The sequence below is a fragment of the Mesocricetus auratus genome, unplaced genomic scaffold (assembly GCF_017639785.1).
Source record: "Mesocricetus auratus isolate SY011 unplaced genomic scaffold, BCM_Maur_2.0 Super-Scaffold_100003, whole genome shotgun sequence".
Lineage (NCBI taxonomy): Eukaryota > Metazoa > Chordata > Mammalia > Rodentia > Cricetidae > Mesocricetus > Mesocricetus auratus.
In genome coordinates, this window is record NW_024429188.1 from 115,347,263 (window position 1) to 115,635,620 (window position 288,358).

At 41.1% G+C, this 288,358-nt stretch overlaps 2 protein-coding genes across 11 annotated transcripts in view; both read left to right on the forward strand.

Annotated features, from left to right (window-relative positions):
* The first annotated feature begins 39,978 nt into the window (after window positions 1-39,978).
* On the forward strand, window positions 39,979-164,535 carry Mamld1 (mastermind like domain containing 1). Of its 7 annotated transcripts, none has more exons than XM_040744708.1 (7): window positions 39,979-40,235; window positions 104,393-104,551; window positions 122,105-123,922; window positions 125,883-125,993; window positions 153,888-154,131; window positions 159,973-160,057; window positions 162,344-162,467. In XM_040744708.1, exons 2-6 carry the CDS (start codon window positions 104,456-104,458, stop codon window positions 160,011-160,013), a joined length of 2,310 nt encoding a protein of 769 aa, XP_040600642.1. In that variant the 5' UTR covers window positions 39,979-40,235; window positions 104,393-104,455; the 3' UTR covers window positions 160,014-160,057; window positions 162,344-162,467. The 7 variants fall into 7 exon arrangements, with proteins under 7 accessions (XP_040600642.1, XP_040600641.1, XP_040600643.1 ...); XM_040744707.1 differs by having other exon boundaries at window positions 39,980-40,235; window positions 162,341-162,478; XM_040744709.1 differs by lacking the exon at window positions 125,883-125,993 and having other exon boundaries at window positions 39,981-40,235; window positions 162,341-162,478.
* A 45,695-nt stretch (window positions 164,536-210,230) lies between these two features.
* Mtm1 (myotubularin 1) overlaps window positions 210,231-288,358 on the forward strand; it is a 104,172-nt gene continuing 26,044 nt past the window's right edge. The window contains exons 1-9 of one of the 4 annotated variants that reach the window (XM_040744710.1): window positions 210,231-210,303; window positions 232,219-232,289; window positions 233,782-233,854; window positions 235,235-235,329; window positions 248,105-248,215; window positions 255,538-255,639; window positions 277,603-277,686; window positions 280,102-280,251; window positions 286,719-286,907. In XM_040744710.1, the coding sequence (XP_040600644.1) occupies window positions 232,227-232,289; window positions 233,782-233,854; window positions 235,235-235,329; window positions 248,105-248,215; window positions 255,538-255,639; window positions 277,603-277,686; window positions 280,102-280,251; window positions 286,719-286,907 (867 nt within the window). In that variant the 5' untranslated portion in view covers window positions 210,231-210,303; window positions 232,219-232,226. Of the gene's footprint in view, window positions 210,304-210,554; window positions 211,045-232,218; window positions 232,290-233,781; window positions 233,855-235,234; window positions 235,330-248,104; window positions 248,216-255,537; window positions 255,640-277,602; window positions 277,687-279,283; window positions 279,339-280,101; window positions 280,252-286,718; window positions 286,908-288,358 lie in introns of those variants that run through there. The other 3 variants (XM_040744711.1, XM_040744712.1, XM_040744713.1) reach the window with 3 other exon arrangements.

A 288,358-nucleotide genomic window follows, 5' to 3' on the forward strand; every position in this document is an offset into this window, starting at 1 on the left:
GCTGAAGTGTTTTTATTTCTCACTTATAAGCTTGCTTGGTCATCTACATGTAAGGACTCTCACTCTATTTTGAGCCAGGTACTTCATGAATAAAACAGGATATTCTGCCAATTTCAAAACACACCTTTTACCATGCACTTTATGGCCAACTAGACTTACATACCCTTTCCCACCTCCCACTCTCCAAGCAGCAGTGTACCAGTTTCAGCCCAGTGGGGAGCAAGAAGTCACTGGCTAACTGACTTGCTGCATAGCACCTACATTTTCCTGAAACAAGGGCAGAGAACACATTTCCTCCAACTGTGAGTGGTCTGAACTTGGAAGGTTGCCTTCCTGCTGCCTGGTTAGCTTCTAGCCTTGTCCTCGAGCACTTTATTAAGAGCAAAATTCTGGATACTGATGGGCACCCACAGCCCCTGTCTGGCTCAGTTCCCCTCTCTTTCAAGCCAGGGTGGGTGTGTGTGTGGGGGAAATCTGAGCAAAGTTTCTGAGAGCTTGATGACTATGCTTCATAGCACCTATTTAAATCTACTACAACCACATACTTGGGCTACACAGATAGCTGAGATATGAGCAGCTGTGCCAGAGAAGATTGTAAATGGAATGCCATCAGGCTTGTGTATGCAAAAGTCAGCCCATCCTTGGGATTCCTTCCTTTATTTTGTTCTGCCTTGGGAGGGTAGGAGTCGTTACCCACGTTTTTTTCCAAACACACTTTCTCTCAGTTGGGGAAACAAGTTATGTCAGAAGAGATATGCCATCACCATATGTTTGCCTCCTTGACACTGAACTCCTTCCTCCATGTCAGCCCCCACAGAGAAACCCTTTCAGGAACTGTTGGAGAAGTCCTCATCCTCCTTGAATAGGAGACCTCTGGGGAAAGGCTCCAGAACAAGAGATTGCACACAGGCTGCAGGTACAGGGCAAAGCAAGGCTATACTCTTCACAAGCCCTCCAACAGGGCACTATCAATGCTCTTCTCTTGCCTGTGGAAAGTGCTTGTCTCTGATGGAAACACTAGGCATGTGAGGAGAGAGATTGCCTTAAGGAGTGGGCCATATTTTTCTTGGCTACTGACTAAATGGTGCAAGTGCTGTTAATCACTAGGGTAAGTGTTGGTGAGATGAGAAAAGAGGGCCAGCTCTTTCTGTGGAGTGGTAAATATGACAAGACTCAGCACAGAAGAAATGAGAGGTTTTTTAAGGGGTGTTGTTCAGAGAAAGCATGGATAAATGTTCCTGAGGCTGCAGAAAGCAGGCTTGGACCTGAAGACCATGACTGTCCCTCTAATTCCCTCTCTATCTGACTTGATCAGGCTGTTCTTCCACATAGGGGATATCTAGACTCTGTCATTTAACTCACGGTAGGGTCCAGGCCCTCCCCTAAGAGTCCAGGCTGAGAGAGCATCTCTCTTTGTGTTGTGGACACACAATGTCTGTTTGTATTCCAGGGATAAACACTGATCCACTGCTTAGGGCCCCATAGGTTGCCCAGACCTCCTCACTGACTCTCACATTCGGGGGGGGTCTGGATCAGTCCCATGCTGGCCTCCCAGCTGTCGGTCTGGGGTCCAAGAGCTCTCCCCTGTTCAGATCAGCTGTCTCTGCTGGTTTTGCCAGCCCATTCTTTGCCAATTTGCTCATCGTTCCTCTCTCTCTGTCACTGGGTTTCTTGGATTCAGTTCGGGGTTTAACTGTGGGTGTTTGCCTCTGCTTCCATCAGTCACTGGATGAAGGCTCCAGGATGGTTATAGACATCAAGTTCATTATTAGGAATGGGCATTCGAGGTGTTCTCTCCACTATTGCTTATCTTGCCAATTGGTGTCATCCCTTTAGATCACTAGAGGTCACAATGGTGCCTGATCTGTCTTCTAACCTATGATTCCCTCTTCCCCCTAGACTATACCCCACTCAACCTTCCAGTTCCCCCATGACCTACTCTCTCTTCCTCTTCTCCCCCTCTCTTCTTCCCAGCTCCCACTCCGCCCCACCCCTTGCCGAGTTCCCAATCTGTTCAGAAGATCTTGCCTCATTACTCTTCTCTTGGGTACCATGCGTATCTCTAAGGTCCTTTCCTGTTTCCCAGACTGTCAGTGGAAGTGCAGACTGGCATTATTCTGATCCATGTGTAAAATCCATATATGTGTCAGTACATACCATATTTGTCTTTTTGTGACTGGGTTACCTCACTCAGGATGGTTTCTTCCAGTGCTATCCATTTACCTGTGAATTTCAAGATTCCATTGTTTTTTCTGCTGAGCAATACTCCAATGTGTAAATGTACCACATTTTCTCTATCCACTCTTCAGTTGAGGGGCATCTAGGTTGCTTCCAGGTTCTGGCTATTACAAATAATGCTGCTATGAACATAGTGGAGCAGATGTCCTTGTTGTATAAACCTGCCTCATTTGGATAAATGCCTAAGAGTGGAATTGCTGGGTCTTGTGGTAGACTGATTCCCATTTTCCTGAGTAATCTCCATACTGATTCCCGAAGTGGCTGTAGAGTTGGCACTTCCACCAGCAGTGGAGGATTATTCCCCTCTCTCTACATCCTCTCCAACATAAATTGTCTTTGGTGTTTTTTATTTTAGCCATTCTGACAGGAGTAAGATGGTATCTCAGAGTTGTTTTGATTTGCATTTCCCTGATGGCTAAGGATGTTGAACACTTTCTTGAGTATCTCTTGGCCATTTTAGCCTCCTCTATTGAGAATTCTCTGTTTAGTTCTGTACCCCACCTTGTAATTGGATCCTTTGGTGTTTTGGAGACTTGCGTCTTGAGTTCTTTGTAAATTTTGGAGATTAGCCCTCTGTCAGATGTGGGGTTAATGAATATCTTTTCCCAATCTGTGGACTGCCTTTTTGTCTTGTTGACTGTGTCCTTTGCCTTACAGAAGCTTTTTAGTTTCAGGAGGTCCCATTTGTTAATTGTCGATCTCAGTGTCTGTGCCACTGGTGTTATGTTCAGGAAGTGGTCTCCAGTACCAACTCATTGAAGAGTATCTCCCACTTTCACTTCTAAAGGTTTCAGTGTGGCTGTATTTATGTTGAGATCTTTGATCCATTTGGACTTAAGTTTTGTACAAGGCGATAAACATGGATCTATCTGCAGTCTTCTGCATACCAGTACCCAGTTATGCCAGCACCATTTGTTGAAGATGCTTTCTTTTTTCCATTGTATAGTTTTAGCTTCTTTGTCAAAAATCAAGTGTTCATAGATGTGTGGGTTAAAATCAGGGTTTTCAATTCGGTTCCATTGGTCAACCTGCCTATTTTTGTACCAATACCAAGCTGTTTTCAGGACTATAGCTCTATAATAGAGCTTGAAGTCAGGTATGGTGATGCCTCCCGGAGTTCCTTTATTGTATAGGGTTGTTTTGGCTGTCCTGGGCCTTTTGTTTTCCCATATAAAGTTGATGAATGTTCTTTCCAGATCTTTGAAGAATTGTGCCGGAATTTTGATAGGGATTGCATTGAATCTGTAGACTGCTTTTGGCAAGATTGCCATTTTTATTATGTTGATCCTACCAATCCAAGAGCATGGGAGATCTTTCCATTTTCTGGTATCCTCTTTGATTTCTTTCTTTAAATACTCAAAGTTCTTGATATACAGGTCTTTCACTTCCTTGGTTAACATTATCCCCAGATATTTGATGCTGTTTATGGCTATTGTAAAGGGTGGGGTTTCTCTGATTTCTTTCTCAGTTACTTCATTGTCTGTATATAATAGGGCCACTGATTTTTTGAGTTTACCTTGTATCCTGCCACTTTGCTGAAGGTGTTTGTCAGCTCTAGGAGTTCCCTTGCGGAGTTTTTGTGGGTCACTTATATAAACTATCATATCATCTGCAAATAGTGAAAGCTTGACTTCTTCTTTTCCTATTTGTATCCCCTTGATCTCCTTTTGTTGTCTTATTGCTGTAGCTAGAACTTCAAGTACAATATTGGAGAGATATGAAAAGAGTGGACAGCCTTGCCTTATTCCTAATTTTAGAGGAATTGTGCTGAGTTTCTCTCCATTTAGTTTGATGTTAGCTGTTGGTTTACTGTATATTGCTTTTATTATATTCAGGTATGTTCCTGTTATACCTGATCTCTCTAGGACCTTTATCATGAATGGGTGCTGGATTTTGTCAGAGGCTTTTTCAGCATTTAGTGAGATGATCATGTGGTTTTTCTTTCGCAGTTTGTTTATATGGTGGATTACATTGATAGATTTTCTAATATTGAACCATCCCTGCATTCCTGGGATGAAGCCTACTTGATCATGGTCGATGATTTTTCTGATGTGTTCTTGAATCCGGTTTGCTAGTATTTTATTGAGTATTTTTGCATCGATGTTCATGAGGGAAATTGGTCTATAGTTCTCTTTCTTAATTGTGTCTTTGTGTGGCTTGGGTATCAAGGTAATTGTAGCCTCGTAATAAGAGTTTGGCAGTGAGCCTCCCGCTTCTATTGTGTGGAATACTTTGAGGAATATTGGAATTAGCTCTTCTTTGAATTTCTGGTAGAATTCTGCACTGACGCCATCTGGGCCTGGGCTTTTTTTGTTTGGGAGACTTTTGATGACTGCTTCTATTTCATTAAGGGTTATAGGTCTGTTTAGATTGTTTATATGCTCTTGATTTAGTTTTGGCAAGTGATATCTATCCAGGAAATTGTCCATTTCCTTTTAATTTTCAAATTTTGTGGAGTACAGATTTTCAAAGTATGCCCTGATGATTCTCTGGATTTCCTCAGGAGTATTACTCACCAGAAAAAAAAACAATGGAATCTTGAAATTTGCAGGTCAATGGATAGCACTGGAAGAAACCATCCTGAGTGAGGTAACCCAGTCACAAAAAGACAAACATGGTATGTACTCACTCATATATGGATTTTAGAGATGGATCAGGAGAGTGCCAGTCTGCACTTCCAATGACAGAGAGTCTGGGAAACAGGAAAGAATATAAAAGATATGCATGGTACCCAAGAGAAGAGAAATGAGGCAAGATCCTCTGAACAGATGGGGAACACAGCAAGGGGTGGGGGAGGGGGAACTGGGAATTAGAGAGGGGGAGAAGAGGAAGAGAGAGTAGGTCATGGGGGAACAGGAAGGTTGACTGGGGGGCAGGATAGGGGGTAGAGGGAATCATATGTTAGAAGACAGATCAGGCACCATTGTGATCTCTAGTGATCTAAAGGGATGACACCAATTGGCAAGCTAAGAAATAGTGTCGAGACCACCCCGAATGCCCATTCCTGATAATGAACTTGATGTCTATAACCATCCTGGAGCCTTCATCCAGTGACTGATGGAAGCAGAGGCAAACACCCACAGTTAAACACTGAACTGAACCCAAGGATCCCAGCGACAGAGAGAGAGGAGCGATGAGCAAATTGGCAAAGAATGGGCTGGCAAAAACAGCAGAGACAGCTGATCTGAACAGGGGAGAGCTCTTGGACCCTAGGCTGACAGCTGGGAGGCCAGCATGGGACTGATCCGGACCCCCTGAATGTGAGAGTCAGTGAGGAGGCCTGGGCAACCTATGGGGCCCTGAGCAGTGGATCAGTGTTTATCCCTGGAATACAAACAGACATCATGTGTCCATAACACAACGAGGGATGCTCTCTCAGCCTTGACTCTTAGGGGGAGTGCCTGGACCCTACCCTGAGTGAAATGACAGACTCTAGATATCCCCTATGTGGAAGGAATTGGCAATAGGGTGGGAGGATGGGGGGGGATGGTAGGGGGTGCTGGAGGTGGGGAGAGAGAGGGAACTGGGATTGACATGTAAAACAAGCTATTTAAAATTAAAATAAAATGTAAAAAAAGTCAAAAACCTTAAATTTACTCTGTAGCCCAGACTGGCCTAGAACTCACCCTCCACAGTGATTATATTACAGGTGTGTGTCATCATCCCTGATTTAAAATGCTCAATGTTTTGACATCCCTGGAATTCCATGCTGGGAAATTCACCTACATACAGAAAAGTTTTACAACAAGAAAAACGTTCCTCCATGCAAAACAGAAAAAGCAGGATTCAACCCAGTGTGCACCAAATGGGCGTGGCCAACCAGTAGCTCTACCTAGAAGAAGATAATTGTCTTAGCTTGCATTTCACCCAATAGGAGTCCGTGGTTCCTTTAGGGAAGTAGTCACAGGAAAAGGGAAGGAGAAATGAAGGAAAATATAGAAAAAGTCAGTTCAATGTATGTTGCTGAGTTAGTTACTACTGTGGGAAATTGGGGATCAGATGCCTTGGGAATATTCTAAGGGCACAGTTGAATGTGCCTTGAATTCTTTCCACCCAGGATATGGAAGAAAATAATGATTATCAGTTAAAGAGATGTTCCAGTGAGCACTCATGCTTCCTATTAAGCAGCTCTAGGGCAAGAGGCTGGGGGTAGGTAACACGGCAAAAGCTTGCCATTATAATACAGTAGAAAGTGGGAGCAGAGGATATGAAGGCCAAAGGTGGCTGATGTAGCTGTGTAGCTACTTTGTATCTGTAGCTACTTTGTATCTGTAGGGGCTGGAGGTAAACTCAGAGGCAGAGAAATTGTCTAGCATGCACAAGGCCCTGTGTTTGATCCCCAGTACCACAAAATAATATTAATAAAATAAGGAAGCTTAGAAAAGTGTTTATAAGGAAGAGTTCAGGGCAGTGAGGCTGCTTGTGGCTCTTTAATAAATTAACTTTCTTCTTTGGTAATGTCTCTTATCTCTGAGATTTTTTTTAGCAAACAAACATTACTTTAAAATTGAAAAAGCATTAGTTCAGCAGTTTTCACACCTCAGCAGGCATCAGAACCACTCGAGGTGTTTGCAGAAGCACAGATGACAGGCAGAAGACTGACATCATGGGTCTGTCACCTGGATAATCGCAAGGGGCCTTGTTCTCAGCAGGCCTCACACTTGGTTTATTGCTCTGTTGTTGCCATCTTGACATTCCTAATGTTTTAGGTTTTGTTTTTGTTTTTCAAAAATGGGAACCAACATTTAATTTTCACCAGGACTACAGATTATATTTCCAGTCTTGTCTGATCCTATTCCCAGAATCTCTGCTTCAGCCCTAGTGGAGAAGGGCCTGGAAATGTGAATTTCTGAAATGCTCCAGATGATCCTGCTTAATTGGGGACCATACTCAGAAAATTACAATATCCTACTGTTTCATTTAAAGAAATAGTTTACAACTTCATTTAAGAAGTGGATGGGGGTGGGGTAGGGAGATGACGGGGGAGGGGAGAGTGGAAGGACAGGGGTCAGAGGGAACTGAACTGGGATTTGTATGTAAAATAAGATTGTTTTAAAAATAAAAAGGAAGTTTACACCTGCTGGACACATAGATCATCAGTTAAGAGCACTTGCTCTTACAGAGGACCCATGTTAGGTTTCCAACACCTACATAGTGGCTCTCAACCATCTGCAACTCCAGTTCCAGGGGATCTTAAGCATCTTCTGGCCTCCAAGAGCACCAGGCATGAAGTGATAGACAGACATACATGCAGACAACACATTCAAACACATAATATAAAACCTAAAAATTTAAAAAAAAAGTTCAAAAAAGAAAGCCTGAGTTTGGAACTGGAAATGATGACCCAAACCAATAAACCCACCTCTGAGATACAGAGGTAGGAGAACCTCTGAGATACAGAGGAAGGAGAACCACCATGAATTGTCTGTCAATCTGTACTGTGTAATGAGATCCCTCCCAGAAAAACAGACAAAAGAAGTGTTTACAGACCATTAACTAGTTGAGAGGAGAAAGTGCATATTGCAGATCAATCAGAAATGAAGATGTTCTGTCTTCCAAATGGGAATGCAAGACAAGAAATCTCAAGCAGTTGGGGAACAATTAGTTCCCCCAAGAAGGTCATGGACAGTGTAGTATGAATTAGCACTGGACTTGATATAGCCCTTTGGGACTCTCATCCCTAGTCAGTTCATTTCCCTTTGAACAACATTAGCCAAACTGCCCTCAGTCTAGCTTTCATTACTTATGAAATGGGTTGACACAACCTGCCTTGCATAGTTGTGTGGCAGTTGAAAGCTTAGCAGTCATATTTCACAATTCTTGGTAATACATATCTCCTGGAAGGCCTAGTCTCCCAACATCTCCTCTTCACCAGACTGTAAGCTAATGCTAGAACAGAAGTCACCCCCATTCTGATTAGCAACGGGGTCTGCTGAAGTTCAGGTTGCTGAAGCCCCTGAGGATGGAATTGAATCTGTGAAAGGGAGACAGAGATGGTGTAACTTGTTCCCATGGCACCATAGCTCTCTAGTCCGAGAGTTCAGGGAGGTCCCAGCCTTCCTGGAAATGTCAGTAAGATCCCCAAAAAGCTACAGCCTGAGACAAGAGTCACTCTCACCTTCACAGGGTCATTGCTCTAAATGGAGTTATAAGAAGTCACCTCTGTTACTCAAAAGGCAACAAGAGGAGAGTACAGAGCACAGATGCATGTGGGCTTCTTTTCTGGCCCTGACCTGCACCTCTCTAGGTATATCATGGAGATGTCCTATGAAGCTAAAGATAATATACACACTACCACCCTTCTTACAAGCTGGAAAATCATTAATGCTAATTCAAATAGCTGGAGAGTTAGACTCTTAGATCAATGCTGGCAGGGGTTTCTCAAGGGAAAGTGAAGAAATTCACTTTACCATTCTGGCTACCATGCCAGTGTGCTAATTAGGGTTTGCTTGAACCTGCTGTTAAGTCAGATCTCTTTGGATTTTTGCCTCTTAAATCAGGGGCCGTGATCTTAGCCAACAGAGAGAGCCAGCTGCTAGCAACTGGGAGTCCTAGGATCTACCAATATGACAATGGATCCAGTCAGATGACCTTTAGCGGAAAAAAAAACACTGGCTTTCTTTGAACCTTAATTTGCAGGTCTTCTGGTTTCTTAGATCACAGATACTCAAGAATTCCTAGGTTTTGTGGGATACAATGAAACAGAAATGCCTCTCAGTCTCAGTGGTTCTGTGGGCTCTGTGAGGGTGCTATACCCAGGGGCATCCTGGACAAACTTAGGATTAGTGTCCAGCCAGGGATGTCATAAATTGAATCATTGCTGGAACCAGAGGCTGTTAGAGAACTGTGATGGCAGCCCAGCCTCGGGCTTCCTAGAGAGTCAGGGATGAGAAGGAATCTAACTTGTATTGGAAGCACCCCTCATAAATCTGCCCTTCCACCTTGGCAGTTTGTTCCTTTCAGTGACTGTCAGGCAGTAGAGGGCACAGCATTCGGAAGGCCTAGTAGATATGATTCTCGTGCTAGTACACTTCTACTCGGTAAACAGACTGTACCTCAGTGATTTGTGTTAGTACAAGAAGAGCCCCTGAAAGCCCCAAGAATTGTTCTGGGAAGCAAATGAGACAATTTGTAGACACCTGTAACTGCAGTGCCTGGCACATGGCAAGAGCTTAACTGCCAGCTCGTCTGTGTCAGTGTCCTAAGGCTGCCACAACAAATTACCACCAACTTGGTAACTTAAAGTGGCACACATTTATGCTCTTGCTGTTCTGCATATCAGAAGTCTGAAGTGGGTCACACTGAGCTAAAACCAGGCCACGAGCAGGCTGCGTTCCTTCTGGAGGCTAGAAGGCAGAATCTGTTTCTTTGCCTTTTCCAGCATTTAGAGGCCACCTGTGTTCCTTGGCTCATGGTCCTTCCTTGAATCACTCCAGCCTCTTGTTTCCATTCTGACACCTACTACCAACACCACCATCCTATATCCCTGCTACAAGAAAGTCAGTGCCTTTAATACCAGATATGAGGGCAGAAGCCTTTAATGGCAAAAAGGATGCTGCAAATGGGACAAGTCACCATTCTGGACACGGTGGGGAGGTTGCTATCCTGAATTTTTCTAAGTGGACCCAAGTTAGGGCCTACCTCAGAAGCCTCAGAACCAGAGGCCACTAAGAGACTACATATTTATTGAGCCAGCTCTATCATATCCAGGTCCCTGACTATAATGTCAGCTCCCTGAAAACAAGGGCACAATCTGGTCATGTCCATTACACAAATGTCCATACCCTACCCAGAGCATGGGGCCCGAACTCGCGTTTGGTATATCTGTGCCAGTTGTATGAGATGGAATGAATGTGATGACACTTCAGGCACCTCAAAATATATTCTTCTCCCTTTAGCAGGGGTAGTATTATTTTATCTGTTTCATTTGCATAAGTTCCAGGGATAAAGTGAAAATGACAGAGGAAAGAATGGACTTCTCCCAAGCCACAGGGAGGGAGATGGCATGCTCAGCAGGATTCCAGTCTGCTAAAACAAGCTGTACTTCCAGGTGATCCCATTTTAGAAATAAAGCATGGGAGACCCAGAAAGTTGCACAGCTAGCAGGACATATGCCAGGGAATACTGTCTCACAGTTCAAGGTTCAGGTACTGCCTCTTTAAGATATGGCTGCCACCTTACTCCTCTTTCCTGTGGCCCTGAATCTGACTTCATTCCTGAGTTCAAATTAGTTTCAACTGATCTGTTGTCAGGACTCAGTTCATCTGGCTAAGATCATGTTCAAGTTAGGCCCTATGTACAAATAATAAGTCTATGGTAACAGGAGCCTGGAGCTCAAGAACCTGGAAACTATGGCTTTGCTGATGAACTATGGGCATGCCATAGCCACAACTGCTTGAACATCTGCTGAACACTTTCCCATTTATTATGTCACTTTCTTTCCTACCATATAGAATGCAAACTGAGCCCCACCTCCAAGCTGTATTCTATGTGAACCTCTTGAGTTTCAGAGTCCCAGGGTTTATAAAGGTCAGGAACCAGACACTGGGAATGTAAGTCAATTGGAATAGTGCTTGCTTAGCTTGCACAAAATCCTGATTTCTATCATTAATACCATATAAACTGGGGAAAGTAGTGTACACCTATAATCTTAGCTTTTTGGGAGTAGAGGCAAGTGAATCAGAACTTCAATGCCAGCTTCAGCTACCAAGCGAGTTTGAGGTCAGTCTACAAGAGATGCTGTCTTAAGGATTCAGTTCTACTATTGCATCATTGAATGCCTTTGGAACAACCATTTCCCATCTCTGTAATGCTTAGTTTCCCTGGGTGAAGACTTCAGAGAAACAAGGGTTTGCATGATGTGTAGTGAGTTAAACAAATCAGGTAGAGACTCTGTGGTCAGACAGAATGGAAATAATGGGGAAGTCAGAGAGTCAAGGAAAGGAGGCAGGAGACAGGTCATGGAGATTCCCAGAGGTTAGGCAAACTGACAGGGAAAAAACTACTGGCAGAGGTCATAGGTGGAGTGCTAGGTATGGGTGAGAGATGGATGAGCAATAAGCCTCACAGGAGTCTCTAGGACAGATCAACACAAGTGTGGCCCAGAAGTATTCAGTGGTCAGGTCAATGTCCCAGTCATCTCCTCTGAAACACAAGTCTGGTGACCATCCTTAAGTGCCTCTGTTTTTTAAGAGGCCAAGGGATCCCTACCAAGGATTACCCTTCCCACCCAGTATATCATAGGCCTTTGTGGGTGTTAGCGTCAATTGTCAATTTGATGGCATTTGGAATCACCCAAAATATAAGCTTTCAGGCACACGCTTTGGGAAGTATTTGTCTTCTAGGCAAGCCTGCGAGGGATTACACTGATTATCTTAACTGAGGTAGAAGTCCCACATTATAGGTGTACAACACCATTCCCTGGCTTTGTATTCTGAACTATGCTAAAGGAAGAGAGTTTTCTGGGCATGGACATTCATTTTTCTCTGCTTCCAGAGTGCCTCAAACTCCTACCACCAAGACTCCCCTGCCATAGCAGACTGTACCCTTGAGTTATGAGCCAAAATAAACTTCTTCTCCCTTGAGTTGCTTTTCTTAGAATAATAAGAAAAGATACTGTGATATCCTCTATTTCTGAAAGAAAACAATGGAGGAGGAACATATTTGCCTGCCAACTACATAGGATCCCCAACTCTGGCTCGGTCTCTAGCCCCACACATGGGTTCTAAAATCTCCACACATCCTCACCGTTCTTGCTGAACTGCTCAGCACCCATCCAGTCATCTCCAAAATAGTATTGCTATTTGCAGTTCACACTCAGGCACATAAACATGTGCGTAAGATGTCACAGACTTGCATATGAACACTCACAATCTCAGTTATATCTCACACTTGTATATGCAAAGTACAGGAACCTTTCCCGCAGGTAAGATCCAAGATTGCCTGTCCCTCCTTTACACTAGTATTGCTGTTGCTGCCCCCCATGCCTTCATCATGTGTTCTTTTCCTGTTACTCCATGGCAGAGCCAATGGGGATTGGGAAGTACAAATACAGATGAAAGAATAGATTTTGATCTGTCTTCATAGACAACGGTTGTTCCATCTAGGAGTCCTAGAATATGATTTTCCATATCCCTGTGAAAGTCTCAGGTTATTTGGAGTCTCAGGTAATGTGGTGGCTAGGACACTGAGAATCTATTCTAGACTTTACTTCTGTTCACGGAGTGGAGTCCTTAGACTAATTTCTCAGTAAATTCCTAAGTCTTTCCTGTGGTTTCAGGGAAAGAGCAGGGAGGGGGTTATCATGAGTTGCAGAAAACTGTCCTCCAAGCATAGCATCAATTACCAGCTTAGTAAGAGCAGTTGTGACTACCTTAAGGAGACAGTCAAGTTTGAGTTTGTTGGTGTTACCTTATAGAAGATGGGGTTTGGAAGGGTCATTAGTTACTCACCTGAGTTTCTAGTCACACCTTCCTACACCTTTTGACAATTTCCATGTAGTTCTATTCAAGTTACATGTGGAATATACTAGAGTACATATAGTGTGGAAGGTTAACTGAAATGTGCTCTCCATCTATGCAGCTATGAGGAAGTTATCCATTTGGGTGAGACTTTTGGTGATGCAGCTACTTTAGAGTCACCCAAACTTTCCTATACTTTGTAATTAATCTCAATAAACTCATTTGTTTGCCAAGTTGGACTTTCATGGAATCTTTGGTCTGCTCTGTTGTCGATGCTCTTTCTGGGGTGAACAGACATTTGCTCAAGTCTCCCCAAGACAAGTTCATATAACATTGTGCATATGCTGTGTATGCACATCTGTATACATGGGCATTTGTACATGGGTATGCATCTGAGTGTGCTTCTGGGTACATTCACACATCTATGAGTGTGCTGGTCTATTCATAAGTTCACACATGTCTATATGTGAACATGTGTGCATGTATAAGTGCACACGTGTGTGCTATACATGCCCTTATATATCTATATGTGCACACATGCCACACACACAAATAGATAGATGGATGGCTAGATAGAAAGAAAGGTAGATAGATAGAAAGAAAGAAAGGAAGAAAGAAAGAAAGAAAGATTTTGTATTTTGCATACATATTGTGTGGCTGAACAAAAAAGATTTGTTTCCCACAGTCTGGAGGTTAAGATACCCAAGAGCAAGATGCCACCAAATATGCTTCCTGGTTTATGGTGGTATCCCTGAGAAATGCCCCCCTATAGTCTCAGGAATTTGAACACTCAGCCCCCAGCTTGTGGTGCTGTTTGGGTGGGTTTAGGAGGTATGGCTTTGCTAGAGGGAGTACATCACTGGAGGTGGGCTTTGAGTGTTTAAAGCCTTACCTCACTTTTACTTTCAACTTTCTGTTCCTGTCACCATGTTGCTGTTGCTGCCATACTTCCTGATGTGATGGACTCTTCTCCCCCTGTAACTGTGAACCAAAATAAATTCCTTCTTCCACAAGTCACTTCTGGTGGCAGCAGAACAGTAATGAATACATGGTGATAACAATCTTTCTGTTCTGCAGATGGCTGTCTTCTCATTGTGCTTTCACAAGGCAAAAATAATAAGTCCTGATCTCTCTTAAGTCCACAAGTCCCAAAGTGGATTTCCATACTCATGGCTTCATCTAACCCGGCCCCTAGGGCCCCACTTCCAAATTAATCATTTTATGTGTCTGGACCTTTGGGTAATAAATTCTGAGGCAGACACAAACATGTGCTTAAGTATGTGTGTGTCTCTGTACCTATGTGTGTGTAAACATTCAAGCTGGCCATAGGTTGTCAGGCTTCTAGATTTCCTGAGTGATCCCACCACTCTCCTTCTCTAGATACACATTTGGGGTTCTCAGATTGTCTAGTCCTGACCATAACCTCTATGTAAGTGTCAAATTGGTCAACAGGGACAAAAACAGAGGTCTCAGCCTGTTTCCACTGTCAGGGACATCCTGAATCCCCAACCACTAGAAGTATTCATATCAGTTATACTCTCTGCTTCTCCTTCTGGAAAATCCTTCTATCCTTTAAAACTCAGTTCCAACACCTCCTCCCAGAGATGTATTACTTGTCTAGCAGCTTGCACCATAGAAAACTTAGTCAACCTCTTGTGTTAGCTCCTCAGTACTTTGCACTTAGTGCTCTCATAACACCTAGCAAAGGATACTTCAGGGACTTCTGTCTCTATGGCTACGGAGTCAGACTGTCCTACTAGTTCCACTTATAGTACCCACTGCACATTTGTTGAGTAATTAAAAGAATATCTACTATTGTCCCTTGAAGATTCAGACACCATGTTCTTGGGGACACAGTTCATTGACCAGTTTCTTTCACCAGTGAAAATTCCTGGTAAGATTGAGCAATAATGTCAGAAAACTATGCTGTGGTTTAGTTCCTCATGCCATCCAAGTTAGTCCCTCACCACTATGCCTGGTTAACAACACAGTTCATAGAAATATCCAAGCTAGACTTGAGAGTGAGTATCCTTCATAGAGGAGGATCAAGGCTCCATGCTACTATCCCATCCCATCCCATAGGGTCTTCTCTTGTCTTCCTCTGCAGATTACAGCTCTAGCAATCCTCTTTAAGTGTTGGCATTGTGATATTCCCAAGTTCTGGATTCCTTCCTCTGGGATAATGGGGACACATGAGGACCAAAAGGACAAAAGCTGGCCAGGGTCTTTAAGCAGAGGAGACTCTAGGAAACCCCTTAGCTTTTCTAGAACCTATAGCCTGCCAAGGATGTGAGGTTCATGAGCTGACTGGCGACAGACAGCCCTGATTTCTCTGAATGGAACCAAAAGAGATGAGACTATACTTGTGCCTCCTAGACCTTCCCAAGCTGTGTGAATTGTTGCCCTCAATGGGAAGTAATGTCTCAACTCATTGCCAGCCATGCTCCTTATGAACGTGGAGGACATTTAATGTGCTCACTACAACAAATACAGAACTTCAAAGTCCTTACTTCTAGAAGGGAGAACAAACTCAAATGGTCCCAAGTGAACTCAGGACTCAGGCATCTGGCCAAGATAGGGGCAGGGGCAGTCTGTGGAGGTTTCATTCCTTTAAACTTTGTGGTGACTTGCTCTGTGCCACATGTTTGTTTAATACATAATAATGAGTTGAATGGGAATACAGAAATAAATGTTATTAACACACAACCACTGCAGTGACAGGGCCTTCTTTCACCAGAGACGGTCAATTAGTAGAATGCAGGGCAAGTTTTCATTTTAAAGGATTTAATTGAATGTTTGTGTGTGATGAACATACAAGCTACCAATCTGTCTTTTAAGGTATGTCTTATCTGGAAATTGATTGTAATTTATGCTTATTTCTAGAATTATAATTCTTTGGAAGACATCAAAAGCACTCTGCTCTCTGTGCCTCACCTTACCTGCCCTCCCTTCTCTGCTGTCTTTCCCTGCTCCATTATTAAGTCAGCAACGTCCAGATTTCTGCAGTGCTTCATTGAGCAACCAAGGTTGATCTTGGGAGGGAATCCAGCCCCAGGACCTAATTTATGTGAAGCTGGTACTGACAACCCATCTGAGCCTGTTTCTTCATTCATAAGACTAGATAGAATCCAGAAACTCAACAGTCTTGTCCTGACTTTGAATAGAGGGGGTACCAAGTATTTACCCCATATAGCCTCTGTGGCCTGTTCAAAGCCATTCTCAGAAACTGACCTCCCATGTGCTAGGTCCTGTGATTAGGACAGGATCTACTAAGATATTAGCCCTGGTCTACCTGGCATGAGTGCTTTAGTCTGTAGGGCACACAAGCCAATCAAAGATGGCACTGAAGGGAAGTCAGGTTGGCGAGTCTTGAGTTGTTTACAAAAAAAAAGATGATTGGTTGCATAGATTGAACCAGATGAGGTCACCAATGGCTGGCTGTTTTCCAGCTCTGCAGTTTTTTTTCTTTAAAAGATGCTTGCTGTGCGGTAATAAACAAGTTTCTGCTTGACTAGACCCCCTGCTGTGTCTGATTGTCTCCTGGATTCTGCCAGGCTGTGGGGAGCAGTGTATTTACTCTTACTTGGACCCAGCTCAACCTTCCTTGGTTGGGCTAAGACCCTGCATCAGCCAAATTTTTATGAAATACTAGCAACATGTTAACTTTGTGCCTGATGCAGTGCTAAGTGTTGGTGGGATTGGGGTATAAACAAGGGATCTCAGCACCCTGGGATCTTAGAATACAGTCAGAAGGCAGAAGAAGTCAGTTGCGGGGGTCTAAGGTTGGATGGTTGGATTGTGTGGTTTTGATCATGGTTTCTTCATCTACCTAGTGGAGACATTGCCTCAAAGCGTTGTGGGAAGAGTTCCTAGAATAATTATCCAAGTCAGACTCAGCCCAAGCCACAGAGGGTCTCTGTCCTCTGGCAGAGATGTCCAAGATGCCAGTGGACCATAGAGGATTCAGCAGCTTTCCCAAGACCCTCAGAAGTAGCGTGCTCAGTGCCAAACCAGGTGGAGATTTCCTCTGAGTGACTGTGTAGGCTTGCACTGGGTCTCTCAGAATCCTTCTCCAAAGTTCAACTAGTGAACATGGTGTCTGTCTAGTGCATAGTTCCCAAGGGTACAGGATGCATCTCAGAAGCAACTGCCCTGGTCCCAGGATAGCTTGGATGGAAGCTGCCAGAACTTTCCCTCTGGGTGCCCAAGAGCAATGGCAAGCCATTCATTCCCGGCAGACTCTCAGAAGACTCAAGAATGGATATTTTCTCTGAGTCATCCCAAGGAGGGCACTTCTAGTTGGTAATAGGCCTGTGACTCTCTCAGCCACTTGCAATGCTGAGTCACCGTGCAAAGGAGCAGGTGAGCGATGGATCACTGGACACAGACAGGCTTCTGGCCCAGCTCAGATACACACAGGGATTTTGATGGAATGCAACATGGCTCTAATGGAGAGCCTAGCCCTGTCAGAGCATTAAAATAGCTGTGTCTTCAGCATGGTGAAACATACTACTGGGACACAGTGTGTAATCAATCCATTCTTCTTACTGCCTAGCTTGCTATTGAGTGTCCACCTCCACCGAGGGTCCAGAGGAGCCACAGTCTGGGAAGGGAGACAAGGTGAGGCTGGACAGAGTGAAAAGATAGACTTTAGAGAGTAGCTGTCTTTCTGAGTGGAACAGAGATGGATAAATGAGATCGTCCTGGTAGATAACCCTATGTTTCATAAAATGTGGGAGCTGAAAGCCTTATGGAAACCCCCATGGCAGAAGATGGGTAAGAAGCCCCTGGCACAGGGACCCTGGTATTCTGTGAAATCAGAGCCTACTTTGTGGTCCTGGTGGCCATGTGCAAAAGCAGAGTACTGGGGTTAGGCTGGGGGAGAAGGCTGCCTCTCCTTCAGACCAAGTATAGGGACTAGGGATAAAATTTCAGAGATTCCACCTTCTTCTCTGGACTTTAAAATAACAAGGTGGAATATGAGAGCCTAAAGAATTCCTAGGATTCCTCCATTGCCAAATTTAGCACTGGAATGGTGCTTTTGATGGACTGCTGAGAATTTCTGGGTAATGACAATAGGCCATCAATTCTTTCAAGGGCTGGCCTCCTGGTTCAAAATTACCAGGCTGTTCACTTGGAAGCTAGAGTAACGGCCAGGGACCTGTACTCTGCCTATTCGACATACGCAGAAAGCGTGAGATGGGTCCAGTCACAAAGTTAATCCCATCATCCTGCTACTAGAGTAGAAAGGAGAGGCATGATGATCTGATGGGAGAATAGTCTCTGTACTTCAGAAAAGCTAATAGGTGATAATCTGGTATGAAGGGTATCCTGAGCCCTATTTCATAGAAAGGCACAAAGTACCAGGCAGACAAGGCACAAGAACTTATCCCAGGGCCTAAGTATCCTCAGGCATATCTCCATCCAGGGATTCCTAGTTTTCTATTGGAATGTAGGGCTGCCCACCAGACATCTCACACAAGGAGATCACAAAGATGGCCTGGAACAATCCAGTAAGTTCTTAGTATAGAGATAAGCAAGGGTTAATGCTAATATGTAAAGTGTAATTCAGGAAAGGCCACAAAAGAAAAAGCCATAGGTGTGGCATGTTGACTATGAATTCCACAGTCATGAGCAGCATTGCTGTCCATACCAGGACTATCTTTCAGGGATCATCTCAGTACAGACTACTTAAATCAGGGGTAGAAGACATACCTGCTTCTTTCTGATTGATGCTTCTTGGTGTGCTCCAGAGTCCTTTGTGCTGGAAACTTTCAAACCCAAATACAGCCACACCTGCAGCATCTTCCTTTTTGAGTTCCCCAGATCTAGCCCTGTTGCCATGGATTGGAGATCCCCAAAAGCAGATGGTAAGAAAGCCAAGCATAATTAATGAGTTTCCTTAGTTGTCACATGGATTGGCCTTCTCTCCAAATTGCCAAAGGCCTCAATTTTGTTGCCTAATTTCACTGAAGGAAACCAGTGTTGGATCCCATTGTTGATTAAGTTTTTTGGATTGGTGATAGAGAGCAGCAACCCAACTGGTGGTAGGTTAAGAGTATGGGATGACATAATGGGAGGACAGCAAAGAGATGGAAAGCCCATAGTTGAGAATTGAGACATCTGTGTTCAAATGTCCCTACCACATCTTATTCTAGCCACAGTTTTGTATGTGGTGCCCCTCCCCTTCAGAGCTGCAGTAGAATCCCTAGGCTTGGAAACATTCCTCCATCCCTACCCTACTCTTGGAAGATTTTGTTTCTAGTCTCTGTTTTTTTGCTACATAGCAAACATTACAAAAACAGCAATGAAGTTGATCTTGGTCACCATTCCACCTCAAATTTCTAACATATAGGCAAAAATTATTGTAAGAATTGAGACTTGACTAGATTTATGGGATGGAAAAACATATTTGCTACTCTGTAGAGACCTGCGTTTACTCTAGGGAGTCGTCTTATGGAAGCTCAGGGGACCAAGTGTAAAAAAAAAAGAACACAGACTTCTAACTTAATCTTCCTGAGACTTCCAGTGATAGTCTACCCAAATTTATTTGACTAGACCAATATTTTCTTTCTAAATTTGATGTTAGTCATAACTGTCTTCCAGGATGTTTTCTCCTGTCAACATACTACAGTATCTCTTGAGATTGCCATGTCAGGCTCAAAGGGTCAGCCACCTTATCACTTCTAAGGCAGACTTCATCTAAGGCTAGATCCCCCACACCAAAGCATAGCTCCTATAGACTAACCTGGCTGTCAGTATGGAAGTTGTTTGAGAAATCATTACCTTACAGTCCTGGGTTAGGGTCCACCTGGGCATGCACTTGGAAATGAGTCTGGTGTTACAGATGTTGGGATGTTGCATGGAAAGTATTAGAGTGTAGTGGTCTAGAGACTTCACAATACAAACAGGCAGCGAGACTTCCTTGCTTCCCAACAAGACTGAGCACACATATTTGGGGAGCATGTAATAACTTTCCTTAAGCAGGAAGGATTCCTGCCCATATAGGTGCCAAGTCTGTGATGATTTTAGGGAGCATCTTTTGTCAGTGGAAGACATTGACATAGGGGAACATACTAGTCTCTAAATCCAGAACCAGATTCCAGGATGCTGCCACTGTTGGACCTGGGCTATCAGTGACCAGGTCATGTGGAGATACAGCCTGGCTAAATAGAAAGAGCTACTGGAAGCTCCACTACTTATATCTGGTTATGCCTTTGTCACCAACTAGCCTCTGTCTTCGAGTGGGTTTCTTATCCTCTGATGTATCCCAGTCCCATCAACAGTAAAATAGAACTACTGTAAAGTTGACATGAGTGTGATCGTCACCCCTATTTCTCAACTTAATCATGTCTTGGTGCTCAATGAACCCATAAAACACTAGTCTAGAAATAGTTATGAAAGTATGTTCTTACCTTTGTTAGCACCTGCAACTAGTTGACATTACAAAATGGATAGCACCCGTAACAGTTTGGTTATCCTCAAATGATCCACATAAGGCTTTAAGAATAAATCCTGAGGTCCCCAGGAGGATGAAGTTAGCCTCAGAACTGAAGGATCTAGTCCTGTCTGACTTCCCAGCTAGCCTTCTGCTCTACAGATTTCAAACTTGCCAACCACACAACTCTATAATGGAATTTCTTTAATTGTATCTGTATGTTTCTCTGGAGAACACTGCCTGATGCAGTGAGCAAACATAAGCTGATTCAAATGGTACATGGCACATCAGTACAACACAGATGTGTCTTTCCATAGAGTCCATGCCTGGCATCTTAGGCAGGGCTGAGTTAGCAGAGAACCAAGCCTCACTATTTACTCATCCCCAAGAAGGCTTCCAAATCCAGATGAGTTATTTCCTTAGATGATGACTAAATAGAACACCCCAAATCTCAGGAAATGGCTTCTAATCTAAGCCTAGACAACAGAACATTGGAACTAAATAAGTGCTACCACTCCTTGTCCTACTTGAATGTGCTATCCAGTCTCCCAGTAAGCTGGTTCAAATGCAGATTCTAGGTTGGGAGAGTGGGGAAAGAGCCTATCACTGAATTTCTGACAAGCTCCCAGGGATTATCTAGGGGACAGAGCCTGGAACTGCATTCTTTATAACCTTGCTCTGGACAACAACCCTGGACTCTGGAGCCACTCCGTTCTCTCATAATAACTTGAGTAGTAAAGATGACCTTGGATAAAACTTGTCATGTCTTGCATCTCAACTTTTGTAAAGTAGGGGTTGCATTAGACCTGTGGATAAAACAATTTTTGAAATTCTACTTCTGACACTCTGTAAAGGGATTTTTTTTATAATTATAGGTGGGAAAAATCCTTTACCACATCTACTTTCTGAAAATTCAAAGCATATATTGAAAGTAAAGGTCCTAAGAAGTGCTGCTGAAAACAGAACTGTGTAACACTATTTAACCTCATAGCTACCAAATTATTGTTGTTCTTGTTTTGGCAGATTAAACTTGGGACCTAACACATGCCAGGCAAGCAGTCCCCCACTAATTAGTTTTGATGTCAGAATCCTTGTTTCTCTGAATAGCTATCCACAGCTGGTGAAAGCCATGTACTGTAGAACACATTTCTAGAAATATTGCTCTTGACAGATTTTTAAAGGCCTTTCAAATTCAACAGGTTCAATTTTATTAATTTCCACAAGACTCATAAACCTGGAAGTCTCCTAAAATTTCATCCTTTTGATGAGATACTATGGATCATAGATTAGATTCTGACTGAGTGTACACAGCTATGATCAAAGCCTCCTTAACAGTGGCCTAGAAACATGGAAGTAATAGTCATTTGAAGGTCTAGACTTGCTTCTGACTGAAGATGAACTACAACAAGAAATGTTGGGGAATTATAGAACATTTTTGAAAACCCCTCAAAAATTTATGAGATTTCTGTCTAGAAAAAATGTGCAGAGACACACATGTACCCATATGCACAATGTTCAACACTGAAATCCAAGGGTCTCATGGGTAAACTGAAGCCCTCCCTTGACTTCCTAAGTATGACTAATCTTAAAAAACCCTGGAATGGCCTGGAGCCTCTGACACCATTGATCTCTAAGGAAGCTGGGATGTTTTACTTGCCTAGTGTGAAGTAAAAAAGGGTCAGAAGGAGAAAGTAGGGTCAGCTCTGTCCTTTAGAAATGCCATTTTAATAGGACCCCAGGACAGGCACTTACTGTCTTCTGGCCCTGGCTAAATTTGGAAAGCAGCAAACGTTACAGGAGTGCATTGGATAAGAGGGCCAGTCTCAGGCAGCTACTGAGAGGTTGGAGAATGGTCGGTATTAATCACAAAGATAGCTTCTTAGAGGTGGGGCTTTGGCTGCAATTTGAAGAATGTGGGTTGTGGCTTTGGGGGGATCTAAGACCAGTTGTTGCTTGCATGAGGAGCAATTTAGGCAGAAGTTCGAAGATGGAAAGGGGGTACATTTGAGGGGGGTACAGTAGGATAAGAAAGCCAAATACAGGTCAAATAAAGGGTACATGTACACTTGCTGCAATTCAGCCTGCAAATGTAACACCAGCTCTGCATTCAGACAAAATCCCCAGACTGTGCAAAACCTGCTGATGTCTATCCTACAGGCAGGTAGGGCAGGTGAAACTCACATCTCAATCCCTCTGGAATTCCCTGCGGCAGCTGTCCTGAGCTTCCCCCATGATCCTTCTGTAGTTCCAGCCTCCTACCCACCCCCATTATCCCAGTAACTGCCCTAGCTCAGAATTTGTGAAGGAGACAGAAAATTTCCCTGGAGGTTTCTATCCTCACAGCTTCCTCCTCGTTCCCACACACTTTCTTGTTTTCTTTCACTTCTTTTCCCCAGTTTCAGGGAAAGTAGAGTTGCTCTCTACCCAGAAGATGGCCAGTATATTCCCTGGATCTAATACTCAATTCTGTCCTGTCTTCTCCAAAATTTACTTCTAGTAAGAGTATTCCATTCTGGCCATCTCTACTTTCTCCACATATCAAGTCATTCCAGCCCCAGCTTCCAAAGCTGAAACATTCAGTGACCTTTCAAACTCCCTTTTCCCCATCCCTACAAAAACATTTCCCCACATACTAACACTTATGTCTTTCTATTCATTGTCCTTATATCACATAAACCATTCTTACTAAGTAAAGTTCTCCCCCAGACTCCTGAGAGCTACTCTCATCTCCAGAATTCCTTTGCCCTGGGAGCACGTCTTCATGGAGCAATGTGGGGAAGTCGATATAAGAATGTAACATGGGGCTGGGGAGATATTTCAGCTGGTAAAGCATTTACAACACAAGCATTAGGCCTCAAATTTGATCCCCAGTACTCAAATGAAAAAAGAAGAAGAAAAAACAGGTATAGTGGTGTGTGTGTGGCGGCGGGGGGGGTAATTCCAGAACTGGGGAGGCAAACACAGGCAAATATGTGTGACTTTGTGAGCTCCATGACAATGGGAGAACTTGCCTCCCACACATGAAAAAGTGGCAATGACAACAAAAATCCAAGGTGGACAGTCTCTGAGTAATGACACCAAAGGTTGACTTTTCTCCCTACACACATGCACGTGCACACCAAAGTAACATAAAAATTATGAAGGGCTCTATATTTATAGCAAGTAAAACCAGTACGGTACTAACACAAAGCCAGAAAGAGATCAATGGTATAGAATATAAACCCATGCAACCCCGATCATATAATTTTTGACATAGATGCCAAATATATACATTGGAAAAGATACAGCCTCTTTAACAAATGGTACTGGGGAAACTTGACAGCTACATACAGAATAATGAACTAGATCCCTATATCACCCTTCTCAAAAACCAACTCCAAGGTGATAAGACTTAAGACTAAAACTATTGGAGGAAAAATATAGGAAGCACATTTCAAAATATAGGCACAGGCAAGGAGTTTCTGAAAAGGATCCAATTGCTCAAGAAATAATGCCAACAACTGATAATTGGGATTTTATGAAAGTAAAAAATTAAAATGAAGCAAAGGAAACAATAATGTGAACAGACAACCAAAAATGGGGAAAATTTTGCTAATTATGCAACTGGCAGAGGACTAATAGCTAAACTACACAAAGAACTAAATCCTTGGCTAAAGACATGGCTCTGTGGTTGAAAAGACTAGCTGTTCTTCCACAGAACAAAGGTTCAATTCCCAGCACCTGCATAACAGTTCATAACTGTCTGTAGCTCCAGCTCCAGGGGAATCAATCCATTCTTCTGGCTTCCACAGGTAACACACACATACACATGATGCATAGACATGCATGTAAGCAGAACACTCATACATGCAAAATAAAAAATATTAGCCACACGTTTTGTAATACATTTTAAAATGAAATTTATTCTAAATTTAAAAACTAACAAGAAATCAAACAACCCAATCAATAAATTAGCTAATGAAATGAACATACAGTTCTTAGAAAATGAAATATAAATGGTCATTAAATATGGAAAAGGAAGCTCAATCTCACTTGCCATTAAAAAAATTAAAACTACATTGATATTCAATTTCACCCTAGTCATAATGATAATAATTAAGAAAACTAATAAAAATACTAGTGAGGATGTGGATGAAAGAGAAATCCATGTTTGCTTCTAGTGGGTATGTAAACATGAACCACTATGTAAGTCAGTATGAAGTTTCTTCAAAAAATTAAGATATATCTGCTTTATTAGATCATCTATATCACTCCTGTGTATTTTCCCAAAGAAGTCTAAATCAACATATGACAGAGACAGCTTATTGTAAAACTATTCATAATAACTAAGTTATAAAACTAACCTAAGTGTCCATCAACAGAGAAATGGATTAAGAAAATGTACTATATTCGCAATGATATTTGGTGCAGCTAGGAAGAAGTTATGCTGCTTGCAAGGAAGTGTATATAACTATAAATTATCATATCTAAGTTAATAAGTCAGACTCTGAAAGACAATTATCACATTGTCTATCATTGGTGGATCCTAGGTTTTGTATAAATACTTAAAAACATTTATGTACATATGACACAAAATAGAAGTGATGAAAGGAAGTAATTAGAGATGTAGGGAAGGAAAACTAGGAAGCACAGGAATATGGTCAAAATACAATATATTTGCATGAAAATGGCCATAAGAAACTCAGAATTATGTATAATGAATGCATGAAAGGAAAAAGAATGCTTTTACACATTTGGCTGCCATGGAAGACTGCTTAGACATACAAGACTGCCTACAAAGCTACTTTCAATGCATCTCAATACTGTCTATGGGATTTTAATACTCCCAAAGGCCAATGTACACAATTTGAGTGCTGAATGAGGTCCCTCAATGAGCTATCTTGACGTCTAAGAAAGCCAAAATCAGGAGGTGAGAAGAAAGCCTTTGAGGAAGCAGAGAGATTCTTCACCAGAACATGTCAGAGTAGCAGGGACTACACTAGGGACAGATTAGTATAAAGGCCTGAAGTGAGGAACAAAACATTGTCTGATAGCTCATTCCTTCTGCCACTCAGCTTTTTTTCTCTCCTTCCATATTCTTAGCCCCCTTCATACAAAATGGTGTTTCCATAGTTGAAAACCAAAATGTCCTTACATTTTCCTTAAGACACGTGAGGCCCAAAGCTAATTTACCCCCTAAGACCAGTTTGAAATGATAGCCAACTGAAGTCTCTACAAATAATTAATGCTAGAGAGTTCATGGGAAAGTGTTTTCTGATGCTACTGTCTATATCTGAGCCACAATTTGCATTCACTTTTACCTTCCTCTTCACAAGTATTCTTCCCTTGTCTAGTACTGTGACTGCTCTGTGTTGTTTACATATTCAGGCTTAAATCCCCCTCAAGGAAGCAGAGTCCTTAATCACATTGCATTTGTTGGGCTGTGACTTCTGCAACTATAAATCCACTCCTCTTGTTGTGTGTGCATAGAGAAGAATATTCTCCTACTGAATTTCCTGAACTCTAAGTACATTTCTGTCTGCCCCCATTGGATGTAAGTAACCCTAATCTCTCCTTTCTTCCCCTTCTAGTTTATGAGCATGAAAAATCAAACTGACTAAATGGTTACTTTAACTTCCAATGCAATGGAATCCTTACGCCAGCAGAAGTATTTCCAATCAACAGACCAGAATCTCTCATCTTCCTTCGGAGACAGTGTAATAATTAATCTCAATAATCATCCTATGAAGTTTAAAATCACCTCAGAGATGAGCCTCTGGGTATGCCTGTGGGAGGGTGGATATCCTGAGTAGGTCAATTTAGGTCTACCCACTGCAGGTGACACATTTCCTAGGCTTGGGCCCTGAACTGTTTGAAAGGAGTCAGCTAGCTGAACATGGGCATTCATTCTATTTTCTATTTGACTTTGGGTATGATGTGACCAGTTACTTCAGGTTCCTGCCTCATTGACTTCCCTGCCATGATTAACTATATTGAACTGTGAGCCAAAATAAATCCTCATTTGGTCAGAGGAAAAGAAAGTAAGACAGAAGCTTCACATTCCTAAACAGGTTACTGGGGCTTAGTGAGAAAGTCCACTCAGACACCCACCCCATGATCTGTGAGATCTAGCTCTTAGAGATATACCAGCATATATTAGTGTCTTAGCCACTGCTCTGTTGCTATGAAGAGACATCATGACCAAGGCAACTCTCATGAAATAAAGCATTCAATTGGTGGCTGGTTTACAGTTTCAGAGGTTTAGTCCATTACCATCATGGTGGAGAACATGGCATGGCAGGCACTAAAGCAGAGCCTGAGAACTACATCCAGAGAGAGAGAGACAGAGACAGAGAGACAGACAGAGACAGAGAGAGACAGAGAGACAGAGGAGAGACAGAGAGACACAAAGAGACAGAGAGAGATGAGAGAGAGAGCATGAGCCAGGGCCTGAGATGCTTTTGAAACCTCAAAGCTCACTCCCAGTGACACTCTTCCTCTAACAAGGCCATACCTACTCTAACAAGGCCACATCTCCAAATCTTTCTAACCCTTTCAAATAGTACCACTCTCTGGTGACTAAGCATTGAAATGCATGAAACTATGGGGTCCATCCTTATCTAAACCACCACAATGAACTATTGGATCCATGAGTTTTCTAAGTCCCATGAGACAGCAACACAAAATCATGGTGTAATGCCATCCATGATGACATCTTAGATAAGCCTTTAATAAACTATTCTATTAGGCATGCTAATACTGAGTGACTGGTTAAAAAGTAATGTTAGTAACTCTTGTGTCTATTATTACATTACTTTGTCATAAAGTGTGCCACCAGATCTGAGGAAACACTGTATGGAGAAGAGCACAATACTATGTGTAGATCTGGTTGATACTGAAATGATGATGATGACACCACCATGGACGTGAAAGGTGAATTAATATGTGTAGTAGGCATAGATTACATTAAACACTAACTTTTCTCCCTTCAAAAGTTAAAGAGGGTCAATACATACAACCACTAAGTTCCTAGTTTGTGAGAAAGAAAAACCATGATGCTGCTCACTTCACCCTAGGATCTATCACTGCCACATGAATACTCCATTCATGGGTGCTGCTTACGCATTTCCTTATAACTGAAATACCGTTTTCTGGGGAGAGGAAAGTAGAACACACAACATACAAGATTCGAGAAATTCCTACAACTTACAAGGCTCAGGAAGCTGAGAAAGTCGAAAAATTCCCAAGGCAAGCCTATAAGATTGCTTCTCAAATAATGGTGCTTACTGCCAAGTCTGATGACCTGAGTTTGATCCCTTGAACCCTTATGGTAGAACAAGTCAATTGACCTCCACAAACTGTCCTCACACTTCCATATACATTCTGTAACACACACACACACACACACACACCACTAAGTATTTCTTAATTAATGTAATTTAAGACTCACATGACCCCTCCTCAAGGTTATATAAGCAGAAACAATGTAACATTTCTGGGGAATGACACAGACTGAGCTGTCTTCAAGTTCTACAAAAAGCCCCTGGATGCAGCTTCCATTACCCATGCTGTCATGGTCTTCTTAATATTGTCGAAATCTTTGAGTCACTGGTGCTCCTCTAAGTAGCTTCTCACTCATGCTCCCATAATCTAACCAAGAAATTCATTGCTTCAGCAATCTAGAATTAGGTGGAATCATTTCTTTGGTCTGTTTGTGCTCTATCTGTAGTGGATATATTTGTTCACATTTCCCTAAAAATGTTATGCAACAACGAATCTAGTGTACCAACCCTGGGGAGCCACTTATTCTCTCAGTCTGTCTTGATAAGAGAAACTCATCAAAGAGAAAGTTGTCCTACTTACCTTAGCAAGTGTGCCTATGTGTGCTGAGGCATAAAGAACACCAAGATTTGTGCCCACTCTCATAGGCTCATCCAGGCATTCTATTCTATACATTCAAATCTCACTTTATAAGCATATTTCTTACAGGCCCCTAGATAAGTACTATTTTGTTTATTTTGAGTCCTGTAACAAGGCTCTAAAGACTTAATAGCTTATACATGTATTGGTTTACAGTTCCTGGAGGTCAGAAGTCTGATACTAAGGCATCATGGGTGTCGGTTGATCCAAAAGACTATTTGGGAGATGTCTGTTCTCATTCTCTCTCCTTGGCTCATAGGTGAGCATCTTATCCTGTGTCTCTTCATATTGTCTTCCTTCTAAATGTGTCTCTGTGTCCAATTTTCTGTTTACAATAACGTTCATGTTGCATTAGGGCCTATATTACTCCTGAATGAGCTTGTCCTAACTAATTACATGAGCTGTGATTTTGTTTCCAAATAAGGTCATGTTCTGAGGTGCTAAAGCTTAAGGCTTGAATCTATGGATTTGAAGAAATAGGTATGAATCACTCTATCACAACATTCTAGGCCAATTGCCACTGCCCACTGGTGCATACTTTTAAAGGTCATTTCTCCATCTATAACCAGCTGGTCACCAACACTACTGTTTTCAACTCTACACCAGAATAGTATTTCACTTTACCTCTATCCTTTAGACCACTGCAGAGAGAGTAGAATATAACAATAGCCCCAAAGGAACTTTTATCCATTTGTTGCACTAACCTATCTGAGAACCAAGCCCAAATTATTCTACCCTCCATCCATTGGTCACGGGAAAACCCCATAAGGTCATAAACGTGAGATGAAGATAAGGTACATTAACACATGTATATGACATATATCTTTATTACCTGCTTCTATGGATGTACTTGACCTTATAGATTCTTCTTTGATCCAATGTGAAATTACTACTTTTCTAATACAATGGATTGCTAGTGTAAGTGCCTGACCATATAACTTAATGTATCTGATGTGATGAGTCAGTGTAATCTTGTACTTGAGGCGCTATAATCACTCATAAATTCTCCACCAGGGCCTAGTAGACACCCAGGAAGGGTTTTTGAAAATAGAATTCTCTGCCACAAAACTGTCAAAAAACTGTGATGCTACAAAGTCCTGGAATGCTTCATTTTGACTCTCTTGCAGCTTGCAAAATACTCCACATAAAATTTCTAGCACTATTGTATCTAAGGTGTCCCTCTGTAAGGTGATAGAGTAGCTTACATTTTAATATAAACCCATTGCAGTGCCCCATTACATTCCTCTCAGGTGCCTTTGGCCATAGATGAGCTACTTTCATCTGAGCTCCTTGACTCAAGCAAGTTGATAGCACTCCACAGACAGGAGGCCTTCAATTTGCCCCATCCACGACCCTGGGAAAACCACAATAGAAAATCAATAATCACTAGTAAATCGTTAAGCAATGTTACACTGGCAGGATCGCATTTCATTAGTAGAAACAGCCCTGAGCAGAGAGTAAGTGGCGTTGGCATGAAGTTTGGCAGGGGACAGAAAGTTCTGGCCTGTCATCGGTAGGAAATGATCTGTTTGTTGCTTACCCTGCATAAGAGAAATGTGTATCCCATTGTGACTTCAGCTGCTTTTTGTTCCACAGATGTCTTTGAAGCTTCTGCTATTATCCTCCAGCCCATGCTTACAGTTGTAGAACCTTCTTCAGGTTCCTTTTCTGATTTTCCAATTCATAATAAGTCCATGGAGTGGCATGGCTTAGTGGTGCCTGTAAGGTGGCATGTTGCCATACTTGCTCTTTAAGAACAAACAGACAAGGACATGAAATGAACATCTATGGGTCAAGGATAGGAACAGGAGCAGGACAGTAAGCAGCACCCTTTCTAGATGTCCAATGCAATTGTCAGTGTGACACCTTATCAAGCTTAGATTTTCACAGCTCTACAATAAAAAACCAAGGTCCTTTTAGCTAAGTAGGCGTTTTCCACCCACCAAGTCCAGAGTATTTGATTACTATGACGCATTTGTTTTTGCCTCCAATGCATGAGAAGTCAACCTGTTTGATCTAGCACTGGGCATAAAGTTTCAGGCATACAGCATTGAGATGGAAATTTGGCTTCTGCAAAGGCACCCATTTTACTTTCTTCTCTGAATCTCTTTTCTCTGAACCACAGGGACATTTCAGTCCCATGTAAGGTGTGCACTCTCTTCCTCATGGCTACTGCCCAATACCGTAATTTCCCATGCAGTGCCACTTTGGAAGTGCTTTGAGTAACATCTCAAAGGCACAAAGGCTTTTCTGCATCCCAGTATTGAGGCACTAACATGGAGATGAGGTACCCACAGATTATGCCCACAAAAATTCTAGCACCTTCAGACCTTACTTGCCTCTGACTCAGGAGAAAAAACCAGAAAGGCAGAGGTCCCAATCCATAGGGAAGAACAGAGTTAAGAACTCAAGGTACCCCTCCAGACCATAAATCGTGCCATCACTCAGGGCTGGCATTGCTTCACACCTGGCACCACTGGCTATTTAGAGAACCACTTCCTTCCCACATGCTGAAATATTTACTAAAGTAATGCCATGGACTGGACAGGAGCAAAACTTTCTGAAGTCTTGTTCCTGGCCAGATAAGCAGAATTCAGCAGCAGCAAGTGATAGAATACCTAGTTAAGCCTTGGTTATCTCAAATAATGGATGCCATTTGGCAGCTACAAATACATTGAGTTTTCCATACTACTCTGTGTTACACATAAGGAAACAGAAGCACAAAAGAGGTGAGTATGCTACCTGAGGTCACATACTTTTATAAGTACAAAGCCTGCACTGAGGATTAGCTTTTTCACTATTCTCTTATCCTACATAAGGCCAGTGCCATTGTCCAATAAGCTAACAACTGTGAGGTGTCAGTACCTGTGACTAAGAGTCCCTCCAGATCTCAAGCATGTGACATAAGTTGTCTCTGATGACTGATATAATTTTTCATTCTACCTCCTCTTCCCCAGAGTGGAAAACCTAAATCCAATGTTCTGAAAACTGTAGGTGTTCAGGAGAGGTTCCTTTGTGCATTTGACAAACCACCAAGATAAGAAAGCATTAAAAATTACCCAATTCTTTGTGACCAAGACATGAGCAAGAAGCACTGGTGCCTGAATTCAGAGAGCTACAGAGGCAGCAGGAGGATCAGCATTCATAAGCAGGAGAGCTGCTGCCCTGACAATGGCACAGGAGCTAAAAGGACCTTTCACAAACCAGGGAGCTCCTTCCCCTGGGGCTGATGCAGGAGGGGGCGGTCAAAGAAAGCCTCTCAGATGTGGAGCTCCACCCAGCACTCAATAACTGCACTTATGTGCCACAGTGATCAGAGAAAGAAGTGCCCCTTGATGCCTGGAGAGAACGACATGTACACAGCATGGATGTATGAAAGAACAGCTTGCTTCAGAACAATTTGAGATTTGCTGTGTCCATCGCATGGGTTGTCTTTGTGAAGGCTGAGGACAAGCCTGCAGGGCAGAGCATCAAACCAAAGAGGTTATTTCTCAAACCTGACAATGGATGAGACCTGACCGGCTAGATTTTAGACTTTCTCACAAGCAAGCACCTCTTCCATTCTTCCCACTTCTATCATATGCTTTTCCTACTATGACATCCTGGAAGCAAGTAACTTACTGCTTTTTGTCACAGGTTCACTGATGGACAGTAATTCAGAATGGATTAGCTATACCCCAAACCTCACCCTCGCCTAATTGAAAGGGCATTTGGGCAAGGGTTTGGGCTGACAGAACTGGTGCTAAAGTGAATTACAGCTCTGGGAGACATTGAGATGGCGTGAAGGTACTTTGTGAGAAAGACATTGACTCTTGAGAGCCAGGTGATAGGCTGGTATGAACTGTGCCTTCCCTGTTCATATGTTGAACTTATAACCTTACTTCAGTACCTAAGCATATAATCTTCTTGGAAACGGGGCCATTACATACATAATTAGTTAAGATAAGGCCATTTGGAGTAGAAATCATCCCAAATTACACTGTCTAGTGTCTTTTATAAAAATTGGAATTGTGAACACACAGATGCACTTTGAAGAAAAATGATCTAAAAGACACAAGGAGGATCTAGCCATATTCAAGTCAGATTCTCCCTTACAGACCTCAGAAAGAATTAACCTGAACACTACCTTCATCTCATATATCAAGCCTCCAAAACTGTGAGACAATGTGTTTTTGTTGTGTATGCCCCACCACACTTCAGACTGTGGTGCTTTGATTGTGAAAGCCCTAGAAAATTAAGACAGATTTTATAATTTGCAAAAGGACCACATTAGAAGTAGACTACATGTTAAACAAAGTGGTGAGACTTCAGCCTGGAAGGTAATAAGTTGCTATTGCTATATTTTATTCATTTAAGGGTCTATATTTTAAAAATTAGCCAAAGTATCTGTGAAAAGGCTACACTGGAAGAGACAAGACTGGAAGTCAGAAAACTAGTTGGAATGTTGTTACTTTGTGTAGAACAGTGGTCCTCAACCTTTCTAATGGTGCAACCATTTAATATGGTCCCTAATATTATGGTGACCCCGACCATAAAACTATTTTCATTGCTATTTCATAAGAGTAATTTGCTACTGCTATAAATCATAATATAAGTAATTTGTTTTCTGATGGTCTTAGGCAATCCCTGTGAAAGGGCTGTTTGACTCCCAGATTGAGAACAGCTGGTCTAGAAGAAAGGGCATGGGCGCCTAAGTTAATCACCACAATACTTAATAACAGAGGTGGCATGCTTGTTTTTGCAACTAGCGCTAACTGATCACTTATATAGTCATGTAACATTCTGAGAAATGTCTTGATATGGTCAATCTGCTAACATCACAGAATTTAGAATGTACTTCTACAGACCCACATGGCATAAGGCCCTAAATATCTAAGGAATATGGCATGTATATACTATACAACCTGTTGTTACCAGGGCCATAACAATCATCACAACATGAATCAAAAACAAGAGAAAATGATGCAATCAAGAATTGGAAAAATCAGGAAAAGAATGAAGAGGTATAATGTACAGATTTTTACAGTGAACTCTTATTTTTATAAGTAGGAGTACATTCTAAACTAGCAATCAAAAGTATGAGAACTGGGAGCTCAGGATATAGCTATCAGTGAAATGTTTGCCCAACACGCACAGAGTCCTGGGTTTAGCCAACAACAACACATAAAAGCCAGACATGGTGGTATACACATGAAAGCCTAGTATTTGGAAAGCAGAGGCAGGCAGATCTGAAATTCAGGATCATCCTTAGCTACATTTTGAGCCTGAGGCCAGCCTAAGCCATGTGAGACCCTGTGTCACAATGCCTAATCATGTTGTATCAAATATTTTATACTCTATGGAAGTGTCTATGCATTTTTGTAGCTGGCAGTGCAATGCAGTTCATTTGCTTGCACAGCATTATCACATAAATATGATTAATGCATTGAACTATAGGGTTAATGGTGATTTTGATGTCTCTAGGTGATATTAACTGTCAACTCCAGTATAATCTTCCAGAGACATGCTGTCACTGACCTATGTGACCCATGGTCATGCTGTCCTAGGTGATTGACTTGTATTATTATATTTAGTTATTTGAATGCTTTGATGTGGTGATCACTAATGTTTTCTCCATTTCACATGCTAGCAAAATTGTTCAGGCCACAGTTATTCAGCAGTGGGACCAAGAATGGCACTAGGCCACCTGGCTGCATGTAATGATAGGCTGGTAAGTGTTTACCAACCCACTTTAATTTGTAGCAAATGCCCATTTCTTGGTGTAACTATTTCTGCCACAACCAATTTCAAGCTGCCAATGTCTCATCAACAAGCTGACAAAATTTCTGCAAATGTGACAGTCCTTTGTCATAAGCTAAGGCAGACCAGCTATTGAAGCACTAGGCACAGAGTCCTAAGTGTGAAATGTACACTTTACTTATATTCTCCCTCAGGAGATTTGTGCTAATGGAGTGGTATTGAGGCTGCTCCAGCCCAGACTGCTTAGTACATTCAAATCTTGACTCCATGGTGACAATGCGGTATCAGATATGTTGACCAATCTCTCTGAGCTTTCGTTTGCTCAGCTCTGAAATGAGCTGTTAGGGGGCTTCAGTGAGCTCACCATATGGAAGGCACAGGTTCTGACATATAGTATAGCAGGTATGTCCTCATGCTTCAGATCCATCTGATTGTGTTTTGCACTTGGGTCACTTGGGGCACCATGTCTAGGTTTCCTCTCCAGGCTTCTTAGTCAATATTTTTCCTGGTGTTGGGTCATATTAACCTTCTGCATGGTTGTAATGATAGGGCGGCAGTAGCTGAGCTGGTTGCCAGGACAGCCACAGTCCAGAGTTTTGCTGTTTTGTTTCCTTTTTTATCACAAAATCACAATGGTCTGAAGGGTCCTAAAGCAGTGGATAAAGCTTCTTCCCATGTGGGGCAGAGTGGTGCCTGCACTGTTGGAGAAAATGCTGTAGCATGAAAATCAATAATTAGTAAGCCATCTGCATACTTTTGTCTATACAAGTACTTTAACAACATCTTTCAGTCTCCTGTATGGTTCTGGAAGATAGCTTCCAGCCATCTGGATCTATGTTAATTCCCTAAATTGTTTACCCATGCCTGTTTCAAAGACTGTTTCCCATCCTTATCTATGCTTTAATGATTTACCTATGGCAATCTGGGAAGGCTGAGTTCATGGTAAGCAAGGAGTAGAGGGAAAAATTGACTTGTAGCCACCATTTCCTGGCTTTATGGTGAAATCAATGCAAGCCATTCCACAGCTCCCTAATTAACTGTTCACTTTCTAGTGTGGGCTTTTTTTTTAACTAAATGTTTTTATTTTTTTTAAACCAGTGGAGTGGCCAGGAAATTACAATCAATATTTTAACCATCTCCTATTTGTTCCCACCATTGTGTTTCTTAGAAATACTTACTATAACTATCAACAATATTCCAGAGAAAATGAAAATTGCTTAAAAACTCAGGGAACAGAGAGAGAGAGGGAGGGAGGGAGGGAGGGAGATAGAGGGGGAAAGAGAGAGAATTCTATTTGTTTCCTATGAACTTCCTTGTGCTGTCCAGGGTATAATTCCTGATGTCTTCCATGGTGCCAGATTCTGCCTTCTTCTCACCTGACAGCCTCACCATTTGCCGGATATCCAGGCCACTTCCAGAGAAACCAGGCATCATATGGGGTGCGGACTTACATGCAGAGCCTGAGTTGTCACTTGAGTGTGCTACATTTTCTTATATTCAGCACCAGCCTCCTGTCCCATAGGACAACAGCACCCTCTTATTTGCGGACTATATTGGAGCTATGGAGGGAGAGGTGTCTTAGTCACTTTTTTGTAACTGTGATAAAATGTGTGACAGAAACAACTTATAAGAATATTTTAGCTTAGTGTTTATTAGAGTTAATTCACTTCAAAGTTGTTTGTCCCAAAATGGTTGGGTGGGACCTCAAGGCAGGGAGAATGTGTGGCACAGAAAAGATATTAACTTTGTGGCTGACCATGAGGCACAGAGAGTCAGGAAGCAACTAGGGATAATAGATCGCTAACAGCCTCCCCATAGTGACCTACTTCCTCTACCTAGTTCTGACCTGCTAAATTTTCCACCACCAGTTGAGGATCAAGCATTCAAACCATCAGCTTGTGGGGGGGATTTCAGATTCAAATCCTGACATCTGAGTACCTGCCAGTGTGATCCATAAGTATGAAGGAACTACAACCTTGAAATACCAAAGAATGGTAGAAACTGTTACCAGGATTTCATTCTACAATTAAAAAAATGAGATTCGGGAGTTACAGTTTGGATTTAGTGCCATCAGCAATAGGAAGCCATAAGAGGCTAGGGAACAAAGAAGTGGTGATGAATAGAGAAATTGGATATGTTTTCTGATTTTTAGTCTCAAAACATGACTCCTCCCTGGTCTCTACCTGGGAAGCCCCCCCCACAGAATTCCAGAGGCTACCCAGTTAACCCCTCCTCCCACCATTTGTCATGTGAACTTTCAAACACTTGGCATATGTTCACAGGAATATGATTGAATAACAGGTGGCTGCTGATTGTTTTCAAATCCATGAAGGTCTAGGTTTGGGTCAGACCAAAGGCAGTGCCTATGTATGCCTTGGCATAGTGCCTATGCACTCCAATAGCTCATCCCCAACCCTTTAACGGTCTCTCAGCCTCTCAGTAGCAGAGCCAAGAGCTTCCTGGGGGTGGGGGCTCAGTTCCTTGAGACTTCTATGGGATTCCTCTCTTTTCCTATACCCACAAGCCAGGACTGTATCCTCTAAGTTGGTGGATACACATCAAGCTTTGAGACTGAGTTTCTTAGTGCTCTGCCACATTAAGATATGAGTCACTGGACACATGCCTTTATCTTTCTGAGCTTACCATTTTATTGTGTAGAACCTGGTACACATATCCCTTCAGGTAAAGAAAAGCATATAGAAAAATGGAGGGAAATACACTGTTAGCTTAAAACTTAGAACTGCATTTTATGGTGGTAAAATAACCCTGGGTATCTTAACACACCTACTCAGTGAAGAGAACTTCCTTGGAAGTACCCTATATGACAACCATGGTGAACCCACGTTTCCAATAAACACAGGGAATCCATGTTTCCAACAGTAACTGATAGTAGCACTCACTGTGCTTCTGTGGTTATGTGGAAGACAGTCACCTACATATATAGGCCACAGTGCCCCTTGATTACATGACCCAAGACTGGATCCATGGTGCTAATACCAAGCTCTTTGCTTGACCTTCATCCTTCTTAACATTTGTTTAGGTCATAAACATCCTGAAAATGTGATGACAGTTCTGTGTCCCTTTCACAGGGTGTGTACAATCCTATGGCCAGTCTTGTCTCCCCCATTTTCCTAGAAAGCTCCAGGTAAAACAGAATCTATGAACAGTCATTGAGTAGAGATGCCACATCAGTTAGAGTGGGTACCACAGAGGTTCATAAAGCAGGCCAAGAGCTGCCTCCTGGGATGTAACTTACATAGGCCAGCTGCTGCTGAGTGCTGGAGAGAAAACAAAGCAGGGAAAGGGAGAGGAAGTGCCACAGATGGGTGTAGGGCTTTGAAACATTGCACAGGGTGGCCAGGTGACATTTATATCAAGACTAAAGGAAATGAGGGAGCTGACTTGTCTGGGGGAAGTGAATTCCAGCCCTAGGAAAGAGCTAGTGCAAAGGTCCTAAGGTGGGAAGGACCTAGCCTGTTGAAGAAGAGCCAGGAGGCCCAAGTCGGGTGATTCATAGTGATGGAGGAGGCAGGGAGATGTGTCTGCCTTGGCCATCAGCAGCCTTCAGCTCTCAGTGCCCTCTGGAATCAATATAGCATTTTGCACAGCAAGAAGCAGAGAGGTCTACTGGTGGGAAGAACCTGGGAAATATTGCTCCTTGAGTGAAGCAGTAGGAGATGCAATTGGTTGGAAGCAGAGAAGATTGAGATTGTGGCTTTATTTTGAAGCCAGAATTTCTGTGGAACTGGATGGGGAGTATGCGGCTGAAAGAGAAGAATCTTTGAAACCTCCAAGGACATGGTCCTAGATAAGTTTAAAAAATGTATTGTCTTAAGATGAGATCTTGAACTATGGGTTAGGCATGGTAGGGGACCAGTAGGGACCTGGCTAAGTTGGGTGAAGAAAAAGCCCCCCCCCTCCACAAGGACTAAGTTCGTGTGCTGTGCGTGATGACTAGTGGTCTTTTAATTAGTAGTTCCAGGCAGCTAGCTTTAACACAAGTACACAGCTGTGATCCATGCTTCTTTCCCAAGACACTGGAGGAATGGTCATCACTACCTTCCTGGGGGATGCAGAATGGCTTGAGGCTTGAGTGGTACACCACCAGCTATAGAACTCCACCTCCCACCTTCTTGGCTAGTGCACATTTAAATGATACAAGTCTGTGAACAATGCTTCATAGTGGTAGGCTATCCTACTCCTTTTAACTCTGTTTACTCAGATGCTTGTTAAGAGACTCTACAGCTCTCTCAGCCATAGGAGCCCTAGATGAGCTCTCCTCTCTGTGAGTCCTGATGGTACCCTAGATTGGCTCTCTAGCAATCTATAGCCTCTGGTGGCAACTGCAGGTCCAAAGTAGAAAGGATTGCACCCAGCTACAATGTATTCCTACCAAACTGCCAGGCTGAGAAAGGCACCACCTTGACCCATTGGATGATTCTTGCCTCCAGTATTCAGCATCTGTGCCTTGAGTTTGGGCCCAGGCAGAGCCGAGTCACCACAGAACGAGAGGATTTTTGTTGTTGATGATGGTTCTAGAAGTTTCAACACCCCCACCCATTGTCCTATGTACTAGAGTTTGGGAGGGAATGAAAGGAGGGGCTGAATGGGCTGCTGCCTCACCCCTTTATGGCCCGGGGCTCCTTCTGACAAGCCGACAAGTTGCACATTGCTACTACTTAGAGGTTTGGGCTGCGCATGAGGCCAGCGCTGGCTGTGCTTCCTTATGGCATTCCCCCTGAGGTGCTCAGCCCCAGATGTCACTGCTATTGCAGTTGTTGCTGCCACCAGGGATAGTTCAGGTTAGTAACAAGCCTGGGTCAGGTACCCTGAAGAAGGGGGGGCAGCCCCATTTCCAGAGAGCAGAGGTGGAAGTCTCCAGACTTGGCGCCAGCATAGAGAACACACTGGCCCACCAGGCAGTTTACAAGCAACTCACACTACTACAAAAGCCACAGGTGCTGGTCCTGTGATCGACTCCACCATAAGCAGCTAGCTTGGGCATGGTCTTTGCTTGTCCTGGGCCTAGAAAAAGAGACAGAGCAATAGAGAGACTGTGGCCAGAGGGCCTGAGTTCCTGGATAAGCTTACTGGCAGTGAGGACAACAACCAGCCTTTGAGCTGAGGACAGAAGGGGGAGAAGGGAGAGCGAGGAGGGGTCGCCAAGCATGTGCTCTGAAAGTGCCAGGGGTGGGGTGGGGTGGTGGAACTGACACTTGAGGGCCTAGGTCCCGACTGTAATCACTGCTGGTGGTTCGTTTGATCATCCATGTACAAGTTATTGATGACCCTACAGACATACTGTGTGGAAGGAGAGTGAAACCAGCAACACCCGCGCAGCTGCTACCCACTGCAGGTAAGTACCCCTACCTGAAGCAGGATGGGGAAACTGCAGCACTGGTTTCAGAGTCAAGCTGTACTGAGGTTGAGAAGGGGTCTCCCTCTATACTTACTTCACCACCATCTTTCTATCTCTGTCAGTTTTCTCTTGGTTTCTGTCTCTTACCTTCTGTCTCAGGCTATGTCTGGAACATTCTCTTACCTTATCACGGTTGAGTGCTGGCTTTCTGCTCACTCTCACTCTTCTGTCAGTTGGTAAGTCCGCAACCCTCACCAGTCACCAGCTTGCTCTGTTCTAAAGCCAACTGGAAAAGTCAACCTGAGGCATGTGACTTTTCCTCTAGTCTCAGGGTCTCCTGTGGTCCTGGAATGGCTCCATCCCATTCGTATGACTAGACCTGCTTTCTAACCCCATTGTTACCTCTCCCATCAGGGCTCAGTCTAGTCAAGCCACGTCTTGACTTCGTTGGTATAGGCAACCCTTCACCTCCTAAGCCCTTTCCATTTGTCTGGTCTCTCCCAGCTGCCCCTGTAGCCCTAAGGGAGAAATGAGGCTGCCACTGCGAATCCAGCCTGCTGTCCCTTTGCCCATTAAAAAAATGTCTAGAGGATTTGGGAAGTCCCTTGGGCGACCTTCTCTTAGGTTGCTTGTGTATACATCCCAGTCTGGAAACCCTGCATCTCAAGGCTTGGAAGACGGTGGGGTTGCAGGCAGGGTAGCGCAGCTTCTCCTTTAAGACCAGAGCTGCTCGTCGCCGTGAGTGTGAGGGTGTGTGAGTGTGCGGCGTGCGTGTCTCCTCCTCCCCGAGTGACACAGCAGTGAGAAATGCCTATCAGTAACTTAAACCCCCGAAACTCCACCTTCCGGGCGCGCGGCGCGGAGCCGGGCGGTGGGAATGGAGCGAGCAGATTGAGGCCGCCACTGCAGCGCCGCCAGCATGAACTTGGCCGCCAGCTGAAGCGGCGGGCGGCGGGCGGGCGCGGGGGCACCGGCCGCTAGCCAGGGGGTGATCTTCAATCCGCCTGGGCCATTCGGCGGGCGCCTGGGGGTAGGCTGCCCGTGCCGGCGGCCGCCCGCCCCTCTGGCTCTGCCCTGGCTGCCGCTGGAGCTCCGCAACACGGTAAGGGTGAAGGCAGATGCGGGAGGTCCGCCTGCGTTGGTGGGGGGACTCCAGGGTGCACTTATAACCCCCACTTATAGTCTCCATATTTGAGGATCCGGGGCCCCGGAATGCTGTGAGGTAGGAGACCCCAAAGTTTGCTCTGAGCACACGGCCCACCTGGCGCTGAGGGTTGGCCCCCAGACTGGCCTAACTGGGGTGAGCTCAGGTCTCAACATTCAGGGTCTTTGGTCCCTGCCTTCTTTTAGGTACCCCAGAGGGAGTCCAAAGCTGGGCGGAGGCAGCTGCATTCTGAGGAGGAAAGGTACAGAGGGGTGCAAGCTGCATGGGCTCCACGGGCTATGTTAGGTTATCAGGAGGCACCCTCTCCATCCCTATAACCCTGGGCCGCTTGCTCACTTTCCCAAGGTGCCATCAGAGACACTGTCTCCCTATGCCAGCCCGAGAGTCCAGCAGTGGGCACTGGACAAGAAATTCCCCCTCCCCAAATCGATTTGCTGCCACGGAACAGAGTGTGGGGTGTGCGCGTTGCCCTGCTCTTCCCCCACCCCATTTGCCAACTCCTTGTGAAAGCAGCCTGGAGCAAAGCTGGGGGCCTGAGGCAGCTGTTGCTGATTCCCCACCCAGCGTTCCCAGAGCCCCTGCACAGGAATTGGCGCTCCAAGCTCCCAGAGCATTCTCTCAGCAGCAGAGCCGGGCGCCAGGCTCTGCCTAGGGCGGGTGGGAAGCCCCCCGGAGCGTCGCCAAATACTTTTCTTGGCCACTTGGTTTGGCCAGGTTCTGTCCTGATGCAGTGAGTCCGAAGCCTGGAAAGCTAGCGATGCTGTCTGATTCTGATCCGTGATTAAATTCGGACTGAGTGAACACTAATAGGATTATCCAGACTGAAAACTCGGCCCTAAAGCCATCGAAACCTGGGCAAACAGACGCGCCTCGGTCTGGGGGATTCATTCCCCGCTGGGATCCTGCAGCTGGGTGCGGCTGAGTCGGGCACCCTGAATGTGGGTGTGTGTGAGCAAGGGCAGGAACACGGAGTGGCTAGAGAACCTGGGAAGATTGGGTTCCAGTTGCCGGGGTAGCCTGTCCTTGCTATTTGGCAGCAGAAGGAACCCCTTGGAGTCCCGTCCCCAAGCCAAATGTTCCCTTTGCCGGTAGCCGACCAAGGCCGGCTCTGGGACATTGTCTGTTAGGGCTAGAGAGCCTAGTCGAGAACAGCCGGTCTTGCTGTAACAAAAGAGGCAAAGTCTCTGCAAGCCTCAGCAATTCTCAAAGAGTTTGCTAGGGAGAGGGCCAGGGTCTTCCAGAGAAGATCCCTGCAGGAATCATGTCTCCCCCATCGGCCTTGGGCCGTGGCTGCTACTCGTGTTCCCTGACTGCGGTGGGTGGATGGGAGCATCACAGCAGCTCGGCCCAGTTTCTTGGCAGTCGCAGGCTCTCGCTCTGGTGCCCAGTGACCGGGTGGGGTCTTACCATGCACCCACCAGGGCTTCCTGGCTGCCACCGCAGCTTTGGGCCCCTGTAGCTTCTTTCCTTCCCTCCCTCCCACCTCTTCTTGTCTTTATAGATTCCCCCCCTCCTTCCCACCCCCGCCGCCGCCGCCGCCAACAATCCTCTTTATAAAAAGCCCCTTTGTTTCCCAGGAGGCTGGAGAGAGGGAAGGGGAAAGGGACTCAGAGGCAGAGGGCGGGGGGAGGCAGCCTCCAAGTAGCTTCGAGCCGCTCGGGACAGGAGGGCTAGTGTAGGCAATGGAGGAGGGGGTCTGTGTTTTGAGTACCCTCTGTAGGAACTCGGGAAGTCTTGGGAAGCTCTTTTTCCTTATGTGCTCTATGCGCTTGGTCGGCCAGCCTTGGGCACCCTAAATCCCTGCAGCCAAGACTGTCTGACCCGCTGTACAGGGAGGCAGCAAAGGCTCAGCAGGGTGGGCAAATGCTGCAGGTCCCTGTGATGACAGGGCTTGGGCATAGGGGGCGCCCTTTCCTCGGTTTCACTTTGCTTTGGGGAGCCCCTCTCAGCCAAAAAACCTAGGGTGGCTGTTGAGCCTGTAGGCGGCAGAGACACTAGTAATGGCTTGAGGCTTTATTCACCTTGCAATCAAGCTATATGCTATATTCCTCTTTATTCTTGCTCCCCAGTAATATATTCCCTACTCACACACACACACACACACACACACACACACACACACACACACACACACACACACATACACACACACACAGAAAGAGAGAGGGGGAGGGAGGGAGGGAGGGAGGGAGGGAGGGAGGGAGGGAGGGAGGGAGGGAGGGAGGGAGGGAGGGAGGACAGGACAAGACTGAAACTCGCGCAGGTGCCCTTTGTTGGAGGTGCTAAGTATGTAGCTGTACTTCTGGGACTAAAAGTGAGAGAGCAAAAGCTGCCAGGGACCACACATTGGCCTGTTGCCTCTATACAAACACAGGGTCTGGCAACAAGGGGTGTTCAAACTGCACCGGCATCGGTTTTTTAGCTGGATTGAGGATTTATGGGCTCTGTCTCTTACACCCACCCACCAAATTTGGGAGAAAACGGACCTTGCCCAGTGGAGTGTTAAGTCTGCCTTTACAAGTAACCTTTCACAACCTGTCAGTGTGCTACTCCAGTCTTCTTCAAAATGATCCACTTCTCTCTGCCTGAATGTCCTCTGGGAAGATAAGATTACTGATAAGGAAAAAAGTGGCAAATAAGAAGTAGGTGAGGCCTAACTCAAGCTGGTAGGTCTCTAGAGTAGTCCTACTCCTCTGGATCCCCCTGCCTCTTCTCCCTCTCATCTGCCTTTATTCTGATGTTGAAGTCTTTGTGAGTGAGTGTCCCCTTGCACACATTCCTTTTTGCATCCTTCTCCTGCTCTGCTCACATGTCAATAAATTGTGGTGTTTATTGACAAGTGTGTTATCTGAACATTTTTTGCTCTTTGGAGTAGTAAGTGAAGTGGTAACACCCCCCCACACACACACATATCCCAATTACATCTAAAATCATAAGAAAGTAATCAAAGGGTGAACTATTGATTCTACCTTCTCCCCCTTTTGTGCGTTTCTTCTGGAGCAAGATCATTGGAAAATAAAGCTGCTGATGTGCGAGATGGAACATATGGTACTTCCATAAGAGAGAAGCTGAAATGGCCTTGAACCTGCCGGACAGACCAGCTGTTTGCTGCCAGCTAGAGCAGCTAATCAGCTTTTTCCCTTTAAAGCAACAGCCCTCTTTTCTGATGCTGACCAGTAGCATATTAAATAGGATGTTCTCCAAAGGGGAAAAGTGATGGGATTCTATATTGTTTTTACAGATCTCTAGTGTTTCTTTCCTACTCTGGGGGCTTGCCTTGCCCTTCAGCTATGCCTGTCTCCAACTTGGGCATGTTCCCTCCAGTATTTATGAGAACGTTACTTGTAGCAGAAGTTGGGAATCAGGAAAAGGGAAGAAATTGATGCTGCTGACAGTTCCAGATGCCTGGAAGAAATGCGGCTGTTTTATAGCCACTGGTGTTGAAAACGCTAGCAGTGCTTCCCCTAGTCTCTCTTTTAAAACATCTTAAGAGTTGAAGGGCTTCCTTACAAGATCTCCTTTAAAATCATCCTCTTCCGGCTAGGACCATTTTCAGTTTTCCTTCAGTACAATGTGGTGGGGGGGGGGGTGGGCAAATTGGCGTTGGAAGAAAGGCTTTAGAAGATACAAGGAAATTCCATGTTAGGAAATCATTAGCAAAGGGTGACTTTGTTTTCCTGCCACTGACGCTGACAGTGACACAGATGTGTGGGTTGAAACAGGAACGTCATTGAATTTTAAACTCAACCAGGAAATAGCCTGTTGCTGGAGTTGGTGGGGGGGGGGGTGTTACACATTCACTGCATATTAAGATAGGAGGTTTGCTGTTGCTGATCCTTTTCAGTAAGGACAGGGAATTTTTAAACCCAGCAGCATTTTTAATGTCTTTTCCCCTCTCTATATTTGACTAGCTAAAGGCTTAAAATGCACCTGTTAGTGAATCATGCCTAGGAACTGCATTACTGTTTGGGGTTAGATGATGAATGAAAATTGATCGTAAACAAGTGGTTCCTCTGGAAGCGGTTGCACTACTTTTTAAAGGGGCTTTGCAGATTCTGATTTTTCTTTCCTGAGACAGTATATGATGGATCAGATAATTTGACTAGAAGCTGGGAAACTTTTTTTTCTTTCTAAAATCTTCTACTAATTAACAGAGGGATCTTGAGCAAGCTTGTTTTCCCTCCTTGCATTCCCTCTGTAACCTCTGAATCTGATTCCCTTCAAGTTATGAAGTATTAGGATTTGTGAACAAAATGGTCATTTTCTGGGAAAATGAAACATCAATTTCAGCCTTGTCTTTGGGGAAAACAATGTCATAGATAAAGAAATGGGGCTAAGATTATAAGAGGCATTGAGAAGAGGGGAATTAAATATGGCAGAATGCCAATCAAAACAATATTAAAGTAGGAAGTGTCCCCTCCCTTGTGTCTTTGTAAGGGTGAACTTCTAACCTGAAGTTATAGACAAGGGGGCTGAGAGGCAGCCCAGAGTACCTCTTGTCCGGTACCCCTAATCCAGCCCTCTGAGGACCTATTGATGGCAGGCCTCCTAATCACTAGGCTGGTCTACAGATAACAGGATCTAAACTCTTTGAAATTAGACTGGCATATTTCCAGAGGACTCATTAAATATAGAGCAGATTTGCTGCCTTGCAGTTATTTAGCAAAGGTTACAAGGACAAGAAGGCCTGCTATCCACACACACACCTGACCCACTGGGGTGTGGATTCAGAACTCCATGCTGAACCTTTTCTTAACCCTCCAGTTCCAAGGAATGTCTTCTAAAGAACACATTTCCTACTTTAAGGATTCAGCAGCAATACAAAAATCTGCCATTGTCCTGCTTGATGTTAATATTGATTTTTTTAACGGGTAAGGGTGGACATTATGAAGAGAGACCTTTTATCCACTCAGTTCTTTGGCAATTACCTTTCTGCCATAAATGTTGATACACATATAACTGATGTAACTAAAAAAAAATCTTATCCAAGCAAAAAAAATGGTTGAGTGTTTGTTGGGGCATATAGAATGCTGAGAGTCTGAATAAAGCAACCCAGATGTCACTGGAGAGGGAGATAAATGATGGAAGAATAGGAGCTGGTTACTATGGATCAGCACAAGGAACCCATTCCCATTCCTATACCTCTCACAACACCACCACCATGGAGGGGCATAACCTAGGCAGCACCAATCAACAGGAAAGAAACATTGCAACACTTAGTTGGAACCAGTATAATTTTAAAATTTTTAGACAGCAAATCCATAAACATCTTTAGTATTTTGAGAAGGAAAATTTCGCAAATGCAATGTTGTGATATGTGTTTATTATTTATTGATAGTGTTGTACCGTTGTAGTGGCTATATAAATGTAGCAGAGAAAGAGGAAAAGGCCTCCTAGAACTGGGAGGTGTTAGTCAATGAGGTCCCCATGAGGTGAGAAAGGGTTATCACATTATAGCATGTTCCTATACATCCTGTGTGGTCCTGCTCCTAATTACCAGCCCAGAGCTGTTAGTCCTGAAGCATGTTTACAAAGGGAACTGGAGCAAACAAGTTGAGCTCCTTGTCTGCCCTCTGTCCCTTCCAGTTGTTCTCTCAGCTGTCCTTCCTTTCCCAGACCTTCCTTGGTTTTCCTGGAGCCTCAAGTTTTCTCCTAAAATATGACCTCCCTAATTTCCAAACAACTGGACATGTTACAATCTAAAAGAGTCTCCTGGGAAAAGGAACCCGGCCAAAGGCACTGAACTCCATAGAGTAAAGGCTTCTAGGGACACGATCTAAGGAGGTCTTGGGTAAAAGAAGGCAAAAAGTTCTTTGCAAAATCTGTGAAACTTCCCTGGCTCAGATGGGCTTTCTTGACCTTCCCTCATTGCCTCAAGCTCCAGACATCCCTACCATCTCCCCATTCTAGTTCAAAAGACAAGGACCTTGCCGAGCCTTGGAGACACTTCTAAACAATGATAGCCGATTTTGACCTTCGATTACCCAGTGATTCTTTTTTATTGTGAAGTTTAAGATTCAACCCACCTGCAGTTCTTTACTTTCTCTGAATAACCTTCTGTCTGCTCTGCCCAACCAGCCTTTGTATTTTCCTGTGTTCTCCTACCTGTAGGAGTACCTTTACACTTGGCCATAGGCCTAGAGGGCCAACGCTACTGAACAAAATATCATCCAGGTTAGGAGAGTCTGCCGAACCTGCAACCTGCATTGTGCTTTCTATCTAGGGAGGGGAGTGTGGGCATTTAAGGACTAAAGGCATGGCAGTAAAGTGCAGTGCTTTGGGGAATCCACAGTGTTCTGTTCAATTAGACCAAGCCCCACACTGCTACCCCATATGTCATCCATTCATAATTTTTCCCCTAGAATTTCAGCCTGAAGAAATTAACTCTCAGCTTCTTTCAGTGGCATGTTATCACCTTAGTTGTAAAGGAGATTGGGACTACAGGTCTGCTTGCTTGTTTTATGGTCCCAATTTGCAAGCTGACCATTGTCACTATACATAGTTAACAGAGGAACACCAGCTCCCCTGAAGATTCACATGCTGAAAGATTAATTACTGTTGGAAGAAGAGGTGATTTTACAGAAGAGGAGACTGAGACCCAGAGAGCTGCCCAACTTTTCCAGAGAGATGAGGAAAGATACCCAAAGTAGACTCATACTAGCCCTCCAGTTCTTAGGCATTGTCCACCAGATGCCTTCTGCTCAGAAGTTTGAGTAGACCGGTGTTTTTTCAAGGCAGATCAAAAGTGATGAGAGGGGATTCAGGGTCTGGAGGAAGAACGTTTTGAATTATTTTGTAAGATAATCGACCCTTGTATCTATATGTGCTGTTGTCAGGACAGGATAAGGGCATATTAAAGTCACAGCTGTAAGACTGGACCAAGCTGGAAAGTGAAGGCTGCACAATTACAGTCAGTCTGGGGCCTGTCTGCAATGGTCTCTGAAGGGCTGATGTCTTACCCTGCTTTCAAGTTGGGCAACCGGTGCTGTGGAAAGCTTGACTGGGTGGTCTTTGCTGGAATTTGCAGGATGTTGTTTGAGTCTCATTCTCAGTGAGTCCTCAGTATTAATGTTTGTTTCTGGAAGTTCCGGCACTGACCTTGGAATTCAAAATGGGACAGTAGTTTTGGTGTAATTGCCAACATCACATGCTTTGTGAGTCTGATTTTGAAAGCTGGCGTGCATTATGCTAGGTTTGGGGGAGGAGAGCACAGTGTTTCTAAGCTGCATGTCTGTCAAGGATTAATTTAACCTCTAATTACTACATTTTCTTTGCTGTGTGTTGCATGAACTTGTTACAACAAAGCTCAAAGTATGCTATTTTATTTCACTGCTACACTAAAATTAATTTCAGGGATTTGGAGTCAAATCTGACCCACTTGGTGTTAAAATAGTTGTGCTGACATTGGAATTAAAGTGAACAATCTGGTTCTTTCTAGAGATGCCCAGCCATAGAATAAAGAGCTTGATTATGTTATTTGTTCTCATAACCCTCAAAATGAGCTCTTGGCAGTATCAAGGAACTCAACACCCCCAGGGAGCACCAGAAGCTGCTTGTATATTTCCTAGGTGTTCCCTTGGGATCAAGAGTGATGCCTTGTGCAGCAGGGCAGCCCAGGGGTCCTTTCCTTTCCACTAATAATGCAATATGATGTCACTATCTAATTGTACCCTCCCAAGAGCCTGGTCTGGGACTATATCACATCCATTAAATCACAAGATTAAACTCATGGGGTCTCCGGGTTCCTGTCCCTTCTCCTAGTCACTATCAGATGTGCCCCTGCCATTCTATGTTTTCTTAAACTAGTTAGATTTATCAAGGATAGTTAATAGGTAATATTAAATAAGAGTATTAATACTGGGTTGTGGTGAAGAATGTCTTAGATTCCCATCTTTGGGCACAGCATCTCACTCAGACTTACTTCCATTATTAATCTGGAAGAGGAGGAAACGTTCTAGTTACTTGAAAGCAGATCTTACCTAGCAACTTGAGACAGCATTGTATAGCTGAACAAAATAATAGTGATTTGTGAATCATAAAGTATGTCAGTTGGCCATTGCCCTTCAAAAGATGCACCAGTTTTGGGACCACATTTCTGAGACTGAGAGAAGGCCCCAGAGCTGTAGCAGGAGGAACACCCACCCACCTGCGATCCAGGCTCATCTCTGGTGCCAACTAAGGACACTTCAGGCCAGTCACTTCCCCTTCATAGGTCTCAGTTTCCTCATGTATACAGAATAGGAAGTAACTAAGGGAATCTGAGGCTCTCTTCTAGCTTTGACATTCTGTGATTGGGTAGCACATTAAGGTATAAACTTCTTGAAATATTTCAAAGTGACATAATGTTTGATTGTTTTACATTACCAAGGAATTGAATGCACAGGGTTTTACTTTTCTTTGGGTAGGAGGGCATGGAGACTATTAGGAAAAGGAAAGCAGTTCTAGAAGTTTGGCTAAAGACAAAACATTGGCAATTCTTTGTATATGACCAAAGAATAGAAAAATGGGAAATTCTCTTAAAGACCTCTCATTTTATACATAAGGATATTGGAGCTGAAGAAAACTCCTATCTGTCAAGGGCTATCCAGCAAGTTACTAGGCACCAAACTAGCTCAGGTCTCTGGAATCCCATCTTGCACAACAACCCATAATTCCTAAACACCAGCAGAAGAAACATTTAGACTCCCCACCACACATGGGCCTGCAATCATCAGAATACAGAAGTGAGAGGTTTTTATTTCTAGCTACCAAACAGTAGCTTATCAGGAAGGAATTTTTATCCCTCACCTCTTCCCCTAACACCCATGAGTTGTTTTCAGCTAACAGTAAATATTGAATTTTGTTGGTCTTGTACTGATGCCCAATTTCAATAAAACAGATTTTATGAATAATGGGGGGTGGTCCCTAGGGGCTTGTTATTTGAAATTATTTCATTTTAAACAGATGGCTGTTTTAGGTTTGACTTTGTATTTTCTAATTTTCATTAGAGAAAGAAAAAACAACCCCAAGCAACCCCACCCTTATTTTTGTAATGAGTAACAGTTTGTCGTGTCTAAAAGAAGCTTTTAACTTCTTAAATGTTTGCACTCTGATTGCTCAGCCTCAGTTTCTTTGCTTTCTTAATCATGTAACTGTGTTGACCACCTGTAATGTGTACTGTTTACACTAGCTGCCTGGGTCCTGCTACTGTCTCAGCTCCCAAATAATGAACAAGACACTATATTACTTATGAAGCTGTTGGCCGTTTTCTATGGTTTCTCATTGGCTTTCTCTGACTTAATTATTAACCCATAACTACTAATATATATTTTATACGGTCTTATCTTACTGAGAATGCAGCCTCATGCGTCCTCTCTTCCCAGGATCACATGGAGACTCTCTACTTTTTACTACATTTCCCAGAATCCTCCTCAACTTCTGGTCCCATCTATCTTGCTTCCCTATTGGCCAACAGTGCTTTATTTATCAGCCAATAGGACAATATATACAAGAAGGACTTCCCCCATCAACCACCTATAGTTCATAAAGTGCTTACAAAGTATACCTATCTCATCTGTACACTGGCACCAGCTCTAGGATTACTTCTCCCCATGCCAGCCCAGCCACCCCCCACTCCTGTGGACTGAGTGGAGGGCAGAGTCTGGAAACTCTGGCCTTGGTGGGGTGGGGAAGTAGTCTGTGAGCTGAGTCCAATGTCACCGTCTCATCTTGTGGCCCTAGGCTTGGCCCTGTTCTCTTTGAGCTTCACCCATCTTATCACTACAGTGAGGGAGAATCTGGGCATTATTTTTCTTGTTATGTTGGGTCCTCTTACTTAGAGGATGTGATTTGACCAGCAGATGGGCCTGCCAATAATTATCCTTATTTGCATGTGTATATGTATGTGGGTACATATACATACTTGTGTGTACAGGCCTGGAGTCAACATCAGCTCTCTTCCTCTGTTACTCGCCACCTTGAATTTCATGTTCAGTAAGAAATTCTGTCTCAAAAGGCAAGGTGGTGAATGATAGAGAAAAAGGGTTGATATTGTGTGGGAGGGAATATCTGTCTATCTCCAAAGAATTAAAAACATGCTTTTATATGGGTGCTTGGGATCCCAACACAGGCCCTCATGCTTGTTTATCAAATACCCACTAAACCATTCTTCAGGGCCACATTTTGATATTTCTAGAGGCAACATGCAATTATGTTTCAATAAAAGGAAGGTAGATATCTCAGCAAATAAGTTTATAAATATTTAATGCCTTTATTCACTGAGCTACTAATGACTGGCTTCCAGAAAAAAATAGTGTTTCATTTTCCTCCTATCCTCAGTGCGATTGGCATTAGGCCACCTCTCTGCTTCCATGAGGACAACAAAGAAGGAAAGAAGGAGGGTATGGTATGAAGCTGGACCCAAGCTAATACAATCAATTAAAAATCTGGCCAAAAGTTATTTAGAAAAAATGGATTCAACAAAGATTTTTATGTGTTTAGTATGTACAAGACATTACAAAGGATGTGGATGGATGGGCAGATGGATGGATGGGTGGGTGGATGGTGAATGAGTAGACCATGAGCTATTTATTAACCACAATGAAAATAAAGATACAAGTTCATGACATGTCAGAGACAAAAGAGGGAACAAGTAGAACGACAACACAGAAAAATAGTTCAATAAGGGAGACAGACGATGATAGGCAAAACCATACGTTAAATATATAATATCTGAGATGATAAGTACCTTGAGAAAATAGAAATCAAGGAAGTTAAGGAAGGCCAAGGGAGGGTAAGGTTTTTTTTGTTTGTTTGTTTTTGTTTTTGTTTTTCCGAGACAGGGTTTCTCTGTATTGTTTTGGAGGCTATAGATCCAGCCCGGCCTCGAACTCACAGAGATCCGCCTGCCTCTGCCTCCCGAGTGCTGGGATTAAAGGCGTGTGCCACCACCGCCCGGCGAGGGTAAGGTTTTAAGTAGGATAGACAAGGACCTTGGTGAAGAAGATTGGAACAAAATGTGAAACCAGAGTGCTAACCAATAGAAATAATTTAAGCTGCAAAACCATAAAATAAGCAAATTGAATTAGTTCAAATGATGTATTTTTTATTTAACCTAGCATATCTAAATTATTCAGCATGTAATCAATACATAATTAATAAAATGTTATATATTCTTATTATTCTGTCTTTGCATTCTAATATGTTTTACCTTTACAGCACAGCAGCACAAATCATTGCTAGATTTTAAATCTTTAGTAGCGACATGCAGCTAGTGACAATCTTATTAGACAACACACTTCAGGTTAGATGTACTCTTTTTAGTATGTCTCTAATAAACTACACTTTATAGGGTGATTCTTTGTTGAATGGTTTACAATTGTTAAGCATATTAATTTACTGCTTATCATCAATTTGCATACGTTCTTTCACCATGGATATTTAATAATCTTTCATATCTTCATTCCCATATTTCTACTTGTTCTTCATACATTCATCTGTTCATATTCACTCCATGATATGTACCCTCCCAAATATCTCACTACCTGAAGATATTTCTCTGGTTCTTAGGCTTTCTGCCTTATGTGGGGTGGGTCTGACTGGGATTTTAAAGAACATTGGTAGCGTGTCCTTTGTCCAGTTTTGAGTTGAAAGTTATCCAATTGGCAGTTACTATTTTCTTAATGCCAACATGTACCTGGAAATCCCTGTACTCTTGCTTCTTAGACAGTCATCTATCAACCTGGAATATTTCTGAGCATGAATGCAATGGTCTTTTCTCTGCTCTTTACACCTTGCCTTTGGAGCACTGAATGTTCATTTGTAAGCTTTTATAATTTAATTTTGTATTTGATATGAATGCAGACTTCCTTAATCATAACTATCATTGTCATCATCAATATGTGTGAAGTTCTCAGTTACATTTCCAGAACATCACATCCACACACTAATAGAGTAGTTCCAATAATTTCTGAATATCTTTCACTTTGTTTCTAAGGAGCTAAGATTTTGACACATTTTCTTTACATTTTATCAGCCATATGCAGACAAACTACACTTACATACACGTTTCTTTCTTGAACTTGTGTTATAACAAATTGTAAATGCAATGTTCTTTTGTCCCCCAGACACACACACCCCCACACATACCTACACCCCCCCTCCACACTCATCATACACACACATCCTAAAAACAAGACATCCTCACACAGAAGCACAGGATGTTGATCAAAATAAGAACTCTAATATTGGTAGTAATCTTTCTAAAGAATGCAATCTGGAAACCTTGTTAAGATTATGTAGGTTAAATCCTGGCATAGGCTTGCTAGGAATCATTGGACGTCAGAGAATACACCTTGCTTTAAGAAATTTGCCTCTTAGATACAAGTCATTCCATTCATGTCATAAATGAAATGTTTGTGTTTGTATCCCTTCAAAATTAGCATGTTAAAATCTTGACCTCAAGGTGATGGTGTGGTGGTATTGGGAGTGACATGTTTGAGAGGTGCTTGGGTCATAACAATAGCATTACCACAAATTGTATTGGTGTTCTTATAAAGCAGACCCAAAAAAGCCCCCTAGTCTTCTTCCATATGAAAACACAAGTAGACTGCTATATGTGAACCAAGAGTCGAATCCTTACCTCCAGTGAATCTACAATGTCTGTCAAGTTTTCAGAACTATGAAACAAATATTTTTGTGGAAGTTAAAAAATAAGACAGATTTTTCCAGTTCTCTTAATAAAACCCTTTAAAGCATAAAAAAATCTAGGAGCACACAGTGCAATTTGCTGTGACTTCAGTCTTCTTTAACCTGGAACAGTATCTCCGTTTGGTTTTGTGTTTTGAAGCACTGATGTGTTTGTAGAGTACAGACCAGTTATTGCAAATAATGTCCCTCAATTTGGGCTTGTTGCCTGCTGTTTCCTACTGGTTAGATTTGGATTGTGTGATATTTGTCAGGAGCCACACGAAAGTGCACCCTCAGTGCACCACATCAGAGGGCACATGAGGTCACTGGCTGTCATTGTTGGTGAATGTCACTTTGATAACTTGGTTAAGGTCATGTCTTCCTGGTGCCTCCACTCTTAAAGCACTGTTGCTTCACCTTGCATTAAGGAGTGTCTTAGTGCCATAAATATATTCAAGGTCTTGTTTGTATCTTTTCCTCACTAGTTTAGCCTCGCTTAATGGCTGTGCCTGAGTAAAGTTTACAATAATGAACTTCTGATTGCATTATGTTGTCTATATTTTTTTATTTCTGCTGTTAAGAAAAACATTGCCCTCCCATATCATAAACATATTTATTTGCATATTTGTTGATATTTATGGGTTTTTATCATAGTTAATGAGTTATGATCCTTTATTTTCATTATGTATTTTAACCTCCTCAGATTGCTCCAGTTTTGGCTCTTGAGAAGCCCTTCAAATTGGCTCATATGTCTTTTTGTCTAATCGTTATCTAATCACTTGAACATCACCTTCATCTCTGCTGTAAGATACAAGGCCCAATGTGTATCATTTTTTCCCTGTACCAGGCCTAAAAATTGTCCCTTTTCCTAGGGAATCTTAGTTCTTTAAATGGAAAGCTTTGTGCAGATAGTTCATGAATGATCATCCCTACAGGTGTCTCAGCATCCTTTCAGTCCACCAGGCTGAGATAATATCAATAATATCATTCATGACTTCTTTTTTAATTATCTAAGTAAGGTCTCCTTATTTACCTACCTCTTTAGGAATTTCAAACTCATTCCTCTAAATTCCAATCTCATATCGAAGTTCATTCTGCCTTTCGTCTTTCCATTTTTATAATTCCTTTCATAAACAGTGAGAAATCTCTGCTGTTATCCATAACATATTTACTCACTACATTCTATAGTCACAGGAAGTCATTTCAGCATTGCTAACACATGCCTATGAAGAAGGTACAATATCAGTACACACACACACACACACACACACACAAGGTCTTTAGCTTATGACAGTACAATCAATCCATCATGGTAAACAAATCTACGTGAGCAAGGTCTCTGTCTCTTCACTCCAAGAAAGCCACTCTGTTTGTCAACTATTAAGATTTTTCCATGTTTTCTTTATGTTTTATCAATCCACCTCTACAAACACAACTCATACACCTCCCAACATGTGTGCACACACATATGCCTTTTTATGAATTTGGAGGGCTAATTTTGGAAATAATGTTCTTTTATCCCCCAAATACTTTAATGAATATTCCAAAAAACAAAGACATTCTCTTGCAAAAAGTACAAATGAAACACTAATCCCAGGATTTAGTTTACTTGTTTCTGATTGAATTCCTTTTGTTATCTCTATTTTTGTTAATTTTCTGAGGAGAGAGAGAGAGAGAGAGAGAGAGAGAGAGAGAGAGAGAGAGAGAGATAATAACATGGTACAAGAAATGAGAAGCATTGCAACAGGGAGCCCTCAGAAACACACTTATTACCTTGATCCTTTCCACCTTATTCTACTTATCTACTTTAATTAACCAACATATTACCTTCTGTGTTACCCCCATTTAACACAAATAAACGTATTTGTGTTTTCTAGAAAGTTTTTTGCTTTCATAAAGCATGAAAACTTAAGACACTTTTATGCTTTACTTTTGCACTTGAAAACATATCCTAGTGACCATTCTATGTCAGTGCATAGAAGTCTTCTTCAATCTTTCATGACAACTATAGTCTACTATGCTCCTGGCTGCAGGTGTTTTATGTTCTTTCCAATAGTTTGCACGTATTCTGTTTCAAGAAGCAAGCTGATATATATATATATATATATATATATATATATATATATATATATATATACTTTCATACTTTTGAAGGGGTATTTTCAGGATTGAGTCTTATAGGTGTAATAATAACACAGTGCATGTATGTCAAAATGTAAAAACAAATCAAGTTTTGATATGTGTTGCCCAATTCCCCTCCAGCAATGCATGAGAATGTCTCTTCCCACAAAGCCTCATCAACAAAGTATTGCTATACTTTTTAATTTTTCTGAATCTGATAGGTGAGAAATGATACCACAGTGTACTTTAATTAGCATTTTTCTAATTATGAGTAGCTAGGAACATCTTTTCATATGCTTAAGAGCCTTTCATATGCTTAAGAGTTTTCAGTATGTGCATTATCTGTTAAAGTCTTTTCTTCCTTTTTCTATTGATTTTCTTTTGGTTTATATCCTCAATTTGAAAACTTTTTGTGATGATGGTAATTGGCTTTTTATCTGTAATATTTGTTACAAGTAATTTTCTAAATTTGTTTGTTCTCCTGAATATTTGTTTTCTAAGTTATGCCAAAGGTTTTTTGTTTGCTTGCTTGCCTGCTATTTGGAGACAAGGTTTCAATGATTCTCTTGTCTTCGCTTACCCAGTGCTAGAATTCAAGGCATGCACCAAGCTCAGATGAAAAGGGATTTTTATGTATTTAGGGAACAGCTTTTTCTGTTACCACTCTTGGATACTGAGTCACATAAAGTCTTTCCTTAACGCAGGCTGAAGAACTTCACCCAGTTTTCATCCAAATAATATAATAGGCCAAATTTTATGGTTGATTTCTTTTGGATATTAATATTTTTAAGGTTCATCCATGTTGCATAATTTATTAGTACTTTACTCCTCTCTTGGAAAACGTTCCATTCTCATGTATATTTTGATGCAGATGTGTGTGATTCACATTTGTACAGCAGCATGTGCACATGAGTGTGGAGGCCAGAAATCAACATTGGTGCTGTTCCTCAGGAGTTATTTTGCTTTTTGAGACAGGGTCTCTCACTGGGACCTGGGAACCAATTATGCTAGGCTGACTGGCCAGCAATTTCCAGGGTTTTACCTGGCCAGCAATTTCCAGGGTTCTACCTATCTCCACCTCTCCAGTGACCATGACCATCTTTCCATGTGAATGCTGGTGATTGAACTCACATCCTCATGTTTGTACTGCAAACACATTACCCACTAAGTCAACTCCTTTAGTCATTTATTTTCCCCAAATGTGAATAAAATTAAATTTGTCTTTCCACTCAATTGATAGAAATTAGAGTTACCATATTTTAGCTATTGGGAATAAGACTGTTATGAACATTCATATACAGTCTTTCATGTGGATATATGTTTTCAAGTCCCTTGGGTACAGCCTTGGAAGAGGGATGTCTGAATTACACAGTAACTGTTTAACACTTTGAGGAAGTGCCAAACTATAATCTATAATCCAAAGCAGTTGTACCATTTTTACAATCTTGTCAACAATGCATTCCAATTTTTTCACATCCTTGTCAATACCCATAGTACTTGAATGAATATGAAGTGCTGTTTCATTGTAGTTTTGATTTACATTTTTGTTGACAGATAACGTTGAACATCTTTTGTATATTTTCTTTGGAGCAATGTTTGTTCAGACTTTGCCCATTTTGAAATTGAGCTATCTTTCTTTCTTTAATAAGTATAAAGGCTCTTGATACATTCTGAGTATTGGAGCCTTACAGGATTGCTCATAAGTTTTCCATTCTGTGGGTTGTTTATTTACTTCATTATATTGTCAATAATAAAAGTTGCTTTTCTTTATTTATTTGTTTTTCTGCATCTGTGTATCTGTGTGTGTATCTCTGTGTGTGTGTCTTGAGTGTGTATATGTGTCTGTGTGTGTGTTTCTGTGTGTGTGTGTCTGTGTGTGGTGTGTGGTGTGTGTATGTGTGTGTGTGTGTGCTGTGTGTGGTGTGTGTGTCTGTGTGTGGTGTGTGCATGTGTGTGTGTGCTGTGTGTGCTGTGTGTGTCTGTGTGTGGTGTGTGCATGTGTCTGTATGTGTGTGTGTGTGTGTGTGTCTGTGTGTGTGCGCCTGAGCATGTGCATGTGCGCATGCATGTCATGTCACAAGTGGGGAACAAAGGGCAACTTTCTATATTCAGTTCTTTTCTTCCATCAAGTGGGTTCCAGGAATAAAACTCAGGTGGTTGGGCTTGGTAGCAAGTGTCCTTATCTACTGAGCCATCTTGTGGGCCCAGCAACATATAAGCTTTCTTTAATTTTGATAAAGCCTAATTTATCTTGTTTTCCTGTTATCACTTAGACTATTAGAATTATACCTAAGAAATAACTGTCTAATTCAAGGTCACAAAGATTACATCTTGTGTTTCTTATGGTTTTAGTCCTTACACATACTTCTATCTTCCATTTCTGATTTAGTTTCATTTAAAACATCGAATTAACAAGCAAAACTGTCCATAATTAAGTTGTACAATATGATGATTATACATATAAATATATTTTTAAATGATTGCCACACTCAAATCAACACACACACTAGCACCTGTGGTTACTGTGTTTGTGTTGATCCCATTTAAAATCTATTCTATGACTGTTAAGGACACTTAAAATTTCTTCTATTAGCAAGTGGTTTTTTATTTTTAAATTTTATTTGTATGGGACATTTTACCTACATCTATGTCTATGCATCATGTACATGCTAGATGCCTTCAGAGGCCAGAAGAGAATGCTGGATCTCCTGGGACTATAATTTCAGAAGGTTGAGCAGCCCCCATGTGAATGCTAGTAACCAAATTCAGGTCCTCCGAAAGAGTGCTGTTAAATGCTGAACCATCTCTCTACCACCCCCCATACACTATTTTTTGAGACAGAGTCTCACTGTATAAGCCTGGATGGCCTGAAACTCACAGAGAACTGCCTGCCTCTGCTCTTCTGTGCAAGGCTTAAGGGCCTGAAAACAATACAGTCATGTTAAATGTAGTCATCATGCTGCACATTAGTTATCCAGAACTTATATATCTCATAGCTGATGATTGGCAGACTTTGAATATCCCCATATTTCATAGCTTATGGCAACTATTCTAATCTTTGGTTCACAAATTCAAGTATTATTGGTGGTGCTGCAGTCAACTATAGTAAAACATGTATCTCTTTCACATAGTGATATCATTTTTTTAGGTAGAGTATATAGGAGTTTTACTTTTAATTTTTGAGGAACATCCATATTTTTCCCACAATGGCTGTAACAGTTTACATTCTTACTAATGATGATCAAGGATTCTTTTCTCCATATACCTCCAATATTAGAAAATAGCAGTGTAACCAGTCAAGTGATAGCTCATTGTGACTTTGACTTGCATTCCCCTGGTGATAGTGAACAGCATTATATATGCCTGATGGTCATTTATGAGTCTTTGGAAAAATGTATAATTGGGTTTGTTGCCTATTTGTACACAGTGAAAAAAAGACATTCTTTTTCATGTGACTAGTTGTCCCCATACTGTTACTACTATTTAATACATTGTGTTGTCTTGGTATACCTTGTTAAAAATCAGCTACGTCTCCTCGGTGGGGATATAGTTCATTGGGGAGTGCTTACCTGCCATGCACAACATCCTAGCTTCAATTCCCAGTACCAAAAAAGCAAAATAAAATGACTATAAAAATAACATTTATTTCTTTACTCTCAAGTTATTCACTTGTGCATTGATCTTTATGCCAGTATCACATTATGATTTTTAGTTTTAGTGTTCCAGTGTTTGGTATTAGGACACCTGTGTTACATTTTGTTAGTGGGTTTTGAGCTCACTTAATATGGAAGACATTTTATTAATTCCTTTGGAGTTTCCATACAGACAATCATATTACCTGTAGATGAGGATAGATGTATTTCGTCCTTTCTGATCTGCGTGTGTTACATTCCATTAATTTGCCTTATAATACACCAACTAGAACTACAAGTGGTTTATTGAGTAGTAGTTATAACAGCAGACCTCTTGCCTTGTTACTATTATTAGAGTGAAATCAGTCAATCTTTTATCATAACATATAATGTTTGTAGGGATTTTTAGACACTCATTCTGAAGTCCTTTTTCATTCCTACTAATCTCAGAATTTTCATAATAAATGGTTATGGAATTTGTCAAATGATTTTTCTGTGTTCGCTGACATGATAACATGATTTTTCTTTTTTAACTTGCTTATATTGTAGATAATATGAATTAATTTCCAAATGGTGGATCAGCCTTATAATCTGGTTGTAGAACTGTCTGCTGGAACATCAGTAGCCTCTCAGGGTCTGCATCCCAGAATAAAACTGATTGTCTTTTCCACAGCAGCTATCAGTTACCAATAGACCCTCAGCTAGAGGTGGTATGGCATTGCCCTCCCCGTGCATTCTAGGATTTTGACTAGCTTGCTCTTGTACAGGTCTTGCACATGCAATAAAGTGCTATCTGTTCATATATGTGACCTTCCTGTCATGTCCAGCAAGTAATGTTTCACTTCAGATATCTGCTAGTTCTAAATCTTAAATATTTCTGTTTCTTCTTCTAGAACCATCCCTGAGCCTTTGGATTAAGGAAATATAATTATATAATTTAATATAGATAGACACCTCATTTAGAGTTCAAGATTCCATAGTTTCTTATTCTCTGCATATTGACCAATTGTGGGTCTCTGTGTTAATCACCATACACTACTACTTCAATAAAAGCTTCCCTGATAAGGGTTGAGACACATCAATTCATGTGTATAAAGATAAGAACTAAGGAAATAGTATTGTCTCCATTTAGCAGAATAGTAGTAGTAGCCGCCTTTCCCTTAGGGTCTATGACCTACCCAGTTAACAGTACCAGTTATGGGTTTCATTTAACACAACAAGCCTTAAATCCAAGCAGAAAGTGGCTGGTTACTCCCATGATATTCATGCCATTGTTGCAACTTGGTAAGACTACTGACTATATATAACTGTTTACAGTAGTAACCAGCTAACTAGTAGGGGTAAAGCTTCCAGTAAGAGTGAAGCTCTTTTTTCAATCTTTTTCTCTATTGTTTCATTTTGAAGGGGTGGGAGATAGAAGGATAAGACGGTCTCATGTACCCCATGCATTGCCAGAAATGATGTTGATCTTTCTGCCTCTGTCCCACAAATGTTGAGATTTCAGGTGTGTTCTACCATACCTTTATATGGTACTGAAGACGAAACTTAGAGCTTAGTGCATGCTAGACTCTCTTCCAACTGAGCTACATTCCCATGTCCAGTTCCTTTGATTTTTATTCTTAGTTATCCCTTATCTTATGTTTCTTTAAATTTATTTTATACTGCTTAAGTTATTGCAGGATAAGCTTAAAGTGTTGGTTTATCTCAGATATTAATTTTAAAGTGTTTTTTCTTTTCTGATATATACATTGGTACCATACATTTGTTCTTCAACACAGCTTTAACTATATGCCACATATTTTATAAGTTTTGTGTTCATTTTTAATTCAGCTTAGTTCACTACACTTAGAGGTGTATTATTTAATTTCCAAACATTTACAGACATTTAAATTTTTGTTTATTATTGATTTTCAGCTTCATTAGAGGATATTGTGATTAAAGGACACACTTCGTGAAATTTCATTCCAAATTTTTTTCTGAGATGTATTTCATGGTACCAGATATGGTCTAGCTTTATGTATACTCTGTGGATCCATGAAGCAAATATATGATCTTTTAGTGGGCAGAGTGTCCTGCGTCATCTAGATAGTTTTAGTTGATCAAGTATTGTTGATGTCCTCATCTTTAATTCTGCCTGCTGATTGTAACTTTTGCTAAAAGTATGATGCTAAAGATCCAAATACAACTGTAGATTTAGTCCTTTTGACTCATTCATTGTTTGCTTCATGTAGTCTGATCCCTGTGTGCTGGATGTAATGGAGCAACACCCCTGTAATATCAGCAGTCATAAAGTTTAGGAGAGGGATAGTGGGTTTGAGGCTAACCTGGAGTACGTAAGCCCATCAGACTACATAACAATTGTCTAAAAAATAAGTAAATAAAACTCAAGTAGTAAAAAAGACTTCCTGTTATTTCAGGCATACATACTTAGGATTGTTGTGTCTTCTCCAACATTTTTCCTTGCTCTGGTCTTTCAGTGTGGTGATGCTACTGCTTTTGTAAAATTAATGTGTGCAAAGTACATTTGCCTTTCTTTGACTTTCAGTTTACTTATGCCCTGTATTTAAAATATGTTGATATGAAACATACCTGTTTTTTAAAAAATGATGTTAAAAATTATTTGTTAATTTCAACCTTTTAATTGATGTGTTTAAACCATAAAATGAAGATAACTGTGTTCCATCTTTAAGAGTGCTAATTTATTTTTTGTTTATTCTTTTCTTTCTCTCTCCCCCCCTTCATTCTCTTTCCTTTCATTCTCATGATTCACTTAAACATATTTCAGGACTCTATTTAGATTTATGTTAGATCACACTGTATAATTTTCTCAATGATTATTATAATGTACATAAAGAATTTATCATAACCTACCATTTATATTTTATCAATATTACTGAAATATAGAAATTTTACTTCCATTTAGGTCTTGTTACCTTCCTAACTTCTAATTGTCTTTACTATTTCCTGTATGTACACTAAGTATCAGAAGAAATGGTGTCAGAGGTTTTGTTTCATTCATTGAATGTGATTTATGAAACTCATGAAAAAGAATAGCTCATTATATTATCACTATTTTTACCTGTCCTAAATTTCTTCTCTCCTTTGTGAAGTTTCTGGAATTCTTCTGTTATCATTTCCTCCCTGTTTAGAGAACTTCCTTTAGACATTATTTAACGACAGGATCAATAGCAACAGTATCTCTCAGTTTTCCTTCATCTGAGAATATCTTGATTTCCCCTTCATGACTTAAGGATATTTTTGCCGGATATATAATTTGAGGTTGACAGTTCTTTTCTCTTAACACTTGAAAAATGTGCTACTTCCTCCTGCTTTCTGTGGTTCCTGAAGGAAAGTACCTTGTCATTTGAATTGGAACTAATGTGCCGCTTGGTCCAGTTGTTTTTGCATGCCTTTTAGCTTCCAGAAGTTTAATTCTAAGTTCTCTTAGTTTGGATTTATTCTTTTTGTGATTACCTTTTATACTTGAATACACATCAAAAGTTTTGAATTTTTGCTATTACCTTCAGACTTACAATTTGTTTTCACCTATCCTTTTGAAATTCGGGTAACACAAGTATTGCATATTTTGTTACAGTTCCTATAGATTCCTGACTTCTTACTTCTTCCTTCTCTTGCTATACTTCCTCTTCCTTTTGTGCTTCTGTTTCTTTTACTAGTTTTCCTTTTTCTTAGGAAGCTTTCTCTCAGAAAGTGCTCAGAATGGGTGGATTCTATGGATATTTATTACTTCTGTCTTCTTTCAGACCATCCAGTGACTAGTTTTACCTTTATTATCCTATTTCCATGTCTTCAATTTTCATTTTGTTCTTTTTTATATCTTTGTGTTCTATGGTGAGATGGTTCTATTTTATTCACTTCAAATGTATTGGTAATTTCTTGGTGAAATTTTAAAGATGTCAGTTTTCAAATTCTCATCAAATAATTCCAATACTTGAATCATTTTAATGTTAAGGCCCATTGATCATTATTACTCATTCATAATGTGGATTTTTTGGTTCTTGGGATGACAATTTTTACATATATTCTGGATATTTTTAAATTACAAGCTTTTGAGTGCCCATGGTAAGAGGAAATGTGAGGACATTCCGTTCCATTTCTTGCAGAGTCATACTAACACCATTTTGGTGAAAGTGAAACAGCCTTCTTGTGTTGGTTGGGTGGCCAGTCATCTCCCTTGGTTCTGTTAGCATCTGCCTTGGATAAATACAAGCTCAGTTTACCTCTGGACCCTACTAGAGGGGAGGGAAGTGGAGGTAGGACTGTGGAGGTTCTGCTTCCCACTGGTATTTGACAGCATGGTTGCTTCAGTAGAAAATGGAGTGCTGATGCTACCCTGATGTAGGAACAGGACATTCATGACCAGAATCAGACTGTTTCTGTCTACTTACGTGGAGCTTGAGGGTTGGTTAGGTAGAATTTCACTTTTCTGTTATGTAGGTCATCTTTTTCACAGACCGTTTGACTATAGGGAAAGGGTTTTCTTGGAATATTTTAAAAAGACTATTCTAGAGCAATTAAAGCTAAATTGATAGTATGATAGAGTTCTCATATCCTTTTGCTCAATCCCCAACCTGCATAGCCTCCCTCCCCTGTTATCCCTATTCCCCTTCAGAAGGAAGATACATAATTATTCACAGTTCACTTGAAATCCATAGTTGAAATTACAGTTAACTCTTGGCATTGTACATTCTGGAGTTTGACCAAATGAGTAATGATTATCCTTTATAATGGAGCCACACACAGCATTTCTACTGTTGTAAAAATTCTTTGTGCTCCACTTTTCCCAACCTCACCTCACAACACTGAACTTTTACAGTCTATGGTTTTAGATTTTTTGCATATGATAGACTTGGATACAGACGGTATTCTTTACTGATTGACCTCTTTTGCTTAATATTTTACTTTTGAGATTTCTCTGAGGTTTTCTTCTTTCAAAGTTTGGTAGCACATTTCTATTTAACAATGAAAGATACTCTGCTGGGTTTACATGTTTATTTATCCACTAACCCTCTGAGAGACACCTTAATTGTTTACAACAATCATGAATAAAACTTCTATAAACATGCATGGACAAGTTTCTTCTTTTTCTACTATATATTTCTTTTTGCCATCTGCAGTCTTCCAGTGCTTGTAGTTATTTTATGTTTAGTTTTTGTATTTTTTGTTTTTCTTTTATTTTTATTGTTTGAGAATGTCATGAATGCATATAATGTGTTTTGATCAACTCTACCTCCCATTCCCTCGACTCCAGTTCCTCCTCTACCCCTTATACATTTCTCTTCCTTATTCATGTGTTCTTAAAAAAACATGGAATCCACTTAGGTCCACCTATATATACTTGGGTGAAGGGTCATCTATTGGAGGATAGATAGTCTAACATAAAATTGATCAATCATTTTAAACCACTTGTGCACAGTTTGTTATTGTTAAATATATTCATATTGCTGCACATTGTCTCCAAGTTTTCTTTTATTTGTAAGAGGAAGGACCTGAGAGAAATGTGGCCACTCTATCTTGGTTGGAACCAGAAGTTGACAATAGCATATTCTTTTGGCTACACTTATATATTTCCATGGGAAATTTAATATGGCATCAAACAGTTGAAGAAATACATAAAAGTAGAAGAGGATTGTTATGGAATGGGAAGGAGATAAGAAAATGGAAGGGGACAAAAAGATGATATTTGAGAACATGAATGTGCTTAAAATGTGTTGAAAGCATATATGATAATCACCCAATCAAACTCATTACCTTTTATATATAATATGTTAATAAAACATTGATACTATTCTTATTGTAACTTAATACACTTTTAAGTTATGCCCAAGAGAACTGATATATCTATGGTGCAAGTTCTTATTTTTCACTTGTTCATATTTAGTTCTAAGTTTTCTGGGAGGTTTACAGATTTTTCTCAGAATTTCTATGATATTTATCATATTAATTCCTAAGGATATTATTTACCTTGTTGATTTTGTAAATGTGATTTTTCTTTCTAATTATAAATGTTTTACACATGGGTGTTTGAACATATTAACTAAACAAACCATCCTCAAACATATATTTCTAGCTTATCATTTGAAAATTGAGGCCAAATTTGAGATCTCCTGTCCACTAGCTCACCCACATAGCCCTCTGTCACTTTCATTTCAATGTGTAGTGAGCTCAGTTTCTTGTCCAATAACCTAAACCCTTGTTCTAATCAGAACACTTAGCAGCTACTACAGAATTATTTCTGGCTCTTATCTCTACTTTCCATTAACCCACTAATTAGTCATTCCATCCTATCAATTCTCTACTATCTAGAAGCTGTGGACATGGAATGTCTGTGTTAGGTGGAATCATCAAATCAGATAAAGTTAATCTCATATCTGATGCCTTCTTTCTCTGTCCAGTATCCTCATTAAGGAATTTCCATGGACAGAAAGCTCCCTCTTAGAAGACAGCACATTTTATCTCTAACCATCTCTACTTTATCCACCAAGCCAACTCTTGCTTTCTAAAGCTGCTGCTACCTTACTGATCCCATATTTCATGACTACAGTGCAATCTGTTACACCAGCTTACAGTGTTTTCTTTCTCTCTATTTTTATGGACTTCTGATGGGATTCTCACATAACATGGCCCTGTCAGTGTCTCTGCCTGGTTCCAGCACACAAACACAGAAGACCAAGTCTCCTTAGCATCCAGAGCATTTTCTAATGATGGCCTCACCCTATCTATGACCTCATCTCCACCTACTCTGAGAAAAAGAAAGAAAAGGGAAGGAAGAGGAGGAGAGAAGGATGGAGGCTAATGGCTAGTGGGGGACATCCTAACAAATGAACATATGAGACAGATCAAGACCCCCTGAATGGGGGTGTCAGTGAGGAGGCCTAGGTAATCTATTGAGCCTTGGGCAGTAGATCACTATTCATCCCGAGTATACACATGGACTTTGGACTCCCATCCAACAATGTGAGATGAACTCTCATGTAAAGAGAAAACTTTTCCTTGAGAGAAGCCTTCCCGCCATCCTGGTTCCAGAGCCGCATCAGTCCCAAATAAACACACAGGAGGCTATATTAATTATGAAGCTGTTGGCCTTGCTTGTTTCTTACTGGCTATCTTTGACTTAAGTAATTACCCAATAATTGTTAATCTAAGTATTTCTCTTACCGGAGAATGGTTCCAGGCTTCCTACCCCATGGCGTTACATCTTGACTCCTGTGTTTCTCCTTCCCAGTGTCCTCCTGGAACCCTAGTCCCACCTATCTTGGTTCCCTATTGGCCAACAGTGCTTTATTGACATATACACAGGACTTCCCCATCACTCTCACCCTGAACTCTTGGGGGGAGGGTCTAGGCCCTGCCCTGGATGAAATGACAGTCTATGGACACACCCTCACCCTCCCTGGGGAACTGAGGGGATAATGAGGGAGCTGGGTGGAGAGCACGGGAGGAGGGGAGGGAAAGGGAGAGGCACCTGGAATTGACTTGTGAACCAACCATGTTTCTAATCTAAATTTAAACTTAAAAATAAAAAAAAGTTAATAATAAAAAACAAACAAAAAACAAATATGTGAACAATTGTTATAAATACAAAACAAGCTATGTAATAATGTTGCCTCCATGCTAAATGACATTTTTGTTTTCTGAGGTTACTGTGTGTAGGCTTTCATTCCTAGAAAATGAATTCCCATTACACAGTTAATTTTGATCCATCCTTGCATCTCTGATTCTATCTTCTCGTGTCAGAATCCCACTCACTCATTAGGGTCCCACTCATTTGTCATTTCTGGTAAGATTCCTCTGACCTTCTTACTACTGACAACTTATTTTTGACCTATTTTCTAAGGTTTTGCTCCTGTATCAGAAAGTTCGAAGCACAACAAAAATTACTAGTAAAACATGCCCTCTGCCCTATAAGGACTCAAAGTTAGGTTAGGCATTATTTTCCTCAGAGCCTTCCAACAGGTTCTAGCATCACTTGACCTTTGTTATGGGTCTTCCTTGCTCACCAACCTAAAAAGCCAGTGATGAGCCCTAAAGAAGTTCTTCCAGGGTTAGAGAGAAGAAAAAAAACGTTTTCCAAATTATGTACTATCATTTTTAAGGAAAGGAGAGGATATTTGTGGCTCAGATGAAGCCTGGCAATGAGGTAATGGCCATGCAGAAAAGGAGGGCACCACTCTCAAGTAGCTGGGACTTTGCTTAAGCTCTAAAGTAGTCTGTTTGACAACAGCGTGTGTGAGCATTGGGGTCATAACAGAAGGATATGGCAGTAAAGATATGGCCCGTGTAATGGACTCTGAAGCGGTGCTTTGGAACTTTCTCTAGAGACAATCAGTAACAGCAATGATTTTAGAAATGTTATTCAGACTTTAGGGCAATTTAGAAATAGGAAAATTGAGGCAAATAAGGTCTACTGAGAGGAGGCTATGTCAGAAATCCAGGAGAACATGGAGGAATAAGAGGCAGCACAGTGGACAGTGGACGTAGGCAGACCTAAAATATGGTTGAGAGGTACAATCAACAAATGGCTATTATTCCAAAGATAGGCTTTATTGATGTTTCACTAAGATAGACTTAGTGCAAAAAAATCTATGACTTTAATACTGTTATCTACAACTGAGAGAGGTGTCTAACTCTGAGTCCTGAATGGTCTTATATTTACTTGTGCCCTCCCACATAAAAGATATATGGCAATCCTAATATCTAGAACCTGTGAATGATAATTTAGTGGGAAATGGAATCTATGCATATGTAATTCATGTACAATGAGGTCAATAACATGATCTCTAATCTAATACGACTGTATCTTCATGAGAAGGGGGAAATTTGGATGCAGACAATGAGACACAGGGAGAAGACCATGTGCATAAAGAAGCACAGATTGGAGTCATCATCCATTTATCAAGAAAGATCAAGTATTGCTGGAAGTCACCAGAATCTAGGACATCCTTGGAACCATGGGCATTTTAGACCCTCTAGAAGGAACCAGACCTGCCAACAGGTCTTGTTTATGAATAAAATAGCACAATAGTTACGTTATCCATTCATCTGTTGATGAACACCTGTGCTAATTCCATAACTTTGCCATTGTAAATATTGCTGCAGTACACATGGATGTCAAGGCGTCAGTGCTATGCTGACTTGTAGTTCCTCAGGTATACACCCAGAAGTGATGGAGCTGTGTCATTTGTACTTGTTTTTAATATTTAAAGAGCTTTCATACTGATTCCTATAGTGACTTCACCCCACTAGCACTTGTGTGCTTTCTTGATGTTAGCCATTTTGATTACAATGATATCATGTCGATGTAGTTCTTATTTCTGCATTTTCCTGATGATTTAAGGATGTGGAACATTTTTCAAGGGTTTATTGGCTGTTTATATTTAGTCTTTTGAGAACTGTTTTCTCATTTCCTTAGCCTAGTTAATAACCATTGTTTAATTTCTTTGGGTTTTTAAGTTCTTTATACATTCTAGGTATTAATCATCTATCAAATGTATAGCTATCAAGGATTTTTCCCATTCTTTAAGCTTTGTTTTAACTAGACCATTTATCTTACAACTTCAGTGAGTTACTATTAAAGTACAGTAAACTGTAAACATTTAAAGTAAAATTTGATTGGGTTTGACAATTATACAACATCACTATTGCCAAGATAATAATATAGTCCTTAGCCACAAAGCTATAAAAAGTTTTCTTGTCGCTCATTGTAGTTCCCTCCTTCTGGCCCATGCCCATCATTTCTAGGCAACCACTGATATGTAGTTTATATTTTCTAGGGTTCTATATATGCAACTGTAAAATAAGGATGTCATGTCAGATTTTCTTCATTTGGTGAAATGACAGAGACCCATGCATGTTGTTGAATGCATATCAGCTACTCAATCCTTTTTGTTGCTGAATACTCTGCGGTATAGATTCTACCACAATTTGCTTATCCATTTATCCTTTGATGGGTATTTGAATTGTCTCCAGTTTCCTCACAATTATAAAATGAAATTGCCATCACATAGGTGTATAAGCATTTACTTGAAAGTCTTTTAAGTAAACACTCAGTATTAAAATGTTTGGGCCATAAGGTATATCTTAACTGGTTGAGAAATCCCCAAATTGCTTTTCAAAATAAGTGTATATTACATTCCAACACTGGTGTGTGCTTTATTTATTTATTTGTTTGTTTGTTTTTAACACTCCATGGCTTTCTAGGGAATTGGCAGAGATTCATGGATTTTCTCACATATTCTATAGCTAAGTAGACATTGGGATGAAGCCAGAAATAACCTAGGACTTGGTTCAGGAGGCTACATTCTGTAATAGAATTTAAGGAAAGGAGAATTATAAAGGCTCAGATGGATGTGGGAAATAAAGATGCATTGGGAATAAGGAGCCTCAAATGCAGTCACTGGTGCTCTTTAGAGATGCATGAGAGCTCTGAGTGCTTGAGAAAGGGAAGGATAGCAAATGTCTAGAAGCCTTGCTATCAACTGGAAAACTGAAAGACCTTGGAAATGAATAGGCAGTTCTGTGTGCTAGTGTCTAGACTCTGCAGTTCAACTACAGAGTCATGTTCTTATCCGCATCTGGGAACCCATTGCAATAGAACAGGATGTACTTGGCTTTGACCTGGAATCAGTAAAGGGAGGGCAGTTGTGAGAATGCCTATTTTTATCCTTAGAGCACTTTCTGCATTCTAAAGCCCTTCTCCCCTTTCTTATAACCCCCTCAAAGGCTGAATTGTAGAAAAGCAAAAGGCTCCACACCTTGTCAGAGAATTCTTCACCCCACAGACAAAGCCCTAGGTTAGGAATTACTCAGGCTCTCAAGGTTTGGTTGGGAAGGTGCCTAGGGAATAATAGCACGTGGAACCCTGAAGACTATAATACTTGGAGCCAGAAAAAATCTTTTCTAGGGCCTGCTCTGCCAGATTTGTAAGTGGCTTTCCCTCCTGGATTTTAGTTACCTTCTAAACCCAGAATGAGATTAGAACTAGGTAACATCTGAAGTACCTTTTAACCCATGACTCGAAGGGTCAGAACCTGAGAACAGATTTAGGGCTTCAGCCTTGCCTTTGTGTTGCAAAATAACTTTTGGGCAGACACCAAACTTTCAATATTTCCATCCTAGAGATTATATCAACATCATTTCATGGCAACCTTCATGCTCAGATGAAGAAAATACTAAGTAAGATCACCATGCCCATGAGATTCACATTAGGAAACTCAGTCCTGCATAGTTGTTCTCAGCCACTCTGCTCCTGAGTACCCATTGCTACTGTCCTCTCTGACTGTCCTTTAATTTAAAGCAATCGGATAAGAAGATGAGCCTGGAAGGAAGAAAAAACTCTTGGATATTTATCAAGCCTACCCTCTTTTTGCCAATTATACTGCTAGGAGCCTTTGCAATCCTGAAAAGAAGAGCAGGACCAACAGCTAAGTCTTGTAAGTACAGTCACCTGGTGAATTTTCAATGTCCTGCATCTTATAGTACCCTGCCCCCTTGTAGTATTTTGCTGGTAGACATTATTTTTAATGTCACCATTTTACAGAAGAGGATGCTTAGGCACAGAAAGGGCAAAGGTCTTGTTCCCTACTACAAAGTCAAGGAATGGCAGAAGTGATAGAGAAAAATAAGAATTCTTCTCCAGCAAGATAAAACCCAAAGTTATAGGTAGCAAAGGAAGACACACTGCCCTGGACTCCATCGTATTAAGGAGAATCACTCTGAGACAAGAATTACTAGTACAATCTGCAGTTTCATTTCACTAGGCTCTGAAAATTCTAGTGTGTGTGGCTCATGATTTCTTGATATTCATAGCCATAAAAGATGGATCCAATGTTACCTGGAAGATCTACACTCTCAGTATTTTTCCATCAAGATAGTGGCATATTTGTTCTAGAGTTTCTCTGTGGTAAACATTCTCCAGGTGTGGACCCTTTCATCTTGGCCTCAAATGAAGGCCTGGAGCTTCACCAAGGTAGACACAGACAGAAGAGGATAGCCATTCTAGGCATGATTCAGCCCCAACAGGCCATAACAAACCTGATTTTTCCATTGACCAGGTCTCCTAGGATGACCTACAAGAGTTTTTGAGGTCTGACTCAGCCTCTCCCCTACCCCTCCCTCACTTTCCCTTTCTACTTCATTTCCATCTCTGAAAGCTCCCTCTCAGCCATTTCCCAGGAAGGACTGACTCATGGATCCCAAACCATCTCACTGGGGAAAAATCTTTGGAGTGTTCATCAATGATTATAAGACATAGGCATGTCCTCTGTCCAAAAGTGCCCAGCTATCCTAAATAAACAAGCATACCAGCCTTCTGAAAAGCCGATCTAGGGCTCTCAGGAGATCTGCAGTAATTGGATATCAACAAGTTCATTAGACCTGGAGAGAAAGTAGGGGGTATATCAATTCTAAGATCCTTGTGTCATTGGCAATGGCTGCTCCTTGGCCCTTCATGAAGGGGAGAGGATCAGTTGTGGGTACTGCAAAAATTTCTCTCAGATGACAGGATTCTTACTCTATCCTATACTTCCATGGGTGCTGTTGGGTTTCTTGTGAAACTTAAAGATCTCTTCTCGGGAAAACACATGTTTTAAATGCATAAAAATTAAACAATGAGATAACAAGGAATACCAATTAGATCAAAAGAACAATCAGCATATTAACAAAAATATGCATCATATTAACTTGTGTGCTTCTTAGCACATTAAATACAATTTAGCAATAGGCCTAATAATTACTGTAATTTCAAGGTAATGGTATTTAGAGACTCCTGCTATGACTATAACACAAAATAAAAATATCTGTGATTTCTCTCAGTGACAAAGTCACAGGTTCCATAAATATTTCTGTGGTTTGTTGCTAGCATTCATAATTGAAGAAATGCTACATTTCAGTTAGAGGTTAGTGAAAATCAAAATGTAATTTTCCCCATTGAAACACATGGGTTTGTTGAATTCTATCCACGGAATAAGAATAAGAGCCCTGGCTAAGGCAGTATTGAAACCCATTTTATTAATTAACATCCCCCCCCCCCCCGTGATTCTTCAGCTAGGTCAAACCATTGCCCCTATGATTTTTTTTTTGATATTGTGCTTTCTTCTCACTACCAAAGCACAACCAAGGCAATTGTTAGGTTCTGGTGCTAGCTCCCCAACTTATCAGCTACATTATTATGGATAATCAACAACATCTTTCAACATCAGTGTTTTCCTCTGTAAAATGATAATAACAATATCTAACTCCTAGCAGTGGCATGCAAATTAAATGAAATATTACTTATAAAATATCCTGTCACATGTGAGCAATTAAAAAGGTTCGTGGCAATACTGTGACTCAATAAAGAGTTTGTAAACCCAAGGGCAGCAATGTGTGCATTGACTGTTATAACTGATTTATTCTTTGGTGATTCTTCTCTTTACCACCTCTATGATCTCAGAATGGAAGCCACAGGGAGCACACAGACTGGGGAGAGACAGTGATGCATTCCAACTGACTATTACTTGTTCCTGAAAATCCTGTACTACATATTCAGGAGGTTGTGATCTGCTTGATATCATGTTAGTAGCTATAAATCAATCACAGTAAGAACATTTACAAACCAGAAATCATCAAGTGCTGCAATAACACTTTCAGTCATCTTCCCCCTTCCTAGTTAAACATTTACCAGCACATCACTAGGAGAAAATAACTGGTTCCTGGGCTGGAGGGGTGTGATGCTTTTATGAAAACATTGGTGAGACAGGGATACTATATCTAGGCTAGATGTGAAAACTAAGATCGTTTTAAGACAAAAATTATTGTTTCTTGCAGTCAAAATTCATTCTATTTACTCTCTACTGGGTTTTATATCTACCAAGATTCTGAACAAGAAAGAACAGGTTTTTCTTGATTAATGTTCTCAGTTCTTGATAATTACTTCCATTTCACCAGTTCTACAAAAGGATCTGTTTTCAGATAAGAGAAAAAAATCTATGCTCTCTTATCTGAAGAGTGAGGCATATTTTACTCAATATCCAATATTTCTGTGTGACTTACTTCCATGTCAACTTTTATCTGTGAGAGTCTAGTGCATTCTTTCTGGAAAATATTGCAAAAGCGCAGAGGAGGAAAATGAGTTTACTGATTATGCAGCTCTATTAGCATTGCTTGAATCTGAGTGCTGGCTTAGACGGTGTTTTCAGAACTCGTAAGTGGATGTTTATGTCTGCAAATGGAAGCGCTGAGTAGCTAGAATTGCAGGGCCAATGTGGGGGAGTAAGTCCTGGGGCAATGATTTGCTCAGTCACTGGCATTGGATTGCATGAGCTATTTTCAAATGCATCTAGACTATCTTGCTAGTCTTCATCCTCTTGTATCTGCTGCTTTCCACTCTCAGCTGTCTTTCCTTTTTCCATCATGTATAAACATATGTAACCACAAGCAAGACAGCTTACAAGGAACTGGAATATAACACAGGGTGGATAGTGTATTGTCTTGGATGAAACTTACATTCTATTGTGTGGGATTATTGTAGGGACACTTCAACAGGGAAAGTGTGTCAGTACATGGCTGCTCCATACAGATATTGAGTGGCTACTGAGCTACTGATCTGATGTTTTCCCTGGCTGTGATTCCACTCTCTTGAATGTTATTGGATTTAATGCAGTGTGGGATTCTTCAGAGCGCCCTGGCCTCTCCTTGTCAAAGAGGCAGTATTATCATTCTCCATGCACTAGCTCATGCTCTTCTTTTCAATATGCCATTCACTTTGATTGGGTCTCTGATTGACTGCCCAGTAGCAGGTAGACATAGATTGGCCTGTCTCTATATCTTGATTTGAGAGAAGTGAGGACTCACTCTTGTAAGTTTAACAATTGTGAGCACACCAGGCTGGTCAGATCTAATATTCCGTTGGAGAGCTTAACCCTATTCCATACACTTGTCTGCAAACAGCCTTTGAAGAAATACATGAGGGCTTGGATTGTACATTAATGTCACCATTATCCAAAAGCAGCAAAGGAGACAAGAATGGGACGAGTGCCACCATCAAGAAATTTGAATTCTAGAAGCCACTTAGCTGGTCCAAGCTCACCCATTCTGTGTTTTGAAACATCTCTCCTTGGAGGCCTGTTATTTATTTTTTTGAAAGGAAAGGAAAAGTGGATCTTGTGGAGAGGGGAGGTTGGGGGAAGACTGAAAAATGTGGAGGGAAGAGAAACTGCAGTCAGGTTTAAAATATGAGAAAAGAATAAAAGAAAATATCTCTCCTCTTTTCCCCTTCTCTTCTTCCTCCTCCCTTCCTGTCTCTGTGTCTTTCTTTGTGTCACTCTGTCTCTCTCTATCTCTCTGTCCCTGTCTCTCTCTCTCTCCTTCCCCTATCTCCTTTCTGTTCAAGATCTTCTTCTGCGGTCTTAACTGGCCTGGAACTCACGCGCAAAATAGGCTGGCTTCTTAGACATCTGCTTGCCTCTACCTCCCAAGTTCTAGGATTAAAGGCATGCGCCATCACACCTGACTCTCCCCCTTTTCTATAATAAAGATTGTCCAGTTAAATTAAGATGACATTTATGTGATAAAGCTTGTGCAGTTCAAATTCAGATATAATTGACAGCCAATGTACCCGTGGCTCTCAGATGTAAGCCAAACAGTACTCATTTGCATGTATTGATGTTCAAGGCAATTTCAGGCTGTTCCTATCAATATGTACCTATTTTCCAAAATGCCTTTTTAAATGTGAGTTTCACTTTTAGGAAAAAGGGTAATGAACATTTTATAAAGTAAGCCATAAAAGTGGCTCCTATAATTGATGTAGAAATGATGTATGCATATTGCTGTCAGAAATTGAAACTGACCTTGAGCTTGATCATAGCGAGTGTAAGTCTTGTATTGGATATGTTTATTTGCATTCTATATATTCTGGGTCCTGATAGGAAAGGAAATCCCTGGAGAGCTCTGAGTATGGCCCTCTTTTACATTGTTTGTCATCTGGAGAGGATGTTGCAGTTCAGGGAAGGACAAAACTAGTTCAAGCCACATTCTCCCATACATCAAGGGAGCAACAAGGACTTCCAAAGCCAGTCTTTTGACTTGTAGGCTGTATCTTAACTCAGTAGTGCATCTGATGATAGTTAAGGTCTTTGCTATCACAAGCCCAATTGCATTTGAACAGGGTTAGTTTTGGAGCTTGGTACTCCTTCCAAAACCATCATCCATAAGTGGAAATTTCTGCATATACTCGTTAATTTGTAAGTGGACTTGTCACAGGCCAGGGTCTTTTATAAGAGGTTGGCATCCAGCATGAGATGTGGAGAGAAATCACACAAGGTAAAATCTCATGTCACTTTGTATTCCATGGCACATGGCATTCTACCCACCTAGCAGCTGTGGCCCTAGAGCCTGAAATCCCTAGGGTGGTACTTGAACGGAGGCCTACATAGAGAAGACCCCACCAGCTACCATTTGTTGAATCTTGCCATGTATCAGCAACTATGCAAAGGATATTCAGGATATTTTGATTTTCACCGCAGTCTGATGGAGCAGACACTCTTGATAGCATCTCTATTTCACAGATAAGAAAGCTTACAGCAGGTGATTGAGCTACTCCTTTCAAGTTCTCACATCTAATATTGGCTTAGGTAAGTTTAAAATTCAGACACATGGGTGCTAGAGTCCATGACAGAATGGTTATGTCCCTGAGGATGGCATAGTTACTCCTGTAGGAAAAGATTCAAAGTTCAAGGAATTTCCAGCAGGCAGGACAAGGTGCTCCATACCAAGCATGAGTACCTTTACCCTAGATGTAAGTCAGAAGTTACCATGTGTTTCCTGGATCTAACTTGTGCCAGCTAGGGCCCCCTGCCCTGCCCTTTTCAGGGATGGGATAGGACTCCATTTTAAAATGACTCCTTCTTTTTACAAAAATGAGAGTCTCTGAGGGCTGAACCTTTGCTCCTTCCAGAATCATCAGCACAGATAATCCCCAACCTGCTTGCTGAGCTGGCACAGCAGGTTTGCAGAATGATGAGACTTTTGCCTAGCATACTGAGGTTTTTGCATCCCTGCCTTTTTTTTCTTTGTTTTGTTTTTGCTTTGGAGAACTCTAACCTCTGTAAGGCTAGTTCTGCCTCTGGCATGCACAGGTTCTCTTTCTGGAGGAACTCTAAAAAAGCCATTGATGAGCAGATGTATGTCAGAGAGTGGCTGCATGGAGGCTGTCTGTTATACACCTGGGGTGCTGCCATCATACACTATACTGCTCCAACCTCAAGACTGCTCTACAAACTCACTTAACAGGCACCTTTGCTTTCAAAGGCATTTCTCTGATTTATGTTTTTCTTTCCTTCCTGTAATCCCAGCATGATAAATCTTGAACACTGAAAGTCCCAAGATCAGAAACTGACAGGAAACCAATGCATTCTGACAGTGAATTGAAACATTATTTAGCTGATTGTTGACATTGTAAACCATATTTCTTTTCATCAAGTTAGTAATAAAATTTAATAACTAAAATCATATGATCTAGATCCATATTAAAAATCATGGACTTTAAAGTTCTTCTCAAGCTAAAATGGCATTAATGTGGATGTACCTACTTTTGTAGAAGTCATAAGCAGACACTCTTTGTGTGTGTGTGTGTGTGATAACATTTTCTTTGTTGTTATTATTTTTAATTTATTTATTTTAATCGTGACCTGGGATCATCCTTTTAAATTCCTGGGAATCTCCCTTGTATCAGATTTCTATGTGTCCTCAAAATGCCGCTCTTTTCAGTAGTGTCTTTCAGTACTTTCCCTCCCCACTTGATCCTCATGTTCCCATCCCCACCCACCCCCAGTCTACCCACAAAATCTCTTCTATTTCCACTGCATGCCCCCTTGAGTTCTCTTTGTTACCTAGACTCTCTGGGTCTCTTGCCTTTTACCTCACACTTAATCTCACTTTCTCAAATACACTATGTTTTGTTTTTTTTCCTCCCCCTATTTCTTAATACTATTTTTATTGATTTTATTTTTCTTTATCATAGCAATATATTCCTATTTTACTTGTGTGACATCTTTTTTTGCTTTTTTAAATTTTTTATTATTTATTTTTAAATTTAAATTAGAAACAAGGTTGCTTCACATGTCAATTCCAGGTCCCTCTCTGTTTCCCTCCTCTCCTCCCGTGCCCTTCCACCAACCAATATCCCCTCATTTCACCAGGGAGGGTGAGGCCCTCCATGGGGGTGTCCATAGTCTATCATTTCATCCAGGGCAGGGCCTAGACCCTCCCCCAAGAATTCAGGGTGAGAGTGCATCTCACATTGTTGGATGGGAGTCCAAAGTCCATTTGTATACCGGGATAAATACTGATCTACTGCCCAAGGCTCAATAGATTACCTAGGCCTCCTCACTGCACCCCCATTTAGGGGGGGTTCTTGATCAGTCCCATGCTGGATTCCCAGGCATTCCTATGTTTTGTTTTTTGAGCTAAGGTGATTAATATAAGTTTCATTCTAATCACAACACTTCCTCAGTCGTCTGAGATAATCACAAAGCTGACTCTGGAAGGCTAGAAGTATTCATTGCTTGGTCTTATGCCATAGAGGATCACATTAGCTCTTCTATGCATTCAAAGTTTGCGAGAAGTAATAATACAGTATGCCATTTTGTTCACTGATAACTGAGTTGTCTCAGTAGGCTTCCTGTGCACATTATGTCCTGAGTTCCCACCTTCTGTTGTGCAAACATTGTCCAATTAGTGTTTGGGAATTATCTTCTACTTTTGAGTGACAGAAAGATAGTGTCATTGTAAGAAGGCTCCCCCATTGTGAGAGGCCATGATGAATGACAGACCAACACATTGAGGGAAATAGAATATTTCCTAACAAGATCCTAAACCATTAATATGGATCACTAAGAAATCATACAGAATTACAAAAAAAGAACCATATAGACCACCAGGTAGACAAGGAGTTGTAAATTTTCAGGAGGGAGATTCCTTGAACAGGATATCTTATGTAGCTATAGTTTGCTTGATGTGTGTTCCAGGAAAAATTTTAGATCTTAAAATGTGCATTTAGAGCAATGGTGAGTGAGGTCTTAGAAAGGGTATCCAGTCAAAAGTGGAAATGGAGATGCAACGGAGTCAGAGTCTCTATCTGTGGTAAAATAGCATCCTTCATTCTGATTAAGCTCACAAGCAGGCAGGTAGATGAGAGAAAAGCAGGCAAGAGTTTTTGGACCTCAGCAAAGGACTTGGCAGCATCTGTTGTGAAATTCTCGTTTACAGCTTAGTTATGTGATTGTGTAACCAATTAAAGGATTCAGTCTAGAGGCCATGGATAATGGATTAATGTCCTCCCTTAGAAAAAGAAGTCTAGAGGCAGGTCCTGGGGATCTCTTGTGGCCTGCTTCTCTTTTTCTCAATGATCCAAATGAGGACTTAGAAAGCAGTCTTAACAGATTTGTCTGTGACTTAGAGCCAGAAGGCAAGCAATTCCCTGGAGCATGAAATTGACATTGAAAGAGATCTTGATGAGCTTGGAATTGTCGTAGAAAATGTAATGGGAATAAATGGCAAGTCTTATATTTGGGTCTCAAACTAATCTGCCCTAGTATAGTGAAAAGAAAGGTGGCTTGGGAATAAAGTAGGGGCTCTGAGTTGACAGTCATCTTGTTATGATTCAGTAGTAAGGTGGGCCTGCCAGCTCCACTGCCACATTTCAAGCTGTGATGCCAACTGTAGCCTATCAGGCACTCAGCTGCAGCTATTACTTTTGCAATAGCTACAATGTGGTGCTTAGGTTTAATGTCAGTCACATGCTAAGGTAGATAGATGCCAGGGATGCTAAGAAGGGTTTATCCCAATCACAAGCAGTTCTATCTCTAGAGCTGTTTAGTGCAAGGCCCTGTAAGCAGCATGTCTAGTGAATATCAGGCCTTGGATTCATTTATTTCTGATTCATCTGAGTACATTGATAAATGTTCTGAGAACTGAGAAACTCCTTAATGGAAAGCAGAGATCATATTTGCCTTTCTAGATGTGTGGGCTAACCCGTACTCATAGAAATACTCTAAAATAGAACTTCATATATATACATATATAATATATTACATATATATGTGTAATCTAAAAAGTTACATGAGGGAGAAAGACACCATTTTGCAGAGCTCACATGAAGGGTTTTCTTTAATTATGGGAAAGGGAAAGGGAATGGGGGCAGGGGAGACGAGTCTCTTAGGACAAGAGTGCAGCAGAAGAAAAACTAGAGGTGGGGGAGACAGAGAAACAGGCAAAGAAGAGAAAAGAGAGAGAGAGACACAGAGAGAGAGAAGGAAACAGAGACAGAGGAAAAAAGAAAGAGGTGTAAGGTAGGCAGGGCTCTTTTAAAAGGGAACATAGTGAATGTGCACAGGTGGTGCTCTTTGTGGCTGCAGCTGAGGACATATACTGGCAGAACCCCAAGGGCAGGCCAGTACAGATGCCTGAATGCTAACAATACAATTTTATTATTTCTTTGAGTATCTCATATTTTGATCATCTATTTGTCAACCAACTCCTTCCTCTAACTCCTCCCAGATTCATCCACGCTGTGTATATATTTTTGCACTCACTCTCAACTTCATATTCTCCTTTCTTTTTTTAATCCACTGTGGTGCCCTTATACTCATGGGTGTGAAACCATTCACTGGAGCATGATCAATGTACCAGTAGCCACACCCTTAAAGAAAATTGATTCTCCTACCCTGAGAATCAACCACTGCCCATGGACTCTTAGGGGTAGGGACTCTTACGGCCCTCCCCAACCCATGATGGAATTAAAAAGAAGCGTCTTCAATGAATGCAAGTTTTATTACATAAACCATCAGGAGGTTCTTAACCATTTTTAAAGGTATACAATACTGAAACAATAACTTCAGGTTGCATCATGATACTTTAGCTGGCAGGACTTTATGGTGCCACAAATTAGCCACAATAGAGGATAGAAGGTGTGTTTCCTTTTTTCACATATTTTCTTGACAACTATCTCATGCGTGTTTGCTATAGCAAGAAAAGTAATGATGAGTATCAGAATCAATAAGATTGAATGAGTTGATCAGTTGAGTGAACTACATAGTATTGGCACAGAAGTGTTAATTTGAGGTGTTTCTGAATTAATAATCAATTAAGCTCAAATTTGAAGTATGGTAATGGATGGCATTCCACTAAAAATCCTCTGACTATGTGCATAAAACTTCACAATAACATGCTTTTCAAGCTCTGGGTGATTGAACCTTTAAAACCCAGAAATTTGTTTTGACTCCAAAATGGAGTTAAATATTTATCCTTAAGCAAATTAGACTGATAAATGTAATTATAGTCATAGAAATGGTAGTTGTTTCAATTTAGAATAAATAAATCTAAAGAAATTAGCACAACATGCAACATTCCCAGGCCTGGCTTTGGACACACAGGTCAAATACTGGCTTTGCCTAGTGAGTTTCCCAGAACCTTATCTGCCAGAACCATGTTCCTGAGCCTAGAACTGACCTTGCAGTTCATGCATGGGTCTTGCCTACCAGTTTCCTCAAAACTTCACCTTTCTGCCTTCTCCACACTCGCTGGACTAATTCATGATTCACAGTCCTTGCACTGGCCTTGCCTAATGATCTCTGAGATTAAAGAAGGCGTGAACAAGAGTTCAGTGAAATTAAAGAGGATGGAAATAAATGCCTGAACAAATAGCTAAATGAAATGAATAAGACAATTCAGGATTTGAAAATTGAGTTCAGTAAAGAGATGGAAATATTGAAGAGGACTCAAACTGAAATGAAAATATAATAAATAATAATAATAAATCTAAACCAATTGCAAAACTCAGGGAAAACATTACTAACAGAATGGATCAAGGGGAAGATTAGATATTAGGATTTAAAAACAAAGTAGAGGGGGGAGGAGAGCATGAGGGACCAGGAAGACTGAGTTGGGGGAAGAATAGAGGAGAGCAAGAAAAGAAATAGCTTAATAAAGGGAGTCACTATGGGCTTAACAAGAAACCTGACACCAAGGAAATTCCCAGGAATCCACAAGGATGACCCCAACTAAGACAATAAACAATAGTGGAGGGGCTATCTTAAATGTTCTTCCCCTATAATCAGATTGATGACTACCTTAAATGCCACCTTAGAGTCTTCATCCAGTAGCAGATGGAAGCAGATGCAGAGATCCACAGCTAAGCACTGAGATGAACACCTGGAATCCAGTTGTAGAGACGGACAAGGGATGAGCAAAGGGTCAAGACCATGCTGGAAAACCCTACAGAAACAGTTGACCTGACCAATTGAGAGCACACGAACCCCAGTTGTAAAGCTGGGGAACCAGCATTGGACCAAACCAAGACTTCTAAATGTGGGTGTCAGTTAGGAGGCCTGGGCAGGGTATGGGACCTGTGACCTTGGAATCAGTATTTATCCCTAGTGCACAAATGGACTTTGGGAGCCCATTCCCAATGGAGGATACTCTCTCAGTCCAGATAAACGGAGAAGCTCCTAAGTCCTTCCCCAAATGATGTGACAGACTTGATGGTCCCCTATGGAAGGCCTCACCCTCCCTGGGGAGAGGATAGGGTGGGATGGGGGGCCGTTGATGGGTATAGGAGGATGGGAGGGAGAGGGAAATTGGATTGATGTGTAAAATAAGATTGTTTCTAAATAAAGATAATAAAAAATAAAGTAGAGGATGACACAATACAGATGAAAAAATTAAACACATGAAAGGAACATGCAAGAACTGAGGGACACCATGGAAATACTAAATCTTTAAATTATAGACATAGAAAAAAAAGGAAGAATCCCTTGGATCAATTACATAGACCAGATATTCATCAGGATCATAAAAAATAGCTTTCCCAAATTAAGGAAAGACATATACATACAGATACAAGAAGCACACAGAACACCAAATAGACAAGATCAGAAAATAAAGTCTCCATGGCAATATTATAGTCAAAATATTAAATATACAGAACAAAGAGAGGATATTGAAAGCTGAGAGAGAGGGGGGAGTGAGGGAGTGAGAGAGAGAGAATAGGGAGGGTGGAGATAAGGAGAGAGAGAATACAAGTGGCATACAAGGAAAAACTCATTGGAATAACAGCTGAATTCTCAATGGAAAATTTAAAAGCTATATAAACATGGAACAATGTACCCCAAGTTCTAAAACATCTTAGATTTAGACCAATAATACTGTACCCTGCAAAAATATCTGTCATAGTTGAGAAAAAAAGAAAAAATTTCTTTATATACATAAGCTAACAGAACCTGTCCACCAAACCAGCCTTTCAGAGAATACTGAATTCAGTATAATAGTTTGTACTGAAGAGAAGAATAAGCATAGCCAAGAAACAATAGAAATAAAGTAAATGAATCTATAATTATTGAGACACAAAGTAAGATTAAGAGCACAAACATCAAAAAGCCAACTTAATGACAGCAATCAGTGTACAGTTTTCAATAATAACTTTAAATATGGCATCAATTCTCCAATAAAAATTACAGGTCAGTTGAATGGACTAAGAAACGCAACCCATCTTCCTGTTGCCTACAAGAAGCTCATCGTCTTCAATGATAGGATTCAGGTTAAAATTAAAGAATAGACAAAGCAAATTTTAAGGAAATAGGACCAAGAAGCAAGCAGATGTTGCTATCCTAATAATCTGATAAAATACACTTCAAAGTGAAACTAATAGAAAAGCATAAAGGACACTTTGTTCTAATTGAGGGAACAGTTAAGATACAGAGGAGGAGTAGGAGAAGGAGGAGGACATGGCAGAACAGTTTCTAGTAATCTAGCAACATGTTTGATGTTACACTAGGAAAACAATTCACCTTTGCCTTTCCTGTGGTTATTATTGACTTCACAGACACACATTTCCTCTAGAACTGCTTTTCCAGGCTTGCAACTATTCTTAACATTTTGCATCTCTAGGGGCATAGTTCATTCAGTTAGGGTTGTATCATGTCCTTAGAATGAGTTTTCCATTCTCTTGGGGAAAAGTTTCTTCACTGATTATGAAAGTTTATTTCTTGGAAATGGTTAAATTTGTTTCATAAATAATAAAAGTGGTTATAGTAGCTTGCTGAAACTGGAAAGATTTGCAAAACTGTGATTGGCATGTTAGATAACAAATGAAACTGTCTAAGCCATGTGCTACATGGGAGGCAAAATGAATGTGTGTACAGAAGCTTTCAATCTTAGTAGTATTGATGCTATACTGATGAACCAATAGCAGCTCATAAGTTGTATGCATTATTACAAGCTTTGTAATGTTTCATTTATAAACTGCCTTCAACACAAGCTTACCTGTTAATGTTTTCATGGAGTATTGTAGTACGTTTTTCAGAACCTCACTGTATCCTGACAGTAAATAGTTCTAACTTGAACTTTCTGTTGCTTGTTTTTCATTATCTGTGGTATACAGCAAGCCTGAAAGACATTGTAGTCATTTTTTACAGAGTGAGAAATTAGAGAGATTGTGTATGAGAGCATATATAGTTGTTTTATCCATTATCATTGATTAAGGCTTTCAAATGTTATTTAGTAAATGCTACTTCCAGTTAATTGCTGTGGCCCTACTGAATTTTAAGGGACCAGAAAACTTTTAACAAGTTTTACGTCTTACTGTTTAAACAGTTAAGTGTCTGCTTGGGAATGTTCTGAAGTTGGACGTACAGTTAGCAAGGTTTCCAAGCTAAAACTTTGGCCTGAAATGAATTTGTACATGAATGTTAGCAAATACATAAAAGCAAATTCAATTTAAGATGACCTAAAACAAAGACTAGAGACAAGTTTTCATTTGGTTCTTAGTCTTTGTAAGGGCTTTCTGTGTTTGACTTACCTCAACTACCATCAAATGAGGACAGATCACCTTAAAATAATTGATTCACATGGAAGGTTAATCCTACAAAGATTCCAAATAGATTGCTTTGGCTTTTAGTCAGTGTTGGGGAAGTCCTGTTATTTGCCTGTGCATTTGTCAATAAAGTACTGTCTGGCCAATAGAAAACCTAGATAGGAGGGACTAGGAGTCGAGGAGGATTCTGGGAAGGGGAAACACAAGAGAGTCAACATGTAACGCCATTGGGGGTAGGAAGCCTGGAACTATTCTCCGGTAAGAGACATACTTAGATTAACAATTATGGGGTAATTACTTAAAGCAGAGCTAGCCAGTAAGAGACAAACAAGGCCAACAGCTTCATAATGAATATAGCCTCCTGTGTGTTTATTTGGGACTCATGCGGATCTAGAACCAGGCTGGCGCGGCAGAGCCCAGGCGACTGGCGGGCGGAACGGTTTCTCACAAGAAAAAGCTTCTCTTAACATAATAAATCTTTGTTTTCATTTAAATGGGATTGTTTATAATTGGCTAGTGATCACAGCCAATCTTTTTAATGGTAAAAAGGGGAATTATGGTATGGGTATTGTTTTTAATTTATTGATACAAATTCAAGGTCAATTTTGTGATGCTTATATTTCTCCTCTTGATAAGTATTGTGCTTATACTGATCTTTTACAACGTAATGCATAATTGAATACAGACTATAGATAGTTACTTATAATAGAATTTCTAGTTACATAAGTTAGGTTTCTAGATATACAGAAATATATTTGAGATGGACAGTCTTCAAACCTCTCAAAGACCTTCAGAACATGGCATTTAAAATGGTTTAGGGTTTGTCTTGACAATGAGAAATGTCTGCTCCTGGCAGCACCAATTACGTCTGAGAGGAAGATGGGCATCGAAGAAACTCGTTATAAAGTTTGCTTTCAACATGACAAGATTAGCCATTTGGGCAAGAAACTGCTCTTGCCTAGATTGTTTGACTGTTGTTGTATCATCTGGACATGCAGGACCCACAGGAAAGTGACTACTGAACTCAGTCTTACAGGGTTGCTGCTTGATGAAGAGTCTACGAGACTTTCTGCAGGACAAAGAAAAATGACTGACAGACTGCCAATGCAGATGGACAGTTTGAAATTTCCTGCTTTGCTGAGAAGTGTTCCAGACACATTGTGGCCTATGGGCTGAAGATGGATGCCCCAACGTTACAGAGGAACTTCGGGTGACTGTCCAGGCAGTAAGATGTCTCTGTCAATACTAGTGTTTATATATTATCCTTCTGTGGTCTTTGATGGAGTTGAAGACAGATACTTATAATTATAGTTTTCCTTAGTTATGATAAAAGATAAGCTACATATAGGACTTTGGACTCACAAGGATGTGATGGATATTTTCTTTAAATCTTGCTAAAATATTGTAACTATGTTCTTATTTGATAACTGTTCTGTTATATACAATTTGACTATGTTAAAATTAAGACCTTTTGTTTAAACAGAAAAGAGGAGATGTTGGGGAAGTCCTGTTATTTGTCAATAAAGTACTGTTGAGCCTATAGAAAACCTAGATAGGAGGGACTAGGAGTCGAGGAGGATTCTGGGAGGAGAAACACAGGAGAGCCGACATGTAACGCCGGGTAGGAGCCCGGAAACCTCTCCGGTAAGAGACATACTTAGATTAACAATTATGGGGTAATTACTTAAAGCAGAGCTAGCCAGTAAGAGACAAGCAAGGCCAACAGCTTCATAATGAATATAGCCTCCTGTGTGTTTATTTGGGACTATTGCGGATCTAGAACCAGGCTGGCGTGGCAGAGCCCAGGCGACTGGCGGGGGATAAACCAAAGCGGCTAGCAAAAGAAAAAGCTTCTCTTAACAAGTCAGCACCGATGAAAATGTGAAATGGCTATCCTAAATCTTGGATTATCTTAACCCATACTCACGTATCACTGAGGTAACTACAGTCCTTACCTAGTGCTCTTCTACTTGTATCCAGAATACTATATCATAATTTCAAAGCTTAGATATGTGGGGTCTTGCCCTGAAGTCACAACTCTCATTATTTCATTTAATGTTAGGCTTTTCTTTAATCTGTTTATCTCCTTGAACACAGGATTTAGCTCCATTTCACAACCTGGTACCTCATTTCTCTTCAAATTGTACATTCTGTGACTTTCCTTGCTCAGCCTGCTCTTTTTCATCATACATCTACATAAGCATGGCCACAAATAACTACACAACACTGTCCACACAAGGCTGTTTTGAGGTTTCCTCTACCAATACACTTAATCCAAAACTCTTCAATTTAGGCTCAGACAGATTTTTTGGACCAGGGCAAAAAACAGCCATATTCTTCACCAAAAATATCATAAAAATGGTCTCTAGGTCACATAGAAATATTCTCCTCTGAAATCTCTTGAGCCAGGTTCTCACAGTTCAAATCACCCTCAGCACCACTTTCTTCCATGTTCCTACAAGTATAGCCCATTATTGCCCACTTAAAGGCATTCAGGTGCTTTCCTAATGCTAAGTCAGAAAATCTGCATTCATGAAATAAAAAATATGGTTAGGCCTCTCACAGCAATACCCAACCCCTGGTACCAATTTCTGCCTCAGTTGGGATTTTCTTGCCGTGAAGAGATACCATATGACCACATCAACTCGTATAAAGGAAAACATTTCATTTAGTCCTCCAACAAGGCCACACAAAAATCCAACAAGGTCACACCTCCTAATAGTGCCATTCCCTATGAACCAAGCATTCAAATTCATGAGTCTTTGGGGGCCCTTTGTATTAAACCAGTATACCAGCAAACACCAAAGAATGCACACTCTATTCAGCAGTACACAATTCTTCCCTAAAACAGACCACATTCTAGGACACTAGACAAATCTTTACAAAATCAGAAAAACTGAAATAACTTTGTGTATCCTATCTGACCAAAATGCAATGAAGCTTAAAATTAATATAAAAAATCTCTAGTAAATATACAATCTCATGGAAATTAAACTCATTACCAAGTAAGCGATGGATCAAAGAAGAAATCAGAAATAAATAAAAATATTCATATAAATAATTGAAAATGAAAACACAGTACAATAAAACTACTAAACTGTTGGAACATCCTAAAAACAGCTATAAGAAGGGTAATCATAGCTTTAAGCAACTACATTAAATAACCAGAAAGAGCAACATCTTAGTTAGACTTTCTATTACCAAGAGGAAATACCATGACCAAGCAACTTGGGTTAGAAAAGGTTTATTTCAACTTACAATTCCACATCATATTCCATCACTGAAGGAAGTCAAGGCAGGGACATGAAGGTAGGAACTATGCAGAGGCCATAGATAAGTGCTTCTTACTGGCATGCTCTTCATGGTGCCCAACTTAATTTTTTATACCATCCATGCCCACCTATCCAGGGATGGTACCACCCCTACTGAGCTGGACTCTCTCACATCAATTATTAATAAAGAAAATACCCCACAGGCTTGCCCAAAGGCCAATCTGGTGTGGGCATCTTCTCAGTTGAGGTTCCCTCTTCCCAAATGGATCTAGGTTATGTGAAGATTATAAAACACTAGCCAACATAAGCACAAATAAGTGGCTCAATGATACAGCTCAAGACTTTAGAAAAAAACAGCAACGTGCTAAACCCAGTAGATGGGAAGAAATAATAAGAAAAAAACAGAGCAGAAATTAATGAAATAGAAACAAAGAAACTGCTACACAGAACCACTGAATATATGCATTGGTTCCTTGAGAAGATAAACAAGATTGATAATCAAGTAGCACAATTAACTAAAACACAAAAAAGGAAGTCCCAAATTAACAGAATTAGAGATGAACACGAATTTTTATAATAGACACAATAGAAATTCAGAAAATTGTAGGAAAATATTTTTAAAACCCACAATCTATTAAACTAAAAATTTTAAAGAAATGGATGAATTTTTAGATTCAGCCAAAGTATCAAACTCAACCAAGAAGTGATCAACAACTTAAACAGACCCATAAGAAAGGAGACCAAAACAGTGATAAAAAGTCTTCTCACTAAAAGAAGTCCAGACACATGTGGTTTCACAACAGAATTCTACCAGACTTCCAAAGATTTATGACCAATACTTCTTAAATTGCTCAAAGAAGAAAGGAAGGAAAGAAAGAACGTAGGAAGGAGGGAAGGAGTGAGGGAGGATGGAAGGAAGATAGAAAAGAGAGAAAAAGACAGAAAGACAAGAAAGAGAGAAAAAGATAAAAAAGAGAAGGAATACTTCCTAACTCTTTCCATGAAACCAGTGTCACTCTAATACCGTAGCCAAGTAACACAAAAGAGGGATGGGGAGAGACAGAGGAGAGAGGAGAGAGACAGAGAGAACTGCTGGACAATATCCCTAATGATCATAGATACAAAAATCATCAATAAAATATTTATCAACTTAATTCAATCATAAATAAAAAACATTTTCTACCATGACTTTATCCTGAGAGCAGGGATGGTTCAACATATGTAAATCATTACATATAATGGCTCATAAAAGTGACCTTAAGACAAAAATCATACAATTATCTCAATATATGCAAAATTGTGTTCATGATAAAAGTCCCAGATAGAGTAGGTCTGGAGGGAACATACCTCAACACAATAATGGTTGTATATGACAAGCCTACAGCCAGCATTATCATTAATTGAGAAAATTCAAAGAAATCTTATTAAAATCAGGAACAAGACAAAGCTGTCCACTCCCTCAAACCACCTTCTCACACTCTTTGTCAACACAGTGCTCAAAGTACTTAGCTCAAACAATAAGACAAGAGAAGGAAATGAGGATGTTGAAGAGATGGTTCAGTGGTTAAGAGCCTTTGTTGCTCTTACAAAGGACCTGGCTTCAGATCACAGATACTACATGGAGGCTCATAACCATCTGAAACTCCAGTTCCAGGGTATCTGGCATTCTATTCTGAATTCTGTGAGCACTCAGCATGCATGCAATACACATACATATATGCAGGGAAAACACTCGTACACATAAGTTAAATTAAATAAATATTTTAAAATTTAAATAAGATTTTAAAAGAAGAGGCAACTAGGAACAAAAACAGAAAAAGAAGTTAAATTATCTCTACTTTCAGATGGCCTGATATTATAAATTAGAGATCCCAAAAATTTTACCAGAAAACATCTAGAAATGTTCAACACTTTCAGCAAGCTGGCAGGATACAAAGTAAACTTACAAAAGAATGAAATCAGGAAAAGACTCCCATTCACAATAGCTTCATAAATCTCTAGGAATAAACTTAACAAAGTAGGTGAGAGACCTCTTTAATAAACATTTTAGTCTCTTGAGTAAAAGACTGGGAAAGACTCTAGAATGTCAAAAGTCTCCCCATGCTCTATAATTAACATAAAGATGACCATTCTACCAAAAGCAATTTATAGATTCAATGCAGTCCCAGGCATAATGCTTGCAACATTTCTTAACAGATATAGAAAAAATCCTAAAATTCATATAGAACCACTAGAGACCCAGAATATCCAAAGTAATCCTGAGCAAAGAGGCCAAAAATATACCCTGGAGAAAATATGGCATCATCAACAAATGGTGCTGAGACAACTGGCTGTCCTCATGCAGAAGGATGAAATTCAATCGCTATCCTAAAAACCTCAGTTTGAAATATGAAACTGTTAGAAGAAAATACAGAGAGTACTCTACAAGATAGGGGTGCAGGTTATGAATAATTAAAGTCAACAACTGACAATAGGACCTCATAAAAGTTAAAAGCTCTACAATCAAAGGAGTCAATCAATAGAGTAAAGAGGAATCACACTGAGTGGGAGAGAATCCTTATCAGCTGTACATCTGATAAAGAATTAAGCTCTATAATATAAAAAGAACTCAACAAAGATTGAAGAAAACAAATGACTCAACTTTTAAAATGGGCTATTGATATTAGCAGGGTTCTCAAAAGATGAAAAAAGGTGCCTAAGAACTGTCTCAAAAATGTTCATCTTCTGTAACAATTAGGGAAATGCAAATCAAAACAATCTTGATGTTTCATTTTATCTCAGTCATACTGTCAAAGCTCAACAACACAACCCACAACAAATGCTAGTATTGTTATAAAGAAAGGAAAACTCTCATTCAATGTTGATGGGAATGCATTTGGTACTTCCACTATGGAAATCAGTGTGGAGACTTCTCAGAAAGTTAAAAATAATTCTACCATATGACCCCATTATACCACTCCTTTGCATATGTGCAATGGACTCATTCTACTCCACAGATACTTGCTCAGCTATTTTCATTGTTACTTTATTCACAATAGCTAGGAAATAGAAACAATCTAAATGTCTCTCCACTGATTAATGGATAATGAAAATGTGGTAATATACACAATTTAGTTCTGTTTAGCAACAAATAAAAATGAAATTATGGAAATTTCAGGTAATTGGATGAAATTAGAAAATGTTATATTGAGTTACCCCAACACAGAAAAACAAATGCCACATGTTCTCTCTTATTTATACAGCCTGTGAACCACAAAAATCACCATCCAAGCAGCATATCCCCAACGGTTCAATAGTGGCAGTTAAATCCTAGGAGTAACCAATAGCCATCTAATTGAACTTAAGACCTTCTCAATAGGAGGGAATTCATGTTTGGTACTGTAAACCTAGCCAACTATCCATGACTGGTGAGCTCATGGACCCTAGAGGAGAACCTATTGCTGCCACTTTCCTAAACCAGTAGAATTTCTAACTGCATTCTAAATACTTATCCTTATATACACAGAGTAGTGTAGCTCTTATCCTCAATTGAAGAAGCTTCTTTTTACAGCAGATGGAGACCATTGTAGAAATCCAAACTGATAAAATGCAGAGATCAATGGACTATACTGTGCCCAACCACAACTAATACATCTACAACACATCTCCTATAGCTAAGGCTCGGGAAATATTGCAGAAGAGAAGGCAGAAAAATTTAAGAGCCAGGCTGTTTGTTGTGAGATGCTTGCTGTCTTCTGTATATGAAAGGGAAGCTGCACCCATGAAATCTTAATAATGTTGTTCCCTAAACAAGACCTGCACAATGACAAAACCAGTTTGATATGACACTGTGGATGTAGGAATTCTCACAAGGCCCCACTTCTAGATGAAGCGGTATAAGTAATCAATAGCAGCTGAGAGAAGGATACATAGTCTTCTCCAGGGACAATCCTCCTAATAGGTTATCCAATCATAAGTCATCAGCCCTAAACCCAAATACGTATTAATGATACTAAAGGATATCACCAAGATATCCATGTATATATATGTAATAATAATTAAATAAGAAATCATGAATTTGAGAGAATAGGGGGAACATGGGAGGAGTTGATGGGAGAGAGGAATAAATGGAAATCATATAAATGCAGTACTCATGTAAGAAATTCTCCAAAATTAAATTTGAAACTAAAAAGACAAAAAATGCAGTTAGGAAAATGAAGTTTATAAGGATTAGGTATGTCTTCCCTGGATCCCAGTGCACTGGGGTAACTACGAATGTGGTCCAGTACAAAATCGTAAACAGTAAAATGATGAAAATTTTGCAATTTTTAAAAGTAACTAAATTACCAGGTCCTAGACCATGAACTTTCTAGATAAAAATGTTGCGTTGCAGTTTCAAAACTTCAACATTGAGGAAAGAGGAGAGATGGCTAAGCTGGTAAAGACACTTGTTGCCAAGTCCACTGACTTCAGTTCAAGCACCCAAACCTACATGGAGGAAGGAGTTATCCTTTGATTTCTACTCCCATACCATGGTACATGCACACACACACACACACACACACACACACACACACACACACACACACACACTCACACGTAAAACAAAAACAAACCAAATAAAAAAATTTGACATGCCAGGCGTTGGTGGCACACGCCTTTAATCCCAGCACTTGGGAGGCAGAGGCAGGCGGATCTCTGAGTTCGAGACCAGCCTGGTCTACAGAGCGAGTTCCAGGACACAGTCCAAAACAATACAGAGAAACCCTGTCTCAAAAAACCAAAAAAATTTGACATATCTAACAGATCTTTCTAGCAGTTCAGGATATGCACATACAAAAATAAATAAATAAGTGTAAAAATAAAACAAAGTTTGACACACCTGACAGACCATTTTAGTTCAAAATGTCTCTTCAGGAAAGCAGAGCCAACTGAGGATGACTGAGATATCTGAAAGAAGCTTGAATAGAACTTTGATCATTTTTCTCAAGTTTCCTCTTCCTTGTGAGCTAACACACTAACAAATAGTGCAGCCAACAGCATGATTTCCTTGTGACTCAGAGAAGAAAGGCTTGATAAAAACAAGATGTCTTATTTGTCCCAGTATTAGCGCTTAGCTTACTGGATGGAGTTGTTTGGACCCCATAGGTCAAGTGAGTTGCATCTACAATCTGCTTAGGATTTGGCAGCTTCTGCTTTACATGGGCTAAATGGCAGATGTGGAACTTCATGCTTAATAAATCTGTGAACTTGACATAGAGCAGGCAATAGAAATGGAGGGAAAATCAGTGCTTACTATCAACCAGGGAAGTCTACTGAAAGAGTTCCTATCATCTCTCTCTCCCAGCTCTTTCAGGAGCTAAAAGCTGGCTGTGTGCAAAGCACTGGTCTTGCCTGTTAATCATGCTGTGCAGCTGAATGCTTGCCTATAAAACTGCCTTTATCTCGAATGCCTGCTTGTGTGTGCTTTGTTGACTGTCTTCTTGAAAGGAAATGTCTGGGAACCATTTCCGAAGTGCACAGCATTTCTCCCACTTTCTTTCTAAACTGGAGCCTTTGTTGCCAATGTGCAGTGAAGAAATAATCCTGAAAATTAGATTGTTTCTTCAGAATCTATGAGTAGCAGCCTTGATTGTTCTCTTAAATTTGGGAAATAATATCTAAAATATTTGCAAGGAGGTATTTCCAAGAATGGAGAGAATTGATTTCATCGAGACAAGTACTGAAACACACTTCATCCTATCGGACAGGATTTTAGGGCTGGCACTGGGGATTTCCCTGTTTATTCAAAATCCAAGATCTGGGAACTCTTCAGATCTTTTCTTACCAATAACTGAGTTTTTATGGCTGCTATTAAATGACTGCTTGAATACTTCTAATGCATTTGGCCACTGGTTAAGCACCCTTCCATTTATTAATTTTAAGTAGTCTTTGTTGGACCTAGCACATTAAAACTGCAGAGTAGATACAGAACTAGGGAGACACCTCTCCTCAATGACCAATGACAATGAACTCTCTCCTAGCTCCTGCTGTGTCCCACTTTCTTTCGGGACCTGAGAGTGATGATTCATTGAAGTTCCACATCCTAAATATATGCAGAACTCAGATACCCTGAATTTACTGTGAATTAGAGTGGACAAGAGGTGTCACTAGTGTTTGCCTTAATGTGGAAAGAGGGGTCTTAAACTCCCTCCTAAGACTACTGGGAATCTGAAATTAGTCTAGGTTGCTATCAGCAGGCTCTGAAAGGAAGACTGTTCACTCTGTTTGGCAAAGCATAAAAGGTAGATAACCACAGAGGTAATCCAGTCACCAATGTAGAAATGGTGCCAGCTGAAAAACCTTGTAGGGTCCTCCAGACCAACCTCCTTAGTATACCTATTGAAAACTCTATGAAGCCAGAAGGCACTGGACATCTTGGAAGGTTGTCTTGTGGATTTTTAAGTTCAGAGCCTTTCAGAAGGAAAAGCCAAGGAAGTGCCACACCTCGTGTCTATCTTCAATTAAAACCTGATGGCAATGGGTCCTGACTTGGGATTCAGTGAATCGGACTTTTAGAGCCAACAGTCACTGTCCACATGGTCTCAAATAGGTTTGTGTCAGTGTTCTTATCTGTACAAAAAGAGAAGGTGTTGTGGATTTTAATCTCTGATTTTTTCTTCCAATACTAAGACTTTAAGATTCTAAGTTTTACTATAAAATAGGGGAGGACAATACAAGATCCAGTCCATTTAGCTCGACTGCTTTCTCCTATTAAAAACATTACAGAAAAGGGATGACCTTCCTCTGTAGCTCTCATGAACACAGCACCTCTCTGCCCAAACAGAACTTTCAGATTTAAAGGTCTTGTGCCCTCACACATACCATGTGAAGGGAGAAAGCAAAAACAGTCATCCCCAATTTTGCAGGTGAGGAATTCAAGCCTCAAAAGTGTCAAGTAACTCAAAGATGAGTAGAGCTCCGTCTCTTGACTCCAAGGCCCATGCTCAATGTGTTAGCAAGCTTACATTCTTGCCTTTGCCTGATGTTTTGACTAGCATCTGGACTCCAGGGTGACATCTCTATAAACTGTTTCAACAGTCAGGGGTGATTGCCTACTGAAATCTCTCCAAAATCAAACATTTTCCTACACTTTTCTCCTTTCATGTTCAGCATTTCCAGTTAACACTATATGAAAAGTCTAGAGAAATACTGTTGTAAAACCATTTCCAGGAAGAAGAAATAATGTGTTTGAAGTCTTTGGCATTATAGCTGATCAGTAAATAAAGGGCAAAAGACTAGACCAGCAACCAGTTACTGTTCCTATTTCCTTTGTTGGTCGTCTGAGGATCTACCTGAGAGTCAAGTGAGCATCAAGTCCACCTACATGGGCAATTAGAAGGATGAGATACTCACCATCATTGAAGAGACTGACCCCCCCAAGCCTGAAAAAGGGCTCTTTCCACAAGCAGAGAATACATGCATGCTAATGTGTCTATGTGCATCTACTCTGGGTGTATAGTCCAGTTTATTAGTGGCACAGTATACAGAAAAGACTGAAATAGTTTCCTACAACCCTCAAATACAACCTCGAGTTTGGTAACCAGCTATGGAAAAGCTTAAAAGATAAACTAAGTGAGTGGACATGCATTGCAAAGGAAACAGGCTCATGCATTGTCAGGCCCTACACTTTGGATTACCAGTTTTAATTGAAGAACTATTACATACCCCAAAGTATGCAAAGTGTATGATAGAAGGGTGTGATGGCTGCCTTACTTTTTAAAGAAGTGAGGTCTTAGAAAACCACCTTGCATTTCCTTGAAGACTAGATCTGCTGCAGTGGACAGGTTGACAAGCTGTGCATTGCCATTGCTGTTTAACATTACCTTGGTCTGCCCTTCTTCCTTGCTGTTCGCGAGTTGCAGGAAACTCTATTCTCTGCTTGTCATGATGAGTGGTCACCATGTGTTGATTAGTTTTAGAGTCAAGTTAGTTTCCCATCGTGACCAGCTGGAGAAGAAGCTTGCTCTCAGTGAACTTGATGATTTGTGAAATTTCTGACTCTTTGGAGCAGTATTCTGCAGTCTGAGCCCAATGGATGGGACTATGGGGCAATTGTATTTGACAAGAAGCTTCAGTTCTGACCTGATATATTACTGAGTGGTACTTCACACACAAGGAGTGTGCATTTTTAACTAATATGGCATGAAGAACTCCTGAAAGCCAATATGGGGAAATTGCCGATTCCTGCAAAGTAGCAACCCTGTCGATAGTAGCAGTGGCGGGTGCCTCAGCTTTGCAAGTCACTCTATGGTCACGAAGACCACTAAGGAAGGCCTTCCAGCACTGCTTCCTCAATAGCCAAATGCATGCAGGTGTCCAGTTTTAAAAGGAGGCAATCTTGTTTAATGTGAGGTTATAAACACCCATTGCTCCCAAAGTCTTCAAAGATGTTGCTTAATCCTTTCTTTACAAACCTTCTACAACCCTGAACTGCAGTAAGGAGTAAAAACAATGTGAACTTGATAAAAGTAACTTTATTAGGACATAATTCACACACCACAAATGTATGCATACGGATACTTCTGTTTTAGTGTATTCACAGAGATGGGTAATCATCCCCACAATTAAGTCTTGGATAGTTTCATCACCCTCAGAAGAAACCCAGCACTTACCAGCAATTCGTACACATTTTCCTAGACTCCCAGCTATAGGCAACACTTACATGTTTATGGATTTGCCTGTTCTGGACATTTCATACAACTAGAATCATAGTGGGCTAGAGAGGTGATTCAGCAGTTAATAGCACTTGCTGTTCTAGCAGAGGGCCTTGCAGAGTACCCTCGTGTACTCATAATCACATATAAGCCCAATTCTATGGGCTCTGACGCCCTCTTCTTGCTATGCAGGCCCCAGGCATGCATGTGATGCACATACTTGCAGGCAAAACACACAAACAAAAATAAAAATAAATAAATATTTTAAAAATCATAGAAATAACAAGTAGTCATCCCTAAAACGTATAAATGCCAGTAACAGTATGCAGACTGAGAAGGTTGTATGTATATATTTCAAAATGTGTGTATGAGTATGTGTGTGTGTGTGTGTGTATGTATAAAACAACAATCAATAAAAACAAGGACATGGACTTGAAAGAGAGAGAGGAAGGATATATGGGAGGATTTAGAAGAAGGGAGTAAAGATAAGGAGAAGTGATGTAATTACATTATAATCTCAAAAATTAAAAAATAAATAAAATGAAAATAAACAAAAATAGAATTATACACCATATGATCCTTTCATTTGGCACAATGCTTACAAGGTACATCCATGTAGTAATTAATACTTGTCAGTCCTTTCTTTTCTATAACAGAGTAATTTTGCCATGGGTAGATACTCTAAATTTTGTATATCCACATACACCTCAGTGAATATTTGCAGCTACTATGCATAGTACCACTAGGAATGTCTGGGTCCAAGTTTTGTAGCCTTGAGTGGAATTTCTGTGCTGTATGGCTACTCTGTACTTAACTACTTGTCATAACAGCTGCACTCTTTTACATATCCAGCAGCAATGTAGGAGGTTTCCAGTTTCTTGGCATCAGTTTTCGATTTTAATCTTTTATTTATTTATTTTGTTTGTGAGACTGGGCTGCATGAATGCTAGACTAGCTTCAAACTAGCTATGTAGCCAGGGGTGACATTAAACTTCTGATCCTCTTACCTCCACCTTTCAGACACCAAGATTACAGATATGTACAGGATATCTGTTTTATGCAATGCTGGGGATCAAATGCCACCTAGGGCTTTGTGCACACTAGGCAGGTAGTCTACCAACTAAGCTAGACCCTCAGGCCTACTTGTAGTTTTTTTAATTAAGTTTTTCAAACTGGAAAGTGACATGTTCCCATATTAATACATTTATTAGCACAAAGCTATAGTTATATGCCTTGCAGCTCCTGCATAGTGTCAAAACAGTTCCTTCAAATGCACAGAAATGTTGAATAACAGTATGCATTACTAAGCTTCACTTGGGCTCCAGTACACCAAATCACTAAAGCTTTTGACCAAATAACTAAACCCTGACAAAGAGTCTGGGAAAGCTTGTCATCTAAGCTTAAGTGCACCCATTCAGCAAATATTTCATGTAGGCATGAACACTCTAGGGCAGTGGTTGGGTCACCTTTTTACAGGAGTCAGATATCAGATATTCTTCCTACCCAATATTCACAGTGAAATTCATAACAATTGCAAAATCACAGTTATGAAGTAGTAGTGAAAATAACATTATGGTGGGAGGGGGTCACCACAACATGAGAAACTGTGTTACAGAGTTGCAGCATTAGGAAGGTTGAGAACCACTACTCTATGGTTACTGACAGATCAAAGACTTGACTCCTATCTGGAAGAGGACCAGCATATCAGACAAATAACTTCCTACCAAGGACCAGGGGAACACAGAGGTAACCCCTAAACAGTGAGCTCTTTCTGCACAAGTCTGGCGCCTTTCTGTACCTTCCAAGTTTAGTTCTTTGGACTAAGATATCCTCTTTTTCTGTACCTTAGATTCTTAGTACAGATAATTATTGGTAATGGTTAACCAGTGTCCTGTGGATCAGGATGGCCTGAGGCTTGGGAAGCATTTTCATCCTATCCTTAGCTCTGTAGTCCTTTCTACCATCCATTTGGAAGTCTACAGAACAGTGGTCTCAGCCTTCTGGTGCACACACAGCCAGCCAGCTCTACAGCTCTTCCCCCTCTTGCTGCTCAATCCTAGCCCAGTCAGTACCCAAGAATGGTAATTGTGGTGGTGAAGATGTAGGCTGCCACTTCAGGACACAGATTGAAGCCTTTGTTCAGAAAGCTCCAATTACTGCCCCCACCCTGACTTATCCCCTTTGTGTTTGATCTGGAGAACATAAAACGGCAGAGTAATAAAACCAATAGATTGATGTCTTTTAAAGGCTAGGTCAGCCTTTTCAGATTTTGTTTGGTTTTGACTTTGTTTTTGTTTTTACATTTTTTTCTTTAGAGTTGAGTGAATGAATAGCTAACATGATGTCCTTCGACTTTGTGTTGCTAGCTAGCTCAGAATGACATTCTGAGCCTGCGTTGCTCAGAACTAACGGCTGCCTCTGCAGTAATTGTGGTCTCTTTTTCCTTCTTCATTTGCATGCATGGAGTACAGCATATACCATATCATTTTGACCCTAGTATGTTGTCAGTATCCCAGTTAAGACCTGAGTTTTCACTCCTAAAACACCAGGAAAGGCTGAAGTGGAGACCATGTGGATTTGTTTTAAATAGGAAGGAAGATACAGACATCTATAAACTGCTTGGAGCAAGAATGCCATGAAGAAATGTCTCGGAGGCAATGTATCCTGGATCTGGAGGCTGAACTCTACGTATTTATATGTTTTTTCTTTAAGAAGCTTCCCAATTTTTGGAGTAGGTGTACCATTTTAAATATCCACCAGCCATGGATGACTGATATACTTCTACCACATCCTCCCCAGAATCTGACATTGTCCTAAATGTTTTTCAAAGACAGACATTCATATCATACAACACTACTTAAATCATTCAAAATGCTGTTATATCATATGATTTTTATAGTTTACATTACTATAATAGATAAAACAGACTGGTGAATACTGAACCGGCATTAGATGCCAAAAGCAAACCAAGTTAGCTTGTTATATGTATTTCCTTTTATAAGTGAATAAAATGTTGTTTAGAATTTTTTGTATACATTTCTCTGTGATTTTCTGTCTGGATAGTCGGTGTCTTTGATGTTAGCAAGTGTTCCCTGCAAGACGTCATGCTTATATAGAGGTGGTACTAATTCTTCTTTCAATACCACACAGAAAAGAAAATTACCAGCTGAGCTTCTTGGCGGACATAGCTGCAAACATTCTCAATAAAAAGCTGGCAAACTGAATTTAATACCACACCAAAAAGATCATTCGTCATCTCAGACTATCTGAGCCCAGAGCATTCCTATTGTCATATTGTGGGTGGGGTGGGGTCAAACATGCTAGAGAAGCTTCTACAACTAAAGCACAATTCAGCCCTTCACACTTTCACATCAGGAGTTTTAACAACTTTGACTCTTCCTTTTTTCAGAACTGCAATAATAGTTTTTTTCTACAATTCTATTTTTATTATTTATTTTCCAGTTTAAATTTAGATTAGAAACAAGGTTGCTTCACAAGTCAGTTCCAGGTTCCTCTCCCTTTCACTCCCCTCCTCCTGTGCCCTCCCCCCCCAGCAATAATAGTTTTTAATACCGGGTAATTTGGTCATTTGTGCTTTAGGAAAAATGCTCCATTTCTTTAAAATTTCCAAACTTAATATGTATAATGGTGTCTTCATCATCTGCAGACTGTGTAGCAATAATTCCTGTTTCATTCATTGTAATTTATAGTTTTCAGGTTCAACAACTTTACTAATGTTATCAAATACATCTTTTTCCATTGGGTTTATCTCTATTGGTTTTTATTTTAGTGTCATTTATTTTAATTATTGTTTCTTTCTGCTTGCTTTTGAATTTCCATTTTCTTTTTCAAAGTGTTTGAAGAGCTTAAATTATTCCCTCAATTCTAATGTAAACATTTAATGCTATGAATTTCTCTTGGGACAACTTTACTCATATTCCACAAGTTTTCATACATTGTGATTTCATTTTCATTCATAGTCATAGTGGACATATTTTCTTCAGAATTCTGATACAATTTTCAAAGCTAAAGCTTTTGTTTTGAAATTGTTTCATCTTTTTCTAGTGTTGTTTCCTAGTTTGATTCCATTATAATCACAGAAAATATCATATATTATTTCACTACTTTTACATTTTGTAGATATATTTTAATATTCTTATATATCCTATATTTTTCAGCTTGATTATTTAGAAGATGTCTTTTTAGTGTATTGATACCTTTACCATTATGTAATATCCTTCTCCATGCCCAATAATTTTCTTTGCTCTAAAGTCTACCTTACCTAATATTGCTGATATAGCCTTGATCTCATTTAAATTAATGTTTGCATAATTTATTTCTTCCTATAATAGTTTTTCCTGATTCTTTAAAGTTTCATACATGTGTACAATAAATATCATCATATCCATTCCCCCATTTCCCTTTACCAACTCCCCCTAATATTTTCCAAATATTCTCCCCTCCCAACTTCTTACCTTAATGCTGCCTATATGTGGATGAGTCTGGTATCATCCACTTGAGCATGGGTAGTATATCAGTGGCCACTTCCTCAGAAAAGAAAAGTGGTTCTTCCCCCCCCCCAACAACTATCTACTTCCAATACCTCCTCAGTATGGCATGAGTTTGGTGATCATCTGCCCCTGTCTATGCCAGAATTTGAACTGGGATAATCTTACATGGTCATGTGTATATAACAATAGCCACTATGTGTTCAAGAGTCTGGTAATCATGTCATGTCTAGAAGACAACTTTCATATTGGCTTTCTCCATCCTCTGCCTCTTCCATGATATTCCTTGAGCCTAAAGTGGGGGCAATGATAAAGATGTCCTTTGACATACCAAAATTAAGCCAAAATTAAATAAATAATTTAAACATCTATAAACAGTGATGTGATTGAAGCAGTAATAAAAAGCCTCTCAACCAAAAAAAAAGCTAAGAACCAAATGGATTCATAAAATCCTACCAGAATTTTAAAGAATTACTTGAATTAGTCCATAAAATGGAAAAAAGGAGGCTTCCTTTTTGACTTTAACAAAACCAGCATTTCCCTGATGATTCCCAAATGAAATGAAGTCACCACACAAAAATAAAATAAAATTGCAGGCTGATCTTCCTGATAAACAAAGATGCAAAATTTTTCAATACAATACTGGCAAACTGAATTCAATATCACATTAAAAAAGACCATTCATCATGACTAACTTGCTTTATTCCATCGATTCAGAGATGGTTCAATAACTGATTAAGAATATAAATGGAAAAAAGACAGAGATCACATGATCATCTCAATAGACACATAAAAATGTGAACAAAACCCAACGTCCTTTAATGATAAGTCATGGAGAGGCTAGAGATGGAGGAAGCATTCCTAGGTATAATACAGCCGAGATACAACAAGCCTATTGCCAACATCATGCTAAATGGAGAAAATCCTCAAAAATTTTCCCACTAAGAACAGGAATAAGGCAATGGTGTCCACACTCTCTCCCTCTATTAATGTAGTACTGGAAATCATGAACAACATGACAAGAGAAGGGAATAAAAGGGATACAAATGGGAAAAGAAATCAAGGTATCCCTATTCGCAGATAATGATTCTATAAGAGACCCCAAAAGCTCTACAACAAAAACACTCTTAGAGATAATTAATTTGAGCCAAGTAGCAAGATACAAAATTGACACACAAAAATCGACAAACTTCCTATATACCAAACAGACTGAAAAAGAAAGGGAAACAATCCCATTCACAGTAGCTACCCAAAATATTTGGAAACAAGCCTGACAAAGAAAATTAGAGACTTTTCTAATGGAAATTTTAGGACACTGAAGAAAGAAATTGACACTAGAAGATGGAAAGGCAACCCATGCTCTTCTTACCAAGAGCAATTTACTGGTTCAGTGCAATCATCTCAAATCAAAATTCCAATGCCATTATTCACAGACAGCAACATTACAAAATTTCACAGAGGCACAAAAGACCTGAGATAGGCATAGCAATCCTCAGCAACAACAACAAAACAAGTGTGGAAGGTGTCACCATACCTGATTTTATATTACTCTACAGAGATTTGAAGATGAAATAGCATGTTACTGGCACTAAAACAACAGATAGGTAAATGATATAGAATTGAGGACCTAGGTATCAATCCACACAACTACAGTTGCCTGACTTTTTTGACAAAGATGCCAGAAATATACATTGGATAAAAAGCATTTTCAACAAACAATCTGAGAAAACTTGATGTCCACATGTGTAACTTCTAGAACATCTCTTTGAATCTCCTTAAATTATTATATTTGAGCAAACTTCTTGAAATAGTATATTATTAGGTTATCTATTTTTATCTTATTTGCCAAACCCTTAGGCCATTGTTTAACATACATGCTGATATTAGTGTTTATTCCTACCCATTTACAGGCTTTCTTTCTGTTCCCCATGAGTTTTTTTTCAATTTTTCTTTTTCCTAACTTTCCACACATTGCTTGAGTAATTTTCAGAATAACATTTTGTTCATGTATAGTGTTTTTATTCTGTCTCTTAGTAGTGGTTGCCCCCACTACTACTGTCTGTGTATGTGTGCATTACTTAAAATATACAACTAGTATCAACATTTTACTACATTAAATGAAGTAGGAAAACCTTGCATTTCTCTCTACCCATTTACTTCTGTTTCTAATGTAATTGTATTATGCATTTCTTTCATACATGTTTAAAACTATATTGAACAATATTGGTAATTCAACCATCAACATAATTTATGAACTGCAAGCATGGAATAAAAATCTATTTTATTATATCATATTGTTTTTATCTTGATATTGTTCTTTCTTCCTTGCCAATACCAGAATTTCTTCTTCAATTGTTTTCTGTTTGGAGAACTTCCTTTAATTATTATCTTAGTAGGGGCATGCTGTTGATAAATTCCCTTAGTTTCCCTCTATCTAAAATTGTAAAGATTCCCCTTCTACACCTGAAACATTTTCACTAAGATTTTGTGTTAAAGCTCTCCCCTACAACCTCACATTTGAGAATCATTGCATTATTTTCTTGTGACATCATGGCTTCTGAGCAAATATTTGCCACCATTGAAATTAGTTGTTCCTATAGGTAGTATGGCATTTTTCTGTCCTTCTATCCGAGCCTTTGTCTTCACATTGCAGAAGTTGGGCTATAAAGGGTACAAGAAATCAACTGTTCTTTCCATTCCCCTTTTGGTCCCATCCTCTAAGGTTACTTAAGTTATTGTGGTTTCTGGTTCTAATATTTCATTTCCTGAGATTTGTCTAAAGCATTATTGTATCTTTTGGGGGAAGCATTTAAATGATTGGTATTTTAAAATTGTAGTTAGGTAATTGCAACATCTGTATCACCTTAGTGACACACTGATTAATAATATTTTTTATTTAGCTTTAGGCCTTTTTTAACTAAAATCAGGACTTTTAATATTTTAAAACTGGCTTTTATTTACTCTTATGTTTTGATTTTTCTGGCAGGAAAGAGGGATAGCATCTTTCTTTTGCCTGGTAATATTGCCTGATAATATTTAAGTCTAAGTAACCTAGGTAACTTTTTTCATGTAAAGGAGTTTGGGGCCCCTCATTACAACTAGGCAAGCATGATATATCCAAGTCCTCACTAGACATGCCCTGCTGTCACTCCACTGGGATTGGGAAAATTGTCTCATTGCTGCCAAGTAGTGATACAGTAGGCTCCCTACTTGGTCTTTGCTGGTAGAATAGGATGGCACTTCAATGTCTTTTCTAGTGGTTAGCTAGTTTTAAATGGTTTTGGTTCAAGGTTTTCAATCTTGAAAGACTGTTTCACAGTATTGTGGCTAGAAAAACCAAGCATTTGTTGGAGCACTTTCGTTTGTGTCCATTGGCATTTGAGGTTGCTTGTTTCTTTGCCTCTAAATCTAGTAGAGTATTAGAAGCAAAAGAAATCCCAGAGAATTCATCAGTGTTACTCATCAGATCCCAAGGCCCCTAGACAATTTATATTCTTTCTATCCTACAGAATCCTCTGATGTTTGTTTTATATAACATGAGAAAGATTTTGTTTTCACTCAGTGGAAAAATGGGGGAAAAGTGCTTTTCTGACATTCCTAACATCAATATTGCAGTATCTGGTACCATATAGGCAAGAAAGTTTACAGCCAGGAAAACTAGCCCCATATTTGAATACCTTAACATAGTTCTTATTTCATATGTAGCTTGTGAAAAACAGAAAATAGCTTTTCCTGGTTTTACATGTCTGCTCATCCAGCCTGGAAGATGTGCTGGAGTAGCTCATTTAGTGTCCTGTCAACAGATGTAGCAGGATTTCTGGAGCCCTTTTGAGCATCCATTCCTTCTTTCTGGTGTCAGTTGTGACTTGAACTGTTGGTCTGATCACTTGGCTGGGTACTAATGTGGCCAGGGTTGAAAATCTCTAAACCATCACTTTGATTCTGTCACTGTGCTTTTCACTGAAGTGAAATATCTCAGAAAATAGGAAAGCCCTCCTTGAGCCCCACACAAAATCAAAGCCAGAATTAGGACTCACCTTGCCCAACTGTATTCCCAGTGTGATTCTGATCTCATCAAGTTCCTCCTCCACCTTCTCTTCTGTTTTCCAGTATGGTTTATCTATCCATGGACATGGATGGCCATTTTATCCTGGGCAACTGCATTATGGAAGTATTCCTCATCCTGGGGGCGGGGAGGTGGTCTATGGTGGTGGTGTGGTGGGAAGAGAGACAGGAAAATGAGTGAGGCAGATCCTTCACAAACCTGCCTTCAGAGTTGAAAGCCTGTGGTTCATGGGGTCAATGGTCTCATCTTCATATCTGAAAGACAGTATACTTTTTGTCTCCTTAAGCCCTGTGTCTAGGTCGTTTGGGAAACGCCTTGGAGAGTCAAGAATAAAATTGCAGGTCAAACAATGGATGACTGGAAAAGTCGGCTTGTAATCGAGAGCATGCTTCCCCATTTCAACATGGTGGGAAATCGTCAGGAGCCCAGAAAGCTCCAGGAATCGGTCAGAAAATGGGCTATGGGGGGAGGGGGGTGTTGAATGCTTCTAACTTTAAATTTGAACATGAGATGTGTTGTTGAAATTCTTTGTGCAAATTTGGTGCTGGAGACCAATTGAAAATATAAGGCACTTGAATCAAGAAGAACTACCCCAGAATTAAAAAAAAACAAGAAAACAAGAAACCAGGCATAGAAAGGGTTTCTTATTTAACTGTCTGGGCCTGGTATCTTTTCTCAAAGTCATTTGTCACATTTGTGCTTTCTTCTCTAGGAATTCAGACATCGTCCAAGTGTCTGAAACTCAGTATTAGGGATTCCAGTGGTAGTTCTAAATGTAAGCATGATAGTAGAAAGCATGAGAGCTTCTGGTTGCTGGAGCCTGACAGTCGGTGTCTGGTGCCTGCAACATCACCAGTCTACCAAGATTAGGTTAGCAGGAGCTGCAGCAAACACAATGACTGTTATCTCAGAGTATTAGCCCACAGGGGAGTGGCTTGCTTAATCTCTGAAAGTAATAGAGCAGAGGGGAAATGGTTCCTATAGAGCCATGGATCTATTTCCTTCCTGCTCATGGAACTGGGAGCCCTGAACTCTGAGGTAATGTCATTTCACATAACTGGGAGACTTATCTTCCCCAGTTCCCAGGGCAATCTGCTTTGTTCATTTTAGGAATTTTGTTATGTGTACAGGTGTGAGTGATTGAATCATGTTTCTCTTTTTTCCCTTCATTGTCAACAGTGTACTGAGGATATGCTATTAAATAGGGTGCATAATTTTTTAAAAATACTTTGGTGACTAGAGTACCACAACATTCACAGAAATGGGCTGTCAGACAGGATAGACAGAGACAGATTGATTGGTTGGCCAGTGTGACCTGTTTAAAACCTGCCTCAATTGAGGCATTTCCAGAAGAGAATTTCTAACATCCATTGTAACAACCCTTTATATTTCTTTGATGGTCAACATCGAGTCTATAAAGGAAAGCATCTAGTATGTTCCCAGAGTCCACAATCAGTTTAGGCTTGATTTTAAATTCTTCCTTTGTTTTCCACTCACTTGGGCCAAATCCTAGGCATAAATGTGGGTGGTCTATAGGTACAGAAAGGAGGCTTCTCTGCTCCTCACTGTCCAGACACTTTATAAAAATAAAGAGTCTAGTAAGTAACATTTTGTTTCCATCAGTATAGGCCACTGTGCATAGCATCTAGGGATCACTGTCCTCACAGTGGGTCCTTGAAGCAGTTCTCACTGTACAGCAGTTACTCTTGCTCTTGCCAGTTTCTGCTTTGGGATCTCATGGCAAATGACCTCTAGTAACCTTCCTTGAAAAAATGCACATTCATTGCTTTAGAGTCACACCTTACACTTGACCAAAATCAGCTCTTCTTTCTCCTCCATGGTACACTTCATTCTCTTTCATTGGCTCAGAGTGACCTGGCTATTTTTGAAATGCCAATCCGACCTAGAAGACCAATGATTTACCCCTATAGAAGGGGTCCAAAAATATACCCGAGTTTCTGAAAGCATCATCTCCATCAGATGAGCCTTTCTTCCCAGCTGAAATTGCATCTGTCTTGGAAGAGGCATATAGTCACCAAAAGGAATAGTACTGAGAGAGTCCACTCTACAGTGGCTGGTAAGCACTGTTGCTCTCATCTGTAAGCATCCAGGGAAGCTCTTGGAGCTGTGAGAGCAGCAGCGGGTTTTAGTGGCCAATCAATCCCCGGAGCCTCAGGAAGGTGCCTAGTGTGAGCCTCCACCTTTGCTGCGGCTGCTGAGGATCTGAACAGCAAGGTAGTATAGAGGAGTCAGAAATTGACAGGTTAATAGCAGCATATCCTGGGTGTTTAACAAAAACAACAACAACCCTGCTGTCCAAAGAAGTTACTGCAGGGGTGCAAACGATCATGGCAGAAGGCTGTCCTTAGCAGTAACTGGCCTTGCACTTCCAGGTGTGGTCTTAGTTGGATTTCGTATGTTTCCATTGTTGGCTGTCATTTGGAGGCTTAATGACATCCAGGGTTAATACTGCTCTCTGGTCCCAGAAAACAACATGAATCTGGAAGCACATTGTTTGTGCCACCTGACTTCCTCCTGAAAGCCTCCCCAATGTGGAAATCTGCTCTGGGAAGTAACTCTGATTGATTTCTTTTCTGTTAGGTTGAAAACTAAGCTAACAGAAAAACCTGTATCACATTAAAACCTTAAAACAAAATTCTGTCACTCTGAGAAGAGAGATGTATTCATATAGAGTCAGAAGCTCACCCTGTAGCCCAGGCTGACCTGAAACTTGTGACCGTCCTGCCTCAATCTCCTGAGTCCTTCTAGTGTGGCGCTAGAAGAGAGCTTTTTAATTGCTCTGGAATTTTCATATAAACCATTTGAAGAAAGAAGTGAATTTGAAGTGACAAATATTTTTAGTCTAAGACCAAGCCCCAGAACCCTGAGGTTCTAGTTTTATGCCTGTTCCTAAAAAGTTACAATGTTCATCCACCACCCTCTAGAAAATGCAATTCAGATGATGCAATAGCAAAAATAACCACATTGATTTCAGTATTGACTAGACGTTAGTACTTTACTTAGCATTTAGGAAGTACTATCTCCTGATTACCCTAAGAAGAAGTCATTATCACAAGGAAACTGAGACTCACATAGGTTAAGCACCTTGGCCAAAGTTAAACATCTACTAACAGCCAGGTTTCAGAGCACATTGCTCTGCACCATACTCTGCTACTTCTTAGATGGAAAGCTTGTTTTGAAACACAAAAGATGGAGTGCACTTTACAAAGTAAAGAAGTGTAGTGATTCAAGTTCATTTTTAACATTATTGTTCATCTAGTACCGTGATTACTTATTGACTGCTGTGGCACAGGAAAAATAGGTTTTCTTTTGGCAATGTTTGGCTATCTGTCCAAGGTTAGTGGATGGAATCAGCATGTAGAACATCATGTCCTTTCCTTTGAAGTTAAGACTGGACTCCTTCTACAGATCCAGTAGGTTGATTGAAAAGCTCAAAGGCATTGAGTGCTCCAGAGCCTGCATGGGGCAAAGACTCAGTGTTCAAGTCACACGTCATTTCTGCCTCTGTCTATACCTATTCCATTTCTACAACAGTTTCTGAGCAAAATGGAGGAGTTGGCCTGAGGATATAGCTCAGTGGGCACAGTGTGCTCAAAATGCACAAAGCTCCACTTTCAGTCCCCATTACTGCCAAAAGAAATACCATAAACTTTCTAAGTATAACAAAGATGGGGAAGTCAAGGTGACTAAATGTACAATTTGGGGAAAAAAGGGCACGTACCCTCTGTTCATCATCTGTGTTCAGTGCCCCAATGTTAAATAATGCTATAGGTTACAATAAGTTGGCATACCCAGCATCTTATAAACTTGCCAACTACTCTTTGGCTGAAAGAGAGGATATTCTTATCACTTTCTTTATGAACAAAATAATAAAGTCTGAGGAACCCAGTACCTTGTAGAAAATAGCAAGTGAGAGGGTGGGGAACTACATCAACATTTCCTTTGAATAGTCTTAAGGGCAGTATGCTCTGCCCCTACAGAATGACCCAAACCAACCCCAATCTGTCTCCTCACCTCTAATTGAAAGTGGGGAACTGAATTCTGGGAAGAGAGCACAAGCCCCCACCCTTTAAAGAGTATGTGGAGATGTGAATTGCTCAAATAATACTGCTCCCACTTCCATCTGACCCATTTCTTTAAAAATTTCTAGCAGGAAGAACCATTCTTTTCACCTCCAGGTCAAGGTCTGTGCCCATCGACCTTGGAGCTCTGTTCTTTTATTTGCACAACGAGTAAACTCAGGAAGGAGATCTTAGAGCCTAAAAGCTGCTACTAGTGGTATAACCTAGAATAAGTCCCCTTCATCTTGAATTCTGAGAGCACGGATATGATTTATAAGGGCCTGTCTATGTCTGGCCTTCTGCCACAATCCCAGTGCCCCTTGTATGTGCATAGCTCTAGGCTACATTCTGTGATCCAGGCCTGTAGTCTTCCTTCACTGAGAGTATGTCTATTTTATGTTGAAGTTTGAGACCAGGAGGAGTGACTTTGCTGCTCTGCACACTTTACTGCTCCCTATGCCTGTATTAGAGCACCCAATATACACAGTCAGCCCTGGGTTCTCAGAACAGAACCGTGGACAAAAGAGAAATCCAGGTGTCCTGGTGTTTTCATCCCAGTGGCATAAACAAGTGAAAAGTGGATAGCATCTTTCATTCATTCTGGTGTTTACCTTTACCCCTCTGACAAGTACAGTCTACTTCCAGCCTGGCAGCAAACCAGGCTGCTTTGGAATTGTATGGGAAGGCATGTGAAGAATTGAAGTGACTCTGAAATCTCGAGGTTCAGTGGTTGGTGTCTTTGCCAATATTCTCTACTTCATGTAGGTTGTAGGCCTGCTACAAGAGCAAGTCTGGCCTGAAGAGAGAGGATCCCACATATGTGGGTTACACTGCTGAGACCCAAGTGGTGCCTGAGAGCAGCCCCAACCACTGACTGAGTTCTTAACATGAGCCTTGGGGCCCCAGTTTCCATAATGGTCAAGTGGACTTAGTAAGTACTCCCTGCCTACTCCAGGATCTCTGAAGATATGAGTAAGACAGAGATGTGGACTTGTCCTAAAGCACACAGGCTGTGACTGCTCTTGGCACCTTTTTAGCAATCACAGGTTGGCATTGGTTCAAAATGATTTTTTTCCACCAGAAAGGCAAGGAACAATGTGTCCTTGGAGCTCAGTTTGGAGTACAGAGGACCCCTAAGGATGGCTATGGTCTCATCAACAGCCCCGTTGCACAGAGGAGAGCTGGATTTATAGTGCAACTCTGAGCATTCTGGGTCAAGGCCTGCAGTGCGTATGTGCCTTTCTATTTTGGGGATCCTCCCCATGGAGCACGCAGCTGTTCGCTCCCTTTGCCCACCCTGCCCCCCTTCTCCTCCTTCTGCAGCAAGGGCCCTTTCCTGCTACTGACACCCAAGCAGGGAGGGAAGCCAGGCACAGGCTTTGCCTGCAGACTACTCTCTTGGGCAAGGGCAGAGCAACTTTCAGCTTGAAGAACACTACCAGGCTTGGCATCTGGGTTCTGGCTGGGTAGCCCAGCTGAGAAAATCAGTGACCTGCAAATCAGCCTGTTAGTAGGGGAAGATGCTTGGTAGGGAGCTCCATTTGGCAGCTGGCTTCCACAGGCATGTGGAAGCTTGGCGCTACCTACCTCTGAGCTAATGGGAGCACACAATGGCCTTATCTGAATTCCTACCCAGCCCCTCCCTGCAGATTCCATATAAGGCCCAAGGTAACAGGTGTCTGGATGTGAACCACTCAAGGCAACACTAAGAACCAAATTTCATTCCTTTCTAGGGAATGAACAATCCTAGGGGCCAAACCTTGGGGATGTGGGCTTATGGCACCCCAAAATGCAGGCAGGCCCATGCAGACTCAGGCTCTTGATTTCACTAAACACCCTCAGCTAGAGAGCTTGATGTGTATCTTTTTATGTAAAGATGTGAGTCAGAAGCTACTATTGAGGTACTGTGTTCCAGACTTCTGAGGGTAGTTACAGCGCATGCTTCTCAAGTCTGGGCTCCAGAATTTGGTTTCTCTAATGAATATGGAATAATACCTTGTATTTCCTATCCTGCCCATTCTGTCTGCCTGCCTGCCTCTGCTTTCTTTCTCATCTCTCTCTTCCTTCTCACAGATGAACATGCCTAGGATTTCAGTGTTAGAAAGGTAGGTATAAACTACATGACAGGATTTTACCACGGGTACTCAAACCCAAGACCCATGTCCAGCTGCTTCTTTCGTTACTTACCATTCTTTTAACCCCTTTCCCCTCAAGTGCAGGCTTGCATCTGTCGGCCATCCTCCAGTGCCACAGGCTCCATAACCTCCCACTTCCCTGGGCAGAGATGTTTCCCCATGCCTTGTATTCTCAAGGCTATTTGCTCCCATCCTGCCTTGTGCTTGAGACTTCTTGATCTTCTGCCCCTGCAACAGCTGCTAAGCACCTCTCATATAGTAGATTCTCAGCAACATCACTGAGCCAATTGCTGCACTTACTAGTTTCTGGGAAGTGGTTTTCTTGAGGCCTTCCACTAGGAACAGGAACACAAGATAGATAATTTTCAGAATGTCATTTTCCACAGACGGTAATTCCAACTTGCAGGTGTCAGCTGAGTTCTGCACAGAGGCCAGGTGCTTTAGGGGTACAAAGACGAGGGGCAAACAATTCTAACTTTCAGAGGCATGTTGTAGAGGTTAAAAAATACATAGACAGTACAGCAGCCTCTAGGTTGGTCAGAGCCACTGGGATAAGGTAAAAGAGTAGACAGTGAAGCCATATTAATGTAGAGACCCTTGAAGGCTAGAGAGAGATGCTCTGCACAAAATTTAAACTGCCCAACTGTGTATAAAGGCTGAGAGAGCAAGGCCCACTGGGATCCAAGGGGGGATGTTATTCTCTCCTTTCACTGCAGCACAACTTGCCAACAGTTGTGCAATAAGTATCATTAGTGTTGGTGAAGCATAGCATTTGGGACTGCTACATAAATTGCACAGTGCAGAAATGGTCATTCAGCTTTCATTATGATTGAAATAATAAAGCTGTCCTCCTTCCAGAAGGTTGCAGTCACACTCCCTCGTGGACAGTGGGCCTGCACCACATGGTACCCTGCTGTGTGAAGAAGGGAAATTGTTTAACCTATGCCATAGATAGGGGATTGGTAAACTGTGCACTGCGACTACATGTAGCCCACAGGCTGCCTTGGTAAATAAAGTCCTGTTGGCCCCCAGCCCTACCTAGCCTTTAGTAGGCAGTTTAACCACACAGTTGCAGCAGCAATAAGCACTATGTGGCCTGAAAAGTTTCAACTAGTTACTATATGGGCTTTTCCGACATTTTTAAAGTATGACTCATATCACTGGGCATGTGGTTCATTTTTCTAGAGGCCATTGTTTTCCCTAATTAATAAGTGCTACCTTTAGTACCCACTTGAGGTAAAGTTGCATGGCCTTATGCTTGGCCATGTGTTCGTCTTCCCCTCCTTTGTCCTAGTTGATCCCAGCCCCATACTCTAAGTCTCATGTTCCTTGTCCTTCCCATGACATTCATTCCCTCTCCCATGAGCATTCAGAAAGAGCTTTCACAAGCATTGAGCTGATCTTTCCTCTGCTTCGCCTTTCCCCATAATGGCTTCCCAACTGAAAAAAAAGAGCTCAAGCCCCTTCCCATGGCCTGTGAGGCCCCAGGAGAGCCCATGGCTACTTCCCAGCTCGCTGTGTGCCAGGCCCACTTAGCTGCCTGCTAGTTCCTGAAACAGGCCAAGCGCCTTTCCCCCCAAGACCTTCCAGCCTGTTGCCCTCCTGCCCAGAATACTGTGCTCCACTACTATAACCTGCTTCCTGAATTTGACCTTCACTTAAATGAGGAGGCAACCCACCCCAGTACTCTGTCAAACCACCATATTTTAATCTTCCAAAGACTTCTGACCTTGTTCTTACTGCTAATGTGAGTTGTGACCTAGAACTCTAGCTCCCTTGCTCTGGTTATTCTCTGCCCAACTTTGTACACATTTTTGTGGGACCCAAATGTTCTGGACCCCCAGTCATTCCTGTCTGGTACTATTGGAAGCCTTTATCTCCATAGTGGATAGAGATACTGGTGCCCTTTCTTTACATGGCTGTTTCTCTGGAATGAGTTTCATGTGCTGATGTTCTCTAGCATTAGCCCTGCCCATATGACTCTCAGAAAAACTAAACATGTTCCTGCCTCTCTTCCTCCCTCAAGTCAAGCCTTTAAGATTGAGAACAATTAACTTGGCCTATATAAAATAACTATGGGAAGTAATTTCCTAAACACCAGCATCCACCCCTTGTTTTCTGAATACATGGCTTCACACAGCAAAGTGTACAGTAACTCACTACTCTTCATCCTCTTTTTAAATACCATATACATGTAAAGGACTTACATTGTTCTATGCTAACCTGTAGTTAACAACTGACATAAAATTACACTACTGCCAGTATACTGACAAACACAAATCTGCTGTGTTTCCCCCAATAATTTAGCTCTATTTTCCCTGAAGAGTTGGATTTTCTGTTTATAAGAAATTAAGGAGCCAGGCATGGTGGATTAGGCCTGCAAACACTTAGGAAGGAGACTGAGACATGAGGATCACTATGAGTTAACTGCTACATAGTGAGTTCCAAGCCAACTGTTCATCTAGGGCTATAGAGTGAGATCTCTATCTATCTATCTATCTATCTATCTATCTGTCTGTCTGTCTGTCTGTCTGTCTGTCTATCTGTCTGTCTCTCTCTCTCTCCCTCTGGGTCAGTCAATGGGAACTTCTTAGAGTGTTATGAGGAGGAAATATCTTACAAGATCACCCTCTTTCTGGAAACCATCACTGTCTGCAACAGCTTTTCCATTATCTACCTCCAGTGCCTCATACCCAACACTGCCACCAACATCTCTGCTACTTCCTTTATCTACTCTCCAACATCACCACCACCTCTGCCACCACTGATAGCATCACTCCTGCTGTAATCATTCCCACTATAACTACTAGATAGTTATCTATTACCTTTGCTACCTGCTCTTCTACCCCATTCAACATTGATGGCATCATGATCATTGTCACCACCTCTGTCAATTCTATCGCTTCCACAATCTCCACTGCCACCATTACCACCCTATACCTATGTCTCTGCCCTCTTTTCCCTCCCTTCACACACACAATGAGAGAGAGACAGACAGACAGACAGAGACAGAGACAGAGAGAAACAGTACACTTTCCATTATATAATCATAGATCGAACACATATAGTGAAATGAATAAGTTTTAAAATTATTTTCATGTAACTTACTCTTGTTTACTCTGTCCTTTGGGTCTGTGGAATAATATGTTTGTGGTCAAAACTGAATTAGAATTCATTAGAAGACTGAGTAATAGCCTCAAATGCACACTCTAAAAAATAAGTTTAAATGAAGGAGCTTTCACTTCATAAAAGGATGCACTGAGGATTTTCTTTCAATGGCAAATTCCTGCTGCATTTTATTACAATTTGGTTTACAAAAGTTAGCCTTGCACACAGCTGTTCAGGAGCATAGCCAACAACTAAAGGAAGATCCGCCTTGAATGGCAAATGTTTGCTGAGTAAACCATGTTAACAGCTATTTTAGGACCACTAAGAATGTGTTTGAATTTTCAGGCTTGGAAAGAGAGATAATATTTGGTATCTACACCATGCCAGGCACCATGCTAACTTTACATTTTTAAGTTTCCAGAATCCTTAAAAGAAAGTTGTATGGTAGCCTCATGTTCCCATTTTCTAGGTAGGAAAACACACGGACCTCTCTTCAGACCCCATAGCACCTTACACTGCTAAACTCTACAATTGGAATCTAATATTTTTCATAAGACCATCTATTTTCCTGCAAAGCTTTAATATGCAAAGAGTGTCTAGCAGTTTAGACAGATGCACAGCAAAGCCCCCAAGGCCCCTGGGGTTACATAATGGGCTTTGGCATAAAGTGGTTGAGCCCAGGAGGTTCAGCAAATCCCTATGAGCCAAACTCTCTTCGTGTACAACCTGAAGAAGCAACTTCCTTCTCTAAGTCTATCACTATCTGTTTTACTCTTTGATGTGTGATTTAGAAAGCCCTGGGGAAGTATAACAGTCCCTATAGGGAAATCAAAACACTGTAACCAACACTGAACAGGAGGTTTTAACCTCTTGGTATATGAAGCTGAAATGACCTGTAATTCCCTCGGTGCCCCAGAATAAACTCCAGGTTCAACCAAGGAAGGCTGGATTACTGCAAATGTGTTCACACATTCACCACCATGGATGACTAGGTTCTTGACATTCTGGTACTAGACTATACACCAGAGTCTTGAATGTCACTGTCTCCTCTGCCACTCACTAACTGTATGACTTTGTTAAGTCACTTGGCCTCTCTGAGACTCTTTTACCAATGAACAAAAGTGGTATCCTAAGCAGAACCCTGCCTAAGTGCTAGGATTGTTTTTGGAAGCCAAGGACCATGAATAAGAAAACACACTGACCACTGACAAAGGCTGAGATCTTAACAAAGGCCTGTCATTGTTAACATCAAGACTTGGTTATAAAGGCCTAGAACAAGTCCAGCATCTTAAGAATCTGTATAGATCCTGTATGTTAATTCAGTTCTCATTTGCAAATAGTATAGCTTCCTTAGTCTCCCAAAAGGCTTTGCTACCTGTGGTCACCATAGCCAGGATCTGCCTATTCCTGATTCCCTCTTTTCTCTCTGTCTGTCTCTCCCCCAACTCCTCTGTGTGTGTATGTGTGTGTGTGTGTGTGCACACGCATGTGTGTCTCTCCCTGTCTTTCTCTGTCTCCTCCTCTCCTCTCTCTGTCTTATAAGTTATTATTGTTCTACTTTTTGTGGGTTTTCTGAAACAGGGTCTCACTATCTCCTGACCTTGAACTTCCTAGTAGGCCAGGCTAGCCTCTAGTTTGTGACACTCCTGATTATGCTAAGATTACATATGTGTAGCACCACACCTGGCTTAGATACACCAGTTGCTTCTTCTGACCGAGTTGGTCCAAAAAAAAAACGGTTCTAGAGGAGTTTCCCATGTGGTTGAACAAATGAGGGCTACATAATGATTTTGCCTTTGTGCTAGGTTCAAGACACAGAACTGGATCATAGGTCTTGGGATATAGAGATGTTAGCTTATGAGGTACACTTAGCTTCTGGAGGACAAGGCCTTCAGGGGATTTTTTGTCTTGAGGCAAATACATTACAGGCTACACAGTTCATTCTAGCTGGGATGTGAATGCCATGAATGCCATGTTCACAGTAACATGTGAGTTCCCTCCAACCCTGCTGTAAGAGTCTAGAGCTTTGCCAACATTTCTCAAGTTGAGGTTTTGGGTCAGAAAGGATTCTGGGTCTTGAGAAAGCACAGGGCCAGTTTCCTGGTTACTGCATTTCGCTTGGCCTTCTGCCTCTCCTAGAAGTTAGCATGGAGTACAGGGGCCCCTGGATGCCTTCGCTTGACCTCATGGTGGAAAATGCACTCCCTGTATTTGCTTCTTTCCTTGCAGGGATCACGGGCAGTGCCTGGTACTGGGAGCTAGAGCAGATGGGCGTTTCTCTACAGAAGATACAGAAGGCAGCCAATATAGTTCAGTGGAACAGTGCTTGTAGTATATACAAAGACCATCACCCATAAAAATCTACTGAGGTTTCTCTTGTTCAGTTTGGAAGTTGACAGAGTCCTCCCATATAGCTGCAATGGTAGATGTTTTTAGGGTCTTCAGAAAGCTAAGCACAGGAATTATCATGTGACCCAGCCATTTCACTTCCCCTAAACCAAAAGTAGACTTGCAATAAAATGTGTCCTTAAGTGTTCACAGCAGCCTAGTTCAAAATACACATAAGGGTGAACAGGAGTGGTTTGAAATGCTATCTTCTCAATATGACATGGCTATCATACTCATGAACTTACAGAACCTGAGGTTTCTGTACAAGATCAAGCCAGTCAACTCCAGTTTAGACATATAGATATCTCCTGGCCTTACCACATATTGATTAGTTATTGGCAATGGGTAGCTGCTGGGGAAGGGAGAGTCCTTCTTTCTAGAAAAGGTGACCACCAGTAGGTTTCCTGTGATCCTGAGTGATGGCCTCACAACCTTGCATGCACATATAGGCAACACTAACTGAACTTAGTAGGCTATTTTTTAAAAGGACATGAAATTAGGAGAAAGACTTGTAGAGGATATTTGGTACTAGATAGTAACAACATAGTTGTCCACCATTCAATGAATAGATAGACAAATTTACAGAAAAATGAGTAGTTTCAGGGCCTGAAGACAGAAGAAATCCAGCTTAATGCTTAAAATGTTTCCATCTTGGGTAAGGAAATAATTGGGTAAGGAAGTAGTTGAACAGTATCCTGAATGGACTGAACACCACAGAAGGGTACACTTCCGTAGAAGTTCAATCAGGTGTGGTGACTCAGACTTACAATCCTAGCACTCGGAAGGTTGAGACAAGAGGATCGTCATGACTTCAAGGCTAGCCTAGACTCATAGTTTTTCAAGCTAGCCTATGAGACTCTCTTTTAAAAAAATAATTCCATACTATGTCAGTTTTATCACTATTTACAAGAAAATAGAAATTCCTCTGAACTGACTGTTGTTCCTTACCTTGTGTCCCCTCCAAGCCTCTGCTGTTCTGAAGTCTGTACCTAAATCTAACTGGGTTCATTATCTCTCCAGATCATTAGAGGCTAAAATGGGCTTTTCCATATAAGCATGCTATGCCTCTGCCCAGCTGAGGAATTTGGTCCATACAGAGCTAGCTCAAGTCAAATGGATTCTCTGACAAAGAGCACCTGGGGTTGGAATCATCCTTTGAGGCCTGGGAAGATAGAACTCAAACAATATAATTTAATAGCTGCTAGGGTGTCAGCTCACAGAGGACTGTGAGATCATAGCTTAAGATATGTTGGTGCTTCACAAATAGAGCCTTAGGGCTACCCCACATGGTTCGTGGTTTCTCCACAGCTCCCCTAACTAAAGGCAACAGGGCACTTGATATTTTTATAAATGCTCTAGCATTGATAATGGATCTCTGCTGCTTCAGCCTGGCTCTGACAGGTGTTGAGTCTCTGAAATGCATGAGGAATCTCCCTAAAACCCTACTCAGACCACCAAGTCTCAGTCCAGGGGATTCTCCACATATCTCATTCCCAATCATATTACCAGTACAAATAAGGTGTCCATCACTGCCTGATGGCCCACCTGCATCAGGAGAGCAAGACAATAAGGTGATAGTCATGAGAAGAGGACCTGAGTAGACTAGGAGAAAGGGAGAGATCTAATAGTACCCATCCTACATGCACTCATGGCCCAATAGGAAGCCTCAGAAGAAATTTGTGGTGTAAAAGTAGGGCCAGTCTACTTGACTGGTTTATGAGTGATGTCCAAGGGAGGTGTGGAAAGCTGGAGACAGAGTCTGTCACAGCCCAGGGCAGCATAGACATTTAAGCACATTGATAAAATCTGACAACTTACCAGTCTATGGTTTCTGTGAACTCTACTGGCTTGCAAGATGTTTAAGAATTACTGCCTAAGGGTGTCTTCCACTAGCCCTGTCACTGTACAGATGAAGGGCCTTCTGTTATTTGTAAGTGCTACTGAGGTATGTGTTAGAACCCTTTATATCTCACCTTTTGATGCCGGAAGGTGTTTTGCTGCCTCTTTGAAGTACTAAAGCAAAAGGAATATTTTCTGGGTTCCTTGGCTATGCAGCTGGGCTTCACCTCAGTCACATGCACCCAGTAGCAAAAGGTTGAATAGTCAAAAGGCTCCACACAATTCATATCACTCAACGGAGTCCTGCGATGAAGCACTGTGTAGAGTAGAGGGCCCCACAGCAGCTAGAGAGGGCTCTTTCAGAATCACACATGGAATCATTGTATACCAGCATCTTCCTGGTACATTGGCCTGGACTGTGTATGAAGACCATCCACTGCAACTCTGAGACCATCTGCCTAATCATATGGCCCTCAAACCCAAAAAAGGAGATGTCCTGTCCTCGAAGTTGGAAGTAGGAGCCTATGTTTGTGTCTAGCGCTGAGCATGCTGTCTGTGCTGATGCAGAGCAAGGCAATGGCATTAACAAATCTCTATCTTTAGCTCAGATTTCTTACTCTAGACCATCTAGAGCAATTAGCACCCAGGGACTCTTGCCTATCCTAACAACCCACAATTCTCTAGAGCCGCTTATTTTGCAAGTCTGGGAAAGATGACAATCTTGGTTGTCCTACAGCAACTTCAGCTTCAGTTTACAGGGACATTTTGCTCAAAACCAACATGCAAATGATACATGCTAAAATATAGAAATTGATAGTATATACATGGATATTTATCTTTGCATTTGTACTTATTCAGGTATTTGCTCTAATTTCTTCCATCTTATAAGTCCAGGCCTGATATGCACACATGTTCACCTAGCCATACACAAAATAATGGATTGCTATACATCAATTTACCAAATGTTCAGTGAGAGCAGAAGCTATGAAACTGAAGCAGAGCCCTCCCCAGGAAATATAGCTCTTTTTCCTTGTACTTGATGCCATTTGGCTAAATATTGAAAATTCTTAATGCTGAGTCACAAACACAGAGCTGCTTAGCCTCTAATAAAGGGCCATCCTATTAAAAAGCAAAATCTCAGAAGAGTCTATGGCTGTCCCTCTACAAAAACAGCAGCCTAGTTGGAGAGTACCCAGGAGACATGCCTGAGGGCAGTCAAGGGGAGGCTGTCTACTCATTAGATACCCCTCAATGTTCACTTTGATGAGCACCAGCAGTATGAGATGTCCCTTGACACCCCAAGGATGTATGCTGTGATCTGTTTCGTTAATGAGTACCCAGACAGAAGTGAGTGGGAACCACTTGCATAAATGTGCTTGATGGGTGCACACAAATTCTCACTTATGTCACTGTTGGAGTCTAGGAGTAATGCCTACCTTCCCAATCCTTGACGCCTTACTCCCAACAGCTTCATGGCAGACCAACAACTAAAACAAAAGCTCAAGGTGTCCTGCCAGTGAGTTTTCAGAGGCCCACTTGGCCAGAATTCTGGGATTATAATTTCATTTCCCCTCCCTTCCACCTCATCCCACCATCTGCTTGCCTGCTTATTTGTGTATAGATTTCACTATTGTTAAATCTGCTGTGTATTTAATGCCACCATGAAATAGAATGTAGGACTCAACTGTTGCTAACCTGGGTTCCCTGCAAGAGGTTGGTTATGAAGGTCTACACTATATGAACACCTATCGATTCACTTCAGACATTTCTATTTTAAGCCGTTAAGTCTATCATATTTCTTTGGAAATTTTTGACAGATTATTGAAGGGACAAAATATCAATTTGGAATTTGAGGAACTTGTTTGTGAGCTGCTCCATAAGTGACTAAAGTCATTTGGGTTTGTCTGTACTTGGGCTCACCCAGCTGCTATTTACTGTTTATTTACTTTATTTGCTGTGGGCCAAACATTCTGTGAACTGCTTTCTGAACAGCTTGAGAACACTATGGCTTCTGAACCTCAGCCAGGCTCTGTAACACACAAAAAACAAATTATCCAAAGACTGATATTGGGGTTCAAGCTTCAAGCTGAAGATCAGAAAAGCAAAGCAGGCAGCCACTAGCTCTCACCTGTACTGAAAGGAGATCCTGGATCCTCAGACTGCAATCCCAGACTGTTATGCTCTCCTCTACGTGGCTGGAGAATCCTGAGATTTCAATGCCTTCCTGTCCTCAATGTGGCTGGAGAATGAATGCCAGCTCTGAGACCTTGCTCCTGTCTTATATATCTCCATAATTCTGGGATTAAAGGACTGTTATCCCAGGTGCTGAGATCAAAGGCATGAGCTCTGTTACTCTTCACTCTTGTGTAGGTCATGGTGGCCTTGAACTAACAGAGATCCATCTACCTCTTAATCCTGAGTCCTGGGATTAAAGGTGTGTACAACCACTGCCTGATCACTATAGTTTGAGGCTCCCTTTGCTTTCTGAATTTTCAGGCAAGCTTTAATAAATCATAAATAACATATCACCATAAGGCTCCTCAATAGGAAACTGGGCATTTAAGGCTGGTTAGGCCTCTTATTCTACCCAACCATTTATGCCCAACCCATAGCATTCAGTCCTCAAATTAATTTGGCAACAGGTCTAATGTCCTTATTTGAATCATGATCATCTCAGAAAAGGATGCATGCATTCCTCTTATTCAAGGTAGTTAGGTCCTTCTATGAAGATGATGCAGTGTTCTACTGTCTGGCTTGGTGAAGATAATAGACTGAAAGGCAGTTGGGTGGTCATTGGTTTTCACCCTTCATCTGGCCATGACCCACTGAATACAGGACAAATCCTGCCTGCTTTCTGAGGGGTAGCCATTGCTACTGGAGGATAGTAAATTTCTAGGGCTCTCTCAGATCTGCATTAGGGATGTCAAAACCCTTTGAGGCCCTACATTTAGTATACAGTCTGCCCATTCCAATCAAGACAGCAGCAGCAGGACCTAAGAACCCTTCCTCATCATTTCTCACATGATAAAATTGACTCAGGAATTCTACACGGCAAGGCTAAGACCTCTCTGTATCTACCTTATGGCCATACCTCTGTCCACTCCCTGGACCTTACCCTGGATTAAAGTAAGGTAGTTGATTTCTTATGGGAGAATTTGTCAATTTGGCTAGTTCTAAGTGATTCTAATTAACAGGAAGGCCTGAGGCACATAGTTCTAGCAGGGGGCAGGGTTACTTTGATGTTCACTTGGGCATAAGAGCCATGACCTTAGCCTGCTAGCAGATGAGAGGCTGCCAGAATCACCATCCCATCCTTATTCTCACATGTCTTATTCTCCAGACCTCCTCTTCCTTTACCTACTGACAGACAACTCGTGGTTATTAACATGACTGAACCATGGATAAGAATCTGAAACAGAGAAGCAAAGTGTTTCTTTGCTCCTGACGAAGGCTTTTATATATAACAGGCAGCTCTCCCAAGGTGCCGATCTCACAGTGGGGCCTCTTCCTGTTGTTTGATATCTCCCCAACCCAAGGATGCATCTGCACTGAGGAATTCCTTATTTAAATAACTTTATACTTGGGATTTTCTTTTATTGCAAGCTTTTCTCATTAAAAACAAACAATACAAAAATTCAGAGAATAAAAAGGGAATTTCTAGTCATTCCTCAGAGGTGACTGCTCTAAAAGATTGAGTATTGGTTCATCTAATTTATTTTTGCATGTACATAAGCAATGCATATGTGTGTATGTGGAGAGAGTATGTGGGTGTAAAACTAAATTGAATAATAACTACAGTGGCTGTTCTAAATTGTGCTCTTTCTGCTAAACATGTATCTCAGGCAGCTCCTTTGCATTTCCATTTCAGACACTCTTGTGTTCCAGTTTATCAACATACCCTGATTCATTTAAGCAAAACAGTAAGGCAACCTACAAGTTCAATGTCTACTTTATGGTTTGTCTTTTTTAAAACTGAGTGATCTGTAGATAAGTAGGAATTGAAATTGTTCAGCTAGTTCTAGTTTGCTCTTGAGTGTCTGCCTTTGGCAGAAAGTTCATTTAGTGACATCAGCATAGTCCCTGAACTCCCCTTTTAAGTGCACAAAGAATACCCTTTGTGTGACTTTCAGTCTTATTTAGTATACAGACAGCATATTGCTTTATTGGAAATGTAATAAGACTGTTTAAATGAGACACAGCAACAAAGAAACAAACAAAAATGTGCTTCTAAAAAGACTGTAATTTTATGACTTTTGACAAGTGTAACTCTGGGCTTCCTAGCATAAACTTTAATATATGAAACCTTTCATTAAATTCATCTCTCTCTCTCTCTCTCTCTCTCTCTCTCTCTCTCCCTCCCTCCCTCTCTCTCTCTCTCTCTCTCTCTCTCTCTCTCTCTCTCTCTCTCTCTCTCTCTCTCTCCCCCCCTCTCTCTCATAAACACAGGGAACAAGTAAAAGAAGACAGGAAGGAGACAACTTCCACTTTGCCGGCATGGCTGATGGTGGATACCCTAACAAAATCAAGAGACCTTGCCTTGAAGATGTCACCCTCTCTATGGGCCCAGGTGCCCACCCTACTTCTCTTTCTACAGAGCTACAGATGCCCACTTTAAACATGAACCCTAACGCTGCAGATCTGGGAGTGGCTGGCCAGTCATTACTCCTTGAGAATAACCCTCTGGACAATAATGCTGTGAACAGCAGTGCTATGGGCTCACCATTTGGGGTGTCATCAACTGCAGACACAGGACTGAAAGGGCACGCTGTTCCTTACTATGAGAAAAACAGCAGTATGCCAGCTGTAGACCAGGAGCTTCAAGATCTACTGGAAGAACTAACCAAAATTCAAGAACCTTCTTCAAATGATCTTGACCTTGAGAAAATTCTGGGAAGCAAGCCAGAAGAGCCTCTGGTTTTACATCACCCACAGGCCCCCATTGGCCCGCCTACCAAGCATCCGGTTCAGATGCCACATATGGAGAGCCTTGGCTCCAGCAAGGAGTTTGCATCTAGCTGTAGTCAAGTCACTGGCACATCGCTACCAATCTTGCCATCGTCCACAGGGATCAGCTATTCCATTCCTTCCACCAGTAAGCAGATAGTCTCAGCCAGTTCTTCAACAGCACAGGCTCAGGTAAAAAACCAGGTCCAGACCATGCTCCCTGTAACTTTGCCTCCATTATCTGTGCCTCAGTGGCATCATGCCCACCAGCTGAAAGCTCTTGCAGCCAGCAAGCAGGGATCTGCTACAAAGCAACAAGGTTCCAACCGCAGCTGGTCTAGTCTGCCTCCTCCAGGTCTCTCCCCACCTTACCTCCCAGTGCCATCACCTCATCCACCACCACCACAGCCACCACCACCACCATTCAGCCCACAGAACTTCACAGCATCCTGCATGTCATCCAATAGCTTGTCCGGCAGTGCTGTGCAAAGCTCGCCCAATGCCTTACTCTCCAGCATGGCCCCCAGCAGCAATGCTGCCCTTGGGCCCACCTTGCCCTACGCTCCAGCGAAGCATCCAGGTCTGCCTCACAATCAGCAGCCACAATTCAGCCCCCAGAGCTCCATTCTTGCCAATCTGGTGTCCTCTACTGTCAAAAGCCCTCAGGGACACCTAATATCTGCTCTGCCTACCAGCACCCCAGGGCCATCCCCACCCTACCACCCTGAGAATCTCTCCAGCCCCGGCTTGCCACAGCAGTCCTTCACTCCACAATATTCTCTGATCAGGAGCCTCACTCCCACCAGCAGTCTGCTAAGCCAGCAACAACAGCAGCAGCAGCAGCAGCAGCAGCAGCAGCAGCAGCAGCAGCAAGCAAATTCCATCTTTAAGCCTATGACCAGCAGTCAGCAACCCAAAACCCTGAGCATGATCATGCAGCAGGGCCTGGCGAGTTCTAGTCCAGAAGCACCTGAGCCCTTTACCTTCAGCAACACCAAGCCCTTGTCGCATTTTGTTTCTGAGCCAAGCTCACAGAAGATGGCCTCCATGCCTGCCCCTTCCAGGCAGTCATCCCTGCTCCACTACCTGCCTCAGGCAACACCAGCACATGCTCCTTCTGCCACTGCCTCCTCTACTGCCACTGCCACTTTGCAGCTCCAGCAGCAGCAGCAGCAGCAACAACATCATCACCATCATCATCATCATCATCATCATCAGCAAGGTGACCAGTCTTCATTCCTCCTACAGCAGATAATGCAGCAACCCCAGCGCTTTCACCGCATGATGGCCTCTGATTCCATGACCGCTTTGCCTGGACAGGTAAGGCCATCACCTATCTGGTGGTGCTCCTTTGGGAAATAAGAACTATGTGAAATATTATGCAAACTTGGCTTTGGCAGGCAAATCCAGGCTATTATCCTCATGGAGACCAAACTTGACCCTGGAAAAGCCTATTTAAGTCATATAATTGCGTGTAGTTGAATACAGTGTTTATGAGGCCAAAAATTATGGTTCCAGGGCTTGCTTGTTCAGTTCACTTAACTCTCTTGGGAGGAAAGCTGCACCCAAAATCTGTGCCCATGGGAAGGAGTCAGATGGGATAAGTCAGACATCCTTGATGCACTGTTTCCCTTGCACTGAGCCACATGCCTGGACAGACACATGCTTAGAAGGATATAAGGAAATCACACTGAAGTATTCAGGGCTTCTCTGTGCTGGCATTAAACTGAACACTGAACCTTCTAGAAATGCCCCAGCAACCTTCTTCTGAGAAATCTCAGTGTGTCTTTCATCACTGTGCTGGAAACTGAGCCTGCTCCTAAAAGAAAAAGACAGACACCTCTAAAGTAGTCACTGTTATCATCTCCATTCTACAAAGGAAGAAACAGTCTCAGAAAGTTGCGATGACTTGCCCAGAGTCACACAGTTAGCAAGGGCCAGAGCAGGAGCTTAAAGCCAGAAAATCTTGCTCCAATATCTCTCTTCTTCAGAATAACCTTTTCTCTTCACCTACAGGCTTTGGAATCATTAAATGCAATTGGTTACCTTGGTAGTGTCTATCACTGTTCCCACTTTTCTTTTCTCTGATCCTTGCCTGTATTAATTATCTATCACTGTGTAAAAAGTTACTCCAAAGTGTCAACTCCAAACCACATGCATATATTGGCTCACAGGCTATGCAGGTCAGGAATCGTGGCACAGCTGGTTCTTCTGGCCCAGAATCTTTCAGCAAGTCACTATCACTTCCACACTCACAAATGGCATCATTGATAGGAAGCAGCTCTATGCAGGGACCTCAGGAACTATTTATTGGTCAGAGTCATCTTCACGAAGCAACACACACAACATGGCAACTGGCTTCATCAAAGTGAATGAGAGAGACATGCCAAGTAGATACAAGGATGGAGATAGGGACGGAGGGGAGTGTCAGAAAGCTGGAAATTGGGTCTTTAAGATACAGGTTATGGCATCATCATCAGATATCAGCCACAGGGAATTGCATGAAGGTGTGGCTACCAAAAGGCAGGGCTCAAAATCTTCCTATAAAGTTCTGTCAACCATGATGTAGCTTTCCATTCATTGGTTCCTCATATGAGCTGATACAGTTGACCATTAACCAACACCCCAATAAATCATTTGCTGTAAGAGGTGCCTTGCTAGAATGGTGTCCTGATGGTGTTTCCCACTTGTTCAGAAGTTTCTAGAGGGCTGTAACATGCCTCCATATACTTCTTCAGACACAGAGCCTGTGGGGCTCTCTCTGCCTTGCTCTTCACTCTATAATCTTAAAGTGCTCAGAGTTCTTGTCCCTTGTCCCTGCTGGTTCCTGTTCCTGGCTTTCTCTTTCATTTCTCTTCTGTCTAACTTCTGCACCTTCTTCAAGCTCAGACTCCATCCCTTCAGGAAGCATTCACTGTCCCCAGTGCTTCCACTTTCTGCTGGGCATCTCTGTTCTGGAGAGAAGTCAGAGACGATGTTTATAGAATGCTTGGGGAGAGAAGCACATGTCAGGGAGGGACCATATCTCCAAGGGTATACATGACAGCTTCCTAGAAAGAGACTCTTCACCCAAATCTCAGAGGTCCCAACCAAGCACAGTGCTTGATGCCATGGAATTAACTGTGTAATGGGTGCATGAAGCAGAGAGAGTCCCAAAGGGGTGGCTGGTGGCTAAGGTGAGTGGCATGAAGGCAGACATAGCAAGCAGGACAGAGCAACCACCTGGGGGCTTGAGCCCTTGTCTGTGGCTCAGGAGCACTGTGGTTTGATGTCATTATAGGGCTGTTGCCATCGCTGTGCATGGACTACTGCGGCTCTCTGGCTGGAGCACCAGCATCAGCAGTGGAACTCTCTCACTAGCACTCATGGACATGTGCCACCATCTAACCTTGTGAGCCACTTTGTTTTGTTCTTATCTGCAATGGGATTTGTTTGTAGTCTGACTGTGTTGCCATGGAGTCAGCTCAGATGGTTTAAGGGGGGAATGCTTAATGATTGAAGTCATGAATGAAAGTTATGCCTAGCTAATCACTAAGTTGGGATTGGGATTGGAGAACATGTTTGGGAGAAAGACCAAGTAACCATGCCCTTCAAGGATTAAAAGTACAGAAAATGCTCCAGATAACCCCACGGAGAGGCTAGGCTCTCCATAGGGACAGCAGTATTCTACTATGAGCTATCTTCCCAGCCAGGTGTAGACCCATAGGCCAGGCACAGAATTCTTCACTCACCTGTTTCCTCTCTTAATCCTCAGAGGTAGGGTATTTTATCATTCCAGTAAGTGTTGAGAAGAAAAGCACAGAGAAGTCACCAGAGTGGCCCACAGTCACACAGCAAATCAAATAGCCAAGCATCTGGCTACAGAACCTGTGCTCATCTTCCTGTGAATAAGGCACTGCCCCAGAATATTCTTTTCCTACCTTCCCTTCTTACCCATTTCCTCATCCACTCATCCACAAACTGGGGGAATAGTAGTTGACTAAGGATGAAATGAGATAAAACATCTAAAGCTCTTGGAATAAAGCCAAGCAAAAAGGACTTTACATCACTGTGTAACTGTTGAACTTGAGACCGTAAATCTGTCCTCCAGGGTTTGAAGAAATAGTCTCTAAATCAAGGCTAGGTCAGGACATAATATGAGCAGCTCTTCTCCAAACCTGTCTCTACCATGATGTTACTAGGAATTATGGGCCTTGTGCACCTCATGGAGTTTTCTCATTCTAGTCTCAATAGAAATTACAAAGGGTCATGTTCACCTTGTAAGCACCCCATTCCAAATTCTTATGCTCCTGCTCCAACCTTCTCCAGTAATCTGTTCACATAGAATTCTTCCAAGAAAAATGCATCTATAGCTGCCCTTTTAACCATCTCTCTCCTGCAACTGTAAGGTCTTGAAAAAAACTTGGTCACTCTTTCCAGGGAAACAAGAAAGAAAGAGGTCAGTGTTTGAAGTAAAATTTGGTATCCTTGTGTAAGAACAGATGGAAGCCCCAAAGGTGGGAAGTGCATGACTCTCACCTTGCAGCATCCAGGTTTTCTGTAGAAGCAATGGTCATCTGATGACATGGCATTCATTAGCATGGCGGCCCTTTCCCTCTATGATCATGGTTACTGTGGTTAGACTGGATATGTGCGTGAATCCGGAGCTCAGTTTTTTTAAAGGAGTGTTTGCTTTTAATGTAAGACAAGAAACAGTTAAGGAAGCAGTGATTACCACTGTAGATATCTATCAGGCTCATTCTTCTGTGTTTCTAAAATTAAGAGATTTCACTTTACCAGTGAGTGGAATGAATGATTCTATTTATATAGACCACCCCTTTCACCTAAGCTACAAGGCAAATGACATCTGTCTTCAGGAAATAAGTTCAGTGTGACAAGTCAAGCAAGGGCACTGGATGTACACAGAGCTGGGGCTCCAATCCAAAGCAGTTGTTGACATTGAGTGAGCCAGGGCCAGAAGGAAATTTCCCTAAACCTCAGTCTCAGCCCAAAATAATGAGGATCAGCCCCGTCTCATAGTCTCATAGAGAACTGAGGAAGGAAAGAAAGAGACACCGCTCAGGACCTTAGTATACTCGTACAGGACCTGTATGGGCTGTGACCTGTGATCTGAAACCCCTATGGTAAAGGGGGACTGAACACTTGGACTTGAGAAATGCAATATGACAGAAATACTAAATATGCTACAACCCCTTCCATAGGAGAAATATGAAATTTTTAACTGAGTTCAGGTCAAACTTTGATGCCAAATAAAAACTGGTCCCAAACTCACAAAATAAAGTTGTCCTTCGGAGAGCTACTTTGACTTCAAATTACAGTAAAAGATAGGAACATGAAATTATTAGGGAGAGATTCCCCTGACAAAAAACCTTAATTTTCTCCATCTTGTTCTCACTACATATTAATTCTATAAAACAATAGATGCCATTATGACATTTTCATATTTTCACATATTTTGATCATATTCACCTCCATAATATTCACTTAGTTCCCCTGCAATATCGCCAATCCCTTCCTGTTCCCTAATAATCTTTATTATACTTTCATTACTTTTTTTCAGATTATGCATATAAGAAAAAAATATTGTGATATTTCTGAGTCATTCATATACCACTTTACACAAACAGTTACATATGTGTTCTAGCAAATGAAATTATTTCATTCTTCCTCATAGCTGAATAATATTCCTCATAGCTGAATTTATCCATTCATATGTTATTTGGCACTTAAACTAATTCAATATTTTGGTTACTGTGAGTAGTGTCATGATAAAAATGGGTAGATACATATCTCTGTTGTATATTTACTTTAATACTTCAAAGCATACATCTAAAAATGATATGGCAAAATCACATAGGAGTTCTGTTTTTACTAACTTTTCTGTGGTTCTGGGGATTAAAGCCAGGCATTCAGACATGTTAAGCAAGTGCTTCACCAGCCTGGAAGATCTACTTTTAATTTATTGAGGAACAATCATAATGTTATCCATAGTGACTACACTACTTTGCAATCCTACCAACAGAGTATAAGGACATATCCATCCTTCCATCTTTGCTAGAATTTTTGTTTGATGTTTGTTTTCTTGATTATTGCCATTCTGGCTGGGAATAAGATAGAACCTCAATGTAGTTTTGAATTTCATTTCCCTGATGGCTAAATAGACTGAACTTCTTTTCATGTAATCATTGACTATTTGTATTTCATTTGAAAATATTTCAGTTCATTTGCCTATTATTGATTATATTATTTGCTCTTTTGTTTAGTTTTTACCTATTTACATATTTTGGATATTAATCACAAGCCAGATGAATAGTTGGCACAAATTTTCTTCCATTTTTCAGTCTGCCTCTTCATCGTACTAATTATTTCCTGTGCCATGCAGAAGCTTTTTAATTTGGTGAGACCCAAATTGTCAATCAGGCTTAGGACTTAGTTCAATTTTGCCATCAGCCACTGGAGAGCGGAACTCACATTTACTCCCAAAAGGAAAACAAGTCTGTTCAGGAGATGAAAGTGATGCTGTGCGAGTATGTGGCTAGCAAGAGGCAGCCTCCGGCCACACTGCCTTCTGCACCTGTGCTTTGCTGCCATGAAGAGCTGCATGGCTAGGACTGTGAGTGCATGAGGAGGAGGGATGTGGATGGAAGCCAGTTGGACTAAGAACAGAAAATCCTGGAATCTGATCCTTGAGCAGGCTGCAAGGCACAGGAGGAAGAGGGCAGCTTCCGTGAAATACATCAAGAAGCACATGATATTTTGACGAATTTTGAGCAGGAGAAAGGAGACTCAAGCTTATCTAGGAGAAAACTGGATTAATGCTTTGCTGGGCCAGGTCTGTTTTATATATTCAACAAGAAGTCACATATTCCCTTAGCTTAGGAAGCAGTTGATCCTTAACAACTCTAAAGGAACAGCAGTGTTATCTGTCCTCCCTGAGACACTGGGGCTGCAATATGTGCAAGGGCAGGCTCCTCCTCAATCCACCCATAGGCCAAGACATAAAGGGGAGTGCACAGAGCAAGGACCTTAACCCTGGTGTTCCCAACAGGGCCAAAGGGTTGGACTCAAGGCCAAGTTCACATTCTTCCAGGCACAGATAGTTGAGGTACTGGCTACCATGTAGACACTGAATGACAAATGTGACTCCAGAATGACTTCAAGTGGGCAGGAGGAGGGCCTAAGCATGTGATGACAGAAGCTTGCTGGGGTCACCTATAACTTGGAAAGCAGGTTCTCAACTGGCCAAGTGTGTCTGAGAGTGTGTACACAAAGGGGAAAACAAAGGCCAGACCCAGCCACCCCCAACTCCAGGTTGGGCCAAGACCTGTAGGGATTAAGGACAGCGTGCTCGCTGTCTATCTCTCTCCTTCACCACTTACTCATACCCCCAGAACCTTTAAATAGAGTGTCTGCAGAGCCCCAAGACTGCTTTTGATTTGGACTTCATGCTTAGTAGTGCATGAGCTCTAATTACTGCCTCTCAACAGTGCAACTTAAGCCTCCCATTGAAAACAATAATGATCAGTGAGGTTCGGAGAATTCCTTCAGCAGTGAAAGCTCCGACAGCCCCATTTTAGACTGCAGTCCAGAGAGAAACAAACTGAACCTTTTCCTGTTCTCAGAGTCACTCATTAACATTTTCACAGTGACCTTTAACTTACTGAAAGACATGACCCCTCCAATCAAATCAGATGCACCACCTGTGGAAGAAGGGCCTGTCACCTTGGGCTTTCAAGTCTTTCCATTTGCTTTGCTGCCTGTTTTTTTTTCTTTGTTCAGTGGGGAGGCAGCATTTCCTGACATGCTCACCAGCAAGTCTCTTCACATTTTCATTTTTGCTAATTCTGGTAAGGGGTAGCATAAATTTCATTTCAAAGTTTAGTTCTGGTGAAATGCAAAAACAGAAGCCTATCGGGGCAAGCTGTAAGATGCCTACTGTAAGTCAACTGATAACTAAGGAAGGACCTAGATTGTACGGAAAAAGGAAGTGGGGGAAGGGAACACATGTCAGGTTTCAAAGAGTCACTGATCAGAGCCCAGGCTTGTCTTGCAAGCTTCTTTACCAGACATGAACATGTTTTCCTGAGTGAGAATTCTTACTTTATACCTAACATGACCATACTGTCAGACTTAGCTTTTCCTTTTTATCTTAAATGAGCTACAAATCTATTTAGTTTTTGGGCAAATATTTTGGGAGGCTACTGTAAGAGGATAAATGTTAGGCACACTGGGACAGTTGAACAGCTGTGTTTTAACCACTCTGTATTGACAGGAAATTAAACAGCAATGCTCAAACACTTAGCAGTAAGGTTACCTGAATCAGTTGTCCCAGTTTCCTTTTGGGTTTCTGAGTATTGGTAATGATGCTCCATACTAAAGCTTCCCTGTTTTAGGATCGTAAATCACAGGCATATGGAAACCTTTTCTGAATCTATTGTACCTTTAGACTATATCCCTTAGAAGTTGGCAGAGCCCAAAACTTCTGACTGCTTTAAGGGAGCAGCAGAATAGACTAAAGTGACTCCTAAACACCTGTAGGCTCCAAATTCTCAAGTTAAACCAATGAAGTATCAAAAGTATTTGGGAGAAAAAAATCTGTGTGTTCCGAGCACATACATTTTTCTTGCCATTACTTCCTGAACGATATAGCATGATTGTTTGCTGTAATCCTTTGGACCGCCAGCTCACAAAAAAACATGGAGACTTTTTATTAATTATGGAAGCTCAACCTATAGCTTAGACTTGTTCCTAACTGGCTTTTGTAACATAACCCAATTATATTAATCTACATTCTATCACATGGCATTAACTCTTTTCTATCTTGCACCTCCTGTTTCCTCTGTGTGTGTGTCTCCTCCCTTCTTCCCAAAGCCCTCTGTCCCTGGAAGTCCTACCTAACCTCTTCTTGTCTAGCTATTGACCATTCGGCTCTTTATTAAGCCAATCAGAAGGTGCCTTGACAAAGACACATCTTCACAGTGTAAACAAATATTCCACAACAATTTGCATCATATTATGTATTGTAAATAAAGTATAAGAGAATGTATATAGACTCTATGGAAATACTACCACTTTATTCAAAGGACTTGAGTATTCACAGACTTCAGAATCTGAGGGAATTCCTCACAACAGTCTTGTTCCGAGGCATTGCTGACTCCTGACTCCAACATGGATAGCAGCTCCTAAGATAACAAGTAGACAATAGGGCTCCTCTTTAGCAGTTGGTTAAAGCAGGGCAGTTGCATGTTAGATTGGAAAATGTGCAGCATATACTCACAAAGAGGGAAGGCACGGGTTTCAGTTGCATAAGAGGAAAAACTTCTGTAGATGGACAAAGATGACAGTTACAACACACTGTGGAAGAACTCCATGACACAGGGCTGTACAATTTAAAAGGTTGTGATAGTTGATGTTATGCCACATATGGTTTTGTAGCACAAAACAACATTTCTGTCCACACAGACTGAATGCACAAGACTGTTTCTCTAAGATTATAATGGAGCTGAGAAATTCCTATCATCTGCTGATGTCATAGCCATTTCTGTCAAAAGGTACTGCATTATTGTGATGATGCTGCAGGAATCAAACCAACTTCACTGCCAGTCCAATAAAAGAACACGTGCATTTGTGTACTCAATACTTTATAGTGAAAAAATTGGCTATGTTACTACTTTTTATTATTTCCTATGCTTTCTTGTTTGAGTGTGCTCTTACACTTATAAACAAGAAGTTTATGGTAGGAAAATTGCCATATCATGCTGGCAGTTGCTTATTTCTCTTGTTTACTGAGTCTTTTGATTGTATCACGATACCACAGTTGAGTGATTGACCTGTATGTATCATGTAGATTTGCATAAGTACACTCAATAGTGTTCCCATAATGATGAAATCACCTAGCAACACATTTTTGTGTTCCCATGATTAAGTGGCACATAGCTGTATCTCAAAACAGCAAAATTGAAAAGGAAATACTCTACAGTTTTAAAATGACAGACTCTAGATATCTCCCATGGAGGGCCTTACCATCCCTGCAGAATGGAGTGGGGATTGGGTGGGGGCTGGGGGGGCTGGTGAGGGGGAGCAGGTGTGGAGGGGAGGGAGAAGGAGCTGGGATTGACATGGGAAGCAGGCTCATTTCTAATTTAAATATATAATAAAAAAGTGCTTCAAAAAATAAAATATGTTTAATTATGAAAAAAAACCACTTGTTAATCCCCCACTAATCAAAAACAACCTTTTGCAGTATTATTCATGCGCAGTATCAAAATATCATCAAGCTGGCTGTCCATTTTGCTGCTTAGGAGTAGAATTGAGGAAGTGAGTGGATGTCTATTCATCACTTAACACAAATCATGTTGTAGGGAGCGCATGTAAGTTAATCACACAAAATTGAGTTACTACACATAGCCACTGCATAGACATACATTTCCTGGCAAATTAAACAATATGACTGGCATTCTCTGAAAATTTTAGAGAAATGGCAACATGGGAAGTGTAATGAAATGACTTAAATAGGAATAGGCATCGTCACTGATTTTGAATATGATGAGAAGTCCTATTTGCTTCATTTACTGTCTGGGTACCTGCAAGTCTAGAAACACCAATATGACTGACAGTTTTCTAGATAATACAAGAGCCAATTGAGGATGCTGGTGACTTGCATCTGGGATTGACTTTCTATGAACAAGTTAGGGCTTTGAAACAGAGTTCTTGCAAAAGGATCTCAACTACAATGAGAACAGGTCCCAACGCCTGGACACTGGCACATAAAGTAAGAAACAGGAGCTTCTGACAGATATTCTGTTCAAATGACTGTAGAAAGTTGGCACATTGGTTGTTATATACACAAGACCTCTAGTTTCAACCTCTTGGGGGTTTGGTAATTTCTGCTTTTTAGAGTTATTTGTATCTTGTATGTGGCCCCACTCAATACTGCCTCTCAGCCACAGGAAAATATTTTACCTACCTTTGAATGTGAACAAAATATGTGACCCTTTATATAAGTGTAAGGATGTGGGGAGGAGGGAATGAACCAATGACTGAGGTACATCTGCTAACCTTCACAGAATGTTAAGTTCTTGAGATTTTTTTGATGTTTGGTCTGGGATAATTGTTAATAGAAGATCTCAGGACTTAGCACCTTAAATGAATTCAGCTGTTTTCACATTGGGTAGAGGAAACATCTCTCCCACCTGTGTAAGGACACTGACTGCAATACATCTTTGTGATCTAGTTGTGTTTATTGAGATTCTACAGCATCTGTGTAATGTCTGAATATGTGTATCTCTTGAACTTCCAACAAATACAACGTCATGCTTCCAGTGGTTTTTTTTTTTTTTTTTTTGGTACGGGGTATTCTATTGTTGCTACTATCACTGTTGTTAATGAAGTTTGTAAGGACAAAACAAGACTTCTGGCAGCCATTTCACGTACCACAGTGACAGTCACATATGATAAGAAAATCCCAGAAGACAGCTAGCTTAGGAATTCAAATCACTTGTGTTATTGTTTGTTCATTTTTTTAACTTAAGATTTATTCATACCACTCAAAGGTGGCACTGAGCCTCCTAATCTAAATCAATCAAGTATGAGTGGTCTCCACTTACACAGTGTGTCCATAGCTGCTATTTGTTTCTGACTAGCACAGGATCATGATTTAAAAACTACTTGGCATATGTAATTTATTCTTAGGCCTAAAAAGCAAATTAGTAAGCACACTTAGCTATGCTGATCATGGAGGCAGGTGTAATCGTAGTACTTGAGAGACTGAGGCAAGAGGATCACAAATTAAAGGTCGGCTTGGGTGTGGTTGCATATTCCATCTACCCCCCACACCACAAAAGAACCATACTGCCTTGGCTGCACTTGAATAACCTTTCTGTCACTTTGACAAACTGGCTCACATAATAACTTTGTCAGAAGAAAGCATTTCTTTTGACTCAAACTTCTCAGTCCATAGTCAAGGCAGAACACTATGGTGGAGTCACATATTTAACCAAACTTATTCAACTCATAGCAGCTGGGAAGTAAAGAAGCACAAAGAGACAGGGATATTGGGAGTCAAGGACACACTCCCAGTGACCTAATGTCCTTCCTGTAGTCCTTACCTCCTTACAGCTTCAGCACCTCTGCCATAGTACCTACCACATGCTGGTGACCAGGCTGCTATCACAGGATCCTCGAGAGGCATTCAGTATTCAAACAATGCTGAAAACATTCAAGCAAGCGCATGCCATAATATTAAAAACACTGAGACATTTATTTTTATTACTTTCTAAGTATAGACTGATTTCTTGTGGAAATTTTGTCTTTGCATTTTATTTTCATTTATTTTGGCTATTTGAGAGGTGCATTGCTAATTGCTTTTATTTTTAATTTGGAAACATCTTCTCTAGGCCAATCATATCACAAGGAGCTACTTTTCTTTATCCCCATCCTCAGTAAAGGTACTGAATTCCTTTAGTTCTATATTAATTACTATATTTAGAACAATACACATCAAAGAAGTAAAATGGGGTTGAAATGGTAGTCTCTAGATATGTTTAGCCATAGAAATTCTCTGAATTCATGGAGATCCAGAGTCATACAAATCTGTTCTATCAGGCTCTTTCTCCAGCTGCTTCCCCAGCTCCGGAGTTATGCAACACTAGAAATATTAAGATTATAACCAGGGGCTCAAACATTAATAAAACTAAGTTAGTAAACTTTTGAGTGGTGACATGACCTCAGGAATTTACAAGTCTCCATGGAGATCCTGCTCCAAACCATAAATTGGCTTGTGACTTGTTAGACCTAGATAGGTTGATACTTCCTATAGCTTTTAGGTTCCTCCACCATGACTTCTTTGCCACTACCGTGGCCACTTGTTTCTCACCTAAGTATGGGGAACTAAAGGAAGACTTCTGAGTGGGTACAAATTGACCAGATCATTGATTTTTCAACCTATGCTTTGCGACCCTTTTGTGAGTTGAATGATCGACCATTTACAGAGGTTACATATTAGATATCCTGAATATCAGATATTCTCATTACAGTTCATAACAGTAGTAAAATTGCAGTTATGAGGTAGCAATGAAAATAATTTTATGGCTGGGGGGTCATCACAACATGAAGAACAGTATTAAAGGGCTGCAGCATCAGGGAGGTTCAAAACCACTGGGCTAGACCAAAGTGTTCAGGTGCATTTGGTACAGTGGAGAAGAGAACAGGAGACTTCCCCCATTATTTCCCATCCAGCTGCTTTGGTCCCACCCTCCTCCAGCTCACTGGCTAGGGTAGCAGCCACATTCCCCCATCTGCCCTGTTCATTGTCTTTGCCAATTCCAACCCATGACACCCACACCCACACATACACACATGCATGCAGAGAGAGAGAGAGAGAGAGAGAGAGAGAGAGAGAGAGAGAGAGAGAGACTGATAAGAATTTCTCTGTAACTGTAATTTATTTGCATCTATTCTCTGTTCTCCAAGTAGGTAAAGTGTTTGATGCAATGTTGAACAAAGGAACAGAGAAAGGGAATGAACTCTTGTGATTGCTCTAGAGTCATCGGTAGACTACTCATTAAGACCTTTTATAGGCTTTTGTTCCATTATCATCTCTGAAATCAAATCTTGACTTTCTGGTATGTTATTGAACTTTTCAAAGGACTTTAAAATTCAGGAACTTGGTTCCAATAATTGCTCTTAGGAGCTAACACTGTCTGTTTTCTATAGATAAATTCCAGTTTGGATCAATTATTTTCTTCACAAAAACCCACAAAGAATACGATCCAGACTCTTAATGTTCTGCTACAGCATTGCTTTTCAAATGTGTATCATATTCTACTAATGCAAATTTAAGAGCTTGAGTACTGAACTAGACATCTGAATGAAGAGCCCAAGATAGTGATATGTTTGGGTATGTTTGCTGTACTGTGCTAGACGTTGCAGATGTGTTACATTTCTCTTTAAGAAAGCTAGTCAAAGGGATAAAGAAACATGACTCAAGGCTAAGCAAGGTTGCATAAGCCTTGGGCTTCATCATTAGAAATATAGTCTTCTTGTATACAGCCATACTGTCCTGAATATTCCCTGTCTTATTTGATCTTGGAAGCTAAGAAGGACTATGCCTTCTTGGTACTTGGATGGGAGACATATAAGGTTCTTTAACATAAGGGTTGTAGCTTAGAACAGACCTCATGAACTCAGAAATCTGAGGATCCAGGCTAGGTGGTCTATCAGCTAAAATATATTAAGTTGCCAATAGCAGACAGGCCAATTCACTGTTGTTTAAACAAAAAAATAATAATTAATTTAAAATATATCTTACAAGGAAAAGTGCAGCAGTTGGATGGTTTCAGGTTGCTCTATGTCATCAGCTTAACCCTATCACCCAAGATGTGTGACTATCTTTTAGACCGTCCCTCATCCTACAGCTAGCTCCCCCTTGTGGGCACACTGTAGCTGTTTGCAAGTTCAGAAGCTGCCCCCTTTCTTCTGCTCCCCTTTCAAAAAACCCCATTTCAGTCTCTATGTCATAGGAACAAGGAAACTTCTTTCCCAGAAGTCCCTGAACTTGGGGGGTTTATTGTCTAGAAAGGATAATATGCACGCTATGCTGCTTTCTGTCAGCAAAGCTGAATGCCCCACCAGTAGAATCTCAGGTAGCATAAGGTACCTCCCAGACATTTTCTGGGCATGAAGTTAGTAGATAAAGGCCACTTGAATGAGAGTGGGTGGAGGTTTATAGAGAAGGAAGACACATTTGATGCTGACTAGGCCCCCTATGGGCCACCATGTACTGCTGTAGTCAGCCTTGGTGGCTGGCCTCATGCATTCACTCCCTCTTGCCATGGTATCACTTTCCCAAATGCTCAACCTTGTGGAAATCCAATTTACCCTTTGGTCTCAGTCTCCAACTGAGAAACCCTAGTGATGTGCCATCCTCAGAGCTGTTACTATATGTTTCTCCTCATGTTCCAAGGATCCTTGATTTCTAAGTTCATCTGAGTAGAGGAGGAATAGGAATATGGACAAAAAATAAATAAAAATTTTCTGATTCGAAAAGGTTAAAATTGACTGTGGATTTCTGCACCTACTTCCATCAGTTACTGGATAAAGCCTCTCTGATAACAATTCAGGTGGTCACCAATCTGATTCCAGAAAATGGCCAGTTCAGGCACCCATCCTCTACACTTTTGCTAGGAGTCTTAGCTGGGGTTGTCTTTGTAGAGTTTCCCTGGCACCAGGGTTCTTCCTAACCCCAAAATGGCCTCCTCTATCAAGCTATCTTTCATTACTCCCCCTCTATCCTGCCCCCAACTCAACCAACCTGATCCTTCATGTTCTCATTCCACTATCCCCTCCCCTCTCTTCCCCTCACCAACCCACCCCTGCCCCCAGTTTACCCAGGAGATCTCATATATTTCCCCTTCACAGGGAAATCCATGCATCCCTCTTTGGGCCCTCTTTGTTCTCCAGGAGTCCTCCTGAAGAAAGGGAGGAGGGATTCTATGAGCCAGGGGGTAAAGGTAATAACAGAAGAACCCACAGTGATAGATGAACTGAGCTGGTGGGAGCACACCGACTCTGAACCAACAGTTAGGGAGCCTGCACTGGACTGACCTAGACTCTGCACATGTGTGACAGTTGTGTGGCTTTGTCTGTTTATAGGACTCCTAGCAATGAGATCAGGACCTGTCACCGGCACCTAGCTGGCGCGTTGGGGAACCTGTTCCCTATGGTGGACTACCTAGCCCAGACTTTTTATAGGGGGAGGAGGTTGGCCATGCCTCAACTTGATGTGTCTTGCTTTGTTCAAATCCATGGGAAGCCTTCCCCTTTCTGAATGGAGAGGAGGAGGAGTGAATGGGGAGGGGGAAGATGGGAGTCAGGGAGAAGGAGCCAAATCTCTGAAGCAATTCTGAACAGGATCAACTGTCTCTTGCTTTTCTGAGGTTTAATCTCCTTCGGAGTTGTACTACTTTGTTAAAATGTAGGACTAGGTCCCACAGCTGGAATATGATTCCACAGGACAATGTGGTACCCAGGAAGTTTATTTTCAATGGGTTTCCAGGGGATGCTGCTGCCTCTGCTCCAACTCTTCAACTTTGAAAACCTCTAGGGTGAACAATCCCCACGTACCCTTACAGTTTTGATATTTACAACTCTAGAATTGTGTACTAACTTAAAACAGCTGGTTTTATAACTGGAACATACCAAATTATACCATGTAAAAAGGTAAAAATATCTTGAAGGACACCTTAGAGCTCCTATATAAGTACAAATTATACCTATAGATCAACCTTTCCTGGTCCCTCCCTAGCCTTACTATCCTCAGCCTTGGATAGTTCTGCCATTTGACTCTTATTTCAATGAGATCATCTGTTTGGGATTCTGTATACAAGTAGGACCATGGAATATTTATCATTCTGGTCCTGTCTTGTTTTAGTTAACATAATCTCCAGTTCCACCCACATTGCCACAAATAACAGGTTTTCATTCTTATTCTGGCTAAAGATACTCCATGCAGATGTGTACTATATTTTCTTTACCAATTTATCTGATGATGGACACTATTATGAGCGATGCTACAATAGCATGGCAGTGCAGATGTCTCGTTATACAGCTAAGTTCATTTTCTTTGGCAGTGCATCTAGTGGTAGGAAACCTGTTCCTAATTTTTTGAGAAACTTCTATAATGTTTTATACAATGTTTGTACTAATTACCATTCCCTTCAGCAATGTACAAGACTTTCAGTTCTTTTACATCCTTGTAGCACTTAGCCTCTTTGATAATAATCATTCCGACTGTGGTGAGGTGATTGTTAATTATGGTTTGGATTCACAATGTCTAGTAATATTGAACCAAATGCCTACTGGTCATTTGTACTTCTTCCTTTGATAATGGTCTATTTAGCTGGATGTCTTGTTTGTTTCTTGAGTTTTTTAAATCAAATGTTTTGTTATTTTGTTTTGTCTCTGTTGAGTTTTTAAATTTCAGCCCAATATTAGATGTGATATTCTCTCCTGTGTGTGCCATTTGATCATTTGCTGTGCTGAAGATGCTTTAATACTTAGTGTAGCTTTGCCTTTTGGATCTTATCTCCCCCAAAAATCTTTGTACATTCTAATTTTCTGAACCCCTCTTATGTTTATCCTAATAGTTTCATAATTTCAGGTCTTACACACGAGGACCCCTTTACATTTTCTAGAACCCTTTACAGTTTTTGAACTGGCTTCCAACTCACTCTGTAGCCAAGGACGACCTTAAATCTCTGTTCCTCCTCCTTTACCACCCCCTTGTCAAGATTATAAATTTATGACCACATGCCCAATTTCTGCATTCCCAGGGACAGAATCCAGAATTTCCTGAGTGTTAGGCAAGTAATTGAGCTACGTCCCCAGGACCCACTTAAGACTTTAATACATTTTGAATTAGTTTTTTGTTACTCTGAAAGTTAGGCATTTTTGTAGGTGAATACCCAGTTTTCCCAATACCATTTATTGAAAAGACTGTTCGTTTTCCAAAGTATATTCTTACCACTTTTGCTGAAGTTTCTGTGTAAGATCATATCATTTGAAAACAGCGACATTTGACTTCTTTTCCAATTTGAATGTGTCCTGGATAGGACTATTTTTAATAAAGTAGTAAAAGCAGCCAGGTATGTTCATACATAACTGTAAACCCAGCACTCAAGAAGCAGAGGCTTCAGAATTGAGAGTGCAAATCCAACCTGGGCTACATAACATGACCCTGACTAACAACAACAAACTACCAAAAGAATAAACAGTCAAAGTAGGCATCCTTACCTTGTTATACAGACCTTAGAGAGAAATGTTTTCAGGTTTTTCCCATTTTGTGTAAGTTAATGTTGGTTTACCATAAATGGACTTTGTGATACTTAGGTATGTTTCTTCTCTGGCCAATTTAATCAAAGTTTTTATCATGAACAATATAGGATTTTATCACATGCCTTTTCTACATTCATTAAGAGGATCATACAATTTTTATACTTTCTTCTGTTGCTGTTGTGTATAGTGTTTATTAATTTACTTATAATGAATCATCCTTTGCATATATAATTTCCCTGATATAATTTCCACATGATTGTGGTGATTATGGCCAACAATCTTCTGAATATGCTGTTGTACTCATATCCTGATGGTTTGTGAGGATTTTTGCAACTGTCTTTATGAAAGGTATTGGCTTGTAGGTATTTTGTTTGTTTAGGGCGTTTATCTGGTTTGGAAATCAGGGTATTGTTAGTTTCATGTGATGTGTTTAGAAGAATCCTTTCTTCCTATGTTTTTGGAAATAACAAGATAAATGGCTTTAATTCAACCGTGAAACCATATAAGCCTTGGCTTTTCCTTGATGGGGAACATTTATATTGCTGGCTCAATCTCTCCTCTTGCTATTGGTCTGTCCATATTTTCTATTTCTTCATGATTCTGTGCTGGTAAGATATATATATATGTATATATATATATATATATATATATATATATATATATACTAGAAATTTGTCTGTTTCCTAAATTATCAAATTTCTTACCATATAATTATTCATAATAATGTCTCTTCTGTATTTCTGTGGTGTTAGTTGTTGTTGCAATTTAAAAACAGTGGCTAGAAAGAAAGAAAGAAAGAAAGAAAGAAAGAAAGAAAGAAAGAAAGAAAGAAAGAAAAGAAAGAAAGAAAGAAAGACACCGTGTGACAGGGTTCAAGCACAGGGGTTTTTATTGGGGAAAGGGATAATAAAAAGGTGAAAGGGGCCGGGTGGTGGTGGTGCACGCCTTTAATCCCAGTACTCAGGAGGCAGAGGCAGGAGGATCTCTGTGAGTTCGAGGCCAGGCTGGACCGACAGCCTCCAAAACAATACAGAGAAACCCTGTCTCGTAAAACCAAAAAAAATTTTAAAAAAAGGCGAAAGGGGAAGGGGGAGGCCACCCTCCAGGGACAGGAAGAGAGGAAAGAGGGGCAGAGAGGAAGAGGGGAAGAGAGAGACAGAGAGAGAGAGAGACAGAGACAGAGAGAGGATGGGAGGTGGGCAGAGTCCTTTTAAAAGGGAACATAGTAAATATTCACAGGTGGTGCTCTTAGTGGCTGCAGCTGAAGGCATATCCTATCAGAACCCCAAGGACAGGCCAGTACAGATGCCTGAATACTAACAGTTGTAACATCTTTTATTTCATTTTTTAAATTTTATTTACTTGGGTCTCCTTTTCTTAACCTACCTAACAGTCTATAGGTTTTATCTTCTTTAAAAAACATTGTTGTTGCTGTTGCTGGTATTATTATGATTATGATGATGATGTTTACTTGATATGGAGGAGCACATACCACAACACATGTGGAAGTCAGCTAACACTTTTGTGGATTGGGTTCTCTCCTTCCATCTATATTTGATTTCCAGGCTTTCATAGCAATCTCCATTACCCACTGAGTCATCTTATTGACTCTTTTTTATCTTCTCAAAGAACCATCTCTTTGTTTTATTTTTATTGACTACTTAGATTACATTTACTTGGTCTCTATTTCTTTGGGAGTTTTGTTTGTTTTGATTTTTTTCCTGTTTGGAGTTTTAATTCTTTCCTTTTAAACATAGGTTCAGTTAGTTTTAGTTTTTCTACTCCCTTGGGATGTAGTATTCGATATCTTTTTCTTATTTGATATGGCTGTTGATTGTTACAAATTTCCCTCCCAGTAGTGCTCTGGTTATATACCACAGACTGGATCTTCATTTTCACATATTTCAAGAAAGTTTAAACTTCCTTCTTTGGAGCTGGAAGGCTTTCTCAGTGATTAAGAGCACTGTCTGTCTTTCCAGAGAACCTGTATTCCATTCCCAGACCCCACAGGTTGGCTCATAATCATCTGTAACTTCAGTTCCAGGGTATCTTATGCCCTCCTCTGACTTCTGTGGGTATTGCACATTTGATTTCTTCCTTGACTCATTGGTTATTCAAAATTAAGTCATTTAATTTCCAAGTGTTTATAGTGTCCAGTGTTTCTTTTTCTTGATTTCTGACTTTATTGTAGTATAATTAGAAAAAATATATACAATATAATTACAGTCCTTTTAAATGTTTTGTGACTTATTTTATGGAATGTTGTATAGTCTATGCTATTCAATGCCTTTACTATTAATCTATCCTAAATAATACTCTACACAGAGAAAAATGTGTATTCTGTAGCTGTCAGAATGGGATGTTCCATAGATAACTGTTAGGTCCATTTGATCTCAGATGAAATTTAACTCTGCCATCTATTTCTTGATTCTCCATTTGGATGATCCATTTATTGTTGAAAGTAAAGTCTGAATGCTCCAATATTATTGTGTTGGAGTCTATCTCTTCGTATAGTCTATTAAAATTTGAATTATATATTTGTACATTCAGATATCCAGAGGATGTGTTCTCAGCTTTCTGTCACTATGCCAAATTACTAGAGACAGCCTAAGGAGGAAAGATTTATTTTGACTCACAGTTTCCAAGGTTTCCATCCATGGTGTTTTGGCCCCCATTGGTTTGTGCCTAGAATGAACCTGAACATCATAGTGAGAGTGAATGATGAAATAAACAGTATCACATTCTTGCGGCTAGGGGAATGAGGACAAGACCCGAAATACATTCAAGGACACTCACCCACACACACTCACACTCACACACACAATGACATAAGGTCCTATAACTATACCCTATCTCCTAAAGATTCCACCACCTTTCAATAGCACCATGAGCTGGAGACAGAGCCTTCAATTGATGAGTTTAGGTCTTAATGAGCTGTTAAAATCCAAACCCCTTAGACACAATATGATAACCTTCATTTATCTCTTTTACTGTTTTGGATTTTATTCAATTTTAATTGACATAGGTATAGCTGTTTCTCCTTTTTGGAATCCCTTTTACAGGAAATTTTATCTCATTCCCTTCATTTTTAAAAAGTATATATGTGATTGGATCTTTCATTTTTATCTGTCTCATCACTCTATGCTTTTTAATTAGATAATTTGATTCACTTACACTCAGGTGATTACTGTTATGTACGTTCTTACTATCACTGTTATTTAAAGTTATTTTCTAATCATATTGTAGTCTATTTTCCCCCTCCAAAAGTCTTCTTTTGTGGTTAAGTGTCTAGCAATGTGTTTGATCCCTCACTTCTATCTGAGTTTCTCATTATGGATATTTACATTATGACTACCATGAGGCATACAAAAATAATTTATTTTCTAAATGTTAGAATCTTAGCAGTGTTGTAAAGATAACTACAGAATCAAAGGTGAAAGAGAAAATATACTAATAAGAACACTCTCCATGTGTACTCTATTTCTCCTCATGTTTTGAATATTTGATATTCCACCTTATGACTTTGTCTGTTGCTCATCTTTTAGTAAATTAATATATTCATATTTTCCTTTTTTTGCTTTAGTCTTCATCCTAAGGCTATGAATAATTTATGTACCATGCTTATAGAATTAGATAATTCTGAATTTCTATAATTAGTCTTCATTGTGAGTTGGATACCTTCCCATGTTGAATCTTCACTCATTCATATCTTTTGTTTTAATGTTTGCTTGTATAAAAGGTCTTAGAAAGATCTGCTTTCAGCTTCTGCTTGGGAATGCTTTTTATCCTCTAGAAAAGATAACTCTACTGGGTATAGTATGCTCAGCTAACATTTTTCTTTTTCTTTTTCCTTTACTACTGTGAAAATCCTCCCACCATTGGAGACCTTGATTGTAATATAAAGGTAGGCAAAGTTGAATTAAATTTGACAGGAGCCATTTGGCCTTTCTCTACCTGGGTACTTGAACCCTTCTCTGGGGTGATATCTTTCTTGTACAAATAAACCTTGTCTGAAAATCAGAGGGTGGAACTTGCCACTAGCTAACCATAGAGGTCAGGAGGCCTGTACAGACAGACAGGAAGTGAGATTGCTTGGCAGAAACAGGAAGTGAGATGACTGGGCAGAGAGTGGATGTAAGCAGGAAGAAACAGGAACTTCTGCTCTTTTCTGTTGGGAATCTAATGAGGTAAAGGTGGCTTCAGCTTGATCCTTCTTCTCTCTGATCTCTCAGCATTTTCCTCTATATCTGACTCTGAGTTTTTATTATTTAGACCAATTAAGAACTCCATTTATACTTCTCTAGTTCTGGAAAACTTTCTAGTACTATTATTCCTTCATGTAAGCCATCCCTCCTTTGGCATTATCCGGTCTTTCTTGATATTTTCTCTTTTTATACCATTCCAAAGCTTTCACAAGCTTTTTTCATTCCTTTTTCACTCTTACATTCTCCAAATGTTTTTTAAGTCACCTATCTCCAATCTGACAACTTCTTCTACTTAGTCTATCCTGCTTTTGTTGTCTTTTTGTTGTTGTTGTTTAATTTTGCTGAGTGTATTTTTCAGCTCAAGAATTTCTATTCAATTTTTAATTGCTCCCATCTTTTTGTTATGCTTCCTTATTAGATTGTCAGCATGTTTTCTTTAAGCTCATTGATTTTTCTTTAAGCAAACAGTTGTTTTAAATTATCTATGTAAGCTACATCCCATACTGATTACTACCTGATTAGTTTCTGGTACCTTATTTTCAATACTAAATGAAGTTATATTTTCCTGAAAGTCCTTGATGCTTGTTGCATGTAGCATCACCTTGGCATTGAAGAATTAGTTATTTATAATAGCTCTAGTTGTGCCTGTCTTAAGAGAAATTCTAAGCAGGCTGCTTATTTTCACGGTGCTTGCAGTTACTTCCAGTGCTTCAGCACTGGAAAACATCCAGGCCCAGATTTTCTGAGAGTCTGCTGTTGATGTATTATCAACTTTTTTAGTACTTTAAGGCAATCCACATCTTATTTTTCCCAAATACACTATTGGTAGTTCTTAAGAAAGAACAGGAGTAAGGGCCAGAGAGATGTTGCTACTGGTAAAGGTACTTGTCACCAAATGTGACAACCTGAGTTAAATTCCCAGGACCTACATGGTGGAAGGAGAAAACCGACTCCCACAGGTTTTTCCTTTGATCTCTGCACATGTGCTGTGGTATGATCACACACGCACAATACACATAAATGAACACAAAATTACTTTGGAAATGTAGTGAAAGTAGATCTGTGAAATAGTTTGTCCCAGCAAGTTTCTCTCTTGGGCCAGGGTAGACCCAAATATCTCTCCTATAGTTGCTGGCCTGTCACTATATACTAGGATTTTGCCTGGTTCCAAGAAACCTTATGAATGAACCAGCTTCAGGCTTCTACCTGTGGCTATTCATACCATCATGTTGTGTCATACCTCAAACCCACAACTTGCTAAGATCATTATAACTCCAGGGTAGAAGCAAAGATGACAACTCCCTAATCCACCTATTATTATTGAGGTAGACACATATCCCCAGATGGTTGCAGCTCACTCCAGGTAATGCTAGTTGAAATAGATATCTGGCCATGAACCTTCTCCTAGCCCTAGAGCTTTTTCAAAGGCTCTGTGCACAGGCCTTTAGTGTCTGCCCATTGTTAAGTTTCATCAGCCTAGCATAAAATCCAATTACCAAGTTTTCTGCTTTATGCCCCAATCTATCTCTAGTGAATGGGATCTTGGGCCTTGCTCTGCTGCCTAAGGATGAGGTAGTGTTGTCCAAGTAGGCCCTATTGTTCACCTAGGCTAATGACAAATTTGGTTACATCTGAGACTCACAGCAAGGAACTATGTTGTCTTATGTGGCGGTTCATATCTCAACTGGTATTGATCGAGTACCAACCAAAGATCTGCTACTGTGATACACATCTGTGCCTGGTACCATGAATTCTAAAGACCAACCTGAGAATACTGACTTGGGGATAGACTTGCTAGCCGAGGTTTCAGGATGGGTTGTAGCTCTTCTTTGATGTTTTTCAATGCCTACTTCATTGGATGCCACCACAGGATTAGCTTGGTTGTAATATTTCTCAGATCAGTAAATGGGAACTTTGCTATAAGCATGCAGGAGTGCACTCCAAATTCTCTGGGGAACCTAAGGAAACAAATAGCACGGTGGAAGCCCGAGGCTGAATGGCAGAAATGAGAAGTGGCGGAGAGGAGAGTGGGACACAAAGACTGTAAGGCCATTGGAAAGAATGCAGTCCTGTGCATAAAGGTGGAGATGCAGCGGCTCTCCTAATCCAGGCCAACATGATGACTCCCAAAGTGCCATGTGTCTCGGTTACTAACTCCCAGGGAGACTCACAGAAGTTGGAACTTTCTGTTCCTCTCACTCATGACCTTTGCTTCCACTGTGGATCCTGCTTTCACTAAGCTGTATATCCTAGAACCACCTTCTCTATTTCTCTTCCTGTCTTCCAGACAAGAGAAAGTACCTGCTGCTGGGTCAAATGAGTCACAACAAGGTGCTATGGTTATGGTCTTGTGTGAGGAGCATTGAACTCTAGTCTGCTGTGGTGTGGAGAAGGGACTTTTCCTATTGGGAGTCGCAGCGTCCTCACTGCATTAGTCAGCTTTCTATTGCAGTAACAAATACCTAAGATAATGAAACAAGAAAGAGAGACCATTATCTCAGCTCACTGCTGTGTAGATACCAGTCTAGGACTGTCTGACTGGGCTGAAGCACAGGATAGCATGACAGGAGAGGGGAGAAGTGTGTTTGCACTTGTACTTTATAGTCAGCTGTAAAAATGAGAGAGAAGAGACAAACACCCCCCAAATGTTCCTGAAATCCCCTACCACATTCACCTCTGAAAGATCTACCACCTCCCAACAGTATCCCAAAGTCTAAGCCTTTAACAAAATTGATGGGGTTGGTAGAGTGACCAATCTCTTAGGGTATTCCAGATCAAAACTGTAGCACCCACTTAGCAAGTTGAGAAGTGGAAGAAGCCACTGTTGCTCAGAAGGAGGTGTTCCAGAATTCTAAAAGTAAAGAGGACTATGGGGTAGCAACTAGTGCTCTCTGGGACCTTGCCTACTTTCCCAATCTGGCTTCTGCTTGCTTGACTACCTGGAGCAGTGTGACCTCTTCTTTCTCTACAGAGAATGATGCCCGAATGGATGACTTAGTGCTGCCCCTCATATTATAAAAGGAGATGGGAGAGGTATAAAGTAAGGGCAGAAGACAAGGTCTTCACTGGAGGTAGGAAGAAAAGAATTTTAGGCAGCCATTACATAGGAAACCAGCTGCCTGCATGTCCACAGATACATTCCACCGGAAGAAGACAGACCCCATATCCTAAGCATCAGTTGACTGGCACTCCAGACCAGGCACACCTCCAACCTCTTGTTGATAATGTGCAACTTCAGGCCCACAGCTTTAAATTTCATGTCCTGCCCCAAACCTACTGTAACTGGAGTAGCTCCAGAAAGACAAATGATTCTCACAAGATACCAAAGTGACTTTTGAAACTCTAAACATGAGTTGTTCCTTTGACACAGCACTTTGTTTACTACTGCCAGGACTCTCAAGAAAATCTGTTGTAGAATGTATGCTAGAGATGTGAAAGAGAGTGTAAGACATCAGCCACCAACTAAGGGAAGAATCAAAACCCTGAAAATAGCCTCGGAGTTTCCTAGGTACCCAGACTCTGAGAGACCACACTTAGTGTCCACTTCCAAGAGGCAACCCCAGAAGTAACTTTAGACTCTAGGGAGTTAGGAGAGCACTGTAGTTTCCATTCACAGAACCAGTCTTCTGCCTAGACTTCCACATATGGTCCTTACACAGACTTTATGTTCATCCTTATTCATCTTGACATGAGGACCTTGTAGGCTTTTTTTAATGTGCTATTGCTTTCTGATTGCAAGAGTAATCTGTTCTTTTGAAACTGAACTTGAAAATGCATAAAAAGTATATTTAAAAGCCCATAAACCTCAGGGATGATAAAATATGTAAATATGATTATATAATAACACAAGGATAACTCCTACTAGCATACTGGAATACAGCATTTTATTTTTTCTATACAGACATATATATTTCTCATTAGCGTATTGCTATCAGCCTGCATATATAACTTTTTCTCCTTTATTATGAAATATAGCATGGCTGTGGAAAGATGTGGAAGATCTATATGCACTGAGTAACAGGAAGTGAAAAGTAGAAAACTTGTATCCACAGATTGGGTGGAGAAACAAAATGCTGACCCTAGTATATCCCTCATGATCACAATCCACCCACCACATGGGGATTCCCATTACCCCAATACTAAGAGAACCATTGCCATTATTTTCTAGATAGTTTCACCAGTATCTGGAGGAGTTTTGGTTTTGTCCTTTAATAGGATCTCACTCTGTAGCTCAGACTGGCCTCAAACTCATAGCAATCAGTCATACTCAACCTCCCAAGTGCTGGAATCACAAGCATATGCCACTACACTCTGCTAAAAGAAATCACAAGCCACTACTAGCTGAAGGCCTCCAGAAGAAAGAACTCTGAGATTTCCCAGTGCTCCTTTGTCCCCAGCTTCCCTTTAAGGGAAAATGAAAGCTAAAAGCAAAATGAACCTAAGAAGAAATGAGAGTCCTACCTCCATGCTGGGATGTAGGACAAAATTGTGGATAGAATGCTAGACTTGCAGTAGAGATGGGGATATCTCTGCCAGAGTTGGGGATAGGCACACCCACAAATGCAGAGACCTGCTTATTTCTTCAGCACCTTTGAGCCAACAGAGTTTCTGTTGGCTGCCACCTCATCCCTCTCACCTCCCAGTACTAGAGTATCTGATGCTCCTGCTCTAGCGTGTGGTGACTATTTCACCATGCAGACCAAGCTGTTTTACCAAGTTCCCCTCTGCTGACTCGTGATTCACCTTCATTTAGGCTGAGTAGTCAGTCTGCTCTGTTCTGTCTGTTTGGTTTTAGTTTGAGGGCTTTGTTTGGTGGTGGAGCCACTGTTGATACTGTCTTCAGATGTGGTCTGGCTATGCATCCCAAATTGTCCTGGGTTAGGGTCTTCTAGTCCTATCCCCTTGCTTTCTCTTCTATAGTAGCTATAGTGGTGCCTGTCAGGTCTGCTTTTTAGCTTCACAAATTATGGTGCTAATATCTCCCCTCCTAGTCTCCCTTTCCTGGTGGGAATTTGTTTTTAAAAGCAAAATTAAACATCGAGGCTTGCTGTAGTTTCATGGATCTTTGCAAGGGAATGAATTAAGATGCATGCATTAGATGTGCTGTTAAAATCCGGAAGTCTCCAAAGGAAATCCTGCCACTCCCTTCCTTAGTTGTCTGAACTTGACTGTCAATTGGATGGCTCCTTTGCAAACCCAGAGTGTAGGGAGTAGTGCTTAGTCTGCCCAGCAAGGAGACAGAAGGAACATGAAGTTGGGAGGAGACTACTTCATCTTGAAGTGCAATGATTAGACGCCTAGAACTTTGTTTGTCTGTCTGTTTGTTTGTTTAAGTCAAACCCTGGGTCAGCCTCCAGCTCTGCCACTTGCTTACCACGGGTTTTTGAGCTAGCTGCAATCAGGAGAGAGAGATGGTATTCAGTTTTGACTCTGGATGACTAGAAGGCTTTCTGTGTAGCTAAGGTGTGTGTTTTCTGACTTTTGTTTATGGGGAACAGAAACTGCACTACATAGCCTAACACTGTGATACAAAGAAAAGAGATTGTTAGGGACACTTTAACTCCCAGAGGTTTCTAGTCATAAGATCAGTCTATTGTTGCATGTGAAATACACTTATAGGGTAGCATCCCTTCTTTGCTTCACTTTGCGCTTCAACTGGGGCTTATAATGAACCTCAAAGTGCCTCCTCCTATCTTGCTGCACTTGAATGAGTAGTTCCAGACTACTTGTGATTGTGCTACTGAAATAGGGCTGCCCACACCATTGAGCCATCTGCTATAGTTGGTTCCATGTGTCATCTGCAGGCTTTTCTGCCTGAAGGACTACTAAGCCACTGCAAGCATATGCTAATATTGATGGAGGTCCATTTCTTTATGTTTTTCCTTGTTATTGTCTGATAATTTCATACATGCATATAATGTGATTGGATCACATCTATCCCAATTTCCTGCCCTATAATTCCTCTCCTGCCCCCCAACACTGTTCACTTCCAATAATACGTACTCTTTTTTTTAAACCACTAAATCCACTTGGTGGTGCTTGCATGTGTAGTGCTTACACAGGTCTAGTGCATCTACTCAGGGCTACCATGAGTTCGTGTGTGTGACTGCCCTGTTGTATCATTGTAGTCATCGACTTCCTTTGCTCTTATAATCTTCCACCCAGAGCTTTCGGGGGAGGGGTACGATATAGGTGCCCCCTTTATGTATAAGCACTCGAAGTCTCTTATTCTCTTCATGTTAACCCGTTGTGGATTTTCATGATAATCACCATCTATTGCAAAAAAGAAGTGTCTCTGATGAAGGTTAAGAAATGCACTAGTCTATGGGAGTAAAAATACCTTAGGAGACCATATAATACTATGCTCATCTAGCACACTAACAGTGGTAGCTTCTTCCCTAGCAGCTATGGCCTAGTCACTCATGGGGTTTTGGACCAATTATTAACAGTACCAGGATAGTTTCACCTTATGTAGAAGGCCTTAAACCAAATCAGAAAGTACTTGTGCCATACTATAACATCCGTGCCACTATTGTAACAGCTGGCATATCTTGCCAGACCACTTGCTATTGAAGCTCACAGTATTCCCAGCTGAGAGAGATTAGCAATTCCTTTTCTCCTCTAGTATCTTGCACAGGATCTTTCAGCTTATGCATGCTAGTCAGTAAGGATGAAGTTTCCAGATCAGCACCAACTTCATTTCTCCATATTCTATAGCTCAAGTATACAGTGTATCCAACAATGGAGTCTTACTATCAAGTTCTGAAGAGTAATAGGGATTGTCTGTGATGATTGGGAGTCCACAGGACCCCACTGACCAACAACCCAAAAAGAAGCAACCCATGCCTGGCACTGGGCTTTGCTTTGATAACCTTGGTATCTGTAGCAGTCACCCCCCCATCCTCTACTCCCCACCCCCACCCCGTTATAGGGTAACTCCATTTAAGTTCCTTTAATATATGTATAGGTATATACTTTACTAATCTTCTACAATAATAGGTTTCCATATGGTTTATTCAAATGTCTTTCCTTATAATCCCTCCTCTACCTTGCCCTCCCATATCCTACCCCAGGCAAACGTTCTTGATTTATTATTACTTGTTTCTACTTTGCACCAAATGTGTTCTTCCCTTGAAAGCCTCCCTCATGACTTCTTAGTAGTTTCCTGACTTCTATGGGTAAATAGAAGTCCATCCGTTGAGTACTTCCATCACTAAATCTTTTCAAGGTGTGAAGTTACAAAGGATTTCTGAGAAGCTTAAAAATAAAACTTTCATTCTCTACAAATAAGTTCAAATTTTGGCTTTTACAGTCTCATCATGGAGTGGGGCAAGTCTTCAGAACCTGAGAATTATATGTATATCAGGACTTTTCAAACTCAGTGTTTAAAGGCATGTTTGCAGCCTCACACCTATGATCCCAGCACTATGGAGGTAGAGGCAGCAAGATCAGGAGTGCAAGGTCAACCTCAGCTATATAGTGGGTTCAGTATGTTTGAGGATAGTTTGGAACCCATAAGAACTTGTTTCTAAAAAGCTGCTATAGAATAGTATTCGGAGTTATCAACGGGCTAAGCATGAAGGCATGAAGGATTGTGAATTCTAGAAAATCACAGTTTTACTCTGCCTCACTCTGATGACCTCTCTACAGGGACAAATGGGAGCTTGATGAGCTGCCTAAGCAGAGTGGCACTGAGGTTGCTAACTGGGGACAAATGTCATTAAAATATCAAAGAAATGTTTGAGCTTGGGAGGGGCATTGTTGGCCTGCTTATTTTAGATAGACATGTGCTACTTCTAAAATATTTCAGGTAGTCATTTTCTTATTGCCATATTTAAATATGTATAATTCATTCTTAAAATGTCTGTAACCTTCCCTGGAACACCTCATCTGAACTGTCACTCTAACACTTTTCCACTTCAAAACTTATTTTCCATATCACAACTTAGTAACTCAGTACATGTTACTTGTGGATTTGGGAATGAAGCAAACCCATGTCCACATCTTGCTTTGGTACTAAGTAGCTGTGTGACTTTGGGCAACTTAGTTAATCTCTCTGGGTCTCCATATCCTCATCTGAAAAGTAAAGACTGTAATAACCTCTACCTCATAGACAGCTATTTGTCAGGACAAAGTAAAACCAAATGTTTAAAACCCTTGAGTTAGTTAGTTAGGCCAAGGAGCACAGCAAATGGTCAATAAGTTTACCGGTGTAGCTTTCATTGGTATTTCAAATAATATATGAATAGGTGATCACTATGTTTCTTTTAGTGAGTGGAATGCATCCGAATGTTTTTCTTGGATTCAGGGAGTGAATATTCCCCTTTCCCCTGGGCTGCTGGGTGGACACAGTGGACGACAACTTGCCGCTCAAAGATGAAAAACAAGAGACACTGATTGATACAGGAAAAAAGAATATCATTCAGGCTTTCCAAATCCATTGAGGCATGGCTGCTGCTAGGCACTTGTATGCTTGTCAGAGTATCAAGGCTCTGCTGACCACCTATTTGACTTTTGCCTTTGCTAATGTGAGCATCAGTATAAGGTTATTTTAATTTCCTGTCTGAAGGAACTGGGTCATACATTTCACACACTCAGAACTGATGAAATCCCTGTCTTGTAAAACAAGATGGCAAGGGAGCTCATGTCCGCACTGGCCCTAAAACCTTAAAGCCCTGTCCGGGTCTGGTGCAGTAAGCGATGCAGCTCGGGGTCTAGCTAAGAGGAGGCACATGCTTGACTGGTTTTGCACTCACCTCAGCATATCTACACACTAATGCCTACAAACCATGGTTGACTTGTGTGTTCTGTTGTAAGGGCAGGGTGAGGGTGGGAGGGATCCAAATATGTCAAAGTCATTGTCAATGAACCAGCTGTCTGCCTTAGCTTTATTCCTGCTTCCGTCAAGAAAGTGACTGCTTAAGGAAGGACATCATTCATATGAGATCATTTTATGGGCATTAAGTATTCCCCCCAAAACCAACCAAAATATGTAAAGAAGCACTGGTGCTCTAGGGAGGGATAAATGTCACACAGGAAGTGCATTTGCTATGGAGAGAGAGCATACGTTCCAACTGATCTATAGAAAGCTAGGAGCACAAAGATATTTGGCTTTGTTTCCCCAAACCAGTTGGTATGTATAACCACAACACGCAAAGAACCCCGTTAGTTGGTCAGGTCAGTGACAAAATCAGTCAGAAGCCTTTTGTGGCCAAACAGCTGATGGATTGTTCAATCGGTTGTTGTAGACTCATGTAGACAAAGCCTGCAAGCTTGGGGAAGCCAGGCCTCCCCAGGTCAGCCTCGGGCGACAGCCCCCATCCCGACAGGCCCTGGGGAATGAGTCCTTCCTGCCTGGCAGCTCCTTTGCTCATGAGCTGGCCCGAGTCACCTCCTCGTACAGCACCTCAGAGGCAGCCCCCTGGGGCGGCTGGGATCCGAAGGCCTGGAGGCAGGTGCCTGCTCCACTACTGCCTAGCTGCGATGCTGCAGGTAAGTCACTCCCCCCTGTGCCTCGCTTGCCTCATCTGTCAGCTGGGGCACATCCCCCTGCTCAGCCTGCCAGCCTGCCTCATGGGGATTTGGGAGGAACTCAGGAGGTGACAGCTCTGAAAAGTAGGCCCTTTGCAACCAATAAGGCTCTGTACAACTATGAGGGATTTCTAGTACCTTCTACACTTCTTTCTTCTTATCATTCTTTGGCAAAGTGAAGAACTCAAGCAAGCAGAGTAGTTCAAGCACCTTGACCTTACCTCTAGAAAGAGTTGAAGATTGCTTAGAACAATCTCTCTCATTGACACCCACCTTCTAGGACCCCATTTGTTTATTTGCCTGCCTGCTTGCCTGACCTTGTGTCCAGGCTGGGAGGCTGCACCTCCAAATCTCCTACCCAGTGCCCGCCTGTCTGATGCCTAGTGAGAATTCAGGCACTCTGTCTCCTGACAGTAATCTGCTATGGACTCTACATCCCATACCATTCTTTGGCCTCACTCAGGACTCCTGCTCCAGAAATGGGCAACTGGATCACTCTACTAAAGGACAGGTTGTCTAGGGGGACATGTTTCAATACGTATTCTATGCCAAGCCTACCAAGGCTATTTATGAGTTTAGCTCAGCCTCTCTCTCTCTCTCAATTCTTGAGTCTAGAAGGAATGACTCGGCATGCCTCAGAGTCCCATTAGTGGTCATGAAAGCAAGGTGATGGATACCAGTCTTGGCAGAAGATTTCATTTGAACCAAAGAGTTATTGTTCTGAGGCCTGAAATATCAATGCCCACAGGATGTCTGCTCTATCTGTACAGAAACCTGCAGAAGATGGTCATCGAGCTGAAAGGTCTCCTGAGATTCTGGCCTTTAATGGAAATTCTGCTTTAGTACACACAGCTTTGTTCTCTTTATCCTGCGTGCCCTGGCCTGGAAGAACAAGTCGTGCTTTCCAGTCAAGGGCTATTGATTTCTCTCCCTCAGAGTCACAGCACTCCTTAGCTGCCCCCTCTTCAGCTGAAAGCAGAAGAATCTTGCCCAAGCCAAAGCTCCCAAAGAAACTGGATTAGCAAAACCTCAGGAGACTCTGTCCACTCTGAATGGCATGTTTTCACCTGGTCCTGCCCAGCCCTTTCATGATCCCAGAACCCATATGAGAAGATTGCTTCCAGCTTGACCGGAGAATTCCTACTCTGAACATTACTAGTTCTGTGCCAAGGCCAGTGCCTTTCATGCTGGGGCAAATGTACAGTGGGATCTCCACTTTGAGGGACATGTCTGTGTTCCTTCTCAGTCCCTGGTCACTGCAGTCAGTGGGGAAGAGTGAACCAGAAATTTCAGGTACTGCAGGGACAGAAAAAACAAAAGTCTCTCTGAGGATCATCTGTAGCATTTAAAACAAACACTCTGGGATCAATAATCCAGCCCTGAAGCCACCATGACCAGGTCGGAGGGTTGCTTATTCAGGACTTGGTCAAGGGCAAAGACAGTCCTAAGGTACAAATGACCTACACAAAGTTCTGTCATTCACTTTTGATGACATTTTGTGAAGCCCCCAGTGATGACTTCAGAATACTTTAAGGGTAGCTCCAGTACTGTAAGTGAATTTTGTAGTCATTTATGAAGAGTGACAAGGAATGAACTCAGCAGGCCAATACCACCCTGGGTCTTGCCTAATAACAAAATGGTATGGCACATCTGGTTATAGTATGACCTGAGGGCTCTGCTCATGCCTGTCCACTGGGTGCTCCTTCACCTTGCCAACATTCCTTTAGAAGACAAACTACCTCCAATGATTGACTTGTGTCTTGCCAATTCCCCGGTCTAGTGTAAGCTACACAAGGGTAGAGAAATTCAGCAATGCTCTCATGATGGAAGGAAGCAGCTTGGCCCTGAGCACAGCAATCATAAACATTTCTCAACTGACTGCTAAAGGGACTGGCTGAGTTACCCTGTAAGCCTTATATTCCCACGTAGTCCTCAGGCAGAGAGAATTGGGGGAATTCAGAGTCATGAGCATGAGGGACTTACTCTCAAGTTTGACTTCCCAAGTCTACAAAAAGAAAGTGCTTTTCCTTGTAGTGTAATAAGCCATGCCAGAACTCATTAAACTTTAGGACGAATAGCTGAATGCCTTCTGTAGCCTAGTGGGCAGGCTTCCATGGGGGACACTAAAAAGGCAGTACCTGCTGCAAGAGCATGTTGGAGGTGCCTTGTAGGAAAACCATGAACCTTTCTTCTCTCTTTTTCCCTTTCCCTCCCTTTTCTCCTGCCTCCTTTTTGCTCATCTATTTCCCTCACCTTCTTTTCCTCTTCCCCATCTCCCTTTCCTCCTCCCCATTCATTACATTCTCTTTCCCTTCCTCCCAATATCTTTATCCCTCTCCTCCTGCTCCTTATCTTCCCATCTCCTCCTCTTTCTCAGTTCTTTTTTTCCTTCCTATACTCTGCTTCGTCCCTCCTTCAGTACTCTGTTTCTCTATAGGGTAGAGAATCACAGGGTAGGTAATTTTTGTCCAAATCAGACCAAAAACTAGGGACCCTTTGTAGGTATGTCCAATTTCTGCTGGCTTCCATGACCCTACCTACTCAAGTTGGAGAGTCCCTTTGTGTAACTGCTGATCTGGTTAATACCTAATTTTCCCTCTTTGGGGATGAGAGAGAGGACCAGGGCTATGGCACTGGGGGCTACAGGAGACATTAAGATGTTGGCTCAAGCTGATGTAGTACAGCCTCACTTTTGGCATAGCCTATGCTGAGATCTGTGCTGTTATTAGGCAGTGGCAGTTTGGGGCAGCCCAGGCCTTTTGCCTCTCTCCTGCTTGGCACAACAGTCAAGGCACTAGAGTCCCAGAAGCCCCCAGAGATAAGTGGCAATTAATAGCTTCTTGGGTATCAGCATGAAGCTTCCAGAAAGGCAGGACCTGCTGGTGAATGTGACTAAGTGGGTCTGGGAAAGGGTGCAGCCCAGGAAGAAGCAGGGCTTTAGCTGTTGAGACTTTCTGCTGGCCCCAGCCCTAGGCTTCCTAGCTGGGCTAAAAGGGGAGAAACAGTCTTGGGCTCCCACAAGGCCTGCCTACCAGTGTCCCATAGAACAAGATTTGTATGACAATTGCAGCTCTGGAAACTTGACATTTCATGACCCCTCCATCTGTGCTTAGAAAAAGCCACCAGACCTGAACTATCCTTCACAAGAGGGCCTCTAAGAGTGTACTGTCACCAAGCAGCAATTCTCAGCCACCATTTCCTCCTGGTCACTAAAACCATTTGTCATTTCCTGTTTTCTCCATTTTCCTATGGTTCTAATTGTCAGTGTCAAAAGGCAACAACTGTTTTCTTGGGGCTTATCTTTGGAGCACATTGATTCAGAACAAAGGATGGGAGCCTCGTCTGCAAAACAAAGGAAGCAGCCTCCTCTGGAGGCCTGGAGAGAATGCCTGGCTCCCTCTGCCAGGGAAAGCAGGGCCCTGGTGGGATTAATGGGCTCCAGGGCAAAGAGCCAGTCCATGGAGGACACTCAGACTTGGGGGGTGGGAGTTCTGTGGAGTTGTCTGTCAGCATCCAGACAAGCCCAAAGCTGCTAAACCCTGGCCAGATTTTGCCCCAGTCACTTTGAGCACTCTGAAATATGTGCTTCCCTGAACAAAATCTTCCCAGAACCCTATTTATCCTTGTGAGCTTAGCTCAGGTGTGTAGTGGTCTATTTTATCTGGTAGGCTAGGTGGTCTAGGTTGCCACCCTTTGACTGCTGCCTCAAGTCAGCCTTTCTTTCTGGTTGCCATGCCCCTATACACACTCTGCCTGTCCACCCTCTGTCCCTTTGCAATCCTCTACCCTACCTTGATTTCTGTTGGGTCATACTCTTAGCTTCCATCTGTTCCCCACCCCTACCCCAAGACAACTGTGATACTTAAAAACTAATGAGGCAGACATTTAGGGGTAGAGTGCAGGTGAGCTTGGACATCAGTGGCCACACAGGCAGAAGTGAATGCAGGAATGGGTCCACAGTTAGGAGGCATTGCACTTGCTAGTCAAGTTGCTGTGGGCAGTCATTTACTGTCTTTTGAGCCTCACGTGTCACATCAGGAATCTGGAGACTATAGATCTTTCTTGGCATCCTTAGGAGGAAAAACAGAAGTGAAAGAACCATCTTTAGAAATGGTCACCCACCCAGAAAATCTTCAGCCACATTGAGACAGAGTGGCCTGGGCTGGTCATGTGACCCCCAGACTGCCTTTGGACTGTGGCCTGGTGACAGGAAACAGTGGGTGTGAAGTGTTTAGGACAGTGCGACAGATCCACCCCACCCCAACTCCCTCCAGACCCAGTGATTTAGTAGAAAGAGTGCAGTTCCCTTGGTCAGCAGAGAAGGAGCCTCCCTCCCCCGTAAATCCAGACAGCCCCAGTACTGGAGGAGGCAAGAGCACCACAGGAAGCAGCCTAAGGGCAGGGTAGAAAAGCCAAGCCCAATCTGGGGAAATCGCTTATGCTATGGTCTTCCAGGTGCCATGTGTTTGTCCTCTGTGCCTTGGCAGGAACCGAGGCTAAGAGCTGCTGCCAGGCTTGTGAGCCAGGCACACTCCCAAGCACAGTCCTTCCGCCCCACCCACGGCCACACCAGCTCTGCTCAGTGCAGAGAAGGGCTTCTGAGAGCACTTTGCTGGAAAAACTGGCCCTAAGATCCAATCTTCTGGCATCTGGGGTCACAAAGGCAGCAAGTAACCTACGTGTGTGTGCTTCCTGGCCGCTGTCTTTGATGGTTGGCATACTGGCAACAGGCTATTTGAGAAGGAGAGAGTAGTAGAAGTGGTAGCAGGTGGTAAGAGAAGGTGAGGGCTGACCTATGGCAGGTCACACCTTCATCCCAGTCACTGTCAGACCCTGCCAATATGAAAGGCTCTAAGCAAGCTGTCATCACTATGTCTGGCCTTCAGGCTTCATTGGTAGCCTGATTATATTTTTGCCCTTGGTCCCATGAGCTGCTTCAAACTGAGTATGGGACCTGTGGCCCTGAAGTAGAGCTTCTCCCCCTGAACACCCAGCCCGCTTGGGGATGGAAACAGGAATTTCCTCCCACTCTCCACACTACACCAAGTCAGGAAGAAGGGAAGTGGCCAGTGAGTATCTATCTGGCTACCCTTGGTATGGAATGGTGTGTCCATTATACCATGTGACCGTCCAGGACCATCTGGATCAAGCTTCAGTACTTACTCCATGACAGTTTTGCAGAAGCCTGGCAGTCATCACCAAATAGCCTAGAATGTGCTCCGTTCTATCCCTAGCAGCCCCAGATCACCATCCACCCCTTGATTGGGTAATTCAAAGTATTTATCTCTATCCCCCATTGTTTACCATCCTCTGGATATAGCTCCTTTATCTCAAGCTCCCAGAGTGGCATGCCCAGATACCTGTTGGTACTATGGGTATGGTTTGGCCAAATCAGAGTAATATAAGACTGTCACCTCCCTCCTTCTAGATACTCTGCTTCTAATAATGCAGCCTGATGTTATATTTGCTCTTTTGGCAACCATATCTCACTGCTGACCCATCCTGAGCAGACAAACATCCAAAATGCCTAACTGTTTCTCTGTGTTCTCTTGCTATTGAGCTCTGTCTCTCCTGCCCTATCCTATGCTGTTACAGTTGGTTTCCTTAACCCAGATGCAGACTCTTTTATGTCTACTTGTGTGATCTTGCTCGGGAGGGTGGGTCATGCATGCAAGTGTGTGTTGATGTGCCCACTCATGCTTTTGCTGCACCAAAGCCAAGTCCTAGGTCCCTATACAGCAATCCAAGGCTGATATTTCTTGGTATTCATAATCTAATATGGCCTTTCCATCTTCTGTTTAGCAAGGGAAGCAGAGATCAGGTCCTATGGCAATGACCCCTAAGCAGCGGAATTCGTATATTGCCCAGCAGATGACTCAATTTCAAGGTAAGCAGAAAAGTTCAGTGTTCCTAAAGGAGCCAGTGAGGTGGAGTTCCAGTTCATTTCTGACTCTACAATCTTTGCATGTGGTGTTAGAGGGACAAAGAGAAGTCTGAAAGTCACATCAGTGGTGCCCAGGGTAGGAATCTAACACTGAGAGCAGTTCACCTGCCTCTAAGAGCACCATCTATCCCAATGGAAAGCCTGACCATAATGGTTCCAGTATCACTGTAATGAAGAGGGTGATTAAACAGTCAGGTCCCTTAAATCCCCTATTCTGTTGTTGCTAATTGTTATTCTGGAGACAGGGTCTCACTCTGTAGAGGCTACTCTTATACTCCAGCTGTCACTCTGCTTTCAGCCTCCCAATGTGCTGGACTTACAAAAGTACTTCACCATTACCCCACTTTCAATAAGAAGCATGTCCCTTGGGGCGTGCCTTGCCCTGCTCCAATACACATGTTCCAAATTATTTCTTATGGGGTTCAGCACCTTAATCTGGAAGGTATGGGGAACTAAAGGGGAGTTGGAGATACTCTACCTTATATATTGGTTGTATGTGGGTGATGCTCCCACATCCCACACAGATAACTAAGGGTTACTGTCCTACATAACAGCTATCAGTGTCATTCATATTTATTAGCAGTCTTCAGAAAAACCCAGCTTCAATTTCATGGAGCTTGCAGATGCACCAAGACAACCTGAGTTAAACAACTCTCCAAGCTAGTGCAATGATACATAATCCATGGGTCCTGAAAAGCAGACCTTAGCACTTGCTGGCTGGCCCTCACACAGGTGGGCTACATCTTTATTTAAGGCCCATATTACCTAAACATCCATGTTTCTCAATTCTTGTGCAAAATAACATGCTGCCTTTTGTAGGAGTGAACCCCACAAAGCTACCCGCCCAACAGGGCGGGGTCAAGGTAGAGATAAAAGGTAGTGAAAGGAAAAGGGGCCTCCCTCTTTTTCTCCTGGAAGCCAGCCACGCTTCTAACTCCTGGTATGTGCGACTCTCTCTCTCCCTGATAAATAAATATATTGTTTTTCCCTATATAGCCTCGATTGCCGCTATAGCCTTTGACCTTGTAGCATCCAGGGTTGTTTCCCCCTGGCCAGGTTGAAGTTAGCAGAAACAGGACTCGGGGGATTAGCCTTAGGAAGTTGGACTATAACAGGTGAAATACTTGTTTCATTCTACAGAAAGATCCTAAGCATGGTCACAAGAAAAGGGAGAACATTTATTCATAGCATAAAGTATAAGCTACATGGAAGATCACCCAAGCCAGGACTGATGCTCCCTACTTGACCCAGAGCAAGTACAGTACCACCACTCACCTTAGTTCCCAATCTACCAGAAGCTCCATAAATATGGGTCCCAGTGGGCTGTCCCGATAATTAAACGAAACTCATCCCCAGCCAAAAGCAATCAGGGTCTCACCTTTCATCTGCTCCTGTCTCTCTGCTATGAATGTTCCAGGACATGAGGCTTCTGAGTTTCCAGTCTTAGGAGAGGGCCTCCACTGCAGTTCAGATCATACACATGTGAGCCTCTGGTCTGGGTGCTGAGGCTGCTTAGGGTATGGGACTTTGGACGGAACAGAATACTCCTCACCCCTGTGTGTTACATTTATCAAGTGGAGAAACTAAGGCAAGTCCTGCCTTCTGTTATCTAAGAGGCTGTCCTTTCTTCCTCAGGCCCACCCCCACCTCTCCCTTCCTTCTATAAAATAGGAATCATCTGTTGAGGGATGGATAGTGCCAGAATATTAGAGTACATATAATCACAGCTCCTATCTTCACAGAGCTTCCAATATACATGAAGAGGTAGACAAACCAACTGGCCTTTGAAGTCCAGCATTATCTACTCTTTGTACAGCGATGGTTCTCAACCTGTGCATCATGACCCCTTTCACAGGGGTAGCATATCAGATATCCTGCATATAAGATATTTACATTGTAAATCATAGCAGTAGCAAAATGACAGTTATGAAGCAGCAATGAAATAATTTTATGGTTGGGGTCACCATACATGAAGAACTTACTGAAGGGACACAGTATTAGGAAAGTTGAGAACCACTGTGAGGAGACTGCTGTGAGCGTGGGATATTCTTAGAAGACCTTAATTCCAGGCTCCTGGCAAAGGAATGAGGGGACTTTGGAGGGACTGGGAAAGAGATAGCCAATGGTGGGGGTGAAAACTACATTGTGCCTGTGGTTCATGCCCAGTGACCACAACCCAAATTTGGGACACCTTTGGAACTAATCCCTATGCCTTTTTCTATGCAGCAGTACAAGAACAAGTCATCTCCAAGTGTAGCCAGATCAAGGCAAGATCCCCATCCAACCAGCATATGATGCCACCCAAAACTAAATTCCTTCAGGACAATCTGATTCCAAGAATATTACCACCCACAAACTACATGGGTGTTTTCTCATCAACTCTGAAGAAGCGGCAAGTCAACACCGGCCTCCCATTTTCCATCTCCTCAGGCTCGGGTCAGGATCCCCTGTATAGTCTTGGCTCTGTCTGTCCCAAAGCCAAGGCCATGCCCCAAGAAGTGCCCCTGCCCAAGCTCTGTGTCAACCCCCTGGGCAGCCAACCCTTGACTCCCCACCAACTCAGCCTCCCCAGTGTGCCAATCAAGTCTCCAGTGTTCAGTAATGCAGCCTGGGAAGTGGCAGCTGCAGCTGTAGCCACACCAGTTTCAAAGGAATCACCCCTGAGCCAAGTAGATAATAGCATGCTGCAGCATTTTGATAGCAACTCCATCATCTTTGCCAAGGCACCCATAAGTATACCCCCAACAGCCCTAGCATTTCCATCTCAGCAGGCTGTGGCCCAAGCCCATCAGATGTCCCCAGGAGCCAGGCCTGGTCAGAAGGTGCCTGCTGCTCTGGCCAGCCCCAGATTCAGCTTATTGGGCAATCAGAGCCTTGTACAGAGCCCAGCACAGGGGCCAGTGCCTGTACTAAGCACCAAGTCACTCCAGCAGAGCATGGCCAGCTGCTCTCCCATGAGTCCTGTTCAGGGACTAGAGCCGCCAAGCTATGAAACTGCTATTGTTGCTACTAGCCAGTCCCCAGGTACATTGATCAGAACTGGCACACCCCCTGAGCCACAGGACAATGTCTTGCCTCAGGCCCAGTCCCTAAAAGATGGTCTGATTTCACCATCATCTGCAGGCAGTGAGGTGGATTTCATGGAAGGGCTTCTGGAAGGCTCCAGTGTGGCCCCAGATGAAGACTGGGTGTGCAACTTAAGGCTGATAGATGACATTTTGGAACAGCGTGCTGCTGCCCAAAATGCCACAGCCCAGAATGCTGACCAAGTCACCCAGGGTGCTGAGGAACTATAAATCAAAGCAGGGTGCTCCAGAAAGCCCCATGTTCTCACTCAAAGGAGTGGCCTGGATCTGCAGCCAACTTGAAACTGGCCCCAAACACCAACACTAGGCTCCTAGTTACAATCTGAATCCCTGCCCATCCCTCTATCTACCTGATGAATAAAAAGCTGGTGATTTTTCAAGCTACTTGTACATATTTGAAAATTTTGTAAATGGTTTTCCTAATCATAAATGACAGAAGTATTTATACTTGGTTTTGTGGCTTTGTAAATAAAGTGGCAGCTTTGGTTTCAATAGAGTTGTGTTTGTTATACATTGTTCCAAATATGCAGACTGTGTTGTTCGCTCCAGTGATACCTTGTTAAACCAGGTGGCTGAGTCACTGAGGTTGTCATGCCTCGAGAGATGTGAATGTGACCAAGGGGTGTTGTGCAAACCTACAAATGCAAAATAGAAAGCCACTTGGTCATTAATTTCCACTCCATTGCAAACTGTACTACCCTGTGTGACACTATCTCTCACAAGCCTTTAAATCTCAGCTAATTCTTTCCTAATGAGCATTTACAGCAAAAGTCATGGTATGATTGTGTGTCCCACAGAGGCACTCATGGTTCAGTTGGGAGAGGTGCAGAGATAGCCTTTGAGCTGAGCTTTGTGTGAGCTGGCCACCTCAAGGAACTAGAGCGTTCCCTTCCCCTTGTCACCTATGGTGACCTGCAGACGCAGAGAAAGCCCCAGCTTTAGACAGCTTTGGTGCACCATCACAGAGTGATGCTTTAAAGTCTGCTTTAAACCATTTGACACTCATTTTGATGTAAATCTCTACGGTTTGGGGGAAAAGTCTGTAAACATTAATAGTTGATTTGGGGTTTGTCTTTAATGGTTTCTATTTGCAGTTCTCATCATGTATATTTAAGCGTCTGTTAGAGAAAATCCACAGCCTCTGTCCTGTAAACTTTTCTCTGTGTCCAGATTTTGTGTAACCACATTTTAATTGCCACCTTGTATTTTGATTCTACATCTGAAATCTGGCATCTGTTTTGGGCCAGTGCGTTTTTTTGTTGTTATTGTTGTTGTTGTTGTTGTTGTTTTGATTTTTCTCCCTTTGTTCTGTAATAAACAGCCAGGAGAAAAGTGTCTCTGTGTTCTCATTTTTTTAAGGGAGCCTCTAATCTCCACAAACTCAAGTCAAGTATGACTTTGATGCCCTCAGAAGCTGCTTCTATCCTATGCATTACCAAAATGTTGCAGCAGTGTGTGTGTGTGTGTGTGTGTGTGTGTGTGTGTGTGTGTGTGTGTGTGTGTGTGTGTGTGTAATTTCACAGCATGTGCTGTGGAATGTTTTATCATTAGGGCCCAGAAGCAAGTCAGTTTAACACCAGATGTTCATTTTACAGAGGCAGAAACAGGTACCAAGCAGCCACTTTGGAAATTCCAGGCTGGGGATAGGAGTGGAGAGAAACACTCTGAGATCCAGGGACTCCCAACCACCATCCTTCTACCTGTGGGAGCACATACTTATTGTCCCTGCTTCAGCCCTACAATATGGACTAAGTGTGGCTCCATACAGAAATGAGCTCCTGCTTCATCCACTGCAGATGAGGTGGCCCCAGGAAGTGAGGCAGATACTGCAGACAACAAACCACAGAGGGCCATATCCAGTTCTTCTTGCAGAGAGGGCTCCCATACATAGAGGTTTGGTAGGGGCTGGCCCTAAGATGAAGACATGCTTGGTCCCACTGTTCAGGAAGTAAATCTGCACTTCATAGACAGCCTTAAGACAACAGTAATATGCTCAAGCAGCTGCTCACACTTGGAGTGTGCCCAAAGTTCCAAAGTCCTTTCCCCTGGTTTGGTCTAGCTTGCACCATGCCTAACTCTGTTCATTTAGAAATGTGGAGTCAGAAGAGTTCAGCAACAGTACGAGGAAAGGTCAACATTGCCTCCCCTTTGGGTCCAGGCCACTAATGGAAAGGCATGACTGAGATCTGCCTTACTTCTTCTGGAGGAGGAACTTCACCCACAGGGTTCCAGACCCCGATCTTTAAAACATTGTGGTGATATATTGTTTATGATTTATTAAAGATGCTGGACATCAAAATAGTAAAGCATCCATACTAGTTAGCTATAGAAGCTAGGCAGTGGTGTTACACATCTTTAATCCCAGGACTCAGGATTAAGAGGTAGACAGATCTCTGTTAGTTCAAGGCCACACTGACTATATGAAATTAATCCAGTCCTAAAAGAAACAACTCACACAAAGGTGTTCTCAGCACCCAGGATCACAGGCCTTTAATGCCAGCACTAGGTATGTGGATACAGGAGCGATATGGTTGGGCAAAGAAAGGAATATAAAGAGGAGGAGACAGGAATTTATTGTCTTTTGCCTGTGAGGATTCATGGAGACAGGATTGCCATTTCAGTAAGGTAGAGATAAGATCTACTGGCTTGGCTGCTTTGATTCTCTGATCTTCAGCTTGAAGCTTGAAGCACAGTATCTGTCTCTGGGTCTTTTATTTCTGTGCTACAGTGCTGCCCACAGTAGTGTGAGATACAGTCCCCATCCCATTTTCTTCTCCCATTCCTGGACCAGCATCTACTGTCAGAGACTTTGCCCAGGGTAATAAGTTCCCATTTAGACAGCTGGAAAAACAAAAGAGACTCGCATGTGACTTCCCCTTGGGCCCTCTCCATGGCAAGTGCCTTCCAAAGAACTTCACCTGATTTTTGTCTCCTCTGAAGGGAACTCTAATAAGACCCATGCTTCTCCCACCTGTTTGAGAGGACCTAGTCAGTAGGTAGCAGGAGTTCATAAATGGAAACATGTATTCCTAAAGGTGGTGGGGAGACAATAGGAGCACAAAGCACACGTGCACATGCACAAGAGCATGCACACACACACACACACACAGAGAGACAGAGACAGAGACAGAGATGGAGAAACAGACACACAGAGAGAGATAGAGGGAGAGAGTCCATTTTTAGCAGGAATAATGAAAACTCAGAGACAGATAATGGGGTTCAAGCTGAAGATCAGAAAAGCAAAGCAGCCAAGTCACCAGAGAGCTCTTACCTCTACCAAGGCTGGGGTGATCCTGTTCTCACTGTGGCTGAAGACTAAATTGCCTGCTCTGAGACCCCACTCTTGTTTTATATACCTCTCTAGTGCAGGGATTAAAGGCATGAGCTCTGTTACTCTTTAGACAGATTCACTCTCATGTAGCCCTAGGTGGTCTTGAACTCACAGAGATCCATCTGCCTCTGTCTCCTGAGTCCTGGGATTAAAGGTGTGTGCCACCACTGCCTGGACTCTATGGCTGTGGCTAGCATTGCATTCTGATTTCCAAGAAAGCTTTATTAGATCATAAACAACATATCACCACACAATCCAGCTGAAGCACGTTGAAACCCAATGTAAAATACTCTCAGAAGATGCTCACATGCAACATTTAATGCAGTGACTAAGGGCAAAGGTCTCCAGTGATGGAGTAACCTCCTCTGTCAGTCAGTGGCAGAGTAGAGTGCATTTAGAGGGAAAGCCCTTATCCAAAAATTCCTGGTTTTGCTGTTCTCTGCTCACACTGACCTCTGTTACTGCCTGCTGAGCATTTCTTTTAGGTCCAGGTAAGAGATGTGCCCTATAGTTAGTCATAACTCCCTATAAGGGTTGTTCTTCTGACTGTAGTCCTCCATTGTTACAGGCATGGGTCAAAGTCCAGAAGGTACCCACTGAGATTTCCAGGACTTTTTAAATTTTATCTAAAATTTTGTAAGAATGTCTTAAGTGAGTACTGTGTTCATATCACATCCACCCATCTATGGCCCCTTTACCTCCTCATGTTTCCTCTCCTACTCCCTCTCAAATTCATAATCTTTTTAATTTGTATTGTCACATGTATACATATAAAACCTATTGAGGCCATTTGGATTTGCTCATATACACATGTGTTGAACCAGGAGTACACGGAGTGTCATAGAAATAGAGACAGTTTGTTTATTAACAAAAAGGAGCACCAGTGGGAATGGAAATAGACTAAAGAATTTAGACAGTATCTTGGCCCCCAAAGGCCTGGTTACCAGGCGTTGGGACCCCTTATAAATCATTTACATAGCATGTGCATTCTTCAACAATTGTGCATCACGCCACTTTCTCATGTATGCTGTCCCTTACACATAGCCCCTTAATCACAGGTGGCTTTGTCCCTCCTCTGTCATGATTTGTTTCATTTATTAATCTTGATGCCTCTTTCTCCTCATGCCTTACTGTCCTGCCACATCATCCACACATCAAGCAGGCCCCAGGTGTCCATCAGGTAAGCCTCACCTAGAACTCATGGTCTCACTTGTCCATTCCTCACTCTCTCTCTCTCTCTCTCTCTCCTCTCTCTCTCTCTCTCTCTCTCTCTCTCTCTCTCTCTCTCTCTCTCTCTCTCTCAGTGGACCCAGGGAAAGCAAAAGTTGTGTGACAGAAAGCTCATTGGCACTTTGTTGGTTGCAATGAGACTCAAGTCCAGTAATAATTGCATATGGTTATCATATTGTACTATGAGCTAGTCCTCAGAACCTCCCAGTCTCCAAGTTATATTACATGCCCTGTGAAAGCTCCCTCCAATCTCTCCCAAGATGTCTCCTTAGCCTGCCAAAGAACCTCACTGGTGAGAGCTATAAGACATCTTTTAGCTCCTCTGTGCTTCTTCCACCTCACATTCCCAGAGGGTCACCTACCCTGGCAAACTCAAGGTTAAGCAAGCGTGGGCCACAAAACAGAACAGCTTTCTGATCACGTTCTGTCACCCGACCTTCCTGCCCTCCCTGCACTCCTCCTAAATCAATGGTTGCTGCTCCTGAATCACAGTTGTCCCAGGCTACTCCTTTTTACAGATGTGTACTCCCACAGTGCTACTATGACTTCTCCCTCTAACCTAGCCCACCAGCCTCTCTTCCGTAGGATTTCACCAAAGGACACACACACACACACACACACACACACACACACACACACCTCTTGCCCTTTACTTGCCTTTCCAAGGAGTGCCAGCACTCACATCCATTTTCCTCTCACCCCCAACCTAGAACCATCAAAACAACTTCCTTGTACCCATAAAGCCAAGGCAAGCTGCTTACTCCTCAGTAGAAATGGGGAGTGACCCTTCCACAGAGCTATGATGTCTCTTGGCTTCTTGGGGGGTCCACTTGGGCAGGGCAATGGGCTACTCCTTCTCTGGGGTCTCCAAGATGCCATCCCCTCTACTTCTTATTTTCAGTATTAGGGTGTCACCATCCTCTCCCTGTCTTCTGGCTCTATCTTCTGAGACCAGAACCAGCATCCCAGCACCCCAGTAACTGCTCAGTATCTGAGCATCTCAGCTGAGAACAGTGCAGTTCATCTGCTCAGGGCTCTTTCACTTTCCTCATAGACTGTGTCCCTCATTGATCTCTGAAAAAAATGATGTAGACCAGTTAGTATTTTCATGGCTATGATGAAATATCTGACAAAATATTTTTTCTTAAACTGATCTTTTATTTCTTTTGGCTCACAGTTTAAAAGGAGATATGACCCAGTTTTAGAGGAGGACATGGTGATGACAGCATGAGACAGCTGACCACATTGGACATATATTATGCATATGTATGAAAATGTTATAATTGAAATCCATTAGTATGTATAATTAATTTTCTCTGGTGCCACCCATATGTTCATCAAACCTTTTAAAATTTAATATTATGAGAGTTTCCTACATGAGTATTATATTTCTGTCATTTTACCCCTTCCTTTAGCCTCCCAACTCCTTTTATATCCCTCCTACTCCCTATCAAATTCTTGACCTCTTCATCTATAGTTTTATACATATTTGTATACACATCATCATCATTATCACCTACTAAGTCTATTTAGTGTTACTCATATGTACTTGTGTTTAGGACTGACCATTTGGGATAGGATAACCTATCAGGATATTCCTTGCCCCTGGAAAAAACTGATTCTTCCTCTCTCAGCAAACATTGGTTGCCTGTAGTGCTTCATCTCAAGGCATTTTGTGAAATTCTTCCCATAACCCTTGGCATGTCAACTGGTATAACCATATTATGGGTCTTGTTTCAATAACCACATTATTGAGATTTCATGAGTGCAGCATCCCTGTCATGTCTAGAAGATATTATCTAGCATCCCTGGCTCTTGCATTCTTTCTGCCTGCTCTTCCACGATGCCCTCTGATTCGAAAGTTTAGGGGTTGCATTTTAGTGTACCAAATGAAGCTGATTACTCCATGGTCACTTATCCTATGCATTTTGACAAGTTGGGGGTCTATGTAATAGTCTCTATCTGATTCAAAAAGAAGCCCTTTTTCTCTTATAAGGTATTAGAACCACGCACATAAGTAGACATAGTTTTTAGAATTCAGTTAGTTAGAATTACACTTATTTATGAAGGTGGCAATAGTAGGCTCTCCTCTAGAGTCCATGACCTCTCCTGTCATAGAAGTTGACTAGGCTTACAGTACCAGGCATGAAACCCTCCTTCTTCTAACCTCCTCGAACACTGCACGCATGTGAAGCATAGACCATAATGCAGGTAAAATACCTAACCACATACAAGAAAAATAAATATTTTAAGAAGCAGAGACAAAAATGTCCATGAGATACTTGCTGCCCACATTCAGGGTAGGTCTTTCCACCAATGTTAAAACTTTCTGGCTGCGCCCTCAGACACATACAGAGGTTTGCCTCCTTAGTCATACTCACCCATCCATGATGTCTTCTGAGTCTAAAGTCATTCTAAATCCTATAAAGCTGACAATTAAGCCCAAGAATTGTAGGGTGAAAGACCTTGGAGGTTGCTGGATCCTCTCATCAAATAGTTCAATTGATATTGCCTGGTCTAGAGTCCCACCACCATCAGCAGCACCCCAGTGTCACACCTTACACCCTTCCCCTGACTGTATGACAGAAGCTACAGTGCTTGGCAGCTTTGAAGAATGCCAGATACCTGATGATCCTCTTCTATTGCTAAGGAGCAGGTACTTCTCCCACAAACCACCCCATCTTCTCTCTCCAAGCACTGAGTCCAAACCCGGGAAACCTAACAGAAGTCCCCAGGAAGGTGAGTCACCACACTGTCTCCCTCTTCTGTTACAACAGGCTCAGGGTTCTTGGGAGGGAGATGTATCTAGGACCACATCCTGTGTACAAGCTTTTATCTGTCACTCTTAACCCAGCTTGAAAATCATAGGATTGGAACACAAGTTCAAAAGCACATTTGCTTGTCTTTCCTAGGGTGTGGCCATTCTGTTTCAACCCACAAAACTAGCATCCCTGCATAAAACTTTAGAAAGTAGACAGAAATGATCCCCAACAGGTCATCAGTAGATTTTTTTCACTTTTTTCTTTGCTTCTTAAGTTGATTTTTCTCTTTGTCTTCCCCATGTATAATCACAGGTGCAAACTGTTCTATTGTGATATCTGGGTATCTGGCCACTAGAGCCAACTCATCCCCAATTTGTAGAAAAGTGAAATCCTTTGATCATGAAAGACATGAGGCACATGGAAGAATGTTTTCCTGGAAATGCAACATTGTCATTTCTGTTCTCTGAGTGGCTTTGTTTCACAGTGGGTAAATAAGTGTCCTAACGCTGAATAATCGGGCCCACAGTCAAAAACAGAAATGTGTGGCTCTTTCAAGATGTCCTCCAGATCTCTGGCTGACCTAAATTCTGCCTGCCCAGAGTCCTGCCTCCTTCTGAGTGCCTGTGGCTGCAAAACTCCTCTTGGGGGAAAAGTGAGCAGACTTGGCCCAGTGACAGTTTGGCCTGTAAGAAGTAGTTGGAGGACACAGCAAGCATGAATTCAGGCCACAAGCAAAAGACCCAGCCACCCAGAGCCTCATGGGACCTGGAGACAGACTATAAGCCAAGGGACAACACAGAGCATTGGATCTCTGGCGCCAAAGTCCCTGGGCTCAAGTCCTGGCTCCACTACTTGTTAGCTATGCGACATTGTACATACAGGTCAGCAAACCATTTAGCCTGTCAGTGCCTCAGTGCCCCTATCTGTCAAATGGAAAAAATGAAAATATGTTATAGAGCTTTGTGAAAAGGGAAAAAACAAATGCATTCTTAAAAAACTTAAAGATAGCTAGGCAGAGGACTGGAGAGATGGCTCAGCAGTTAAGAATACTTGCTGCTCTTCCAGGGAACCAGTGTTTGGCTCTCAGTAATCATATGCAGTAGCTTATAGTCTCCTGCCTGGGAAAGCCGCTCTGATGCCTTACACACACACACACACACACACACACACACACACACACACACACACACACACACACACACAGAGAGAGAGAGAGAGAGAGAGAGACAGAGACAGAGACAGAGAGACAGAGAAACACAGACAGAGAGAGAAATTTTAAATAAATTTTTAAAAAGGAGAACTTAAGTTATAGTTCAGTTGGTAGAATGTTTGGACAGCATGGACAAAGCCCTGGGTTCCAGACCTAGCACTATATAAATTGGGTGTGCCGACTACTGTGTGTGACTTTTCCTTGGGAGACCAGTCACAAAGTCTACTTATGCCAGATGGGGAACCAACAATAGACCAACATAACAATTATATCAGAGTTCAACTTGGTAAACAAATGAGTTTATGGGGGATACTTCCAGGAGCATAGATTACTTGATAGCAGCTGAATTTCCAAAAAAACACACTCCAGCCTCAGTGCCAATGCTCAAAAACTGTAAGCCTAGAAGTCTGCTCATGACTTGCAGGCAGCTTGTTAAGTTGGAGAGTCTCTTTTCTCAGCAATTGTTCGCCATTTCTAGAGTCTTCTAGAGAGGCCTGATGAGTCTTGTCATTTTGGGCTCCCCAGGACTTGTCAGGGTATTTACTTCCAGAGTCATATGAACCTCCCTCCTGCCTCCAGAAAGTAATGTTTTTAATTCGGAGAGAAATGGTACAACAGTGACACCTGCCTATAGTCTCAGTACTGGGCAACTGAGGGCAGAATGTTCAAGGTCAGCTCGGTGATCCTCCCTGTTCTGTTATTTAAGCTTCAGTACTGCCCCAGGAGTTTGGCAGACAAAGAAAGTCCACCTCAAAGAGGATTTTCAATGCAGTTTTCAAGCACATGTGTCCTCACTTCTGGACATGGTCTGGCAGCGACTAGCCTATAAGAATCCAAAGCATCAGAATGGAGCCTTGGTCTACAGGGACTTTGAGCCAAGGATAGGTCCATAAAAGGATGGAGGCTACTGTGGGTTAAGGAAGGTGTCAGTGAGCATGTGATTTAAAATATTTCTGCACCCTTGCTGGAAAGGAGAGCCAGCTTCCTATTCACAGGTGGTATCAATGACCCCTTTTAACCTTGAAGGAACACAAGGAAGCTAAAGTACTTCTTGCCACATTATCTCTCCCAGATGCTACTTAGATCCTTTACAGATCAAGGTTACATTAGGAAGAAATAGCAAAAGAGGAGTTGCGTAGCCCTCCTACCCTGAGTATTGCTCATTTGAAGGCTGTCTCCTTAAGTCACCAGCCTTTGCCTACAAGGCTCACATGGGGTCAAGCAATATGGACAGCATGGCCTTTGTTTTGTCCTCATCTTTTACTCAGTGTCATCCTCCTAGGCATAGCATTCCTGGTGTTTTCCAACAGTCTATGCCCATATGCCTGAGGACAAAGTCCTATGCCTCATTCTATGTATGTACTCTTTCCAAGGCATCTTAACTTCTGTCAGCAGTTGCCTCTTCCTTCTCCAATGACATGGTTCATAGTTTGGAAAGCGTGATGTCCTCCCTCGTGCAAAATGTCTTACATTCCCTTGTCAGTTATATTCTGTCCACAATATTTCCAAGGTACTATTCTCTGAAAACGTCCTCAAACAGCTTGAAGTTTAAAATGACCACAGAAAGGGTAAAAGGAAAAAGACAGCTTTTGCTGTTTTAACATTGTCTGCAACAATACAATAGCTTTAAAAGCTACTGAGATGAGACTAGTCTTTGATTACTGTAATGGTCAAATTTACGTGTCACCTGGAACAGGTTTGGGCCACTAGTCATTCCATCAAACGCTAATCTAGGTATTGTGAAAGTAGTTTGTTGCTATGAGTGGCATCTACAATCTGTTCATTTTAAGTAAAATACATTATTGATCCTCAAGAATGTGGGGCTTAGCCATAAGTTGAGAGGACTTAAGAACAGGGCTGAAAATACAGCTGCAGATCAGTGGCAGAATACTTTCTTGGGATGCATAAGGTCCTAGGTTTTATCTCCAACACTGAAGGGAAAAGACTTAGAAACAAGGACCAAATTCTCCCCGAGGAAGATGAAATTCTGTCTCAACACAGAAGGGTCAGTATTGAACTTGATAAGCCATTCCTCACAATCACATAGCCATCCCTTATTATAAATATATGGTACATCTATATATGCAATCATATAGATATGTGAATATATGTACATGTGTATCCTCACATATGCATACGTGCATGTGTGCATGTATGCCAATTCTCAGCAGCTGTGATTGCCTGTACGAGATCTGAATAAGACTAGGACCACCAAGATTCAATTAAGGAAGTGGGAGGGGCTCATGAGGTCTTGCCTCTCCCTGAGGTTTTTAGGCAATTGAATAGTTGTGAGAGACAGTATAGACACTGTCAATGTGTCTATGCTCCCATTAAATAATCCCTCACCCATAGTCCAGTAAGTAACTCTAATGAAACTCATTCAGTCACCAAAAAGGTGGGGTATGAAAATAGAAAGGGAGCTAGGCAGAAAGATGAAGGGGATCAGTGGGAGTTGGAGAGGTACAAGAGAAGTTAATGCAGGATTAATATGATACAAAATTTAATGATAAAACCCACTACTATGTATAATTAATGTATACTAAAAACTGTCAAAATGCAAATACTGGGCTGCACAAGGAATCTTGAAGCCCTTCTCCTCTTTCCATGGTTCACTATCCCAACTCACAGTAGATGAAAGATTCCCAAGGAATTGCACCAGCTTCGTCAGGATGGGTGAGGCAAGTGGATAGGGAATGGGCAGGGGCTCTTCCAAATTGTCTGTCAAACATGCCTTGGCACTGACAATCTAAGATGTATTATCTGTCTCACTCTATCCTAATGTGAAGGAGTTGTACAACTAGCTCCAAAACTAGCTAAGGCACCTTCAGTCCAGTCTACCACATCTGCAGTTACAGCAGTATTGCTGGGATCCTTGATATGTGCATTCTGATTATCTGGGAGAGGGCAGATAGAGGATCCTCCTGTAACTTCTGCCTCCACTTGAGATGGCCCCAGAAATCCAGGCTTCCCTTAAAAGTTGCACAGTAGAACACTATGACAAAGTGTAGAGGCTGCTTACCAAGCTTCAGTTGGCCCCTGGGACAATATATCCCAACTAGACACCATACATTAGTAAATAAAAGGCCCAGTGCCAGGAATAAGTTACTTCTTTTGGAATTTTTGGTCAATGGAGGTCCTATAGACCCCTAAATGTTATAGGCTATATTGCTCTGGGTTGCCCTCCAGAACTTGACAGTGAGCCCCTAATGCTGAAGAGTCCCCTTACTTGCCCTAACTCTGACAGGCAGTTCTAAGATTGTAATGTGAGAAAGTTGTCCCTAAACCACAGTGGAGCAGAGTCCCAGCGCAATCATGATGGAGATTGCAACTCCAAAAGCAGGCATCCTTAAAGCATCAGAGACTCCAGACAATTTCTAGAAGGGCTTCTCCCTTGAACTGCTTTCTGCTTCATACTGAAATCAATAAGCATTTTGTGATCCTTCTTGAATCTGCAAGGTTGTGAAAACATGGCAGACATATCCCTAAGTCACCAAAGAGATTCATAGCGTCTGTCACTCTTTTTGATGAATTGGGGGAATATGTCCACCATGGTTAGGGCATTGATATGCTTTTTCTTTTGAGTTCACCATCATTATTTAGACCCATCACCTGAGAGATGGAAGTCAGTTTGTCTTTGCACCAAAGTGTCTTTCCCCCCTAAAGTCTTCCTTAATGCCACTCAAGGTATATATGTTGGTTTCTGTGTGTGCATAGGGCCCCAGGCTGATTATTTTAAATGGATGCCTGATAAACTGCAATGTTAAAAAGCTGGGTGTCTCTGCCCATAGCCAACCTTCCTGAGAAAGTGAAAGAATCCTACAGAGCCTGACAAAGAAGCTTCTCTTCAAAACCTTTGATTCACAGTCCTGAGCTAGACTAGGTCGGCCTCCAGGCCCCACAAAACATGCTGATAGGTTCCAGGGACAAGTTACTCAAGGGTTGCAGGGAACATTCAATTATCTCTCAACTGCAGGCTTCAGGAACTAGAAATAAGTGGACAGCAGATAGAAGAACCCCCAAATCACACTTTCCCAAACAACATCCTTGTATCAGCCATGTTATGTTTTCTTCTTGATGATCTACATTTTCTCTAATGAATACAGGACCACTTGATGCAGGAAGGGTGAAGGCCTTGGGTCTGAGTTGTTTTCTGGTGGTATTATCCTGAGAAACTCAAAAGAGTTGATCAAAATCCCTCACCTAGGAAAATCTAATTCAAAAGGTAAAAGTCCAAAGCCTATGCTCTTAACCACAGCTGCATGCCTGTAAACCAGACTGCTATGACTGTCCAATAGCCAGCACTGGCAAAGGAACTCCTTTTTTTGTTTGCTCATTTGTTGTTTTTTTTTGTTTGTTTGTTTTATATTTCATTTGCTTATTTGTTCTTTTGTCGAAATAGGTTTCTGTCATATAACATATTCTAGTTACAGTTTTCCCTTCCCCAACTTCTGCCCACCTGCCCAAATCCACACCCTTTATTTCTCTTTCTCATTACAATACAAACAGGCATCTACAAATAATAATAAAATCAAATAAGATAAAATTAAAATATACCAGAAAGGTACAAAACAAGCAAACAATAAAATAGACCCAAAGAAAAAATAAAACAAATACATGTAGACAGTGTGACACACACTGGTCTTTCCCTTTCTCTTCTGATTAGTTTTGATTTGTCAGATATTACAATGGTTGCCCCAGATTGCTTCTTATGAACATTTTATTGGAGTATCTTTTTCTATCTTTCTACCCTGAGGTCATGTCTATCCTTGATGTTAAGGTGTATTTATTGGTTGCAGCAGAAGGATAGATCCTGTTTTAAAATCCATTCTGTTAGTCTGTGTCTTTTTATTGGGGCATTGAGAACACTGATATTGAGAGGTATCAATGACCAGTGTTTGTTGATTTCTATTATTTTGCTGTTATGGTGTCGGTTACTTTTCCTCTCTTTTGATTTGCTGGTTTAGGATCATTTATTCCTTGTGTTTTCTTGGGTGTGTTCAACCTCTTCCAACTGAAGTTTCCCTTCTAGCTGGATTTGTAGGTAGATACTACTAAATTTTGGTTTTATCATTGATTATCTATCTCCATTTATTGTGACTGAAAATTTTGCTAGGTATAGTAGTTTGAACTGGCATTTGTGGTCTCTTTCTGTTTATAGAGCAACTATTCAAGCTCTTCTGGACACAGGTGCACCCAAGCAATCCAGAATGTTCTTTCAAGTTCATTGGCCCCATAGCATTTCCAAACACAGTTTCTCAAAATAAGATCACACTCACAGGTTCTGAGTAGATCTATTTTGGGGAAACAAGGTCAACATTAAACCAATGACTGAATCCAAACTTGCTTCTCTGCTTCTAGTCCTATCCCTGCTGAAATCATCTTTGCTCTAGAAAGATGGAAATTACTTATGAAACTCCACAGACTCAAGTCTTGCTCCTTCTACTTCATCTGCCCAGCTGTCACCATCACACCCCCAGCATGATCTAGGCATTTGGGCTTGCTGGGTTTTTTTCTCTTACTGTTATGCTCATTTACACAAAGGACTTACAAGCCCAATGGTCCCTTTACCTAGGATGCTCTTCTACACTCTCACACCACTACATTCTTCATGACATTCATGTTTGTTTGCCTTGTATCTCATCAAGGGCTATTCTAACCAGTTAACCTATTTATTTTCTACCATATTACATCACATTCATTTTCCCTTTGGGAGTTTTATTTATTCCCAGTTCATTGCTCATCTCCCTGCCAGCATATAAAATCTGTAAGAACTAGGTATGGTGACACATACCTGTAATTCATGCACTTGTGAGTCTAAAACAGGAAGACTGTGACTTCTGTGCCATCCCAGGCTATGGAGTGAGATCCAGGCCAACCTGAGCTACATAGTGAGACTGTGTCTCAATTAATGAATTAGATATAAAAAAACTAAGTGAGGGTAAATGTTTGTGCTTCTCTTTTCCCATTAATGTTCCCTACAGTGTGAAAATGGATACTGGCATATATTACATATGCAGCAATAGCTTGATAGGTGACAACTGTACCCAGTGTAAAGATTGGGCATGAGTAAGCACAGGATAATTTTCAAGGGTTTGAGAAATTATTTGAAAGACATAGAAATATTCAGATGCCTCTGGAAACTAATAGCCTCTCCTTTAACTTTCTCAGTGGTTTTCAACAGGCAGAAGATATATCCTTGTGTGGTTATAGCATCCAAGATCAGGGGAGGTAATTTCTTCAGGAAAACTCCCTAACAAACGGCATCATTTTGAAAGAGACAGTGCCTGTTTCTGCTCTCAGACATGGCTCAAAAGAGAAGGAATAATGCCATAATAAAATACAAGCAACCCAATTAACAAATGGACAAAGGACTTGATTAGTCATTGCTCCAAAGTAGATATGCAAATGTGCTAAGCACAGAAAAAGATATTCAACACATTAAATAAATGTAAATCAAAACCACCTCACAACCAGTAGGGTAGCAGTTATTGGGAAAGAGAAAATAATCAGTGTTGGCAAGGATGCAGAAAAATCAGAACCCTTCACTGGCAGAAATGCAAAATGGTGGAGCCACTACAGAAAACCATTCAATAGCTCCTCAATAGATTAATGTAGAATGACCATAAGATCCAGCAGTTTCTTTTGCAGCCATATAAACAGGGAACTACAAATAGTATCTAAACAAATCTTACACAAAAATACGAGCAGCAGCTTTATTCACAATAGTGAAAAAGAGGGAAGAACCCAAATAAGATGACTAGATGAATGGATAAATGTACAAACATATCATATCCATGCATTAAAACATTATTTATCCATAAAGTGGAATAAGATAGTGGTACACACTACAATGTGGATGAGTCTACTACATGGGAAAAGGCAGACATGAAAACCCACCCATTATATGATTCCACTTCTATAAAATACCCAAAAGAGGCCAAACCAAACAGATTTAAAGCAGATTGGCAGTTACCAATGTTGAGGAATAGAAGGTATAGAAGAACCAAAGCTAATGGTTGTGAGATCTCCTTTCAGGTGGGCAAGGAGTGATGGTGGTGATGAAAGTGACCCGTGTTTAGATAGTAGTGATAATCATATAGTGCTGAGAATGCACTAAATGTCACTAAACTGGATACCTTTTAATAGTTAAAGTGACCCGTGCTTAGATAGTAGTGATAGTCATATAGTGCTGAGAATGCACTAAATGTCACTAAACTGGATACCTTTTAATAGTTAAAGTGACCTGTGCTTAGATAGTAGTGATAATCATGTAGTGCTGAGAATGTACTAAATGTCACTAAACTGGATACCTTTTAATAGTTAAAGTGGTATGCTCTCATTATGCATATTTTAGCATGATAATAAAATAAAAGGAATATGAAGAACAGCTAAGAAAGGGTTACAAAGGAAGGGTCAGTGAGAACTTTGACTATGATGTTCCTTCCTCAGAAGTCCAATCCTGGATTTGCAGGGCCATACCAAGCATTTGCAGCCCAGGGCAGGGAAGAGTCCTGCTGTGCTTATCAGAAACTCAGATTCTGGCTGCAGGAAAGACCCAGGAGGGCTTGGGAGGTACAATGATCTATGATACATTCATAGCAGGACACTGTCCCTCCACTCCAGGTAGAAATAAAGCATAATGGAAAGTGCAGTGTCAGAAGTTGACCTCTGCCACAGGCTACATTCTTGTTTTCTTCCACCACTCAGCTCCCACTCTGCTCCCATCTCTGATAGTTACTACTGAAGAGGTACTTAAAGGAACAGTAATGAGGACCTATCTCATACCACAGGCATCCATCAGCAGGGTGGATTTTACCCAAAATGTTCTCCTACCAAAGTAGTCCCCAGGGGCCTTCAACAAACCTTGTCCAACTCCAACAGTGGTAACTAATAAAATTCTGGTGGCTGTATCGCCTGTTCTATGAACTTAGGCAACTTTCACTCCCTCCTTGTGCACCAGTGATTTGGTTAAATCCTCCTTTCCTTCTAGTGGAAAAATTTTGCTCAGGGCAGTGCTTCTGTTTCATGGTTCTAAAGCCAGACTTCCTAGGTTCAAGCCTCACAGCTGCTACTTACTAACTGACCCATCTCAGAGCACTTACTTCCTCCCATCTTCCATCCACATATGGCTAAACTGCCTTAAAAAAATCAGCCTCAACTTGTACTCACATGCATACACCCACACACAGAATATAACAATTAAAAAATACCGACAAATCACTTTTAAGCTTTTAAGAATATATACTTCTTTTTAAATGTTTAAATCTTTGAAAATTTCATATAATGTGTTTTTATTGCATTCACCCCCAACTCCTCCCATTAACTCCTCCCAGATCCACCCTACCTCCTAACCTCCCACTAATGTCATATCTTATTTTGCTATTTGACATCTCATCATCAGCTCTAGTTTGTGCTTCCCATATACTCCTTGGTGTGGGTCCATTCACAGGAGAATGGTCAACGTACCAGGGGACATATCCTTGAAGAAAACTGACTATCCCCCCCACCAGAATACATCAACTGTTAAGTTAGGGGTGGAAACTACTGAGCCACTCACATATCCATGCTAGAATGATAACTAATCTGATATTGTGCAGGTCTTATTGAGGCAGCCCCAGATGTTGTGAATTCATGAGTACAATGTTTCTACCATGTCAAACAAAATTCACCCAAGTCCTCCCTGACCTATAGCTCTTACAACATTTCTACTCTTCTTCTATGCGAGTGTTGGAGGGGAAGGTGTGACACCACTGACACCTATTCTCTGCATTTTGATCACATTTGGGTATAAAAATAAATCTTTTTTATTTTTATTTTTATTATTTATTTTTAAATTTAAATTAGAAACAAGGTTGCTTCACAAGTCATTTCCAGGTCCCTCTCCATTTCCCTCCCCTCCTCCCGTGCCCTCCCCCCAGCCCTCCCCCAATATCCCCTCATTTCCCCAGGGCATTTCATCCAGGGCAGGGCCTAGACCCTCCCCCAAGAGTTCAGGGTGAGAGTGCATCTCACATTGTTGGATGGGAGTCCAAAGTCCATTTGTATACCCGGGATAAATACTGATCTACTACTCAAGGCTCAATAGATTACCTAGGCCTCCTCACTGACACCCACATTCAGGGGGTCTTGATCAGTCCCATACTGGATTCCCAGGAATCAGCCTGGGATTCAAGAGCTAACCCTTGTCAGGTCAGCTGTTTCTTGGGGTTAAACCAGCCCAGTCTTAATCCCTTTGGTCATCAGTCTTCCCTCTCTGTTACTGGCTTTCTTGAGTTCAGCTCAGTGCTTAGCCGTGAGAGTCTGCCTCTTCTTCCATCAGCCACTGAATGAAGGTTCTGTTTCCCAGACTCTCTGGCCATGGGATTGTAGGCTGGCACTCCCCAGATCTATGTCTAAAATTCATATATGAGAGAGTACATGCCATGTTTCTCTTTTTGTGACTGGGTTACCTCGCTCAGGATGGTTTCTTCTAGTGCCATCCATTTGCCTGCAAAGCTCAGGATTCCATTGTTTTTTTTCTGCTGAATAGTATTCCATTGTATAAATGTACCACATTTTCTCTATCCACTATTCAGTTGAGGGGCATCTAGGTTGCTTCCAAGTTCTGGCTATTACAAATAATGCTGCTATGAACACAGTGGAACAGACATCCTTGATGTATGAATGGGCATCTTTTGGATATATGCCTAAGAGTGGAGTTGTTGGGTCTTGTGGTAGGTTTATTCCCATTTTTCTGAGGAATCTCCATACTGATTTCCAAAGTGGCTGAACAAGTTGGCACTCCCACCATCAATGGAGGAGTGTTCCCCTTTTACCACATCCTCTCTAGCATAAATTGTCATTGGTGTTTTTGATTTTAGCTATTCTGACAGGAGTGAGATGGTATCTAAGACTGGTCCCAGAGAGTGGCTTCAAGGATCAAGTGAGATTTCCTACTGTATGTAAAGCAACTGAACCATGCCTGGAATATGGTAAATGCTCATTGAGTGTCAGCCATTAGCATCATATCATCATATGATGTTGCTGATTGTCCTTAATACCACATACCACAAAGATCACTACAAATAGGGACAAAACTTGTAGCTGGAGCTGCCATGCCACCCATCACAAGTCCTCAATAGAATATGACCAAAATCAATTTCGTTCTTTGCCATGGCAAGATCTAGGGATTGGCACACCTACCACCCACTATTGTTCTATGGTACAGGAGGATGTAGCTGGAACAAGAGGTCTAGATGTTTTTGTGACATCCAGACACTTGACTAGAGACTGTATTCCTGGGAAGGCTATTTCTTGATACAGAATTGACTATTCTAATCAAAGCACTTCAGTGCTCAAACTGTTAAATATAAATAGGTTAGTGCAGTGTGAATGTGGGGCTGAAAGAAATTAAATGGGAGCACGCTTTCCTAAGAGGAGTCTAAAATAAGTATTCAGCATGCAGAAATGGCAATAATAGAAACTCTGGGCTATGACTGACACGCCTGTGCCAAATGAGGTCCCACATGGTCCCCAAAGCAATTCTCCTTCAAGACACAAGCTGGAGACTGCTGACAAATCCAGATACATGGGCAGAATGAAATCTTTCTCAGGTCAAGGAATGTTACAAGTGGGTGGGGCAATGAAATGTGGCAAAAGTGCCATGGTGAACATACTCTAGATGTCACTAAGGGCATATTGGGCTTATTCACAAAAAATCGTGGGGAGCCTCTGTGTGGGAACTCTTAAGCTTCCTACCTGGAAAAAGGCTATAGAACTAAAGTTATCACTCATAGTTCAAAACTACTTTGGATTTGACCAAGAGTCTGAGAAGGAAACTTACAGGAAATGGGATAGAGGCAAACGAAGCAGCAGTAAGTGATCCTGAGCAAAGATGCCCTGGGTGGGTGGCACCAGAGACAATTGTTCAAGATTTCATTTGCCACGGCATTGATGGAGTGCAAAATGAGAGTCTGCATGGACCTGGCTATGTTCAATCAGGCAGGCCTAGTGGCAAACTTTGAAAAACACCAGCATGTTTTAATAAAAATTAGCCTTGTGGCTTCCCATAAACTTGAATTGACTTTCTTTCCGTTTCTGCTATTAGTTGAATTTTGTTTCCCTAAACATATATGATGATGTTCAACCCCTCCTCCAAATCTCAGAACATGAATTTATTTGGAAATAGGGTCTTCCATATAAAATAATTTAAGTTGGAACAAAGTTAAGGGAACATAGTGGGTCCTATATATACAGGGTGTGATATGACTGGTGCCCTTCTAAACAATAAGGGACACAGGGACAGTACCATGTGTGGGTTACAGTTATACCGCCCAAATTGGAAAACAGCAAACATTACCTGAAAGCTAGGGAAGAAGCATGGAACAAATTCCTGCCCAGCCCTTGGAGTGAACCTACCCTGCCAACATCTTCATTTCAGAACCTTGGCTTTTAGAACCGGGAGCCAATGCATGTCTTTGGTTAAGCCCTCAGTTGAGGGTACTTGGTTGCAGCAGCCAGAGAAGATGAACATCACCAGACTCCAGAGCTTGGCCAACTCAGAGGAACAGGCTATCCCTTACAGTCAGTCCATCTCTTGAGGTCATGGAATGGCCAGGCTGGGAATGCTGACCCAGAAGTTGAGATGGCTGTGGAGGGAGAAGGGTGTTTCTCTGAGACTGATAACATCAGCACACAGTGTCCACATCACAGTTCTCCTGGGGCCTCTCCTCCATAAAAACCCAGAGGCTCCCAAATTTCTGTTGCTGTTGACGGGAAGCTGGAGGGAAACTGTGTATGACTGGGTTCATGAAATTCAAGAGCTGGCCTCCTTTTCCTATGTGGGGAAGAGGCTATAATGGAGACAAGGAATATCTCTGATCCACAAGCCAACAAATAAGCTTCTTCAACAGGGTCTTCTTGCCACTGGGAAGAATGAGATGCGGACCTTAAGGACCAGTCCTTATGTCTTCTTTTGATTTTATTCTTTGCTTTGTTTGTTGGTACTGAAATTGTACCCAGCCTCTTGTCCACTCTAGACAAGTGCCATATATCACTGAGCTACATCTCCATGACCAAAGTTGCCCTTTGAATCTTTATACTCTAGCACAGCAGTTCTTGACCTGTCAGTCACAACCCCTTTGGCAAACCTCTATCTCCAAAAATATTTACAATGTAAATCGTAACAGTAGCAAAATTACAGTCATGAAGAAGCAACTAAAATAACTTTATGGTTGAAGGTCGCCACAACTGAGGAACTGTGTTAAAGGGTCACAGCATTAGAAAGATTGAGAACCACTGCTCTAGCTTAAAACTCCATTTGAAATGGTCATCGTAATATATAATATACCCAAGTCTGTTTAGACATAATAAAATAATTTTCACATTACTTCGCCTTTCCCAAAAATTAGAGTAAAATTGGCTCTCCAGGAAGAAGAGTCCAAAGCTGTACGGATTCCAGCTTACAGAGGCCAGGCCCTCTATCAGGATGCCATTATCACTAATACATATTTGCCACTTCGCCTCCCCCAGGAAGCAAGGGGTGCGTAGAGCACACTGATCCTAGGGCTCAAGCCACTCTTCACATCATACCCACAGCTACCTCAGACTTGGCACTGCTTCTTCTAACTGACCCTATGCCAATACTGGCAGGTCCTGCATGTGCTTCCTGTCCATAAGAGGGTTCAAAGCCTTACAAACTTCTGCTAGGTAGCATCCAGCCTGCAATTCTCCCAGTGCCTGGCAATGAGCCTTGTCTACTACCACTTGGGATACCAGGGCCGTGAACATTGAGAATTTTGGTGTGGTTCATCTATGCTGACCTTGATATTCCTTGTTTGTTGTCATTGGTGCATTTGTGTGCATATGGAAGCCACAGAAGGACATCCATCTTATTCATTTAAGACATCGTCTCCAAGGCCAGTGAAATGGCTGAACAAGTAAAAGCACTCGTTCTGCAAGTCTGACAACTGGAGTCTAACTCCCAAATCACATGGTGAAATGAGAGAACTACCTCATGTAAGTTGTCCTCTGACCTCCACACATTCATAAGGTCATATGTACACTGTACTTAAACACACAATAGTAATAGAAAGGTTATATTTGAGAGAGGGGAGAGGGAGAAGGAGAGAGGGGAGACAGAGCGGGGGAAGAGGGAGAAGGAGAGGGAGAGAGAGAGAAATGGAAGCTCACTGCCTGCTAGCAAGCTCCAGAGATCCACCCATGCTGAACTCCAACAGTGGACTTACAGGTATTCACAATCTTCCCTGGACTCATACCTGGGTTCATTAGATACTTTTTTGTTTTGTTTTGTTTTTTCAAGACAGGGTTTCTCTGTATTATATCCCTGGCTGTCCTGGAACTTGCTTTGTATATCAGGCTGGCCTTATACTCACAGAGATCCTCCTACCTCATGCCACCATGCCTAGCAACCTTTCCTGGAATTTTACACGGGTGCTATGGATTTAAACTTGGGTCAAGATTATACAGAAAGCACTCTTGTCCACTGAACCATCTCCCCAGCCTCTATAATTTTGATTGTCTTAATGGAAGTTTACTAACTCATTCAATCCCTGGAGAATTTGCTGTGTGGCCAAGACTTGTGAGAAATGACAAGAAGTAGTCTCTAGGTTGTGAGCAAAAATATATTTCAGGATGGCAAGTGTCATGGCCAGGGCAAACTCAAGGAACTATGAGGCTGCAAGATTAGGAAAGCATGGCCAGCAAGGAGAGAAAGCATAGCGCTGGGAGGCATTGCTTTTAGAAAGAAATGAGGCCTGAGAAACTGAAGAAATCAAATCAGGGAAGGAGGGGCATCTCAGATGAAGTCTCAGATTTTCTTGTTTTTTGTTGTGGTAATAAAGGTGGAGCTTACGACCTTGTGCATACAAGTGCTATAGCACTAAACTACTGCTCCAACCTTCTTTTTACTTTGAGACAAGATCTCACTAAATTGCTCAGGCTGGCCTTGAACTTTTTTTTTGTTTTTTTTTTCGAGACAGGGTTTCTCTGTATTGTTTTGGAGGCTGTCGGTCCAGCCTGGCCTCGAACTCACAGAGATCCACCTGCCTCTGCCTCCCGAGTGCTGGGATTAAAGGCATGTGCCACCACCGCCCGGCTTTGAGCTTTTAATCTTTTGTTCTCTTCCTCCATATGAACAAGGAATATAGATGTGAATCACCATGACTGGCTGAAGTGTTGATTAGAGAATTCACTGCTCCACATAGGTAGAAATCTAAAAGCACCTCCACAAACCTGGCAGGTCTAGCTAGAATCCTGAAGTAAGCACCTGTGAGCACATAAGCCCTATTTGTAATGGCCAAGCTCCCTTAGCTCAGATTCAAGGATCTAACATAGAAGATGGAGTGCAGCTGTCCCTTTGCTGGGATGTGCCTCTCCACCCATGTCTGTGCTTATGGCAGAAGAAGCTAGTGACTCAGAAAACAAAAGCTACAGGTCATGTTCCTAACAAGTAGTTTCTGTAACTCACATACTCTCTTCACATTGGTTTTAGTGACTGCTGATATTAGAGACATTTTAGGTTCAAGGTAGAGGGAAGTATCCAGTTGACTGAAGCCTACCCATTTCAACCCTGAGAAAAGCCTAGGAAGAGCCTGGCAATGGGAATGAGCAGGAAACTGGCTTCATATTTCTCATTTACTCCCAGAAGCATTTGGAAGTACCCTGGAACCTCCTCTACACAAATGAGTGGGGTATAAGGGCTGTCTTCCATCTATGTTGAATAACTCCTACAGAAATAAGAATAGATATTTTGTAGCACTTGGAGAGGTATGCCTAACCTAGCTGCTCTGACAATAAATGATCATAACTGCCTTATGAAGGTGAAGACCTCATGATGGATGGATGGATAGATGGATGGATGGATGGATGGATGGATGGATGGAGAATTGGGACAATAAAGGGGAGGTTGTCAGAGAGTGGGGTAAAGCTGCAGAAAGAATGGGTTTACATTCTAAAGCACTCCTCTGGAAGCAGAATACCTTAGCAGTGGTCAGGTGCCAAGGAAATGGCAACAGCTTCCTGTGCATGGGTCACTCATGCCCAAGTATCTCATACATAGCTAAGACTCTCACTCATAACTCCACTTACGTTATAAATGAGACAAGTAGGTTTTGAGAGCCAAGGTCACTTGCTCAGGGTCCAGGCTACTGAGAAAGTTGTAATTTAAATACAGGCTGCCAAGTCTACTGAACAGGGTATGGAAAGGTGAGAAGGTAAGGCTCCAGCCACCAGATCCAAGCCAGAGCTGTTCCATTGTGATTCATTCTTCTATGGGGACCTCTCCTAAGTCTTCCTTTAAAAGAGGAATACATTAAACTCTGCTTCAGGCTTCAGCTAAGTCCTGCCCCACTTGTTATATGAAGAGAACCACAATACTTCACTGCCTGTATCAAAGAAGATCCAGGGCCTGGCACTAAGAAAGAGTTCCTGGAGCAAGCAGTAATTTGCATGACCCTTGAGGATTATTAATAACCAGAGTAAGGGCACCACTGTGTGCCAAGTCTAGAAAGTGAGACAAGGACATGCAGACACAGAAGGGTGAAGCAGGGAGGGAAGATGGCTCAGGACTACTGTGGGCCCAGATTGTCTGGCCTCCAGCCACTGATCATGGCTTCCCACTAGGACAAAGGTTCTGGGGCTTCGCATTGCTTTGGTGCTCATGCACAGGCACACTCTGCTTCCACCAGACCTTTATAGGCAGGAAGCTCTATGTCTTCCTGTCATAAGACTCACTCCTATAACTTTTCTCATCATCTCCCAACCTGCTCATTATTGCTCCGATTCCCATTCATCCATCTATCCATTTACCCATCCAAACATCCATTTATTCACATGAAAAAGATCTGCTGGACACTTACTGTGCACAGGTACTGCATTGTAGAACGAAGGCCATGGTTGAGGTCTTTGCTTTCATGGGACAGTTATGATTATTGAGTATCAGAAGAGCTGAGCTAGACAAAGGTCCATCAAGAGTCATAAGAAGAACAGTTTCACTCTATGAGTGTCAGTAAGAAGAGGCTAAAAATATTGGGCATTTGGTAATAGATGAATCTACCATGTGTTTGATTGTCTCATAATCATAATATGAAGAGTTCATAACTTTCATTGTTAAGTTAAAATTTTAATTATTGCCAGTGGCTTTTCCCAACCCCACTGTTACCCTTTTGCCCATCCTACTCAGGCCAATTGTACCCACTCATTTCCTCATTCTCCACACTGTTCAACAAATAATGCATAGCAGCTCTTCTGGTTCAGTCTTTGAGGCTGCAGAGGATCCAAGGCATTTCCTGACCTCCCAGAACTGACAGCAATGAATCCTCACTGAGTACATATTAACAGTAATGCTGTAGCAGATGAAGTATAGAGGTGGGAACAGCCCTGAGAAGGAACTGCCTGACGTGGCCTGAAGGTAAGTAGGGACTGGAATGGTGACACACAAGTCCTAATAAAATGCAGGAACCTAGGTTTAAGATGAACAATGTGTGGCATTTCCTTCTGTCACTGATCCAGGAATGAGCAAGAGAAACATTTATGGTTCCATTGAGACCTTTCCTGGCTCTTTCCTCTAGTGCATTTAAATGAGAAACCATATGGTCACAATGGATATCTGCAGCCACATAGTGACACAGTGGGTACCAAGTTTTTTTATGAACACTGTGAGTGGCAGTAAGGTAATAGTTGGGTCTACCATGTCTTTGGATTTCCTGTTGTTAGTCCATAAGTTTCCTTAGGAAATCTAATTTTTAAGTAAGCATAAGCTCTGGGTTTGGTACATTAACCTGTAATTTCAGTACTCAGGAGACTAAGGCAAGAAGGTCACTGGCAAGTTTGAGAGTAGACTGTGCTACCTACCCTTTCTAAAATGGGGATTGGAGTGACATATATAAGGACATTGCAAGCTTAGGTGATTGACAAAGGCCAGAAAAGCATGACAAAAATCAGGAAGGGGGTGGGCAGAGAAACATCTTGTCAGGTAAAGGTATTTGTTGCCTTCAACCTAAATTCAATCCCTGTAACCTCCATGGTAGAAGGAGAACCAATTCTTCATGCTCACCATGGATCACATATGCCCACAAGTGTACAGACACACACACACACACATGCACACACACACATGCACACACACACACTTATTTTTACGATCAAGAAAGACTTGTCAAGATTGGCTCATCAGCAATGTGACAGACTCTGAGTACAATTTTAAGAAGCTGCAAGTCCAGGAGTCCTCCCACTAGCCTACCATATCTGTTCTAGCTTGGGATAATGACCTGATGGCCAAGGGCCTGGAATCCTGAGCAGCTTATAGTGTTTACCAAAAACATGTGCCTCGTTGTCCTTTGTGTTCCAGGGCCTGAGGCCAGGTCGTGCTTCTCCAAGAAGGTCCTGATTTTCAGACTTATTTGATAAGGGTGCTTAAGGCAACAATTCTAGAGCCAGTAGGAAAGACCAGAGATGTACAAATGCTCTATAAGATGTGCTCAGGTGCTTGCGTTTGATACAGAAGGTCACTAAAAGACCCAAGAGACCTTTAAACAGAACCGAGTGTGTTTGAATACATGCATTTCAGAGCCCTCTCTAACATAAAGATGTATGATCAAAGGCTCTGGAAATTATGAATTAGTTTCTATATGCTTCCAAAATAACTTTTAAAACATGAAGACAATGTGACTATGAGCAGAAGCAGCAGCCTTGCTTTGTGAGACTTTAGTTTCAAGTCTGTCCCAAAGATTCTTCTAGGATCTGGTTCATAATGAAGGTGTTTGCATGGCAAGTATGAAGCTCTGAGACCTTTTCTGGGATGAAGGTTGCCACTAAAGTCTAGTTGCTCTTTTTGAGGTCATAAGCAGTTTACAGAAGCCTTAGAGAACAGCCAGACTGATTGTAGAAGCATGGATTACTTGAATATCACATCCCTGACCTGACAAGACCAAGCTTATGGACAACACTCCACACTGCAGACCAAAAGAAGAGAGTCCTTTCTAAAGTGATGAAGCCCATATTCCAAAAGATCTGTCAATTGCTGCTTTTCATTGCCAAAGTAAGTGGCAACCACACCACACTTGGGCTCAGTGAAGCCCCAGAGGTCTCTCGGATGGCATCCAGATGTGAAAGAACATAGGAATATCTCATTACATCATTTCTGGAGACTGGTTCACGATAGAAACAAACAATGCTGCTGATTTGGCTACTCATTTCAAAGGGGGAAATGCTAATGGAAGGTACTGGAACAGAACATTGGGGTCTTATGTGAACTGAGTGGACACTTGTGCCAAAGCCTGGTAATTCCTGGCATGGAGCTACCTACCATTTTCTGCCTTTGCCTGAAACTGATCACTCATGAGGGCTTTTAATCCTGAGGCCTAAATGGGTATTAGGTACCCATTTAAAAAGAGAAGTAAAATCACATAGAGTAAAACAAACCATTTAAAGTGTATAATTTGGTGGCATTTAGTACAAATACAGTACTATGCAATAAACATGTCTACTTGGTTCTAAAACAGTTACATCACCCAAAAGGACACCCTGAACCCACCTAGTAGCTACCTAGCACTTCACCCTCCAACCCTTGGCAACCACTAATCTGCTTTCTACTTCTGTAGATTCCCCATTCTGGACAGTTCCTGTAAGTGGAATTATAATGTGACTTTCTATATCTAGATTCTGTTAGATGGGATGCTGTTATGAGTGTCATCCATTGCTCTAGTTTGCTTTACTGTTTCTGTGATAAAACACTAACAAAAAACAACTTAGGAAGAAAAAGCTTTATTTAGCTTGCACTTCCACATCACGGCCCATGACTGATGATGGCCAAGGCAGGAACTCAAAATAGGAAGCTGGAGGCAGGAAATGAAGCAGAGGCCATGAAGGAACACTGCTTTACCGGCTTGATCAAAATGGCTTGTTTTCTTGCTCAGTTTGCTTTCTTTTGATATCTAGGACCCCAGGGTGACACCATCTACAGTGTACAGGGCTCTCTCACATCAGTCATTAATGAGGAAAATGCCCTTCTCCCCAAAGACTTTCCCACAGGTCAAACTGATAGAGGCAATTCCCCAGTTGAGGTTCCATCTTCCCAGGTAACTGTATCTTGTGTCAAGTTAACAAAAACTAACTAGCAAGTACCCTTGCCATTGGCAGATCCCCTTCCTGGGTCTCTTGGAAAAAGGTCTCCTATGCTGAGGCTGAGCCCACATGGCTGGGATCCTACCATTTACTTGATCCTGATAACCTTTCACCCTCTGGGGCTGGGCTGTGTCTTAGGGTCACTGAACCCAAAACATGTAATACATAGCCACCAGGGACCTTCACTGTGGCCAAGCCCTGGCCTGGGAGCCAAGGGGATTCATTCAGTGAGAATATGTTTACTCAGACATCAGCTCTGTCTCCTTGTGAGACCTTTGAATTCATGAGCCATCAGGAACACTTGAATGGGCCATCACTAAAGGAAGAAGCCTCCCCTCTCAAAAAAAGAATTCCACAATGTGATAACACAGTACACTGTGTTAATAAGAATGGCAAATAACAAAGAAAAGCGCATAGTGATTGGAACAACAGCGAATTTCTGATAGGAAGGGAAAAGTGTGCAGCCACAGTACAAAATGCTTTGGTGATCGTTCATTAGGATGGAAATTGAGTCATCATTTGATGTGACCATTCATCTCCTAGGTATATACCCAAAGTAATTGAAAAGTTATGCTCATACCAGAACTTTTGCACCCATGTTCATATCAGTAGCATTCATAGTAGAACAGCAAGAGGTTTAAAAAATCCAATCTCCAGCAGCTGATGAATGGACAAAATGTGGTCTATCTACACAACAGAATAATATTCAGCTAGAAAAAGAAATGAAGCATTGGTGCCTAATTCAACTTGATTGGTCCTTTCAAACATTATACTAAGCAGAAAAGGCCAGAGAGAAGACGGTCTATTACATGAATTCATTTATGTGTAATTTCCATAGAAACGGAGGGCAACTTAGAGGGTGCCAGAGACTGAAGTAGGAAGGAATATGGAGTGTCTGCTTAATGGGTGTGGGTCTCTTTTTTAAAAGATAAAAATGTCTTGGAACTAGATCAAAGTGATAGCTGCACAGCTTTGTAAAAGTACCAGATGCCAATACATTGTATGCTTTAAATAGTTGATTTTGTATTCTGTGAATTTCATTTTGATGCAAAGCAAATGCATCACTTGAGGGGTCACGTTTTACTCAGAGAGGTCAACAAAGGCCTCTACTGGAAGTGACATCGAAGCCTACGCTTGGGAGTAATGAGTGAGGGATGCAAAGAGATGGGAGAAAAGCACTGTGGGCTGATAGGATGCAACAGAGTGGGACACAAAAATTTTCCAGCCAAGTAGGGGAGACAGATGTACAGAAAGTAGCAAAAATACCACTCCAAGAAGGATCGGGAACCCATAAGGAGGTGGCGAATTTTCCTTGAGCCCCAAAGGCAGGGAAGAAGGATCACGTGATCCCTGAGCTGGTCATGAAGAATTGGTCAGCATTAGCTGAGGGAAGAAAAGAAAGGGACAGGTCATGAGTGCATAACTCCCAGGGATTATCTCTTCAATGAATTTTTGGGGAAACTGAGGCCCAGAGCAAGAAGAGAGCAACCCCTCTGGCACAAGACTCACAGAACAGACTGGGGGTGGTGTTTGAGAGCTGGATTTTGGAGAATGAAGTTTGGAGATCAGCTCCTCTTTTCAATACTTTTCTCTATCTGGGCTTCAGTTTCCCCATCTTTAAAATGATAATAATAGCATATTCACAGTCTATAGGAGTTACTGTGAAAATTAGAGACTGTGTAATGTAGAAAATTCTAATAGAAGCATTGGACTATGTATTAACTATCTTAGCTTTTCCTTCCTTGCTCTGAAGCTCAGGTGACATACCTAAGTAGTCTTTGAACTGGGAGCATACAAGTTGTCCAGCAAAACAGTACCTTGTATCTCACCAAATAGGACACAGTGTAGTGGGCACCAGGTACTCACAGGGGCACTGAAGAGAATCAGAACATATTTGGATTCAGTATTAATGAAGCAAGCCAGAGAGCTGAAATCCACCTCTCAGTTTTCTTTTGCGTGATGTGGAATGCTTGTTTGAAATGCAAAGGAAAACAATAATTAATGCCATTGTTTTGACAATTCAAAATGGTTTTGGTGGCAGCAGTTTCTCCTACTCTACACCCAGGGTGTATTCCCTTTCAGTCTCTAGTAACTGGACAAGCTCCAACTAGGTTTGCAGAGAAAAAGCAGGAGATTCATTATATTTGTTTTTTTAGATAAACAATGGATAGTCTTGTAGTGTATGTATGTTCCAAAGATTTTATGAAACATGCTTATACTAAAAAAAGCTATCTGTTGTTTAGCAGACATTTATATTGAACTGGTATCTTGTATCTGTATTTGCTAACACTGAAAACACTAGTACTAGCCAAGACAGGGATAGTTAGTCCAGTATCTGGCCACAAATGTGGGTTACTAGGCAAAGCACAGGGGAGGGGACAAAGCCTGTCTGAGTTCAGCCCAACTCTGCTCAGATTGCTGGAAACAGCCATTTTGTGAACAGTGCTGAAACAAGGAGGCAGCCAGGCACACAGGATATTCTTAGTACTGTGTTAGGAAGGCAGCTGAAAAGATAGATCCCTCTCAACACCAGGTCTGAGAGCAATTGGTCTTGGTGGTGGGTACTTGCCAAACCACCGCTCTGATTATCAGTGCCTGCACCTCTCCCTCAGGACCATCTGAAGACATTGAGCTCAGCCATGACAAGTTTGGGAAACACTCCTACTCAAGCATAGCCCCACAACAGCAGCTCATTTAACAGGGTTTCCTGTTGTTCACTGTTCACCAGGATGGCTATAGAGCACCAAGCAGTGATACAGTAGTAAGTAAAGAAGATACAGCCACTATCCTCCTGGAGCAGGAAATCTGCATTTGCTAGGTAGGAATCACTTTTGTGCCAGACACTTTGTGTGTATCATTGCACACAGGCCTCAGTTACTCTAGTGCCATTTAGATTTTCCCATTTTAGAGATGCCAACAAAGGAACTCAAACATAACATAAAAGTGTTGTAGTTTGAATAAGAAATGTCCCTCACAGGCTCAAATATTGGAGCATTTAGTCCTCAGTTGGTGGTGTTGTGTGGGAAGGTTATGCAATCTTTAGGGAGATGAAACCTTATTGGAGAAAGTTCATCAATGGGATTGATCTTTAAGCTTTTATAGGCTGGCCCACCTTTCTGTTTTCACTCTGCTACTGAGGTATAGATAAAAACATGATCACCAAGCTTCCTGCTCCTGCCTCCCTGTTTTCACTAACTATTGTCATGCTTTTTCTACCATAATGAACTCTACTCCTCTGAAACTGTAAGCCAAAAAAACTCGTCCTTAAGGTGCTTTTTGTTATGGTACTCTATCACAGCAAAATAGAAGTAATTAATAGAATAAGCTAGAAAGGCATGTGAGTTTGCTATAGGAACTTTTTACCTGGGGAGACATAAATAAGCATTTCCCTCCTTCCTTATTGAGTCTCCCAAACAAAACACAATTCCACCAAAATTCAATTTGAGGGACCAATTATTTTATTGAGCTTACTCACAGAGTATGAATGAGGGGTTACTTACGAGAGCATGGACGACCACTAAGCAGGTAGCCACACCTCCAGAAAGTCTTCCTCCTACATGGATGATGACTTCTTAATAACTGCATAGATGGACTCCTTCCCTTTGGTTAACCTTCCCCAATCTATATATACTCGAGCATCTCTTGATCAGCAGGCACAGAAGAGGTAGCTGCAATCTCAGGTAAGGGTCCTGTGAGCTATCCCTCCTTCTATAAAGGAATCCAGTCAGTGAGATGGAGCTACAAGTAATCAGTCACTGTGTTCTGATGAGGGGGAGAAGGGGGTATTCTACAGCAGGTTTTCAACCCAGGTTTCTCAGACTCCAAGAAACAGGAAGTGCACAGAGTTTAAACCTAAACACAAGACATTGGGGACATCTGCGGGATGGAGGAATCCACTGTCATTGGTGCAAGGAAGCAGGAGACACCCTAAATGTGGAGACCCTAACATCTACTTTTGCAGAACTGCAGAAGCTGTGAGGTAAACTGGGGTAGAGATAGGTGCTAGTGTGGCCAGCACAGAGGCCATGCCACAGCCCCATGGTGCTGGAAGAAATGGGCATCTGGCCAAGTAGGAGGTTTGTTTTACCACAATTGTTTAGACATCACCCAAAAGTAGGTCCTGTAGTACCTTGGCTTGAAGTCACCTTATTTTGTCAGTAGAAGACAAAGTTTCCTCTGGTATCCTGTGCTTGGAAGATATGTTCCTAAAAGAATCAGACATCACCCAATACCAACTGCTTCATTTGTTCACCTATTCATTTCTTCAGCAACAAACACTTCCTTAGTATTTTCAATCAGTGAGGCTGTAGGCTGGGTGTAGGTAAGGGATGAAATGACAGTGTCTAGATGGTGAATAGATGGCCCTGGGTTCCCTCACTAATCGTCTTCTCTGGATCCAGGCATCTGGGACAGGGAATGTGCTGAGGAAGCTTGTACTTGTCACAACACAAGGGTAGCCTTTGGGGCTGGTGGCTGTTTATCAGTCCTCCTATAAAAAAGAGAAACACAAACTTTTGCTGGTGGCAACCTAAGAAAAATAATTTTAAATCCCAGAAGTCACCTTAGCTGGCCTGTTTCCTCTGTACTGGGAAGTCCCAATCAATTTCCTTGAAGTCATCACCCTTTAGGTTCCCACATGGCAGCCAACCAAAAATTAGGATCACCAAGACTGTGGTTTATGCCTGATGAGTTCCAGAGACAGGGCAGAGACCCTGGACCTTTCCCTCTCAAGTAGGGCTCATCAGGGAGCTCTCAAATCCTTCAGTTTTAAGTGGCACTGGAGACTCCTAAGTCATTCTGTCCCTTGATTCTGTATCTAATAAGTTCCCCATCTGGTCACAGAGCCCCTGCTGTGTTTGAGGTTACTGAAGTTCTCACAGTCCCTACTCCTCCCTATCCCCAGCTCCGGTTCAGTGTCCCTCCCATCCTGTCCATATGGTGGTGGAGGCGGGGGACCTGGACTCTAGCCACTTCCCTGGCCCTGCCCCTGTCCCAGACTTCTTCACAGTTACACCTTCCCTTCCTTGCCAACCCAGTAACTTGCTCCATTTGGCTGTAAGCCTAGGTCACAGCTTGCTTCCCTTTTAAGTGAGCTCCTGTCTCCTCTCCCTCAGCCAACCTTGTAGCCACCTCTGACAGAGAATGCAACTCTCTCCTGCTGGCTGCCTTGCTCTCCCCCATACTCACTGTCCTCCCAGCCCAGCACTAAGTGGGAGTTGAAGACCTGAATGGCATGAGGAGTCTCTGAAATGCTAATAGAGGTGGGAAAAGGGATTATTGCGGGAAATATGATAGTATGTTGGTCGACTCTGTGTGCAACTGCTGATTTATGCCTTACATGTCCTCTGAGAGGGAGAGCAAAAGAGCTCCATACCGGTAGGAACCCACCCTTTGAATGCATACTGCAAGACGAGGCCAGGTCTTCCTTCCACAAATCAGCTCACATATTTATTTATGTGTGTGTGTGTGTTCACTAAGATACTTCTGAGTTGAGTATATAGCTCAGTTAGTAGAGTGTTTACTTATCATGAATGAAGCCCTGAGTTTGACCCCTAGCAGTGTATAAAATTTGATTATGGTAATGCACACCTGCTATCCCAGCAGTCAGGAACTAAAGGCAAGAATATCAGAAGTTCAAGGTCATCCTGGGCTACCCAGTGAGTTCAAGATCATGAAATTCTGTCTCAAATAAAAAAGCAAACAAATAAATAAAACCATCTCAAAAACAAGAAAAAAAACATTTCCAACTTCTCCCTGCTCATATCATGCACATGGTAAAGACTGAGGATTTATCACTCCCAGCCACAGCATTTGAGAAGCTTAAAGCTCCATGGGGAGTAAGATATGAAAACCCATAACTATAGTGGAAGCCAGTAAAGGCTGTGCCCTGAGCATGGGTGTGAACATGGAGGACTACATTATCTGAGCATTCTACAGAGTATGAGATTGGAAAATTGCTTAGCTTCTGCAATCTGCCACCACCACAGTCAGTTCATTGGTCCCTGGTGAAGCTTGGCTTTAACTTGCTGTCTGTCCCAGGAATCATTAAGCCGAGTGTGGGAAGATAGGGGCTAGATGAAACACACGAGGCCCAGTTATATCTGAATAACAACCAGTAAGTCAGCCTGAATAGAAGTACAGTCCAAAAATTATACAGGACATCCTTACACTTAAAAGTGTGCTTGTTTTTATGGTATTCAAATGTAACTTAGAATGCTGTGCTGTGTTCTACTTTTTAATTATGGAAGCTTTGTGTATAAAGTATGGCAATAGGCTAAGGTGAACTTAATTGGGAACAGTGGTGCTCTATTTACCAGATTTTCTCAGACAAAAGGATCTGTAATTCCTTAGTTAGTAATTGCTAATCCTGTGTGATAAAAGCAGGGAGCCTAAAGGGACTCAAGGCCAGGTGTAGAAATGCATGCCTGTAATTCCAGAACTCAAGCGGAGCAAGAGGGTTGTTGAGAGTTTGGTGCTAGCCTAGCCTACACAGAAAAATCTGTCTCAAAAATGGAAAGAAATTTAGACATTACTTAACTGGAATCTTCATCCCTCCTGGCTAGTATTAATAGTGCTAGAAGAAGCTACACATGCTATTAGAGGAGAAAAGTATTCGTCACCCAGATGTGAAACCTTCTTGCTGTAATAAGGACTTGCCTGGCAAGATAAGCCGACCAGTGCTAGAGTGGTACAAATGCTATGGGAGTAACCAACCACTTTTAAAAATTGTTTTTAAGACCTGCTCTATGAGAACCCATAGTTTAAGGGAAACCCTATTATCATTATACTGCTAAATGATACAGCACTAAAGCAATTCCTAATTACCTATTGCTATACTATCATCAGAGAAGCCTCTTGCAGCAGTTGGCAATTAATAGAGAAACCCATAACTTGTCAGTATTCTGAGAATAAGAGACTGAGAAATTCTCATCCCTAAATGGCACAACTGCATTACATTCTCCCCTCAAGGCCCAGGAATCTATATGACAAGAGTATAAGAGCTAGTGTTCAGGAGCAGTGACCGGAGAACTCTCAGAAGTGGTAGAATGTATCATGGTGTGGGCAAGCTATGGCTACTTGTGTACCTCCCCATGTAGATGAAGCAGTGAAGAATCCCAGGAAAAGCAGAAAGGGGCAGGATCTAGAGCCTGGCCAGGGTTAAGCATAGGGACAAAGTCTGAAGAGGCTCAGTTGATACAGAAACTCAAGGCTCCAGAAAAGCAAGCATGACCCTTAGGAACAGCTACCGCTGCCACAGTCTGGAGTTACCATACATCATCACATCTTGAAGAAACTCTGTTAACCTTTCCTAAGAAAAATAAACTGAATTGATAGCATTGTAAACTCACTCACACCAGAGCATCTCTACTGAGGCCTGAGTATATACACACCACACTTAAGCTACCACACATTCCATATCTAATAGTGCTCTAATACCTAGAATCACCAAATCAGAATTTACTTATTTAATTATTTTGTTTTTTTGAGACAGGGTTTCTCTGTGTAACAGCCTTAGCTGTCCTAGAATTCAATCTGTAGACCAGACTGACCTCAAACCCACAGAAATCCACCTACCTCTGCCTCCCGAGTGCTGGGATTAAAGGTGAGTGCTACCTGCTCAGAATTTATTTATGAAAGTTAATTTTACTCCAGATGTCACATAGCCCATGCTAGTGTGGAACTTGCTGTGTAGCCAAGGATAACTTTTTACTCTCCTGTCTCCGTCTCCCAAGTGCTGGAATTACAAGTAGCATGCATCACCATGCTCCCAAAGCTTTGTGCAGGTTAAGCAAGAACTCTAACAATTTAGCTACAACCTCAGCCCCTTAGTACAGCTATATAAAAGTTGGGGGCACTTAAGGAAAGCCTTTTAAGGTATAATGCCCTCCTTAGGCAGTCCCAGGGAGTGTGGGGACACTATTTTCTTTTAATGTTTCAGTTTCCTGTAGGAGTTGGAGGCCTGGGAAGTTGTAATGAATGCAAGCAAAGGACAAGCAGTTGCTGGATGTGGGCTGGTATATCATAGGGGGTCTGCAAAAGATATCTGAAAATAGGACATAGTGGACAAGGGGCAACCAGAAAGACTCTATAGTCCAATGGCCTTAGGTTAAAATGACTGAGTTACTTGAAAATGATGGGGTGGTGGTAAATTCTCCACACAACTCTGTACCTTAATTTACTCAACTCTTTAATAAAACAATTGCCTGAATTTTTTCAGGGCAACTGTAAGGAGTCAATAAGTTCATATGTGGGATGGTAAGCTAAAGTGTCCAGAAAATGGGCAGCCAGCCTTGGCAAGATAGGGCCAACAAATAGCTCAAGACCAGCAGGGGTAGAATTTGAGAAAAGTCACTTTGTTCACACAATTACCCTTCTTCATGCTGACATGGAGTTATCAAAAGGGTTTCCATAGCTCCCCAATAGCTCCCATCCTTGGAGTGACCACAACGGTTGACTATACTCCAGTCCTATAGGCCTCTAGAGATATAAGGAGTTCAGAGTACACATCAGAGGAGATGGAGAGGTGCTGCTTTTACTAACGTTTGTCCACAAAAGCTGTGCTGCCTAGCCTGGCTCAGTTTGAGTAGCATAGGTAGATGGCCAGTTATTGATGAAATCATTGTGGATGAAACACCTTGGTCTTGAGAAAGGAAGAGGAGAAAAAAAAGAGAAAACTTGTCCCTCCATTGTCCAGACTTCTGGTAGCATACTTACAGCCAACCTTGAACTGGTTAGCCCTGGACTCCTGATCCTCCTGTCTTTATCTCCTAAGTGCTGGGATTACAGATGCATACCACCATGCCTGGATAACCAACCCTTTTCTTTATAAAGTACATAAGCTTCAGATGTTTTATTACAGCAACTAAAAATGAACTAGTCCACTTATTATACATCAGGATAGTGTTGATTGGAAAAACCGGGCTTCAAAAAGCTTCCATTGCTACTACTCACTGCCATTTTGAAGTCCCAGGTATATAGTAGATTAAACAGTTGTTGGTTGAATGAGCACAATGAACTCCATCTAAGAATCACACAAACTTGCTTTTACTTAGCTGAGAGAAACTGGCCATGAGCACACAGCCCTGGGTAATCCCAGATCATTTCCTGGGGGGTATTATTGCACCTCAGAGTTTTCACATGCAAAACCTTGTTGCATATCAGAATTGAAGCCAAACAAGATTACTACATGTTGGGGATATATCACATAGAGTACCAAAGCATTGGCAGCCACCCCTAGAATTGACTTCATTCAATTAGACAGTATTTTACTCTATCATACAAGTTCTTGATGAAATTCAACCCACACATGGACTCTAAGACAAAAAGCAATTGTTATCTTACAATATGGAGTTGGAAAAAGTGGCTTCAAAATTAGGAAATAACCTCTCAACTCACAGGGTTCCATTGTTTACAGGATGCATATTTTACTATCCTTGATTTGCAAAAGGAAAGTACAACACAGTTTTTAAAAAGGTGTTTTTGTAACTGTGATAAGAAAAAAGAAATCACTGTTTGTGTGTAACTGTACTCTATTGAAACGCTGGACTGTCAGGGTTAACATTTCAAAATAGGTCTTGCTATACTTCGACATAGCAGCTGGTAGCAGCTCCCCAAAACCTTCAGTGTATCATTATTTCCCAGCTATAACTGCCTCCTAAGTCATTGTTAAGGATTGAATTGCATTCTATCAAAATAAACAGAAATCTTAACCCTAGTACCTGTGAATTTGACTTTCATTGAAAATAGGTTATTTCCCAATGTCCACGTGAATGTAAGGTCATAATCCAAAATGGCAGGTGCTTTCACAAGAAGAGGGAAATTTAAACCTAGAGTCACACACTCATACAAGGACATTACTGTGTGAAGGTCGGGGTCCAGCCATCGTTAAAATTTAAAAAACTCACATAAACTACAAGAAGCAGCTTTGGAAGGACAATGGCACTACTAGTACCCTTACTTCCAACTCCAAGTCTCTAAAACTGCAAAAGAATTCATTTCTGTGTCTTAAGCCACTCAACTTGAAGTGTTTTGTTAGTGTAGTTCCAGGAAATTCAAGCATGTTCCTTCTACTCCCTTGTATTACTCCTCCCACTGTATAGGAGACCATAAGTTCAAGTGATAAGGGACAGTATCAGCTTCCATCTGGCGTACTGATAAAGATGTCCTGATATGGACATATTCGGTGATCTACATAAATTTAGTCTGTGCTGGCTCCAGTTTCGAGTGACCCTTCTCCTTTTCTATTTGCTGATGTTCTGGTTGTTAGTGAAAGGCCATTTCAGTGATCATCATCAGGGACTTTATCAGTGCATCCTGTGTCTCATAACAACTTGGACATTGCCAATCTAGAGCATTTGCCACATCACTTCAACTATGCCTGCTTTGAGGAATATCCCTTCACTTCTTCCGTAGGTCAAGGCTCTGATTACTTGTCATCTGCTTTTGGGTTCTTCTCCTTTTATAGCTTAAAACCTGGGCTGTAATGAGATAGTTGGCAAAGTCTGTATCCATTGTGTTCATTCATTACTTGTGCCTTACATAGGTGGTGCAGGTTATAGTAAATATCTATTCAGTCAATAAAGATAAATGTGAAGAAACTTCATCTCAATTTGTTTAAGCATTTGTTGTCCTTGTAAATCAGCCCTGCCTTGCTTATCTTGTCTGTGTCTTAACCATGTGCCCCTGTAGCACCAGATACTGTGTCTGGAACATCAAGGGTAACCAATGCCTGAGTTGTTTTTAATTTAGTTTAATTGAAGAATGAAAAGATGTGTATGTGGCACATACTCATAACCTCAGCACTGGAAACTGAGGCAGTAGGATCAAAAGTTTGAGGCCAGTCTAGGCAAGACTCTGTCTCAAAGGACAACAACAAAATTATAACTCACTGGCTGAACAATATTAGAAGTGAAAATAATACTACTATATTTACTTTCCTCCCAGAAGGGATACTATGTGATAGTGAGACTTTCATGTACAATAAACATAGTTAGGACATTAACAACTGTTGAAGTGATTCTTTTACCCAGGTGGAGAGATCATGCCATTACAGTAGTGTGTTGTCCAACAATAGATATAGCATGTGGGATGGTTTTGAAGTGACCCATTTCTACATCAGATCCATATGACTTCAGACAAGAGTTGGTACTCCTCAGGCAGATTTAGCACCCAGTGGTTTGTGGAAGAATTATATCAGTTATGTTGAGCATCAAAAACCTCCATGCACTAGTTAGGATAGGCAAATGCTGGCAAATTGGTCAAATGTCTCCATCTCAAACCTTTTTGCAGATATTAGTATGCTGATTTTTTGACCAGTATTTCCTTCACCCATAGAATCTACTCTACTTCTCTGAGCTTACCTATTTTAGATGCTATGGATGAATACGATCATGCAGCATTTGTCTGTGTGTAGCTTATATCATTTGACATGATGGCCTGCAGTTCTCTCATTTTTCCACAATGACAAGATTACCCTTGGTGTTATGGCTGAGCAATAGTCTATTAAGTATATATACAAAGTCATACTTGGAGGATCTTGCTTCACTGCGTTTTCATCTCAAGGACTCATTCATAATCATTGTCTCTTTTAAAAAGACAACTGTTCTGTTTAGGAAGGAGCTTGTGTCTACAACTGAGAAGCCATGGATCTGGTCTCAATGTCACTTATGACAACACAATTACCTTAAGATTCTCACAGCCTCTCTGAGCTTGCTTTTCTTCATTTATGAAAGAAGTATGACCGCTATATTAGTTACCTTTCTATTGCTGTGATAAAACACCATCGCTATAATTAATAGAATGAAAATTTTATCCGGCTTCTAATTCCAGAAGGATAGAAGTATGTCATGTGGGGAATCATTGGAAACTGATTCAGAAGGCTGAAGGCTCACATCTTGAAACATAAGCAAAAAGCAGAGAAAGTGAGCTGGGAATGGTGCGTGCCTTTTGAAACCTTAATGCCTTGGCATAGTTCTTCCAGCAAGGCCACAAATCTTAAGCACTCCCAAAATACCACCACCAACCATGGACCAAGTATTCAATGTCTGAGCCCATATGGGACATTCTCATTTAAACCACAATAGCCACTTTATTAATCTACCTAGGAAGGACATAGCATAGAACAGTTAAAAAGGAACATAAGTAGCTCAGCTGATAGCACAGGCTATAATCTCAGCTACTTAGGAAGTTGAAGCAGTAGGAACACAATTCAAAGGCTTGCCTGGCCTACAGCCACCCTGGACAATTTCGTGAAATTAATCTCAAAATGAAAGAGTAGAAAGAAAAGCTAGGGATTCCATTAAATGGAAAAGCACTTTCCTAGAATGTATGAGGCATAAGGTTTCTTCCCTATTAGTGTGTGTGTGTGGATATGCAGAGCTTTAAATTGCTTTGGGAAGTTGAAAACACTGGATATGTATGCTGTCTCAAAAGCTCAGAGGAAGTTAAGTATTGCACGATATTAGGACAGTCATATAGACTAATGGAACAGGATTGAGAATCTAAAAATCAATTCCTATATTTATCATTGGTCAAATTGTGACAATAGTGAAATATGATTTAACACAACACACCATTGTTTCATCAAATGATTCTGGTATATCAACTATCCATATGTAGAATAGGCTGTTAGTCCATTATCATCATGGCGGAACATGGCACCATGTATGCAGACAAGGTGCTGGCGAGGTAGCTAAGAGTGCTACATCTTGTGTAGGCAACAGGAAGTGAACTGAGACACAGCATGACTTGAGCATGTAAGAGACCTCAAAGTCTATCTCCACAGTGATACACTTCCTCCAATAAGATCACAAGTTCACACCTCCTAATAGTGTGTGGGTGTTTTTGTGTGTATGCAGATGCGTGTGGAGGAGGATGAGTATACATACATATGCACAAGCCTATGGAACACGGAGGACAACCTTAGATTTAATTCCTCAGGTGCATCTGCCTTGTTTATTTTCTTTAATTACTTCTCTGATAATTTCATATAACATGTTTTCATATTTATCACCCTCCTCCAACACTTCCCAGATCCAATCCTGTTCCCTACTCACCCAACTTTGTGTCTTATTTTCTTAAATCATTCAAGACCAGTTTGTGCTCCCAAAATATGCTTGGATGTGTGATCTTCCACTGGAGAGTGGCCAACCTACCATGTAGACATGTGGATCGAGATTCACTGGACTAGGCTCAATATAGGTTAATATAATTTTTTCAGGGAGAAGGCACTTGCACAAGAAACAAATGACCGCCACAAGTTCCTGCTCCAAGGATCCACACAGGCTGCCCTCCCGCAATCTGACTGGAACCAAGTGAGAGAGAACCCACTGGTCCGACCCCAGACCTAATCCTACACTCAGTCAAGTCCATACCTGTGACCATGGAAGCAGATACAGAAATCCACAAGTAACCAATCAGCCAAACTCCTGGAGTACAATTAAAGTGAGGGAGGAGCGATGATATGAACAAAGGAGTCAAGACCACGATGGGGAAACCCACAGAATCAGCTGACCTGAGCTAGTGAGAGATCACTGACTCTTGTCTGACAGATGGGGAACCTGCATAAGACTGAACTAGACTCCCTTAATGTAAGCGACAATGGTGTTACTGGGACAATAGCAACTGACAGTGGGTCCAAGACCTAACGCTAATGCACAAACTGACTTAGTGGACCCATTCTATATGGAGAGATACCTTGTTCAGCCTAGACACAGGGGTATGGGGGTGGAGAGGTGCCTTGGTCCTGCCTCAACGAGATGATGGGACAGAGTTAGCAGACTTGAAGGGGAGAACTTACCTTCTCCAAGGAGCAGATGGGAGGTGTGGGGGGGGGGGGGAGTGGGAGTAGGAGGGAGGGGAAACTAGGATTGGCATGTAAAATTTAAATTAATAAAAAGTGGGCCATTGTAACCACTTTAAGTGTGCTATTAACTAGTTGTAAGCACATTCACACTGTTGTACAGCCAATCTGCACAGTGCTTTCCATAGCAGCAGTGATTTTTGCATTTCCATCAGTGGGACAGGAGAGTTCTAATTTCTTCTCATCCTCAGTGACACTTGCTTTTTTAATTTAAAATTTATTGTAACTATTTATGTGTGCATGTGCATGCTCTCATATGCACATGACATAGGACTCATGTGGCGGTCAGAGAACAACTTTCCTGAGTTGATTCTCTCCTTCCATTATGTGTGTTCTGGGATTGAACTCGGATGGGCAAGCTTAGTGGCAAGCACCTAGTGAGTCATTTTGTCAGCCATACAGTGTCTTGACTATTGTGTCTATGTAATAAGTTTTTAAATAAGGAAGATTGTTTTGCATTTTTGGAATCTATTGGTGGTTATGAATTCTAAGTTTTCTATTTCTGCAAAAATCATTTGAATTTTGATAGGGATTGCAATGAATTTATAGATCACTTTGGGAAGTATTGACATATTAACAGTATTGAGCTTTCTGATCTATAAACTTGTGGCATCTTTCACACATTTGTGTCTAAATTTTTCTGTCAAGAACAGCATAATGTTCTCACTGTACACAGTTTTCCATAAATGTTTTGTTGTTTTACTAATTTCATTCAGATTCAGTGACTGTTCTCTGGCAGATTTTTTCATGTTTTATGTTTTCCAGTTTTCATATGTGTTTGAGTGGTACAGTACTCATGCCACCATGAAACAGTAAGATAAAAAGAAAATGCTTTTAGTAATTTGTTTGGTGTAAAGCATGACTCTTTTTTTCTGCAGTGCTTACTTTCTCAAAAAATAATGTAAGAAACTGAGATATATACAAATAAATAGTCAGCTGTGTGAGATGGTGCATGCCTGTAATCAGTCCCTACACTTGGGAAACAGAGACAGGAAGATTTCAAGTTCAAAGCCAGTGTGAGGCACATATCAAGATCCTGACCCATGAAACAAAGGACTGGGCTGTAGCTCTAGAGCGCTAGGCTAGTATATGTGAGCTTTCGGGTTTGATCAACAGCACTGATGACCAAAAGAGGAACAAAACACCTTTTAGGATCGGAGGTACAGAGAGTAGGGAGATCTTGTGACTTTGGCTTTGATTTTCAGCTGAACTTCAGAGAAATTTTATTTTTTTTACCATGCTCCTTTCCAGACCGGACCTCAGCGTCATGTCCCCCACTGCACCTCCCGTCCTGCACTGTGAACACCCTACCCAGTGATGTTTCCTGGGAAACAGTGTGATGTCATAACCCTGTGTCTAAGGATCCCTGGGAACAAAGAACCTAGATTTGTCTCCATGTGATTATTTTCACACCCAATTACTTGCTTTAAACCTCCATTTAGCACCTGGGAAAATAGAGCTTACTGACCAGTCACACCCCCTCCAGGAGGCCGCATCTCATCTTTGAGTTCTGCGAGAAAAGCAGGAATGAGAGAAATAACATCAAGCAGCAGCTGCACTCTCATCTACATGTGAGTCATACCTGCACCTCTTCATTGCGCTCATGGTACAGCACATCCTTGCTAAGTGTTTAGGGCAATCGTTTCTGTCCTTTGTTTTTCCAGGCTCCTTCACATTAACCTCAACTTTCTTGGAATGCAATTTATCTACACTGAAATTCACTCATACATGTCAAGTTTATATCTGGATATCTGGAGTTTGGGCAACAGGACAGTTTCATAATTACCATCACAATCAACACACAGTACATTTCTATCATTTTGTAAACTTTTCCTGTTGCTACCCTTGGAAGCAGTTTTCTCCCATTCCTTTGTCTGACTGGTGACACCAATCAACTACAAATCTGACTGCAATCACTATAGTTTCGTCATTTCCAAGCTGTAATAAGTGGTTGGGAGTATAGCTCAGTGGTTGAGCACTTGTCTAGCTTGATGAGACTCTGATTTTGGTCCTCAGTAAATAAATGGAATAGCATAGTTTCTACTAATTTCTACAATGTATTTCACTCAACATGTTATTTTTGTGATTTATTTATATTGTAGCATATCTTATGACTTCCTTCAATTCTATTGCTAATATTCCATTATGTGCATATATCATCATTGATTCAGCCATTTATTAGTAATGAGAATTTGATGGCAATTTGGGTGTTTTCGTTCTTATTAAATATTTTAGTTAGCACAATAACTATTTCAATATATATTGAGACAGGGTGTCACATAGCTGAGTTTGGCTTAATATTCTCTATAATTTAAACTGAATACTTGGTATGTTGACACATGCCTATGACCTCAGCAGAGGAATACCCTCACTTGACAAATGAAAAATGGAGTTTTATAGAACAGTATTTGCACAGATGAACTAGGATTTGAACACTGGTGCCTTGATGCCCAGTGCTCTCTCTCATCTCTTTTCATGGTCATCCTGGTGACTTAAAAATACTACCTCCTGGATACATTTTTATTTAACCTGGATATGCAAGGATGTAACAATCCCCAAACAAGTTCTAGGACTATTTTATCAGAGGAAGCAGTGTAATGAAAAGTGCAATGGCTTTCCCAGAGCCAGCAGCTTACCTATACAATTTTTGGGATCCACAGCATTTTCTGATTCCAAGTACATCCTGCTAGGGCCCGTGGCTCACAAGGACATTCTTGCTCATCCTGTCTTCAGCTTCTTCGTTCCTTTTCTACACCTTTCCCAATCCTGGACCATGGAGGTCAGGGAGTGAGAAATGTGAGATGGAAGCCCAAGCTCTTTCACACACCCTTCCTGGTTCTGCCAACCTCTCTCCCCTAATTTCAGCGAACATAGTAACATCCAGAAGGTAGGAGTCACTCAGTCCAAGTCTTAGCAAAAACAAGAATTTCAGGAAGCCAGGTGGTGGTGGGGGATACAGACAGAAGTGCACTAGATATAGGGTGTGCAGCTCTAAAAGGTTGTTGGAGAGGTAGCATCATGTCCCATCTATGACACACATGCCCCAAAGTGACAGGCCAGCCATCTTCCCCAAAACCTCCTCCCTTGGTAAAATATGTATATATCTATGTCTGTGTGTAAAGTGCAGGGAAAACTGAAGAATGGTTTAAACACACACACACACCGTTTTCTGAAGGAATGTAGGACTTGTTGAATTATGCAGTTGTTTCACTAAGGTGTCAGTGCAGTGGCAACTCCTCTGTTACACATATTTATAACTTTCAAACTGTTGTCAAATCTGTGTGTTCCTAGGATCTTCATCACACTATGAGGCAGGCATGGAGAACACACACTATGAGGCCACTGTGTCTGTTTTCTAGCCTAGGGGAAATCCTTCTCTATTGCCCCTTTCTGGTTGGTCCACAGATGAGGGTAGGTTAGGGCAGGACCAGACAGACTCTGGAGAAATCTCTGGTGAGGACCTCTTTAGGATGAGGATCACCTGTAACTTCTTTACTCCTGACTTACAGCTTGAGCAAAAGGCTTTATCCTCATTCTTGGACACTCGAAGCATGCTTAATGTATACAAGTCTCCATGCAAGCTGTTGCTTTCCCTCCTCCCATCCTTATTTTCCACTACCCCTCTGCCCAAGATTGACAGACATTGAGAATCCAGTCATTCTGTAGCCACCAGGGAGTCTCTCCAGCATGCAAATTTAATGAGCATGCTTTGAAATACAGCACAAATGTGAATGTAATTCAAAGAACTTTATAGTCTGGGGAAGGGAGCTGGCAGAGCAGACATGCAAGCAAATGATGACATCAGTACAATGAAAAGCACTCTGGGGGAAGCTTCTAAGTCTGCCTGGCCCAGAAACAAGTGCTATTCTGCTCTCTGTCCAGCAGTTTGGCTAGTTCAGAAAAAAATGAAAAAGTGGAAAGGGCGCTAAGAAAAAAATTCAGAGAAAAGAAAGATCCCTGTCAACTTGGAGGACAGAGAGAGAGAGAAGCAGACTGGCAGAAGTGGTTAACGAATGAATTAGATTCATAAAGGTCTTGTTTATTATCTCAGAAGTCTCTCTCTTTCTCTCTCTCTCTCTTTCTCTCTCTCTCTCTCTCTCTCTCACACACACACACACACACACACACACACACACACGAACACACAGAAGCCCCCTTTAATCCCTGAGGAATATAGTTCTCAGGATCTCACAGTAGGTACTTGAAACCATAAATGGTACCAAGTATATATTAATATAGTCCAATGAAAAGTACAATTCATGAACTAAGAACAGTAACATAGAATAAAATTATAATACTCTTGGACTTTGAGACCATTACTAAATGGAAGAAGGGTACTTGAACACGTATTATGAAGTACTACTACAATCAATCAGACAACTAAGACATCAGCCAAGTGACTAATAGGTAGGAAGTCTATAGACAGCATGAATGTCCTGGAAAAGCAATGACTTACAATGGGATGGAGCTGGGTAGTGAGATATTTCATCACCTCAAAATAGTGTGAAATTTAAAACTTATGAGTTGTTTATTTCTGGAATTTTCCATTTAATACTTTTGGACTACAGTTCAAGAGTGGGTAACTGAAACTATGGAAAGTGAATCTAAAAATGAGGTGAGATACTGTATAATATGTGAATATATGTGTGCATATTTGAATTATATTAGACAAAAAGTTGGTTTTAGATGCTTAAGAACCAATCAGTCGAAGAAGAAAAATAGATCATGGTGAAATAATCCCTGTTTACCTAAAGTTCTCATGTAAAACTAATATGCAACACAAACCAACAGATATTATGTACATTCTTCTATGAGCCAGATTGTGTTTATTTGATCAAGCACTAAACTGTCTTCTTAAATTTGTACCCCTCCCTGCTTTCACTTTCTGTTTACTGTTTCAGCGATCATCTGACCAAAACCTCAGAAAGCAGAAGTCATTTTGACTTGTTTCCCTTTACTGGTTCAGTAGTGCTCTTGGGGAGGTGCTGGCACAGCATGAGCTACCCCCTATACTGTGGGCTTATGAGTAGCAAATATTGTACAAGAAGCAGTGGTATGTTTCAACTTCATGCACTCAATAGTAATAGTTCAACTTCATGACATTTGCTATAATTTAATCTACAACAGTTTTCCCTCTAGATTCCCCCAACCCTTTTGTTTGTTTGTTTGTTTTTTTGGACAGACCTAGTGAGAGCTAGTACCAAAGTACTGGCTTCTGCCAGGCACTGATTCCAACTTTCCTACAGGGGTGGACCCGGGCATCTTGGCCCTGCCCAGTCCCAGCACCAATTACCAACTACAATTCCCAGATGCCTCTACGCTCCGGACCCATCAAACAGGGTTTCCCAGCAGCCTCACCGAAGAAGAGTTAGAAGAGACTACTTAGGTCATCCAGCACCGCCCTACCACCTCCATATCACATGTCCAGCTCCAGCCAATTAGAATTGGGAGGAGGGAAGGCAAGAGCCCCCTAAGGCCCGAGAGGGCTTGGGGGCGGGGCGAGCGTGGAGGGGGCGGGGCGAGCGTGGAAGGGGCGGAGCGGCGCCCCAGAGCCGAGCAGCAACTCCGGTGGCTCTTTGAGCCTGAGGTGGGTGAGCATTCTTGGCTGGCCTGGCAAGGAGCCGGGCACTGTGGGTCCCAGGATGGAAGGGTCTATAGTAGGAAGTAGGGACTCCCTAGGCCGACGAGTCTCCAGGGGCCTGGCTGCCCCTGCGGGGGTGGGGGTGGGGTTCTCAGGAGAGCCTTGACTGTCCCTGAGACGCAGGGCTGAGGCCCGGGAGCTGCCGGCAGGTGCCTTTCTCTGACTTTTCTGTTCTCCTTGCCCGAGGTCCCCAGGTGGGGGCTGGCAAAGGTTGGGACTGAATCGGGGAGGTCTGAGGCTCTTCGAAACCAATGCCTGTACTTTGCTTCCTTGTCCCAGGGTGGCGAGCTCACGGGGCTGCCGCCCTGCCTTCCCGGCGATGGCTCCTTACCCTGGCTCTGAGCATGGGGCGGACACCCTCCGCATTCCCCCTGGACCCGCCAAGTGGTGGCACCCTGGCACTAGCCATAAACCCTTCCTCATCGCTCTAGGCCAGTGTTTTTGTGCCTCACAGGGGGTTTATCTGCTTTTGCAACAGTTGAGAGCAAGATCTCACAAGAAACGGTTAGTTCCCTGATATGTAGTCGGAAGTGTGAACAGTCACTAGCAAGTACTCTTGACCCGGTTGCCTCCCTCAACTGTCTTTTGCGCTCAGGAAGTGAAAACTAATTTTAGTATCTGCTTAAGCGAAAATAAAGTGAATCTCCTGGAAAAAAATGAATTGCGGGCTTGATGGACGCGTTTGAGGTATGAAACAAGTGGGTTGTAGCTGGTTTCTGAATCAGATCGTCACAAGAGTGGATGGAATTGGAGCACTTTAGCACTGATGTTCAGGTAGTTCAGTTTCCTGAGTGGGGGAAGTGAGGACCACAAAGATGTTAGTGTGACATGGACTTTAGGCAACTTAATGGCAAAACTAATGTGACAAGCCACGTCTCTGGGAGTTCTTTGGTGTCTGGCTAGTCTGGGTTCCTCTCCTACAGCTCAGTTCTGTTCGTTGTGAAGTATCCACCTTAGAGTACTGAGACTGAAATTTTACTCCAGGTCAACCTGTTTTGGATTTTAAAACTAGTTAGTTTACTAGCCAACCTTTCATCCATCATGTACACTTAGAAGGATCTGTGCATTTGCAAAATTTGACTCCAGACGACTTCTGGCATTTTACAGGATCAAATCTAACTTGTAGTAGATCCTATCCATTAGAGGAGATACAGACTGGTGGTCCTATCTGTAGTGGTGGATCAGGCTTGTGAAGTGTTCAGAAATAGCTAGCAATTATGTGGGATTATAGATTCTACTACTCTCATTGTATGATTGGTCTCCTTAAAGTTCTTATATTTCTCACGTTGTCAGAGGTTCCATTCATTCATTAAGCATTGCCTATGATGTACCTGCAGTATCTGACCTAAGCACCAGGAAGACAACAGGGAAATACAGTTAAGGTCTTATGGACTTGATATAGAGGGTGTCAGACAAAGAAAAAGAGCAGTGATGTGTTTATTAGCAGAAGCAAGTTATACAAAAATAAACTTTGAAAGTCAACAATGGCAGTAAAACAGGCTGGCACGATTGAGAGTGCCTTTGTCATTACTTTGAGTTTCTAGTTTTTGATAGTTGTTACTCCAATAAAACAAATATATTGAAAATGAAGTATATCTGAATCCAAGAGATCCATTCTGTGAAGTCATCATTTCTCCCATGAGTGCCTCTTAAATAAGTGCATCACAGCTTCATTTTTCATTGTATTTTCCCATTTGGTACAAATTGTAACTTAGAATGATAGTTTTCACCTGAATGTCTCTCTCCCTAGTTAGATAGAGCACTGTTAAGTGTAGAAGTCTCTAGTGAATTCAGGCTTACATGGTGATTTCTAGCCACTGTCTGCATAAGGATCTCTGTTCTTGTGTGCAGCTTGCACTCTGAACCTGTTATCTGAAATGATTACCTCTGTATGTTGCCTGGCTTATAGAGATGCTAGCTCACTTTGAACTAACTGTAGAGTAAAAAAAGCATTCAAGACCAGAGGAACAGAAGCACTCATTAATGGAATGACATTAACAAGAAGTCACTGTAAAAGTAATTTCTTTAGTGCTACCACTTTTAATATTATGTACAGTGTTTTAAAAACAATTTTTATGGTTTCTGAAAATGACTAATGTTACAAAAAGTACTATAATATTGCTTCAAAATAAAAGGATTAATATGTAGTTGCTATAGAAACCATTGAAAACACATGGCTCCAACTTTTATTGAGGGCTCAAAAATAAAGAGAAAAGCAAAGTCTCCTAAAGGCTCCCTAGGTAACACTTTTAACTAGTGGTCAGATGATTACAAAGGCTGCACTTTCTAGTTATTTCTAAAGATTTTCCAACTTTACAATAGCATAATGGGTGTCATTCATTATTCTTTATTCCATCATTCTGCTTATGACCTCTTGGAAGTTCTAGTTTCCTTATTTCCTGGTTTTTAGTTCATTTATTCCTTTTTGGCAGATGTCAGAGGGGCAGGGACATTTGCCTCAAAGGTATGGACTCAGGATTGAGAAGTCTAGAAGCCATGGTGAATGTGGGCAAGTTCTTACCGACATGTCTGTTTCTGTATCTAAGAAATCAAAACAATAATAATAGTTTCTCAAAGTACTTCGAACAGTCGTGCACATAGTAAGCATCCAAGGAAACTTAACTGTTGTTGACTTGCTTGGAACTCCTTTTTGTTATATTCTGTTTTCTTGTCTTGAAAGAGGCCCTCACTACATAGTCTAGTCTGGCCTCAAAGTCAGGGCAATCTTCTTGCCTCTGCCTCTTTGAATTACATATATGTGCCACCACACCTAGCTTTGAACACTTCTTTTTGTGAAAAATGAGAATAGCAATGTTCTAATAAACCATTGAAAATCCAGTAAGTTACATTTTCTAGATAAAGCTTTGCTTTCTATTTTTGGTGTGAGCTTTTAATTGCAGATGGCAGTGGTAGTCATGTCTGCAAGTATTGAGGTCCTAAATTCCCTTTGCCAGGTGGAGGGAAGGTTCACTTGGAGTTATATTCTGCTTGTTACCACAAACAGTAACAGAGCAGGAAGGGCCTTCAGATTCCAGTGCTTTGTAGTTAGAAGATGGTCTTTCATTGGCAGAGCTTTCAGTACCCTTTCCACACAGAATACCACAACAGTCTCATTCCTTTCGAAAATATGGAAGCATCTCTAAGATAATTGGCGTTGTACACAATGTCTTCTTGCTATTTCTGCCAGAGGACCAAAGAATGGCAAATGAGCCTTTGTGCCAGGTGAGGTAGTGGAGAGCTCCTTGCATTTGGATTCTAGACATAGGTTGAGGTCCCAGTTTCTCTTAAACTGTGTGACTCTGGAAAAGTTATTTTAACCTTTTTGCTGGGTTGCTGGTGGCTCTTCTTTTTGGAAGATGGGACTAATAAGACCTGCCTTGCCAAACTTCCAGAGACCTAATGGGATTCAAATGTGCATTAGAACCCTTTGTAAACAATGCAGCATTATTATTATTGCACTAAAGTGTTACATAAGACATTGATATTTTTTTGTTAAGAGGGCTGCCTCATCCTGTTCTTGGCTGTCCCCAGCCCTGGAGCTGTGGCTACTGGCTTTGTTTCTCAGTATCTCAAGATGACTCCACAAGGAACTTTGCTACATTTTATACTTCCAATAGTTTAGTATTGTAGTTTCTTGGCTGGACTTGACAGATAACTCCTGCTTGTTGCAATGTTTTTTTTTGTTTTTGTTTTATCTAAGGAGTGCTGAGGTCCAAGATGGTTTATACAATATCTGTGAAACTTAACCTGCCCCAGAGCTCATAGTAGGCATTTTGTAAGTACTGTTGACTTCAATCAGAGGAGTGTCAACTTAGATTTGTTTGAGCATGTGGGTTTGAATCATTCTGCTATATGCCTACAGATGATGTTCCTTAACCATGTTAAGAAGCAGAGCCTGTGCCTAACCCTTCTGCTTGGGTTTTGATAGTGGATCAATAAGAGTCTGAATGGAATGTTGGGAGAGGTTTCATGCATTGTTTTGCCGCCCCTTTCTTCCTAGCTTCCTGTTATTTGGACTCTGTCATGAGTTTAGGCTCAATTTTGCTTTGTTTGCAAATATGTTTGGAATAGGAAAGGGCTAAGGGAATTTGAAGAGTAATAATTAAAAGTATAAATAAAAGTAACTTGTTTGTAAGACATTCAGCTCTCATCCCATTGTACAGACTTTGACAGCATACAGTGGTGCCCTTTCTTTAACATGTGATAATGGTTAGATTTTGATATCACATCCTTGACCTTTTGGTGAGAAGGAAGCTCTTTGTTTCCTGAGCCTTGTAATGGAATACACTACTCTATCAATGCCATCCTTTCCTCTTTGTGGGAGTGACTGGGCAGAGGTGACTTAAAAGGACATTCCTAGCATTGGGTGGTGGTGCTTTAAATTCCCTGTGTTGACCTTTATATTTCTTTATGGCCCTGAGATTGCTTAGGTGGGGATTTAGAAGAAAAGGGACTTCACTTGATTTCAATATTGCCAAGAAGTGATCCCAACTGTTTTACTCAACTAAGAACATCGGATATATGACAGTGACCCCTGGCTATGACTCATAATGTACCTCTTAGTGCTGTTCAAGGGTAACAACCTGCAGGAGTTTGCTTTTAACTTCAGGAATACCTCAGGAGAGTAGGCCCTTCACACTTGTCTGTGTGACTAGCAGCAACTATGTAATTTTAGAGTTTCCTGGTTCTGAGATGTTCCTTGTGAAGGGTAGTGGTTGGAGATGTGAGAAAACATCTGTCCCACCCTCCCTCAACCAGGCTTGTTGGAAATGTCCTTCACCTCTGGGTCCCTTTCTGTAAAGTCTGGTGGCTTTTTACATAGAGGATGTTTGCTTCCTGCTTTTTAGCCTTTCAGCTACTATCAGGTATAAAGAGGAGGCTGAGTCTAAACCTATAAGACATTTCCTTTCTTCCTGTTATCAACGCTAATCATTTCTTCAGCAATTCCCATCATTTCTCTTTCATCAAACAATTTCCCATTGTTGACAAAGATTGTCTGAATACCCTTATGTAGATGGAAATTTCTGTTCTGCCTAGTCCTGCCACCCTTCAGTCCCTCCAAAAAACATACTGAGGCATATATTAATTATAAATGATTTGACCAATGGCTCAGGTATCTTATTGGCTAGCTCTCTCATAATTATTAACCCATTTCTATTAATCTATGTATCTCCATGTAGTCTTGGCTTACCCAGACCTATTACATGGTGCCTTTCTGGCAGCTCCTCTCAGTGTTCTCTCCCAAGAATTCTCCTCATCTGGTACCCCCACCTAGACTTTCGGCCTGGCTACTGGCCAATCAGTGTTTTATTCATCAACCAATAAGAGAAACATGTATTAACAGCATACAGAAGGCCAACCCCCATCACCCTTAACCCTCAGCAGCTGCTCCTGAGAGCTTGTAACTGATCCAGAATCTCAGATCAGTGAAGAACCCTTGCAGAGTCTGCTTTTTCAGGTATCTCCTTAGTGCCTATTATGGAAATAAAGTCTGAGATGGTTGATAGAATGTCTGGTCATACCCTGGCTTCCCAAGTCTATGAAACAACACTAACCAATAGACAGTGTTAAATTGAAAAAGTAAACAGGCAAAATAGATTTTAACGTATTTTCCGTAACAGATTATATGTAAAATATGAGTATATTAAAAATAGCATAGTTTTTGCATATAAATACCTTAATAGTTAATGAAACATCTTTTTTGTACTAGACTTGGAAATCACTTGTGTATTTTGCCTATAGGACATCTCCATTTTGACTTGCCACATGGTGCATGTTGCTTGTGCCAGTTGCTACAGTGTGGGGCAGTAGGGTATTGAGAGATACCTATTGGCTTTGATTTGCTGATGATTTCATCATGTTGACTTTTAGTGCCCAAACAGCTGCCTCGGTAATAACTTACGTTGATGTTAGCCTTAATCTTTGCCAAGCCTTTAGCGCATTGCTTTTACATAATATCTCCTTTGAGGGTGAAATTATTGATGTAAGTGCCAAGCTTCTTTCAGAAAGGTTAAGTTCTATAGCGAGCTTTCTGGCGGCAGCATTGGAACCTGAACCAGGGGATTGTGACTTTAGGATTCACAACTGTGGAACTCACCTGACTATGGGGACTCTTTGTATCAGTGTTAAGAAGGCAGTGCTGGGCATGGGTGTGGTGGTACATACCTGTAATCTCATTGTTCAGGGGATTGAGACTGGAGTTCAGGCTAGCCTGGACTTTATAGTGAGATTCTGCCTCCAGTAAATAATTCATGGAAGGAAGGAAGAGATGGGGTAGGGGACAATAGAGCAAGCAAGCTGTTGTGGAATACACGCTTTTGGGGTGTGTGTGTGTGTGTGTGTGTGTGGTGTGTGTATGTGATTTCCCTGCTTTTGGGGTGTGTGTTGTGTGTGTTGTGTGTGTGTGTGTGTGTGTGTGTGTGTGTGATTTCCCTGCTTTTGGGGTGTGTGTTGTGTGTGTGTGTTGTGTGTGTGTGTGTGTGTGTGTGTGTGTGTGTGTGATTTCCCTGGCTCTTAAGAGAGAGTGCCAAGTCCCTAAATAGAAATTTCCTCACCTTAGGAAGATTGCAGACTTGCAGACTGGTGGTTTACTAGACTGGCTGCTCATTAGAACCATCTGAGGCATTTTAAATGCCTGCTGCCTGAGCCCCACCCATGTACCTCCAGGGCAATTAATCTGGGGTTAGACCAGCTTGGACACTTTTGAAAAGTCTCGTGGTCATTGGATTCTCCAGCTCCACTGAGAATACCTGCTTTAGGAACACTCTCTGACTACACTGTCAAGAGTCACCTGGACTTCAAGGGCCAACTGTGCCTTGTTGGGTGTGGGATGAGGCAAGAGAGTCTAGTACAGTCTTCTCATTTGCAGCCAACTCCTGGGTGATGCCCAGGCTGCTGCTGTGTAGGTAATACTTAGATTAGCCAGCAGTACCAAAATCACCTGAGGAGTTTCTGCAGTAGTACCAGTTCCCTGGCTCTGTGCCTGGAGCGTCTGATTCAGCAGGTCTGGGCCAGAGCCCAGGCTCCATGTTTGAGAAGTTGTGTTGTTTTCAATATTTCATCATCAAAGATTGAATTTACCTTCAGTTTCATGCTGATGTGCTGCTAACACACATTTTGAGAGTTCTAAACAGAAGTTGAATTTTAAACTAACCCCCTTTGTGCTTAGAGGGTAATGACATGTAGCCTTTTAATTTGTTGATGTGGTGGGCTCTCCTAAGAGATTTTTCTAGTTGAACTGCAGCATTAGCTGATTCGTGTTGTTGGGACAGACTCAATGTGCCCATGCTCTTGCTTATTGCTCCATTTGTTTGGTAGTATTTTGGTGTCTATATTTATCATTGAGTTTCAGCTTCAGTTTTTATCTAGTTTAATAGCCTTATAATGTGAGTTAGGACTTTGTGTAAAGTTGGAGCTTACCACTTTCTTGAACATTAGTAGAACTCAAGGTAGAGCCATTTGGGCCTGAAAGATTTTCAATTGTCTCTATCTGACTGTTTACCCATCTGCCCCTCCCCCTTTATACAGTCATCTCATTAGGTCACATAGGCCTTAAGCTCACTACTTAGCAGAGACTGGCCTTCTGTTGCTATCCTGCCTGCCACCTGGGATGACAAGTGTGTGCCACCACATCCAGTTTTACCTTTTTCTTGGTTAAATTTATCAAGTTTGTTAGCTGTAAACCAACCTGATGATATGATTATAATTACTCTGGTTTTTCAATTTAATTTTGATTAATATTTAAATGTTTGAAACTTTAAATTATTTTAAGATCATATTTATAGCAAGATACATTTAGAAAACTCTTGCTTCTATCCCTTTCTCTGGACAGACATGTTTCTACTTCTGCCACTGCAGCTCGTCAGCCTTCTGAGTTCTTTTCTTTTGAAAGCTTGAGCAACCATAAACATATATATGTATGTATTTGCATCCCCCTGCTTCTTTCACACACTATTCAGGCTTTGCTTTTTCCACTTAAAATCTAGTTCAGAAATCACTCTTTTTTATTTTCTCCACTCTTTGTATTTATTCCATTGTTTGGGTGTTTCAAAGCATAGTAGTTTCATTAGTATTACATTCTAGCATATTATAATTTTCATTATAAATCATTTGCTCATCTGTGACATTTCTGAAAGTATGTTTTTAAAATCTGAAAATGTTTGCCGGCAGTTTTCAGTACTGATTCCTAGCTTCACAGCCATAGAATGTAAGGTGAATGCTAATAGCTCTTTGACACTTGGATGCTAGGTTGATCTAATCTTGGTGATTGGCTGCTTTGTTCTGCTTTTTATACTCATCTTTATGTTGTGTTTGTCAGTAACTACTACCTTTTATTACTATGTAGTTCCCTAATTGATAACCATTTGGGTTGTCCAGTTTAGGACCGAACTACGACCAATCATTGCAACTTTGTGTGGGCTCATGTTTTCATTTGCTTTGTGGAAATTGTACTTTGGCAAGACATTGTTGGGCTTTCTACAAATACAGGTTTTGATACTTTTGTGTGTGGGTTTTATTTTTTATTTTTATTTTTGAGACAGGTTGACCTGGACCTGGAACTCAGTAGATTGGGCCACCCTTCTACTCATAGAGATCCACCTACCTCTGACTCCTGAGTGCAAGGGTTAAAGGTGTACTTCATTATGGCTAGCTTACAAGTAGAGTTTTATTGATTCCTTTTATATTATAGCCATCATTTCTTGTTTTATTAAACTTGTTAGAATTTCTAAAAATTGTAACTTCACATGGTAAGACGTCAGTTCTTGCCTCATTCACATTGTTGCAAAACTTTCTAATTTTTTTCATTATTTTCGTATCAGCTATAGGTTTCCATAGATAGCATTCCTTCTTTGTGGGACACTTTTTAAAATCATGATTTGTTGTTGAATTATGTTTGTAGACGCCATGTTTCAGATACGGTCTTCAAGAAGAAAAAGGGGATGGCCTCATCATTTATAACAACACCATGCCCATTCCCCAATCATCACACCCCAACTTTTATTCTTAGTATTAATATTGGAATTTGCATCTGGAACCTGGGAATTCTTTTTATCCATCTAAGAAGCAGCCCTTATTGCTTGTTCAAAGGGTATGAAAATTGTCAGATTCATAGGTATCTTTGTTTTTGAACTGAAATTTCTCCATCCTGTCATTTCCATTCTGTTAACAGTGATTTTGGTTCCTCTTCATTATCTTTCCTTTTTGTATTTATTGCCCTTTTCTTGGATTATTTCTTTCAAATCCATGAGAACGTCTCTTCCAGCAATGTCAAGGTCTAGAAATGTTCAGCCCTTTCACTTTGTTCTATGACAGGAATGAATGGTGGCTTGCATTTATGCCTGTAATAATAGGTAACTGCCCAATTTGGAAATGACTGTTGTCCATACTCTGTGGGTCGCCAAGCCTTTATCTTTGTAAGTTTTTAAAGATATTAATTAAGCCAGCCATTGGGGATTCCTTTGGACACTCTTTTATTGTGGCAAGATGCCTATTTGGCAAGTGAGTATTGCTACTTCTGCTTTTTGCTAGCCTCCAAGGTCAACTTACTCTTAGAAATTAGGACTATTTAAGATGGATCAAGCCCAGCATTTTCAACAATTAAGACATGCCAAGCTGCATTCCCTATGTTCCTCCTATACAGGAGCATCAGGAAGCACCAATTCACACTTTTTTTGGCCTGGTCTAGAACTATTCTTTGGAATTAACTTCTGAGACTAGGGTGCATTTAAAAAATACTGTCAGTGGTGTCTATATTTGACTAAGAACTCAGCATTTGGCTCTAGGCCATAATCACTGTGAGGCATATGTATTAAGTGGAGTGGTCACTAGTGTTGTGGGAGCATTGTTTCTAGTTAAAAATTTGAGATACAGCTAAGATTTATAATATGGCATCTTGTGTAGCTTTAATCTCTGAAGGCAATTTTGTTTTGAGCCAGGGTATCACCATATAGCCCTAACTGGCCTGGAATTTTCTAGGTAGACCAGACTTGCCTGGAAATAACAGCCATCCTTATGCCTCAGTCGCTCTAAAGGCGATTTCAAAGGGCGTTGTTTTGATGGAGGGAATCTCTACTTGTTTACTCTCCTTTAAAATGAAGGCTAGACTTCTTTCTGACTGTCAGATTTTTAATTTTTATGTGGGTAGAATCACCTTCTTTGTTATTACCTATTTAATCTGAGAGCATTATATCCTTGTTTTCATTTGATCATCTACTGGGAACTGGTTAGTGACTAAGAGGGCTAAACTGCCTCAGCTTCTCCTCTACAATCTTTTGTGAATAAGTTGTTCTTTATATTTCTCAGTTGTCATATGAAGTTACTAGTATTACTTGCCAAATGGGGTTGTTCGTGGAAATTAAATGACTTAAAGTGTGCTTAGAACAGTGGCTGATAGGGTGGCCGTCAGTAAATGATCATTGTCTACAAGTAGATGAGTTACCTTAGCTTCAGTCTTACTGTATCACCTTTATTGCTTTTATTCCCAAGCAATTTTCATTTTCTCATATACCTACTCATTATTTTTGCAGCCATCCAACTTGTATTTGCCCACTCTCTCCCAGTTAACTTCTTGAAGCCCTATTTTATTTGTATGGATGCTTTGCCTGCATATGTGTCCGAGTGACACAGAGGCCAGAAGAGGACATCAGAAACCATGAAACTTGAGTTAGAGGTGGTTGTGAGTCACCATGTGGGTGCCCAGAATCAAACCTAGGCCCTGAGCAGATAGTAGCACACACACACACACACACACAGTGAGAGAGAGAGAGAGAGAGAGAGAGAGAGAGAGAGAGAGAGAGAGAGAGAGAGAGAGAGAGAGAGAGAGAGAACACGAACTTTCTCTCCAGTCTCCCGAGTAATTTTTGAATTTCCCATTGTGGTGCAGAGTAGCTAGCTACTTGGTATATATTGGCTCTTTTTCAACTCTCTGGAAACAAGATTAAGTAATTACATATGCAGAATAAAAGTCTCAGAAATAATCACCCCCTATGACTTTATTATTCTATGTATGCATATCAATATTTCCGTACTAGCTAATTTAATAAGTGCTCATGGAATGCTTATAGTTGGGAGAGCTAAACTCTTCTGAATGTAACTATATGCTGACATTATCATTTGTAAACTGTTAATTTCCATGGGTTCTGTCCTACCTGTGTGGTATGCTCTCCTCAGAGAAGTCTTAACCCCTAGTACTTCAGAATGTGTCCTTACATGTAAATAGTGCTATTAGAGATGTAGTTAACGATGAAGCTGTATCAGAAGAGAAACCCCTTCATCTATCAAGAAGGGTGCCATTACCAGAGAACAGTGTAACAAAGCAGAGATACACAGGTAGAAGACTATAATTGAAATGATGCGTCCACAAGCCAATGAATGCCAAAGACTGTAGTCACCAGTGAGCGCTAACTAGATGTCTCAGAGGGCTCATGTCTTAGGTGACACCCTCAGAACTGGGAGAGAATCCCTAGCTGTTATTCTAAGCCATCCATTTTGTGGTTCTTTGTCATAGAAGCCCTAGAAAAGGAATACATTGTCCAAATGCTTGGACTAGTGTTGACAAGTCTGAGCTTATAATTAAAGTTGTGGGTTTGCCTTCTTTCATAATCATGTGTTATCTATTTTCTCAATATAATTTCACTTTTAAACTAATTTGTTGCTAGACCAGAAAAAGTATAGGAAAGCCTGTCAATGTAGTTCTTACACATTGTGCCAGGTATAGGAGACATTTCTAAGAATGCTTAGAACAGCACTATTTGTAGTAGTGAAACATAGACACCAATCACAGGTCTGTGGAGAAAACTCCTGATATTCAGCATCAGAAATAAGTAGAGCCCTGAGACTGTATCTGTGTTTCTGATGCTCACAACAGCCTGTGTGACAAAAGCAAAGAGCATAATCACATTAAAACCAACATAGTATTTGCCAATATATGCATATATACAAGATCATAAAGCTATGCATAGCAATTATAAACATACAAATCCATCCTAGGGAATACCTTTAAGTGACTGAAGTTCAACTTCTCCAAAGTCATGGAAATTTTCGAGGGCAATGTTCTTTACTGGGTGCTGTGTGCCCAAAGTGTGACAGTGACATAAAACATAGCCTTTAGGAAGCTCTAGAAATCTAACAAAAGGAGACCCAGAAGGCCACTGGAAGATCCAATACTATGTGAGATTTGAAATATTAGAAACACATGCAGTATATAATGAAGTGACATGTGCATGTGTGTGAGAAGAGCCTGAGAAAAGCTCTTGCTTCTACTTTTGAGTGAAAGCACCTGGAGGAACTTGTTTCAACGGTCTGTTCTATCCAAAACCCTTTCCTTTTATTTATTTCTACAAATTGCACATGTGCTCTAAAATGTCTCCCCCTCCCCACTTATTCTGCTTGGAAGAGTCTGTCATTGCTGCCCAATTTCTGGGCTTTTCTGAGGGTCCCTTATCCTGCATCTGAGAAGGTTCGTGGAATTTAATGAAATATATTGTAAATGTTGAAAAGTAGCATTCTCCATTACTGTAATAATTATAACTGTACTTGCTTTTACTCCTTAGCAATTGTCATTTAAACATTTTGCTTAAAAATTTCTTTTACTTATAAATTTAACATGTACTTTTGGATAATAGTTCTTACTGCAAAAAATAATTCAGCTAAAGATTTTGTTTTGTTGTGGAGTAGATTAGCTGGTTTCATGAGTATTGGAATTGGCAGGTGGATGGGAACTTGATCTTACTCCTATTTTAAAACTTTGTTTACTGTCAAGTATTTGACTGTTACAAGACCCATTGGTGATTCTAATGGTCTACTTAAATGTCTGCCCTATCACTATGTTGCCTTTGTCCATTAAAAAAAGTAACCTGATAGTTGTTGACTTTTAAATAGTTTATTTGCCATACCAGTTTCAGCTTATGATATCTAAAGTTATTCTGTTCCATGGCTAACAGCTCATGCCACTAAAGCCAGTCAACTGTCTCAAAGATGTGCTATTTGTCATGAGGAGACCAAGAAATAGAGTAAATGGATCTATTCATCCAAAGTCTGTCACAGGCTCCTGGAAAAAATGATTCAGTCTGCCTTTCAGCTGCCTCTGAATTGGTTTCAGCTAAAGACCTTTGCAGCATTTAAAGTTACAAAAAGTACATGCGTCTTTGAGCTGAATTCTTATGATAAGAAGAGTGAATTTCAAATTGAAAAATGACTTAGCACTTTACAATTTCTAAAGCTCTCATCAAACAAGATAACTTTTAGTAATGAGATTTGAAGTAGTCAAGATAAATTGATCTAACATATATGAGTTACATATGTCTATTTGGACAATTAGCTACTTGCTGAGATTAGATTATCATATGAGCCATCATCTTAATCATAGCAACTATGACTACTCAAGATTGGGCTCATAGATTATTGACATTCCCCTATTGAAGGATGTGGGAAGGGTCATTGGACCCTCATCTGATCTCAACCATTGCCTTCTGCATCTCCCACTTAGTGTGGTACACTATTCTGCTCTAATTACAAATGAGTTCCTGATCAGGAGGTGCTAGAGTGTGTAGAGGACAAAGGGCCAAAGGCTAACTGAAGGGGAGACTTCATCCATGCAGCTGTGGAGAAGTTGTCACCCATGCCCGGGTGAGACTTTTGGATGGATAACCTGCTTTGGGATCACTCCTGCTACTGTAGGTAACGCTTCTTCCATACTCCCTCACTAAGCCTAATCCACAAGTTCGGTTTTCATCAAATTGTATTTTGGTTTGTTGGTGGTGCCCTAGAAAGAGGGGATAGACAATTGTTTGAGTCTTCCCAGGGAAAGAATTTCCCCTAATACCTAGTTTGAGGAATGACTTAAGAGTTCATGGAAAACCTCTAGTTGGAGGAGGGTACTGATATGTTACATCATTTGTTGTATAATTTTCATGATCTTCCTCACCTTCAACCTGGGCAAGTGGTGTCATGCCTGTTTTACGGACAGGGAACTGCACTCTATGTAATACTGAGAGACTATTATTACTAAGTGACAGAACTAGGATTGCAAACTCAAATTATTGAGTACAGAATTCTCCTTTTCAACCATATCACACCATTTTGAAGCTGGGCATAGTGGCATCTTTGACAAAATGAAAAGTAGGGCTAATAGTTAATTTTGCAGTTTAAAGGGATGTGGTAATTTATTTAGGCTGAGGAAGTTCATTTGGTAAGAACTTAGCAGCCTTTTTCTGAAAATGAAATTGTATTAAAATTTGTAGTTCTTGTGTTACTATTTTGGTGCTACATTGCTAAGATGGCTGCTTGTAATTGGGATATGTGACTCACAGACCCTGAATAGTTACTATCTGAGCCTTTACAGGAACCGCTTGCCATCCCTGGTCAAAAGTTATTTTCATGTGGGCTGGGGTAGCACTTCTTTCAAATAAGCAAATGTATAATCTAAATTGATAATCACAATGGGCTCAAAATGCCTGGAGCATTGAACGTATCTTTTGTGTCCAGCTGGTAGTTTCATTGAAGACATGAGGTCTGTTTTCATTTTCTTGTCTAAGTGGTCGATGGTTAAAGTTATTTTTCATGTGAGAAATGTGAATAGTTGGAGATCTTAAAAACTGCATTTATTAGCACTCAGATACTGACTAGAAAGTGGTCCTTATTGGACTTGATGCTTCTGAAGAGGCCAGGTTGAAAATGAGGGGGAGGAGTTTGAATGAAAGGTTAACTATTAAACATCACTGCCATTTTATTTCATTTTAGACTAGAGTTAAAGAAGTATGTTGGTGTTTCAGAAAGGCGGACTGACTAGGTGAAGGAAGGAAACTAGCAGAGAGAGAGGATAGTGGGGTCAGGGAACAGATGAAAACGAAATATATAATAACACACATGAAGATACCATGATGAAATCGATTGCTGTAATGCTAATCTAAAATATTGATATAGAGATGTCTCAGTGCTTGTTGTGAAAGTGTGATTTCAAACCCCGAACCCCATGCTGAAAAAGCAAGTGGCTAGCATATACTTGTAATATCAGCACCACAGAGGTAGAGACAGATCCCTGGGGCTTACCTAGACTACTTGGCCAGCTGCAGGCCAGTGAGAGATCCTGTGTCAGAAAACAAGGTAGATGGAAGCTGAGAAATGACACCTAAGGTTGTGTTCTAATCTCCACACACATTCACACACAGGGACACACGAAGAGATAGGAGAAAATTGTCTTTAGATTGGTACCATCTACAATTCTCATCTAGCTCTCATCTCAGCTAACAAAGGGATTTTTACAGTTTGTTTTATAGCAAAGGGAGTATTGGTTCTAATAATATTGTACACCACTGACTGAACTTCATGACATTTGTTTTCAAAATAGTCTTCCAAGCAAAAACAATGATTTTCAAAAGACAGGAATAATGTTTTTTTTAAATTGGAAAGAAATTTATTGAAGAGTGAAAGAACACAGAATGGAGCACAATATCTCAAGAGAGTGGTATCACACATGGTAGTGGGAGACATAATTATTCTAAAGGTGAAAAAGAAGATGGTGAATTCTAGAATTGGTTAGGCTATTCTATGAATGCAGGTTGCTCTTCTTGTTTGATGTGCTTGCTTTCAGTATGTCATAGCATTACTTAAATGATGGGGAGGGCAATTTGGCAAAACTATGATTTGAAAAAGCCATAATAGTGAACAAAGGAGTTAGTAGTACTATTAGTTGTTCAATTTGGTCCCAGATAGGTGGTCTCCCATTTGTAAAGCTTGAGCCATCACAGGACGTCCTGCTGTAATACAGCTCTGTAATTGCATCAGGTTCAACTCATCACAATGCCTCCATCTTATATTTTACCTATTCCTGTCTAGCCTATAGTACTAAAGTATTTCTTCCATTTATCTAATTCCATGGTCAACTAGAAAACTTTTATTAGTTTATTTGTAATCCCATTTGATATGTGTGTCCCAAATGGATTTCTTAAATAAGCTCTTATGTACTCGGTCTGTACATCAGTAAAAGACAGGAATTCTAAGCAGGCTGCCTGTTCATGACTCCTTGTTGGCTGTCAGGCTTTGGAAATTCCCTTCTAAGACTGGATAGTTCCATATAGTCATTTGAACTGGTGGGAGAAAGCACCTCTAAATTCATTTAAATGCCAAGGCAAAGAAATAAATCACATTAGGGGTGATCAGAGGAGAAAGCATCATGCTCCTTCTCATTGTTTGTTTGTACTCAGCAAAAGCACTCAGCAAGGGCCATGGATTGCAAATTAGGTGACACTGGAGATGGAGCTCCCACCCTTTGGTGTTTAGATTGTGCTGGCAAAGGCCTTGTGAGATCCATGGCAAAATGTGCTGCTTTGAAACCTATTTGTTTTTTGTAAATTGTCTGTTATATAGTCCAGGTGTTTTGTATAGTCTGTAAGGTTTTAAAATAGTTTCTTGGTCTGGGAAAAAAGTGTGGGAGAAGAGGTTTGGGTGGCTTCAATTGTTTGTTTCATGGGAGAGTCTACAGAAGAGGATAAAACTGTCTCAGTTCTTTGGTGCAAATTGTTTCACAGTAGTATAAGTGAGCACTTCAGCTCTGCTTTCCAGAGTCTCATGTAGGGAACATCCTGATGAGCCAGGGACTTTGTTGTACCTTTTTATTTATTTGAATAAACTTTCATGAGCTCCTCGCTTAAGTGAAATGGTGTCAAAACCCTTGTCCAAGTCATTATTGCTCAGTTAATTCATTTAACACACAACCTATTAAGTACCTATTAGATGCTAGTCACTGTTAAAGTTGCTGTAAATGCAGGAGTAAATAAAACAAATGAATTCTAGAACCATAGCCTGCAAATGGGGGCTCCTCTTGGCACGAGGGCTCTAATCCTTTTGAGAAGGTGGGCAGTAACCACAATGACTATGTTAAAGGTGCTAAGTGCTGGAATGAGAGACTGAAAGAAGGAGAGTGGAAGATCATTGAGGTTGTCTTGAATTTCCAAAGAGATGGTGAAGACTATGTTGTTCTTAAAACTAAGCTTTATTCAGCAAATACCACCTTTATGTACTTTTATTCAAGGGGGTTAGAGGCCCTGGAGACTGGTGAGCTGGGTGAATTGAACTCTCTTAACTGTTTTTGTTAATTTGTCTTCTAAACTCCTCTTTCACTGATATTAGAACCAGCCACACACTTCATTTAGTTTGCTTCAAGAGACTACTTGGAAGACCTTTCCCCAGATGAAAAGTACCCTATGATGTGAGGGGACCTAGGCTAGTTGGCAGTGCCAATGACTCAACCCAGGAACTTTACCCCTCTCTAGTCCCTGTATCCTTTAAAACAGGAAGGTATTTGGCTTGAATCATCACAAAAGTATCTTGAGAGGGGCATAAAGATCATATTTTGTATATAGAATTTTCAGTTTCTGAATTAAAGTCAAGATAGTCAAAAAGCAATGATTTTTAAAGAACTCTTTAAACAAATATTTATTATTTTTATTTCTGTTAACTTTCAGTTTCTGAATTAAAGCCAAAGTAGTCAAAAAGCAATGATTTTTAAAGAACTCTTTAAACAAATAATTATTATTTTTATTTATTTTTATGTGTGTAAAGCTTCATGAGTTTATGGGCACTATATGTATACAGGTGCCCACAGAGGTTAGAGGGCATCTGAAACCCTGGAATTATTTGTAAACTGCCTCATGTGGGTATTGGGACCAGAACCTGGGTCATTTGTAAGAGGAGTCAGTGCTGTTAACCATTGAACCATCTCTCCAGCCCCCAATGACTTTTTTAAATAAAAAGGATTAAAATGTTATTGCTTCTGCAAATGCCTCCTGGGTTCTTGGTCTGTTTAGGGCATCTTTTACCAATGGCACATTGCTTCCTGTTCCAGTCATTGTGGACAAGTGCAGCTTAAAAGTTTATAATTCAGTCATCAGTAGCCAAACACTATCCATGTAATAGCTTGCTTTCTCCCTCGTATTTCTAAGGCGAGGGCTTATTTGCGGAATTGGTTGTATTGACCACAGTGAACAATTAGCCTTTCATAATTAAAATGCTGATAATTATTAACAGATACATAGAGTAGTTCTTCTCTTGAAATAACTCATTTTGCCCAACAGTGATAAAATAAAGTAGTGACAGGAGCTCAGAGAAATTAAATAACCTGTCCAAGGTCAAATAGTTGCTCAATTGCAGAGGTGGATTTGTATGGTGCCAGCTCCAAAATCTAGCCTCAGGGTTGCAGCTTCTGCAGACTGTTGAGGATCAGCCACCACATTCGACACAGAGGCTCACTGATGAAAATGTAAAGCCAGGCTTACTGAGGAACTGACTCTTATCATCACCCAGGCCCTTGAACCTCAGAGGGTTATGTTTGATTCGGCTTTTAACAGTAACAGTGTCTCCTGTAATTCCCAAAGAGAAGGCTTTAGACATAAAGACCATGTTATATGATGCTATGTATATGAGGGCCCAGAGTAGGCAGATCTGTAGAAATAGTAAGCAATCTATCTGGCTGCTGAAGGGCTTCAGCCCTGGGAGTGTAGAGGGATGATGGCTGGGCATGAGTCTTCTCTTTGAAGTGATAGAAATGTTCAGAAATTGTGATGAGTTTCACAATTTGAGATAAAAACTTTTACGTGATTTTTTTTCTTTTTGTTTTGTTTTTTGGTGTGCCTCTGGGGATTGAGCCCAGATCCTTGTGCATTCTGGGTCACACCATACTGTCTCTGACTCTGACTCTGACTCTCTCTCTCTGTTTCTCTCTCTCTTTCTCTGTCTGTGTCTCTTTGTGTTTTCAGTCTGATGTAGTCCAGACTGAGCTTGAACTCCTGATCCTCCTGCTTCTGCCTCCCAAGTGCTAAGATTACAAGAATACATTACCACTTTGACTTTGTTGGTTATGGCTTGTGAAGAAACATTGTATGAGCAGACAGGTTTGCAGTAAGTGGTCTGTATAGCCTTGGATTTTAAATATCTTTATTGAATTATCAATAATAACTTTAGTTTGAAAACACTGATTATTAGATATTCAAGTATCTTACTACTAAAAATTATATATTACTGAAGAACCTGCTCTGTTCTCTTAAATAATCTTATTTAGTCAGATGAATGATTTCAGGGTAGGTACATCTGACCAGCCTTTTCCAGTTCATCTTTCCCATTCTGCTATTGTGTCTAAGAATAATATTTTGTGGTGTATGAGCATAAGGTTAGAGTAGTCTTGCAAAGCATGATATAATATTTTGTCTGAATTTAATTCATTTGGCAGTTATTCACTGATCTCTTTAAAAGTTAAAGTGTAATTCCTTGTTAATTAAGCTACCACCTAATTCACTTTTCCTTTTCCCTCTTTTCTCTATTAGCACTTGTTTGTGTTGTTTGCTTCGTCTTACCTCCCCTCTTCCTCTACTGCCTAGCCTGGTCTCAAACTACTGGGCTAAGCAGAGTCTCCTACCTCTGTCGTCCCAGTTGCTGGGAGTCTGATGGGTGCCATCTTTAATAGATCATCTTTACGATTCAATAATACTTCATAGTTCCACTGTTGTGGGATTTGATAAATCAGTATTGAAATTAGCCCCCTCATGATGTCTTATGATAGTGTGTATTTTCCACACAATCAGTCATTCACTCACTAGAGCGTTAATAATGCCATTGTGTGCCAGGACACAACCATGAGCCAAATGGGCACAGGCTTTGCCCTTGTCAAGATGATCTCTTGTGGGTGCAACCTGACAGCCCTAATAATGTAAGATTCCTTCCCCTTCTATCTCTCCACCTCTTCATCTTGATGTTTTTCTTTATATCCTTTCTGTTTTCTCTCAGGATTTTCTTAAGGACACTGATCAACACTGAAGGTGTGCCAGAGTGAGTCGGTATACTGTGCTTTGTTAGGGAATGACTGTTCCTTTTTTGGGTGTGTGTGTGTAAGAGAGAGGGGGGAGGAGAGAGGGAGGGAGGGAGAGAAGGAGAGAGAGAGAGAGAGAGAGAGAGAGAGAGAGAGAGAGAGAGAGAGAGAGAGAGAGAGAGAGAGAGAGAGAGAGAGAGAGAGATTGGCAGTTTGTTAGTGCATGTGTGTATGGTATGTGGAGATCGTATTCCTCCGGAGTGGTCTACCTTGGGTTTTTAGACAGGGTCTCCCACTGTTGTAGAGCTCACAAAATAAGTTAAGCTGCTGGCTAGTAAGGCAGGGTCCCCTATAGTGGAATTTACAAGCATATACCATACCCGACTTTTTAAAAATGCAGGTCATGATTTCACGGCAAGCATTTTACTGAGTAAGTTATCTCCCCAACCCTCTGACAGTTCTTTTAATGGAACATGTCCAAAAGATTCCATAGATATCCACAGTCACCTTGAAGTAGAAATGGCTTACCTGCTAGTGACTTCATCCCATTCTATGCTTAATATTAATAACTAAAATAACAAGCATTTCTGGTTTTCCATCATTGCTAGCATCTTCGAGTTTAAATAAATACTTACATTTGAATGGTTTTGTGCAGTCAGTGAGATGGCCCAGCAGATAAAGGCCTTGCAAGCCAGTTGATCTGAGTTTGAGTCCCACAACTCGGGTAGAGGTGAAAGGAGAGAACTGACTCTATGACGTCTTTGGACATCTACACATAAACTATAGCATGCATGCCCACACATGCACGTTATGTACACAAATAACAATAAGTATTTTAAAGGTAGTTTGACATATTGCCTTAGGGTTTTCTATTGCTGTGAAGATATACCATTACCACAACAACACTTCTAAGGAAAATATTTAATTGGGATGGCTTGCTAACAGTTTCAGACGTTCAGTCCATCATGATGGGGAGCATGATGGTGTGCAGGCAGACATGGTACTGGAGCTGAGACTGCTACATCTTGCAGGCAACAGGAAGTTAACTGTCACACTGAGTGAAGCTTGAGTAAGAGAGCTCAAAGCCCAGTCCCACAGTGACACACTTCCTCCAACAAGGCCACACCTCCTAATTGTGCCATTCCCTTTGGGGAGCCATTTTCTTTCAAACCACCACATGTATGCTCTGAATATTAATGGCTTTTGTCCATGGCTGAATTGAGGAACTGTGCATTATTTACTTGAAATACATACTTTCACTAGAAAATACTAATTAAATAATTTCTATGAATTTGACTTCACTCAATTCTATTTCACTTTAGACTTTTTAATATGGAGAAAATAATTCTTGAAGGAGAATTGTGTAAGTGATACCATTCACTCTTTAATAATTCTGCTTGAATGCTTGTAAATCTTGAAAACTTAAATGGTATAGAAATTTCATGCTTGTCATGTATTGCTAAACATTAAAATTTTTGGTTTGCTTGTTTTTAATGTGGCAACTTGAGCATTATGAATAAAATTTCCTAGAATAAGCATGATGTCGTCTATGGGGTTTCCCTTTTACTGTTTAGCTCCTGTTTCCTGTTCTGTGTTCCCCAAACCTTTTTTGCAATTTTTGAGACAGTCTCATTCATGAATGCAGGCAGTCTTTGTACTTAATGATCCTACTTCAGCCTCCCAAGTGGTAGGGCACAAATTTTTTCTACCTCACATTTCCCTTTATGGTCATTTATCCTCTAGATGTGTATCTGGCACAGTACCCTCTTAACTTTTAGATGAAACTTTGGAAATGTATAGCACACCTCTACATACATTGAAAGCCTCTCCCTTTCAAACCTAAAAACCAAGAATAAAATAAAGACAGCACTGAACTCATTTCTTCATTGGATATTTACTACCTGTGCTCTGGCTAGTTCTCTTTGTATTTTTTATTCTGTTGGGCCCTAGGATATAAATAGGACCTACAAAGTTAAGTAGTATATGTTCTCTTGAAATACTGAACTCTTCAATCGTATGTTTGAAATAGTTCAATTAATAGAGAATTTTGTCTTTCTTGGTAGTTTCCAGAATGGCTTCTGCATCAGCATTTAAATATAATTCACACTCCTTGGAGAATGAATCCATTAAAATGGTAGGTTGTTTTTACGTTTGTCTGTATTTCTACATTTCTCTCTTCATATTTGCGTTAGACAATCATTTGGGCCTTATTGAATCATAAATTTCATCATGTGCTCATGTGGCATAAGACAGTGGAGACACTTTGTTCTAGCAGAGGTTTAAATAGAATATGTATTAAGTGATTTTTGCTTTGTAAATGATTTCCTGAAGCTTTGTTTATAAATTGCTGCCAGACCTTACATGTGGTCCGAAGCAGTCCTCTGTATCCAATAGCTCTCTCTGAAGGAGCTGTTGAACATAAAATGCTTCAAAGTAGCCAGAGTAAATTGTTCAATTAGAATGAAATCTTTTGGATCATAAATTGAAAGGGAGGGGTAAATTCAGAGTAAGTTTTATTCATGACCCATGAAGTTTTAAGGTGATTTATTCTCCCACCTCACAGTGTATAAAGATGACCAATCAGAAAGGCAAGTATCTTTTTATTTTAATTTCTTGATTACTCACAAGGTTAGCCTTTTATTTCTTTTTAAAACTACATTACTGTCCTTTCTTGTTGGTTGTGAAATATTCACATCCTTTGCCTGTTTACCTGGGAGGAATGTTGGGAGATTCTTTTCTTAATTGTTTAATAAGTATTGTTCACAATGTGATAACTCTTTATAATGTTCAAATCACTTTATTTCAGCCTTTAATCTTATATCATTCTATTTTGATTTTGAAATGCTGATATTTAAATTGTGGGTGAGTTGGTTGGTTCGTTTTAAGACTGGGTCAGCCTATGTGGCCCAGGTAGGCCTCAAACTTGTGATGATACTGCCACAGCTTGCCAAAGGCTATCACCATACCTGGATTGCCTGAGTTTAATGATTAATGTTTTCCTGCCTGTCAGAGTTGCTGAGGTGATTAGATAAGGCACATACCTAAGAATACTCTGAAACAGGAGACCTACAGAAAACTAAAGTCAATGGGAAAATTTCCAAAATGACTCCTAGAGACCTGATGAGGTCTCTGACAGACTACTCTTTCTCTTACCTAGAATAAGATTCCTAATAAAATAATAGGTCAGAAGGCATACACTTTGGCACTGTGATATGATTCTGCAACAATTGCATAGGAACAAAAGCTTTGGCCATATAGCATACTAACTTTGTTAATGTTTGATCATTCTACCGAGTTGTGGTAGCTTTAAAGTATTTAAAAGTATTTAAAACTTTGGTAATATTATTTAAATTCAGACTAGGAGTTAGCACATCTGATAAACGTTGCAGCCAGATCAATCTTTTATTTTTCTAACTTTTGTTGCTAGGGATTGAACAGAAGGCATCATGTGAGTTAAGAAAGTACCAGCTATATTTTCATCCCAGATTCTCTTTTCCCAGTTTGAATTTTCTGCTCTAGTTTTCTTAAATACTAAACTTCCATTTTTTCTTTAAAAAGTGTATTTCTGTTTGCTACCATCTGTGCAAAGATATCACCAATACCTCTGATTCCCCTTTCACTTGCAGGTATCTCAAGATGGAGTCAGTCAGGATCTCAGTGAGAGTGTTCCTCAACTCCCAGGGGAAACACTAATTACTGGTAAGGAGCTTTTGAGGCTGAGGGTGCAGACCTGGAGGAACAGTACAGCCAGATGAGGTGGATTGAGCTCACTTGCTCTGTACAAGACAGAGAGGACAAATAGGCTATCTTTGTTTAGGAGTGTTAGTGTAGAGAATGCTGCATGCCTTTCTTCATCAAAGAGTTCTTTCAGAAGCTCTATGCTCACAAGGCTAACAATATTCTTGTCTCTGTACCAAATAGAATGATTTAGTGGGAACAACGTGAGTTATCTCTTGAAAGTTTGTAACTAGAGATATAGTAGACACGATTCATAATTTAAGGTTATAAGAACAATTAGATTAAGTCTTCCAATCAATATGTTTTAAAAATGATAACAGCTTAAAGAGTCTCCTTTGATATAATAGGAGATATTTTGCCAGAAAATGGAAATTAAGTTTAAGATTGTGGTAACATTTCAAAACAGTATTTTTTTCTTTGATGATAAATCCATGCTAAGAAGAAGAAATCTGCTTTGGAAGGGACAGGTCACTCTGACTTAAGAATGCAGAAGCATCTAATAGCTTCTGAGCCAAGTGCTAATGATATGGACATTCAATTTTTGTGTTAGGGTTGGTCCTTCCTGCTACATATCAGTATATTTGGGACCAGTAAACAACATTGTTTCAGGGAACCATTCCGTTAAGATTCAAATTTTTATTTTAAATGACTAATTAAATGGAGGTTTTAGAAAAGTATCTTTGAATTAGCCATGTACCACAAGAACCATGAGAAACTAGTGCCTGTGGACTCACAAATTATAGTCTTGAAGCTGAAACCAGTGAAAGATGTCCTTCCCATTTTCTGGATAAGAGCAAAGAAATTTCGCTTTTGTTGGTCTTCATATATAACATTTGAGTGCTGAATATCAGCAGATGGACCTTTAACCGATGTAGTAACTAATTGAACTGGCATGGAATAACCTCAGTATATGATTTTCATTTGGTACCTGAAGAGAAAGGGATTTCAAAGTTATTTTTAAAAAATAAAAGTCATTAACATATTCAAGGATATCCTTGGAAGAGAAATAGCTCAAGTAGTTTCTTTTACAATCCTGACATGTTAACAACACCAAAACCCCCATTCACTTCTGTGCTCTGGTTCTTGTCACCTTGTCTCAGGTGGTGACAGCATTGGGGGAAAACTCACAAGTGCCATGAGTGCTTAGAAGAGATATAGGCCTACTAGTTCCCCACTGCCCTGATTCAGCCTGGCACAAGATGTGGAAACTTTGCCAGTGTTTCTTTCAACTTTTTTATTATAATTAAACATAGCTAAGTAGTTTATATTAAGTTAGTACCATTTGTTGTATATCTTGGTCTATATTTCCATTATTTTAGGGTACTTTTTTTATCTTACTAGACAAAGAAGTTATTTACATATGTCCTTTCAATGGCCCCATTAAGGGAAGAGTTTACATCACAAATTATCGTCTTTACTTAAGAAGTTTGGAAACGGTAAGTAGATTATGAGACCATAAAGATGACCCTAACTGTTAAAAATGATGCTAAACTGTTTCTCTTATACTTTGCAAGGTTGACTGTGGAGCTGATTAACATGGGGGATATATTTGCTTCTCAATTCTTAATTTTTTGCTTCTGCAACATCTAACATCTGTTTTTGTAGACAATAGAATAAAATATTAAGATAGGTTTTATCCTTCAGAATAGTGAAGAGAGATGATTAGAGTAAACTGTTATAGAACAGTGGTTTTTAACCAGCAGCATAGATGAGAATGAACAACTTATAGATTTTTAACAAGCCATACAGATATTTCAAATTCACTGTATCAGAATGTCTAGGCCCATGGTCTAAGCACACATGAATTTTCTTTTTTTAAAAAAATATCTTACTCATTTTATATATCAACCACAGTTTCCTTGTCCCTCTCCTCCTCCTGCTCCCCCCTCCCCTGAACCTACCCCATCCACTCTGCAGAATGGGTAAAGCCTCCCATGGGGAGTCAACAAAACCTGGGACATTAAGTTGAGACAAGACCAAGACTCCCCCACACACACACCCATCAAGGCCGAGCGAGGCATCCCACAATAGGAATGGACTCCAAAAGACCAGCTCATGCACAAGAGGGATATCCTGATCTCACTGCCAGGGGTCCCACTAACAGACCAAGCCACACAACTATCACTCACATGCAGAGGGCTTAGTTTGGTCACATGCAGGCTCCCCAACTGTTGGGCTAGAGTCAGTGAGTTCCTGTGAGTTCGGGTCAGCTGTCTCTGTGGGTTTCCCAATCATGTTCTTGACCACCCTTGCTCACATAATCCCTCCTCCCTCTCTTCAACTGGTTCACATAGTTTGACTGTGGATCTCTGAGTCTGCTTCCATCAGTTACTGGGTGAAGTTTCTATGATGACTGGGTAGTCATCAAGCGAACATGAATTTTCTAAAACATCACAGAGGAAGATGTTGATGTGAACTCTTGTTTAAATTCTACCACTCTAGAACTGTCTAAGTGTCCTTTTACAAAGCATTAAGGGGCAGGGTAAAACTGGGATGAGTATGCTGTGGCTTACTGCTACTTAGTTTTTCAACCAGTGGCCATAAAATGTTTGTCACCACATTTCATGGGACATTCCCATTGATGAAGCAGTGACATGAAGAAGGGATACTCTAGAAAAACAAAAGAAAATGTATAGCTACTCTGGCTATTACAGAAGAACTTATAATAGATGAGATGGGCTATCATGACTCACATCAGGTTGCTTCCATATACTCTTCAAAAACAGGGTTAGGATACATGGAAGAGTAACCTGTTATGAGTTTGTTGGGTGGGGGGGAATATGGCTTTTGTTTTCTTGGTTTTAGCCATCCATTTCTTTTATTATTATTATTATTATTATTATTATTATCATTTTGTTTTTTGAGACATGATTTCTCGGTATTGCTTTGGAGGTTGTTTTGGAACTTTCTCTGTAGACCAGGCTGGCCTTGAACTCACAAAGATCCGCCTGCCTCTGCCTCCTGAGTGCTGGGATTGAGTTGCTTGCTGCTAATATATAAGAATTATCAAAAATTAGAATTAAAGCTAGGTCACAGGCCATTTCACCTTTGAGACTACTGGCTTGTTGACTAGCCATGCATGTCTGGTTTCATTTTATGCTGTCACTGATAATGAATTGAGGAATTTATTCAAATTGTGGTGACATGACAAGGCTGTCTATATGGTGTGGTTGTGACTACATAAAACAATAAAATTATTTCTAGAGAAGAATACCTAGGGAATATATATGAAAAGTTTCAATTCTTTGGATAATCAGAACAAAATTATATACATAGTTTATATTCTTCTCATTTGCTGGTATTTCTCAAAAGTATGTATTAATTTTATAATAAAAAACTTAGCAAGCTTATTTATTTTTCTACATTTTATGTAGATTTCATACTATTTCTTTTAAAACTTTTTAAAATGGAAATAGAATTACATCCCTTCCTTCTTTCGAGTCCCTCCCAGTTATTCTCCCTGAAATTCCTTTCATGTTCTCCACTCTCAAGTTGATAGCCTTCTTTTGTTTTACTATATTTGTTGCACATGCATATATATGTATGTCCATTGATATTTTGTTGTTCCAGCCATGAGTATCTGGTTTCATTTTATGTTGTCACTGATAATGCACTGTTCATCCAGCTGTTTCTACAGAGTGTTTCACAGAAGACTTCCGGGTAATGTGGCTCTTACAGTCTGTCCACCCTTTCTTCCACAATGTCCCCTGAGCCATAGGCACAGGATCTATGATGTGTATATATCCTTTGGTGCTGGATTCCTCATGATCCATTGATCCCTGCCTTGTATCCAGCTATGGTTTTGTATAACAGTCTCTGTTCTCTGTAAAGAGAAGCTTCTTTGATGAGGGGTGGTAACTCCACCTTTAACTGTGGGTATGAGGATAAAATTTAGAATATAGTAAGAGATTATGCTGATCTGGCAAAGTGGCACCAGTAAATAACTTTTCTAATAAGGTCCATGACATCATTAGCTCTTTGAAGCTGGCTGGATTTCTGGTACCAGGCGTGATTTCCTTTGTTTACACATGGTAGCCTACAGGATAGGGTTTGGCATTGGATTCATAAATGAAGTGCCCATCTGACAATGAGTGCTACTTTCTTTATTCTTCTATGATATTACATAAAAACTTTTTAATCAATTGGCCATGTAACATTAGTGAAAGTCCAAAAGGAAACAGCTATGGTAGCAGAAAATAGCTGAAAAATAATCATTGTAGTGTTTCTTCACTTAAACGCTCTAAACCAGAATAGTAATTGTGGGTTTCTGTTGCCAAACCGAAAACCTTTTTGTATGATTAATGCAAAATTGTCATCTCATTGGCATTTTAAAGTGGGCCAACTGTTTATTCAGATATGTAAATATTGTAGAGGGAGTGATGAATCCAGATGTGTGTGGTCTCATTTTTTAGTCAGATTACTCATTTTGTAGATGTAAAAGTTGCATGCAGAATGATGGTCACAGTGGTTGATTTTTTGTGGCCATTTTTGTAGTGCATCTCCCATCATTTACAATGCACACTGCCTCCAAAGTGATCCCCCTGAAAGCTGGCTTCTCAGTTCTGGGATTCCCACCGGCTTCCTGTTTACCAGAGAATAGAATTCATTCTCCTTTGTGTGGCTCAAATCCTTCTCTCATCTCCAGCCTTGATTCACATCCCAAGCACTCTGTCTTAAACCCCTTACCTTTTACCATCATGTAAATGTCCTTCTCCCCTATACCTGGATGTCAGCTCCTTTTTATGTACAATATAATTAACTTTTTTTCATTTATTTTACATACCAACCACACTTTCACCTCCTTCCTCCCCTCCCTTGCTACCCACTCCAGGCTCCCATCTACCCCCTCCATATCCACTCTTCCTCCCTTGGGCTTGCACCTTTAAAGCATGGCACATCAAGTTGAGGTAGGATCTAGCTCTTCTCCCTGCGTAAAGGCTGGATGCCACTTTCAAAAGTTTATTTTTCCTTCAGAACTTGCCTCAAAAGTCATGACCCTTTTGGAGCAACCCCATGTAACTTCCCTCAAAGTAACTGCTCCATCACTGCCTCCCAGAAGTCCTTTCCTTGTGCTTTTCAGTTAGCATGTGACTGCTCTGAAACCTTCCACAATCAGCTTTGCAATACTTTTAATGCTATTTTTCCATGGGTAGTTTTCCTGTTGAGCCCTGGCCACCATCTCCTGTTTTATATTTCTCTGGTTCAACTTGTTTATTGTTGGCTTGTTCACTGGTCTTCTTTTAGCTCCCAGGGTGGATCCTAGTGCATTGGAGATGCTCAGTCAGTAGTATTGAATGAATGAATTCTGTCTTATTTGCATACTGCTATGTCTGTGACTTTAAGAAATATTGAATCCCTTTGATCCTCACTAGTGCAGCAGCCAAAGCAGCACACTTTCGCTAAAAATATATTCAGTGAGTAAACTCATATGTTTGTGCTTCCTGAAAGTTAAAGGTCTTAGAACAGGACTCAGTGGTTTGATCACAATATATAGCCTACTAAATTGTGGTATCCTGAATACCATTGCCTCTGGAGTTCAGAACTCTCATTGCCAGGATCTGCCAAGGAACACTTTGGTTAATAGTGTGACCACATCAGGAACAACTGTAAGCACGTGACTTCATTTAAGCCACTAGACTCTCACAAAGAAGACTGATTCCCATTCAGGAGCACACTGGATTCAGATACTGTTGAATGAGATGGGCAGCTTAACATGTTCTTTGTTCAGGTTTTTGACCTAGAACCATTCTCTGTACACTATGGTGAATCACACCATGTGGGGTGAATGATAGTACAACATTCCTCATGGGATTCTAAAGGAGTGACTGGGAGAAATATGACACAGCCCATGGAAACACTTGTAATGTTGAAGTTACAAGGGAGAGGGTGATGAGTTACGATTGTTTATAAACTTGAAGAGGAGCAAGAGAGAGGAGAGAGACAGAGAGAGAGAGACAGAGACAGAGAGACAGAGAGAGAGACAGAGAGAGACCTAGTCTGCAGAGGGTTTTCAAACCCACATATTACACTTTCCTATAGCACTATACAGACATTTGTGATGGGGAGACAGTTGAGTGATCTGTGGGAATTTAGCCATCAGCAACAGAGGGAGTAGAGGGGCTAGGAGATGAGATTGGAAAAGTCACAGTTTAACAGAATATGTGTTACAAAGGAAGACCATACTCCACACGCATGTTTATGAAAGAGAGTACCAGCTGCAGCATGGACAGTAGGTAAGGCAGAGGCAGACTGGAAGTAGAAAGACCCACTGGAAGGTTACTTTTATTCTTTGGGTAAGCAAGACAAGTCTAATTGCAATCATAGTGGACATAGGATGGAGGAAACAGGCTGTGGGCAAACTTAAGAGAATTTGTGTGGGCCATTATGAGAAGGGAGTTAAAGGAGCATTCAGTCAAGAGTGACTGCCATGATTTTTTTGCTTGAGTGATCAGAGCTGCTTTCATTCATTGAAATGGTACTCACTTGTCTGTACATTTCATTTTTAGTTATATTTTTTAAAAACTAGTACCTCACACTCTAGCCCAGTTTGCTTTGAAACTCACTGTGTAGCCCAGACTGACCTCAAACTTGTAGCAACTCTCCAGCCTCAGCCTTCCAAATACTGAGATTATACATGTAAGCCACCATGCCTTCCTATGTCTTTTCATTTCCAGGATAATTATATAATGCTGTGTATGATTCTAATAATGTAGAAGGCTAGCTATGCCCTGAGCATAAAATGCAAAGATGTGAAATGTCCTGAGATTCAACACGATGCTCCAGTATCTTTTGATCTTGGAGCTTTTCAGCTTATAGATATTGAACCAATAAATTTCATATTCCAAATTAGTACTGGAATTAAAGGCATGGGCCACTGCATCTGACCCAACCTTGAACTTATGATCCTTCTGTCTCTAATCTCCCATGTCCTAGGGTTACATACGTGTGCCATCATACCTGTCACTGATTTGGTCTCTTGTTGTGTTGAAAAATGTCAGCATCTCTGAGCTTCCATATATTCCCCTTCTTCCAACCTGATGATACCCAATATTGCCAGCCTTTCCTTCCTTCTTTCACATGGGAGAAGAAGCAACTAGATGTCCACTTTGCCAAAGTATATAACTCTTCTGGAACATTTCCGTACTTGTGACTTATACATCCTTTGGAGTCTTAGCCACCAATCATTTTGAATGTTACAGGTTTTGTTTTCATCCATTTTGTACCCTCTCTACTCTTCATTTAAAAATCTTTAAAAAGTTTCACTTATTTGCTTGTATGTGTGTTTAAGAGCACTTTGCCTGCATGTAGATATATCTACCATATGTGTGCCTAGTACCCATGGAGATGAGAAGAGGGCGTCAGATCCCCTGGAACTGGAGTTACAGATGGTTATGAAGTGCCATGTGAGTGCTGGGAATCAAACCCTGGTCTTGTGGAAGGGCAACTAGTGCTCTTAACCACTGCGCTGTCTCTCTGGCTCCCAGAACTCCCCATCTTGAAGTACCATCTTCTCCTGTTTTCTTCCTTCTCTTCTTGGAGCACCACTCCCACTTAGTGATAGTTCACTCCTTAGCCTCTCAAGGTCTAGCTTCTGCTTACTACTTAAAGTACGCATTCACTGCTTAACCGCAACGCCTTTGGCTGAGGGCTCAACTTTCTACCTTCTCTAAAGTGGTTAATACTTTTCACTCCGTTCCTCTTCTTCATGCCGTTGTGGCCCTCCACCCACTTGTGGCTCTCCACCCTTTTGCCTTCTGTGCAGTTCACTGTTTCCTTCCTGCTGCCTCATGTTGCGTCTGCTGTGCGGCCTGTGTCCGAGAACGTGCGGAGGGTGTCGGGGATTGACAACACAGAGACTTGTTCAACGATGTAAAGAAAACTTTAAACAGGCTCCAAAAAGGTTCAAGAAAACTTCCCAAGAAAGGCTCCCACCAGAGAAGCTTCTGCTCTCTCCTCTGCCCTGGCTGGTTCTGCTCTGACCCCAGAAACTGATCTGGGCGTGGCAGAAGAGGTGGTTAGTCTTTGGACAAGGTCGAGGTCAGGGTGGTTTCTGCGGGCAGGCCTTTTCCAGGAACTTAATGCCCCCAGGCATTGTATTGTTTTTAGTAAACATTGTCTTACAGCTGCCTACTCCCAGGCAGAAGGGGTAGTGGGTCTCTGCTCAAGGTCTGGTGTTCCCACAGCCTCAGTCTGTATTTTCCTTGGAGTTCAGTCTTCACTTCTTTCTCGACTGGCAATTGCTTTCCAAACCTATGGGTTCAGGCCCAGTCTGCCTTTAACTCAGAAGATTTGAAAGCCTGTAGTGTGCTGACCATGATGCCGCATTCCTAGGTATAGTGGGGGCACAGAAGACACAGTGCCTCCCTTGTAGAACTTGTAGTTACAACAGGATAGATAGACATTCCACTCAGAAGCGTAACAGTACCTGGTCACAAGCCGTGAAAACTACTTCATGGAAGCGCAAGAGTATGAGGACCCTGGGAAGTTGTCTATAGAAAAGGATGTTTGACTTGTGGTCTGAAGACTTATTTCGAGTTATATGGAAGAGAGGCAGGGCCAGGGAGGCCAGAAGGAGCTATGTGTGGGAAAATGCTAAGCCAAAAGGAATACATATAGCTAATAATGTGGTTAGGTGAGGGGAGTGAGTATATCAGAAGATGAGACAGCTGAGTAACCTAGACCTCACCAACTTCCTTAAAGATTTGGCTGTTTGTTTTGACCTGAACTTGGTATAGTCCTTGTGCTTCAGCCTCCCACTTGCTAGAATTATAGGCATGCATCATGCCTGACTTTTTGCTTTTAATTGTTTTTAATTAACTTTTTAAATTACTGCATCATGTTTTGAAACATGTTTGCTTGTAGAATGGCCTCATCATACCGTGGAATATAGGCATCGCCTCACACACTTATAATCTTTTATGTTTTACTGAGTGAGATCACTTAGCCTATTCTCTAAGTAACTTTCCAGAGTATAATATATTCCTTCTATGTACAGTCTATATGCAAGTGATGTGGATGTGGATCTTGAATGTTTTCTTTGTATCTGACTGGAATTCTGCCTGCTTTGATCAATAGCTTCTTATGCATTACCTCTAGGGGTTTGGGTTTTTAGCATTCAGTGCTGAAACGCTTCTGAAATGTAAGAAGAAGGGTGACAGCTTTCTCTGTGTTTCTCTAGAAGTTGGCCCTGGCTGCTGTGTCACTGTAGCTCATGAAGGGAACAATATTGGATGGAAAGGGACTAGAACAGTGGTCATTAGAGTGGCCTAGAGGAGTTTTTTTTTTTTTTGCAGAGTTGGAAAGATGTTGACAAATTGAAATTGGTTTAGGAGATAGATGTAGAAGAGTGATTTAAGCATAGTTAAAAAAAGAAATGTCAAAGATTGGCAGGCCTTTAACTGGACAATACTGGGCCACCAAGATAGGAAGCTTTGGAAGAGGACATTTTGGTTTTTCAGGTTATTTCATTCTGGATGCTCTGAATGTGAATATTGGTTAATATTTATTGTATTGTCAAGTTCTGTTTTATACTAAAAGTCTACTTTCTGCCCCCTCCTCTGTGTTCTTCACGTCTTTTGACAGGGACACTGTTGTCCATCTGAGATCTGTGCCTAACTCAATCATCTTGGATCCCTCCTCAGGATGGTTTTTCCCCTGTCTCCATCCACTATCAGGTCTCCCTGGCCCTCCACTTGCTCTCAAGAACTAGCTTCCATGATGCTGAGAGATAAGAATGGCCCTCTCCTTGCTTGTCCGTGTGTGCAGTGCTGCCACCTGAATCTTTGTGAAGCACCAGTAAATCATGTTCTCTTCCCAGAAAGCATTCTTTGGTTATCTCCCAGGGGAACCAGTTCTGCCAATACTCCTCAGAGAATTCTGGTGCTGGCTCTTAAATCCGGGCTATGTGTGTGTTTATAAAATGTCTGGCCTGTGCACCTGATGCAAGTTGAGATATTTCTGGACAGCCAGTCTCCAATCTTAGTTATTTCATTTCAATGAAGTCATCACCACAGAACTTTGACAGAATCTAAACAGTAAGGCACCAGCTTGCCCTTCTCTGACGTTCCATTTCATTTTGTGTGGACTCTTCTGATGGATATTGGCGCTGGCAACCTGGTATCTTGCTATTTGGGTGCCTGTGTCTTATCTCCCAGATAGAGCTGAGCCCTAAGATCCAGAAGGGCAACGCTGCAACTTATCTTCGCAGACCCTAGTGCCCAGCACAGGTTTCTGCTCTACCTCACAGTATGGTATAGCATATTTCTTCTCAACTATTTTAGAAATTTCAAGGAACAGAAGCACATGTTCTTTTAGTTACAATGGACCTTTGAAATTCAATATTTAATGATATTTAGATAGTGATGACTCAGGTTTCCTGGGACTTGGGCTAATTTCCCTATTCCTGGATCTTCCTGTTTAGCCTGCTGAGTAATCAGACCATGTCATTCATGAAGAACATGGCAAATAGCTTCATTAGACTGTGGGTGCTTTGGGTGAGGAGCTGGCTGGTTCTCTTCATTGCTTAATTTTCTGCTTTCTGTTGGACCAGGGCAGTTTGAGATCTAGAATTTCCTCCGTGTAACAATTAGAGAAGAGCAGTGTTCTCTCTCATAGCTGGGCATGATGAGTCACACCTATACTCCCAACACTTTAGTGGTAGAGGCAAGGGAATCACAAGAGTTTGATGGCAGTCTGTGGTCTACATAGTGGGTTCAAGGCCAGCCTGGGCTTTACAGTGAGACCCTATTTTAAATATGCAAACAAATATCTCATGTCACTTTTAAAACTTAAGTCTTTATTTCCGGGGTCTGGGGAGCACCTGTGGACCACTTACAGGGGTCAGGTTCTCTCTTTCCACCATGTGGATTCCGGAAATGAAACTGTGGTCTTAAGACTTATTAGTAAGCCCCTTTAATCACTGAGCTATCATGCTGGGTTTTTTCGTTCTCATTTTTAATCTTCCTGCATTAAAAACAAATAAACTTCTTGCTTCTGTGTTCATATTAGAATATCAGGCTTTTATGTAGCATGTAGTGCATATACTTAGGAGTCAGTTTTACACTTAAGAATGTAGTTTGCAGACACTCGTAAATCTTGGCATAGTCTAAGAATATACCACACTGCATGGTAATGCTAAGATAGACTGTAGTAAGAAGTAAATACATTATAATGCACAGCTGCATTTATATGTTACTAAGGCAGGGTTTTCTCTTTGGGCGTTTTGTTTTCAGTCATGCTGTAGAATGCATAGTATTTCATAGGAATGCATACAACACCTAGTCATGGCTCCTTAAAGGTACTCAGACAAAGCTCTGCCAGATCATACTCATCTGCTGTGTGTGCAGAGCACAGTCATGTCTTCCAAATGCTAAGCTGCACTTTAACATCATCATATTGATAACAATAACAACTCCTGCTGTATTCTGGCTACCATCAGTAGGCACTGTGCCAGGTCCTTGAAATCCATTATGTCAAATCATCACCACTGTACAGAATAGTGTGACCTAGAGATAACACTGATTTGTCTAAGTCCTCCAGCTAATAAATGTCAGAACTTGGATTGAGTTACTTTTGACCATGTTAAGAGCTTGTGCTATTTACGTGATAACAAAAGTTATTTCTTTTTTATGATTTTTTTAATTTAAATTAGAAACAATCTTGTTTTACATGTCAATCCCAGCTTGCTCTCCCTCCCTTACCCCCCACCAACCTCTTATCTCATCATCTTTTTTCTTTTTTACTTTTTATTTCCAAATTAACCATAAACACACATGATCTTGTACAAATAGTACAGAGAGGTCTCATGCACTAATCTCCCAACTGTCTCCAACAACTATATGGTTTGATAAACCAGAAGGTAGCTTGGGATGCCAGAGAGATGACTCAGTGGTTAAGAGGACTCGCTGTGCAAACTTGAGGACCTGAGTTTGGATACCAGCACCCACCCAGTACCATGTAAAAAGCCACGTGTGTCTGTAATACAACTATAACCCCGGAGCTGCAATGGCAAGAGACTCAGTTCAGTTAAGAGAACCTGTCTTATAGGGATAAGGTGACGGATGATAGAACAGGACACCTGATGTAATGAAGTAGCCTCTACACACACACACACACACACACACACACACACACACACACGCATACACACTTGCACACACACACACATACAAACATGCATGCAAAGAGGGGAAAGAGGGTGGGAGTGGAAGAGGTCCTCAGCACAATACAGATAGCCAGTACTTGAATGTTGACAACTTCGTGAGCGTCTTTTTATACATTCTATGGCATGTGCTACCAAGTAACCACAATCAATAATGAAGATAATGAAACTGTAAGAGCACCACAAAAGAATCCTTCATACTCATGCTCTCTTCTCATCTCCTGGCAACTGCATCCCTGTCCTCAATCCCTATCTTGTCATTTCAAGTCAGATATGGTGGCACAGGCCTGTAGCCCCAGCAATAAGAGGATGGGGCAGAAGGATCAGAAGTTCAAGGCTAGCCTGGATTAAAAATAAGCTTCAAACAAAAAGAATGGTTTATAAGTAGAATCACATAGTATTGTATCTTGAGATTGGCTTTACTTATACTGCAGGGTATCCCTAACATTTTTTCAGATACACACATAATTGTTTCTATGGTATAGATGTAACCACAGACTTATACCTTGAATTTCTAGAAAACTAAACGTAATAATGAGGAAATAGTTTATTTTTCTTTTTCCTTTTCTTTTTTTAAGGAGAGGATTTAAAAATGAATGAGCAAATTTTATGTTGAATGTTCTGTCCCTCAAATGGGGCATTTATATTACCTGCTCCAAGGCTTAGAAAGCATCACAGAAGAGAGTCATAAAAATGTGAGTCAGTTGATGGGAAGGAATGCTATGAAATGCTGTCTTCTGGGTATAACATGACTGCGGTGCCCTTGGATTTAAAACAGCAATGGCTACCTGCACAAGACTGAGCCCATCAACATTCCATTGGAAGTTGGAGGGATTCATATGGCCCTACGCCTCCCAGAGGAAGTATAGGCAGTTAATGGTTGCTAGTAGAGGAAGACTCAAATTTCTCAATGATACAGTCGCTGATAAGTTACCCATGGTCCCAGAAATTACTGCACATTTATATTCATGAAATCAACCATAACTAAATTCAGAACTCACAAAAACTGACGTGGAAGTAGGAAAGGGATTTGTTCAAAAGAAGTGGTTTTTTGGTGTGAGGGAAGAAGGGCAGAGGAGACTATGATCAGTGTGTGTGTGTGTGTGTGTGTGTGTGTGTGTGTAACTGTGAATTAATAAATATTAGAAGGTTTGGCCCTTCTTACCTTTATCCGTTTAACTACATATTTTCTGTTACCTCAGTCAAAGTGTATTTTTAATTGTTGCTTATTCCCTTTACCTTATTTGGCCAAATACCATAATTATCTTAATAGCTGCATAGCAGTCCCACTAAACTGACTGATACTCTCCTCTCTGCTAGCCACCTCTTCCCCTATTAAGCATCTTCATCTGTATAGTTTTTTTTCTTGTTTTATGATTGCTGTAAATTCTTTAGGAGTACAATGATTGGGTCAAAGGACAGGATATTTTTAGGGCTCTTCTTGGTGTATATTTCCAGTATTTGGCTTGACCATCAACCCATGAAACAAGTGGTTGAGTTGTAGTGAGGAAATAAATTCATGATGAGAAGACAGAGAAGCAGGTAATACAATGGGAATCTCTCTTAGGTGCTTTCTCAAAGGAGGAAGTTGCTGGTTCTGATTGATCCAAATGGAAAAACAAGAGTTGTAGAGCCAGAACTACAGATATCAGAAGAATTTTAGTAGTTGGGAAAGATGGATCATTATAAGCCACAGGGGTACTTTGAGCAAAGTGCTTGGTCCTTACTGGAAGTATCTGAAGAATAGGAAAGGATTTGTCTTAGCTGGAGGCCAGGGCAATGTAGGAGAGGGCCTACAGAAACCAACTGTGAGTGATGTCCCAGGCCTCTGAAATTATAGGCAAAGCCCAATGGTTGAGGATGCATTTTGATGGCATATGTGCTTACTCTAATGCTTGCTCTTTCATGTGTGTGCTATCTCCTACTTTTACTTTTAAGTGACTAATGTACCAAAGGTCAAAAAATTGAAAGCTTGTAATTATTTTTATATGTTTCTGATGTTTTTGTTATACTGACAGAAATACTGACTTTTGTAATTTTTTCCATTACAGGATTCTGCTCTAATACTTGATGTTCCTCTGGGAGTGATATCAAGAATTGAAAAAATGGGAGGCGCGACAAGTAGAGGAGAAAATTCCTATGGTCTAGATATTACTTGTAAAGTAAGAGATTTGGTACTTTATTATACAGTGAAAAACACAAATTAGTATTGAATAGTAGAAAATTAATGTGATCTTAAAAATCATTTCTGGGAGAGATGGTACACACCTTTAATCCCAGTATTGGGAGGCAGACACAGATGGATCTCTAAGTTCAGAATTATCAAAATATCTTGTTAATCTCAAGTTCTAGGCATGGGCCTTCCCTTGTGATTTGAGAGGTCAAAAAGTGCCTGGGGAAAGAGTTCTCACACAAGAGGCCTTTTGTAATCAAGAGTAAGGCTTCATCAAAGAAGTGGTCAGCTTCTTAGCTTGATAGGGCAGAAGAAAAGTTTATAGATAACATTTTAAAAAATAAATGTTTATTTTAAATTTAAAACATTCTTATTTTGCATGCCAATCCCAGTTCCCTCTCCCTCCCATCCTCCCATCCTCCCCAACAATCCCCCATTCCACCCCCCATCCACTGCCCAGGGAGAGTAAATCCTTCCATGGGGGATCATCAAAGTCTGTCACATCATTTCGGGCAAGACCTAGGCCCTTCTCCGTGTATCTAGGCTGAGAGAGTATCTCTGCATAGGGAATGGGCACCCAAAGTCCATTCGTGCACTAGGGATAAATACTGGTTCCACTGCTAGAGGTCCCATAGACTGCCCAGACCTCCCAGGTGACACCCACATTCAGGGGGCCTGGTTCGGTCTTATGCTGGTTCCCCAGCAGTCAGACTGTGGGGTCAGTGAGCTCCCACTTGCTCAGGTCAGCTGTTTCTGTGGGTTTCCCCAGCATGGTCTTGACCCCTTTGCTCATCACTCCTCCTTCTCTGCAACTGGATTCCAGGAGTTCAGCCCAGTGTTTAGCTGTGGGTCTCTGATTGTGCTTCCATCACCTACTGGGTGAAGGCTCTAGGATGGCATTTAAGGTAGTCATCAATCTCATTATAGGGGAAGGGCATTTAAGGTAGCCTTTCCATTATTGCATAGATTCTTAGTTTGGGATATCCTTGTGGATCCCTGGACATTTCCCTAGTGCCGAATTTCTCTTTAAACGTATAATGGCTCCCTCTATTAGGGTATCTCTTTTCTTGATCTCCTTCTCCAACTCAATCTTCCTGATCCCTCATGTTCTTAGATAACATTTTTTAACCCTTAGTTTCACTCTACTCCTTCTCAGGTTGTCAGGGTGCTATAGTTTTCATGATCATATGCCTGTCCCATGGAGTTGGAGTTGACTGATATTGTCCTCCCAGCTACTCCTGGCCCCATTGACCAACCTCATATGTATCATTTTTTCTTCCTTTTAATTGATAGTTTTAATTTCTCAGGAGTAAGATGATTAAGTGTTTTTATAGCTCTTTATGGCACTATGTATCACCATCTAGACACCTTCATGCTATGAAAGGAAGGAGGCATAGGAAAGATTTTGCCCCTTGTGAGCAGGATGCCTCTTTACCTATAACAACCATTTTCAGTGGTAGTGGATAATATTTTATTTGGGGATGGTAAATGTGAAAATTACTTGTGATGAGGTTTATCCAGTTGTTACATAAAAAAGTATTGAGCATCTGTGTTCACCCAAGCTCATACTAGGAACTTGACATTCTTTCCTCAGCACAACCCTCCCAGACAGATGTATAGATGGAGAATTTCAGAAGAATTAGGAAGCTTTGCTGTTATGGTCCATTGAGTGCCAAAGCTGAATCAAATAGGCAGAGGTAACCTTTTTGTGAACAATAGTTAAGTTTTCTAGCAGGAAAACCTGATGTCCATGTACTGGATATCAGAAGACCACCATCTATAACATTGTGCTCAGTTCTAGAAAGAGCCAGAAGGCATTTGGAGGCCATCTGTCCCAGTAGATCTTGAATGTGTGCATCAAGATATCCAGAAAGTTTTTGACAAATGTAGAGCTGATTCTAAAGGCCAAGCAAGTGTCCCAGCTGGCTATCAGACATCTTGCTAGTTCAGGGGGTCATCACGCTTCTTCTAGAAAAATGACCATATAGCAAATATTTTAGACTATGGAAATTTACATGAGATATCTGTTGCATATTTTCCTGTATGTTTTTTAAAATAATGCTCTTGTCTTAAGGACTATATAAGTGGCCTGTCTGAAGGTGCCGAGCCTTGTCTACCCCAAGCCAATTAGTCTGTATGATAGGGAAATAAAGCCTTCACAAAGTGACATGACTTGCCTTGGTGTTGCTGAGGATCAATGAAAGAACCTGTTTTAAAACCTAAGTCATTTTCTAGTCTCTGGTACTATAATTTTTAAAAGTCAAACTCCTATACTTAGTTTGCATTGGGAATTCAATACACAATTTTCTTCTCCAGTTTGTAAAAGATCAATATCATTATTAGCAACCAGAATCTATTGCCCTGAGATTCTTTCCTGTGCCCCACCTCGGCTGCTTTTTGTTTCTGTTGGAATCTGAGCTGTTTTCATGTTCTGTTTGCCATCCCAGCTACTGGCTGTCGTGTGAGGCCTGGAAGTACAGAGGTTTTACTTTGAAGAAGGGTCTTTGCATTTTGCGTCTAAAGGATTCATGGTCAGGCTCAAGGCAGTGTGGTTGGTAATTTGATGATATTGAAGTGACTGTCATCCCAATAAGGTACTTGTTTCAATAAGAAAACTCATATCTAAATATTAATACTACCAAATGAATAAGACAAAGTACATTCTTAAACAACTTTGGAACACAAATTGTAATTGTTCTTAATAATAAAAACAGAGACAGATATTGGGATTGAAGCTGAAGATCAGAAAAGCAAAGTGGTCAGAAACTAGAGAGTTCTCTACTCTCCCAATGCTCAGACCAAAGGGGTGATCTTGTCCTCATATTGCACCACTCCTCAGACTCCCTCAGACTAGATCTGTCTCCATCAAAGCACAGACTAGACTGCTTCTGTCTCCCGCTGCCTTATATTCCTCTCTAGTGCTGGGACTAAAGGCGTGGGATCCCAAGGGCTGAGATCACCTTTGGGTGAGCTGTTTCTCTTTTAGACTGGATCAATTTCGTGTAACTCAGGGTGGCCTTGAATTAACAGAGATCACTCTGCCTATGTCTCCCAAGTTCTGGGATTAAAGGAGTGTGCCCCCACTGCCTGAACTCTATGGTTAACTAGTGTGGGTAGCTTTGCACTCAGATCTTCAGGTAAGCTTTGTTAGATCATAAACAAAATTATCACCACAAGGAACAGTTTGCCAGGAAACAATTCTCAAGTGTTTCATACAAAAAATTTTAATTGACCTGTACCTCAAATAGATTAGCAGTGTTATAAAACAACATTATAACACAAATAGATGGGCAGTGTGATAAAACAACATTATGTCACTCAAGCTGGTTGTGAACACCTATGCAGCCAAAGCTAGCCTTGAACTCTTGATCTTCTTTCAAGGTACTGAGATTATAGGCATATGCCACTTAGCCCAGCTGTAGCAAACCTTTTAATAAAATTACATCCTGAGAAACACTGGTGTTACAAAAGGTACACTCCATTTTCTTTGTACCAGACCAGACATTTATATAAGAGAAGTCTGCAGCAGTGGGATAAGCACTTGCCATCCTGTTTCATAGCTCATCTTGCACCTGTAGTTAGTAGTCGTGATGTACTGTTTCTCTCCACAAATAAGGACCAACCCCTACATTTGGCTGTTTTCGAAGTCTTTTTTGTAACAAGGCAGGGTAAACAATACTGCTAGAGAGTCTTCTTGCCTTTTTCTCCCATTTCTTCTTACTTGATTTAAAGATACCATAGTAGCCAGGTGTTGGTGGCTCATGCCTTTAATCCCAGCAGAGACAGGCCAGATCTCTGTGAGTTCGAGGCCAGCCTGGTCTACAGAATGAGTTCCAGGACAGTCTCCAAAGCAAACCTGTCTCAGAAAAAAAAAAACAAAAAAAGACTGTATAGTATATTGAGGTAGACAGTTACATGTTTTCTTTTTTTAGATTTTTTAGTTTTAATTAGAAACAAGGTTGCTTCAATCCCAGCTCCCTCTCCTTCCCCTCCTCCCACATCCCTCCACCAGCTCCCCCAGCTCCCCCAGCCCCCCACTCAATCCCCACTCCGTTCCCCAGAGAGGGTGAGGCCCTCCATGGGGGATATCCAGAGTCTTTCATTTTGTTCAGGGCAGGCCCTAGGCCCTTCCCAAAGAGTCCGCACTGAGAGAGCATCCCTCATTGTGGCATACAAAGTCCATTTGTATGCCAGGGATAAATGCTGATAGATTGTCTAGGCCCTCCTCACTGACACTCATATTCAGGGGATCTGGATCCGCCCCATGCTGGATTCCCAGGCATCAGTCTGGGATCCAAGAGCTCCCCCTTGTTTAGGTCAGCTGTTTCTGTGGGTTAAACAAGCCCAGTCTTAACCACTTTACTCATCTGTCCTCCCTCTCTGTCACTGGGTTCCATGAGTTCAGTTCAGTGTTTAGCTATGGGTATCTGCATCTGCTCCCGTCAGTCATTGGTTGAAGGTTCTAGGATGGCATATAAGGAAGTAGTTGAACTCATTATCAGGGAGGGGCATTTAAGGTAGTCTCTCCACTATTGCTTAGTTTGCCAGTTGGTGTCATCCTTGTAGATCTCTGGAAATCTCACTAGTGCCAGATCTCTCCTCAAACCTATTCCCTCTATTATGATGTCTCTCGTCCTGCTCTCCTCTATTCTTCCCTGACTCAATCTTCCTGTTACCCCATGTTCTCCTCTCCTCTCCTTTTCTCTCCCTGTCTTTCTCCTGGCTCCCTCTCCCCTCCCCCATGCTCCCAATCTGCTCAGGAGATCTTGCCTCATTCCCCTTCTCTGGGGTACCATGCATCTCTCTCTTAGGGTCCTACCTGTTTCCCAGACTCTCTGGCAGTGGAATTGTAGGCTAGCACTCCCCTGATTCATGTCTAAAATCCATATATGAGAGAGTACCTACCACGTTTGTCTTTTTGTGACTAGGTTACCTCACTCAGGATGGTTTCTTCTAGTGCCATCCATTTGCCTGCAAATTTCAAGATTCCATTGTTTTTTTCCACTGAATAGTACTCCATTGTGTAAATGTACCACATTTTCTCTATCCACCCTGAGCATGTTTTCTTTAATAATAATTAAGTCATTGATCATCACCATAAGCTCCAGTTGGTAAACACATTGAATCTAACAGGGAGACTCTTACACCACTAGACTTTTTCCTAGTTACCCTTATGAGTCAAACTGGAGGAGACCAGGTACAAATTACAGTTAGTGTACGCTCCTATTTATGTTCCAGACTAGGTGATCTGCTGCTTGTGAATCATATGCCTTGTTCATTTTAATTTTCTTGTTGTCAAGAAAGTTTTTTATTGTAATTGCATCTGAATCAGATGACAGAAAGTGACTTGAGTCATTTGTGCTTTGGCATGTGAAAAGTATTCCTCAGAGTCACTGATGGACTACAATAAATATTGATTTGGGAACAGTCTAATTTGGAGCGAAGTGGTTAAGAGAATGTTGTTGTAGTGTTACCAGTGCTCTATGGCTGTTAGAAGGAAAGTTCCTTAGAGGTCCTTGTGGCCTGACAGTTGGCAGCTATCCAGTGTTATACCCGTGGCTCTTTGGAAACCTGTTGGGTGTATCTCGTCCTATTGAAATGACTTTTCATGTGATTATCATGAACTAACAACTAATATCCCATACCCCAAGATTTCTGGAGATATGATGTAAATTAGTTTTTGAATTTTTTTTCCAGTAACACACTTTTAGTATGGGCCTGAAATGTAGCTGGGTGATAGAGTGTTTGCCTGGCATGCATGAAACCCTGGATTCCATCCTCAGTGCTATAAAAATAAACAGAAACATAGAAGGGAGAATAAGATCCTGGAGATGGAAAGGTTAAGTGGCTGCTATCTGAATTCAGAATGATTGATTTCAGGTCATTCATTGGTGGGCTTGGAGTCTTCATACTCTACTTGCTTTTTGGAATGTATATAGCAAAGCCTCTGGCCCTTCAGACAAAGAAACTTAAACTTATTCCTGGGCTTGAAAGATGGCTGAACTCTCATCAGTGCTTGCTGCTCTTGTAGAGGATAAGTTCAGTTCTTAGCATACACATTGGGCTTCCTACAACCACCTGTAACTCCCAGGGCTCTGATACTCTCTTCTGGCCTTTGCACATACCTGCATATATATACACATGTACATAAGTAAAAGTAGAATGAGTCTTTTTGCAAAGTATTACTGATAAACAAAAAAATGTCCTTTGCAAAATATGAATGTTATAATATGTAAGATGGCTGGGCCAGTGTCTAGCTCACTCCTTAGATAGACCCACAGTCCATGACTGATTGTTTTAAAGAAAGATAACCTATAAATCAGTCATTCTTAAAAATAGGACACTATGTTTAATGCAAACAGATATTAGAGGACCTTATTGTAGTGAGATATCCACCCTGCCCGTACCTGTAGCACTGGGTGTGGTCACAGGAGTGGATGTGTTGGAGAGTGAGTTTTAGGTCTGAGGTCAGGGCAGATGGCAGTCTCGTGTCACAGGGATCAGCCTGTGCAAATCCTTAGAGTGGAAATCTGCTGCAACCATCTGCTTCTTGTGTAAGTGACTTCTCCCCAAAATAAATTATATTTAACCTGTATTTGAGCCTAGTCCCGTGGATCATTATCCATGCCTCCACACCTTATATCATTTAGGTTCAGTTTATAAGTCTTCTTGACTATTAAAGAGATGTGTGTGAGCTGCCATTAAAATTTGGTTTTGATCATTAATTTATAGTTCCTGAGAGTAAAGTGATACCAAAGTGTAATACATTAATGTGGCTTATATAGAACACTGAAAGTAGAATTGAATAGTAAAAGTTGATTACTTATATTACTTGTATGAGAACATAAAATGCCAATCATTTATGGAGAGGGTATTTGTATTTTAATGACACATTTAACAATATTGAGATTATATTTCATAGGGGGTACTCTTGAAACTTTATATGACTTAAATACTGTTTAATAATTAAAATTCCTTGCAAAGCAGTGGACATTGGAGTAGAAAGTGAACAGATGAAGGCATAGTTGGGTTTTTTCTGGTATGTGTTTCTGCTGTCTTGTCTTCAGCACTTTGGTTTAGAAACAGTCTCTTTTCTAGTGAAGTGGTTCGTCTCTTCTTTCTTGGCTACAGTGGGACTACCTCCAGGTCTTCTTAAGCTGCATAAGTTAAGGTATCATAGCAAAATGTAATTGTAGTAGTCTAGCTAAATCACCCTTATGTGTAAGTGAATCTTCTATCTCAACTGGAGAGATTTTTTGCTAATTATGATTTTCCTTGAAGACTCAACTCTGCTTTCTTCTTTACGTCTAGGATATGAGAAACCTGAGGTTTGCGTTGAAGCAGGAAGGCCACAGCAGAAGAGATATGTTTGAGAGCCTCACAAGATATGCCTTTCCTCTGGCACACAGTCTGGTAAAGTCCAGGCCTTCAGCGTGATCTGAAGCATCTCCTCTGTAAAAAAAAAACTGCCTGGGAATTGGGCTTCTCTTTCTTGGATTCACTGCTTTGTATTTTCTAGTGATTTACTCAGTTCTGGAAGGTTCTTCTCCCTACTAATATGCATGAGACTGGGATCTTCTTGTGCTTTCCAGCCATGGGTGTGCCCTTTAAAACCTAGTTTGTAAGAAGATAAAATTTGTTAAAAAAATACTGTTAAGTCTCTTCTCAGAATTCATCACTCTTCACTTTGGTACTTATAAGCAGTGTGAGCCAGACTTTTCTGACACCATTTCAAAATGGGAACAGATCTACTGATCTTAAGATCATTTAAACAAATACATACTTCTGTCTCCTCACCTCTCTCTTCTTCCCTCTCTTTTTCCCTCTCACTCCTTCCTCCTCTCTCTGTCTCTGTCTCTGTCCCTGTTCCTCACTCCACCCACCCATCCCTTTCTCCCTCCCTCCCATGAGACAGGGTATTATGTATCTCAGGCTGTCCACAAACTCTCTATGCAGCCAAGAATTACCTTGAACCTCTGATATTCCTGCCTCCACCTCAACTGGGATTACTAGTATGTACCACCATATGATGTTTGAATGGAACCCAGGACCTTATGCATGCTAAGTGTGCTCTACTGGCATGACCTGCATTTGTCATATTACCTGCCTAAAACTCATGATCATATTACCTGGACCTCCTGAGGGCTTGAATGACAAGTGTCTGCCACCAGGCCCTACTTCTTTTTCTTACTGTCATACCTTAGCTGGCAGCCTCTTATCCCTATCTTCCTCCTCTGCTTCAATCTCAACAAACCTAGACGTGAACACTCGTTGAAGGTAGATAATATTTTTAAAATGTATAAATAGTTCTATTAATTAGCCATTGTTTTAAAATGAGGTCTTATGTAGCTCATGCTGGCCTAAAACTTACTATATATCTGAGAATAACTTTGAATTTCTAATCCTCTTGCCTCTACCTCCCCAGTTTTGGTGTTACCTTGTCTGGTTTATGCAGAATTGAGCTATGGTATCACTCTCCAAATTGAGCTACATCCCCAGTCCAAAACAGTTTTGTTGTATGTAGAAAATAACTATAAATCAGACTGAACAGTGTGAGGGAGAGGAATCATACCACAAAACTGTCTTATGTTGTTTTCCTCTATTTCTTTTTTGTGGTATTTCATTTGTTGTCATGGTAGTTTGCATTGTTTTGGGGTTTTGGTTTTTGTTATTTTACAACAAAGACATGAGTTTTTTTCTCCTACTGAGATAAGACTTTTCTCCCTGGATCTCATTACCAGTAGTTTTTTTTTTTTTGAGTCATAGGAAATACCCACCTGGTAGAAGGGAGAAGCCATCAGGAGGATCTAATGAGTGTTCTCATGTTAATGGCAGATGAAACTATAATTTGCTTTGAGAATAATTCTACCAAAGTTTTCTATATTTCTGACCAAATAAAAATTTGAAAATATTTTTATATAAATATTTTAACTTTATTAGGATAAATATTTTATAGGCCTAAGTACTTATAAACTATCATGAATATGAGACTGAAATCAGTTTTTATTTATTTATTTTTTTTTTAGCCAAGGAACATGTTATATATTGCGTATCTATTTCTGTATTATTAGAAATTTAAGGAATGGCTTACAAGTAGGTTTGAGAAAGCTGAGGTGCTATTCAATCTTCCTTCAAAATCATGAGGCATCAGCTTTCTCTTTTCTCTGCATCCTTTGTGTCTTTTTAAAGCTTATTTCTGTGGGGGGAAAAAGGGTAACCTTCAAATAGTCAAGTGGCAAACCAGCTTTGCCCTTAAACTACTCATCTCTCACTTGAATACCAAACTTCTGGAAAGAATATTTTAGCCTGCCTTCACTAATTTCACTAATTCACTCATTTGCTCGCTCACTCATTCATTCATCTAGCTTATGCCAAAATCAAGCTTTACTGGCAGTTCCTTCAAGGAACTGGCAATGGTTAGTGTTAATTGCCAACTTGATGGAATTTATGATTATCTGGGAAACAAACCTCTGGGAGCACCTATGAGGGACTATAGATTAGTGCTTCTGTGGGATATTTTTAATAATAACTTTGAAATTACAATTTAATTATAAATTTTCCCCTTTACCTTTTCCTCTCTCCAATCCCTCCTATGCATCCCCTTCCCCCTCAAGCTCATACACTCCTTTTCTTTAATTCTTATTACACATGCATTCATACCACACACGCACACACACACACACACACACACACACACACACATTTCTGAATATATAAATACAACCTGCTCAGCCCATATAATGTTTTCCTATGATCTCAGGATTGACCACCTGATAAAATTAGGAAGCTTTTCCCTGCAAAGACCATTTCTTCCACTCTCAGTATTTCCTATTTTCCCGTAGATCTTTGTTTAGCATTGAGGCTCCGTGAGCTTTCCGGTTTCATGTTAGCTATCTTGTTTGGTCAGCCATATTGACGAAACTCTATAGGTATAGATTCTCCAAGATTTGTTGGGAACACAATTTCACAGCAAGCTTTCTGTTCCTCTAGCTCTTATAATCTTTCTGCTCCTTCTTCCCAAATGAGCCCTGAGCTTTAGGTGCAGGAATTGTGTTGTAGATGTATAAATTGGAACTGGGCATCACATAATATCTTCTTCTCTGCATTTTGATAAGTTGTAGTTTTCTGTAATGATCCCCATCTGTTGCAAAGATAAGGGGTGAAAACTATACTTATCTGTGGGTATAAAGATAAATATTTAAAATGTAGTTATGAACTATGTTGATTTAGAAAGTGGAAGTTGGAGGTTCTCCTTGAAGATCATGACTTCTCTGGCCCTGCGTTGTAGGTTAGGTTTCCAGTACTGGATATGATTTCTCTCTTGTTGAGCAGACCTTATGTCCAACTAGAGTGTTTTTGGTTATCACCAAGATACGTGTGCCACTGTTGCACCCTTAAAGTTAGTGCTATGCTGGTTGCTTTTTTGGTACATAGGTGTCATAGCTTGGTAAGACTACTTATTGTTTGCTTTCCTCTCTTGGCAGTTTGCATGTGTGGAGGATTAATTTCATCAGATTAATTGTGGGAAGGTACATTCTAAAAGTGGGCGGCACCCTTCCCTTTGCTTGGGTCCTAGAGAGTACAAAAGGGAGAAAGCTAGTTGAGCTTCAGCATTCATTGTTCTCTGCTTTTTGACTATGAATGTGATGTGATCAACAATTTCTAGCTCCTGTTGCTGTGGCTTCCGGGCAATAATGGACTGTACCTTTGAACTGTGAGCCAAAATAAACCCTTTATCCCTTGAGTTGCTTTTATCAGGATGTTTTTATCATAGTTACAGAAAACTAAATAATATAGAACTCTTGACCTCTTACTGGCAAAATGTATCATCTAATTTTCATCTGCATTTGGTTTCATCTCTTCATGCATTCAACAAAATGAACTGCTTCTTGTATCTTGGTTATTGTGTTCCTTCACCGTTTTGGTGTTTCTTCCTCGCTCTTTACTGCCCTTGCCTTTTCCTTCAATGTAAATGTCTTATCTGTTTTCCACCCTCAGCTTTCAGTTCCCATTATGTTCCCAGCTTTTCCATGTTGATTTCGTTTATTCCCATGAATGGAATTATCACTACTGTGGACATGGCTTCTAAGTCTAGCCCTGACACTTCCCTGGAGTGAATCTAGCCTCTCTAATCCTGGAGAACTCCCTTATAGAAGTCTATTGCTTTATAAGCTCATTGGTACCCTAATCTGTCTTCTCTCTACACTTCATAAAACCTGTTTCTGGGGTTTTGGATTTTTTTGTCTTCTATGTTCCCTAAGCTTGAGGATCCTCAGTTGTGCATGTTAAGTAATCTGAAGTCACCTTTAAAATTTTTGCTCCTGACTTTCCTGTCATAAATACCTCAGTTGCAGCTCTTGTGGGTCCTGCTGTTACTTAACCCTTTTTTCCCATTTCTATTTGTGCTTCCTTACTTAAACCATACTTCCAAATTGGTTACCCCTCTTTCATTGCCCTCCCCTTCCGTTTTTTCCTGTATAGTGCTGCTGTCACTTGTGCTTTTTTGAATTTAGATACAATTGTGCCTCTGTACACGGTGCTGCATGCCTTTAGCCTAGCACTTAGGAGACAGAAGCAAGGTATTTCTGTGAGTTCAATGTTAGCCTTGTCTGCATAGCAAGTTCCAGATCAACCAGGGCTTCATAGTGAGACCCTATCTCAAAAAAAGGTACAATCATGCTGCTGCCCGCACAAAAACATCAAGGACTCTTCATGATTCATACCCCATACTCTAACCATGCCTGTAGCCCTCTGGTCTACACGGCTGTTTCTTAGATTGAATTTTTTGTCACCTTAACTTACAATCCACTTGTCTCTCTAACGCCTCTTCTCCAGTGATCCTTTAGTGTCTTCTTCAGTCTGAGTTGCTGTTCCATGCCATGTGTAGTCCCCTCAAGAAATCATTTTCTGTTTCATTGTTAGGTTCCTCTCTTGGAGTACATACCATAGCTTCCTTATGTGATAATTATGTTGCAATTTTCTTTACCAGCCCTTCCTGACCATTATTCTGTGAGCTTATCAGGGCAGGCATCACCCTTTATCTGTCTAGCCTCAGTTTAGTGGCTTCTGTACAGGAAGGTTTTTGTTTTGTTTGGGGAGGTGCTGGCTGATGATGGAACACTGCTAAGCAGGCAGTCTACCACTGAGCTACATCTCCAGCCCACACATGGGGCTCTTGTAATGACAGGATTTTAATTAGACTGCTTCATTAGAAGTAACGGGGAAATGAGTCTATGAAAATGAGGGGAATAGATCTTTCTGTCAGAACCTAGAATCCTATGTCTGCCATTGGAGGGAGGCATCTACAGAGAATTTGATACTAAAGGTTGTGGTACATTAATTGTTTTTCATGTCTATGCTGGAAAATTCTTGTTTCCTTCCTTAGGATGTTGTTAATGTTATATACTAGGGGAAAACCTAAACTGAATTGCTCATACAAAGGTTTTGGAAAATTTCATTCTCATTTACAACTTTTAACTACTAAAATTAATTCTTTAAAATGTGTAAATCAGTCACTAAAGCAATGCAATAAACAGATCCACAATTGTTACTGCTTTCCTAAATTGAGTTCCTTTCAGAGTTCTGTGTAGGGTTGCATCAGACCAAGGAAGTTGAGCAATAGTGCAAATGAATGATACTAGTAGTTTAGTGAAAATGACATTGCAAATATGTGTAGCTTCAATATAGGGCAGCTTATATTCAGTTGTTCAAGAGGAATACAGAGGAAATTCACAGGGGTGGGGTGTCTCTCAGGGAAGAGGTTGGAAAAGTCTGTGGATTTGATAGCTACTAGGCATTGGATATTAAAAGATGAATTTAATTTCTAATGGGCCCCAAAAGTGGAGAAAGTGGAATTTCAGGCTGCTGAAGAAAACTGGCTCTAAATACAGAAGAGGGAAAGCTTGCAGCATTTCAAGGTGTTTGAGATGGATGGAGCTAGGGACGAGATCTGGGGTCATCTGGTGAAGGGTAATGCTAACATGGAGAGCTTGTGCTCCAGGAAGTAGTAGAGATGTGCTGAGGTTCAGAAGGAAATGGTGATAAAATGAAGTTACCTTCAGGTAAAAACAATAGGACAACCAAGGACCTGGGCTAGAGAACTACAGGCCCTAGATAAGGACCTGGTGGGAAGGAGTGGGACAAGAGACTCCATAGACTTGGGCAGCAGGTTGGTCAGAAAGGGTGGTAACAAGGATGTGTGCACTTTGGTTCTCAAGTTTGAGTAATGAGAGAGTAGGGAAGTCAGAAAAGGATTTCCTTTGGGGAGAGTGAAAAGAGAAGGGCAGGGAGGAGAGCCTCTCCGTATCTTCATATACCCAGTGTCTACTCCAGTGCCTGATTTAACTTCTTGAATATTTATGAAAAGACATAGGTCAATTTTCAGGTGTTTAAATGAAGAGTAGTTTGTAAAGAAAGAAAAAGGGAGGCCAGAGGAAAGGAGGGAGAAGGAAAATACGAGTAGCAACCATATCCAGGGAAGAAAAATTACCCTTTAATATGTAAGAAAGGAGAATGAATGTATCTGTGGACAGAGGAAAGTAAAAATTCTCTCCCTGTTAATACAAGAGAAAGAGGGGGTTCTTTTTAGAACTGGATCCTGGAGATGGCAGAGGGTTAAGGGCTCAAGCCCCCACATGTGAGGCAGAGTTTAGAAAGGAAAAGGGGCAATTATTCCTGTGAGACAGGAGGTGAACAAAAGTTTCCAAACTGCCACAGTGGGGATTCGAAAGTGTGCCCAGAAGACTTCCTGGCAGCATAATACGAATGGGATTGTGTTTAACAATAAAAGGGCTCTTGCATGACCAGCACCGCTTTGTGAATATTTGTGAAACTGTTAAAGTAGTGGGGATTATCTCAATGATTGTTTTCACTATTTGAAGTCTGAAATAAACTTGCTATTGAATGCAAGAAATGGTGTCTGAAGGCCAAGACAGCTGGGCTGCAAGGCCAGCCATGGGTTCAATGGACTGTGAATGGGTGTTGTATTCAGACCGCCCCTTTGGCCCTCTCTTGCCTTCTGAGTCATTACCGTCTTCGCCACTCAATGTGTTCAAGTCAGGACATAAACTTTAAATTGAACTGGAGCTTTTATAACCCGCACAGAGTCCACCCCAAACCATTAATTTGATTGTCTCAGCCCGGTACAGTGTGCATGGCTTTTAGGTCTCGTTTTCTGTTTCAGCCGGACTACTCCTTATTTGATCATTACTTTTCAAACCCCCGAAATTCTTACAAATTGCATGTAGCTCAGCATAAGTTTGGGGTAAGTGATATGGCTTTGTGAGAACTGCAGTAATCTGAAGGGAGAATCCAGAGTTGTGTGTCTGTGTGCAAAGCATGGCAAGACTACAGAAAGCAGAGTTTATCTAGACTACAAAATATGGCAAATGACAAAGTTCAGTCGTTGATTTCCTTGATGGTTTGGTCGTTTTGTACCCAAATTGAGCAATCCGAAATAATATAGTTTTAGATTAGAGTTCCTTTGTTTTTTTCCTGTTTTTTTGTTTGATTTCTTTTTATGTTTGTTTTAGACAGGTTTTTTTTCCTGTGTAGCCTTGGCTGTCCTGAAACTCACACAGTAGTCCCGGCTGGCCTTGAACTCACAGAGATATGCCTGCCTCTGACTCCCAGGTGCTGGGATTAAAGGTGTGCACCACCATGCTCAGCCGCATCAGAGTTTCTTAAACTATCATTCCCAACCTATTAGTGAATCATGAATCAGTGTGTCTCTTTAAATGGAATAGAGTAGAAAGCATGAAGAGCATAACAGAATAGGGGTGTGTAGTTTGCTGAGATGTTTCTTCTGAAGGTGTGTGCATGTGGTGGGCAGTGTGCTGGGTTGTGTGTCACAGTTAGTTCCTTACTTATAATCATGGTCCAGAAAGTTTGAAAGGCACCATTTTGATATAAAGCAGAAGGTTCAGGTGCCAGGCTCACAGCAGTCACTGATGCAGAGATCAATGAGGGGACTTGACTGTAGAGCCCTTCCAGTGTGCTACTGCTAGCATAGGCCATGGGTTCAGTGACCTCTGTCAGAGTGAGGCTCAGTGAATTTCCTGCATAGAGACTTTGGAAGTCACATATTTATGTGCTTCAGTGTTCTCATCTGCAACAGGGATAATAACAGCTCCTACCCCATAGAGTTTTTGTGAGGATTCATTGTACTTATAATACTGCCTGACACTCAGTAAGTGCCCAATAAATGCCAGCTGTTCTGTTATTAGCCCACCATTTTCCCAGCAGGTGTAAGAAATAAGGATGACTACTACAACTCCCCATGGGATGTTAATATAAAGGAATTGTGATAGTGTGTGGGAAACTTTAAGCCCTTTAAAAGATGCTGTATAAAGATTAGTGGTATTATTAGCAAACCATGGGTTGTACTTTGATAAAGGACTCACTGGAAGTCTTCAGAGTATTAAATCCAGAAAGCATCCCAACCAGCAGTGCTGAATAAGAGAAGTGATGCTATGGAATGAAAGAATCCTTCAGAGAGTGCTTTGCATCCTTCTTTTTCCATTTCTTTAGCCCACACAAACTTGACTGCTTTTAGGGAAACATGGCTCGTTCAGATTTGCGTTTGCACTTCCCATTTCTTGATGACATTCTGGATTAAGGTTAAGAACCACAATATTTCCCCCTCATTCCTCTGTGAGCTAATGAGCAGTCATGAAGGTGCAGCTTTTTTTGTCTTGGGAGCATGTTGTGTATGTTGAAGCAGGCAAGGGTAAGGGGACTGGCTGTTTCAAATTTCAGGAGCAAAGCAACTGACTGGTTTGCCTAGCCTTAGCTGTGGGTGGTGGCATGTTGCATGCAAAGATGGGAGCAGTGTCCTTAACCATACCTCTTCAACATTGGCAGGCATTAGTCTCCTTGGTCACTACCTTTGATTTTCATACTATCTGCTATTTCTTCTTGCCTAGATTTTTCTACATATGTGTTTCTACTTTTGACTAACACATAGTAATGTATATTCCTGTAGGCATCAATGTGACATTTCACTTCATATATACAGTGGGCAATGATGAGATTTGGGTCTTTTGGGGAGGGGAGTCTGGCAAAACCTGTCATGTGACTTAAGCCCTGGACCGTTTTACCTCTCCTACTCAACTCCAGATGTGCTGGCTTATAATAATAATTACATAAAAATTATTGGAGTGAGTTATGCACATACACACTCTTTTGATCATTTGAGATGTACAAATGAATAGAGAATCCAGGGGGAGTTTTATTCTCTGCCTTTGCTGTTCAGCTGAGAAATGGAGAAACATTTCTAGATTGTGTTAAAATTTTAAATGAGACAAAGATTTAGTGGACTCCTCGTTTTTAGGTTGATTACACAATCAGCAGATAAAAGAAAATAGTGTTTTGAGATGGGAATTTAAATGAGAAGTCCCTGTATACATTTTCCTACTTTGAGCCTACATATGGCTTAAGTCCTATAAAATTTTCTGTTTCTTTTTGGTCAAGACATTTTCCCTTGAATAAGCAGTAAAATTAGCTAATTTTAAGAACCTTATTTCTCAGTCTCCTGTCTTGCCTTCTCAGAAATGTAGTCTTTTTCTTTCTAATCTCTCCCTTCCACTGGTGTCTCCCTCAAAGCCTTTAACTGTGCTTGGTTCTTCTCAGCACTGCCTAGCTCCTGTACTCAGGGTTTCATCTAAATACCCTTCATAATTGCTGTCTGCTTCAAAGAACTGAATTACCTGCTTGCCTATGCCTCATCAAATCCACTCCAGAACTCATGACCACCATTCAGTCCAAACTATTCCAAAACTGGCACTAGATCTTACACATAAAAGAGCTTATGGCCTAGTCAGTAAAGCATGCTAATCTGAGTTCAAGCCCCAGAACCGACATTTAGAAAACTGAGCATGGTGGTGTGTGCTTATAATATCATTGATGAGGAGGTCAAGGGAGATAGGAAGATCCCTGGAGCCTGGCCTAATTGGTGAATTCCAGGTCAGTGAGTGACTGTCTCAAAAAAGGGAGAATGGGATTTAAGGGATAGTTCAACTGTTAAGAGCAAGTGCTCTTATAGAAGACCTGAGTTAATTCCATATCTGATGGCTCACGATTGCCTGCAATACTCACACCAGGAAATCTGATGCCCTCTTCTGGCTTCTGTGAGCACTGTGCTCATATTTACACCCGCCCCAACACACACACACACACACACACACACACACACACACACACACACACACACACACCACCCCTTCCTTTCAAAGATTACCTATAAAATATAAACCATTTCAGGCAGAGGTACATCCTTTGACTACCAGGATTGAGGCTGGGTAATTTCTTCCATTTTATCTTCTACTTTAGCCACCTCTAAGTTTTTTTTTTTTTACAAGACAGGGTTTCTCTGTTTTGGAGGCTGTCGGTCCAGCCTGGCCTCGAACTCACAGAGATCCGCCTGCCTCTGCCTCCCGAGTGCTGGGATTAAAGGCGTGCGCCACCACCGCCCGGCTCACCTCTAAGTTTTATTTGCTGCAGTTTTCTTTCCACTGTGTGTGAGTGTGGAGGGATTGTTATTATGAAAGTTGTTTTTCATTCTGTTTCAGACTTGTTCAACTAGTGTTGACAGTCTTCATTCACATTTACATACCATTTTTATTTATTTCAGCACATTATAATTTATAGTAGTGTCCAGTTATTATAATTCAAAGTCTTTGTGGCTTTGCTATAAAAGGGGAATCTTGTAATATGTTTAATGCTATATTTTCTGATTACTACCTGGAACCTCCTGTTCTTTGGAATATTATCTGTGGAATACTCTGAGCCTGGGATTGAAAGGGTTCTGAATTTCTTCTGCCAAGCCCCTCAAGCAGTTGGGGATCATTCAGTTTTTAATTTGGGGTACATGCTAGGCTGACCTATGGCTGGAGAGTCTCTAGGTAGACAGCGGTTGCAGGTATGTTTTCTCTTTGTTCAGCACCAGTAATTTAGACTCAGGTTCTCTTGGAATCCCAAAGAGGTTATTTCCCATTTATCTCCTGCTTATGTGGTAACATTTTGAAGGCCAGTTTTCTTTGAAGGAGGTTTTCAGTATGAGTCCCATCTTGGGTGAGCCCACAACTTCATTTCCCATCTTACATACCCCAAGAGGCCATTAAAACTAATTCATTAGGTTCTGTGTTCCTGTTTGTGGCTAGTTTGGGACTTCTAAACATTTATTCTTCTCTCACAGATTCATTGGTACATTGAAAAAAACCCTCTTCTATTATGTATAGTATCAGTGTGTTCATCAGAGTCTCATGATACCATTGTCTAAGCACTTCTGACCCATTGCCTATGCACTGCACCGGGGGAAGGATAGCTGCAAATGCCACCTAACACAGAATCATAAGCTTACTTAAACATGTTATGAGAAATTGCTTTTGAGATTTTGTGATTTTGTGGCCACTTGGTTACACAGTTGTCAAGTGTGAACTTTGTAAATGGCAACATTGTTTTTCAGTGTCAAAGGGTTGGACATGCCAGAGTATCACATTCCTAGACAATCCTCCCTTTTGGTTTGAAATTTAACTTTCCCTGTACCTGGTGAGACATAAGTCTCTTGTTCTTTCTTCTTCTTGCTGCTTTTTTTTCTAAATGGGATTTTCTAGAAAAGTCTGTCTTCTTCTCCTATTTGCTGGGCAGTCTTTCTCTAATGTCCACCAGGATTGTGTTTCTAAGCAAGATTTACAAATATATAGTGTCATATTTCTCCATAGTGGCTACACAGCTTGAAGTGCTTATTTAAAATGACTCTCTTATATTCCCTCAAAATATACTCTGTGTGTCATAACTGATGTCCTCCTAATTGAAACTTCAAGATCGTAAGCATGTTCTTTGCTGCTTAGTGATTAGTAAATCTGAATGGTTCTTGTTCCCAGCCTGACTTGGTTCAGAAGTGAGCTTGGCTACCCGTGTTTGGTCTCCTCTCCACCAGTCTGTGCTGTCTAGATGCAGCCCTGATTGTCTCATATCCTTGCTCTGGAAACTTCTTAACTCTCTGTCAATTTTAATGTAAGCCTCTGTCTCTTTCAAAGGGTAGCCCCATCTCTGTATTTTTGTTTACTCTCCTACATGCCTGCAGTCAGACTGAGGTATTTGCTAATGACCATGTATTATTCTCTGAGTTAGGCTACCATATAGCCTTTTTGTTACTGTCCAAAGTCATATTATCCTTCCAGTGTTGCTCAAATGCCATCAACATCCCTAGATATATCTGTCAAGAAGTCACCTTGCTGTTTTCTGGAGCCCCATATTCCTTCTTGTCAAAATGATCTACAACTATGCCCTGTTCACCTCTCTCCTGTGGAGAATTTCTTACTCCTTACAGACAGTGATATTGTCCTCCTTGATATTTTCACCATCTAATATCTTGTTTACAGTAGGTCCTAAGTAAATGCTGACCCAGTGAATATACTAATGTAAATGGATGGAATAAATGTGAATGTCTCGCAAGCAGTTCATCAGATAGTCTGTGTAGGCAGTGTTTATTCAACATATTTTAATTTTGTAAGTGTACATGTATGTATAGTGTTACTCACTGTATAGAGGCCAGAGGTTGACATTATGATGTTTCCTCAGTCATTTCTCCACCTTATTCCTTTGAGATAGGGTCTCTCACTGAATCTCAAGCTAGGATAGCTTCCAACAAATCCTAGTGATTCTCTTGTCTCTGCTTCTTCCAGTGCTGGAGTTACAGACGCCTCCCCAGGTGGCTTTTTGCATGTATTCTGGAGATATGAACTCAGGTTCCCACACTTACAGATTACTTACTGAGACATCAATCTAGACTTCAATTTAACTTTTTAAATAGCTGTTGTATATTCCTGAATGAAAACCCAGGAAGTATAAAGCAGTTTAAAAAAATAATTCCCTTCCTGTATACTTTACCACCTTACCCCACAAATAACCAGTGTATTCATTCATTCATTGAATTATGTGCCCACATAAGCTAGGGGAGACCTTGAATATCCCTTATCCAAAGTGCTGGGACAAAATAGATTTCCAAAGTTGGTGTTTTCTGGATTGTGGAACATTTCCATGGAGTTTATAGGCTAAGCATTTATAATATGAAATACTCCAAAATACAAAATATACTAAGTATTTATGCTATAGTTGAAATGCAGCTTTGGGATTTTTTGATTTCCAGATTAGGGATGCTCAACCTTCACAAGCTGCTTACAGCCTTTGCCCTCTTTAACCATAATGGTAGCATGCAGTATACAATTTCTATGTCTTGCTTTTTTGGTTCACCAATAGACATTACGTAATAATGGGCTTCTTTACTCTGTTTCGAACTACACGCTATTCTCTTGACTTTGGTATAATTTATTAGTCTTTTCTTCATAGCTGTTGGAAGGCTTCCATTTTGGCACAGTATTAATACTGCAGTGAATGGCCTTGCATATTCATTTTGTATATATTTGAGTACCTCTTAGGCTAACTGCTTTGAAGTAGAATTACTGTTTCTGCCACATTCCACTTCATAGCAGATATACCAGTATACAATCTTGGTTAGAGTACCTGGTCTTAGCCTCTCCAGTGTGCTAGTTGCTATGATGGGCTAAGTGAATAAAAATGTGTTTTATTATATTATAGTTGTAGGGGGAGGGAGGGAAGGAGGAAGGGAGGAAGAAAGAGAGAGGAAAGAGAAAATATATTGAGAATATATTTCTGGGCTACAATCAAGGTATCTATATAGGGCTGCATCCCTTCCAGAGACACTAGGATGAAATCTATTTCCTTGCCTTTTGGTCTTCCAGATGCCACCTGTGCTTCTCCTTGTTCTGTGGCCCTTTTGTTTCTGTCACTGCCTCCCTTACTTACCTCTTGTACTCTATGTTCTCTTAGGATTATGAGGCAGTTCCCGATACTCTAGGCTACTTTCTTCCTGTTTGAAAGATCAGCTATTAGTAGTCATAACTCCATCTCTAACCTTATTTCAAGTTGCGTATGCTAACATAACAAAGGTTCCAAAGATTAGATCACAGCCATTTGGGAGTGGGTCACAGTTCTACCTATGATATCAACTCAGGGTATCTTCTAACACTTATCTTTTCATCATAATAGGTAAAAGCATAGATTCATACTTCTTCTTTGTATCTGCTCTTTGATATATACCATTATGTCCTGTTTTCCTCCCATTTCTGTTTTGGTCTTGTTAGGTACAGACCCTCTTTGCTTCGTAGCTCTATTGCCTTGTAATGTGAGTCGCCTGCCTTTGCCTCAGTATGACTTTGGACTGTGCTAATAGTGCTTTTGCCATTGAGAACTTTGGGACATCCATTTGGTAGAATTTGACCATGTAGTAGGGATCCCTGTGACCACCTTCAGGTGCATTGATTTCACTAGAACTTCCAAACCTCAACATTTCTTTGTATGTACAGGTATGATTTATTACAGTCAAGAGGTGCAGAGTAGAACCAACAAAGGGAAAAGCTGCATGGGACAAAGTCCAGGAAACCAGCCACAGCTTCCAGAGTTCCCTTCCAGTGGTGAGGACAGGATGCTCTTCCAACCAAGAAAGCTCATTCTGGGTTTTCATCAAAAGTTGCTTACAAAGGCACCCATGCTCTGGTATATATCAAAATAATAGAGTTGCTGGAAAAAACAGAGCATGTAGTACTCAGGGACTAGGATTTTTAGCCAGAATTGGTCCTTAAAGTACCTGCTCACTAGCACATACCAGATTCTAGACTCCAAGAAGGAAATCAGGAAGGAAATAAGACCCATGCCATTTATACAATTTCAGAACAGGGAACCACTTCAGTGAGTTAGGGGATGGTGGGAATGCTCCCCAGATTTCTAGGTGACAACAAGGGCACACATGGTAAGCAGGACTTTGTAAGAAGAGACAGCTCACGCCCATGAAGGCAGCTTTTCTCTGTACATTTTGCCTTTATGACTTCTGGAGTGTGTATCTCACTTAGGAAATGCTTCCCTGATCAGCACTACAAATGCATTATCTCATATACTTCTAGGAGTTTGATTTCTTTGGGATTGGAAGTGGATGAAAAAAAGAAATAGGTATGGTAAAGGAGAAAGTTCATTGTAGATAAAAGGGAGAGCATAGGCAGAGACAGGGACATCTGGGAGAGTTCAGAGTGGACGTGACCAGGCTGAGCTGTGCCATGTGAAGAGAAGATGGAAGAGGGCGCGCAGAGAAAAGGAAAACAGATGCTGTAGCTAAGAGAGCAAAGGGTAAAAGGGGGCAGTTAACCAAATATCTAGATTATATAGGCAAGAGCCCCTGGGGAAAGGGCAGTCCAGGCCCTGGGCTGGAGAGTTGGGACAGAGAGCAGGGTGTGCCAGCCATACCCTGTAGCAGGTAGGAAATGAGGATGCTGGGATAACTTTGCAGTCAGGTTCACTTTGATATGTTATATAGGTACCTCAGCCATTTGTCCCAGACCTGAAAATTAATAGGAATATATTTGTACAGGGCCTTTGTTGAAATATCTTTTGCTGACTAGTCCATTGATAAATAAATAGTCTATGGTGTATTGCCATACTTCTCTTCTTGCGTCAGTCATTCTAACTATGTACCAGTTATTCTTGTGTAACCCAGGATCATATGTACACTGGGCAAGTACACTTCCACTGATCCACAACACCAGCCCAATGCTATTTTAACTGTTGAAGGCATGTGTTTTTCCCCTAGGAGAGAGGGCAAGGTCTCATGTAACCCAGGCTAGCCTTGAACATGTTTTATTACTGAGGCTATTGATGAAGTCCTGATACTTTTGGGTCTACCTCTCCAGTGCTAGGAATAGAGGTATGTGCCATCACTCCATATCATAGCTATTTAGGATTTATAAGATGTTTCACTGTCTGGGAGAGCTAGCCTTCCTTTGTTCCTCTTCATGTTTTATCTCTTCTCCCCATAGTTTTGCTTGGGCATTCAATGCCTTTGTCATAGTAGGGCCTGCATACCTAGAACTGATTTCCCCTGACTGTCTCCAGGGACTCCCTAAGGAGCACTATTCCCTGAATGGTGTTGACAAGCAAATGCATATAGTAGAGTGGTATATGAAGTCTCAAGGGAACATTCAAAAAAGGGGTTCCTAGAAGAGGCAAATACTGAAAGATGAGCATGGGCACCAGCCAGGTGAGGCCTAACTGAGGGAGTGCTGTACAATGTCAAGAAGGCAGACAGACTGCCAGTTCAGGGGTTTCTTGCTAAGGGTCAGTATAAGGGTGCTAGCAATAGATGGTACTATGGTAAAAGGCAAGCCAAAGCTTGCAGAACCTGTCCCATCATTTTTTAAAAGTTATTCATTGTGTGTGTATGAGAGAGAGAGAGAGAGAGAGAGAGAGAGAGAGAGAGAGAGAGAGAGAGAGAGAGAGAGAGAGAGAGAGAGAGAGAGAGAAACAGACCTGGTTTTCATAGTACTAGAAGATGCTTTACATACGACTGGAGGAGAAAAGTAATCATCAACCTCACCCACCTGTGAACCCTATGAACTACAGTAATGACTAATGACTGGCCTGCAGACATGATAAAATAGTGACACAAATGTTATAGAATTAACCAGCCATTTTGTGGTTGAATCAAAAGTCAACTCCTCAAGATAGAACTCATACCTGGCACTGCTATAGGACCAGAAACCTGTGACTGAATAGGTCATAGGCCCTAGGGGAGAAAATAATACTATAATCTGCTAAATGGACATAGTAATAGCAAAACAACTCCTAATGACTTATTGCTAGAGTCATAGATTAGTGCGTGTTCCAACTCTCCTCAAAGAAACTCCTTCCTTTTACAGTAGATGACATTAAACACAGGAACACACAACTGGCCTGTGTGCAGAAAATAAAACACTGTCATGTGCTCAGCCCTAAATGTGATGTGTCTAGCCTTATCCCAAGACTCACAGGTCTTTATAGAAGAAGGAGGCAAAGATTTAAGAGCCAGAGGTGGTAAATAACTACAAGGAAACAGTGTTTTCCAGACATAGCAGGACACCTGCACAAATGAACTCTGATTGTGATGACATTTAGAAAACCTGAGCAAGCCCAAAGCAGACTAAATCCCAGAATTAGTCTGAGATGTGGGCATGCTGTCCTATTCCTAGCTGAAGGGGTCTTAGCATTTGATAGGTGCTGGGTGAAGGAGAGTCTGTCTTCTTTTAGGGTATGACCACTCGTAGGTCAACCCATGCTCCAGGGCAGGACTCACACCAATGCTTATTTGTTGTGATAACCTTAAAAAAATAAGAACTTGTTAGTGGGGTAGAGAGGTAGGGGTGGATCTGGGAGGAGTTGGGGGAGGAGAATTAATATATTGTATTAAATTCACAAAGCATTAATGAAATTTTCTAATTACTTAGACTGCAGTTCCTCTTACGATTCTTTAAATGTGGGAGTTGTTCTTCAGACTGTCATGAAAACATCTGAAATGAAGAAACCTTGTTTTTTAAGTGTAATTTAAAAGGTACAAAAAAGGACCTTTTATACCCTAAAATGGTAGAATGGTAGCTTTTACAAAGATCATCAGTTCAGAAGAATATCAAAAATTAAAATAGGAAAAAATGGTTCCATACATTCCTGTTAAAGTGGAATAAAACTAAGGCTTAGAGGCACATACCTGTCATCAAAGCACTGGAGAGGCTGAAGCACGATTGTCAAGAACTAAAACCATCGTGCTCTACATAGAGAATTCCAGGCAAGCCAAGGTTCCAAAGTGAGATCGTGTTTGTCTAAAAACAAACAAACCAACCCACCAAAACAGAAATGAAAATATCAGAAAAGACACACTTAGTAAGTGGTTCCCTAGAATCTTGAGGTTAGATATTCAGAGAAATAAGTCTGTTTAGTTCGCCATGTGCTGCTGTGGGGTGGTCACATCTTCTGAAGGCACTTCTAATGTACATAACTCCTCAGTGTATCGTTGGATACTGTTTTTTTCTTTGTTCTGATGTTAATGATTTGAACCTAGGCCCTTACGCATGTTAGACAATCAGTCTCATTACTGCACAATATCCAGGCCCTCAAATACTACAGACATGATTTTCATGGAACTGTCTTTCATTTGAGATGACCTTGAGTCTTCATCAGTCTGACTCTAAAACATCCAGTTCTGAGGTGACACTATAGGTCTGTGTGAGAAAGAGGTCTCATGTGATGGAGAAACCCCAATCAGTCAGAGGAAACATTTATACATCTCAATAAAAATTTAGACACCCAGTCTAAAATTAAGATATGCAGTAAAATACCATAATGAAACCCATCACTTTAAATGCTAACTTAAAATGAGTTTTTAAAAATTATCTACATGATTTAAGCAAATCTTTATATAGGTGCCATTTTAAAATAATGGCTAAGCAGAAAGCCAGAATCTGTTGTTATTTTGGAGTTTTTCCCCAAGACACAACAATGCTAAATGTAGCTAAATGAAAATGACAAGTTTTATTCTGTATGTCCAAGCTGTTTTTCCCCTTGTGCAAAACCAGAGATTTTCATCTCAACTTTGTCCTTTACCATTTTCCAAATGTTACATTGTGCTATTTTTAACGTGGAAAAACATGCACATGCTCTTTTTGTTAGTCTCCACAGCTTGACTAGTAGGTATTGGAAGTGATGGAGTGCCCAAATATCAATACAGGGTAAAACAAAGGAAAACCTCTGCACTTGCTAAAGCCTGGGCTGGGCCTGGCTTTTCTAATATTCTGGCCGAGTCTTGACATCATTCTCTTATATAAAATGTTATTGAGAGAAACTGGTTGAAGAGTACATGGAATCCCCTTGTTCATTCTTTGTGATCCCAGGATTCTAACTTTAAATAAGAGACGTTGTTCAAATAGCTTGACTACAGACTCTTAAGCATTCTGCTACAGGCGATCTGCCTTTCTAGGACCAGGGCAGGAGGGAAGTTAGCTCTTAGAGACCCTAGAAATTCTGGCTCTCTAAAGGTGAGGTGGAACATGGGTGTCTTGAAATGAAATCTGCTAAACATACCCCAGTACTGCAGAAGAACCCTGGTTGGGGAAGGACCATGCCCCAGAAGGAAGCTACAAAGAGCACACTGATCAACAACAAACATATCACCAGTTCCTGGCAAAACATGTCACTCTTCCAACTTTGCTAGGTTATGACTGAATTCTTTTTGAGCTTTCTATAAGCAAAGATATTGAATCGGTGCTTAAGGAGTCAAGAAAGTAGATGTCACCCTCACCTGGGTATGTGGCACATTACAGAGTGTGGCACTGCTTGCTTGGTGCTTGGTCTTGGCTGTGTTCTCTCAATGAGACTTCACTTCTCAGATAGTCAAAACCAGAACCACCCAAGCCAGTTCACTAATGAAATGCTAATGACCTCAAAAGTCTAAAATGAATGGTGTAGATGAGAAAATAAAATTCTAGCTGAAAATCTCAAGTTGAGTAACCCATTAACTTCAGGTTAAAATGTTTTTCAGGCAGGAACTTGGGTTAGGTTGATAATAAGTTACCACTTGTGGGGGACTTTGTACTTTTTAATGGTATACTGTTGTGTGGATTTTGTTAGCTTAGATTTCCTGCTTAATGTTTGTTTTGTTTTCTGTAATTATTTGCCTTCATGTTATACAACAGTGAGCTTACATTGTAAACTTCTTGTTTCTTTCCCTTATCTAAATCTTTAAGGAAAAAACAAAAACATCTAGAAAAATTCCCAGTATGCTCTGCTTTGAAAGATATAAGCATCTGTTGTTCTAGAATGGTTGCTTCACTTGAGCCAAATGGTTTATGGCATTTTCTCTGTAATTTAAAGCTAATTTGTTGGAATGATGAAAATAGTGGTTTAAGCTTCTGGTGTTTTCCACCCCAGGCTCTGTCTGATACAGCATCACACTTGTTGCTGTGTTATCTTCCGCAGAGAAATTTTAGCAATTATTTGATTAAAAAAAATTTGCCAAAATTTTTGAGGTGTGAGTCTGGCTCTTATCTTCAAGAGTAAACTAGGAGCTCTTCCTGTCACTAGTTCTTTGCTGCCTTCTACAGGGGAGGGGGAGAGTTGATACTGAGGTATCATATTACCCACAAATGTGTTAACCACTTTGATAGCTATTGTGCAACACATGCACTAGCTGCAGGTTGGATACTCCTGTGACCCAGTTTACAATGTGAAGTGTCATTGTGGAAGCAATTTCTTGAGAAAGGCCATCTGATAGATAGCTGATGTTGTTTTGTTTTTGTACATATGACAAAAATGTCATTGCCTGAACATTGATTTCTCTTTAGTCTAAGGTGTTGAGGGAAATACAGAGATGTTGGAAATTTGGACCATATAGCTTTAATCTTGTGATAATTTTGCAATAATTTTCATATAAGATACATCAAGGAATGCCCAAGGCAACAAGTAAATGTTAATATCAAAGATTAAGAAATAGTAATGTTATCTAAAAAGTGCTACTGGCATATTAAGAACATTCCTACATTTTATTTTTCTGGGAAAAAACTTTATCTAAGCCACAGGTTCAGGAATAACGTTTACTTTGAAAGTGTTTCCATGTTCACTTGTGCTTTGTGGGAGAGATACAAAGAAGTAAAAGTGGAGCCACTGTAGTCATACAGAGGTCAGAAACTTATTTCAAGAAGGCAAAAACTGTTTTCCTCAAAGTCTAATCACATCCTTCATTCTCACATTATCTGCCATCTACAACTTTGCCCAGAGCATCGCATTTGGGGATAGTGAGTATTTATCCATACCAGGTACTGACCAGGATGGTATCAAGTGTTAAGTGTGATGATATGGCATCAACAGACTGCTTAGTTGTGTGCCAGACCTTCTGCTTATTATTAGAGAAGTCCATTAAGCATATTAGTGCTGTTTTCACTGAAGTCTTTAACAGACTGCATTTCTTCTCCCCACTGGCACTGAAAAATTAAGCATAAAGTCAGTGTCAGGCTGCAGTGTCAGTCAGTTTCTTAGGTGGCCCATGTCTGGGCTACTATGTCAGATGAATGCACTATGAGATATAGCACTTAGGTCTGACACTGTTAGACTTGAGAGCCATTGGGATTCCTGCATTCTTGGGAAAATTTAAGAAATTAATGGGTTGTAGCATGTTGGTGATAAGTTTTTGCCCTAAAAGAAAGTAGTTACTGCAAAGACTTTTCCAGAAATTACATGTAATATGGGAAACGGAACATTGGCGTTTAGAGTAGTTAACAGAAGAAAACGAATAGGGTGATAGATACCTATTAGACAAGCATATAGCCACAGCATCTTAAGGATTCTCAGAAGCTTCAGGAATTCACTGTGCTACTCAGTCAAAAACATGTGTTTTGGACCAAGCTCTGTTTTATTAACTATGTATAGAGGATCTAAAAGTGGTCAAATGGCAGGCAGCCATGTGGGCCATTAGGACTTCAGCTTTTGCTGTGAGCCCAATGGGAAGCTGTGGGATGATTTTGGCAGTGGAATGATTTGATCTAGCTTCATGTTATAGCATCGTTGCTCTGATCTTAGAGGTATACAGTTGAAAATGGGAATAATCCAGAGCTACTGTGATAAGTCAGGTGAGGGACTAGAGGGGTAGGCAGGTGGTGTTAAGACTGGCACTACAGTACTTGGCTCAACAACCTAGGAAGATGGGCTTCTCATTGGCTAAACTGAAGAGACTGGGGAGAGTGAGCTGCTGAGGTAGTGCCAAAGGTTTGGTTTGTGGTGTTGGCCTTTGAGGTACCTGTGGGGTTTGTGGAGTTGACACTTAGACAGCCACTTCCAGAGCAAGGGCTAGAATGGTCACTGGGGGCCAGATGGTATTTGAAGCTAGAAATTCATCAATAGTGCCTTGAGAGGTCAGAGTGCTGTCATTTCAGAGGCCAGAACATTGATTCAAAATTCACAGAGAGTAGTTAATTAAAAGTTTCCTAATGTTCTGTCTCTTTAAATAGATAAATATGTCATGACACTCTCTTGAGACAGGTGCACTGTTTAATAAATCATTCCTGAATTTCTTCTTTTTTGTAATGGCTTTTAACTGATCAGTTGATAATAATATTTAAAATTCCTAAGTAGTTTTTAGTCTGGAAATCTGTGTGTGTGTGTGTGTGTGTGTGTGTGTGTGTGTGTGTGAGAGAGAGAGAGAGAGAGAGAGAGAGAGAGAGAGAGGAGAGAGAGAGAGAGAGAGAGAGAGATCATTAAAAACAGGTGACATTTGTAGACACAGAAAATTGAAGTTTCAAGGGTAATTATTTCTGATGATAGAAGTTAGTGTAAGGTTGGTCTGAATTTTCCACAGTTGTTTCTTTGTTGTAAGTCTCAAATTGGGTTGAAATTTCATGGTTAGCAAATTTTTGAAAATTTTTTTTATGAAAAATGAAAGTATGAACTATTGATTGATATACTTTTGCTTCACACTGAACTTGGAATTCTTTTGTTTCTGGTCTTTTCTAGCCATTATTTGCATTTTTAAATGAAGAGAAGTTTAATGTGGATGGGTGGACTGTTTATAATCCAGTTGAAGAATACAGAAGGCAGGTAAGTCAATAAATACTGTTGTCTGGTGTGCATTGAATTGCAAACATGCACATGGACATTATATTGTTGGTCATCTCAGAATAAATAACAGCCTTGCCTAATATGTGTTCATGGCTGTGGTATCATCCACATTTTTTATAATATTGTTTATTTCCCTTTTGTAACTAGCAAGCTCATTCTGTAGCCATATTCAAGCTGTACTGAAAGTTGAATGGCTGGGTTCTGCTTCCTTTCCTAAATGAGGAACATCCATCTTGTGGTGTTTATGAAATGAATCAAATATTTAGGGTCTACATTACTTTGAGAGAGTGTGTGTATGTGTTCATGTATGTGTGCATGTATGTGTGTGTTTAAGCTTAAATACTGCTGAACTTTTTATTTAAATTATGTATGTTCTGAATTACAGATTCAAATGAGTTAGAACTGTTTTCTTATAATTAATGTATAGTATCTATAAAGAGCTTTATTATACTGTCATATAAATGTCATCTCCATGTATGTTCATTTGTTTTAATAAGAGCATGATGTTTGGGCCAGGGAGAGGACTCAGTAAGTAAAGTGTTTGCAGCATGAGGACCTGGGCTTGGATCCGCCAAACCCAAGTAAAAAGCCAAATGTGGCAGCCTACACCTGTAATCCCAGTGCTGGCAGGAGATACAGGAAGATCCCAGGGTCTCTCTGGCCAGCCAGTACAGCCAAGATCCCTGTTTCAAAAGATAAGGTAGAGAACAATACAGGAAGAGAGCTGACATCAGCATTTGGCTTTCATATGTATACATACAGATATAAACACTTACATATACGTGTGCATCATGTGCATGCACATGTCATTCATATTCAACACATAGTAAGGAAAAATGTCTTCTAGAACTTTTATAAAGAATGTCACAAGCAAGCATATTATGTAACAAAGCCACAATTTGACCTCTGATATAACTAATTCTGTGGTACAGCTAGTCGTTTTGCAATGAAATTTTTCCTATTCTACAAGGTTCCTAAAATAATTTGGAAATGTTATGAAAAGTGCTTTCAAGAGTAAAATTAAGGCCAGTTGTTTTGTATGAAAAGCAAGTGAACACAAAGTACTATTCCAGAACTCTAAACTTGTGAAGAACATCCTAGCCATCACTTCACCACAATTACCCTGTTTTACTTTCATTTTACGTTTTTATCAGTAGATTTTATACCCTGGGGTAGATGAAGGGAGGTTTTGCCTAGAACAGAATTAGGAAGGCTCCTGTGAATCAGCTTTACACTACTGACTTTTCAAATGGTATATACCTCTCATCTTAATGGCCTCTGTTCTAGACTGACTACTGAGATGGAAGAAAGACCATCAGACTATTTTTCACACGTTAGAAACAAACATCTGTGACATTATGTATGAAAATATGTTACCTTATTTATCTTTAGCTGACAATAATAAGACTTTCCTTTAGTTTGAGCTTCTAGCTTGAAACAAAACATTTCCTGTTTTTTAAGAATTGCATGCATAGATGAACTTCTGAAGGTATTTTGTTATAGACTGCCATTATATTCAATCTTTTTTTTCTTGTAACTTTCTGATGGAACTTAAAAACTCTCTAATTGGACTCAGCATCAGAATCAGCATCTGTTTGGTCGTGGTACATAGGGCCAGACCTAAAGAACAGGTACAATGTCTGTCCCCAAAGCAACACCCACCTAGCTCACATTCATGTGTGTATTTGTGCATTTGTAAGTTTGGGGAGAGAATATTCCACCACCTCTGGTTATTGTCTCTAGTGAATGCGGGGGTACCTTTTGTGTCTCCCTATCACACTAGCAGTCTGCTTTAAATACTAATGACTTCACTCCTCACATAACTTACAGAATGATCCTGGGTCTCTAGCCTCTTGATTTACCAACTAGTTTGAGGTGGCGAAATGAGCCTCCCCAGAAGGGTTTCTTTTCCCTCCCCCGAGTGCTTTTTCTCACGGGCCTACCCTCTTCCTACTTGGGAGCAGACTGTGTCCATCATTCTCTCTTGTTTGGAGCAAGGAGAGGAAGTTGCTACCTCAAGTAGACAGGTTAACACTGCCTATGGCACTTTTCTTGGGAATGGAGTGGGAGGGGTGCATGGCGGCTAGATGAACTTGGGCTTATCTGTATTGCACAAGGAGTAAAGACGGTGTCTATATGAAATAAAGGAATATGTCACATTCCATCGAACCTATAGTTGTGAGAGATAGTTCAGTTCTGGAAACCACCAGTGTTTTGTCCATGTGCTCATGCTGTCTGGATTATTGATTTTATTTCCTTATTTTAAGTATGTTTGTAGGTTGCCAATCACTCTGTGGTCAGAGGCATGTGCACATAATGTTAGAAGGAAGAAAGAACCCAGATACTGCAGAGGTGAGTCATTTTATACTGACATACATCCCTTTTGTCCTGCAGGGCCTACCTAATCACCATTGGAGGATAACTTTCATTAATAAGTGCTATGAACTCTGTGACACGTACCCTGCTCTTTTGGTGGTTCCCTATCGGACCTCAGATGATGAACTCAGGAGAGTTGCAACTTTTAGATCCCGAAATCGGATTCCTGTGAGTACCTTGTCACGTTTCCCCCAGAATATGCCTTTCCTTTCATAAGAACTGTAGTCATGTATTTCAGAGGAGCATTCTTTTTCTGGAGTTTCATTCTGATGGGAAATGGGAAAAGAACCAACGCCTGCCTTCTAGGAGCTCTGAATGCAGGGTGCAGAGGGAAGGTAGGAAAATAGCTTTAAATGGGAGTAACAGCAAGAGTGGCACACCTCAACTCAGAGATGTAGGGAAGAAAGGACAGGGTCTTGGTTGTTGTCATCATTATGGCACAACACCTGACAAGATGTAGGCTCTTGCTAAATGTTGGCTGAAATGTGCTGCAAGGGAAGAACTAGAATACTATAACGTGTATTAGTGCAGGCCTTTATGCAGACTCTAGGATGCACTGATCTGCATCATGTTTCCAGGCTGCCTGCATCCCCTTAACAAACTGGAGTCAAGTACAGGTTATTCCAGACATTATGCTACCATGTCACTAAGCCTAGCTCACAAAGTTCTTTTTCAGTCCTTAAATATTTATGGGCATGTCATACTTTCTACTAGGTACATAAATTTTATTGACTAAAACTTTAGAGATTGTTTTCTCTTCCCCTATTAATTTTCAAGAGTTGTCATAATAAGTACATTGGGTTTTGTTTCGAATTAGTAGATTTTTTAAAAAAATGGTTGAAAAAAATTGAGATTTAATGTCACCTTGCCTTTGACTTCTAAGTGAAGACATTCTTGTCCTTAAAAGGATATTTTTAGGAAAACTTCATATATTGTCAGCCTATGAGGAATTCTAATTTTTAAATTCTCTTGCTTCTCTGATTAGTGTCTGTCTGTCTTCCTGATAAAATTGTACTTGAAAGTATGTTCTTTAGCTCATTTTGTTAGAATGTGAAGCTAGAGTTAGAAGTTTGATCTTCGTATGCTCCACTTGGACATGTTTCTCTGTACCAAAGCAGCAGACTGTACTACTGTGATACCACTCAGTTGTCTTTTGGCATGTGCCTTGCCTATACCAGAAATGGAGAACTGGGATAATGTGGTATGTATGGGTTTGGTCCACTATTTATTCAGCCTTTGTTGAACATCTGCTGTATAGAAGATTTTGTGTGTATGTGTCCTGTCCTGTCCTGTCCTGTCCTGTCCTGTCCTGTCTGTCTGTCTGTCTGTCTGTCTGTCTGTCTGTCTGTCTCTGTGTGTGTTTTGTGGTGTATAGAACAGGAGAAGAAATTAGGCAATTGTTCCTAGGCCATTGACCTCAGTCTACCATAATGATCCTGTAGGCCCTGTTGTTTTTCATGAGTGAAAGTCCAATACAGGAAAAAATTAGCATGTTATTTTTTTCTCTTTGTGTGGTTACTAATTTATTTTTCTTAAAAATATTAAGGCTAAGCTGCCATATTTATTGTATAATGATATATTATATATTAAAAGTGTTGACATATGCTATTTATAACACACCTTCTGATCATGTGATTTTGATAATGGGTCTCAGACCATTTGTCTGGAAAATGGATATGCCAGTTATGGAAAACACAAGTATGACATAGTTCTTTAAAAACAAAAGTAAAAATGTAAAAATAGTTGGTAAGAAATATCTAATTTAAACACAAGTCAGGTACACATTATCATAAACTACTACTGGTTACTGAATTCATGCACTTGCATTGCATTTTTATTAACAGATGCATATTCTTTGTCTCAAAATATAGGCTTGTCTTAATTTTATAGAAGCTGTTAATAAATAAGTGATGTGTACTCATTTGAGCTATTTAGAAAACACTGGTAAGCAAAAATCAGCCTGCCACCTATTGAGAACTGGCATTGAGTTATCCTTTAATTTGGATCCCATACTACTTTCCTCACTAGCAATGAATCTTAATCTTAACTTTTAATGACCAGCTCATATGTTAGTGTCTAGATGTGCAATGATTTAATCAGTTTTCTTTTTTTTCTCTTCTCTTTTTAAATTTAAATTAGAAACAAGCTTGTTTTACCTGTCAATCCCAATTCCCTCTCTCTCCCCTCCCCCCTGCCCCGCATTGACCCCCTATCCCACCCACTTTCTGCTCCTCAGGGAGTGTGAGGCTTTCCATGGGGATATTCAAAGTCTGTCATATCATTTGGAACAGGGCCTAGGCCCTCCCCCATGTGCCTAGGGTGAGAGAGTATCCCTCTATGTGGAATGGACTCCCCAAGTCCAATCATATACTAGGGATAAATACTGGTTCCACTACTAGAGGCCACATAGACTGCCCAGTCCTCTTAGCTGACACCCACGTTCAGGGGGCCTGGTTTGGTCCTATTCTGATTTCTCAACAATCAGTCTGGAGTCCAGGAATTCTCCCTTGTTCAGGTCAGCTGTTTCTGTGGGTTTCTCCAATCTGGTTTAATCAGTTTTCTATTGTAAGATTTATAGGTCCTTCTGACTTTTTGCTTTTATAAACACTGCTATGGACCAGGGAAAGATTGTTTATTGAATAAGACACTTGCTGCCATACATGACAGCTTGAGTTTGATCCCATGGTAGAAGGGGAAAACTAACTCCCTTAATTTATTCTCTGACCTTTGCAATACTCTGAGGCATATGCATATACACTCACATGCCCCCCTAAATAAATAAATAAATAAATAAATAAATAAATAAATAAATGCTAGAAATTCTAAATGTGAAAGGTAAAGAAATAATGCTGCAATAGCCATCTTTTCGTGACTACATTTTTAAGTATTGATGACTTCTCAATATTAATTTTAATAGTAATAAATAAAATAGATAATTTAAAATAAAATAAGGTACTATCATAATTTATACTCAGTCATTTCTATATCAAATACAATTTCTTAAAAGGAGCTAGGGAGCTGGAGACATGACTCAGTGGTTAAGAGTTCAAGCTATTCTTGGCAGTAGACCAGGGTTCGATTCTCAGCCTCCACGTGGTTCCTCACAACAATCTGTAACTTCAATTGCAGGGAATCAGATACCCTCTTCTGGCCTCAGAAGGAACTAGGCATGTGTGTAGTGCACAGGTATACATACAGGCAAAACATGCATGTACAAAAAGTAAAAAAGCTAGGATGAGCCACTGTCTCCTAGCTACTGTAGACTGCCTACAAATCCTGAGGGGAAGTGAGCCTTATGAGTACATCCATGACAGGATGCAGACAAGCACAGTCTGATACAAGTCATAGGAAGTAGGTGTACAGATCTGAGTGATGGGTTAGAAGATGGAGGTTTAAGGTGGGTCAGTGTATTTCCCAAGGCTTCCTAATATGTGAGCCTCCTTGGCATGGGCTGGTCTCTAGCATGGGAACAAACATACATTCTTATTATAATGTGACAAGTTTTCAGAAGTGAGAAATTCACAGCATTGTAATAAAACTGTATTGTTGAGCATCCATGTTTGTCACTTGCCATCATAGAGGAATAACTTAAAAGTCATCAGAATAGTTGATCTTATATTAAGTGAGCCCAAATAGTTATATTGTTTCTTCCTTGTGTCTGTGTTTCATCCGTTTTGGAACTGATTTTGCTGGCTATGGAGCCTGCCTCTAGAAGATAATGTGAGCTCACATGTATTGCATACTTTATGGGCATTCTTCTATTGTCCTCCCAGCAGTCATCTGAGGTCATTATTATTGTCTCCATCTGACCAGGGAGTGCCATGAGTTCAGTGCCTGAAGGTAGCACCACAGGAGGGCTGGTTGCTCTCCACATTTCCTTCATATTCAATTCATAAACATTTACAGTTGACTTTTCAGTGCCATACTGTAATTATGCATATTTATATGGCTTAGTATACTATATCAGTTTATATAATAATATAATATGTTATATTATACAATGGTATTATGTATATGTAATGACCAGATCAAAAACCATGGTATATCCATTACCTCAGATAGTTGTCATTGCTTTGTGTTGGGAGCACTTGAGCCATTTTGAAATTTCAATTAAGTACTACTCTCTACTATACTTATCTGACTGTGCCAATGAAAATGAAAACTAGGACTCTCCCACATTTTCAGAAGCACCTGCAGTATACAGCTTAGTACTTTCCAGGACAGTATGTTATCAGCTACCATTTATGTGCACAGCTTTTCATATGCTTTGAGTTAGTTGAGAAGCCAAGTATCACATGGGCCAGGCTTGCAAGCCAATTGAAGACTGACACTGAGGGTGGTCCACATATGTCCTTTTAGGCATTGGAGATCTAGACTTCACAGTGGAGAGTGGTAGCTGTCTAGACTTCACAGTGGAGAGTGGTGGCTGTCTAGACTTCACAGTGGAGAGTGGTAGCTCTCTAGACTTCACAGTGGAGAGTGGTAGCTCTCTAGACTTCAAAGTGGAGAGTGGTGGCTCTCTAGACTTCACAGTGGAGAGTGGTTGCTGTCTAGACTTCACAGTGGAGAGTGGTAGCTCTCTAGACTTCACAGTGGAGAGTGGTAGCTGTCTAGACTTCACAGTGGAGAGTGGTAGCTGTCTAGACTTCACAGTGGAGAGTGGTTGCTGTCTAGACTTCACAGTGGAGAGTGGTAGCTCTCTAGACTTCACAGTGGAGAGTGGTAGCTCTCTAGACTTCACAGTGGAGAGTGGTAGCTGTCTAGACTTCACAGTGGAGAGTGGTTGCTGTCTAGACTTCACAGTGGAGAGTGGTGGCTCTCTAGACTTCACAGTGGAGAGTGGTAGCTCTCTAGACTTCACAGTGGAGAGTGGTTGCTGTCTAGACTTCACAGTGGAGAGTGGTGGCTGTCTAGACTTCACAGTGGAGAGTGGTAGCTGTCTAGACTTCACAGTGAAGAGTGGTAGCTCTCTAGACTTCACAGTGGAGAGTGGTGGCTCTCTAGACTTCACAGTGGAGAGTGGTAGCTCTCTAGACTTCACAGTGGAGAGTGGTGGCTGTCTAGACTTCACAGTGGAGAGTGGTGGCTGTCTAGACTTCACAGTGGAGAGTGGTAGCTGTCTAGACTTCACAGTGGAGAGTGGTAGCTCTCTAGACTTCACAGTGGAGAGTGGTGGCTGTCTAGACTTCACAGTGGAGAGTGGTAGCTGTCTAGACTTCACAGTGGAGAGTGGTAGCTGTCTAGACTTCACAGTGGAGAGTGGTAGCTGTCTAGACTTCACAGTGGAGAGTGGTAGCTCTCTAGACTTCACAGTGGAGAGTGGTGGCTCTCTAGACTTCACAGTGGAGAGTGGTAGCTGTCTAGACTTCACAGTGGAGAGTGGTAGCTCTCTAGACTCACAGTGGAGAGTGGTGGCTGTCTAGACTTCACAGTGGAGAGTGGTAGCTGTCTAGAGTTCACAGTGGAGAGTGGTAGCTCTCTAGACTTCACAGTGGAGAGTGGTAGCTGTCTAGACTTCACAGTGGAGAGTTCTAGCTGTCTAGACTTCACAGTGGAGAGTGGTTGCTGTCTAGACTTCACAGTGGAGAGTGGTAGCTCTCTAGACTTCACAGTGGAGAGTGGTAGCTCTCTAGACTTCACAGTGGAGAGTGGTAGCTGTCTAGACTTCACAGTGGAGAGTGGTAGCTGTCTAGACTTCACAGTGGAGAGTGGTAGCTGTCTAGACTTCACAGTGGAGAGTGGTAGCTGTCTAGACTTCACAGTGGAGAGTGGTTACTGTCTAGACTTCACAGTGGAGAGTGGTGGCTCTCTAGACTTCACAGTGGAGAGTGGTGGCTGTCTAGACTTCACAGTGGAGAGTGGTAGCTGTCTAGACTTCACAGTGGAGAGTGGTGGCTGTCTAGACTTCACAGTGGAGAGTGGTAGCTGTCTAGACTTCACAGTGGAGAGTGGTAGCTGTCTAGACTTCACAGTGGAGAGTGGTAGCTGTCTAGACTTCACAGTGGAGAGTGGTTGCTGTCTAGACTTCACAGTGGAGAGTGGTAGCTGTCTAGACTTCACAGTGGAGAGTGGTGGCTGTCTAGACTTCACAGTGGAGAGTGGTAGCTCTCTAGACTTCACAGTGGAGAGTGGTAGCTCTCTAGACTTCACAGTGGAGAGTGGTAGCTCTCTTGGCCACTCAAATCCTTCTTTGCTTCCCTTGTAGTTTTCTTCCTCCTGTGTTGCATTCTAGAATTGGGACTGTTGGGGAAGAACTGGTAGACACAAGTTACCTCTATGGGCAGTGCAGTGATTGCCTTTGCCCTTTACTTATTGTTCAAGTTTTTATATAATAACAAGTCCACCACAAGCTACAAATTCCAGTAACAGCAAATGCTTTCTACATCCTTTCAATAATTCATCTTTGTTGTGGTAAGCATCAATTTATAGTGTTAATTTCAAAAGAAAGTCTGGTAAAACTGAGTGTTCTGATTGTTTTTGAGCAGTCTTAAGTGTCGAATGTGTGTGTTCTGCTGCCACACACAGTGAAAATTAGTTGTAAGTATCCTGTTTCAGCACTGATTTACTTCATCATGATTGTCAGTTTTAATGATTTTTCAAGACTTGCTAGATTAAACTTTCTGAACTAACCGTAGGTACTGTCGTGGATTCATCCAGAAAACAAGATGGTCATTATGCGCTGCAGTCAGCCTCTTGTTGGTATGAGTGGTAAAAGAAACAAAGATGATGAGAAATATCTGGATGTGATCAGGGAAACTAACAGACAAATTTCTAAGCTCACGATTTATGATGCACGACCCAGTGTAAATGCAGTGGCCAACAAGGTGAGTATAGTCAATGGAAACCTAACTTAATAGGAACTTCAGTATTTTCCATAAATAATGGATTTAATTTGAATTTTTATGTACTTATTTTTTTAAGTCAGGCTCTCACTGGGCACATACCTGTAATTCCAGGACTAGGAAGGTGAAGGCAGGAGGAACAGGAGTTTAAGATCATTCTCAGCTATATAATGACTTCTAGGCTAACTTGACTTACACTAGATCCTGTCTCTAAAAAAGTGAATGAATGAACAATAACAAAAGAAATATTATAAATGTTAAGCCTAGTCACATGCACTGGTATCATCCATAATCCCAGCACCAAGGAGATAGAGGAAGGAGGAGCCAAGGTAGTTTAAGCCTATAACCTTAATACTTGAGAGGCTGAGACTGGAGGATTGCCATGAATCACAAGCCAGCCAAGACTAAACAGTGAGACCCTGTCTAAAACAAGCAAACAACTAAACAAAAACACAAAATGAACAAGCCAAAGCAAGCCGTCATTAAATGACATGTCTAGAACTGTAATGAAAGTGGGCTTTGTCTAGAGCCTTACACAATGGTAGTCTTTGGATCACTTGTGACTGTGATCACTCTTGTGTGAACTGGTGGGGTATCTTTAGGAATTGTGGGAAGCTGCTATTATTAAAATTTGAAATTTATAATTTTATCTGAAGACTTCCTCATATATACCATTTGTACCCATAAACTGTCATTTATATAGGATAGTTGAAGAAATGAGTTGGTCTGTGTATGAATTTTATCATCACAAAGACAGAAATTGAGTTTTTCAAAAGCAAATCTCAACTGGTGTTTTCCTTTTGAAACAGAATATGTGAAATATTCTTCAAGTAGATTATGGTCATTACTGCAAACATCAGTGACTGTAGGGTGTGCCCCTCCAGAATCTGTTGCAAAATACAAGTTTGTGTGCCCCCCCCCAGAATCTGTTGTAAAATACAAGCTTGTTTGCTCTTTATAAGTGACCTCAGATTGAATTGACAGGCCTACCTTGCTTTAGGGGCTTTGTGGAGAGGAGTTGTTTGCCTTGTAATGGCTTGTTTGGGGTTTTCTTTGTTTGTTTGTTTGGTTTAGACAGGGTCTCACTGTTTAGTCTAGGCTGGATTAGAGTTTATGACAGTCCTTCAACCTCAGCCTCTGAGATTAAACTACCTTGCATGATTTCTGGTTTTATGTTTTTGATTCTCCCGTCTATACATACCTGTGTTGTTTCCAAATGCTTACAAGTAAGCTTGCCCCAAGTTACTCACTCCCAGATTCTGTCATTCAGATTTATTCTCTTTAACTGTAGACTTAAATTTCATCATCTTTAATGCTTTGCTCATCCCAAGGCCATTTATCTGACATCTTCAATTATTCAGAACCCATCATAAGAACCTGAAAGCAAAGCAAGTCCTTGAGCAGCCCAGATAGATACAGCAATTTCTGAAATG

What these genes read in the sequence shown, in the direction of transcription:
- Mamld1 (XM_040744704.1), top strand. Translation starts at nt 104,456, where the DNA reads ATGGATGACTGGAAAAGTCGGCTTGTAATCGAGAGCATGCTTCCCCAT. An exon ending in CCAGAAAGCTCCAGGAATCG is followed by an intron (nt 104,552 to 122,104) that starts GTCAGAAAATGG and finishes TCATAAACACAG; the next exon opens with GGAACAAGTAAAAGAAGACA. An exon ending in TGACCGCTTTGCCTGGACAG is followed by an intron (nt 123,923 to 125,882) that starts GTAAGGCCATCA and finishes ATGTCATTATAG; the next exon opens with GGCTGTTGCCATCGCTGTGC.